The following is a 226,656-nucleotide window of genomic DNA, read 5'->3' on the forward strand; positions in this document are numbered from 1 at the left end:
AACATATGTTATGCAAGCATTAATTCCATTTATTAATAGTACTTAAATTTTTGTTCCTATTTAGTCAAATTCTTGATGGGATCTGAGCCAGACGAATCAAATATCTCAATCAATCATCATTTCATTAAGATAATGTCTCGTTGATCAAAATCTGAACTCTCGATTTGTTGTTTTCAATCCTATCATAACTATGGGACGATTTTTTGTTTTCAATCCTATCATAATTATGGGAAGATTAATTAATGTAAGTACCGTCCAACTTATTTGGATCACTATTTCATAAGTACTAAGGGCATTAGTAATGGGGCGCCCTAATATGCGTCCTATGGCGCGCCACGTCATCATTTTTTTAATATTTACAAAATCCATACGAATTTTAAAAAAAATAATACCGCGTACCATCGTCCGCGTCGATCATCTGCGACCTCCACAATGGGGCGGACGATGGCACGGACGATGACCATCGTCCGCGGCCATCGTTCGCGACAGCCGCAATGGGGCGGACGATGGTCATCGTCCGCGCTATCCTCCGCGACCGAAGTATAGGGCGCGACTATCGTCCGCGCCCTATGGCACGCACCCGCAATGGGTGCGGACGATGGATGGCGAGGACGATGCGCGCCATCGGGCGTGCCATCGTCCGCCCATTGCGGATGCTCTAAGAGCATCCACAACCGTGCTCTTACCAGCGGCACGGTTGTGGGACCGGCCCTACTTTTTCTGTCTGCTCTCTGGCAAGAGCACAACACCCACAGTTGTGCTCTTACGCAAGGACGAGCACAATTAATTTAAAATTCAATTAAACAAAAACATTTCCATAATACTAAAATTCATTAAAAACCCATAATAAATATTACAAATTACAAATAAAATAAAAAAGACATAATTAAAATCCTAAAAATTAAAAATTACATAATTAAAATACTATAAATTAAAAATTACATAATTAAAATACTATAAATTAAAAATTACATAATTAAACTCCTAAAAATTAAAAATTACATAATTATTGGCTAATATTACCCGAGGAAGACTACTCATCCGGCGACACTAACCCCAATTGTTTTTGGAGACCCAATATCATGGTCTCGTGCGTTTGAAGTTGCATGGGGGTCATAGTTGACCTATCGGTCATATTGAGTTGGTGTAAGATCATCCACAGCGAGTTGTTCGGGGGTGGAGGTGGCACATAGGGAGCAGGTTCGGGAGCGGGGGCAGATGAAGTCGCGGCGTGACGGCGGTCGGCTTCGGGAACCGCTTGGTTCGGCGTCGGGGCTACCCAAGTTAGCTCCTGCGAGTTGGCTAGCCACTTCTTCGGAGCCGACGTCGGATAGGGATACCGACCTTGACCGTTAGGAGGAGCCGCTAGAGGAGGATGTTACGCCTCCCATATACTTCGGGTGGAACCGCGTTTTCTGCCAAACGTTGAGGTACTTGAACGACTTGCCGTTCATGGATTGGTAGGTGCTCAGCGCGGCAGTGATGATGTCGACCTCGCTCCGGCCGCTCCCGGCATTCCGTGTCTCCTGGAGGAAATTGCCATTGAACTTGCCAATTTCTTCTTTGGCTCGGCCGATGTAGTTGCGCACCATACTCTCGTTGCGCTCGATCGTTCCCGGCGGCCGGTTTGCATTGTACCGGCGAGAGACGCGCCACCAAAAGTGATCGCCGGATTGGTTCGTGCCAACCGCCGCATCTTCGGTGATTTCGAAGTACGCCTTGAGCAATTTATCCATCTCCGCCGGAGTGTACGGTGTTCGGACACCGCTACGAGTAGGAGCCGGTGGAGTTTGGGAGGAGGGGGCGGTCGGCCTAGGCTCCGGTGTCCACCCGTATCGCCCTTGGGAGGCACCTTGGTCGTCGATAGGGTATGGCCGGTAGCCACCCGGAACGGCCGAATCTTGGGTTTGAGGATGAGCCGAATATTCTGTTTCCGGACTAGGAAATGGTTGTCCACCAAACCATTCGGGGTTCCAACCGTGAAAGGGAGGGTGGTCATCGCCTTGGCCGGACATTGTTATGTTGTAGGGTATGAGAGAATGAAGATGAAAATGGATATGGGAGAATGAAGATGAGAATGGATATTAGAGAATGAATATGAGAATTGTGTAGTTTGATGTGAATTTTTGGGTGTGAAAGTGGGGGTATTTATAGATGAAAGTGTGTATTTTTGGGGGGGAAAAATAAAAAAAAATTAAAAAGGTGTAAAAAATGGTAATAAACGGATATATTTTTTTTGGGAACTGAATTTTTTTTTAATTTTTATTGGTTTTTTTAATTAAAAACCGATTTTAAATAAAAAAAACATTTAAAGGCGACGGCTATGCCGTTGCCCAATCGCCCAACGCCATGTGTCCTGCTTGCTGGCGCGAGCGCAGCGGCGGCGAGACACCACCGTGCCAGCGGCGCGGACGGACGCCGGCTCTTCCGCCACCGTTGTGAATACTCTAAGTTTCATTCTCATACTCCCATGTCCCATTAAAATATATTTTTCTTTAAATTATCCTATTAAAAATAAAACATTTTTAAAATTAAAAAAAAACATTATCCCTACTCCCTCTTCATTCAAAAAACAATACCACATAAAATATATTCCCGAAAATAAATGTTTCATATTGATTAGAACAAATACGGTACAATGATAGCTCCATAATAAATACCCCACATTGACATAAATAAAATAATAGTACTAATTCCCTTAATAAATTAAAAATCTTATCATCAACGTCAATCTCCTTTGCAAGTGCAATGAAAACCATACACTAATAATTCAAAGCTGAGATTCAACATAAATCTTTGAATTCAACTCAATTGTATAGTCACTCAATTAATTAATATATTAATTGGGATTCTGAAAAAAGAATAGTTAATGAAAACCATGCACTAATAATTCAAAGCTGAGATTCAACATAAATATTTTGAAGTCAACGAGGGAAAACCATGTAATAGACGATATTCTACAAATTCATGCTTTTTTTCCACTCTTTTTTATTTTAATTCAAAGCCGCAATTAACTTAATTAATACAAACAAATACTACTTCCCCTAACCGACCAATATGTTGTAATTCTTTATATATCTTTCATTTTTAATGTTTTGAATTTGGGTAGGTCAAACTCCTTGCCAAACATATGGATTTTTACTAATGTATACGTGCATAAGTGATACTGAAACACATGTGCGTGCATTCATGTATATGTGGATAAGTGATACAGAAATACATGTGCGTGCGTGTGTTGGCCGAATAAGAAAATTGTTATTGTTCGAAAAGTAAGGTTTTTTATTACAGGTCCATCATGACATGACTTTTAAATATCAACTTCTGCAAATTCAAAGATTAAGATTTGTTCATAACTATTATGGACAGCAACAAAAACAATATCAAGCTTTGCGGCTAATTTATGATCATTTTATAACAAGATTTGTTCAGTTGATGCGCAAGGATTTTGGTTGAGCAACGAGTCATAGTTTCATCGAAGTTAGTTGAGTCATTAACTTGTTATTCTTTGCTTCTTTTTCGGCAAAACTTGTCCTTGTTACTTAACCAAATATGTCGACTAATATGTCAATATTTCCTGACAAAGTCCAGACATAAAATAAAACAAGCTATTCATGTTGTAAAACGACCAAAGAATAATTGTAATCTTGATATTGTTGTTGTTGGTTGCATTAAACAATTTATCAAAGTTTAGACTATACAAAAAATAAATTTGAGTTAATGTTGTAAATGAATAAGGAATATTTGTATATATAATTCATATCATAGTATGAAAGAGGAGTGGTGCTTTTAAAACATTTTTTCATTAAAAAATTAATACAAAAAAATTGACTTGATTTGTAAAGGCATCCATAATGGGGCGCCCTATAGTCCGCCCTATAAGGCGTCATATGCTCCGCTACATCAGCATTTCATCCTCCTACCCTTCCACTTTCAGTGGGATGCACTATAGGTCGCCCTAAGCATTTTATTTATTTGAATATTTAAAACAGTGGGATGTCCTATAGGCAGCCCTAAGCATTTTATTTATTTGAATATTTAAAACACTACAAAAATTTGAAAAAAAAAACTTCATTTCATTAAAATTCAAGCATTACACTACGAAATAAAAAAAACTACAAATTCTCAACGGCGGTTACGGTCCCAAACTTCTTCAATCATGTCGTTCATGAGCTAAGCATGGTCTTGTTGGTTGCGCATTGAGGCCTGTCTAGATTTCTCCTCATTGAAGCCCATCGGTAATCCTCGAACGTGGGGCGGGACCGCCGTGCTGGAGCTAGATTCACCTTCATCATCGCCCCAATCGGTGACTCTTCCACCTTCGTGTTCGACTATCAAATGCCCGCAACCTCCTGCTTTTGCGCGAATAAAACTCTCTTCTCACCCATTGGACAACTGATCGTCTTCAAAAAAACAAGTCACCTCTGGTATATGCCATCGGTCAAGTAGTACCCCATATGATATTGGCGTCCGTTAGCAGTGAAGTCGATGGTTGGGCCGTTGCCATTGCATTGCTCGGTGAAGAGGTTGGATGAGTTGAGGACGTTGATGTCATTGTTTGACCGCGCTACACCGAAGTAAGCATGCCAGATCCAGAGCCGATGGTCAGCGACGGCTTCGAGGATCACCGTCGGGTGGTTGCCCTTGTATCCACAGGTAAATTGGCCTCTCCACGCCGTTGGGCAATTCTTCCACTCCCAGTGCATACAATCGATGCTTCCTAGCATTCTAGGAAAGTCGTGCGCCGTCTCGTGCATCTTCATCAGGGCCTGGAAATCCTTAGCAGTCGGCTTTCGCAAATAGGTGTTGCTATAAGCCTCCACAACTCCCCTACAAAAATTCTTCAGGCACTCGCGGCCAATTGTCTCCCCGACGTGAAGGTACTCGTCGAACATGTCCATCGTGGTGCCGTAGGCCAACTGCCGAAACGCAACCGTGCACTTCTACAACGGCGTAAGTCCGGGTCTGCCGATGTCATATTCTCGATACTGAAAGTATTCATCACGGGCCTCCAACGTCTGGACAATGCTTAGAAAAGGATCTCGCCGCATTCTAAAAAGGCGGTGAAAAACCGTCGGGCCCCACCATGGTTGCTCGTCAAAATAGTCTGCGAACAGACGTTGGTGAGCTACGTCGTGCTCGCGGCGGACAAACGTCCGATGTCGAATCGGACGTGGGATCCGCACCTCCTAGGCCTGCTCCGCCGCTTCGCGCTCCACTTCGTCCAAGCATTCCGCCGCAGCCTCATGAACGCAATCGAATAAGGCCCGAGTAATGCCCTCCGAGGTACTCCAGTCGGCGTCGGGTCTCATTTTTTTCAGTGAGAAAGATTGGAAGTGAAATATTGGTGTGTCGGGGAAAGTGAGAAATGGGAGAGAATTATTGGTGTAGGAAATGGAAGAGAAATGAGGGTTTAAATAGATAAAAATTTTGAAAAAAAAAACGCGTTGCATCGTCCGCGGTATCGTCCGTGTGACTCCCAGTAGGGCGGACAATACCGAGGACGATGTATAGGGCGCGGACGATGCATCGGGCATCGTACGCATGGTTACAGTGGCGGATGATAGCCTGCCCGATGCATCGTCCGCCCCAACGTGATGCTCTAAGATAGTACTGGTGTCGTAAAACTTGAACTACCCACTTAATAATTACATCCTATGAATTTGGGGAAATTAAGATGCTTTAAGAGGATTGGCTGAGCGTGGGTCCCAATAGGATGAACTGTCAAACCATCCAAAAATATTCCGGCGTTGAAACGTTAATGTTTGCCACGTGGCCAAGGCAATGAAGTTATGAACACCCTCGTACTTTGCTAGTTTGCTGATGTTAGAACAGTAGACACCTTTTATATTAAAGGGGTCGTATTTTTTATTGAATTCTCTAGAATTTAATTTAGTTAATACTATTAAATAACAATTCAAACTTTCAACTTGTTACTCCCTCCGTCCCTAAAAGTTTGTCACACTTATTTTCTGCACTCGTTTTGTAAAAATAATAATAAATGAGTAGAGTCAAATGATTAGAGTTAAGAGAGTGTAAAGTCAGAAATATAATAATTTAGTTAAGACTTTTCACTACATTATTATCTCTCTTACTTTACCCTCCCTCCACTTTAACTCTTTATTATTATTTTTACAAAACGAGTGCAGAAAATAAGTGTTACAAACTTTTAGGGAAGGAGGGAGTATTATTTAATTTGAGTTTTAAAAATATCGAAATATTTAATAAAATATCTTTATTTTTGTTTATAGTGTTAAATAATTTAAATTAAAATTTCTTTCCAATATAAGAAACAAACATCGTCAAAACTTATAGTGTCTCCTCATTGTTATTGTTACTCACTACGTGTTTTACGGATGAATAAATCTGTTGGTCAATACTAAGAATCCGCCGCTAAATAGCTTTCAAGCGGGTTACCTTGAATTTTCGTATTAATACCGTGAAAATCCAGTATCAAACTAACTAAGATATAATTAAAATGACTAAGTATTAATTAGAATAATAAAGATTTAATTAAAATAATTAAATTCTAATTAGAATAAATATGATCTCATGTGGTTGTGTTGCGTATGGTAAGATAAAGCTCACAAGAGACCAACTCAAAAATCAATATCCAAAGCATAAATTTGCAAAGTAATCGAATATGCTGCCTAAGCCTAAAACTATAGATCGATGAAATAGTGGTCATAAAGTAGCTTGAAATAAACCAATAATATTTTGTCTTGATGTGATAACGTACTTATATATTTTAATAGAGTCGCCCAATAATTTGGAGGAATATATATATTTGATTAATAATCCACATGGCGAATAGTTTATAGTATCGTTATTCATGTCAAATATGGAAAACCTATGACTACTGACCACGTCCAAATTGTTCACAAAACACCGACCGTGCGTCATCATAAAAAATACTACTCCTTGGTTAGCATTTAGCTGATTTATTTATTTAAATAAAATCATTTGAAAATTTTGATTAGTACATGTTATGGAAAGTGGATATCGAAAGCAATGCTGGTACATGGGAGTTTAGGATGGAGTGCATCTCACCAAAGCAAGAAGCATCAAGAATTTGAAGAAACAGTTAATAACGACTACTAGCCGTTTGAGGCAGCGGTTTACATCCAATTCTTGAGTGATGGCTTGTTCACTCATTTTCTTGTTCTTGTCTTGTATAAATAGATGTTAGCAGCTGTTAGTTAGAAGTATGTAGTTACTTGATTCAGCTCAATAAAGCTCTCGATATTTCCTCCACAAGAAAACTCTATTCTCTTCAAGTGTGTTTATTCTTGATTGATCGTGTGTGTACATTTCTTCAATTGGCGCCGTCTGTGGGAACACTAGATTGATCAAGATTGTAACTGATGGCTGCAAGGCTAGAGGCAGAGAAGTTCTCCGGCAAGAATGACTACGGCTTGTGGAAGATGAAGATGAGGGCTGTTCTGGTGCAGCAAGGGCTTGCGGCTGTTCTGACTTCGGCTGAATCAGATGGGAAAGCCAAGACCCCTGCGCTAGATGAGAAGGCACAAGCCAAGTTAGATGAGATGCAGATGAAGGCTCATAGTGCAGTTATTCTTTGCTTGGGAGACAAAGTATTGAGAGAGGTTCAAGGGGAAACTACTGCATCAGGTATTCTGAAAAAGCTTGATGAAGTCTACTTGGCAAAATCTTTAGCTAATCGTTTGTACATGAAAAGAAGACTTTATTCGTATAGTTTTTCAGATGATAAATCTATAGTTGAGCAGCTAGAGAATTTCTGTAAGTCGATTGATGATCTAGAGGCTGTAGATGTAAAAATAAGTGATGAGGACAAGGCCATTTTAGTCCTCAATGCATTGCCTAACTCGTATGATCAGTTGAGGGATGCTATCCTTTATGGGAGAGACAAAGCCATCTCCTACAATGAAGTTTACTCAGCACTCATGGCCAAGGAGCTGCAGAAGGTTGGTGCGAGGAAACCTGAGTCTCAGCCTGAATCCCTCAATATCAAGAAGTGGAATAAGAAGAAGTCCTACAAGAAGCCTGAGGAATTCAAGAATCAGGTCTCGAGAAGTAAAGAGACTAGATCTTGCCACTGGTGCAAGAAGCCAGGCCATATAAAGAAGGATTGTTATGGCTGGAAGAAGAAGATGGCTTCAGAAAATAAGCCCCACACAAACCTTGTCAGCAGTGATGGTGAGGAAGCTACTGAGGTGATGAACATAGTTGATAAAGTTGAAAGAGGCTCTTGGATCATGGATTCGGGCTGCTCATTCCACATATGCCCAAATGTGGAGTGGTTCTTTGATCTGAAAGAGTGTCATGGATCAGTTCTATTAGGGAATAACAAAGCCTGCAGTATAAAGGGAATAGGCAGCATAAAGCTCAGACTGGATGATGGATCAGTGAAGATATTGACTGAGGTGAGGTACATTCCCGAGGTTAAAAGAAACCTTGTGTCTCTGGGTACTCTGGAGAAGAAGGGATTTAGTTTTCAGTCTGAAGGTGGAAAAATGAAAGTCTTTAAGCAGCAGCAACTGAAGATGGTGGGACACAGAAAAGGGAGCCTGTATTATCTTGAAGCTGCTGTTGTCTCAGGGGAATCACATGCTGTCATTCCTAATGATCTAAGAGCTTGGCATCTAAAGCTTGGTCATCCAGCAGAGGGAACCATGAAAGAGATGATCAAGAAAGGACTAATTGAAGTAGAAAATCAGAGCAAGATGGAAAGATGTGAAGATTGCTTGTTGGGAAAATCAAAGAAGTTGCCATTCCCAACTGGTAATCACAGTTCCACTGCACCTCTTGACTATGTTCACTCGGATCTCTGGGGTCCCTCACCAGTGAAGAGCCTTGGAGGTGGTAGATATTACATGTCTATCATTGATGATTACTCAAGAAAGGTGTGGGTGTTCGTATTAAAGGAGAAGTCAGAGGCATTCAACTCCTTCAGAGCTTGGTGCACAGAAATGAAGAATGAGAAGGGATCATATCCAAGAGTGCTCAGAACTGACAACGGATTGGAATATTTGTCAAAGGAATTTGATAGCTTCTGCAAGGAGAGAGGGATCAGAAGGCATAGGACTGTCCCAGCCAATCCTCAACAGAATGGAGTGGCAGAAAGGCTCAACCGCACACTTCTTGAGAGAGTAAGATGTCTTCTCTCTTCTTCTGGTGTAGGCAAACAATTTTGGGCAGAGGCTGTTAGTACTGCTGCTTATCTTATCAATAAGTGTCCCTCTTCGGCTATAAAAGGCTCAGTACCTGATGAGAAATGGTATGGGACTAAATCTGACTACTCCAGACTGAAGCCCTTTGGATGCAAGGCTTTTGCACATTTGAAGCAAGGCAAATTGGATGCAAGGGACTTGCAATGCATCATGTTAGGCTATCAGAGGGGAGTCAAGGGATATAGGCTCTGGTGCATTGAGCCTCAAAATCAAAGGATAATTGTCAGTAGGGATGTTGCATTCATTGAAGACAATATGCCACTTCTGACCCAGAAAGATGCTGACCAAGCTGTGACAGATGATTCCCATTTGAAGCTGAACGATGTAGATGCACAAACTGATAGCATGAGCTTGAAGAATGGTCAAGCAGGTGGAGCTCCTGAGCTTCAAGAGGATGAAGCTGATGAGCTACAGCATCAGCAATCCAGTACACCAGAGTATCAGATAGGCAGGGATAGGCCAAGAAGGAACATCAAACCACCAGCAAGATTTGAAGACTATGAAATGTTGTACTATGCTCTGAATATAGCTGATCAACTGGAGAATAGTGAGCCCAGTTCCTATCATGAGGCTATTAATGGACCAGAGAGGGATCAATGGGTGCAAGCCATGAAGGAAGAACTTGAGTCTCTGATAAACAACAAGACTTGGATCTTGGTTGAAAAGGATGAGTTTAGGAAGATCATTGGATGCAAGTGGGTGTTCAAAAAGAAAATAGAGTCAGTTGCCACAGAGAAGGTCAGGTTCAAGGCTAGGCTCGTTGCAAAAGGGTTCAACCAAGAAGATGGTATAGACTTTAATCAAGTCTATTCACCAGTTGTGAAGCATAACTCCATTAGAGTGCTTATGGCAGTGGCTGCTAAAAGAGGTTGGGATCTGGAGCAGTTAGATGTAAAGACAGCTTTTCTCAACGGGGATCTTGAAGAAACAATATATATGGCTCAACCACCTGGTTTTGAGGTCCCTGGGTCAGAAGGGAAGGTGTGTCTCCTCAAAAGGAGCATATATGGTCTTAAGCAAAGCAGCCGACAGTGGTATTTGAAGTTTGGGGAGAGTTTGGCCAATTTGGGGTTTACTAGATCTTTGTATGATAGTTGTGTGTTCATCAAGAAGCACAAGAGCAAGTCTCCAATCTACCTTCTCCTGTATGTAGACGACATGCTGATATCAGGAGCAGATTCAGATGAGATCAAGAAAGTAAAGGGTCAGTTGATGACAGCCTTTGAAATGAAGGACCTTGGTTGTGCTAGGAGGATACTTGGCATGGATATTCTCAGAGATAGGAGCAAGAACAAGCTGTGGTTGTTCCAGACTGAGTATATTGATAAAATCCTGAAGAAATTCAGAGTAGGAAACATGAAGAGCACAGCAACTCCAATAGGTGTGCACTTCAAGCTGTCAAGGGAGCAGAAAGTTGATAATGATGAAGAAAGGAAAGAAATGGATGCAATTCCATACTCAAACATTGTTGGGAGCCTAATGTACCTAATGATATGCACGAGGCCAGATATTGCACATGCTATAAGTGTAACAAGCCGGCACATGGCAGCTTATGGCAGGCAGCACTGGAGTGCTCTCAAGTGGACACTGAGGTATCTAGGAGGTGCTGGGAAGCTAGGCATTCTGTTTACTGATCAAGGTGGAGTTGAGGAGGAGGCTTTACAAGGCTATTGTGACTCAGATTATGCCGCGAGCATTGACACAAGAAGATCACAGACCGGATATGTATTCACATTGTTTGGTGCTGCTATATGTTGGAAGTCGAGTTTGCAGAATGTAGTGGCTTTATCCACTACTGAAGCTGAGTACATTGCACTAACTTCAGCAGTGAAAGAAGGAAAATGGTTGCTCGGCCTTGTGGGTGAGTTCAATGTGCAGCAAACAGGAGTCACAATACATTGTGACAATAATGGAGCATTGTGTTTGGCAAGACACCAAATGTTCCATGAGCGCAGCAAACACATCGATGTTAGGCTGCATTTTATACGTGATGAAGTGGAGAGTGGGAGAGTGAGGCTGGCAAAGATTGATACAGCCCACAATCCCGCAGATATGTTAACCAAGGCTTTGAGCAAGGAGAAGTTTAGGTATTGCTGTAAATTGGTGAGTTTGCATACGATGATATGATGAGTGATTGCTTCTTCATCCAAGGTGGAGATTGTTATGGAAAGTGGATATCGAAAGCAATGCTGGTACATGGGAGTTTAGGATGGAGTGCATCTCACCAAAGCAAGAAGCATCAAGAATTTGAAGAAACAGTTAATAACGGCTACTAGCCGTTTGAGGCAGCGGTTTACATCCAATTCTTGAGTGATGGCTTGTTCACTCATTTTCTTGTTCTTGTCTTGTATAAATAGATGTTAGCAGCTGTTAGTTAGAAGTATGTAGTTACTTGATTCAGCTCAATAAAGCTCTCGATATTTCCTCCACAAGAAAACTCTATTCTCTTCAAGTGTGTTTATTCTTGATTGATCGTGTGTGTACATTTCTTCAGTACAAAACAAAATGAATAATAGTAGTACTAAAAAGGCATAAAGGTTAAAAAGAATGTACGCCATCTGAGATCCCCCTATATGGTAAAAATCTAAAAAAAATGCATGAATTTATAGCAATGTAACTATTGAATCTCAGGTGACATATTGTACCTATTAAAATGATACTGTCTTGATCTGAGGTGACTTGACATAATGTATAACTAGATATAAACGATGTCGTTTTGTCAACAAAACATAAAAAATCAAATTACATACTACCTTATCCTTGAAAAATAGAAACTTTTGAAACAACTTTGGTTTTAATGCACAATTAGTAAAGTAAGAAAAAAATTGATAAATTTCAGAAAGGATGAGAGAAAAATGGATAAAGTAAGAAAATGAAAGCGAAAAAATAATGTTAGTGGATTGTGAGATCCAATTCCTTAAATAGAACGTTTCAAGAGTTTTTATTTATATGGGTCAGACTAAAATAAAAACACTAATTTTTTATGTTTGAGGAACGGTGGTGGTAGTACAAAAAAAAGCATATAATTAATCAAAACGGCATCATTTCTATGCGTTGATATGCCATTTCTACACAAATTTTGTCATGTCATTTTCTGCGTCATTTAAAAGTTGCCACTATATTTTTTTCAGAATATTGAAAATTAGCGATAAAGACTTTAATAGATGTATTTTCTAACTATTAGATCTGAAAACAGTATATGTGAATATGCGGAAAACTTTGAAAAAGGAAATTTACAAAACTGGATTATGTTCTTTGATACTATGATTTAAATCAAGAATGTATTGAGATTTGTTTCCGAAGAAATTTGAGTACGGAAAGGGACACAGTGCAAAGTCGTGATTGTGATATGCGACTCTTCCGAGTCTTCAATTTTGTCCCATATTGATTTATTTCCAAATAGGGGACCCCTCAAATACGAGTTAGCAAATTTCAATTTGCATTTTATACTAGTAGATTTTGACAACTGTCAGTCTATGACGATCGCTAATGCATACAATCTACGTATTTAAAAAATAGAAACATTTGTAACGGCACGAGTTTTAATGCACCATTGATAAAGTAAGAGAAAATAATTGGTAAAGTAAGAAATAAGAAAAGAAAAATGGGTAAAGTAAGAGAGTTGAAGAGAAAAAGTAATTAAAGTAGTGTTAGTGGATTGTATGGTCCACTTCCTAAAATAGAAAGTTTAGAAAGTTTCTATTTTTAAGATTATGACCAAAATGGAAATAGTTTCTAATTTTAAGAGAGGTAGTATAACCGAAAATATAAAGCTAGAAGGATAAAGAAAATCACGAATTTAAGTTCATTTTCAGGTTTAATTTAGAAAGTAGACAAAAAATCATATACAAATTTAATACTTGTAACAAATTTTTGACAGTTTTCACCCAAATCAAATCTTACATAGTACCATGTAAGAATATTTACGTGGCTCAAAATTGTTTTGATAAGTCGAAATGTCTACGTGACACAAAACGTGGTCATTATAGCCATGAAATATATGAAAGAAAATCAATTTATAAAATTTCAATTATCAACCTCATCAATTCATACAATGTGGCTCCTTTTCTTACATTCTTATCATTCCATCTCCATATCCTCTATTTCTCACTCCATTACACTCGTTGACGTTGAAATAAAACAAAAAACAAAAAAAAAAACAACCCGTTGAAATGATTTTGAGAAATACTAGAATGAAACCAAAATTGATTTGGGGATAGGGTTTAGAGAAACAGAAGGAAGCGACGCCGTTTCATTCTGAGAAGTTGGAATTTTTATTTTCGCTTATATAATTGTTATATTCGAAATGACGTCCTTTTAATATATTGAGCTGCCACGACAACTTTAATTTTTTCCAGATATGTTTATTTTTTTACCGTAATTGTACAACATTGGAAATTGGCTTATAAGTGAACAGCCTTATATAAAAATTATTACTATTATAAACAAAAAAAAACAAATAAGCTTAATTATTGATAAACTTCACTTTAAAATACTTCCTCTATTCATCTAGTAGAAGACTCGTTCCATTTATCACGGACTTTAATGAATCGATTAAGTATTTTACAAGTGTACTAAATTATATACTAAGTCCAATTTTGATGCAATAATGTAGAGCCAATAAGTTGGTGAATACGGATCCCACTTACCGAAATGATAAAATGACACTACCAAAAATTCACGGTTTATCACCGAAAATTAGTAGCAGGTATTTTCTATCGCTATTTGTACCATTTCTTGGCGGGAGAATGTCCACCGATAATTTTACTAGCAGAATTAGTAGCGGATTTCGGTGCCTCGATCGCATGTCATAATTACATATAACATGGAATTGAAAATCAACTTCCAATTAACGTAATTAAAACAAAAGTAAAATATCAGGCATCGAATCGATTAATTAGATACTAAAATATTTAAAAAAGTATCCCAAAGTGCGCACACATAATAAAAAGAAATAAAAAATGTAGGTCATATATGCATGTTTGATATTGATATGTAAGCGCGTTCACTTTGAAGTCCTTCCTCATTCTTCTTCCATGTCAAAACTATCCCTCTATCTTGCCTACGCGTCGTATACATACAACCCCATATATATATATATATATGCCCTCATTTCCATTCCACCAACTGATCTAACTCCCCTCTTTCTTCTCTCTCTCTCTAACTCTTGAGGAATCCATTCATTCCCCATTAATTCATGGCTTCCTCACTCCTTCACTGCATGCCTAATCCAATCCCAAACTCCCCCACTCTACTATCTGACTCCCCTCCTCCCCTCAAATCATCAAATCTATCCTTCCCCATCTCATCCCGGTCGCGAGCTTCATCGTCAGCATCGCAGCTCGCGGCCGGGTGGAGGGAAATCCAGGGGCTCAACAACTGGGAGAATCTCGTCGAGCCCCTGCACCCCCTCCTCCGCGACGAGATCGTCCGCTACGGCGAGTTCGTCGCGGCCTGCTACGAGGCCTTCGACCTCGACCCCGGCTCGCGGCGCTACCTCAACTGCAAGTACGGGAAGTCGAGCATGCTCGAGAGCGTCGGCCTGGCCGAGTCAGGGTACGAGGTCACGAAGTACATCTACGCGACCGCCCCTGACATCAGCCTACCCACTATCCAGGCTAGCCCCTGTAGCAGCGCAGCAGAGGCCAGGTGGATAGGGTATGTGGCCACCTCATCAGACACTGAGGTGGCCACTCTGGGGAGGAGGGACATAGTCATCACATTCCGGGGTACCGTCACGAACCCCGAGTGGATGGCTAATTTGATGAGCTCCCTCACCCCGGCCCGCCTCGACCCGCACGACCCGAGGCCCGAGGTCAAGGTCGAGGAAGGGTTTTTAAGCCTGTACACGTCTGACGAGAGGTCAGACAAATTCGGCCTTGGGAGCTGTCGCTGTCAGCTCCTTTCGGAGATTTCTAGGTTAATCAATAAACACCGGGACGAGGAAGTCAGCATCACGATCGCCGGGCACAGCATGGGGAGCTCGCTAGGGCTTCTGCTGGCGTACGACATCGCGGAGCTCGGGTTCAACGCGCCCGGGAAGATCCCGGTGACCGTGTTCTCCTTCGGGGGGCCGAGGGTGGGGAACACGGGCTTCAAGGAGAGGTGCGAGGAGCTCGGGGTGAGGGTTTTGAGGGTTGTGAATGTGAACGATCCGATAACGAAGATGCCTGGGGTCGTTTTCAACGAGAATTTCAAGAGATTTCGAGGTGGATTCGAGTTTCCGTGGAGTTGCTCGTGTTATGCTCATGTAGGGGTTGAGTTGTTGGTCGATTTCTTCAAGATGCATAACCCTTCGTGCGTGCACGATTTGGGGAGCTACATCGGGTTGCTTCGGGGTCAGATGAAGAACCCGGAGAGCCCGAATTTGGTGGATCGGGCCAAGGGTTTCTTCGACGGGGGCGGCGAGTGGAGGGAAGCCGCCGTTAATATGTTCAATTTGGTGCGGTCGCAATGGACGTGATATATATATATACATAGAATGATTAAAGATGAGTTAGGGCTTTTTTGGGGATTTTCTCAGGGATTAAATTTTTTGGCGGGGATGTATGATTTTTTGTATCTATAGTAGAGAGTCGATATAAATTAGAAACTGGATAGAAGTATATATATGATCATTAGTGTTGGTTGATCTTGATCTTGATCACTTGGATGGCTCGTTGGGCTAGGAGATAAACTATGTGTATCTATGTCTGTGGGCGGTGTCAAGTCAGAGATTTCATTGTAATTTTCGAATACTGCTTACAATGAGATAGAATAACTATATATAGTCAATATAGCTATAAATTCCAAATACTACTTCGTCCACAAAAGATAGATCAGTTTTACGATTTAGGTCCGTCCATCAAAATTAGACCACTTTCTAAATATGAAAAATTGTAAACATTTAAATACTAGTATTAATAATGTAAACCCCATAATTTACTAACTCTACTCAGCTCTTACTTTTTCACCCTCTCTTACTTTACTAATTTCACATTAAAACTCGTATCATACACAACAATGTCTATTTTTGGTGGACGGAGGTAGTACTACCTACAATGCGAGACCAATAACTATACATAGACAATATAGTGAGAGCTGATTCCAGTAACCATAGGATTTCGTGTTGAGCCTAAAAATACATGTGCGGAAGCCAAAAATGTTTGGTGGTTTTAGGAAATAAAAACACAAGTAATCACGAATATAATCAAGATAAATAGATGAATTTTTTACTCAGCTCCAATACGATGTGTATCTACGTCTGGAAGCAATGTCAACCTAGTAATTCACTATAATTTTCGGATACTATTTATAATGAGAGAACAAATATAAGCTTGGCTACTGATTCAATTCCTTTCAGGCTCCATACTCAAGTTGATACTATTCATATGTTTTTTTTTGATAAAATTCTATTACACATGTTTACCAGGTATTGGAACAAGAAACCGTAGTAGTACTACGTAGGTACGTAGATATGTTCGATACAGACAAGAAAATGATGTGGGTATAGATATAAGATTTTGTGTTCAGCTTCTTCAACGTCGTGTTTTCTGTGATGTTGAAAAGATTAAACCAATTTAAGCTGGACAGCATATCTCTGCGTTAATTTGATAATATAAAAGAGTTCCAATTTGCTTCGTTACGGTGGTAAAAAAACCTAGTAAGTAAAATTTAAGCATTTTCCAAAATGAATCCTAGTATTCCCTCCGTCCCTGAAAGATTGTCTTATTTTTCCATTTCCGTCTGTCCCACAAAATTTATCTCATTTCACTTTTGACCATTTTTCTCATATTCCACTAACTCATTCTTACTCACATTTGATCATAAAACTAATATATAAAAGTAGGACTCACATTCCACTAACTTTTTCAACTCACTTTTCATTACATTTTTTAAACTCGTGCCCGGTCAAAGTGAGATAAAATTTAAGGGACGGAGAGAGTAGTTCTTTTCTTTTTTATACTGATAAAAGGAAAATAAATTAAGTAATTAACCGATATCAGGCGGTTCAAATTGGTGTCAAGTCACAAAATACACATTAAATGCTTTTAGGTATGAGTTAAAGTAAAAGCTCATTTCTATTATGAAAACTAAAAAATATAAATTTTCATATGTATAGTAAATTTAATAGTATAAGAAAGTGAATAAAAACTGGAAAACTAGGGCTGACAATTTTCGACACGACACGATAATCTGACACGAATCCGCACGAAATTATTGGGTTGGGGTCAAGTCTTATTGGATCTGTGTCCTTATCGGGTTGACCCATTAAGAACCCGATAATTTCGGGTTGGGTTCGGGTCGGATACGGGTAACCCATTAAGAAATAATATTATTATTTTTATTATTATTTAAAAAAATATATATTACTTTAATGTTTTAATTTCTTATAAATTAGGTTTAAATAGTATAAAACGAATTTTAATTGTGTAAATTAGGTTAAAAATTAAGGTTTAATCGGGTAATATCAGGTTTTAATCGTGTAATATCAGGTTCGGGTTGTTATCATGTCGTGTCAACCCATATTATATCGTGTCGATAACGGGTTCGTGTCGGGTGCGGGTCGTGTTCGGATTTGAAGGTAGCAGGTCGGGTTCGTGTTCGGATTTACAGTTTCCTTAATAGGTCGGGTTCAGGTTAGGCCTTATTGGGTTGGGTCATTATCAGGTTGACCCGATAACGACCCAATCCGCACGATTTGCCAGCCCTATGGAAAACCCTACTGAATAGGTTTGGCTCTTGTCTGGTTAACGATGGCCGGTGGTGGAGGAGAGCCGGTGGTTAGGAATAAGACCAAATAAAATAATAATTGATGGGATGATTACCAAATAGTAATTGCAACAAAAAGGAGAAAATAAAAAAGAATGTTAATAATGATATAATAATAATAATAATTACTAGTACTATTTTTACTCGAAATTTATTTACACTTGTTTGAAACTTTAGCAATAAACAACTACTACTAATATTGAAGATATATGTGAATTGCATCTAATATATGATCAGGTTAAAGTTGTGGCTGCCAAAAAGGTAAAGTACACTAGTCACGTCAAATTTAATTTTGTATAATTTCGATTAGTTTGTATATATACAAAATTGTCATATTTACGATAGAGTCAACTACAAAAATGTCTATGGACTATGGATTTATCTCGCTCATAGTCTCTGGACTTTAAAAATATCGCTAGAAATCAATGGACTAAGGGTTTATCTAAAAAATGGTCATTTTTCACTATTTTCAGTAGAAAATACCCTTTTGGGGGGTTTTGGGGGGGTTGGGCAATTTGGTCTTTTTACACTTTTAATATTTTAAATCTGATATTATTTCAGCTATGTACTAAATTTGATATTATTTCAAAATTATCATTCTTCTTCCCTTTTATCATCCTTCACTTTGTTTCTTTATTTCAATATTAGATTTAATGTTACAAAATTAAATTTTAAATTTCACTTTTTAAATATCAATAAATTTTTTTAATTATAAAAATTATTAAATGACAAAAATTAATGGTCATAATCAATATTTGATAGTGTCTAATATTTAATCAATACGGTATGCCAACACCTTAGTTTTAATTAATATTTAATAGCTTTAATCATAAATAGATTATATAACACGATTTATTCTGAAATAAATATGCATCTAATGTAAGACTAATATAATTTTCGTTTATTAATTTGAAAACAATCAAAATTTACTAGAAAATTTCAACAAAAATACTCCTATATAAAATTTTTAGTAAGATTAAATTTTTAGTCAACTTCATAATATTCAATCACAAGCAATTATAAGAACCGAACGAAGGCTAAATAGAATAGCTCTTATTTTTCCATCATAATTAATATTATTTTTCTCTACTTCTTCAATTCAGTTGAATATTCTATTAAATAATAAAAATTAATAGTTTTAATCAATATTTATAGTGTCCATGAATTAATAGTTTTAATTAAAAAAATTATTTATATTTAAAAATCGAAATTTAAAATTTAATTTTATAAAATTAAATCTAATATTGAAATAAAGAAACAAAGTGAAGGATGACAAAAGGGAAGAAGAATGAAAATTTTGAAATAATATCAGATTTAGTACATAACTGAAATAATATCAGATTTAAAATGTTAAAAGTGTAAAAAGACTAAATTACCCAAACCCCCCAAAACCCGCCAAAAGGGTATTTTCGATCGAAAACAGTGAAAATGACCATTTTCGAGAAAAGCCCTTAGTCTAGGGATGTCTGACGATATTTTTAAAGTTCATGGACTATGGGTGAGATAAACCCATAGTCCATGGACTATTTTTGTAGTTCACTCTTTACGATATCAATGTTTAAAAGATTAATGAGTTCAAAAGCATTCTAAACGGTGAATGGATGGGGATTGATATATGCCTATTAAAAAGAATAACATAAAAGCTAATAAAAAACGAAATCAACTATATAAATGTCAAGCTCAATCGTCTTCTTTAACATAGGAATTGATCTTTGTTAAACTATGTAATTTTAATATTTTATATAATTTCGCTATTATATACGGTGAAGATTCTCTTCTAAAAGGAAAAAGGTAAAATCTAATTACTTAAACCATAAAATTGTACTAGGAGTATTAAATTAACAAGTAGGTGGACGTATCTTGAACATCAATATTATAAACATATAGTGGTATATGGAATACGATCTTATTCTAATAACATATTAAAAAAAAGGATTAGCACGTGGTTTCTAATTAAGCACTTTGGTAAATGAATAACGAAATATAGTGTATTAACTTAATAGTTACATTTGTTTTAAAAATATAAGTAGTATGTAATTTAATTGAGAAAACTTTATGGGAGTAATTGCCAACTGAATTCAAACGTTGCATTTTCAACTCAAATAAATTTACAGATGACGTAAATTTTGTAGATATATAGTACTCCATGTCACTAATTAATTCATCATTTATGTGACCTCTTGAATAAACTCGATTAAATAAAATAAAATCGGAAAACTTGAACAAAGCCTATATTTATTTTGCCAAGGCAAATTTACATAATAGATTATTGTTTGGGTTCGTAGCTAATTAAATCATTAAGGTTGGTCAAATTATGGTCAATACATAAAGTTTGAAACACGAATATCAATCACAAAGTTTCAATTTTTTTTTAATTGTCTCATTTATGTACAAAATATCGCCTTTTGAGGATGTTAAAAATGAAATTATTTCATTAAATTAAAAAAGGGTAAAAGGAAGAAAAACAAATGAAAAATTACTCCATATAATTTTCGACCAATTGAAGCTGATGTCTAATGTCAAAAGCTGATTATAAATAATGCTTAGGCTTTGCTTTGTCTTGGTTCATTTAATAGTTCTACTGAAATTTTTCGATCAATTGAAGATGCCTAATGTCGGAAGTTGATTAGACGTAGGAAGACTAAATGTGATCATGAACCTTATCTGTTGAAAAGAATGATATCACTTTGTCCTATCATAACCAAGACAATAAATAAAACGCACAAAGTTAACGAGTGAAGAGAAAATAAAGTAAGAAAGAGAAAATGTGGTATTTTTTACTAAAAGAGGAAATGACTCATTTTAGATGAGACATTTCAAAAAGAAAAATGACTCGCTCGTACTGAGACAGATGGCGTGGTTTTTTAAATCAGCTCCCAATGATGCACCAACGTCGAGCTAAAAAGTACAATAGAATCAAATTTTAGGCTGCCATTGGAAGATTACAACAACATTGTAACCAACATTGATTTTTTGTTAGACTTTTTTTATTATTCATTTAGTACTCGTATTGTTTGTTTTACTAGTGTTATCACTAATGATGAACCCTATTCTCACTATCCTCATATTTTTCCATTTCTATATCCTTTCATAGGATTTATTGAATAAAAGATCAACAAGTGTCACAAAATGACAATGATGAGCATTAGGAATATAACTAATTTTATGACTTACTGTCTCCCTATATATGTTCTAATTAGGCTGTCGTTATTAGGCATATATAAAAAAAATTAAAACAATCTATACTCCTATAATGAACTGATTAGTCTAAAATCATTCAAATTGGGAAAAAAATGTTAACGAAAAACGTCTGTCTCCCACATGTATAGAATTATGTAAGAGTCAAACTATTACAAATGTAAATCTAACTTATTTATTTTCTTTATTATTTGATGTTTGAATATAAGGGAGCAAAAGTTTGCTCACCGACCCCCAAAAAGGCCAAAATCTCATCATAGCAAACGACTTTTATCATAATAGTATCACACAACTATATTTATATTATTGGACTTTTTACTAAAAGCTGACAATTATATTAATTGTCAAATATTCCACTTCATTTGAGTTTTTTTATGTATGATTTTAAAATTATAAAAATTATACTATGTATTAAGAAAAAAATAGTTCAGATTATAGGGATTATCAAGAATATTGGGAGTACTATTTCTTTTATCTGTTTAGACTAATGCTTCCCTTAATTGTAAAGCTGGTAGAAACAAGTAGTAATCACAGCTGCTTAAAAAAAGTCGCAATTATAGTGTAAATTTTAAAAAGTAGCCAGTAAAAGTTTGTCCAAATGAAGTAAAATGAAATCATTATTATGATCAATATATTTTAGTGGATGCTAGCTAGTAATTAATAAACTCGAATTATATATAATTAAAGTAAAATTGTAAATGCTAGTTAATTTTGGGGTGAATTATTTACGAATATACTTGTCTTATTCTCCTTGGAATTTTATGTATGTCCACGTAGTATATGGAGTATAAATGTAGTACTATAATATAGTGATGTGAAAAAAAAACGAGTCAAATAAGTAAAAGAATAAATTGGATAGACTAAATTAGAAAGACTAATTAGTGAGTGTGTGAATATTTAGCACTGTTCATTCTATGGCTATTAAGGAGTAATCCTCTAGAAACCTCTAGAGTAAATATTATTATTATTATTAATTAGTACTCCTATATTTTCAAATGTACAAGTACAATTATTAATAATTATTATTATTGACAATTTTACAATAATCTTTTACTACTCCTCAATTTATAGTATTTTATATTTCGCGATATCAGAATCAATTAAAATGGGTCGTGTTCACATATTATCATATTAATTCCTATGATCTATATTTTCAAATGTACAATTATTGATTTGTGATCATTACTTGCGTCATTGAAGCATAGACAATTTTTTAGGAAAGTATTGATTAAAGAAGTGTGAAATTAAACCTAGATTGTTGTTAGAAATGAATGTCCTTCAATAATGTAATAGGAATTACAAGTGTGAAAAGGTTGAAAGAATCGAAAAAGTTATGATGTATTTGTCTGGTAAAAGAAGAAGAAGATAGAATACTGGGAATGTAAAACAAAGTCCATTATTAATTTTAGAGATATCAATTCAAGCACTAATAAAGACTTTTTTTAAATAGCTTGCACATTGTAAGTTCAACAATTTAATTAATTAAGAGATTATTGTTATTTAAGATGTTAATGGAATTAAAGATTAGTATAAATTGTCACGCGACAAAATTTACATTTTAATTTAAATAAAAGGTATCAAATAAAAAATCAATAAATTAAATATAATGAGAATACAAGTACTGCAGTTTACAATGTTATTACATTTGCTGGCTAAGAGGTTCAAAGATTATGGGTCAAAGATAAAATCAATATTTAAATTTTAATATTCATAAAATCATACATACATTGCAGCAAGATCTGCCCCTCCGTTGCCAACTGCGCTACGCCCCTGAGGGCAAAAAAAAAATCATACATATATATGTAGTCACAAAGCAGCCGCAAAATCTCTTTGATGTAACCTTTTTTATTCAATTACTATTGATTTTCTTCCCATAGAGCAAAGTGACCTCATTGATATGGTTGACCACATATATAATGCTTGTGTTTGAATTTTGAAATAATCTTTTGTCCTTTTTCAATCATATGTATCTTTTATCTTTTATACTAGAAAAATACTCGAATCACGTGTGATTTTTCTATGCAATAGGTACATTTTTAATTACATTCAATCGTATATATTGAGTAAATGAAAATTTTATTTACGAATGCAACGAATTATTCGCTTGTACTATACAATTTCTTATACTATCAAAATATTTCTCAATTTTTGGTGTAGTGGATAATTGAACTAATATTCCTACATATTAACGAAAAATCTAGCTTTTCTTGTGAAGACCTTCACAATTTATTGATATCGTTTTCACAATATGATGGACTTAGGTGCACAATGTTTTGGGCTTCTAATATTTGAAATCAGAAATGACTGAGCTATTTGGGCTTTAAAAAGTAGCATAAAACTTTGGGTGATTCTTCATAGCCTTATTCAAATTTTAATGAATGCACTATTTTATCCTAGTGAATAAAATATTATTGTTATAAATTTCGTTATATTATGAATGCTATTTTAAATTAAGTGCTATTGTGAGGGAAAATGGTGGGCTACGTATAAAATTACCTTGAAATTTCAAAGCTTTATTAAAAAAAAGACATTGGGCCTCAGTAATTTGTAGTAATATATTGGGCCTTAGTAACTTGTATTAATATGATTGGATTCACGATTATCAACGTATATTTGATTTGGTTCAATCGTATATCAGCTAAAATACAATTGATATTTTTATCAAATCAATCAAATTGTATTAATATCAAAACCAAATCAAACAAAATCAACTAAGTTGTATTAATATGTTTTATTGAGGTTTGATTTGTTATTTTATATGTGTGCGGTTCATGACACTGCCCTACCTCATGATGAATCAGGTGGTCGTATGCACGACAAGCGCACTGCTCTACCTCACGATGAATCAGGTGGTCGTATGCACGACAAGCGCGCACGTGAGGCGCCTAGTTCAACCACTTTAGGGAATCAACATCATTGAAGACAACAACAACAACAACAACGAGATAGAATGATTCAATCTAACCAAGGTTGTAATCAAGTATTCATTGGAGCCTTGAGGAAACAAAGGCAATAGCCGAACTCATCGCTAACCCCTCCTTATCACTCGACGTTATTGTAGATTCGCGAGTAGGAGCGCCTCGACGACTTACCATATTGTACCTCTCGATATGTTTTTACAAAAGTTAAAGCATTTTAGGGGGCTGGCCTCAACAGGTTCTTTATAGATAATCACTTATACTTCACATTGTTTAGGTTTCATCCTTAAAAAATATTATTTATTTTATTCTCTATTTTATTTTATATATTTAAGACACTAAAAATACGGTATAAAATGTCGTGTCGAAAAAGTAACACTCTTGAAATATAGTATAAAATGTCTTGTCGAAAAAGTAACACTCTTGAAATATATGTCTCGGATAAGAAGAAACCTGTAGTAAGTCTAGTACTTCCCAGATGCCCCTAATCTCTAATTGATTTCACCTTCAAATTAGGGGAGATAGTCTTTTCCTACTCATTCACACCATTCGATTTTGATTCTCCGATTTCTGAGGAGTCGCGTTTATTCTCTACATTTGAGGGTCCAGATTCGACTCTGTCCATTGTCGGTGAGATCGGCCTTCCATTATTTGGTTTCATTCGGCTGAATTTGCGAAATCTTGGAATCGAATTCTGTTTGTTCTCACAGTCAATTCATCAAACACTTGGTCCTCGACTCTAGGTTTTTCCGAGCATATGAATCAGATGCTATAGAGTCTCTGTGTCGTGTCAATAACTTCAATTTGGTGTAGATGGGGAAACCCTTAATCTACGAGATTTGGGAAAAACCAGCAACGAGCTGTATAATTGGGATATGCAGTTTAATTTGGTTCTACATTCAGAAAAAGGGGATTGGGTATTCACATGTGGGGTTGAGCTACGACACTGCATTAGAGGGCCATCATTGGCGGATCATTACATCTGCATTTTCACACATTAGCATCCTTCATCTTGTTTTTAACATGAGTGCTCTTTGGAGCCTTGGGGTGATTGAGCAGTTAGGGCATGTAGGGCTCGGTGTCGAATACTATCTTCATTATACGATGCTGTTGGTTGTACTGTCGGGGCTGCTGGTTCTCGGTATCTACCACATTTTGATCAAAAGGTTCAATCTTGATTACTTCCGGAGAGTGACTGCTGTTGGATACTCTTGTGTTGTTTTCGGGTGGATGACTATACTGTCAACGAAGCAGCCCTCTTCGAAGCTGGAGCTTTTCGGGCTCCTCTCCCTTCCTATCAGTTTTGCACCTTTTGAGTCTCTCATCTTCACGTCTATAATCGTGCCCCAAGCTAGTTTTATAGGCCATTTGTCCGGGATCATCGTTGGCTACGCCATTGCCTGGGGCGTGATACACGGAATGAACAATTACTGGGCTGTGTCGATGCTGGGATGGATGGTTCTTGTTTTCATTCTTAGTTTGAAGAAGTCTGGTACATACGATTTCAGCTTTCTCGAGATTGAATCCGTGGAAGAGTCTTCCTTGCCATCTGTGCGGTTTCTTTCTCCTGGAAACGGGAGAACCCTGCAGATGAGTGCGTCTGATGTTGGTCTGAATCTTGTGTAGCTTCTTAAACGGATTTGGCTCTGCTTGTTCGTTTAGTCTGAATGCGCAACAATGAGGATGTCACAGAATATTGGATTGAGAATAAGCTTTTCTTGAAAAGCATCACTTATTTCTTGGATCTTAGTCCTCGCTTGCAGTAGCCATCGTATTCTTGTATCATGGTTTTTTGCTTCTCTTGCTAGTATGTGATAACATTTTAAACTGACTTACTATGTATCATATCAGTTGTGACAATTGGGAATGGATGAATGAGATCGATTGACTTTCATTCTTATTCAGAGTTCCATTCTTATTGAGAAAATCACTTACAAATGAGCTTTTCATGTATCGCCATTAATACTCGTTTTTTTATGATTTGTCTCTGTTCATATTTGGCGCATTCGATCTCTTAAATCTACTATATTCACGATAAATTTTGTTAGTGTTTGGCTGCTTTTCTCTCAGCAATGAGCTTCTATTGTTTGTGATACATCATTTGACATGAATGCCTATTTTCTGTTTCGGTTTTGGTTGTTTTCAGTGAAGAATGCATCAAGTTTAGTACTTTCACTAGTTATTTCTGAGATGATGCTATAGTTTGGTTTTTATCTGTCTAAACTAAATGAACTATCTTAAGAAATGTCACACTCCATTTGCTTTGAGCTTTATTTATTGAAGGGGGTGTCAATTGAAGGTCACACTGAGACAGAGAGCAGCAGGCGAATCGATGTGTAACAGTGTAAGTGAAGTAATAATGTCCTCATCAATTTCTTTACGTATTCTTGTCGTGTGGGATGGGTGGGATGAATTGCTGTCTGCGACCCTTTTACGTTGATGTTCGTGACTATGATAGCCGGTGCCCGGATAGCAGTTAATCTATCTAAACTCTAATCAGACAACTTTGGATAGTTTGTCCAGGTTTAGGATTTGTGTAGTTTTGCTGCTGTTGTTGTGATGGTGTCTGTGTTTTGTATGCCTTAGGAAGCAAGAATAGCAAGTAGATGAAAGTATTGATATACATATTTTTATCAATCTATTCATTGTAGTCTTTCCCTCGCAAAGCACAGGATTTATAACTAAGATTTTGAAAAACAAAAGAGAGAGAAGAAGATTGGGATGCTAAGAACTATGTGTTTTCTTCATCTTTGGTAGTAGTAGTGTGTTGATGTGTTGGCACATTGGCATGAACTAGGTTGGTAAACCCTTGCCCCAATGATTTCCAAAGTCTTGTAGGTAACAGCGACTGCGAATTCCCACAACATCCCGAGTCAATCTGCAGCGCCCGAGCATCATCGAGCCCAGAGAATCGAACAGCTCCCAAGATCCGCTCTGGTAGCTCCGACTCGGTCTGGCCCTCAATAACGAAAGCTAGGTCTACTGTGAGCACAGACAAGTATCCGAACGCGAGGTGCACGATCGCACTCGCAACCATAGAAGATCCAACGTCTATGTCAACTTGCACAAGGTTCTCCCCCATCGAGTATCTACAGCTAAGCGCCCGCCCTATTATACAGATTGCCTGCTCCCCGACCGCTTTCTTCACCATCCACGGCCCTTCCACTACGTTGGCTATCAACTTCAGCCTCGAGTTTCTAAACCCATCGTCTCCCTTTAGGAAGCGGCGGATCAGAGGATCTCGATGACTGGCCTCCGTCCCCACGAAATACGCGACTATGCTATGGTTGTCTTTGGTTGGGAGCTGGAAATTGAAATCCCAGACGAAATGTGATCGGCCCTTGGCGTTTTCATCATCGAGAGCTTGCCTAACACGGCCGTTAGGGTTGTTTAAAACATCGGAGATCTTGGATGGAGATTTGATCCAATCGAGGCCGAGAGGGTGTAGGAGACAGTCGCCTCCGGGGATCTTCTCCTTCGTCGTTGGATAGTCTGCTCCTCGTACCTTGAATGCGTCTCCGGGGGGAGAAGCCCAGCCGTTCGGGGAATTGTGTGGAACACTGCCTCTGGTTCTCACTCTCTCAAGCCATTCTTGATCTTGTTTTTGCTCAAGCATTGCCATTCTGCAAAATGAACCAAAGAGATTACTAAACAGTATATTACACGTATACGTTTGGATTTATTAGTCTAGTGATAATTGCAAACAGATTAGAATTTTATGATTTTTCGACTGATTTTTAAAATTGTGTGACGGGTCTAAAATTTGACAAATTTTCATAGTTTTATTTGGTAATTTTCCCGGCTAAGATGACTGAACTTCAAAACTCAGTGAGAAATTAGCTCACAAATTAATATGTAATGCTTCATTCATGAAAGATCATGGCATAATAAAAGAACAACAAATATGATCAGTTTGATTAAAAATGTTGAGAAAATGAAAACTCGAGGGAAGAAAACAAGAGATTAACTCACAAAAATAGTGCTAAAATCCACAAAATTTTTTGACAATGTTTACATATATTTCTTTCAATATTTTCTTCAAATAAGATTTAAAAACTTAATGTTACATGTTACAGTATTGAAGAAAAACAGCTGAAGACAATCAGAAATAAAATAATTCTCAAAAATGAGAGAAAATTAACATAATGTAGAAAATGAGTGATCACCTTAGAAAGAAGAGTGCTGAGTGATCTGAATAAGATGTGATTATGTTTATGAACAGAAAAAAGAAGAAACAATATTTATGTTGGAAGATTCTTGAGATATGTGGTGAAGAAAGCTCAGTGGGAATATTTTATTCATATAATCATATTATAAATAATTAAATATGCAATCTACAATAATCCAAGTCATAAATGTTTCGTATGGATAACCGATTGTCATTCTCTTTACTCTTTGGGCATTATTAGTAAATTTTTAATTAAATTTTCACTCTTATGATTCTTATTTTGAAATTTAAAGGCAATATTAGAAATGCAATAAAATCACTACATTTTTATTCGTTGTAAAATTAATATTTCTAAACTTTTGAAGATAACGAAGAGAAAATGTGAACGTTTTTCCAAAAAGGGGTCAGTATATTTGATACCAATAATAATAATATTTTTTATTCATTACGTTATAAATTATGAGTTTGGAATTAAACTTCCCGTACTACTTTGTTTGTTTGTTTGTAATTATAGAATCTGAATTAATAACATAAAATTCAATCTAGGAAAATGATATTGCATTATTGCCTCTGGGACTTGGATTTTCCTGAAAGAAAAAAAAAAACTATAAACATAAACACAAAATTATTTTTCTACACTTACTACTATATTTGGATTAAATATCATATTGGCCCACAATTGACCTGCCTTTATTTCCGAGGTTATATTGATGCACAGCCATTATCTATCGATTTTGTGGAAGTTGTACATCAATTTGTAATTAAATATTAACATGTTATATGTAAAGACATGTGTTAGGTTCTCTAGTGGAGATTTTGATATTACAAAACAAGAAATTGATAGCAATAATATGAGTAGTTGAGGTGTCCTTTAAAAATGATGCAATATAGTTCTCCATTTTTCCATTAACTCGAATCCCAATCTATTGAGTGGAATAGAAACACCTTCTTCACTGTCTTGTTATCCATTAACTTGAACCCCAAAATATTAAAAAAACTTGATTTTATACCCAATATTTTTGTACTCACCCTCGAACCCCAATCTATCGGTTGAACAAGAAGCGTGTTACGTTATCAACTGAACTGCACTTCATTATATATTTATTTATTCTCTACTAAAAAACAAGTGGAAAAAAATAAACCGTATTATATTACCAAAAATTCCAAGTCTAAAGGAAATGCAATAAATAAGCAACAATTATCTCAAACAACATAACTTTTTATGTTTCTTATATGCAATAATATATATTTGCAAAAACAATGAAACAAAATTGGTTTGTCAAAAGACTCAAAGCTACTTAGATAAGAGCCGTCCACAACTACAAGGGACGTCGACAAACAATCTAAGAGCTGAACAAATGCAACAAATTCTAAGGCTAAACGTAGCAAAAATAAGCCTACAAAACCCAGCTATCCAGCAACGAATATATACGAATATTCCATTTCCGACACACCAAAAGCAATGCCTGCAGTCGATTAGTGTTTAGTACCGAAACTAATGGAGCAGCAGTTGACGCGGCTGAAACTGGTCCAGCTGATGCTGTCGCAACTGATGCTGCAACGGCTGAGCATGGCTGTTGTGGTGGTAGTTTTGGTTAGCTCCATAGGGTGTAGGATTATGGCCATTCGGCATTGCCTGGCCGGTCAGCACCTTTAGATGCCGGATCTCGTCCCTCATCGCCTCATTTAGAGCTGTGTTCCAAGTAAAAATGAGAGAATGTATAACAATAAGCATCTTTTTCAGCTGTAAAATGATAATGTGATCGTGACTATCATTCTTAAACTATTGTGTGTGTGTGTGTTTGCAAGTTAACTTTTCTTCCCACCTCAAGTTCGAAACCTTTTGTTTAGATATCTTGCGACCGAGTATTATGACATTAGCAAATAAGAAATGGATCGACATTTTTCTTGCATAAGTGTGAAGGGTGAATTATTACCATCTTGCAGTTGTTCTTGCCGTTCAAAGGATTGCAACTGTAGTTTGAGTTCAATATTTTCAGATGCAACACAATTGGTATTCTCCTGTAAGGAAAGGCAAGAAAAATGATGAAACAATAACTAATGTTGCATAGGAAGAATCACAATCAAATCAGTTCTTTTGTTTAATTTATGGGGTTTTATTTTATGAAATTTAGGCTAGTTAGAATAAGTAGACTAGGTTTGAGATAACCTGCATTAAGGCAAACTGCATGGACAAGGATGCTTTATCTGTTTGCGATGACTGGACTTTGCTTTGAAGCTCAGCGATATACCTCATCTTCCGTTCCTTCGACCTTGCAGCTGACTGCCTATTCGCCCAGATCCTGTAGCAATACATGGATTTGGAGAAATAAATGATTAAGCATTCCATTTTTCCCTAAAACCTTTTATTCTTCTAAGGGCAAACAGGATGCCACCATGCACCCAACCAAGGCAACAAAACAAAGTTATATGCATATACATACTCAAAAAAAAAACAACATACTGCATATATTTTTATTGATAGAAACTTGTGAGCTGTTGAGAGATGCAAGTAGCAAGAACATGAGGTGTGAATCATAATTTGCCTTGATAAAATAGCACTAATTGCAATGTGGAAACATGAGAAGTTAACAGCTATTTAAAATATTTTCATATTCAACAAAAGACCGACAAGAGCGAGCGAAATGAAGGAATTCACGTAATTAGAGTTTGTCAACAACCTTTTAGCGCACTTTGGGTCAGTAAGAGCAAGCTCAGCGAGATTGGCAGCAGAAATGGATTTAACAGACTCAGCTGAAGATGGTTTTTCTAAACCTGGCTTTAGCATCTCTGTTTCAACATAAGTATTTAAATCCATGGATCGGCTGTGCTGAAGCCTATGTTGTTGTACATATGAAGAAGCTACCTCTGCGGCAGAATAGACAGTTTTTCCTTTGGCAAAGCACAATTCTCAGATATCGAATTGGAACCATCCAAATCAAGATATTTTGGGAGCAGATCCTCCTCAGTCTCATCAAAACAAGAAATTCCATCTAATCCACCTACAATGCCTAGATCACCATCAAAGCTAACATCATTCAGGAGGGTGAGGACATCAGAATGGGTACGTCGATGGGCCAAATTCTTCGGGGGGATTGTCAGACATCCGACTTATCTCTGAACTAAACGGACTAGCATGAGATGACATCTTATGATCCTGTTTGGATGAACACTCCAGCCCTATTGGACCGAAATTTGGGGATGCTGGTTGCTCGGGCTTTGTGCTATAGCTACGATTGGGTTGGAAGGGAAGAACCGAGCTTCTTCCCGACGGAGGTAGCGAACTCCTAGTGTTCGTATTCATCAATCAATCCTACAAAAAGGTGAAAACTAATTAACACAATACCTAACTTCTCCACACCAAACCAATATAAAATCCCCAAAAATACGCAAATTCCTTGAAACGAGATTGAACTGGCATCTCATTTAACGCTAGCAATTAAGATTCTCGAGTTCAATTTTCCAATATAAAGAGAGCCCTAGAAATGAAGACTCAACACAAACAGAATCCGAAATCAAAATTCACTCATTCTGTAAAAGGAATAAGCTAATAAACACCATGTCTTACTACTTCTACACACCAAGCTAATATAAAAGCCCCAAAAAATTAAGCAAATTAAGATTCTGGAGTTCAATTTTCTCTGCACGGATCCAATATCAGAACCTCCCAATATACCGCCCTAGAAATGAATATTCAACGCAAACAGTTTCTGAATTTAAAATTCAATCATTCCAGATTCATTCACGCCTTCACGGCAATGAAACAACAAGAGATCAGTAAGAATACGAAAATCGAGATGGAAAATGAGAAATTAACAGCACGAAATTGCTTACGGAGAAAAAATTGAAGTTTATGTTTCAATCAAAGAGCTGATCAACCGTGCATAGGCGGCGATCGGAGCGATATTCGGAGCTCGAGAGAGATGATGATGTGCATGCACATGTAAATACGTACACATATATTCACACATGCACACACGCATGAGAGAGAGAGATGAGTGTGTGTGGTGTGTTTAAATGGAATGAAGGAGAGCCTTATATAGGTGTGAAGAAGGTGACGTGTGTCGTCAGCTGATTGTGGATCCGAGACCGAGACTTTTTCTGTGGATTACCAACTTTCTTAACTGCTTAATTTTTTGTTTAACATTTTTAAATTTAACTAATTAGATTATTGTAAAGTTCGAGAAATTAAATACACTGTTTATACCAAAAAAAATTTCGGCTGATACTGACTATTGGCTCGTAATTGTATATATTACCAGTTTTATTCAAACTAATACAAAATCAAACTTCATACCTACAGTATAAACTTATGTTAGTTCATTTTTTATTTTTTTGATTGGGTTAAAGCCTAAACTCATATAATGGGCTGAAAGTCCATTACATATAGTAGAGGCCCATCTAACAAACCGGCGCAGATGAAACAAGGGAGGTCGTTTAAGATAATCATATAGAGACAAAGAGTAAATCATAATTTGTAATTAAATTATAATTAATTTTATACTGATAATTTTACTACAATTAAAAATTGTTCCCAACTTACAATTTCTTTTAAAACATCACAATTTTTAAAAAAGTTTATGGTATTTCGCTTGATATAATCCGGTAGGCTCATTAAATACTTAGATGGTTGCATTTGATAATTTATACGTTCTCTCTGTCTTCGATTAGAAGTTTCGATTTATTTTTATGATAAATAATAAATTGGCTTTATATTTTCATTTTGTATGATTATGTAAAATATGAATAGAATGGATTAATGTAATAGTATGAGATTTTATTGAAATTACAAGATAAAATGGTAAAATGAGATTTTGGAGACTTTAAACTAGAATTCTATGTAATAAAATTATTAGGCTCCAATCCATAACATATCGGCCCACAAAGAGCCCGATTGGCCCAAATTCAAACTTTTCAAAATCATTTTCACTAACTTTTTTTTGAAAGTGATTTCTTCTGCAGCAGACCCACGGAAAACCCAGAGCATCAGCCTCTCAAAACCTCAATTTCTTGCGGCGATTTTGTGATTATTACTGTAATAATCACTTGACGACGTTCATACTGAACTAGTCCAGCACTCACCGGCGCTAATTTTGAGACTTGACCGCCGTTTTATTTCCAGAATTCCGACGGTGTAGGGGCGGACGGTGATTTATTTGAAAATTTTGAATTGTGATGAGGTGAGCGGTGAAATTTGAGCGAGGAAAATGGATGACGGGGAATTGAGCTTGGAGGAAATGGATTCCCTAGAAAGAAACGCCTATAAGCAATTGGCCGAGCGCAATCAGTCATGTGCTGCTGCTACAACCAGTCATAGTAGTAGGAATATGCCCTCTGTGTCTCCTCTGCAAGGAAATGTGCCTTCTTCTCGTTCCCCATCCAAGCCTCCCTTCCTCTCACATCCTCATCTCAGCAATGATAAGGTTGCTTTGTTTCCTTATATTATGCCAAATCTGATTAGTACACTTTTTATTGTTGTTGTGTGAGGTAGTCAAACTTTGTTAGCGCTTGGATTTGAGATTTTGTAGCAAATATTCAGTTAATGTGTTTGTGAAATCTCTTCTGGTCTGGTCACGTTTTAGTATTTTCTTATCAAGTACTCCCTCCGTTCCAAGATAATAGAGGAGTTTCTTTTTGTCACGGAGATTAAGAAATTGATGTTTAGTGTATTAATTGGAGAGAAATGAAGTAGGAGAGAGAATAAAGTGAGAGATGAATTGAGAATAAAGTATGGGAGAGAAAATATACTTTTTGCCAAAAATAAGAAATGACTCTATTATGTTAGAACGTCTCGAAAAGGAATACGACTCTATTAACGCTTAACATAGGGAGTAAATTTCATGTTACTTGTCTCGTTTTGCTTCTAATGCGACTTTCAAAAGTTAATGGGTGTGCACATGACTTCTTATACTAGCACTGTGTACATAGTTACTTCAATCACTCTGCATTTGCTAAAATCATGAGATCAGTGAGTCCTTCTAGTTCCTTCAATCACTCTGCATTTCTTCTACTATGTATTTTGGTTTTTGCTATTATTGTTTGCTATTTTACTTATATGTGTTTATCATTGTCAGTTGTCCATCAAAGCTGGAGGTGTTGGTTTAACATTAACTGCTGCAAGCACAGTGATATTTGCAGAATTATCTTGGACTCCTGGTGATATCATTCAAGCAGAATTATCTGCTAATCTGCTGTATTTGATACTCAACTGACAGGCTGTTTATTGTTTTGAAGGACCTAGAGAGTGAGGGACTTCCGCCGTTTGTGCTTATTAGACAGAATGATCTTTGGGGAATTTGCATTCAGTTATTATTTTCAGGCCACGATAGCCTTGAGATTAAGTGTGTGACTCATTTTCATGGCATTACTTGCTATTAGGTGAAATATTGATAACTAATCAGAATGTATCGAGTAAAGAACTGATAATTTGTATTGATATGACATACGCAGAGAAATTCCTCTCCTTCACCCATGTGAGGACCTAGCAACCAAGCACCTCCTTGTACTTCCATGCATTTACTGGCTACTTGTTCTAATATAAAGCTAATCTATATTTTACTCAACAGGGAAAATTTCTGGATATACTTGGTGCTAGTGACTGAAGGAGAGGGATCATCTTATGTATGTTACAAATGAATATGCAAAAACTTTAATTTTATTGTCTGCATCATAATTTTATTACATTTCGGAACACTTAGTAGCAGCTTCTATTGACAAACAGCCAGTCATATACCTTGCAATCGCCATTTTTATTACTAGATTACCAGCCAACCATTTGTTCCACTTCAACCTCTTGGTTTTGAAATGTAAATTGCATGTTAATTGTGTCATGTGTAGTGCTGCAATGTTATTTTAATCTATCATGTCTTAGTTTATGGAATTAAATTTATTTATATTTTAATCACAGGCACAAAAAATTGAAAGAAGAGGATATTGCTATTTGTGAGTGCAAGTATGATCCTTGTAATCCTGAAAGTGCATGTGGGGAAAGCTGTCTGAATGCGTTAACCAACACAGAGTGCACACCAGGATACTGTCGTTGTGATCAGCACTGCATGAATCAGGTGAGAGAAAGCATAGGATGCATACATATTTTACAATAAGTATAAGAAGTAAGCAGTAATTTAATTGAGCTGCTCTTTGTCGCCTACAGGGATTCTGGATATATTCTTATTCATCCTCCTTAAATTGTATCAATACTTTTACCATATTTATCTTTTTGGGATTGTGATATTTGCAAATACACTGAGAATAGAAAATTCGGTAAAGGATGATTAATGTGGATGAAAGGATTTCATTTTTCTTCTTGATTAGAGAGTGATTCATTTCCTCTTTGTAGCTCAAACAGTTCTATTTAACTACTCCCTCCGTCCCCGATTAAGAGTCACACTTTGACCAGGCACGGGTTTTAAGAAATGTAAAGAAAAGTTGGTAGAAAAAGTTAGTGGAATGTGGGACCCACTTTTTATATTGGTTTTATAATAAAATGTGAGTGAAGTGAGTTAGTGGAATGTGGAACCTACTTATCATTTATGGTAAAAATAAAGTGTGACTCTTAATTGGGGACGGACCGAAATGGAAAAGTGTGACTCTTAATCGGGGACGGAGGGAGTAATATTTAAGGATGTCCTGCTAAACCTTTATTTTAAAAAATAGATGAATAAATAGTTAGTCACATGTTTCATTAATCAACAAATTTCGTATGCTTAACCTAGGTCAACATAGGAGGTTATTAAGATAGTTCATCCCAACGAATCTGGTGAATCTCGCATGCTTAGTTTGTTCTTGTTGCTTTTTTATTTCTTGGTGTGCCTGGTAGAAGAATAAATAATTCCTTGTGGGATATTTTGAAGATCTCATTTCATTTTTACCCTGCTATTCTTCAGAAATTTCAGAAATGTGGATATGCAAAGACAAAGTTATTCAAAACTGAAGGGCGTGGTTGGGGTCTTCAAGCTGATCAGAGCATTAAGGTAATCCATCTGAACATGCCTTCTTATGGTGATTTGTAAATATCAGATATAAATTATTTTATTGATGAAGTTATCCTTTTTATCCACAATGGCATTTGGTGCTGGAGCCATGATTACTCGTACATGTAGGTTAGCAAAATAATATAGCTCTTGCTTTCTTGCCACTAGCAACTTGTGCTTCTGCCTATGATCAGGCTGGAGAATTCATTATTGAGTACTGCGGGGAGGTAATATCATCAGATGTAGCAAATCGAAGATCTCATGCTTATGAAGCTCAAGGTCGAGTATTATTTGAAATAAACATGACATCTTCTCTTCGACTGATATTGCTGATGTCTCCATCCTTGAGGTGTTGCAGGTCTTAAGGATGCATATATTATTTCACTGAATTCGAACTATTTTATCGATGCCACAAAAAAAGGAAGCATTGCGAGATTTATTAACCATTCGTGGTAAGTCCAGCAGACAACAAGATGACCTACTATAACATAAAACAATGTCTAAAAGCACTCACATTTTTCTGAATTTGTAGCGAACCAAATTGTGAAACGAGAAAGTGGACAGTGCTGGGAGAGACGAGAGTTGGAATATTTGCAAACATTGATATTGCTGTTGGAACTGAACTGGCATATGACTATAACTTCGAATGGTATGGTGGGGTCACTGTCCGGTGTCTTTGTGGTGCAGCTAACTGTTCTTTATTCCTTGGTGCCAAGTCTCAGGGTTTCCAGGTAATCAAAATTTTTAATAATGCTATATTTAAATTTAATGTTGACTTCTGTAGGGCCTTGATGAGATTAGATTTTCAGAGAGCCTTATGTTAGTTTGCCAAATCTTGAGTTATACTTGAGTCACTAGCTAAAATGATAGTATTCGGTGCTTTGCATTTGTGGATTATTTCCATACTTGAGCTACTACCTGTACTGGCCTTCATGTTGATTCGGGCCGAAAACAAGTTTAATTGCCATTTATAATGCACTTCTAACACGCTCACCCTAGCGGCCACCAAAAATATCAATTTGTTACCACCTCTACAAGGACCTTTAGTAATTGAGATTTGAGGGAAATCTTTATAGAAACAGGATTTATACCCAAAGACTTTGAAACATACTAGTTTTTACAACAATGGCCACATCCCTTATGTTTTCCTGCAACAGTTTTTTTAAACTCTTACGCTATACCATTTTCTCATAAAACATTACTTCTGAAACAGCTACTGTTGTTGCTTCTACTACAAATTGCGATGTGGTTAGATTTTTATCCATTCCATGACTATGTTATTTTCCTATGATGTCCTGCAGGATTATTACCATGTCTGGGAAGATGGAGATGAAAGGTAAATGTTCCTGGGCTCGTTGTTGGTTTTCAGAAGGATTGAGATTTGTTAAATGCTAAAAAATTCGTTTTCTTTCTTTCATTTTTTCCTTTTATTTTGTATATTTTGTGCTTGAAAAGAATCTTATTGTGTTTGCTCTTGTACGCAGATACACAGTTAAAAACGTCCCTCTCTACGACTCTGCGGAGGATGAGCCTTTTCCAAAACTTGCTTCTACAGAAGTCCCTGTCAAAGACGAATCATTAGTAAATGGTCCAGCAGGGCAAAAAAGTTTGGCATCTGACGTTAAATTGGAGCAAGATGTAACAGGTAAATCAGTGGCAACTGACAATAACAAGGAGATGGAATTTAGTTTAGAAGAAAGTGGACAAGTGTTTCCGCAAACAAATGCTATGATATCTCGTATTAGAAGCAACAGTACATGCCGGAATTATAACATTGGTCCAAGTCCTTCCTCGAAGAAAAAGACTTCTGGCAACAGTACATGCCGGAATCATACTGTAAGCCAAAAATCAAAAACTTCTGGCAAGAAATATGTCAGCTCGAAACCTGTTGCTGAACTATTTGCGTCAAAGCAAGCACAAGAAGAAATAAGGAGATATGAGGTGAATACACTTGTTATGTTGCTGACTCATTTAAATTCGTGTGCATAACTCCATATGACCCTTTAATAATTCTGGGTAGGATACTTAAAATTCATATCAGATGATAAGTATGTTCATTTTGTCTATTCCATTTGAAAGAGTTTGTTTGTGTAAAATCATATTGTTGGCTTGATATGTGCAGGAACTTAAAAACAAAGCTGTCTCGGAGCTCAACTTATTGTATGATGAGATTCGTCCGGCAATAGAAGAGCACGAGAGGGACAGCCAAGACAGTGTGTCTACGAGTGTAGCAGAGAAGTGGATACAAGCCACCTGCTCTAAGTGGAAAGCAGAGTTTGACTTTAGTTTTTCAATCATCAAGAATGTGATGTGCCCCTCGAATGCTGCTGCTCAAGAGCGACTCAACCCCTTCTTCTGTAGACGATGCTCACAACGAGATCAAGTATTTGATGAATTAAACTCTTTTACAGTGGATTTTGATTTCAAGTTGTTAGTTGGGCTGTCCGCTGTTTAGCAGGGTGGCATACACACTTCAAATTTTAAGCTTGGTTTCTCCATTAATGCATCTTCTGGATTCTTGATAACTTCATTGCTACTCAGTGTGTGTGTGTGTGTGTGTCTGTGCTGATTCTTATGATATATGTATGTATACACACACAAATTCCAAATTCCAAATTCCAAATTCCAATTCACTGTAAAAGAAGACTGTTCAGAAACAATTCCTTAGAAGAAAAATAAAAGGAAAGCCCCTCTCACCCCTAAAGTAAATAGAGATAAGAACAAAAAAAAAAAGAGGATGGTAAAGCCTTGAATATTCATCAATGGCTGCTTCACTTCCACTTGCCTTTCTCAATCTGTAATCCATTGCTAAAAATTATATACATCAAATATATGATATGTGTCATCTTCTTTAACACATTTGAGATCACCTTCTTCCTTTTGCTTCTTTTGTTGGAGAGCCCTGTGTGCTACCACCACCACCCAGTGCCGCAGCTGCAGACTCTACATGAGTGAGGAGATACTCATATATCTTTTTTCGTATCCGATCGATCGTCTCTGTGGGTATGGGAGGCGGTTGTTCTTCCTCCTTACTTGCTCCTATTTCATCCAGCCAGTCATTCACACTCTTGAGCTGACTCAGCATTCCAGCTATCTGACCGTTATCTGACAGAGACGACGTGTCCACGTCAGCATCCAAGAATCTCTCCACGAATCCCAAGAACCAATCCTGAGACTCCAGCCGCAACTTTTCAGAGAGCTCTGCAGCCTCATCGAGGCCATCTCCTTTAGCCCACTCTATCGGAGGGGAGCTTCTCGTGCTCTGGCCGACAGCCGCCCCATCGTTCGGCTTGCGCAGTGTCCCGACTGAAACGTTCTTGGAATTGGCCGTCTGCCGGGGTTTTGAAAGTGCCTTAGGAGCTGCTGCTGTGTTCTTGGCAGAGTTTTCAAGGACTATTATGGGTTGGTTGCCCGTGCTCGTCTTTGAAACTGGAGAGGGAGTTGATGATGCAGCCGGACTGAGGGTGCCTGATTTGCTGTACAATGCGAAGGAAGCCAAATTGGTGGCTAATGCAGCATTAACCCAAGAAGCAGCTTGTTTACACCCTTCTGAGGTCACCTTCAATGCCTCTTCTGACGGACTTTCTTCGTTATCTGAATCACGAGAAAGAGTTTTCGATAAAGAATCTGCAAGAAGGTGCGCTTTGCTCAACCGTGCATGGAGATGTAAGAACTGCTCAACCGCAGGCTGTGGGTTATCTTCTTTTGCAGTTAAACTCAACTCAGAATATGTGCTGCGAAAAATACAAACGATGAGTTAGCTTTTATTACACTCTCCATGATTGCGAAAATCGGTGGCTGCATATAATAATCTGTATATCTCGATGAGTCTTTAAATGTCTGTTGTAGAAAAAACAAATTGCAGGGTTTCAAGTTAAGTCTCATAGATCACACTAATAAGCTTCGTTTATATTGTGTTAATCTCAACACTGCAAAATATGAAGCGTGCTTTAGGCACCTGGCCATCGACTACTGAAACATAAAAGTCGCATATGTGGGTTTAATGAGACCTAATCCCAGAGGAACTAAATAATTTACTATTAGTCTATAATCTGCTCAACGAAACAATTGAGCAGCATAATGATGCACAATTAGTCTCTGCTTACCTTTTCATGCTTCTAAGTCCTTAAACTTTCCTAAAACTCTGACCTAGTAAATAAAATCGCATAATTACAAAATTCAAGTTTCTAAAAATATCATTCGAGCGGTCGCAAGAAATCTCCCGATTTCTCAAGAACGATCCGTTTGTCCGGGAAGGAAAAATTACAGCTATAAACTTGTACTCCGGTATAGATCCCAGCTTAAGGGGCGTGTAGTAATAGAAAGTTATTTACATTTAAAACTGACAAAGTTGCCAGATTTAGGATCAAAGTTCATAATGCCACTTCCTAAATCCAAATAACAGCCGTCGATACTTAAGACTGAAAAGGCAAGATATAAAATTTCCTAAATGCACAAGGCCATAACAAAGTCGAATTCCATACTTGACATGTAATATATGTTGTCTCAAAATCCGTAGTTTGATGGAGAAGTTGGTTTTTCTTTTATATAAGTAATACCTTAAGCATCGAAGCAGAGTCTCAGCAATTGAAGCTTCTTGCATTGCTTCTACAGCAGCCGTCTGTGCTGAATCCCTGTGCTTCAATACTTCCTGTTATTCGGGTCAGAGAGTTTTACAATCAGAAATCAAACAAGTATAAACTCACAAAGAAGTTCATCAAATTTCAAGTGAATTAGCTGATAAGAACAGTATTACATCTCATGCATTCTCTCATGTGTTAAAAAATATTGAAACGAAAAAATACGACACCTTCCCGAGATTTGCAAGAGAAGATGGCAGTGAGGCCAACGAGACATTTGTGTCTGTCAGTCGCCTATTACTAACAGAAACCTTCACCAAATTTCCTGGAAATCCATTACTAGAAACTTCTCCAGATAACTTCTTTCCCACAGAAGTTCGTGTAGATGCCTTGACAATATCAGGTGCATCCCCATTGGTGGGAGCCTTCTTGACAGACGCATTAACTTTGCTTTCATCTCTGGTAGATTTTGAAGGCTTCCTATCTTCTTCTTTAGATGGCAATCTCTCGCTCACTGATTTTCTCGGTGCCTACACAGTGAAGAATAAATTGCAGGTCAATGCATATGAATTAAAGAATCAACTTATCTATGAATAATTAGGAGAGACAATAACTATCCATTAATGGCAAAGATTGTGTCAATCAAATGAAACCTAACAATATAGTACAGTAGCAATCCATCATTTACTGTCAATAATTCTCTTTTATTCTTACTTTGACACTACAACTGATCTATGGATGTCGACACCTGCACATAATAAAGAAAAGCTGCTTTAAGGATACGAAGAAGAAAGAAAGAGAGAAAGACTCACAGAGTTACTTCTTCCGTCTGGCTTAATCTCCTGCCTGTGAACTTTCAATCTGGGACTTTCCCGATTCTTGGCATCCATATTCCCTTCCCAGCTCTTCCTCAACGCTTTCGGCCCCAATTCAAGCCCTTGAACAATATTCTTCATCAAGTTCCCACTCGAGACCTTCTTCCCAGTCGAACTCCCCCCACGAACAGGGCTAGGCTTCTCCTTTGACCCCGACACACCACTTGCCTTCTCCAGCCTCTCCAGCCCCTTGATCTTCGCCTGATTCCTAACACCAGTCGAGAACTTCTCAAAAGAAGTAGGCAGCGAGTAACAGCTAGTCGGAGACGAGGGTATCGACCTAGACCCCGAGGACTTCATCTTCCCACCAGCAGAGTAGTCCTTCTTCACATCCACAGATAAAGACAGCTTCGACAGCTGGGACTTGGATCTAGTCAATCCAGGAGCCTTCCTATCCTCCTTCAAACCACCCGAATGATTCGATTTCCCATCCCTCACCTCCCTCACCCCCACATTGCCCCCCAACTTAGACCCTGATCTACTTTTACAAGCAGGGGATGATGGATTGCCATTATTGTTCAAGAACCCTAAAGAATGAGTGGCAACTATATCCTCAGGGGTTCCCACACACGGGTGGCGGCCCGGGACCGGCCTCACGCCCCTCAGGATGGGCACGGGGGAGGCGGCCTCGAGCCTCTCGATGTGGACAAACTGCCCCAATTGAATCTTATCGCTAAGAATCAGATCATCATGCTCATCAGGCAAAGACACGTAGGTGGCGTGGGAGGAGTCGGATACCTTGAGGTAAAACCCTTGATTCGGGAAGAGCTCGCCGGCGGCCAGCGCCGGCACGATGCTCACCACCTGCAGCAGCGACGAGCGGTGCTCTCCGGCGACCTTCACGTCCGTGTTCATGTGCTGCAGCAGCTTCAGCAAAACCCCCGGGACTAAAGCTGCCATTTCTTCTCGCCACTGTTTCTTCAATCCCCAATTGCATTTATGGTGCTTCCAAATTTCACACGGATCAGCCAAAATCTGCGGTGATCCTCAAAATTAGAATACCTAATTTTATGCGTCGATTGAAAAAAAAAACAAATTGGTGAATTTCTACTGAAGAAGGTGTGATTTTGAGGAGAGCCCGGATTTGAGAAATTGATTAATTGAGAAAATGTGATGGGTACAGCTGAACAAGAGACCAAAGAAAAAGTACATGAGTTTGTGTGTGTATCTAATGCTCAGCAAAATCCAGATAGGTAAAAAAAGGTGGCTTTTTTTTACAGGAATATTGCTTCAGCAGTAGGGAAGATGAATTGCAGAGAGAGAAATAGAAAAAGGGGAAAAACAGTGTTAATTGTATGTATTGATGACAGAGTAAGGGAAGAGTGAAAGTGCAATCTATGATTGAAGAAGACACCTTTTTTTTTGTTTCAATTAGGGTATCTGACACACAACTCACTGCGTGTTGTGTGTGTATGAATATAATTTAATTTATTTACATGTAAAAATGAAATGAAATGAAATTATAGTGAAAGATATTGATAGGGACACATCTGACTTGAGCTTTGGATCAATTCTTGGGGTTATGTTTTTCATGTAAATAATTAGTGGTTTTGTGAAATGAAATTGAGTTTGGTTCGTGTGTCGTTGTCACCCATATCAAAATAGATATACTCATACATAAATACACACATATTATTATTATATTAGTATGTGTGTATATAATATTTGACTCAGTGTGTGATTGTGTTTGAATTGACCGATTCTGGTAACTGGTTGCTATATATGTGAGGCGAGGCATGATTTTAGGCAATAATTTTTCATACAGCAAAAATTGTTATAAACATGCTCACAAATAATCAAAAAGGAGTTTGAATTATTATTATTATTTTAGAAATGAATGATTGTGCCATTTATCTATATGTATTATGTGATGAACGGTTCTTATCCAACTTGTTGATAATTTTCAATAAAATACTTACCAAATTTGGATAAATAGTAGATAAAATTTTGCTAATCACTCCTATCCCGCATTTATTTTCCTAATTATTATCCCATCTAATAAATCCTACCTTGGATAAAACATGCATATAGGTATGGCATTTATCAGAGGTTTCCAATCATTTTATAATCTTATAGTATTAAAAAAATTTAAAGATAATTTTAATAAAATACTAGATTTGGATAAAGACATGATTTTCATACACACAAAAGAGTTTTATCTATAAACGGATAATAAAGCAGCAAAATAATCTTTAGTCATCTCTAGTGGACTAGTGATGACGATTTGATGTTATTAGTATTTTTTATTTGAGATGGAAATTAAAATAATATGGTTTTGATACAATTAAATCAGTTTCGATTTTAAGTTATTGAGAGTATATTTTATAAACTATTTTATCATTGTTTAAGTCATTCAATAATACATCAAAATTCGGTAATAGTTCGCGGTTTTCCTTTTAAGGAATCTCACTTTTGTTGTAGTTAATGAAATGGCAATTTGGAGTTTGAACTTTCTTTGGACCTACAATACATTTGTGATTTGACGTCGCTTCATTCATAGTAGCCAAGTAATTCAATGTAATAAAATTCATTATTCAAAATATAATTAGTATACTTTGGAAAATTATAATATGAATATTAGAGCATCCGCAGCGGTGAGTGGACAGTCGTCCATCCGTTCGTGCCAGCAGTGCGGCACCGCCTGCTCGCCGCTGGCGCGGCGCTGTTCGATGCATCGAGCACGTCCGTGCCAGCGAGCAGCTGACGTGGCGCGTTCTGATTGGCCAACGGTACGAAAATAATACCAAAAATTAAAAATATATATATATTTTCAGATTCCCCAAAATATGGCCTTTTTTAACCGTTTTTCTGGAATTTTTTTGAATTTTTTTTATTTCCAAAATCATCTATAAATACACACATTTATCATCCATTTGTCACATCAAATCATCTCTCATTCATCTCTTGTTCATATTTTTTCATACAACTTATCTACATCTTCCTCTCTCACTCAAACCCTCTCAAATGGATTTCATCAATCTCATTGAGGAAGTGGAGTGCGAAGAACAAGAATACTATGAACAATATCGTGTCACCTATGCCACCGCGAATACCTCCGCCCCTCCTCCTCGACCAACTAGATCAACTCGCCGCTACATCCATCGTGACCGGGAGGGAGCCAACGAAAGGCTCATTGCCAACTATTTTTCCGACCAACCGCGGTTTTCGGAAGATTACTTTCAGCGCCGTTTTCGCATGTCAAAACGCTTGTTTATGCGTATTGTCAACACATTATCCGCCCGTGTTGAATACTTTCAAATAAGTACAGATGCAACCGGTCGGCAAAGTCTCTGGCGTTGCAGAAGTGTACGTGTGCCATCCGACAACTTGCTACTGGGCAAACGGCTGACCTCTTCGACGAGTATTTGCATGTCGGTAAGTTAACTGGAATCCTTTGCCTTAAAATTTTTTGCGACGGCGTTCGTTCAGCTTTCGGTGAGGAATTCCATTGGGCACCCACCACCGATGATTGCCAACGGTTGCTTCGTCTTCACGAAATAGTCCATGGTTTTCCCGGTATGCTTGGCAGCATTGACTGCATGCATTGAAGGTCGAAGAATTGTCCGACTGCTTGGAGGGAGCAACACTTAAGCGGCCACAAAGGCGGCGGCCCAACACTTATCCTTGAAGCGGTCGCCGAATACCGCCTATGGATTTAGCATGCATATTTTGGTATTGCCGGATCCAACAACGACTTGAACGTGCTCTATTCTTCACCACTCTTCAATGATGTTTTGAATGGTGTAGCACCGGCGATCGACTTCACCGTTAACGAAAATGCATACCACATGAGTTACTATCTCGCCGATGGTAACTCATCTACCCAAGGTGGTCGACTTTCGTGAAGACACTCAGCAACCCGCAAGACCCGAGACGGGTTCTTTTTGCGTAGCGTCAAGAGTCCGCTCGGAAAGACGTCGAAAGAGCTTTTGGGGTCTTTCAAGCCCGATTCAACATTGTGAAGGCCCCGTCTCGGCTGCGGTACGTGAATAATATTGCCGACATCATGTACACGTTTATTATCTTGCACAACATGATTATATCTGACGAAGTACCGATGGTGGCTAGCTTTTACGACGATGATGAAGCCGGAAGCTCAACCGCGAGGTCTACCCCACACTGAGGTGTGCATACGACGGTGGGCGAGAGGATCGAAACAGGGAACACAATACGCGATACCCGAGCCCACATTGAGCTACAAGAAGACCTAATCAAACACATTTGAGCGAAATTCGGCCACGAGCAGTGGGTTTTTTTAATTTTATGAATTTAATTATGTAATTTTTAATTTTTAGGATTTTAATTATGTACTTTTTAATTTTTAGGATTTTAATTATGTAATTTTTAATTTTTTTGTAATTTGTAATAGTATTATGTATATTTTTAATGCATTTTAATTTTGTGGAAATGTTTTTATTTAAATTGAATAATAGAATGGCGAGACCCTTGAGCTTGTCCTTGCGGAAGAGCACGAATGTGAGTGTTGTGCTCTTGTTTAAGAGCAGGGAGTAACAGTGGGTCCGGGCCCACATCCGTGCTCATTGGCAAGAGCACGATGCTCTTAGGCCATGAAAATATTATGTCAGAAAACAATTTTAATAGTTATTTAAATGTAAAATAAAATGTGTAGACCTGTTTCATTGCATTTGTTGGAGAAATCGAGATCAACGTTAGGACACCTCACTTAGGAAAAATAAAATAAAAAATTGAAGCGGTACTATATTAATTAATTACTACTATAAGACTGGTTTGTCCATTTGTGGCGTGACAGTTGCATAAAATGGTGCATGTGCATGGAGATGCCATTGTCGGTTGCATATAATTTATAATGTGCATATAGATATCTTTACCATTTATTTTATTTAATAAAAAATATATATCTCGACATGACTTTATTTTTATGTTGCCAGTGTGTAATTATTTATTTATATATTTCTGTGAGAGAATTATCTACTACTTACATTCCTCAAGTAGCTAGTGGACTTTTACTATTGTCATTTACATGAATTAAATCGATAGTAATATTCTATTAATTAAATAAACTTCAATAACTATGTTAATTTTAACAAAAATACACGTTACATATTTGTATTATGAAAAACATGTGGCTTGTGGGTTTCGTGACCACATCGATCAAGAACCACTAATTTATATATCTACAATTTTCACACCAAAAAAGTATTCTTGATTTAAGTGAGCCAAAGAAAATGAGAGGACAAGGAGTAATCGAATGTTTTCACTTACAAATTTACAAAATCAAATTCTCATTCTATAGGATTGATATTCAATTAATTGGTTATCATTAATTTATTGATAATTAAACCGAATAAGATTAATTATCGGTTAATATAATTGAAAATTCTATGATGATTCAATTCTTGTTAGTGTTTAAGGAAAACTTATGAGCCAAATAAAATGAGATGGCAAGGGCCATGGAGTAATCCAATGCTTTCAATTACAAAATTTGTAATGTCAAATTCTCGTTCAATTAGGATGAGTATTTAATTTGTACTCCTCATAATTACTTACAAGCAACAATTTCGAGGTTTTTGTAACTCAATTATTGTTAATAATTTGTGGTAAAATTTTGATGATATATTGATATGGACAATTGGACATCCTGCAGGCCCCTATTAATTAATGCTTACACCAAACCAAATGAGATTAGTTTAACTTTGTCGTTGTTAAATGCAATAATAATAATAATACTAATAATCAAAATTAGAATACAACCAGTTCCAAATCTGACTACAGATGTGGCATTCGTTTTGTTAAATTAAATGACGGAAAAAAGGTAAGGTTAGTAAATAAAAATTTTGATCTAATTTTTAATCAAATGTTCAATTCCATAAATATAACCACATTTTCAACTAAATCCTTGCACAAATGATCACAACCATGGTGATTTCCCTCTCGATCCGAATGAGCAACAACTGTAATTTTTATGAATTTTAATGGAGTTATTTGTTATATATAGTGTTATTTATTTTTATTTTACAAATTAGATGATAATTAAAACGGAAAAGTAAGTTGTGATATAAGTGGAGCCTTGGATGTATAAGGATGTAAAATGTAAAAACTATGATCGGGTGCAAAATTTAGAAAAATGATGATGTGACATGAAAATTGTAGTGTTATTTATTTTTATTTTACAAATTAGATGATAATTAAAACGGAAAAGTAAGTTGTGATATAAGTGGAGCCTTGGATGTATAAGGATGTAAAACGTAAAAACTATGATCGGGTGCAAAATTTAGAAAAATGATGATGTGACATGAAAATTGTAGTGTTATTTATTTTTATTTTACAAATTAGATGATAATTAAAACGGAAAAGTAAGTTGTGATATAAGTGGAGCCTTGGATGTATAAGGATGTAAAACGTAAAAACTATGATCGGGTGCAAAATTTAGAAAAATGATGATGTGACATGAAAATTGTATGAGCTAAGGTATGAAATGGATTATGAAAGATCTTAAAATTACTAACATATATTAGTGAAATTTTTATTTCTCAATATCAAAAGTGATTTAAGACAAATAATAAAAAAAGCATTTAAACAATTTTAAACAATATCCCTAGCTAGGAAGTCGTTTGATTGGCTTTAATTAGTGGTTGGTTAGATTAGTTTATATGCGCCTTCTTGTTATATAAAGCATTCACCTAATTAATTCTAGCTTTTAATTATATCACTATGGCATTATACAAAATTAGGGCCCAATTAATTTAACGTTTTTTATAATTAGAATATTGATGCTTCCTTGTACACTAAGCTAACTCTAGAAACATGGTTATGCTTATGCTTATATCTACTACTATTATTTTTTTAGTGTATCTTAACTAGGGCCCAATTAATTTAATTTGCATCAATATGCTTCAAAAATATAAAACGTTTAGCATCAATAATGAGAAAATTGATTCAATGATTGATATGATTACAAATTTACAATGTAATAGAGGGGACATGCAATAAGTTGATTAAAAATTTGATTAAGTCAAGTTTTGGATACTCCAGCATCATGGTAGGTGTAATAGAACTGACTTAATGAAAATTAATAAGCTACATATCACCTAATTTGTTGCTTAAGCACATTGTTAATTGGACAGAGACAATTACTATACATTAAGATAGTTTTAATTAATTTATTGGGCATAGGTTAAGGACCGTTCAATATGCTACTCTAGTTGAGAATGTCAACCTCAATCTGTTAAAGAACTTCTAGCTAGCTTTAAATATTAATTAAGGAATAAATTAGTGTCATTTATCACAACTTTTTATTGGACATGTCTAAAAAAGAAATAATCAATGTAACAATAAGTTTATGAATTAATTACACATAATTTATTGCTTGAACACATTGTTAATAGGATATTGGCTCTCAATATGCATTAAGACAGTTTCAATTGATTTATTGGGGTATAGTTTAGTTAAGGACTAGTAGAGTTTATTATGAAAATAGAAAAAAAGTTGTAGTAGTATATTTCTTCGGGTGAAAGTACCCATTACAAATTTTATCATTCCAAAATAATATTTTAACTATTTTTTTCTCTTAATTTTTTAGTTTACCAATTTACGTTAAAATTAATGTCCTCTCTAAACAATAAAAGATGGTGGATTACTGGATTTTGTGGATCCAACATTACTAATTGCTATGGGCCTTTAAAAAAATATTATGGGCTGAGTCCGAGAGTTTAGGCCCATTAGGGCTTTAGATCTGAATTGGCCTACATATAAATACAAGAAGGGAGCCATTTGTTTCGGAGTTTATCGACGGTATTGCACAATTCAATTTGCGAAAATGGTGAGCTGTTTCTGAACTTTTAATCATTTTGAATCGTTAATTAGCAAATTTGTTCATAGATTATGTGTTGCTATTGCTGCTAATCAAGCTAGAGCTGTATCATGTATGTTGATTAATGGTTTAGTTTTTGATTTGTTCCTCTGTTCAAGTTCTTGCGAAAATAAATCCTGATAATTTCCGTTGTGTTTATTGTACGAATTGCATTGGTTGTATGCGTTTTACGCTTGTTTTTATGATTTCCTTGTAATCATCGATCTGATTCTGGTATGTCCTTTTTGACTGAAATTAATCAATTATACACTTGTTAGTATATTTTTTTAAAATATGCTGTGTTATGAAACAAATCAAATTTCATCAATTTCTGTATTTTAGGATTTAATTGCATTCACCATATGTATTTTCCACTCATATTTGTTTCATATTGATCTAAAATAAGATCATTTTCTGTTTCACCAGTTTCTGTTTCATCAATTTCTGTTTTTTGGGCTTTCTAATCCTGGCTACAATAGTTAAGAGTTTTCCTCGGATGCTTTGAAGTTTTATTTCTATTGCATTGTGTCTCAATGCACTTTTAGCAATTATTTCGATAAATTTGTATACCGTAAGCTACAATAGCACTGTGTTATTGCTACTGTTAGGAGTGAAGTGTTATGTTTGATGGCTGATTAGGTTTGTGCAGAGAACTTTTGTTCTAATTCTTGTTGTGTTCTATTATGTAATTTGCAGCCGAAGCAGATTCATGAGATAAAGGACTTCCTTCTGACAGCTAGAAGGCCGGATGCCACGTCTGTGAGGATCAAGAAGAGCAAAGATGTGGTTAAGTTCAAGGTCAGGTGCTCGAAGTACCTGTACACCCTCTGCGTGTTTGATCTTCAGAAGGCTGACAAACTGAAGCAGCCCCTTCCACCTGGTATGTGTTTCAACTTCGTTTAAATGGATAATTTATATTCTTTGTATCTATAGTAGAGAATTCGATTTTCTAGTGGAAGTATGCGACTAACATCGGTACAATATACATTCTATGCTTCTGTAAGAAACTTGATTCATTACCAACGCACATTGGCTGTGTACTGTCTTTTTCATTCATAGGAGCAGTTAGTGAAATAGAAATTTCATGATATATATACACGTGGAAAGTTGGAAGTGCTAAAAACTTAAACTGTTTATGTTGATCATCCTATTTTTTCACTTAATTATTCACATACTAAAAAATGAACTCTTCTTCATTTTGTTTCCAGGTTTGAGTGTTCAAGATCTGTGAGGATGTCACCCGAAAGAATTTTCGTTGTTTCTTTTTCTCTAGAAAATTGGATGAAAGATTTGTTTGAATGGAATTTTGGACCATCTTTTGTAGTAAATCAGATTTTGGAATTTTGGTGATATTTATTCTCTCTTGCCTCTTTTGTTGAAGCCTTGTCTTACTGCATTCAGTATTTCACATAAAGAGTTGATTTTTATTGAAATGTTTCTGTACTGCTGCTATGTTGCTCGGAAAAAATACGTATTATTTTTTTGGCTTAAGCGATTTGTAATACAAAAGAAGGCCAGGGGTTTGCCCCCGTTGGCTCTATATTGTATTGGTATAGTTCTACGCCGTGTATTGTATTGAATCACCTAAACTAAGCTGATTCTCCGTATAATGTGTCTACCTGTCTAAAAACCGATACCGTCTTCTATATTCTGTCTGCTGTCTTAGGTGCTCCAGATTCCAGCACATCAGGTGTGATAAAAACTGAGACTGGTTTCACAGAAGCACTGAAAGAATGTTGTGTCCGTCGATGGTGTGCTCCGACAACCGAAACGAGGACTAACGCAACCATGGTTAACGAGAGGAAGAGCAGCGAAGCCCACACCATTTTAGCATGCCTCTTGAGGGGCCCACACTCTTTTCCGAGTATCTCAGCGAAGGCATCCTCCACCGTTTGGCACTCGACCAGTGCTTCCATGCCGGGGTAGACGTCTAGAAGCTTCTGTATCGAGGAGGTGTAGGCTTCAATGGTGTTGTACTCGGCTGCAGGTACCAGGATCCCTCCGTTGCACGTCTGCCCCTCCGATTCGGGACATACCAGCATCCGCAGCACCCGGGGGATGTCGCCTATTTGGATGGATCCAGAGGGACAGCTCCACGGCTGGTATTCGTGCAGAGGTGGCGGAGAAAAAGGGTTGCAGATCTGCACGATGTTGCCAAACGATGTCGATATGTTGTTGTTCACCTGCATTTTTTCGTTGCTTTCGGTTACCATCTTGTTTGTCGAAAGGCATGTCAATGTCGATAGATTCCTTGTACCATACCTCGTTCACCAAGTCGTAGATTCCTGCGCTCACATCATCCAAGACCGATTTTGCAGAGAGCAGCTCGTCACAGGGTAGGATGGAGCTCAGGCTGTTGTTATATGGATCCTTCTGGAAGCTTTCGAGCGAGGTACACGTGTCTTCGGAGAAGCTGGAAAACAAGACATGTTAGATCAGTATTATGCGTGTTTTTCCTAGTTTAGTATAGTTGAGGAATCTAAGAACATACTTTTCTAGGAAGAAATAGATACCAAAGAACAACCAGCTTAGGACAGTCAATATCCAGCATATTGCAATTATCCTGCAAATGCCAAGTTAATGTATGAGAAAAAACAGTAATACTATTTCATAAAGAAATTGGGTTTTACCCCTAAATTCCAAGCTTCGTCAAATTATGCATTTGCAAAACCGAAATTTGACGAAAGTTTTACAGTTAAATTACCCTAAGGAAAAAGATGAGTGTAAAAAGTAATTACATTTGAACAATCTTCTGAAATTTCAGGATGCCTGATGCTGTGTAACAAAGAAAATTCAATTAGTTGATATTTATTGTGAATGAAATTAACGTAGAACTATACTGTATTAGACTATTAGTGTTACCTAGAAGAGAAATCACAGCTACCAAAGTCAGAGAAATTGTGACAGTAGTTATTATATAACTGCAAATATCAGCAAGAATTAGTCATTCCTCAGCATTGTAGACATAAGATATGGATATGGATATGGATATGGATATGGAGAGAAGAAGACATACACAATCTTGAGGCCGTTTTCGATGAGGCGCCGGTTCTTTGAGGCTTGTCTAGCAATATCATCGGCCTGGACATCAAGCCTCTGGGACGTTGAGGTGAGGAAGCGCGTCGTCTCAGGATCCGCATTGACAGATTCTAAGGTTACGCTCATCTCCCTCATGGCCCCGGTCGTGTTGTATATTGTGTCCGAGGCATCATCCGCTGTGTCGATTATGATGTCTATCACGGTCTTCGCCCTCGAATGGAACTTGGCATTCCCTCCAAGAACTAGTCCAATCCCCAGTCTGAGATATAAAAACATAAAAAAATTTTAAAGGCTGAATCATGATGGACTCGAACCCGAGAATAGCAAGAGTTTACTTACATGGCAAGAAGGGTAAAAACAATTGATAAGAGGATAGGTAGGACATAGCAATTTTTGTGACAAAGTGCTCTCTTTTTCTTGAGTGTTCTCCCTTTGAAACAACAGCTTCTTACAACAAGAAATCCTCCATATGCAACACCACATAGAAGCCATACAACTGCAATGCTGTATCCATATATGCCTGTGAATGCGGTCGACTGCACGCGAAAAAACGAAGGGTCTGTTTGGTAGCATAGAATTAAAGATGTGGATTTGAAATTAGATTGGAGTCTTCAATTCCAAATTCACTATTCTAAAATCTGAATACCATAACTACAGTAAATATTTGAAATTCGGAATAGTTGTAAAATTAGACATCTCTCGAACTCTCACACACAATGCACTTACACAAACAATAAAAAATATATTCAAGTCAATGTCAAATTCTTCGATGTACGAAACAGAAGATTTGGAATTGAATTAGATGCTTACGCTCCAATAGTTTTTGTCCGTTATATCGTAGCCTCCTCTGTATTTCTTGAAACCATCCAAAGGGTCTACTCTCACCGTATCATCCAAGTAACTACTCGAATCTGATCAAATTTAACACTATGTTTAATGATCAAATTTAACTGTAGACTTATAAACATAACATCAAAAAAAAATTGATGAATTACCTGATTGTGAGGTGCTTGACAAGAATAGGAAAGCCATGTTAATGGTGATGATGAATAGGATTTTGGCTGTGGATTTGCCGCCGCCGAAAGAGGCCATTTTCTTGAACCTTAATGAAGTTGGGATTATGAGAAATAATTAGTACCTAATCTAAAACTTGTGATTAGATCACTTCCTCCACCAATTAGTTAGCACAATCTATAACAAGCTATAAGGGATTGTGATATTTATCTAATCATCTAGAGGAGTAGCTAAGGGAAAAAAGGGAGTGGGGGAAATATATGTGGTTTTGAAGTGTGAAAGAAATGGTGGGAAAAGAATGCAATTTGGCAAAAAAGATTCAATCTTTATCTTAGTGGGAGAGAGAGGCTCATAGCTTTTCAAAAATAGGTGGGCAAGTAAAGTATATTTATTTTGGTCATGCATCCACCTACATAAAGCACAGAAACAAGAAGAAGATTCAAGGAAAAACAACTTCAAGAAAAGCTAAAAATCCCAACTTTATGCTTCTAGTTCTTGATGCTTAGACGTCGGGTTTAGGTCGATCTTAAACGTCGCCGTTTACACAGGTTCATGCACAAGAAAATACTTTGTGTGTAAAGCAAAACCCTTTTCCTTCTTTTTCTCTTTTAGATGTTGTGATGCATCAAGGTTTGGATTGCCTTGGAGTAATTAACAAAAATATGTGAAAAAATGTAAATGGTATAATTTGTAGTGTTTTTTGAGAAATGAATTGAATCAATTTTGGTTCTCTAAGTCTTGCACTATGTATATATGTGTGTGTGTGTGTGTGTGTGTGTGTGTGGAAATCAAAGCTGGGGTGATGGGATGCTACTTTCTATCTAGAGGGTTTAGTTTTTTCAAATATTGATTCAAGTCAAACGACCAATGCCATGCGAATTGGACTTTTTTTCCACAAACAAATGCTGGGTGTTAAATGATTTCAGACAAAAAATTTGAGAAAAATCAACGAAAATTATTTTACGAGAAAAATAAGAAAGTTAAATTGCATCTTTTTAGATTTTTAAAATAGGAATCATTTAAAAATTGTGTATTTACATATAAATAACTTTATAATTTAGGTAGATATTTGGCGGCTAAATTAAATTTTTCGTGCTAGGAAAAGATGTGGAGAGTTGAACCCTATTTAATTAATAGGCATGAAATTAAAAGGTGGGAAATTTTAGTTTGACTTGTCTTAATTGTGCTATGTATTAATAGGGGTGTCATATTAATTGTTACCTACTAACTTTAGGCATATCATTAATTGTTTCATTTGGGATGGGCAAAGTTTAGAGAATAGTGAGACACATTTGGAATAAGTTAATGAATATGAGATTCATTTATTAAATATAATAAAAGTTATACATGAGCTATATATGTAATGATGAATATTTTAAAATGACAAAATAAAATATTTAATGATGAATAAAGAAAGTATTTATTAATGAAAATATGAAACTAAATTACTCGTAATTAATAGATAATGCAATATGTGGAGTAGTAACCTTATTTAAACAGAATTCTATACTTCCATCTTAATTTTATTATTACAAATGGTTATGGGGCCTTATCTTTTGTTATTGTGGAAAATTCCTCAATTATAAACTTTTTTTTTTAATTTTCTTTAGGCATGAGTGAATAGAAATTTGTAGTCGCTATTTATTATGCCCTTTGTTTACAGAGGAATGAGAGAGATGTCATACCACTAAATTTCTTACAAAATTAATTGTGTTGTAGAAATAAAATAAAATAAAGGACTAAATTAAGTTTGACCCCAAAATTCACACATATTTGTAGGGCAGAAAAGAAAAAGATAGATTAACGATTTTACGTGTAGTGTTTCTAAACCTGCTAAGTAAGATAATGACGGTCCATTTTTGCTGTGTAGAAGTCTGTTTCTCACAAATTTCCACCAAAAATCTGTATATGAGTATATAATTATAAAGACACGGGTCATTTAAATCTTGAAATTTGATTAAATTTTGTATTTAAAAATTAGATATTAAACTAAAATTTATTTTTTTATTTTTAAAAAAATGATATTATTTCTTTAAAATTAAAAAAAAAGATAGAAAATTACTTATTTCAATGAAGCGCGTTGTTTTGAATATAATCAAAAAATGATATTTTGTACGTAGTTTAGACGATTAAGAAAAAAAATGAAACTTTCGTAATTTAATATTCCGAATTTAAATCATATAAAATTGATAATCGGACTAAGCTTCATAATTTAAATAACCATTAAGCCTATAATTGTGTATTTTAGACAGAACAAGCATTTGATTATTAGTCCAAGTATATTCATTATCTCCACAAAATAGCCTAGTCATAGGTTGTATTGTACTATCGTCAAAAATAGATTATGACTAATTTTTATAGGTCTAATGACATATATGATTATGAATTTATAAATACTACTACAAGCATGCTAATTAAAGTAAATTTATTTTTTTCAATATTTTGTTTCAGACAAAGACTTTTGTGTGCGTCGCACCATCCCCAACCTTTGCAACCGATTTCTTGCCCAAACATCCCGTCGATTCACCTCCCAGCCATTTAGTTTACTTTAATATAATTTAATTTAATTAAATCAATATAGACAAAAAAAGAAAGTCATTTAGTTTACTTGAATTTAATTTAATTTAATTTAATTTAATTTAATTTAATTTAATTTAATTTAATTTTATGATGAGGTAGAAGTGCAATGAATGAGATTCCACTTTCCAACCGAATTCCCAAAATTAGTCAAGTCAGAGATGGATGAAAACAGATTCGGGTCAATTTTATAGCCTCAAAAAGAAATCATTCAATTATTATGATAAAACCCCCAAATATTATTTTATCATGAATAGTAGTATAGGTCCAAAAAGAAAAGCGCTTTCTAAAAAAGATTACGAAACTGGTTACGTCAATTAAAATATTGACGTTTTCACCTACGCGAAAACGCGAGAGCTGATTCATTTTTGTCGACTATTTTTCAAAGTATTGAAAATAAATGAAAACCAACGAATTTTTGTGTCGAGTAAATTTGTATTTTGCAGAATGGTGATTACTCTTTTTTCTCCTGGTTTCAATTTTATTAATATTTGTTAGTCCTGGTTTGAGGTAGGGCTGGGTAAAAATACCGAAATATCAAAATACCGCCCTTACCGTATCGAAAAAATACCGAAAATACCGGATTTTCGGTATACCGCAATTTTCGGTAAGGTATCATACCTTACCGATTTATTTCGGTACGGTAACGGTATGAATTTTCATATACCGAGGTATACCGGGGTATACCGAAAATACGGTATATATAGTAATTTTAGGTATATACCGGAAATATGGTATATACCATAATTTTCGGTATATACCGATATCAATATATGTCTAATTATATCAAGTAAATTCATACTTTTATCAAACAAATAAATATTTACATGTAGAAATCAAATCTTGTCTCATTATGTGATTGCGTGGAGTTTAATTGTTGCAGTTTTTTTATTGAATATGTTTGAGTTTGATTAAATTTCATGTTTTCTAAGTATTTTTGAAATTTTATTTTCATTTGTGTTTGTATTTAGAATTATTTACAAAATAATGATATTTTGGTATGTCGTATTGTAGTTCGATATACCGTAAAACTCTGGTATACCGCAAAAGTACGGTATACCGAATTTAGATATGACATACTGAAAATAAGGTATGGTATCGATATTGAAATTTGTCATACCGAAAATAAGGTATACCGAAGTTCGGTATACCGAAAATTTTGGTAAGGTAAAGGTATGATTTTTTCTCATATCGAATTTTCGGTAAGATATACGGTATGATGGTTTCGGTAAGGTATACCGTACCTACCCACCCCTAGTTTGAGGTTTCAATTTTATTAATTATTTTAGATGTTTTATCAGTCCGAAATGAGGTATTACTCCTATTTTACTTTGGACTAAATTGTAAATTCAGGTCAATTCCGAAATTTTCAAAAACGGAAATATATATGAAGTTTGCAAATTTTGCAATTATCATATCCGTCTCCTTTCCGGCAAAATATGCGGATAATGTGACAAACATTTTAAACACGGGGAAATGTTATGACTATTCTAGGAATGTTAAATCTCTTTCTTATTCTTATGATTATGCATGTTTTATGTGATGAGTGATGCTTAAAACCAGTTATTATATCATCACATACTTCACTAAAAAATATGACAGGTGAGATAGCTACGAAAATTGAAAACTTTGTGATGTACATGACAACTTGTCCTTTAATTTGAAGAAATATACATAAATTATACAATGCATCACGGTTATTAATATGATTAATATTATAATTTACAGAAACTCTATTAATTTCTGGAAACTACATTTAATTTTGTAGGAGATTATCTTTGCAGCCAAAATAGGCTTTTTAGGTGGGGTCATAATCAAAGAAATTGAGCAATCGATTTTCTTTTTCATAGATTGCTTGAAGCCGTAATAAAAGACATTTAACTAGTCGTAGTCTGAATCGAATTTGAAAAGTAGTAAATTTTAAAATATCAAACTAGTGGATTATTAAATATTGAATAAAATAACGATTACTAGGCAATCACAAATTGTGTAGGAAAAATTGTTTCTACAAACCAATAATTAAACCATCTATTGTGAATTGTTTATTAACCAACAATTTTAAATACAATTATCATTCTGTGGGTGCGTGAGAGAGATTGACGTGTAGGAATAAGAAAGAAGCATTGGGCCTGAGACAGAATTGGGCTAATTAGATTAGGTCTTTAATTGGGTTGTTGATATAGAAGCCCAAAGCCCATTTATATTATAAAAGCCCATTTAAAAATAGGAAGTTAAAGGACCACTTTTCCCCATTTTAGAGGTTTTACTTGTGTTTTCAATTTATCATGTTATTATCTTTAGTTCGTGAGTTTGTTGTGTTTTTCTTTGCATTTAAAAATCTCAGGAGATTTAATAGATGAACCATCTCATTGGAACTCCAACATCATTATGCTAATTTCATTTTCATTAATATGGAATGTGTATCATCCATATTCTTTCTCCTTGCAGGAGGAATATCAACAAATTTTACATAAATTCATCATATTAATATTGATTGTTAATGAAGGCTAGTATTATATTGAGAGAAATCTAGAAGGAATGCGTTCAAGTGTTTTTTAACTAGTGTATCGTTACACTTAGGGATGTCAATCGGGCCAGCCCACCGGGTTTCGGGCCAACCCTATTCGGGTTTCGGGTCAATCGGGTGCGGGCTAGTCGGGCTGTGATTTTTCCGGGTTATAAAAGTTCAACCCTAACCCTAAAAGCTCGGGTTTCGGACTAGCCCATCGGGTTAATCAGGTTGCTACCGATAAAATTAGCATGCGATCAATCTAATAAATAATGATTAAAATTAGTTATATTTATAAAATGTAAAATATTTAATTATGATAAATTTGAGATATATGTTTAAACTCAAACATAAACATGATCAAATACTAATATTTGAGATTTATGCAAAATAAAACATAAACATTAAGAAATTTTAAAGCATGTTTAGAAATTTAAATATATTTTTTAATGAATTTGAAGTTTCTAATCCATTTATCTATTGTTATATTAATAAAACTTAATATATATAATTTATATATTTAATATATAAAATGGAAAGTTATTTTTTCAGTAATCTATATTATAAAATAATTAATGAAGTGTCAAATTAGAGTCAAACAAATAAAACAATAGAAATTTTATCGGGTTTCCGGGCCAGCCCATCGGGTTTTCGGGTCTGGCCCTAACGGGTTGAGGGTTAATCGGGTGCGGGCTAATCGGGCTGTAATTTTATCGGGCTGGAAATTTTCAATCCTAACCCTATAAATTTGGCGGGCTATTCGGGCCAACCCACGGGTTGCGGGCTAAATTGACATCTCTAGTTACACTAGTTTATTTGTGCACGGATGCACTAAATAAAGTTTATAAGCTTTCAGCATATTTCATCGTGAAGCCTATGAGTTTTCTTCATTGTCCATCGAGAGTTCCAAGCGCCTCTGTGAGAAGCCTTTGTGCTTCTTCTCTTCTCCTGTCACTGGATATGCAAACATGAATGATATATAACAACTTAACGAGAATGCAATGCAAGAACGAAACGTGGATAGGAATCCGTGTTACTAGACACGCTACAGATTCTAATGTTATAATACCGAGCATCATGCCTCATTTGCAGATTCTGCCAACTACCCATTGAAATTTACACAATGATCTTATCTTCAGATTGTTAACTATACTTGGTTAGCGAAAAGTGGAAACGGAAATTTAAAGTATAAGTCTCATTCACAATACAACAGACGCATTCCAAGTCAACTGCACATCTTGGCAAAGGTGACATACCTTTTAATGTCTTCCACAGCTTGTTTATGCCGCTGTATCTGGAGTTCCATAATATGTATCAATGTTGCTCTAGCCTGAGAAAATAACGGGACAATGTCAATAAAGCAGAAGCCAAAGCCTAAATTTGTTTTTTATTCAACAACTAAATCAATGCAGCCTAAGCTACTTTACCCGGTGCGGACGCAGAGAATTCAGAAGGTGATATAAATTCTTGAAAATTAAAGAGATGTCTTCTACTCTCCTAGCGTACTGCGATGGATGCTCTACAAGAACATCAGCAAGCTCCAAAATATTCAACTGCAGTTCCCTGTTAAGAGACCTGACCTCTTTCTTGAAATCTAATTTTTAACAAAACAAACAAGGTTAAAAAATCTAAATTCTACAATCAGTATCATTTCGAGAGAACACCTAGATTGCATGTGATTTGAAAAACGTACTAAGTATTTACAATCAATCTTAATTTCCAGGATTTTCTTTTCTAAGAAGGTCCAAGGACAGCACAGCTTTCAGACACGGGCTTGGATTGGTAGATGCCATAGACTAAGGTTCTTTCGAATACTATATTCGATTATGTATGAAACTTCCACCTATTTAAAATGGACATTCAAATCTAGGTTACAGAAATACTGATAATTCAAATCTATTTGATAGTATCCATTATCCAAAATTTGAATCTTTTTGGAGCCTAAGTTCTCAAAGCTTATGGATCATCATCTCCTTGCTACATATCTATAACTCACTCACACCCAGACACATAGGATTCTGACCATTTTATACACATCCAGAGAGATGCAAAGCATTGAAACTACACTATCATTCATTCTCATAAGCAACCTAACAAAACAACAAAGTAATTAACAATTTAAGCTTACACATTCACTCAATTAAAATTTGAAATCAACTTTAGTGTTTTCTGTAGTGTGAAAAGTACAAATTGAAGGCACATACACATACCAATATCCCCTTTAGGGTACAATTGACGAACACCCTGTTCTTCTAGACCGGGAAGGACATCATCCGTCTACAGAATCGTTAAAAGACAAAGTTAGAGAAACATTGTATCAATGGTAATTCAACTAGATCTAGGAAGATAATTGTTGGAAATTGAGGGATACCGTGTAGCTGGCGCCGTAGAGGAAGTAAGGGCCTTGAATAGGAGGCTTCTGTGCGGGGCAGGAATCGGGGTCGTCGGAGTAGTTTTTGTAGAGCCTGTAATACGGCGGCGGCGGTGGATAAGTCGCCGTCGCCATCGCCATCGATAAAACTGAGAGGTAAAGGTTTCTACAGAAATAAAGTGAAAAAAATAGGTTACTACTAAAATAAACGTTGAGCGACGTCGTTTTGGAGCACAGTAGAAAATTTATACCCAAAAATGAATTGTGCCCTAATTCACTCAATTCTCCAATTGAGGGTCTGAGCATGCTGTAATGGGAAGCTTCAAACTCCAATTTTCTCAACTGGGACTTCAACAGAAGCCTCAGATTTCGACCTTTACTCTCACGCTGAGAATCAGATGCGGAGGTCTTAGAAATGGCCCCAGAAAGCCTATGTGGAGGACGCGAGTGCTCTCCTCTGAAGCCATTCAAGCAGTTCAATCTTTGAAATTGGCGCAAAAATCGCCTTCAAAATTGGAACAAGTCCTCACCACTAAGCTCGGGAGGCTTTTGAAGGCCGATTTAGAGGATGCATTGGCCGAGTTGCAGAGACAAAATGAATTGGATTTAGCCCTCAAGGTATGCTTAATCAGCTGGATTGGTTCACTAATTTAAGTTTAAATTTTGATTAATAAATCATAGTTAGAGATTAGTAAATCTCAATTTGGGATTAGTGAACCCTAATTGGGGTGGATTCATATTGAGCTTCGTGGGATTGCTGACAGTTGCTTATGATGATGAGCTAGAATCTGAAGATTTGTAAATTTGTTTGTTTTCACATGCTCTCTTATGATTTGTGAAAAACATTAAGCATTGAATTGTCATATACTATGACATATGCCTTTCTCTTGCTTCTGTTTTCATCAGTTCTGTTATGTATATACTCTATTCGAATGAGCTTACTATGTAAAATCACTAGGATTCAGGTGTTTGATTTTGTGAGGAAAGAGACGTGGTACGTACCCAATCTATTTCTGTATAACGACATGATACGGATGGTGGGTAAGCGCAGAATGATTGAGATGGTTGAGCAGTTCGTTGTAGAATTGCAGAATGAAGGCCTGCAACCGGATGCGAGAACCTATACTGAACTGATTGGAGCATATTTCAAAGTTGAAATGGTGCTTAAAGCAATGGAAACGTATGACCAGATGAAGGATTCTGGCTATGTCCCGGATAAGTTAACACTGACTATTTTGATAAGAAACCTCGAAAAGGCTGGTGAGGATGCCCTTTCGGAAGCTATAAAGAAAGAATGTGCTGAGTATTTTGATTACCCGAACAAGTTTCTTGAAGAAGTTGAAAGGAAGCATGTGAGTATCCATTACCTTCAATCTCTCTCTCCTTTCGTAGGTGGTGTCATTTGTTTCTACATTCTCATTTGCTTCAATCAGATATTGTTTCCATCTATATGATTTTTTTACCACTATACATGATCTTGATTATTGAAGTTCAGCATGCAATAGTTGAATTTTACCACTAACATTCATGTTTAGAAGCGTCTTCACTTAGTGTAGTGAGGGTTTGTGAACTAAGCATATTAACCTTCTCCGTTTCTAGTTTAGGTTCCAAGTGATGGTCGAGCCAGATCTTCTTTTACCCCACCAACCTAGGATGGTTTCATCTAGTGATATATTATCCGGACTTATTGTTGATTGGATACTGAGATGCATTTAGATCTCCAAGCGTTTGGTAGCACTCGCTTTGTATCTAGCTATATGGTTGGAGTGTTCATATATGCTATATTAGTATGCGAATTTTTATTAGCCCTTAGCGTCAATATATGCCAGAGGATTATATGATCCATGAATTAATAAACTTTGTTCAATTTCCTGATTTATAAGTGAACCATAGTAGAACTTAAGAGGGTTCTCAGAAATTTGGATATCGTTTATTGTTGCAGAGTTTGTGTTATAAGTTTCCATACATAGTACATGTTTACGACGTTTTAAGTTTTCTATTTAGTGAACTTTTGCCATTTGAGTTATATCTAACTCTCTTTCTCATATGATTTGTCTGTCTTTTGCAGCCAAAGAGGAAGAAACTTGTCATCATCTGAAGATGTCTGTCATTGCTTATTGTGATCATACCAATTTTGATGTGTATCCCTTTGGAAAAATTCAGTTGATTTACAGTATAATGTAAATACAAATTATTCTTGCTCATTGAAAAGTAGAATTTCTTAAATTTTGGATCTTTAGTTCAGAACTTTAGTGATATGATGAATAAACTAAAAACTACACAAAATCATCATTATTGGATTCAAAAGTTAACATTTTTGCAAATATTTTTAATAACTGTATCAAAAAGCGAAATTAGAGCCAAATTACAAGATAATACAGCAATCAGCAACAATCATGGTAGAGTAAAAATCAGTTACAAAATCACAAAAGTACTATAACAGAAGATGATTCAGCCAGCTAAATGACTAGGTGAGTTGTTGAACATGGTGTGCCACATATACGCTTGAGAAAAAAGATCAATTATAATTGCCCATACCAAGAGAAGTCTCCACACAGTTGGACGCAAATGGGGAGGCACACCGCTCCATGCTAATTCACGTAGTTTTTCTGTATTATATGAGAAAATAAAGAAAAGCACTAAGAGAGTGAGGGAAGATAGCCATGAGAGTCGTTCAGATTAAACCCCAAAATAGGAGATGAGAAAAAAACTGCAATGTATACCATAAAGCTATTCACAATGTATATAAATAAAAACTAGAAATATAACTATCTCTACCTAACTGCAGAAAACGGGGAACAGTACATACCTAAGATGACAGAGGACCCAGATAATTCTTTTGTGAACTTCATTAGCCTAGCAGAATCCGTAGCTCTAGCTCCTACACTGGACTTAGGAATCTCTGTTGATGTGCTTTGACTACTCGTGCTTGAAGATTTTGTGTTATTAACTGAGGAACTAGCATTTGCGCTACTTCTGTTTTGAAGTTCATGAATGATGACGAACATCATTCAGTAAGTCAAAGGTTTGGCTTTCGGGCTTCTACGGATCTGATTGCATATTTTGGCAACAAAAATGGATACCTCAGTCCATCTTTCCAGGTGCTCACTACGATCTCTATCACTCTCCGGAGACCTCCGGTCAATGTTTGGCCAATACAGAGTTGATGGGTCCAAAGGGTCTGATCTCTGAATTATCAATATCTTTCCCGGGAAGCTGCGGCCCTTGAGCAAACTGTACATAAGAATCTGTGTTACGTTACGTTGTCACTCTTTTGATAAAGGAATCAACTCTAAGGGCCGGCCTATTTTATGCAATTGAACACAGCAAGTTAATAAAGCGAAAACAGATACCTAATCAATTACTTAGAGAGATTACGAAAATACCGGATAGCCAAGTCACACCACCACTATGATTTAGCAGACATTTTGCATTACAAAGCATCAAAAAACCAACTAAAGCTTACCAAATTCAGTCACACTGTATTATATCGTATAACCGAAAAGGCCTAAAAAAGAAGCACAAAAAGCACTGAATCCATCAGATCAGATCTTATAAACTTTGAGCTTCCAATTCAGTTGCAGCATCTACTATCAGCACATACAGACACACTGAGAACTTCACAGTTTCAAGATCTTTTTTTTACACAAAATCACACAATTAAAAGTTGTGTCATCATTAGCTACCAGATGGAATCAATTGACTAAAACTAACACTAACAAGCCACAAAATCGAACAATTTTGTGGGTTGAAGAGAAACCGCAAAATGGGAGTTACATAAACATTCAAATTAGGGGTACTGCGAGAAACGGGATGTTCTGAAAATCAAGTGTAGATCTAGAACAGTGGAAATAATGAGCACACATACCCTTGAACATTTCTAAGAGTTTGATTGAATCTTGAATCGGTAGCTAGAGGTGAAGAAGAAGTTTCTTTGCTTCTGTTCTCATCTCTACTGTTGCTGCTGTTGTTCCTCATGATTTTGGGTCTTCTAGATTTCCATTAAAATCATCATAAATTTGCCGCTGTTGGAGAAAAAAATCAATCTTGCGATTTAGCGCTGCTCCTAAGCAGTTTGATCGGCGTAGTGATGATGACTCATTAGTGTATATGCTGAGTTCGTTTTTTTTTTCAATTTAATTGTTTTCAGTTTGATTTTCCCATATAATTTATTTATTTACCCAATAGGCATCTACGTTGCGAAAAGTAGATTTCTAATAGTTTGTTGTAATTTTCCGATGTCTTATTTATTTTGTTCTTTTTTAAAGCTTAATAGTTATGCTTTGTTCACGTTTTTTAGTTGTATATTTGAGTCTAATTTTATTGTTCTTTTCTATTTTATTTTCTATCCAATTTAACATACTAATATTTCATAGGAGTACTAAGTACCTAGAAGATCGATGGAGTATTTCAATTTGAATAAGAAAGTAAATACGATAGTACATTCAAGATTAAACTACAATACATTCTAGTTCTAATTATTGGTGTTAACAAAGTGAAAGTGATTCGTATGTCATGAGTTATAGATCATATATTCATTAATAAAAAGCTATGTATGGATGATAATATTTCGATAACCGATTATAGCGGCGTGGCACGCTCAGTGTCTACCTGCCTATATATACCAACACATATTTGATGATTTACACAATGATAATAAACCTCTTGGGATAGGAACAATCAAAATGGTAAATATTTTTTTGCAATTATGATTAATTATCATTTCATTGTTGTTAGGGGCATTGATATTCGACCTAACTAGTTTTGGACCCGGGAAACGAAAACCGAGGAGTTGTAACTCATTGGCTAAAGAAGGTCGTCGCCAACTTGCCAACGTCTGAAGAAGTGTTTTTTTCTCTGTGTCTTTATCTAGTGCAAAATGTGTAAGCAATAAAATGTTGGAATGGAAACTAAGTTGTCGTAGAGTCAGAGGCTGATTAATGGAATTCTCCGAAGATAAACATTGGCCGGCGGTGGGGTTGGTCTATCCCACCCGACCCCACCTGCGTCCATCCAGGGTAAAGGCAGCTCGGTTTTAAATCGAGATTGAAATGCGAGTTCAACAACTACATATACATACAAGCATACCTGTAGTAGTAGACTCGACGTTGCTTGTAAAACCGGCATCTTTACAAGGTAGCAGTCAATATTTTTACAGCAGAGGTATATATCCAAAAGAATAAACCAATGGGAGTAGAGAATGCTGACTGAGAGTTACTCCTCATCGTCCAGCCCCGGGATGAACAGCAGACTAACATCGAAGATCACCGGGCTGTTGGCAGCGACACGTGGCCTTCCCGGAGCTGAAGTCAGCCCTTTGGGGAATGCTAGCTGATCAAAACACAATGCACCTTCTGCTATCAGCATAAACTCACACAACTTTTTCTCCAGAATTTGATGTCAAAAATTCTATTTCAAGTTGAATATCTCAAGAGTTTTACCAATTCTTATGCATGAAGGGATGCTAGAAATGAAGACAATTTGGTGAAGCAGAGAGACAGTTTATAGATTCTTACCGGTCCGGGGATGTAGAGTCGACGTTTGCCTCCAACTTTCATGCTGAGAATCCCCTCATCTAACCCCTTGATCACCTATACATGATGTTTCACTTCAAAATATCAGATAAAGAAAGTAAAAGTTTTAAATTTGATTATCAGATTTTCTCTGAGACTAAATTAGGTGAATAGCTAAACTTCTTAGAGTCTCACCTGACCAGAGCCGACCCGGAAAATGTAAACCTGACCTTTCTCCAGTGAACTAGGAACATCGAAAAAAGACAAAGAAAGTGCATTAGGACAATGCTTTACACAAGTTTTTGCATGCCATAACCAGTACCTGTCAAATATTTGGCCAGAAGGAACCATGGCAACATAATTTGCAGCTACCTGTTGAAAAGAAAATACAAGAAAAACGGAGAAATGTGAGGAATTTTACTTCTTTACCTTTGTCTCGAACTAAGTTTTTCATTTATCAAATCTTGGTGAAAAGTTGTGAGCACAAATTATACCAGTTAGGAAAATAAAGTTATATCACTGCATCGATTCCTTTATCAACAAAACTCTTATCCCGGTTTCCTAAAAACACAAAAACAAAGATATTTCAGTACATACCTGAAATCCAATAGGAGGACTAGGTCCACTACCAATTTGTATATCCTTGTATTGCAAGCCCGACTCAGTCGTTACCATAGGGACCTTCAGCATCAGATCCAGAATGCTTAGCGATATAATCTTACTTCAAAGTTTGAAAAGATTGAGGGGAAGAGACTAATGAGTTGTCTTTCTGATCGCACAAAATTATCCTGCTCGATCTGTGAGCTTGTTTTAAACACGGAATATAAAAGCAGAGATGGAAAGCTGCCATCTAAAAGGCTGATAATTTGCTTCAGATCATTTTCTTGTTGACAACGTGCCAAGGGTCGAACTCAAGAGAACTAGATATGGCAGCAGAGTAAGCTCTAACAGTGAGAGGAGAAGCATATCCCATCTCTCAAAATGCAGAATATATACAATGATTACAAAAACAATAATAATTTGATCGTATCTAAAGGAGATGGCATGGTTGATGCAAATCATCATTAGAGACTCCAAAAAAAGGAAAATGATGATAAAAGTATAGGAAGCTATGTAGTCTCACCATACATTTTCAAGCTCTTTCTCGCACGCATCGTCACATAGCTTCGGCTTATCCTCAGGGGGCAATCCAGCTGCTTCAGCCAAAGTAGCACCGCCCACGAGTCCTAAAAGCCCAACTCCGACATTCATCAGGCGTCTCCGGTTCATGACAGCACACTCATCTTGTAACCTAGGTTCTGAAGCTAAGGCACCAACTCTGATTTTGTGTGCTCTTTGGTGACTGAAGGCATTACCCTTTCCAAATATACAACCTAATCTCACACAAATACCTCAAATTTTTGTAATTAGATATAACACCAACAGCAAATCAAAGGCACAAATAGCTTAATTAAACTCCTCACCTCACCAAAAAATGTGAATTATAATCTAAAGCCTGTTTCAAATGATATCCTTAATCATATTTATCCTTGACATTTCAAATATTTTTCAAACTATGCAATAAATTCATCATCTTAGCCTGCTTCAGAAAATTGCCCATTTAAAATGATTATCAGTGATTTTTATACAGTAATCGAATCACATCCTTTGTAACTCAGCTCAATCAAGGCTTAGCAGAAGAACAAAATGAAGATAATTAAGAAATGCAGAATTAATTAGGTACCGAGTGGGAGTAGCAAAGAGAGTGATGCCATTTCCTTTTCGTTCTGCAAATGGTGGTGAATTATCAGTCGTTTGAATCTGTGGATAACAGATAACGAACATTTTGATTTTGAGAGATGATGTTGCTGCATTTACGATAATACCCTCCGCTCTGTTTAAATGCGGGAATAAATTAGGTAATCTTAAACTTAAAATATTTTTGCGGCAAAAAATTACTACTGAAAATATTATTGATAATGAATTATAGCCAATTATTAATTTATAGTAATTGAGAGTAGTTAAAGTTGTTGAGTATTGATTAAAATGTTAATGGTTTATTAAATAATGAAGAATGGGTCATTTGGTTAATCATAATTTTTTTCAAATAAGTTGCGAAGTTTGTAATATCCCATTTGACCAAATTTTATTCGGTCTAAGAGCATCTCCGACCATTACACTAAACTCAAATCCATTTTAGTGTAAATATCACACTAAATATTGATTTTGCTCCAACCATTTACACTATATATTTTATATAAATTACACACTAAACCCATGACACTTTGTCAATATCGCAAATGAAATTAAATAAGTATAATATAAGTTTTATTATTAGATTAAGTTTTTATTAGTTGTTGTAATTTTAATTATTAGTCTTCTATTTTTTATTTTATGTATTTGGCTTAGGTTTCTCTATTTTAGAATTTCCATATTACGCACCGTTAATTACTAATGTTTAACTATTTTTTGTTATATTTGATAGCATATTTGGTTTGAATAATATTAATATACATATAGTATTTAGTTAACTAATAAAATAATAGATTCCATAGATTTATATGTACCCTTTATATGTAGTGTAAGTTATCAATCTAATAAAATTTGATTCTGTATTGAAATAAAATAATGGCTCTTTATTAGTTAAATAATAGTAGATTATTTTTTTCAATTATGTTGAATAATATAATACTAATATGGGCCGGCCCACTATTTAATAACTAATCAAATATTAAAAAAAATAGATTAGGTTATTATTTCACCACTCTTTCTTCCCATGCCGCTACATTCTCTCTGTAAGTTTTTCAATCTCTGTATTTTAATTTCTCTTCCTTCTCTTCTTCTATTTTGATAAATATGAATTGATTTGGACTTAAAATGCAATAACTCAAACTATAAAAAGTATTTTTGGTATACTTTTAGTGCAAATCTGAAGATAGATATTTTTTCTTCAAAAACCTGTAATGGGATTGACTTTGTAGTATTGGAGGTATTTTTCTACTGCATTTTAGGTTTTGCAGTACTTTTGGAGATGGTCTAAATTGATAGACGGAAAGCGTAAAGGACAACATAGATTGGACTACACGTTACAACAAATACACTTAGAATTGCATTTATCTGGGACAAAATTTATGGAATAATACTGTATTTTTTAAATTTTCTGATTTTTCATTTTAGAATGTCACACTATTTTATGGACAAACCTTAATTAAAGGAACAAATTGAACTAGTCAATTTATAACACACGAAACTATTGTACTTGTTGAATATATTGGTTCTCATTTTGATTCAACCTAAACAGCCTTATAAATTCAATAATAAGCCTCCATTAACGATTTTTTTCTCGGTAAAAGCAGGGAACGTTGACTATTTACTTTTTAAATAAAAAATTAATTTTTATATATAGAATATTATGTCACTGTTTCTCATTTTTCCTTTACGAAATAAAATTTATTAGTATGGGTAGACTATAGGAAAAATCTGTATTTATACTAACCAAAATCTATCGCTTTTTTAGTGTTTATAAATGTATTTAATAAAAACTAAAATAGTGGGTCAAGTCAAATTTTCTATCTCAGCCACGAGGTCATAATTGGACTTCCCAAAATACTATACACATACACTACGAATTTGACATATTTAATTTTTATATTTTTCCACCATGACTTGTTCCAGGACACCCCTTGGTCAACACGAAAACTGAGAGATTTGTTACTCTATAAATTCGGAAAATCAAAACATAATTCTCCATCCTCAACCACAACATCAAACATATAGTTCTCCACTTAGCTCCAAATACAATCGATAATTAAGATGAATTCCCAGAAAATGAGCATTCTCTCAATCATATTCCTAGTTTTTGTGTTTACGTGTACGAGTCAAGTACGAGTAGTGGATGCAACAAGAATACTATCAGAAGATTCGTCACAAATGAATCAACTCAACCTTCCAAAAATGTACGAGAACGCAAAGGAAACGATGTCGTTTTGGTTTCAACAGCTAGCATCGGGACCTAGCCCCAGAGGACCGGGCCACTAGCTAGATTATTCATTGTTAGTGGTGGTGGTGTAATTAGATATGAAAAATTAACCTTAGTATTTCATTTAGGTATTCTTTATTTTTCTCTATTTCATTCTTTCATTCTCTTATGTATTTGAGATGTTTGGAGATATTTTTTTGTTTGAGATTTACACACCTGAAATGAAATAACTGCCTATTGCCTATTGCCTATTGATTGAAGGGAAAAAACGCTTTAGTATTATTTTATGTTGGATAAAAGACGTGACATTATATCTCTTGTTCAAATCGCATTATCATTTCGGTATGTCCACAAAATAATGTTTATATTTATTTTTCTCTATCTATTTAGAGTAATAGGGTCTCACTTTACATTATCTTATTAAAGTCACATTTAATTGTAAAACGGATTATATAAAAGCGAAATCTACACCCACTTTTCTTCACATTTCTTAAAACTTGCACTGAGTCAAAGTTGGAGTTTAAATCGTGGACGGAGTTTACTTCATGAGTGGTCTTTTATATCCAACTCTTGAATTGATCTTACGCATATTAGTTACATCTATTTTCAAACGATATGATTTACTTAATTAAATCATAATTACCTGCTCATTCATTTTAGGATATACATCTAACTCAAAACATTATGGACAGCTTTTGCTTACAAGGAAATGGCAAAATGATTACAAAAATTAGTTCGAACTTTCATTATGTTCTTATTTTTCCTCCGAACTTGTATTTTTTAATCTAGAAATACAAATTTTGGCCTTCTCAGATTTTCTTTTTCCAGAATTATTTTTTCACTTAATAGAAGCCAATGTGTTGTTCATCGGAAGTGTCAGGCTAGCGTCACAAAAAATGACGTTATTTGTTATTATAGAATGAACTAGTACTATTTAACTGCAAATACACAAACTTTTGATTTTTTTCCTTCTAATTTTCCCCCTAACCATTGAGATTTTCTAGAGCTTCCCCAATTTTTTGTTTTTTTTTTCTGGTTTTCTTGGATTTTCCTAAAAAAGTTATTCGATTTCCAAACCGTGTTTGAAAGTTGGAGATGCGTAGTTCAAATAATTATGTAAATAGAATATTTATTTTAAAATTATGGATAGGTACTAATTTAAATTTTAACCGAATAAAAATAGTAAGCCCTGATCCATAAACAAACCCTAATCACTATATATATATATATATGATCGATACGTAATCAATTACTCCATAATCTTTCCGATTAGTTCTCTTCTCTCTATAATCTTAGTCTTTGCCTTCTTCATACACAATCAAATAAAGGATAACTATGTCTGCTTTCGAGGTACTAATTAATTTTCTCTAGTTTTACCGTGTCGTTTTTGGAATTTTATTGTTTTTATGAATTTCTTTTTATGTTTCATATTTTCCTTTCAGCAGGGTTTTGTTGTTAGTAACTAGGTTTTCAAGAAACTAGGTTCATGACACTGAAACATGCATGATGATGTATCAGGACCTACTCGTCGCGTCAATGCTGTTATTCCAAGATGTGCACTTTCCAACTTAATCTCTAAGGAGACTTTGATGGAACCTTCTAATGGTTATGTTGTGGGCGACGGTTGTGTGTTTGGTGCTGAAGTTTTAGTCATCAGAAGCGAACGTGTTAACGAATGTCTGAGGTTGGTTGGAGATGCGGCTTCAGTTGAACACGAATGGACGATTTCTGACATTTCTAATCCGGATGGAGTTTTGTGTTCGGAAGAGTTCGATGTTGGAAATTACAAATGGTATCATTTGTGATGTTATAACTATTATCACTCGTGTGTTTTAACTTTTTTAGAGATTAATTTGTTACTTTTTTATTTTATTTACTACTTAGGAACATTGTTCTCTATCCAAACGAAGATTCTTCAGTGTCAAGAAACCGTTACTTGTCCATGTTTGTTGCCCCAAGGGGCATCCCTCCTCATCAAAGGGTGAAGGCTGAGGTTTTTATTAGTGTCAAAACCCGGCTCAATGATTCCGTCTTCTCTAAAAAATGTTAGTTTTTTCATCTCGTTTCAATTTGAAAGCACCTATCCTCGTGGTTTCAGTTCTGAATTGTGCTTAATACAGGATGATAAACTAAACAAGTAATTTTCAATATTCCCATGTTTTAGGGTTCATTACATCTATTGAGATCTTGCAACTCTTACCTTTTTTTATTGTAGGTACAAATTGGTTTACATCTTCATGTGAAGAATGGGGATATCCTGAGTTTGTATCGACTGCTGATGTGAGCGCTAAAAGCTTCCTTGTCGACGACTGTTTTTCTGTGGAAGTCGGAATCACGGTGCAAGCTGTTGTGCTTGAAGCACCTGAAATCTAGCTACTTTAAATGTTGGTGTTTTGCTCTTAGAAAAAAATTGGATGGTTTATTTTGAAAAGATGATCTTTGCTATTTAAACCTATTTGGTAATGGTAGCCTTGTTGGGATTAGCCATTTTAGATGAATTACAAGGTTTAAGTTTTTGTCTAAGTTGATAAGGGTGATGTTTATTAAGATGGTTTTGTATTGTGCATGAATCTTCATTCTTCCTTGTTAGTTCTTATGTATTGAAGAATATTTCTCAAAAAAAAGGCATGCACAATCTTGAGCTGATCATTTTATCAAGAGCAAATATAGGAGGGAGGCAAGGATACCGCGCCATCCTGGAGGTCACGTGTTCGACCCCTGGGAGGCGCATCTTGGGGATTAATTTCCCCTGGGGCTTATGGATTCACTGGCCTGGACCCAGGCATCGGGGGAGTGATCTGGACCCAGGTATCGGGGGAGGCTGGTGGCCTGGACCCGTACCAGGGGAAGGAAAAAGCTGGACCCGTGCTAGGGGGAAGGTAGGTGGACCCGTTGGTTCCCACCTTGGCAACGAAGCGCAGCTCGGTGGTAAGACGCTTCACCTCCGACCGTTAGGTCGGGGGTCCGAGTCATTTCGGGGGTAGATGGGGAATCATCGTCGATCCTCCTTAAAGAAAAAAAATAAAAAAAAATTTAATGCTGTTGTGCTCAAAAGAACAAAAATATCAGATTGGCGTTTCATTTATTACTTATGTATTGTGACTTGTGAGTAAATTAATCCACAATAAAAATGAGAATAGCAAATAAAAATAAAAAGAAAATAAAATAACTAGATTTGCTTTTCATTTATTAATTCATGTGGTTGTAGTTGGTGGGCCCAAATAAATTGTTTAAGTTCGTAGCCCAAGCCCAACCTAAAAAGAGCCAGAAATTCACCCCAGCCCAACCACAAATGAGACATAAATTTAGTGCTTGATGCCATCGATCAATTTTTTATTCTTCTAGGTTCTAATTGACCTGGAAAATAGGCTATAATATCAAATTAATTAAAACCAACATAATACTTAAATATTTATATTATTGGAAAAATTAGATATACTGCGCGAAACTTATTTTATTTTGAATAAACACAACGTGAGATCATCGAGTAGAACAAACATGTATGATGTATATATAGTGCAACTTAACGTCCATGCAATAAGATTAATTAAATTAGTGCTTATAAATATTTGAAATTATGAGAAACTAAAATAGTGGATCAAGACTACATATGAAAATAGGCTATATTTACGCGACTTATGAAAAGTTAAGACATGGTACGAAATTAAGACGACATATAAAAAGTGATAAAATAAAAATATAATCTGAACTCTAATAATAAAGTATTAAAAATAAGAAATTAAATAATATTAATATATTAACGGACTATTTGAACTCGATCGACCTGAACCTAAATCTAACTCAACACAAAATTATCATGGTCTTAGCGGATCAAGCCGATAAGGATACGAACACAATAAGACTTAACACTAATCCGTTAATTTTATGTGCAAGTAAACTAATAAATATATCTATTTTTATCTTGTTAAAATATGTAGTAATTTGGATATTTTACAAGGCCACTCTATTTATGACAGAAATTTAAAGAAATAGATTGAACAAGTCCATTCATACTTACATGAATTTGGGGTTCGTTTGACACACGAAACTATATATTCATATTTTTTTTCTTCGACTTGTTGAAGTACATTTATTCTCACTTTGATTCAACCTAATAACCTTATTTTTCATTTGATATTAAGCCTCCACAAACGAATACTACTATTTACTTTTTACGAAACATATAAATAACTATTTTCTTATGTAGACTCTATCTTGATAAGAGTATTACTTATGTCAAGGTTTCTCAATTTTCCTTTTCGGATTATTTATTAGTAGAATTATACTATGGGAATTGTTTTTAGTGCAACAACCAGGTAATTAGAATAATTAAATTAGTGTTTATATATACTCCTTAGAAACTAAAATAGTGGGTCAAGTAAAAAATTCTATCTCAGCCTCGAGGTCATATTTGACTTTTCAATATCCATACTATACAAATTTGACATATTTAATTTTTATATATTTCCACCACGACTTGTTCTAGTATACCCCTTGGTCAACACGAAAACTGAGAAATATGTTACTTATAAATTCAGAAAATCAATTCATAATTTCCCATCCTCAACTCACAACACAAAACATATAGTTCTCCACTTGGCTCCAAATACATTCGATATTCTTTCATAAGTTTGTGAAGATGAATTCCCAAAAAATGAGCATTCTCTCAATCATATTCTTAGTTTTTGTTATTATGTGTATGTGTAAAGTACGAGTGGTGGATGCAGCAAGAATATTATCAGAAGATTCGTCACAAATGAATCAACTCAGCCTTCCACAAATGTACGAGAACGCAAAGGAAACGATGTCGCTTTGGTTTCAACAGCTAGCATCGGGACCTAGCCCCAGAGGACCGGGCCACTAACTAGCTTATTCATATCGATTAAGAAGTTCTCTATATTCTTTATTCTTCTCTATTCCATTTTTCAATATTCTTTTATGTTTTCGAGTTGTTTGAACAAATAATTTTTTGTTTGAGATTTGCACACACCGAAAATGACATAATCTATGGCCTATTGACCGAAGAAAAAAACACTTTAGCATTGTTTAGATTAAAAAAGTGCCATTATATCTCTTGTTCAAATGCGTTGCTAGTTTACTTCATTCGTGGTCTTGTTATATCAACTCTTAACAATTTATCACATGCATATTAAATATATCTATTTTTCAAAGATATGATTTACTAAATTAAATCATAATTACATCTAGCTCAATATACACAGCTTTTGTTTACATGCAAATGTCAAAGTGATTACGAAAATTAGTTCAAATTTATTGTCGATGTAAATAATACTTATAAACATGTACTGCATATTGCTATTTTTTTTATAATGGCAAAAACTAAAATATTTTCACTACAAAATATCATTTGTTGCAAATGGTTTTTTTTTCCTTATCCTAATGGTATTAGTCTAGAAAGGGTTAATAAAACCTAAAAAGGCTGGAAATAGTAGATCTTTACAGACAATAGTCACAGACACACAATTATGAAAATCATTCATGTGTAAATACATTATTATTTGAAAAAAAAAATCCAAATCTATAAGAGCATGTGGAGTCTAATATAAATCTCATCAAGTCCAGCAAACAATAACATAAAAAATAGATGATCTACCAAAGATTTATTACTATCTTGTACTCCTATAATAACTGAATACCACCAAAATTACATTATACTGAAATTAAATTAATTGCAAAAATCACTTATTTTTGGGTCAATGGTGGAACCGTGCATTACGTATCCAAATATTGGGTATCCATGCCTGGCCAATACACCTTGTCGCCACAGTTGGGACAAAATTTGTAGAAGGTGGCTTGGAGAGTCGGAGTCATGGATTTGCACCGGTGAACACCGGACTAAGGACCACCGGGTGATAACAATTGCTACATTATAATACATTCACACGATAATATCAGGAGTAAACAGTATTTTATAGACTATGTTTTAATTAGACAAATATCCAAATAAAATGGAATGAGTCTTCTAATACCTCGGGTGGATGAGACTTAATCATAATCCCCACATTATTCATTATTTATCAATGTTATTAATTTACTATATGACTAAAAAGAAAGATAAAAAAATCTTTGTTTTTTTGTTTTATTTAAGTTTTGTGATATGAGACACTATAAAAATTGACGATTCATAGAGTATTTGGGTTTGAAAGGCGAATTAATATATTTATAGTTTAGCTCCTGACTTTGCCCATCTATTTTTTTATGTAGCATAATTACCATTCTTCTTTAGCTATGGACGATCACATTGCTACCGGCTACTTTCACCGGTATGTTTGTTTGGATTAATTTGTTGCTTTATATTATATGAAGGTTAAATTGTATCCAATGGGAGTTTCTTCATTGCCGAGAAACCGCTACGTGTCTTTGTTTCTTAGTTTCTTGAGTCAAATGACTTTCCTCTTCATCGTAGAGGGAAGGTTTTGGTTGCGTTTCGCATCAAAAGCAACCACGGTGGTGCCATCTTCTCTAATATATGTTAGTTTTTTCACTGTTTTATTATCATCATGTTAGTTTTGATCATGTATTTGCTGATAATGACTCAACTTTTTCATTGCAGGTAGCCACTGATATACAACTTCTTGTGTAAAATAGGGATTTAAAAAATTCATATCACTAGCAGATATGAGGTGCTCATCCAATGGCTTCCTTGCTAATGATTGTTGTCTTTTGGAAGTTGATATCATGGTGCAAGCGGTTGTGTATGATGCACCTAACAATCATGGTGCAAGTTGTTCCGGCATTGCACTTAACAATCACGGTGCAAGCTATTGTGTGTGATGCATCTAACATCTAGTTTTTTACCGTCGCTATTATGTACGAGAACATACACGACTATTACTGTTTTCTCCCATCACATGACCATTGATTTTGTACGAGTACATATAACATACACGACTAGTATAAAATGTTGCAGAAAATTCAAAGAATTGAGGTTTTCCTAATTTATATCGATTTCAAGCTCAATCTCCTCCACACTATATGTATAACTAATTTTAGAACAATTTCTAATTGCTTAAGTAAATTATGAGTTCTTGTGTAGTGATGCTAGGATTGTGGAACATATTCTTCGCAAATGCACTATATCCTAAAACTATGCCATCTTTATTTTTGTTGCTATTAATATCAATTAAATAAATAATGAAAAATGTTTCGAAGCTTAAAAGGTCAAAGCAAAGGAAAAGAAAAGTGAATTAAGTAGAGGTAATTGGCTAATGTCTGTCCTTTCTGCATTTTTGAACTTGCAAATAATAACAAACAATTTCCATAAAACCAAAAAGCTAGGGTCTCTAATTAGGAGAACAAATTCCAATAATATTTAATAATGAATATCATATAGTCTCGTAGCCTATAGATCTCAACAAATAGCTGTACTATCTCTTTCGAGAAGCTTCTACCTAAAATTCATATATATTTATGATTCAATTATTAGATAACAGACTACTGATTTGACAAAAGTGCAGAATAGGCCTGCTAAATGTCTGCAATAATGCAGAGTAGGCCGGCAAGTGTTGGTAATATGACTGAAATGCCCTTCAAGGCATTTGGGCATTTTGGTTTGAAAAATGGCTACAAATATACGATATGTGATTATGTTAAAGGCTAGAGACTTGTGGCAATAATTTTTTTTGTCAGGGTTGGAGTGAAACAAATGAAAATGTCAGAGACATTTTATGTAGTTCACTCTTTTATAAAATGTGTATAATGAGTGTATATTGTGTGTAGTGTGTGTATTCTGTATAGTGTGTGGATTGTGTGTAGTTTGTGTATGGTGTGTGCAGTGTGTGTATTTTGTGTGTATGTGTTTATAGTATATGTATTTTTGTAAAGTGTGTGGGTGTGTATTTTATGTATAAGTGTATGTACAAATTCTTCAAATTCAATTCCATGTCAATTACTTTATTTTACTAACATAGAATTTAGAATTGAATTAAAATTTAATTTCTTCCAATTTAATTTCCTATTCCGTGTACCAAACACATATCCTAAAGTATGAGATATATTGTGGCAGTACAGGGACTTGGAGAGGTTATTAATTAGTTGTAATACCCCAAAACCCACCTTAGACGGAAAAGCGAATTTCTGGTGCTGTAAATCGCCAAAATTAGGGTTTCTGACGAATAATTTGAAATAAATAACAAAATAAATTCTGATAATTCAGTAAATCATGGGATACTGAAATATAAGTCTTAAATAAGTGTTAGAAAGGATATGTGAGCAAAGAATTGAGTTTTAATGAGTTTTAGTACATTTTTTAGAAAAGTCGCCGATTAGGAGTTTTCGGCGAATTTGCCGAGAAATATTAGGAATTTCCATTGGAAAATAATTTATATGGAATCTAGAGATCAAAATAAGTGTTATGTGAGTAAGATTGAGCAAGAAATTAGAATTAAATCGGTGCTCATATAGGAAACGCGATATAAGGGCATAATGGTCTTTCTAAATGAATTAAACTAATCTAATGTCCTATATAAAAAGTGACGTTTTTTTAAGTATATTAGAGCATCTCCAATGGCGGACGTCCGGTCGGACATCCGCGACGGGCGACCGGGACGTCCGCCATTGTAACGAAGGCACTCGGATACGGATGTCCGCCATTGTGGCATGGGTCGGACGTCCGGGTCGGACGTCCGCTATTTATTTATTTTTTTTAAAAAAACTCCCTATATACGGCTCGTTGAACTTCATTTCATTCGCACCACTTGTGTCAAAATTACAATTACGTTACGTAATTAAATAATTGTGATTTTTTTAAATTGCGGGAAGTACTAGTGGGAAGGGCGGATTGTGCAGGGGAGTCCTAGTGACGTGGCAGTGGGATGGGAAGTCCTAGTGACGTGGCAGGAGGTGTTTTTGGGAAGTCCTAGTGGATGTCCGAGTGGGACATCCGTGCATTGGAGATGCTCTTAGGCATGAGATGAATTCATTTTTTTAAGTGTGAAACATAAAGAGAATTCTAGAGAAATTGTATAACAAGTGGGTTAATAAAAAGGTGCCAAATGGCAAAACTATTTCCATTCATTACAATAATTGATGAAGACTAAATTAAATACCAAAAACTATCTTCTTCTTCCTATTTTCTAAGAAAAACCGTCCACCAAGGGAGAGGAAAAATCGTGAGGTTCTCAAATAAGTCTCACCCCGATCTTCTGTCGAACCGTCGATTTAATCGTGTAAAGGTTATGAAATCAAGTAAGGTCTTTCTTCCTATACTATTTTTATAGTATGAAATTCAATATATTAAGGTTGGAAATCTGAAAATTTCGAGCTCCATAGGTGTTGATGCATAAATGGTTTTATGTTCGATTAATTGTCGAATACGTAGCATATAGACGTCGTATGCCACGTTTTGCTGGATAATTTCAAATTTAAATTACCATGGTATGAACTTGATGTTGAGATTGAAAATATACCTTAGGGTTTGTGGATGCTCTAGTTAGATTATTATTATGATTAAACATGAATTGAAATAGAATTTGATCAATAAGGTTTAATCCCCTGTTTTTCAGTGACCTGTTCCGAATTGTTTGGCATGAGTAGAATAGTTAAAACTTTGGTTTAGAAATTTTTAAAACATCTTTGATTAATCTAGTAGTACGCCAAATATTTTGGAGAATTTAGGAGTTCGTTTACTATATGTGTAAATTGTTTGAACAATACCACCATAAGCTGTCGAAATTCTGTTTAACCGCCCTATTTTCGTATGTTTTATTCGAATTATTCTGGGTACTTGAGCTAGAGGTAAAATGGAATAAATAATGTTTATATTAACTATAAGGTGTCTAGTTGTTTTCTGAATTTTGTAATTAATTAAAGAGTACAAATACTATTTATAAAAATTGTGTAGAACATGTTGCCAGAAACTGTTGGATTTTGTTAGTCTCTGGTAAAAGAAGAATATTTCTCAAACCATTAGGAATTTTTTAATGAATCTTGTTTCATTGTAAAATAGACTTCATGGGGTATTTAAAAATGTTATATTAAGCCTCTAAAGCCTTTTGAATGGATATAGAACATTAACGAGAAATCAGTCCAGTGCAGTTGTGTTATATTAGAAGTTAAATGATGAATGAATGAATTACTCTACATCTAGAATATTAAATGAGGATAAGGAAAGAGTTTAGCATATAGTAGTATTATTTCACTATAAATTAATGTGTGTTATAATGTTATGAGGTAGCTACACCCAAATGTTCGCAAGGGATAGGAAAAAGGATCCGTGAGAGAAGAAACATCGAATGGAAAGGTTTGGAAATAAACGTCATCCAGGTAGCATGCTCAACACTTAAATGGCCTAATTCTCATGTGCTTTTATGTGATTATTATGTGACCTATTGTCTTAGTAAATTATGATTAATTATGTGATAAAAGACTTGTGGAGTAAAATATGAGAAAATGATGAATTGTTGAATGATTTGGAAATATATGTGTTGGTGTGATAAATGATTATATGAAACCAAGATGAAAATGAATATGATTATGACTATAAAGATTTTGAGATAAAGGTGGAAATGGACGCTAAGACGAATGTGAAAAACGATATATGTTGATGAGATGTATACGAATATGTGATTGCAGTATGTGATATGTATATGTTGCTTCTGACACAAAAAATGTAAATTTGGATATGTGATGGTATTGAAAGAGCTGGAAATTTATCTGTTTATCTAATCTGATATGGTATGAAAGGAAGATATTGATGTGTTATGTTAGTAATTTTTGAGAATAAGTATTGATATGAAAATGGGTATATTTGAATGTGTTTACGCCCCGTGCTTGAGTGTGTTCTGTGGGTACAATTGGCATGCCATAGGATAGCAGCGCTGCATCATCTGTGATCTCCCGTCTTCTGGATAACCGAAGCGAGGATCGTCTGTTATCTGATCTGTCCGATCTGCACCCTATGGGTGGTCTGTTCCCGGGATTATCCGTCTGCATCCGAAATGGATGGTCTGATTATCTGTCTGCACCCTAATTGGGTGGTATGTGCGGAGTCCTCTCGAGGACAAAATCCGCGTCTATATTTGATTCTGATTCTGATCTGGTCTGCGTACCCTAGTCTGTCACTAAGCACTTAATGCGGCTATCTATGTGTTTGGATATGTGAAAATATGGTTAGTTTGTATATGTGTGCTATGTGTGTTGGTATGTGATATTGCTTTGTATATGTCACGTGGAATACTTGATGCTATGGATATGTTGATAATTGTTGATATGTTCTGCGATTGATATTGTCTATTGCTGGACTATGGGCATGTGTTGGTTTTAGGGGAGACGCTGCCTAAATTATGTTAGATGTGACAATATGTGTATGACAATATATGAGTTATAATATGAGATTATGTGAAACATCTGTTATAATTTGATATGATAATATCTTATACGTGAAAATGGATTATATTACATAGTTCTGTTGGGTTTTGTTATAAATATTGAAAACCCGAGACTTGCAGATGTACTTTATGACATATGTGAAGTTTTGTATTATTATACCCCTCTGATGATGACATAGTTTGGAAATTTGAAGTCGTGGGCGAAGATTTGACTACTGGTACGGGTATGTTGATACGTGTGATAGCGTCTGTGATTTGTTTGTGTAGATGTGGTGATGATTGAAACAAAATAATAAGAATTTAAAAAGAATTTTTAGTTGAATGATTATTGATTGTTAGGGAATTGTGGCTGAAGTGTTTAGTGTGCTACAGGTTAATTGGATCGGGGATTTCTTTGGATATTTCTTTTGTTTCCTCTCCAGCACTGCATCCTCGGTGGGTCACTGATCACTGCTTGCGGCGTTTGTGTCCATTTCTGTTAGATGTGGCATGTATAGTATTTGAATATTTGTAATAGCTTCCGTTGTGTTTGTAAATAGTGTTGGAACTCTTGCTGATAGGTTAGTGAATTAAGTTTGGTTTTTAATTGACCATAATTTATAGCACCGTAATTGTGACATTTCTTATTCGACCGTTCGTCGATCGGGTAGGAGGTGTTACATTAGTAGTCATTATTCTTAACCTAATTATATTTAGTTCCATAGGAAAAGTTGGTGTTTGGTTTGTTATCTAAAAAAATTATATCACCCTTTCAATAATGTCACTGTAGTGCAAAAAATCAAATTTTATGTCACCCCACTATATAGATTTGAATTTTAAATTCTTTAATCTGCTATTGGAGTTCATAAAAAAATGAAACAAAGAAATGCAAATTAAAGAAGAGCATTTTTAACAAAAAAATGGTCTGCAAAATACAACCCATTGGTCAATGACTGTATTAGTTAGGCACTAAAATAAAATTAATTAAAAAATAAGTCAGAAAAATAATCACCGTCTTTTTTTCATTCAAATTATTTATTTATTTATTTCATAGATGCTAATACCATAAGATTAAACAACAAAAAAGAATAGTATAAGGGAACAATTAATTTCACTGTATAAGATTAATTAGTAAGGCCACCCGCGACACGTCAAGCGGGTGGCTCGTAACCCGTCACGCCGGGACGAGACGACGGCGAGACGCGTTGCAGCATCTCGTCTCGTCCCCAGCCCGCCGAGACGGATGGCGAGTCGTCTCACCACGCGTCAGCGCGACGTGGCGCGCTCTGGCGCCATGCGTGACACCCACTTGCCGGCCCACGAGTGGGCATCATCACGCTGACGCAATAAATCGTTTTTTTAAAATTCGAATTAAAAAATAAAAAATCAAAAATCAAAAAATGGTAATATTACCGTTAATATTACTGTTTTTCTTTTTTTTTTTTTTTTTTACTCTATAAATACTCCTAATCCATCCTCATTTCACACACAAATACACATCTATTAGTCCCAAATCATCTCCATTTTCTCTCCAATTTTCATCTAACCTCTTATAAAAGAATGTCCGGCGACGGAAACTCTGGCGGTGGCGGCTCCGGCGGGTTTGACATCAACGCGTTCGGCGACTGGGGGCATGTACAATGTCCTGGGTGGTGGTTCATGTTCGTCGATGCCTGGCACCCAGGGTTCGTCGATGCCGAGGGGTACCAACCACCCCATTTTGATGTGGATGCATACGTCCGTCCCTCCGCACCGAGGTATTCGCAAGGATTATCCCAGATTCGGGAGGATTATTCGGCTGAACCCACTCCGGAAGGAGGCAGAGGCGGTGGAGGCAGCCGAGGCGGTGGAGGAGGCCGAGGCGGTGGAAGCTCCAGGGCGGAGGAGGACGAGGAGGAGGAGGATGAGGATCTAGGCCGGCATCCGTACAGCCCCAAGGAAACGCTGGTTGTGTACAATGCCTGGATCAGCGTCTCGTACGATCCCATCGTCGGGAATCAACAATCCCGGAAGTGCTTCTGGGAAAAGGTCACCGAGGCCTATCACGAGATTAAGCCGAAGGGGTCCCGCCGCCGCACATTTAAGATGCTCCGCGCTCACTTTGACCGAGTCGACAAAGAGGTCAAAAAACTATACGCCATCTACAAGAGTGAAGCGGCTCATTACCAAAGCGGAGCCACGGGAGCCAACATTATGAGGTCGGCTTTGCGAGTCTACTTCGACGACACCGGAAAACAATTCAAACATGTCGATGTTTGGGAGGTCGTCAAAGACGAGGAAAGGTGGGCCGGTGGTGTCCGGTCCAGCTCGGGCTCGACCTCGAAGCGCACTAAGCACACGGCGGGTGGTCAATACTCGTCTAGTGAGGGCGGTTCGGGCAGCGCCGCACAAGAGTTTGCCTCGCAGGAGGTTGAGGGCAAGGCAGACGATGCCGGGGGTCTTCCCGTGGGCGCTGTCGGCCGCAAGGGAGAAATGCGACGAAGGCGGCTAGAGGGAAGAGGGGCCGAGCCGAATCAAGCCAGGCGGCATCGGGGGCACCCTCGAACTCCCTAATGTCCATGTACATGACCGTCACAATGGCGGACACTTCCCGCATGACGCCTCCCCAATACCAAGCATATCTTGCCGGAATTGAGTTTATGGCAAGACAACTTGGTATTCCGCCTCCAGGTGGCTTCAGTGCACCTCCACCGCCTTCGGGGATGATTCGCCGGCGGAGTAGTTTTTTTATTTTCTATAAAATTGTATTTAAAATTATGTAATTTTTATTTTTTTAGGATTTTAATTATGTTTTTTTTTAATTATAAGTAGTATTTTTATTTTATGTTGTAATTTTATTTTATTTTATTTAATGAAGTGTGTTTTTATTAATTGAATTTGTTGGAAATAAAATAAAAAATGAAATTGAATGAATAGTAATTTAAGAGACGGTTAAGGGACGGATAAGAGATGGAGGGTTGCAGGTTCCGTCCCTTAGTTAAGAGATTGAGTAAAAAAGTACAGTGGGGTCCAAGAATAGTGATTTAAGAGACGAATAAGAGACATGGTTGCCGATGGCCTAAGACCGTCACTCTAGATGAAGCGCGTTTCAAATCTAGCATTATTCCAAAAAAATAACTTTTGAATTTAAATTTGTAGCATATTTAAGTCGTATTTAATTTATTCTACCATTTTTTTTACTGCCTTGCAAATTGATTGGGAGGGAACATGTAAAAGTGAATAGAGCCAAAAACAATACTCCCTCCGTTCCGCGATAGTTGAGTTATTTCATTTCCTGCACTCGTTTTAGAAAAATGATAATAAATAGTTAGATTATAGAAAAAGTAAACTAAGTGGGAGAATAATGAAGATAAGACTCTTATCTACCTTATGATGTCACTTAGCCTACTCTCCCTTCATTTTAACTATTTATTATTTTTTTCCAAAATGAGTGCAGAAAATAATATCAATCAACTATCGCGGAACGGAGGGAGTATAAATTAAGAGGGGATTTAAGTTGGCGGCTATACAATTCTTAATTACGATTTATTTTATTACATGTTCAATAAATTCATATGAAATATAAACAAATAAGCAAAGTAAATTAATTGGGGGATTTGTAACAGGAATAAAACACTGACATATGAAAATATTTGGAAAAATTTTGTGCAGTTGATATAATTTAAAATCATAAAAGTAATCTGACAGAAGAAAATTTCCTTGTTTATATTTAGTGTTAATGAAATAAATAAATAAAATATAGCAAAAGATATGTGACGTATGTCTGGGGTTAATGGTTTTATTTTGATATCAACGTGGATGAATCCTGTATTACAAAAATATATTGATTTTCTAACTTTATTTTATCTGAGACTTAGTACTATTAATGAATGAAAAACAATAGGCCTTGTCAATTTAATTCTGACCCAAAAATATTATCGTGTAAAGCCCAATTAGCAGCAATCGATTAGGCGATTTAAGTTTAAATATTTTTAAGTTTAATTAATTTGTTTATTAGGAGATTTAAGTTTAAAAGTAATTAAATTATAAGTGTAAATTACTTACTGACGGTGACAAAATTTTAGGGCAAATCCTCTAATAACCTTTCCTTTTAGATTTGGTATTAAAAATCATTAACAATGTTGATTTATATTTTTAAGAATAAAATAATATAATTGGATGCAAGCTTTCCTTATTTATATTTGTTTTTTATTATCTTATTTAAGAAATTCAAATTCCTTACTTTATACTTTATAATATGGAAAATGCACAAATATATTTTATATTAGGAAAATAAATCAACTCAAATTTTAACTAGTTACTTATAGAAATAAATTATTATAGTATTATAATATAAGAGCGTCTCCAATTAAAAGAATTTTTGAGAAGATATTATAAAGCATATGTTTACATTTCTTATTTTACTGATATACTCCTACTTCTCAATTTATCTATTTCCTTTTGAAGATGCGCAGGCATAGAATAAATGTATATATACACCACGTTTTTAGTAATTATTAATAGTATTTACAAAGTAGCCCATAATCCATTGCTTTAGTTCTTGGCTATAAACAAGTTTCAACATCCTCTTCCAATAACAATGGGTGATGACAATGCTTATGATTCACGTTTTAATCATCGGTTTGTGTTCCTTACAATATTTTTCTGTGTTGTTTATTTTTGTTAATTAGTTAACGTTTAAGGTGTAATTGGTGTTAAATGAGCAGAGAAACTAATGCTACGCCTGGAAACTTGCTGATGAAAATTGAATCCTTTTCCTCATTCTCAAGTTCGGAGGATATAAATGGTTAGTTAATATTTTCTATTATTAATTGTTTTGAGTTGGTTTAGTATTAATAGTCTAAGATTTTCAGCATTTGGACAGGAAAATGATAATCTATCCTAATGGATGCTTTGGTGACGACTACGACAATGACAATGTTTCAGTCTACTTATTCTATATATACAATCAAAAACGGAACAAATACTCCTCATTTCGAATCATTGTATGCTATCACTAAAACATGATGATCTCAGGAATTCCCAGACAACATCCATGCCCCCCTTAGAACAAAATGTGGAATTTCCAAAGTGATCTCTAAGAAGTCTTTGATGGATCCGAGCAACGGGTACGTTGTAGGCGACAACTGTGTGTTTGGGGCTGAAGTTTTTGTTATCAAGGGGGAACAATTTATTAGTGAGTGTCTGAAGTTGGTGGAACACACGACTCCGACAAGACAAGGCGCGAATGGACGATTCCCAACCTTTCCAAGTTAGGGGATGTTTGGAGTTCGGAAGAGTTCTCCGTTGAAAATTACAAGTGGTATCCCATCTTCTTTTTATGTTATAGCTATTAACAGATTTAATTGTAGTCTTTTCTAATGTTTGGTGACATTACTTTGCTGCTTTAGGAAAGTTAACCTTCATCCAAAGGGAGTTGTTTCATTGGCAAAAGGCAGCTGCTACATGTCCTTGTTTCTTGAGCCAAAGGGCTTCCCACCTCATCGTAGAGTGAAGGCAGAGGTCTCGATGCGCATCGTATCCATACTCAATGGTTTTCAACGCTCTAAAACATGTTACGTTTTTTCACTATTTGTTTTACAACCCCTATTTTGAGCATCCAAAACCTTCAAAGTAGTAGAATGCAACAATACATCATTATGTGCATATATATAGTGCCATGTTAAATACAGTACCAGCTAGTGTGTTGCTGATAACTACTCTACGTTTTCGTTGCAGTTAATCATTGGTTTAACAGCTTCTGGCGTGGAACAGGGATTTCCTGAATTTATAAAAATTGATGATATGTATGGATGCCGGAGGCTTCCTTCATCGCGACTGCTGTTTTGTGGATGTTGAAATCACGGTGCAAGCTGTTGCGAAAGCTTCTAGTTTATATTGGAAGGGGATTCAATGCAGCACGTAGTCATGTTAGATGCTCCATAAAACATGATTACTTATTTAGTTTTGCATCGTTAAGTTGATATGATTAATCCTAGAAAATACACAAACGTCATGATTGAAAACTTGACCCTAACCAAAAATACACATAGAGAGAGCAAAAAATTGTTAAGATTTCTGCAAAATGTTCGAGTATCAAACTTCCCAAAATTGATAAGATTTCGTAAAATATCCTATGACTCAGACGTATTCATACAATATAAATTATAAAATGAACACTTTAAAAGAAAATCAGCCAGCCATTACCGGTTTAGTTAGAGGGTTTGGTGGGTTGCTTCTTCTTGTCCTGCTTTTTATCGGAATCTGCCACCTTTCGCTTGTCCTTCCTCTCCCTCTTTTTCAAGGCAGTCATCCGGGCTTTCAAGATAGTTGCATAACTGGACTGGAATCGTTGGTGATCTTTTGGACCGACCTGTCATTCAAATCAAGTGTTTTGCTTTTCAGTAAAAGTTGTCCCTCACAACAATTATAGGCTAGTCAACCCAAAATAAAACCGACTATCATCAACATTAAAGCAAATTCGCAACTATCACCAATTTATCAGACTATCAGAGTTTATTCACATTATTAATGGAATTGGCATATCAGGCAACTATAACATCACTGATGCAATATATCAATCAGTTTCAGAACATTACGTAATCCCCCAACACCACTTTTTGATATGATCATTGTATGCATATACTTGAATTCATAGTTCTTAAATGTTCTAATAAAGACTGAGTTAAAAATAGGATGAAGATATATACGAAAGGGAAGGGAAGCTAGTTACTATACCATTGTTGAAATAGTTTTCTTTCCATCTGTAGCTCGAATGAGGCACTTAAAATCAATCTTTTCCCCGGCGGTCTTCATCTTATTCCTCTTAACCTTGGACTTGTCAGAAGCTGGAATAAAAGGAAGCAACAGACCACTCTCAATTTCCAACAGCTGCAGTAGTTAAGAATCTGTCTACCAACAGGTATAAAGAGGTAAAAACGGAGGAAAAACTTGCATTTATCGATGAAAACTCACAGTGCTTCAAAGTAACCCACACAGAGCCCTTTTCTGTAGTCCGCTCAAACATATTGGTGAGTTCATTGAGGAAGGGATCAGGCTGTAACCGTACCTGGCGAAAGAAAACGAAAGATTAGCAACATGTGATGCTATTTAGTCAACAAATCAATTTCATTTTGCACGTGATTGATCTAGGCATTAGCCAATGCAAACTAGACATGCACATTAATCCATACACACTGGTCCAGAACACTAAGAAGTATTCATATATCCAACTGTACCACGGCAACACAAACCAAAAAATACGGAGAAAGAATTCACTATCATATATACCACATTACTTGCAGCCACATGACATGATGTCATATACAGTTGTATATATCATCCAAAACACATGCGCCATTGCAAAAACAAATCATCTACACATGCTTCTTGATCCCAGTAGCCAAAATATATTCCACGGGTATCGGTGGTTAAACAAACTTGGAAAATACCACTCTGTTTCCCCTTTCAACTTTTACAGTCATCGAGAAATCTGCTTCGTACATAGTTTATGTTGCTCACTTTGAGAACAGCTCTTAGTCAAAATGAAAAAACTCAGTCAAACCCTATTAACAATTCCCCAAATCATGTTGATTATAAATCATCACAATGCTAATATATTACTAGTATATTCATGCTGTATCAAACTTGGTCATATAAATCCCAATTCTCTATTCCAGCTGCAATTGAACATTTAGTTTAAGCTCTACATATCTCAAAATTCATTGCCCTCAATCCCCCAAGAAATCACATAATTGAACCTAAGAATACAATTCATTCACTTACATTAGTTGACATGCATCCATCTATCTATCAATCCGTGAAATTCATATAATTGGCAGATCGGCAAAAGTAAATGTTCAATTTAACAAAGACGAATACAATGAAATGAAAAGATTACTAATTGAATTAGGTTCAGAATCAACATACCATGTTGTTTCCGGCAACGGATGGTGAAGAGAAACTTAGTCAAAATTTGAGGTTTTTCCCTTCGCTCTTTTGCAACAGAAATTTTACTTCAATTGACCCAATTCAGAAATATATAACGGGTCGGGCTATCCGCTTTTCCGAATCCGGATTCGTTATCATAAGGCCATCCACAACGCTGTTCCTATACCGTTCCTAAACCGTTCCTTAAACTACTATTTGTGGGCCCCACTGTACTTTTTTACTCCATTCCTTAACTAAGGAACGGAACCTGCAACCCTCCGTTCCTTAACCGTTCCTTAACCGTTCCTTAAATTACTATTCATTCAATTTCATTTTTTATTTTTATTTCCAACTCAATTCAATTAAAACAAACACACTTTAATAAAATTAAAATAACATTACAACTTAAAATTCAAAAAAATAGAAAAAGACATAATTAAAATCCTAAAAAAATAAAAATTGACATAATTTAAAATACAATTTTATAGAGACAACCAAGAATAAGTTTGTCCCACATCGAAAGTGAAACATAAAACATTCAAGGATGTCTCTATAAAATAGAGACAACCAAGAATGAGTTTGTCCCACATCGAAAGTGGAACATAAAACATTCAAGGATGTCTCTATAAAAGAGAGACAACCAAGAATTAGTTTTTCCCACATCGAAAGTGGAACATAAAACATTCATGGATGTCTCTATAAAATAGAGATAATCAAGAATGAGTTTGTCCCACATCGAAAGTGGAACATAAAATATTCAAGGATGTCTCTATAAAATGGAGACAACCAAGATGAGTTTGTCCCACATCGAAAGTGGAACAAAAAACATTCAAGGATGTCTCTATAAAAGAGAGACAACCAAGAATGAGTTTCATAAATTCGCAAGCCCATCAAATATATATGGGCTAATACGAATTTCTAGTATTCATTTATTTGTAAAAATTGTTTTTAAATATAAAAAACAATTTTTATAAATAAAAATATATTTTTTTATTAAATTCGATTTTTAAAAAAAATCGAATTATTGCGTCACCGTGACGACGCCCACTCGCGGGGCAGCGAGTGGGCGTCACGCGTCGAATGGGAGGCCGCCACGTCGCCTCGGCGCGTGGCGGAACGTGTCGTGCCGCGTCTCGCGGGAACGGCACCCGGCACGGCACCGGCACGGAATGGCGACGACACGGGCGGCTGCAACGCGTGCCGCCGCGGTTCCGTTCCTCCGGAACGAAATAAGGCACCGCAACGGCACGCGTTGCGGATGCTCTAAAGGTTTTTGGTTTTCGTTATTTATTAGGAACTTTTAATTAAGAGTAAAGGCCAAAATTGGTCCTGAACATATAGTCATTTTACGATTTTGGTCCTAAACATTATCTTTTGGATTTTTTGGTCCTGCACATATGGACATTTGATCATTTTGGTCCTGCACATATGGAAATTTGATCATTTTGGTCCTCCGTCAACATTTTCGTTAAAAACTAACGGTCAACATTATCTTTTGGATTTTTTGGTCCTGCACATATGGATATTTGATCATTTTGGTCCTGCACATATGGAATTTTGATCATTTTGGTCCTCCGTCAACATTTTCGTTAAAAACTAACGGTCAACGGCCGATTTTTGACTAAAACAATGGGTTGGGTCGGGTCGTGTTTGGGTCGGGTTTGGGTTACACGTTAAGAAAAAAAATAATTATTTTTTATTAATTAAAAAATTATAAAACTTTAATTTTTAGTTATTTTTGTTGATTAAAAATATTATAACGACTAAAACATGATGTTATTATACGATTTAAACATGATATTACACGATAAAATAAAAAATTACCAAATTAAAATAATCATTTTTAATCAAAACAATAAAATTAAAGTATACTAATATTAAATCTATATAATAAAATTAAATAATTAAAAAATTATTTTTAATAAAATCTAAGCATAATATTTTCTTCAAATTCATGAAAAAATTAATTAAAAATTACTATACTTTAATTTTATTAATTAAAAAATATTAATTAATTTTTTAAGAATATTATGCTTAGATTTTAACGAAAATATTATGCTTAGATTTTAAGAAAATATTATTTTTTTTCTTAACGTGTAACCCAAACCCGACCCGACCAAACCCATTGTTTTAGTCAAAAATCGGCCGTTGACCGTTAGTTTTTAACGAAAATATTGACGGAGGACCAAAATGATCAAATGTCCATATGTGCAGGACCAAAAAATCCAAAAGATAATGTTGACCGTTAGTTTTTAACGGAAATATTGACGGAGGACCAAAATGATCAAATGTCCATATGTGCAGGACCAAAAAATCCAAAAGATAATGTTTAGGACCAAAATCGTAAAATGGCTATATGTTCAGGACCAATTTTGGCCTTTACTCTTTAATTAATGTAGACAAACGTTTATTTGAAGGAGTATTACTATTAGACAGGCAAATTTATCAATCAGTTCAACTAAATATTGTAAATTACATTCAACTATTTTCAAATTTTCAACTATTCAATTGAAATGGAGGACAATCTTGATGAAATTTTATTTAATCTAACCATATTTGAGTCCTAATGTTTTAGGATTTGATCTTAATTTTTGATAGCTTTGGATCCTCAAAATTACAAATTGGCATATATGGTCGTTTTACAGAGTAAGCACTTCATGTGCATTGTGTGTGGAATAAGTTCAAATGCGATTCTATTTTCAAACATTTGTGATTTTTCATTTTTTTTATATATTTCGAGTGATGTTAACAGTGAACGAGTAGTCTATTTTTAAACAAGTTAATACTGTAGAAATGTACCATAAATGCATTCGGAATTAAAAAAAAAGGGAAGAGTGAGTTAGTGAATCCCTTGAGTTTCAAGCTTCTTCCACAAATTAGAAGCCCTTCTAATAATAGTATCTGCAGAAAATCCTTCTGCATAAGCACTAATGGCTGTCAGTAGGCTTGTGAATTTCTGCCCATCATCCTGTATTGAATGCCAACAAGCATATTAGAACGTTAAATGTTTCATCAAATGAGCAGAACACAGCATAATCAACTGACCTCTGGTTTGATAAAGGGCAGATCTTTGGTGGTATACGGGACCATGTAGGATGGAAGGTCGGAACGTAGCATTGCCTACATTACATGAAGCAATGAGCTTAGCTTTCGAGTATCGGAACACTGAAAGTAGTCAGTTAATGCACAAAAAAAGCTTACAAGATTCTTGCTTAGAATAGCCTGCTCGGCATTCGCAATCAGTGCCTGGAAAAACAAACAGAGTATCTGATTTCAAGAAGTAACTTAGAAGCCTTCTCATCCAAGGATGTATGAAATTATGCAATTTACTGCACTAAAAATAAATTTATCCGTGTTGGAATCCTGGAGAGGGTGAAAATTTCTTTTTTTTTTAGTGCAGTAAATTTCACAGCAGATTCGGTAATATTATATGTCAAAGTTCAAACCAGACAGATATGAAAGGAAAAGGTTTAGGGAACCGGTGGTATAGCCTACCTTTTTGATTCGCTCCTCCTCAACTTCGTCGACGTGATGCAATAAGTTCTCCAATGAACCTAACAAAATATAATCAGATCAAGCCAACTTGGGAACTACATAATCATTACATGGGAAAAAAATATCATACAAACTTCAGAAAATAGAATTATAGTTCATCGTAGGTCAGTAGTTCAATTCTAATTGATTCCACGACTTTTTAGGATGACCATAATAGCCTTCGTAAGCATACACTAAGGCTCTTAACGTGCTATTGTTTGAGTAATAGTTAAAGGTTTTACATAAGCGTACCAAACTTTGTAATAAGTCGAATAGCGTGAACATCTCCAATACCATCAACTCCTGCATTACAGATCAGAGATGAATAAATTTCCTTCAGAGTGCAGTTGCAATCTTATTAAATTTAGCCAAGTATGGCTTTAAGAAGTAACGCATAAACTGAATAACCAATATGTGGGTGGAAGGATTAACAACTAGCTTCGTCAAATTCAAACCTTATACCTTAGTCAAACTATCTATGAAGTTGTTTATTGTAGAACACAGAATTGGAAGCTGTAACCAAATATTTTGAAGTCAACTACTATTTTCGTTTAGCAACTGTGACATTGATCGTTAACTGATGTTCGATGTACAATCATCGTTATACAACTGTTTCATAATGCAGATAGTCCTTAAGCATGGCTTACCTTTCAAAAAAAATAAAATGAATTCACACAAGAATGATGCTTGAAACATAAAAGAACCTGGAATGTTATCAGATTTGTCCCCCACAAGTGAAACTACATCGACAAACTGTGATGGCTCCAGTGTCCCATACTTCTTAGCAAAGTCTTCCATCCCAAAAGAGGACATCCTAAAACGAGTAACAAATGTGGTAAGAACAAGATAGCAGCCAAAAAGTTGCATAAGTAAATATAAGCATATAACGTGAGTAAAAAAAGTACTACTATAAAGTAAATAAACATAAATAGGACTAACAATATTTCAAACTCAACTCCTAATTTATGCTTCTTCGACCACCAAGTACATACTTTAATACTCAGCCCCGCTAACGAAATATCCTTAGTTCTTTGTTCGTGTTTTAAAAAAAATCAACAAACTACTGAAATCAATCAGGGAGTTCACATGTGAGTCGAAACACGAATCTCAATTTATTCCTATAAAATGACTGGATGGGAAACTTGAATGGCAAGCTTCAATTTTGGAAAATTACCATGAAATTATAATTTAAGGCAAGAAGTAATAAGATGGAAGTTTCATTGTAGAAAATGGAACTTTTAGTAGTTGCAGCCAGTTGGCCATAGCTTCACAGAACAATGGGACAAGTTGGCCTTCAAATATTATTAACAGCTGAAACCGACAGATATTCTTAACACATGCATAGCAAATAAAAGAGGCAAATAAACATGCAGATCTCGGAAAGGTTGTCAGTGGCCAATAGGGTACTAACTCAAAGCCACGGGGAGCGATTCGCAACAGGCGCAATGAAGGAGATAGTATCTGGAAAAAATCTTTGTCTGGGGAGACAACTCGTACCTGTACCGATTATCTTAAAAAATAGTCATGTTCCAATGAAGAATGGAACAAAAGGATAGAAAAAAAACCTACTAGATATTGATCGTTGTAGTCTTGTAGAATATTAGGATGTGAATATTGTTTGGGAATAGACTCTTAACAATGAAATAGGTAGTAAAAATACCTTGAACCCATCATTTACGCTTTTAACGGCCAGTGTCCCAATTACATCATCAGCTTCAACACCTGGAACCTGCTTAAGAAATGAAAAGATAATATCACATGCTTCTGCTACCTTTGTAATCAACAAAGAAATGATATGCAAGAGTGTGTACCTCAATCACTTTGATAGACATAGCCTTGAGGGAAGCTTTCAAGTACTGAAGCCCCTGAACTACAGTATCAGGGGTTGGAGGCCGATTGCTCTTGTAAGAAGGGTATAGGGTGTGACGAAAATTCATGCCTACAAGAAATTGACCAATCAATTCTATTTTCCCAGTATATTGATATATAGGAGAGGAATTTACACACTGGCAAACCTTCCTTTTGTGTGTGTGAGTGTGTTGTGGGGGGGGAGAGCAGATAAGTTCTCGGTGCACTTTTTTTTCAAACAAGTTCATACCATTTCACATCAAAACATACAGAATTCCACACGACATAGCCAACTACAGGTGACAAGTTTAAGGGTTTTTAAAATTTACTCGATTATAGTATATGTTTCAAATAGGTGATACTGTCCTTAGCCACCCTCCTTCGTATTGCTTTTTTTTACCATCACCACTTTCATTGCAACTTTTATAATGTAACCACTTTCATCTACAGATCCGCCTCTTTTACCCCTCTCTTTCTATTGAAATGCCTTTTATGGTAAATTAATACGAAGAACATCGTAAGGGAAAAGAAGTATCATAAACAATCCATATCGTTTACCAAGCAATCCAGGTTATCAGTTCAGGATGCACATTTTTTTCTTGTGTGTGCGCGGGGTTGGGGATTGACCAAATTAAGTTAGTATGGTTGGACATATCCATTATATATCACAGACAAAGAAGCTTTCACCTGATTAAAAAACCAACATCACATCACATGATGGAAGCTTCAGAACTGCTGTCATAAAGATTTCAGTATAACAAAAGCTTCTGAGTAACTTGTTTTAAATTCCAGGTTCAGTTTAAACAGAGTTCAACATACCAAACTAAGCAAAGCATGGATAGAAGAGTAAAAGAGAAGAAAAGCAATCTCAAAACAAAGGAAATTGATACATTACTGCAGGGGTTAAACTGAAAGAAGAACAAAGCAAGAACTCAAGAAAATTCTCCTACCACAGATGTAGACTCTAAATTCTAAATGGTCCTACACGGTATCTCACATGATGATCAGGCGATTACTTTTATCCAACCTAAAGTTTCGAGCCTGCTAAGGAGCTCATAGCACAAACTGATGATTAACTAACTGAAATGAGTAAACCAAGCAAGAAAACAAATAAAATAGCCCTTGTAAATCTTGTCTCCAACACAAGATCTCTTCAAGGGTGCAAATTTTGGCATCAAGATATTTGTATGCCCGATCAAATTTTTTCTCTATCACAGTAATTAATATCTTTGGGCAAGTAAAACTTCAGACGCCTAGCTTGACAGAACTATTCTCAAAGCTCAAGGTTCAAACTTAGATATAGTTTCAAGTACTATTGTAATAGCAAATAAAATATGAAGGGATCCAGGTAACTGCTTACGCATATGGACTACTGGGTAAAAGCCATCCCTTGTTAGCTAGTCATAAATGAAGAAAAAAATAAAAAATCAAATAGCATACCTTTTCCAACAAAACTTTGTTTGGACGAAAGAGACGCATGACCATAAGGACCCCCTGTAAAGAAAAACTTTGTTTTATCAAAATAATTTACTCAAAGCCACACCCATCTTTCTTTTGTTATTAATCATTATAGGACTATAGTCAGTATAAGTAAACATATATTAACATTTTATACAGAAATTACATATGAAAGACATCATTTATGTCCAGCCTGAACCCCTATTCCCCACCTCCACCTAAGAATAAGAAAAAAATTATTTAATATGAGTTAGCCTTGAATTGTTCATAGAAGCATATCCAACCGTGTGTTTTCCTTCATTTTATCAAGAGCCACCAAGCATAAAATGACTATTTGCACCCATTTTGAGTGGACATAAAAATAAACAGTCTGCCCGAAAAAGATGAGAACAGTAATTGTTAATTTGACGAATATTCTCTATTAGCTGCGAAGCAACAACTTTGTGAAAATAAAAGTAATAACTGATTCACCCATTTAGAACTTTTCTATCAAAAACAAACCGTCTATTCTTTCCGTTCACGCCTTAACAAAATTCAGTACTATCCAGCAGATTAAATAATTTTGATGAGATAGATTAGTTCAAGCTTAAATTTGAAACAGATCAATTAGAAAGGAAAAAGATGCATGCACAATAACCAGGCAAGATGACACCCAGCTCCAATCAAAATGGGCTCTGACAAGCAGCAGAAGTTACAAGCCCAGAGCTTTCCAACTTTACCACAATTTAGGTCAGTAGGTGAAAGATATTCTTAGCTAAATATACCCAGGCCCCAATGTATCATTGTCAAGACCAATAAATTGGACCATGCAGATAGAACTGAATTCAGATGTATATTGAAGCCACGCCACCAAGTACCTTTATTAAGTCAGAGTACAAGCATAAAGTAACCTAGAGGCAGACAATATAAATAAAGATGCAAGCAAACTTGGACCATTCCTGATAAATGACAAAAACAAACAAGCACACAGCCCCTTAAGTACCAGGGCATAATCATAGAAACTCGATGAGTATTTACAAATAAAGATGATACAAACAGTGGAATTAGGAGCTAGATAAACAAATGGAATAAAGAGAATATAATATAGTTAGAAAGCAAGCTTACCATCATAGTCAAAAACCACCTGGATGTCGTTCAGAATAAAAGCAAAAACAGAAGGGAAAAAAGCTTGTGTTAGAGCAGACACATCAACAGCTATATGCCAGTGCATAAAAGGCACAACACTGACATGGGGCATTAAAGAAATCAAATGACAGGGGAGAACAAGGGCATACCACTACATGTGTAGGAATATATTCCAATACATCAATTATCTGCAAGAAGTCAAAGATCAGTGAGCAATATAAAAAACTAGCACGAGGTAGACATATATACCCCTAAGGAAATCTTACCAGGGACAATGCACTGAAAATTGTTAGGACCCAATCTCCATTGCCATCAGCATGAGATAGATGACCATGGTGCAATTTTGCTATAAGAAGAAACACAATGAAACACTGGAAATGATGAGTGCCCAAACTAGTGGTAGATGATAGAGACAGGGAGAAGAAAGCCAGCTACCAATAACCCCAGATGAGCTAGCATATGTATAGGCAGTGGAGTTGATCAAAGTTTCAAATCGAAACAGAATTCCTTTTGGGTTCCTTTTGGATATCAAGTCGATTGGTAGAATAAATTATTATAGTTTTGTCTTTATTAGTTTGTTCAATGGTAGAAAATGAACTATTAAGGAAATTAGCAAATACATCGGCATCATCATTTTACATACCAATAAGCTTGTAATAGGCTCTGTATATTATTGAAGTGCCATCAATGAGCATTACTCTTCCATTTGATGGATTTACGGCGGTGGAACCATCTTCACGTGGAGCGGTATCAACGAGTGTACTCTGCCCAAGGGTTGCGTTTTGAGCAGCTGAACGGACACCTCTCAAATGGATAGGTTGCACAAGTTTACAAAATCCAGAACTCGAACTAGGTCGCTCTTTGCACGAATCCTAATCACAATCAGACAGCTAAAATAACAGAAAACATGAAATGCTAAGAAGTCAAAAGTGATGAAACATCTACCTTTTTAAAAAGGAGTGAATAAGACCTTCTCGAATCTACAATTGACGTCAATTTGTGGCCTAATTTCTGATTCACCGAAAGACTCCTCCAGAAAACATGAAGCTGTTGGTGCGGAATTTGAAAGCAAGCCATGAAAATTGGCCTATTTATTATCTAAGCATTTCGGTGAACGGCTTTGCAACAGAGAGTAGCAAACATTTGCATATCATACTTCAATCGGAATCAGCTGATTTTCAGAAGAAGAAAAAACGCTCAATCAATTACAATAAAATTAAGAAGGAATACGGATAAGAATACTATAAATAGAACAACACACTACAAAACTTACCGTGGCTTCAGCTGCGTTCTCGTCGACTTGAGTAGTGAGAGAGGATGGAGGAGCGGCGCAGCGGCGGCGGGTGGTTATCGGCGGGGAGATTGGATGAGTCTGAAGAATGATGGAGTCGCACACATTTATTACTATTATTATTAGTATTATTTTACTGGTATTTTTGAATAGTCCATTTTATTATTTTAATTTTGATCTTTAATATGTGTAGTTGAAGAAAATGTTTAAAGGAGAAAGCTTATTCCCATTTTATTACAAAAGTAGCTGAAGGGAAGTGTATGATATAGTTTTGAAATAGTTATTTTCATTTCAATCGATTGGTTAGCAATTGTATAATTTAATTTTGAAATATTTCATTCTCGAAAATTGAAATATTCATTCAATTTATTGTGCATTTAGCGTAGTGCTAAAGAAGGGGTAATTACATGTTTCATACAAAATGTTTCATCTTTGTTTCAAGTTAGTACAAAAAATATTAAATTCACTTATTTCATAAAAAAGTTTAACTAGTGTTTTAAAATAATGCATCCGTCAAGTTCCTACTAACACCGTTAATTCCAATTACATCATACAAACAAAAAGTTTCACCAATGTTTCACATTTGTACAAAAAAATTTAAATTATAACATTCCATTAATTATTTCAAATACAATTACTTTTATAGTTTTATTACTCAAAAAAATGAAAATACATAGAAAAAAAATCACCACTCTTCACCATCAAATTAGCAAATTGCATTTTATTGTTTGAAGCTTTCTTACGTCACAATGGAGAATAAAACCAAAAGAATATTGACTCTTTTTCGTAAAAATTAAATATTTACTTATTGACTATTCGAAGCTCAAATTAGCCATTTGGTGAAGATGAAATATGGACTTATTTTATATATGTTCTATAAAGAATACAATAAAAAAGGTTGAATATTGAGAGATAAATTTTTTTAAACCACGAGTAAGGGCTGGAAGAATTGATATTGACTGTTATTTTTTTGAAGTGATTAATTGTATTAATCTCTAATTATTATTCATATTATGTTGATAAGTTGGACAGATTACAAAACTAACTAACCATGTTTAAAATATTTAACGAAATGTAATAACTTAAAACACTAATGATATGATTCATAAAAACTTAAAAACATTTTGTACTAGTTTGAAACATTTATGAAATATTTTGTATGTATAATGTAATTAGAATTAACGGTGTTAGTCGAACTTGACAGAATGCATTACTTTGAAACACTAGATAAACTTTTTGTATGAAATACGTAAACTTAATACTTTTTGTATTAAATTAAAACAAATGTGAAACATCTTGTATAAAACATGTAATTATCCCGCTAAAGAAACATACCAAGGAGTATCAATTAAATTCTAGAGCTTTGTGCCAATATAATGCCCACAAAACCAAATTTTTGGTTAAATTTGGCACGAAATGAAGCTCAGAATCATGGATCAAAGTTCCATTTTTTTAACGGTTTATAAATTCAATTATTTTTTCAGATCATTTGCTCAAGAAAAACACCGGTTTATGTTTTCAAGAAATTAATTTTTTCGATTATATTATCTCTTAATCTCTCTTACTTTATTCATTATCCACTTAACACAAAACCACTCAAACTGCTGGGGTCCCTGGCCCTAACGTGGATTCGCCACTAAATTTAAAGGTATTCGTCCATGATCTGCAATTCTTTCAAAATATACTATCAGAATATTTTTATATTTGACTGAATTCGTTTGAAGCATTCTAATGTATACAAAAGATTTCGTTTTATCAAGGTAAGTATACTATTCACAATATATATTATACTATTTATTTTCGCTTGTTTTGTTGCAGTGTCTTCGTAATAGTTTTCAGCTAGAGAGTGGTTCGGAAAATCTCCAAAATGGAACAATTCCTAAATTGTAAATGGAATATCTAGGGAATTGTTATAGAATATATATGCTTTTTTAATTACAAATTGCACAAAAACTCAATTCAAATATATATGAATTAGAAAAATGTGATAAGACTTTACTGAAATTTCTACAAAAATCTTTTAGTAAAAGTCTCTAGTTGTTTTCTTTCTTTATTTATAAATTGCACATAAACTCACAATGTGAGATGTTATAGTATAATTTAAGACATTCTTCTTCCTCAGTATCTCTCTCGACCTCTTTATTCACTTAGCAAGGAGTTCAAAAAGTAATTGAACTACTAGCCGTTAGTTAGTAGTAACTGATTCTTAAAGTGAAGCCTTCTTCACTTGTCTTCTTCTTTGATGGTGTATAAAGTAGATTAGTTAGTTAGTTGATGACAGTAGTGAGCTTCATTGATAGAGTGTAAAAAACACTTCTTGATTATTGAATAAGATTTGGTTTTCCCTCCCACATACTTCTTCTTACTCTCGGTTCTTGTTCATTGGTCATTCATAGCTATTGCTTTTTCAACAATTGGCGCCGTCCGGTGGGAAACGATTTGAACGATCAAGAAGCAGTGAGAGATGGCGGCAAGTTTGGAGGCGGAGAAATTTACCAGGAAGAACGATTACGGCTTATGGAAAATGAAGATGCGTGCGGTATTGATACAATAAGGCCGTGCACTTTGTTTCTTTATTTCAATATCAGATTTAATTTAAAAAATTAAATTTAAAATTTAAATTTTTAAGTATTAATTTTTTTTTTAATTATCAATTTATGTACTCTATTATAAAAAAAAGTTTTGTGTGACCTAGCTCCATAGTTTTATTTCTATATATAGCTATGAGATGAGAAAAAAATACATAAATTAATAATTGTAATTATTAATAATCAAACCACATTTGACATTTGGTTACTTTGATCTCACTCACTCACAGCATCCTTAAGGCCAGAGAGCCGGACCGCACCTGGGTCCCGCCCCGCGGCCTGCGCGTTGGAGGGGAGCGAGACGCGGCTCAGGCCGCGCCTGGTGACGGAGTTGCGTCCCGGAGTAGCGCCCCATCCCGGTGTTGGAGGGGGTTTGGGCCGTCTCTGGCCGCAATTTTCTTGGTAGTCGCCGGCAGAGGAGGAGATGTGGTGGAATTTGGAGAACTTGGTAGTCGCCGCCGGGCCGCAAATAGCTTTGTGAGGTGGTGGAATTTGGTGGGATTGGTAGTCGCCCGCGTAGATGGGAGGTGGTGGAATGTGGTAGCAATAAAAAATAGAAAGAGATGGGATTGGGAGCAAGTATCTTGTGAAGAGAGATGCGGTGGGGATGTTGTGATGTGAGAGCATCTCCAATGGTTATGGACAAGCCATAGGTCAGCCATAACTCCTCCTGCCACATCATCAGCACTTAAAAACTCCTCCTGCCACATCATCAGGACAAGGAGCTGGACAAGCAATAGGCTAGCCATAATAAACAAAATTATAAAAAATAAATAATTACCAATCACACAAAATACGGAATTAAATTTACGACATAGATACGGGAAAATTCAATAATAACATTTAAATTTAAAAAAGTACATTAATTAAAAAAATTACATTAATTTTAAATTTAAAAAATAAAAAATCGGTTGGCCGATCGCTCGCCGATCGGGAGCCTGCAATGGCGGCCAGCCGATCGGCGAGCGCATCGGCGTGCGCTCGCTGTTTTTCTCGCTGATTTGCCGCTCGCCGGCTGCAATGGTTCGGCGAGCGGACCGGCCAGCGCCGGGAATCGGCTAGCCGGTCCGATCGCCGCCATTGTGGATGCTCTGAGAGGAAGGAACAAAATTTTTGATTTTTTTTTTTCAAATGAATTTTTCATGTTTTAATTATTCAATACTCCCTCCGTCCCAAGCTACTCGCACATATTTCCTTTTTGGGCGTCCCAAGTTACTTGCACTCTTTCCATTTTTAGTAAAAATTTTCACATACAGCCGTCATTTTTGACTTTCCTATACACTCATTTCTTAATCTCCGTGCCGAAAAGGAAAGGGACGAGTAGCCCGGGACGGAGGGAGTATTTTTTATTTCATGCATAAAATAGGTTGTAAATTGTGAATAGTGCAATTTAATAGTTGTGGCCTAGATGGAACGTGGAGCAGACTTGGAGCCTGAATCCGAGCCATGGTTAAAGATGCTATCATGACTCATGAGTAACAATTTCCGAATAAAGCATTCAAAATCCAAGAAACAGAAAAGACTTAATTAGAACCTAAAAAGGCAAAAACTACGAAAATTGGGGGAAACCTCTAACATACAACTAAAATCAAATCTTGATCACCACAATACAAAACGAGAAATTTCGTTATTTGAGATTAATTACGCTGACCTTTCGAAATTAGGGGTTAATTTCACTGACCTTTCAGAATATAGGATCGAGGCGTGCGTATTTTTCAGAATAAGGGATTTCTGATTTTTTTCCCTTTTCTATTCTTTTTCCTATTATTTATTTCCCATCATTTATAAATGGACAAAACTACCCTTTTCATATTTTTATCTAAATCTGTCTATACATCTATAAAAGGGGAGTTTTGGAGATATTTACAATACTGCCATTTGAAATTAAAAATATAATTTAATTAAACCTGATTTTATAATTAATATTGTACATCTCACCCGTTCAATTATATATAACATAAACTTCAATTTCATGCATATTAGAGAGTCTTTTTTTTTTAAAATTAACTCGAGAAAAATAACAAATAAACTCCTATACTATAGATAGGAGGAAATTACAACTGATGTTAAGAGAACTCGAACTCGGCACCTCATGCAAAATTGTCTAAGCTCCTTGCCGCTAGGACAAAGGCTCTGGACCATATTAGAGAGTCAAGGACGCTACATATTCCCTAATGAGTAATAGGTTTATTTAGTGTTTTAATAAAACTCAATCCCTGTAAATGTTATTCATTATTTATAATCATAAAAAATGGGGATATTACAACCATTAGTAAAATACGTTTATTTTGTGACAATAATAAAAAATAGACATTTTTCATATCAAAATAAATATTATTTCGGACAAAAATAAAATAAAATGACACGGCCAGAATTTAGAATCAGTAAATTAAATAATTTTTTTTGTAAAATAGATTTCTTAAGAATAAGTAATGTTTATAGACTAATAAAATTTACTACTTTTATCAAATGTATTGTTGTATACATTTATAATATATTTACAATTTTAGACCTATATAATAATATTGTTTTTTATTTCAAATAAATACTATTTTTTAATAAAATAAATAGACCGTGCAGCACGGGTGTGATACTAGTTCTAATAAATCAACAGAATCACCTTTCATATTTTCATCTATATTATAATAAATCAAACAAATCACGCTTCTGTTGAGAGACGCCCAAACTCACATCTCTTTACTCCAAACAACCAGACCTGCCTCCACCTATCTCATCTACCTTGCCTCCACTCTTCACTCTTACCTGTGGAAGTAGCTGTGGAAGTAGCTGTGGAAGAGTAGTTTTGATGGTTGCTTTTTTATATAAATATGTTTTTTTTGGATTTTAAACAAATATTCATTAGCAAATATAAATGATTCAGGATGGTATACGATTAAATATTGTCTACTTTTTTCGCGTAGCAATAGGAGTAGTGATGATAAATTGTTTATGAACAAAATTGTTATTTAATAGACACTATAATAGTTCGCACAAAGACAATTGATTTATCAATATTTTAATATTATTATATCATTGTATATGGAAAAGATTAAAAGAGAAGCTATTCAAAAGATTGATAAATCTCATAAATGATCGGCTGATTTATTAGTGTTTAGGTAAAAATATGAGATGGGTAGTTTAGTCCATTGATCATTAATGGAAAATAAATAATAGGAAAAAAATAGAAAAAAGAAAAAAAAAATTCAGAAATCCCTTATTCTGAAAAATACGCACGCATCGATCTCATATTCTGAAAGGTCAGCGAAATTAACCCTAATTTCGATCTTATATTCCAAAAGGTCAGCGAAATTAACCCTAATTTCGAAAGGTTAGCATAATTAATCCCAAATAACGAAATATCTCAAATAAAACACAATTCAATAAAAAACAACTAAAAATGACATACAAGAAGCTCGGATTAACGCGTATGAGACGTGTAAAAGTACATTCCAATCAACGGCGTGGAAGAAACTCATCAATTTTTCGTAAGCGGGCTTGAGCCCGAGAGCTTCTCCACCAGATATTCCATTTGATCAGAGTGAGCATAATCAGCAGATTGCAGATCCTCCATCACAATTCCCCCTTGGATTTTGCACTAAAAAGATTTCAACTTCATCTTCAATCAATAACCACGATGAAACGCTGTCGTTTCGACATGAAGCGTACAATGACTGAAGAAGAAAAAACGCTCAGTCAATTAAAATAAAATTAAGAAAATGTTTAAAAGGTGAAAGCTTTTTATCATCAATAATGCTATTTGGCCACAATATGGCTGGCCATACGGTGACATTTTTGTAATAAATTGGAATTATAATATAATAAAATAATAGTTTTAGATAGTGCTTTAGTACTTTTACATAATCACCCTTTTTCTTTAATTTTGGGGAGCGAATTTACATTGCATTTCAAATTTATATTATTTGAAATCAATCTCTCTCTATTAATTACAACTCTCTTTCCCAAAAATAATTATTATCGGATCTTTAAAGTCATGCATAATTAATCTTGAACTAATGAAGTATGTACGCTTATTGCATAATGTCATTAGTTAAGATATTTAAATTGTAAATTTATAAAGTATATATTTTATTATACACATTAATATCAAGTACCATAATATATTATGGGGTATAGAATTATTATTATGAACTACTAATCGATATATTATAATATGGTGTAATATATTAATTAATATTAATAATATGTATTTGTATTACTGTTGCAAATAATATACCATATATGATGCTATTATAATTAATAATATGAAATATCATAGTTTTACATATTGTAATATTATGAATTTTTGTAAATTGATAATCTACTTATTACTATAAGTTATTACCAAAACTTGCTAGATTAGGCAAATAGTGGGAAAAATTGAAGATTCAATCAAACAACTAGACATATGGTTGATCTAAGCTTAGATTTATCAATTTAACTTAAGTTGAAAAATCAATTAAAAATAAAATTGATTGATTCAAATTGATTGGTTGGGGACTCATTAATCAGTTGGGAAAAATAAACGATTGGGTATTCTATCGATCAATAGGATTTAAAAATTATAAATATGTAAATTGATATTAGATATTAATTGATTATAATATTAACTTTGAACCAAAAATTTTATAAACAAAGGAGAATAGTTCGACAAATAGTTTAAAAAATAAATTTTAATATCAAAAATATTTAAAATGTGAATATATAAACTAAAAAGTTAATAAAAAGTATGGAAATATTTGTTTTCCATAATATATTAGTGATCTTACTTTTAATTAGAAACATCTTACCATTTTTTTATTCCATTTCCACCTCCTTAATTGAATCACCTCTAAGAATAATATAATATACCAATGTCATGTTTGTTTGACGGAAAAGTAAAGTTGACAAAAAAAAATCCTAAATGATTGAATCATAGGAATAAGATTTCTATCAACTTTCTTTTCCTGTGATTGGAAAATTATCAAACTAGAAAAAAGAACATCTTAAAAAAATTGGGAATCAGAATCTTGAAAAATTGTACTTCTATCCTTAGAAATATTATAATTACCATCTGATTCCAAGATTATAGAAATTAATTAAAAACCACTGATCAATTGAAAATATATAAATGAGATATAACCGTTAAATGAGCGATAATATAACACTATAACATTATATACTGATTAGTACATATACTACATGCATTAATTAGTACTACCTTCTTCTTCTCATTTAAGATGTACACATTTTTTTTAGTTTGGCTCACCTAAGATGTCCACTTTTTACATTTATAATAAAAATGGACCGAACAAGAGCCGTTATCATTATATATATTTATATTATATACTTAGTACACATATTAATAATTATTGTATATTCTATAAAATTATTAATTTATATTTTTAAAAGTAATTGATAACATCAAAATATGATAGGGTACTAATCATATGAAAGTTGTAATTTAATATAATTTTAAACAATTAAATGTGATATAATAATAGTAATAATTATTATTATTTATTAATGTTTTTGCTATTGTCCTAGACTTTATTATACTGTCATAACATTATCTTTTAAATCATCATTAATTTCAAATATTAACTTTGTATTTTACTTTATATCATTAGATTTATATTAATTTATCATATATTATTAGTATTGCTATTATTTAATTATTAGTGCAAAACGTGACACTACACTTTAGACATGTACATTAAAAGGAATTTAAATATTTAAGTTATAATATTATGTTATACTGCATGTACTTAATATTATTAGTTCTTTTTAAAATTAAAAATCTGAAAAAATAAGGATAGAAATATTAAGTATAAAGCATATGTAAGTAATTTTATTGAAGGCTAAGGAAAATATTGTTGGATAAATTAAGGTAAGGGGTAGCATAGTCTTGAAAATTTGGATACTTTCTAAGTGCATTAAATGACTCAGTTTTCAAATTAAAAATTTGAATCATTTAGCATTACTCTTTTATCATTACTAAAACCTAAAAGCAAAACCCTGCGAGGGTTTATCTCTCTACTCCTCCGCCGGCATTTTCCCGCCACCTCTGTCTCAGCGCATCGCCACCGTCCAAATAGTTGCAATTGTTTCCCTTTTTCCTCACCATCTGCCGAGCAGGATTAATTAGGGTTTCGTAGTTGTTGAGAGGAATAATCATGGGGAGAAAATCAGGGAAGTTCAAGAAGAAGGAAGATGATGGCCGCCCGAAGAAGAAATCAATTAGATTTGATTCTGATAACGAAGACATGATGGACGACGACATTGATGTTTGTATGGATTTTTTAGCTCAATATACGATGTTTCATGTCAAATTATGGTTTTTAATCATGCCCTTTTTGGTTCACTCACTATTATTTCAGTTCACAAGAAAAGGGATGTTGTACCACTGAACATAAACGAGGATGTGGAAGAGTCCGACGAGGATGCCGAGCAGCCTGTGCTTGATTTTGAGGTTGATCCCCTCGTGTCCCCTTTGGCTCTTGAGTAACTCATGTTTTCATCCAGGAATTTGTGTTTATTTGTTCAGTTTGATTCTTAGGTAGTTATTCATCTGTGAATGGATTAGCTTCTTGTATTTAATGATTTTGTCTCATTATCATGTTGATATATATTTTTATCTGGATGTTGTGTTGTTATGATGTAGATTAGAGAACAGTTTAGATATATATTGGGTTGTTCCTTAATACACCTATCTAACTCTTTTAATAAACTTTGGTCTTATTTTTTTTATCAGGAGGAGGATGTGGAAGACGAAGACGCAGATGATAAGCCACCAAAGGGTTTGGCTGCGAAAAGTAAGATAGCCTCTCTGTTTGTTTAAATATATTTTCTGCATATAGCCTTTTGTTGTTACTGGCGGAGTATGAGTATTTCTTTGGATGGTAAAGCTTGTTTAGTTTACACATAAATAGTTCAACAGTTCTGATCAATGTCAGGGAAAGCTTGTGATAAATCTTGCTAACTAAGTTTTGATAATATAATTATATGTAATGGGTATAAAACAGCAAACTTTCATGAAAAATATCTCGATAAATTGTTGTAGTTATTAGACTGATTGCAATTACAAAACTCCATTATTGTGATGTTACATGACCGTTGTATATATGCTTGCAGCTTGCAAGAGTATCATTTTTATTTAAAGGAGTAGATTTTCCTAGTTGGTTTTAGTTGATCACCTCTCTCCATTATGTGGCTCAATTATTTTGTGGTTAATACTTTTTTATGGTAAATGTGTTGTAATCTAAGTTGATTATGGGGTTTCTATAGTTGCAAGAACGCAAAAGTACTTGCGGGCTAAATTTGGTGATGCTGAGGATGAAACTCTTGATGATGCTGATGAAGAAGAAGCGGGAAAGGATTTTTGGGGTAAAAAAAGTGACCTGTATGGTGCTGATGTTGGCAATGAGGTGGTTTGTTTACCCAACAATGCTTCATGCTTAACACTTGACATGTTTAACATTTTGTATATAACATTTTGTATTTATCTTCTTAAGCCACAATCAAGTGACGATGAAGATGCAGCTGAAGAGGAGGATGCAGTTTTGAAGCGGCAAATGACCATAGCAAATAATCTATCAATGGAAGATTATGGTGTTGAAGATACTAGCCAAGATGAGAGTGATAGGGAGCCCACATTTCAGGTGAAAATATATGCATAACATTTATGGCCAACAAATTTTTATGTTTTAGTGTCATGGTTTATAAGGAGATTTGTTGATTACTCGTCTTTTTGTCACATTTCAGGAAATCTTGGACCATGGAAAATGCCCATCAAAACCTTCCCTCGGCAAAGGAATCAACGATGAAGAAGGAATGACATATGAAGTAGTAAAGAAAGATTTAAATGCATTGACAAAGGAAGAGCAAATGGATGTTGTATACAGGTTAGTTTAGTTTTAGTTTTTAAAAGATTAGTTAGTTCCTGTAAAATTTTCAACTTCGGCCGAGTATATCACTGACATACAATTATTCACAATTAGAACATCAACCGATTCTATATAAAGTGGATCTATATCTGATGTATTCTGATCAATTAAAACTATTTTTATGCATGTTGTCACATTTTACCTGAATTTTTTTAAAGATTTAAAATTTTCTAAAATGAAAGTTAGTGTTGTAAGTGTAATAGTCATGGTGCAGTTGCTAAAGGGACCACTTACTGCTATCTCTTTATGCTTACGGGTTAACCTAATGACTGGTTTTACAGCTCTGCACCGGAATTAATTGGCCTTTTATCAGAGCTGAAAGATTCCCTTGACCAACTTGAGAACAAAGTGAACCCACTTGTGGAAAAGGTATGATCATTCTTTAATGAGATAGCTGTATTTTCTCTACTTCATTTCGCTAATGCTTTGTGCCATATGTTAATATGTACATTATGACACTAGTGATTTTTATGGAGAAGCTCATTAATTTATGAGTTGGAGTTTTATTATGCATTTGGTTAACTATTCCATTACATATGAAGATTAAAGGACGAGAGAGTGGAAAGAAGGGAACAATGCACTATATTGAGGTCAAGCAGCTTCTATTGCAATCCTATTGCCAGGCTATAACCTTTTATCTTCTTCTCAAGTCTGAGGGGCAGCCTGTTCGTGATCACCCAGTTGTTTCTCATCTTGTAGAGATCAAGAGTTTATTGGATAAGGTTAATGTTTATCATTTTCTGGTGAACTTAATTTTTAATTTCTGGAAATTTTTAAAATTCAAATTTTGTATGCCTATGTAGAATAGTAGTATAAGCTAAGAAGCACTTAAATCTACTTTTATTGTTCCTCAATATCTTATCTGTAATCTCAGTAGGGATCACTTTGTCTTGACTGAAAGATGCTAACATGTCCTTTCTTGTTACTGACTGTTGATTTGTTAACCTTTTGGCAGATAAAAAACATAGACGATAACCTTTCTTTCGACATGGAAGAAACTTTAAAGAAGGAAGTGAACTGTGCAGCAGCTGTTAAGTTGATGGAAAAAGCTGTTCCAGTGGAATCTAATTCTAACAGCGAGATGTGTGCCATCATAGCATCGGCAGAACAAGCAAAAGTAGAGGTGGGATGCTTTTGGATTGTCTGTTAGCCTGACCCTATGCTGAGTTTTCTGAAATCTGTAGCCTCACTCTTTGTTCTTTTTGAATGTTTAACTTGTAGCCCAACAAAGAAACTGGCTTGAATACCTTAATAAAAGAGAAGGGATCACAAAACAAGCATCAAGTAAGCTGCCATGGCTTTGTTTTCTTACCAGTACCAACTGAGGTTTCCAGTTACAGGTTTTGTATTTGAGAGTAGTGGGCCTAGGTTGATGACATTGATATTATTGAATTATCACAGGATAAGCAAGTAGTCGGACTGCAGAGCATGGAAATGTTGAAAATAAGAGCTTCCCTTGAGGAGAAACTGAAACAACAAGGTGTTTATAGTTCCATGGCACCAAAGGCTGTTAAGTCTAATAAAAATCAGCAACCAGTTAACAGGTCTCTTTTTTCCCGTGAACAAGTATCTGGTTTTCCATGTAATGATTAGTGCAATGCTCTTATGCTAATTGAAATGCATGTCATTCTCTATATTTCACAGGCAACTTGAGACATTTGATGATTTTGTTGATGAGGCCATGGAGATAGATGCTGTGTCAAATCACAAAACAGCTCTTCGCTCAAATAAACGCAAGGTGTGTAAGGCATTTAAGGAATATCTCTTCTTTTATGGTAGCATTTTTGCTGCGATTCAATGGAATTTCTATTCAGTATGAATAGTTTAAATTTGTCTAAGGGTAAACAAAGGTGCCGAAAATTCTTGTAGCAATAAAAAACAAAAGGCATGGAGTGTATACTCTGTAATTCTATGGGGTGATTAATGATTCAGATAAAGCGGGTGATGGCATACAGAACTTAGATGGAATTACATTGGTAAAATGACGCTGAAAGACTTCCTCTTATCATAACTGTAAAAAGAATGAACGCAGAATGGCTGGTGATCCTTGAACTTCGATTAATGTTTGTATTGTCAATATTATAACATAAAATTCACTTGATCCATAAATTTTACTCTGATCAATTAGTAGTCAAAGTCATATACATGAGATACTTATAATATGTGCCCCGTTCATATTCTGAGAACATTTGAATTTCCTTGTTCAGAATTCCCTTGGAACTAACTGTGTGTTTGAAAGGTTATTGCTGGTGATGATGATATACCAAAACGAGATGATATTGGGGAAAGGCGAAGAAAGCACGAGCTACGAGTTCTGGCAGGAGCTGGAATTAGATCTGGTGAAGATGTTGAAGATGAGACTGGTAGCCTCTCTAGTGATGAAGCTGATGATGCGAATGGAGAAAGTGATGCTGATTCTGATTTAGAATTCTACAAACAAGTGGAAAGCAAACATGTTGCAAGGCTTGCTGAAAAATCTGCCAAGTACTCCAGGTATCATTTTCCTTGCTGATTATTGCATAACTTCTGTATATCGATGATCCTATGTGCTTGAAAAATAAATATGGAGCTTTTGTTACATTGCTCTCTATCACCCTAGTTATTGAACTTTTTCTCGTTATTTCATATGCACGATTGTACATGCCTTCGACCTCCCTCAGTATATCTATCATTTTACTTTTCATGTGTCTTATAATGCCAGAATCTGTTTTCCCAGATTATTTGATGAATTTATCGTCTGCTCCCTTGTAGCTAGAATCTAATGTGATACGAATTTATCGTCTACTGAGTACTGAACCAAATTAATGATCAACAGAGTTCCTGAAGTTCCATTGCTAGCAGACACTCTTGCTGATGATGGAAAGCGCCATATCACTAATCAAGTACTGGGAGATTTCCCTTTATACTATATATCCTCTGCTTTACATTGAACTTTTTCTTTGCTTGACTCACTCGGTTCTTATTTGTATCCTTCCAGATTGAAAAGAATAGAGGTTTAACTCGCGCACGGAAGAAACTGACTAAAAATCCTAGGAAGAAATACAAGGTATTTGAGCAAAACAGCTCCCTCCCTCTCTTTCTCTAACGCTCACTGATTGAATAGTTAAAAATACGTAGTTCTCGCAGTAAAAACACTCAGAATGGTAACATGTACTATTTTTTCTCAACAGTTGAAGCACAAAAAGGCAGAAGTGCGTAGAAAGGGGCAGGTTCGTGAGATCAGAAAGCCAACCGGCAGCTATGGAGGGGAAGCATCGGGTATTAACGCAGGGATCAGCCGCAGTGTCAGATTCAAGAACTAATTCTCTCATATTTATTCGAGTTAGCAAAGATGTTTTATTTATGTGTTGTTCAACAACACACCTTCATAGCTGGAAAAATATACAGGCATTGTACCAATTAGTGCTTGCTAGCAATTTTGAATTACTTTGAAATCATTTGTAGTTTTTCGTTGTATCAGCCCTTTTATGTACCATCCCATAATAGCTTAAGGGATGCAAATCATGTGTACCTTTGAATGCTAAACTAAACTTGATTAGTTAATTAATTACTATAAATTCAGCTAATTAAAACACCGAGCCTAATCCGGCTTCTACCGCCTAAGAGCATCAACTACGTGGTGCGCTGGCGTCCCATGACCCGTCCTGGAGAGACGGGTCCGTCGCGCGCCGCGTTGCAGCACCTGTGCTGCCTCGTCCCGTGTCCCGTGTCGCCGAGACAAGCGACAGATCGTCTCGCCACGCGCCTATGCGACGTGACGCCCACTCACCGGCCCGCGAGTGGGCGTCGTCACGTGCTGACGCAATAAATATATTTTTTAAATTTTTGAATTTTTTTTAAAAAAATAAAATAAATTTTTTTTCTAATGGTAATAATACCGCTTGTTGTTTTTTTTTTTTTTAAAATTAATTTTTTAGTCTATAAATACTCGTCTGGTGGTGACACCGCTGAGGGCATCAGCCCACATGAGGCTGAATCGCAGGAGTTTGCGGGTACGGCCGGCGATGCTGGAGGATCCAGTCGTCGGCCGCAAGGGACGAAGGCGGCGAAAGCGGCTAGAGCGAGGAAGGGCCGAGGCGAATCAAGCCAGGCGGCCTCGGGATCGGGCTCGCGGGGAGGCTCGAACACACTTATGGTGGCGTACATGACCGCCACAATGGCGGACACTTCCCGCTTCTCGCACGCCCAATTCGCGGCCTGGTGGAACGGAATTGTGCATATGGCAGCACAACTTGGCCATCCGACTCACCCTCAACCCCGACCGCCTCCGGAGGATGATTAGCCGGCGGAGTAGTCTTTTTATTTTCTTTAAATTTATATTTTAAATTATGTTGTGTGCTTTTTTATGTTGTGTGTTTTTTAATAAAGTGTATTTTTAATAAAGTGTGTTTGTTTTAATTGAATTGAGTTGGAAAAAAAATAAAAATTAAATTAAATGAATAGTAATTTAAGGGACGGTTAAGGGACGGGGGGTTGCAGGTTTCGTCCCTTAGTTAAGGGATGGAGGAATAAAGTACAGTGGGACCCTCAAATAGTAGTTTAAGGGACGGTAAAGAGACGGTGGAGGGACAGCGTAGTGGATGACCTAAGAAATCATTAGCTATGCAACAATTATAAGGCCAAGATTGTTTTTTGTTGTTAAGGCCATCCACAATAGGAATAGCCCAGCAATAGCCCAGCCATAGCCCAGCCACTGCCACATCATCAGCACTAAAAATCCTCCTGCCACATCATCAAAACAAGCAAATAGCCCAGCAATAGCCCAGCCACATACTATCCACATCATTATTAACAAATATATACAAAATGAAATAATTAAAAATCACACAATATACGGAATTAAATTTACGACACAAAAACGAGAAAATTCACTAATATTAATAAAATATAAAAAGTACATTAATTAAAAAAAATTACATAATTAAAAAAAACTAATGGCGGTCAATCCTCCGTGCCCATAACTCTTCAATTAAATCCTTTTGGAGTCGAATATGAGCCGCCGTTTGACGCATGTCGGCGTGTGCTTGTAAGAGGCCGGCTTCATCGTGAGGTACCCCACTCCGTACGTTGGGGGCGGCCACGCCGTGGCTTGGACCGGCTTCATTATCGTCGTTGACCCAATTGGTCAGTTCGCCACCTTCATCTTCGACAATCATGTTGTGCATGATAATACATGCGTACATGATATCAGCAATGCATTGGACATCCCACAAACGCGTTGGACCCTTAATTGCCGCCCATCGAGACTGGAGCACACCAAATGCGCGCTCCACGTCCTTGCGCGCCGACTCCTGCCGTGCCGCAAAGTAGGCCTTCTTCGCATCTCCTGGGCATCGGATCGTCTTCACAAAGACGGGCCACCTAGGGTATATCCCATCCGCCAAGTAGTAGCCCATATCATGTTGGTTGCCGTTGGCGACAAAACTGATGGCCGGACCGACGCCCTGACACTGCTCGTTGAAAAGTGGCGACGAGTTGAGGACGTTGAGGTCGTTGTTCGAACCAGCTATCCCAAAATACGCGTGCCAAATCCAAAGCCGGTAATCAGCTACGGCCTCCAGGATCATCGTGGGATTCTTTCCCTTGTAGCCGGACGTGTAGAACCCCTTCCAGGCTGCGGGACAGTTCTTCCAGTCCCAATGCATACAATCTATGCTGCCTAACATACCCGGGAACCCATGCTGACTCCCGTGCATCCGCAACAGATCTTGGCAGTCTTCGGGGGTAGGCTTTCGCAGATACTGATCACCGAATACTTCTATCACTCCCAGACAGAAATTCTTCAGACATTGCAAGGCAGTCGTCTCACCGATGTGGAGATACTCGTCCCACATGTCTGCCGCGCCTCCGTAGGCCAACTGCCGGATTGCCGCAGTGCACTTTTGAATAGGTGTGTGGCCGGGTCTGCCAGACGCATCGTGTCTGAAGCGGAAATACAGATATCGAGACTCCAAAGCGTTGACAATACGCATAAACAGGTTCCTGGTCATCCTAAAACGACGCCTGAAAAGGTTGGCGTTGAACCGAGGCTCCTGTGCGAAGTAGTCTTCGTATAGGCGCTGATGTGCAGCTACGTGATCCCGATCAATCACACTGCGGCGGTGGACCACTGGGGGAGGTCGAGGTATCGCCGGCTGCAAGGCCCTTTCCATCCATTGGTTTATCGCGTTGGTCGTATAGGCGTCCAACGCCTCGGCCATTCGACGTTCGTACTCCTCAGCATCCCCTCCGCTACCACCACTACTACCACCAGCATTACTCATTTTGCGTTGTTGATCTTGAACAGAAATTAAGATAGAGAGAGTACTCGTTAAAACAAGTCGTGCGAATGAAAATGACGAACAAAGCGCGTATATATAGTGTTTCGAAAAAAAAATTTATTTTTTCGCGCTAGGCGGTGCGCTGAGCGATCCGGGCGCTGCAATAGAGCCGAACGGACCGCCCAGCCGACCGCCCAGCGCCACATAACCGCCCAGCACTGCGCGGTTTCTCTCTCCACTCAGCCGCTGGGCGGCTGCAATAGACCGCCCAGCGAACCGCTCGGCTGGGCGGTCGCTGGGCGCCTAGTGTGGATGGTCTAAAGTAACAGAAAATATCTAAGAATGGATAAAAAATTACAGTGTTTATTTTCATTTGAAAAAATCTCCAACCAATTCGCGGCACTGAAAGCGTGAGCTCTCGTCACTCTCAAGCAGCGGAATTCTCGAGGGGAATTGCATCTCATCGCCCCCAATTCTCCATTTCTCCCAACACCAGTGGCTCAATGATGTGGATAACGAGATCAATTCGACGCCCACTCGCCCAATTTCAGGCCGCCGCCAATTTCTCATCCTCCGCGGCGGCGGTGGAGGCGGAGAGGTGCATAAGAGATGGGGCCAGGAACGACTGGAAGAGAGAAGAAATCAGCTCCATCTACGATTCCCCCGTTCTCGATCTGCTATTCCACGCTGTATGTCGTCTGCATTTCTCTTCCAATCACTACTAGGTTAATTTCTTCAATTGGCTTTTTTTTCCTCTTCTAATTTCATGGTAATGCTGCAGGCTCAAGTTCATAGACATGCTCACAATTTCAGAGAGGTGCAGCAGTGCACGCTTCTATCAATCAAGACCGGTGGATGCAGCGAAGATTGTTCCTATTGCCCGCAGTCGTCCAGATACAGCACCGGCGTCAAAGCGCATAAGCTTATGAATAAAGACGCAGTCTTGGAGGCTGCTGAAAAGGTTCAATTCATATTTTCTATACTCAATTAATAATGTGAACTTGGATTTTATGGAGGGGCATGATTATATAGAGAAGCAATGGAGGTTTAGTTAGGGACTGTTGAATTGGTGTTGGTATGTGTTCCCTCTGTGAAATATGATGACTAGCAAATTAGGAATTCCCTAGAATCTCGTGATTCTCTTGGAAACCGGCATTTGTAAAGCTGTGCATGAAATTTATGTGCTTTATTAGCTTGCTTCTCTCTTCGCATAATTTTGAGCGTGGTGTCTATGTAAGAATTATATTTATAGCTCAATCGGTGGTGTCAAAGACGACTCATAGTAGCTATAGTAGAGCGCGCTATTGATTTGCTGTCTTTGTTTATCCTACTTGAGCAGCTTGCTTTCATATGCATGTGCATCGAACTTGTAAAGCATCTTGTTGTTTTGTTATGAAACAGGCAAAAGAGGCTGGTAGCACTCGGTTTTGTATGGGTGCAGCATGGCGAGACACTATAGGAAGGAAAACTAATTTCAACCAAATCCTTGAGTATGTTAAAGAAATAAGGTAATGGACTAATAATCACTGATATACATGTTACAAGTGTTGTAGAAACATTCTCTAGTAACTTGATATGGTATGATAAAGACCTTGTTATTAATCTTTATCGACTTATTTATATGTGTAATTGTGTAACCATCTAACTGGTGTAATCAAGACACATGGCATATATGCTTGTGGAAAATAAGCTCATTCATGTGCATGGTTAATGGATCTTTCCTCTTTCCTTACTTGGATGCTTATACTGCAGCAAAATGTTACGTTGTCCTTTTTGTATCGAATGTCTTCTCTGTAGGTTTAGCATTACATTGTCCTTTTTGTACGAATGTTACATCTGTTTGCTCTATCACGTTCTGGGTTCTTCCTATTTCTATTTTTCTGATTGCCAAACGTTCATCCTCCATTTGCATTAATTATCTAAATTGTCAGAAATGTTTTTCCTTTATAAGGGGTATGGGGTTGGAGGTTTGCTGCACTCTGGGGATGATAGAGAAGCAGCAAGCTTTAGCACTCAAGGAGGCAGGACTTACAGCTTACAATCATAATCTCGACACCTCAAGAGAATACTACCCAAATATTATAACAACTAGAAGCTATGATGAACGGCTCCAGACCATTGAGTATGTCCGTGACGCGGGCATCAGCGTCTGTTCAGGTATTTGCATACTTTTTCGTGAAAATAAATCTTGACTATGTCGTGTAATACTGCCTAGCTTATTATAGCTAAATTTTGCTTCCAACTTTTTTGTTTCAGGTGGAATAATAGGGCTTGGTGAAGCCGAGGAGGATAGAGTTGGCTTGTTACATACATTGGCAACTCTTCCGGCACACCCTGAGAGTGTTCCCATTAATGCACTCATTGGTGTACAAGGCACACCCCTGGAAGATCAAAAGGTAATCTTATAATTAGATTTTAGCCAATCGTACAATTATAATATTTCTCAGGGGATTAAGGAAATTTATTTATGGAAAGAATAAAACTATAGAAAGGGTCTAAGGACTAACTGTATATTGCATAATCCAGCCAGTTGAAATATGGGAGATGATCAGGATGATTGCAACAGCACGCATTGTGATGCCAAAGGCGATGGTGAGGCTCTCGGCTGGGAGAGTTCGTTTCTCAATGGCCGAGCAGACACTTTGCTTTCTTGCTGGCGCAAATTCCATTTTCACAGGAGAGAAGCTCTTGACAACTCCCAACAACGACTATGATGCCGATCAGACCATGTTTAAGCTGCTCGGGCTCATTCCCAAAGCTCCTGATTTCTCACAAAAGTCAGCCAACTTTGAAACAGAACGTGTTGAGGTGGCAGCTTCGAGTTCTGGTTGAACTTGCAATTTTTTTCTTCCTGTCTTTTCATATTGTAAGCTTTTATGAACATATTGTAAGCTTTTATGAACTTGTGTAGCTCTATGAAGATAGTTCTTCCTTTCATCTCAATTCTGCCTTTGTAGACTTGTATATTCTCCTTTGTTTGGTACTGTATTTTTTTTCAATATGCTGTGTTATACCAAAATTAGTGATTGGTTTATTATACTAATAATCTATTAAAATTACAATATGATTTGTTATATCAAGCAAAAATAACATACTACTGTGCAACATAAATCAAAATATAGTATTTAATTCTCATATTTATTCGTTAAAAAATGGCATTTGCTTCAAAATTTCGTTCATATTTTACCTAATTCGTTAATTACTATTAACCACCTCCCTGTACATTTATTTTGAATTATTTTGAAGGGCACTTAAATCGTTAAACTTAGTTGAGTACAAATAGGATTGGGATATTAATTATTAATTAATACCGCATTTAAATTTTTGCTATTTATTTATATATTTTCCTTTAAGTTATGTAATTTTAATTATTTTTAATATAAATTACATTGTTTTTAGTTATGTAATTTTTAATTAAGTGGAGTATTAAGTTTAGTTATTACGTTTTTATCCCACTTTATTCAGTAAAAATCAGTCTTTTTTAGTAAAAATCTCATTGTTTGATGATTTAACCTAAATTGAATAATTTGAATTCACTTAGTAATTCATTTTAATATGACTACTTCCCTATTTCAATATGACTCTCTAGTATGCAAGTGACTTGTATTCTAAAATGTTATTTTCTATTCTTTATTCTTTTCATATTTTTATAGAATTTTCTACACTTTTCTTTTATATTTTATTTATTCTTTACACCTAGATATTTTCACTTAGTTACTTAAATCAAGTGAATGAATAAGTTGTGTATTATGTGTAAACTCTGTGTACGGACTAACTACTCTCTCCGTCCCTGAAAATTTTATCCCATTTTTTTTATTTTCGTCCGTCGTCTCATTTCATTTTTTTTCATTTTTAGTAGTAGTTCTTATATTCCACTAACTCATTCATATTCACATTTTATTATAAAACTAATATATAAAAGTAGGACCCATATTCCACTAACTTTTTCAACTCACTTTTCATTACATTTCTTAAAATCCGTATCGGGTCAAAGTGAGACAATATTTGGGACGGATAGAGTATTTGGTACTGAGTTTAATTATTAATATCTTATAACACATCGAAGATCAAACAAATATTACAATAACACATCATCGAATATCAAACAAACATTACAATAACACATCAAGTACAAGAGTTCGTGGAACTATTAAAAAGTTAAAATGAACAGAAACATGGTTTAGCGAAACTAAAAAAATCGCACAAGAAATTAATCACAACATCAAGTTGGTTGAATCATCATAGAAGGAAAAAAGTCATACACATACAATGAAAAGAATCACACCAGTAGTTAATCACAACATCAAATTGGTTATATCATCATAGAAGAAAAAAGTCATACACATACAATGAAAGAAATATATCATAACCTTTTGAAAAATTTATATAGATCTAGATCTTGATTAACATAGAGGATCATGTGTGACATGCATAATTTATTTTAATTTTTGGTATGAGTTATAATAAGGTGAAATTGCAAGACAGTTCGTTTGGTTTTAACTATCTTCAATCCAAATAAATTAAAATCAGTGAAAGAATGTAATGACCCCAAACAAATTGGACAAAAAAATCGCAACATTATTAGGTGGCTTTGATAATATTTCTACTTGGCTTGTCGCAAAAAGAAGCGAAAGAGACAATTATGTGTATTAATTCATGCACATTTCCCATTTCTTTCATGGGTTTATAGGTATATCTCTTCCTATTATCTTAATTAATTGTAGTACTATATTCTTTATAGTTGAATATATCGTTTTATAATGAGTGTGCATATTTTATACTTATATTAAGTTGGATATTGAATTCTAATTTTTTTACGAATGCATTCTAATTTATTAGTGGTAGTATTATGCCGTAGTACGAAGCAGCATCACTTAATATTCGATTCAATTTTCCTAATAAATGGAGTATTTCATACGTCAACTAGATTGTCCTGGATTCAATTTGAACCAAAATTAGTTTAATGAGATCAGAAAACTTAAATAAAATTCGTGAAAAATTGGCAATTGAAAGATTAGAAAATATGAGTGACTGAGAATATCAAGCAAAAAAAAAACTGAGAATGTCAAGTTGATTTAATAGATGTGACGGGAAAATAAATTATTGATATTAGACTCCCTTGTTTTGTGCCACAATCTCCGGTAGAGAAAAAATTGCTCCAAAATCAACACATTTTTATAGCACAACTTAATAACATTAAATCTTCATCGTATTTTTGTAAAATGTTTTTCCTTAATCAAACGCCATTGTATAACTATCTTCTCATCTCTCTGAAGAAGACAAACATATTCCTTTGTTCGTTACCATTAATTTTAGTAGTCATATTAAGAAAATGAAAACAGATTAATTCGTGTGAAGGAATCAAATAAATTAATAAAACAAGACATAATATCGACATATATCGCCCACTTGAGGTGATTTTGATTGTAACATTTGAACGGTTTTTTTGTATCTAAGTATAATATCCCTCCATCCATGTTGATTTTAGATACTGAAATTTGAATTTCAGATATATGTCTATTTGTGAATATTTGAAAATCGATACTATTTGGCATTTGCTATGACAAAGGATTTTAAAAGGCAGTGATAAAATATTGCATTAGTTGTCAATTTATCATTATGTCATGATGACTTATTAACTTTTCGAACTCCTCCGAGAAGATATAATTTGTGAGTGAAAATATATGGTTGAATATAAAAATACCGTATCTCCTAAGTTATAAATTTGACCAATTTCATAAATATTACTACTATATGTTTCCATCAAAATTATAGTACTAAATGTCACAATGACGATTGTATTTATAGGAAAAAGTCCTGCACAATTCCTCTTATGTATTTGTACTTTTTAGGTTTTTTTTTTTTCTAAAAATTGAATGACTCTCACATATAGTAGTAGATTAATGAACCCGGATCCTTATACCACAGCACAGCCTGCTGTGTAAATAAACGGTGCCGTTTTATCTGATGTCCATTTCGTTCAATTTTTAATTCATTTCTTTCCTTGAACTAGTACTAGAGCTAACCCCAACTTATTTCTGTCCATTTCTATATTTAGAAAACCCTTTCTTACAAATATTTTGGTACGCCTTCAGTTCCATGTTAATAGAGTCATTTTTCTATTTCAGAAAGTTCTAAGTTAATTAAGTCATTTCTATTTTTGGAACGTACCAAAATGAGAAAAATAGAGTAAGAGAGAGTAAGTAAATGAGAAGAAAGGTATTGACTTTTACTAAAAAGAAAAATGACTCAACTACTATGGAACATACCAAAATGGCAAAATGATTCTAGTACTAGTATTTTAATGATGATAGAGTATATTCCTGCTTGAAAATTTTAAATTAAATTATTTTAGTTTTATTTTAGTATTTAAATAAATGAAAATTTGCAAAATAAAAAATACTAATTGGCATACTATGTAAATACTAAAAGAAATGGGAAGAGTGAATGAAAAATAAGACGCGTGTGTAGTGTCTTAGCTTTTTTTATCTACTTGTTTGATAATTTTCTTTTTTATGAGTAATAGTATTATCTAATACTACTAGGTAGTAATAGTTAATTTAGAAGTTTCAATCAACTATATTATATTTTCATTAACATAGACCAAAAGATTTGTAAAATAAGAGTTTTTTAAGAAACCTATTTTGCAGAATTGGATTTGCTCTGACCGTTCAAATAAAGAAAACAATTTTAAGAAAAAAGAGAAGAATATCACACAAAACGGCACTGTTTATTTACACAGCAGGTTGTGCTGTGGTTATATGTTAAGAGATGATTTCTCTTAACAAGTTTCCAGCGTCGCAGAGGTGATCAGCAGAGGGATAAACGGTAGTCGCGGAAGCTTTGCCCGTCGATCAAACCAAGATTTAGGATTGCAAAGAAAGTAAAATACGACAAAAGGAAAATAAGATAATTTGATATTTCTTGAATGATCGAAATAAAGAACAATTTCCACTATTTATAATAGTGGATACAGAACAAGAAAATAATCCTAATAAATATGAAACGATATGATAAATCAATAACTAACTAAATAATAAGATATGGGGAATATTTTAGGAGATATGCTCGTATCAACTCCCCGCGGTTGAAATCCACCCTGTCCTCAAGGTGGAAACCACGACACAATGAAGAGCATCGCGAACACAAGCTTTGGCGAGACCTCCCCTCCTGGATCCACTGCAAAAGATTGTTGTTTTGTACGCTCATAACCCACTATCGCATACTCGATGTAAACATACCGGAGAGAAAATTGGTCTCTCATTTCCCCTCCTAGCATCTTCCCCGTAGTGCTGATTTCTTGTCTAATAGGTACCTCCAGAAATGATCCAAGAAGAAAAGCATCGTCAGTATCCAAGATCTCTGGTGCATCACATTCATATTTCCTCTCCCAATGAATATTGAAAAGCTTGACCTCTCTCATGAGTCTCATTGGTGGTAGCCTAAGTAACTGTTCCCATTGGTGTTCGGGTTCAGAAGTAAATTTTACTGGATCGTCAGCTTCATGAGTCTTCCTAGAGAAATTAGGAATATCCTCCTCATCTACTTGCTCCTTTATTGTTTCCATAAAGTCATCATCGTCTGCCATCCCTTTACCCTCTTAGCCACCAGCAACAACAATAACACCATCATCACTTGGAGAAATATCTCCCAATGAAGACATGACAACGGTTTGCACACGACACTCATTCTGGAGCTCTATTGAAGATTGACCTGATATATCACCTCTAGACCAGATATTATCTACGAGATCATTCTCTGAGCATGTGATGTTGGGCTGTCCTTGTAGATCCATTTCCGTATTAACACTCTTCTCCCCATATGATGTCAAATATGGCCTAATACCAGGCCAAGTGATTCTCCTTCCACCAGACACATCCGCCTCAACAATATGTGAGAGGCGTTGGGAATCGGCATATTGCGCTGTGCTCTGTTCTGGTGGGTCCCAACAAGAATATGGTCTCGGCGTTGTTGGCGGCGGCGGTGAGTGCAGCGGAAGGTCAGGGAAGGGGAGCTGCTGTGATGGGCAATATTCCGGCTGCCACAGATGATATCCTGAGGAGCAATTTCTCTGCTGCACGTGTGATTCTGAGTCCGTATATGGCAGCCGCGAGGGCTAGTAGTCAGGTTGCTCTCGATGGTCTCCGGCATAGGGAATTTGCAGCTGCGGGTATGACTCCATGTAGGTGTTGGGCGGTTGATCAAAGGCGGGTGTTGGCGGGTACCAACAAGAAGGTCTTGATGGATTCGATGGATACCAACAAGAGTCAGCAGTTGGGCGAGGGGGCTGCTGGTGGGTGTATGGAGACGGCAGTTGGTCGATGTTTGGAGGCGGTGGCGGATGAGGGTACCAGTGCGTATTAAGGCTAGAGCTCGGCGGTTGCTGCCAAGTGTAGGGCTGGTAAGGCTGCTGTGCGGCGGTGTACAACGGGGGCCCGTCGGGTGGATCAGGTTATGGTCGCAACGGAGGGAGCGTGGCTGCTGCCCTACGCTCATGCTCAATCAATCGAGTCTCAATTCGGGCGAACCTAGCGAGAATATTCTCCAACATTGCGACTGTTGAATTCTCCGGGGCGTGCGCCGCTATCGTGGCACGCGGCATGGTCAAGGTCTCCGTTCTCCCCTCTCTGAAATAGACTTCGGCCATGAACGAAGATGAGAGGATTAGAATGAGATGAAAGCACCAATTGTTAAGAGATGATTTCTCTTAACAAGTTTCCAGTGTCGCAGAGGCGATCGGCGGAGGGATAAACAGTAGTTGCGGGAGCTTTGCCCGTCGATCAAACCAAGATTTAGGATTGCAAAGAAAGTAAAATACGATAAAAGGAAAATAGGATAATTTGATATTTCTTGAATGATCGAAATGAAGAACAATGTCCACTATTTATAATAGTGGATACGGAACAAAAAAATAATCCTAATAAATATAAAAAAGATATGATAAATTAATAACTAACTAAATAATAAGATATGGAGAATATTTTAGGAGATATGCTCGTATCATTATACCACAACAGAGGATCCGGGTCCTAGATTAATAGTACTAGTAGAATTGTAGGAAGACTTGTCACATATAGTAAATTTAGGGAGTAATTGATCACGAGTACCTCGCACTGAGATTGGTAAAGATACTTCTTACAAGTACTATATCTTAGCAATAGTTATAGATCATTTATCCAAGGTGGGTGATGCACATAATTAAGTGAAAAATATGTTGACTACACACAACATTACTCACTTTTGCTTAATAAATCAGTTTTGAAATAGTTTTATTTATTGAAGTCAATTTTCATGAAAAGGGTTAATTTTTCTTTTTGACACAATAAAAAAGGACAAGGGCAAAAGTGTACAAAGACAATCTAAAGTGTAAATGGAAGTGAAGCAAAGTCCAAACCGCGTGGGCTCATTTTCTAGAATTGCACTCCCCAACGTTGGACTTTTGTGCACGGTCCGCGAGGGGGGCCCGCACCAGATTTCTTCCCCTGCCCTGCCCTTCTTACACGTGTCCCTGATGAGGCTGATGTTACACGTGTACGGTTCCTATCGCGTCTCAGAGGTGGGGCCCGCTAATACTCTACTCACTACTTACCCAGCTCTGTCAGATAGCGAATTGGCGCCAAGAACCAAACAAATGCTCCAATTTTTTTACTAACAAAGGAAAGGGTATGGAATAAATCGAAGATAGGACATCACATATAGTCAAATAATTCGACTTTGGGTTAATTAACACAATTCCAATATTTGTAGATTTAGATGGATTTTTGGCATTAGATAATAGTGTTAGACTCTCTCAAAATCACATGAAGTGAGGAATATCGGATAAGTTCTATAGTTAGACATTAGGAAGCTAAAATTACAAACAAAGTTAGATGGATGATTTTAGCATTAGAAAGGGTTGATTATCTCAGTACCATATTAAGTGAGAAATGTGGATACTCAAGTTAATCAATAATAAAGTAAATAACGTAATGACGCATGTATTGCATATGAGTATTCAATGTCTGTATTTAGATCATCACTACGAGCTTATTCAATCCACTAGATTGTTTCGACTTCAGATTATTGGACAGATCACGATAAATCGTAGTCGTAGGATAAACGCAATGATCTTTCGAGCTAGTTGAGAGGAGGTGAGAGTGATGAGGGGGTACGAGTGTGAATGATCGCAAGTGTTGCACATAAAAGATTATATGCATATTAAATTAATACTCCTTCCGTTCCATAGTAGTAGATGCATTTCTTTTCGGCACGAAGATTAAAAAAATGGGTTAAGTAAAGGAAAAATAAAATAGGAAATGCAAAATGTAGAAATATGAAGAGAGAATAAAGTAAGAGAGTAAAGTAAGTGGGGAGAATATGTATTGACTTTTACTATAAAAGGAAATGACTCCATTATTATGGAACGTACTAAAATTACAAAATGACTCCAGTACTATGAAACAGAGGGAGTATCAATTTCTTTTATTTTTTATTTTGTCGCAATTAAAACATTCAAGTGTTAGTAAGAGAAGCGAACCCAAACTAAAATGTTCTAATATATATATATTTTATTTTAACATATTCACAAAATTAGTCTCAATTCTGAATATAGAAATTTTCTCTTTTTTTCCTCTTCGTTCTTATACTTTTTTAATTTAGTAGTATCAAAATTTATTTCAATATTTGAAAAGGATACAAAAATTGAGTCTTTACATTAGTACTCCCTCCGTCCCGCACTACTCGCACTTATTTCCTTTTTGGGCGTCCCAAGTTACTTGCACTCTTTCCATTTTTAGTAAAAAATTTCACCTACAGCCGTTATTTTTGACTTTCCTATACACTCATTCCTTAATCTCCGAGCCGAAAAGGAAATGAGTGAGTAGCCCGGGACAGAGGGAGTATTTCATTAGTCAAAAGTGAAATTGTGAAGTGACCTCATTTCAAACCACTCTTCCTCTCTCTTTCACTGCCGTCTCTGTATATTAGCTGTCTCTACTAAATACTCTTCCATTTTCCTCTCTCTCTCTCTCCTCCCTTTTCACTTCATTGATTAACTCTTTGTATGTATATATACACACTTTCAAACTCCCTCTCCCTCCTTTCACACCCCCAATTTCGTGATCCTCTTCACAATTTTCACTCTGCTTTCGCGTCGTTTCCTTTTGCTTTCTTTGTTTATTTATGCGTGTATTTCCGCGTGTGAAAACGTACATACACGCCTCTGCACTCGTAACTGCTGCTGTACAATACATGTGTTGCCACAAATCCCTACGCCGTTAGCCAAAATTACTACTCCAGTCCATATCTACCAAAAAAGGGCTCCGCCTATGGAATTCTCGAGTTCAGGCTCTGGATTCCGCCTCGAAAGTTGAGATTTTTCGTTTTCATCTCTTCTCACACTGATTCTGATCCAGATTTTGCGTTGGTGAGCCCTTTCTAGCCTCCGTTTCCGCCATTGAATACTTTTTCCCCTGTTTTTTTTGTCAACTCGCGTTATTTAATTTACATTTATTTTTTTTTCTCCTGAGTTTGATGCGTCATGAATACTACTCTCCCCTGCGTTTATTGGTGCTTATTAGTTGTTTCATTCAATGCTAATTAATCCTAATGCAGATGTTTGACATTGTATGTGATGAATTCGTTGATTTTGAATATATATTAGATATATAGATTATTGGGATAATAGTTTTATAAGGTTAACATGCATGGCTCTGCTATTTAATCATTTTCAAATCCCTAGTTTACCACAATTAAAATTTGAAAAAAAAGTATTTTAATTTTATATGTGCAAAAATCATGGGCCCCCCAGGAGTTAATATACTCGATTGTGTTGTTTTCGGTCACACTCACAGTATATTTGGAGAATCAAAATTTCACTATGGCAAGGGAAAAAAGTCAGTAATAATGTTGAATCTGGATGTGATGGTTATTTGTTTTCTAATGTTAGATAGCAGAGCTAACAGCCTCAAGGTTTAATAGTGTTTGGATTTATGTTTTTGGTGGTTGGATAGTTGCTTTCTACTGCTTCATTTACTCAAGATAATGTGCATGCTGTTGAACAGCCAAGGGAATCTTGCTTCTGGTGTGGATTCTGTGGTTAATCTATGTTGAGTTTGTTGCATCATAAATGACTGGTTTTAAAGAAGAATTGATAACAACTGGGGGATGAAGATTGTCTCTTTACATTTTTATTTCATTTTTATGTCATGTCACATGTAATTTGGTAGGCGATGGTGAAGTAAAATACGAAATTGGATCGTGATTGGAGACGTAGAATCCTGTGTTGTATATTGTATGCTTTGTATTGGAATATGAAATTTTGTTGATATTTTATAGTAGCCTTGTCTGTTTATGGGGTTGTCATTAAATTATGTTATCTGATATCATCTTTGGTCGAGGCCTGTTGGTTGTTTTGAGGGGACATTCATATTAAACAAAGGGATGTTTAGGCCTAAATAAGGAATTTTTGACCAAAATCGATACACTATATTCTTTTTTTATAACGTATGCATATATTCTTTTATAGGAACCAAACCTACTGCGTTGTATCAGTCTCATATTCCACCTCAGATGTTTCCAAAATTTGGAAGCTAGAGTTTATTCTCTACCTATTTATAGAACTACTTAGAGCATTTCATGGTTGATGATTATTCACTCTCAAGTATCAACTTCGAATCTGTGGATCTTTCTTTTAGGTAGAGAATAAAGAAATATATGATTCTGCGAATAATTGCTTTTGGTCCTAAATGTTTCATATGTATGGTTTTGGACTCGAACTCTTACTATATGTAATGGATGTTGAATTTGATATAGTGCTCCTTTTTTTTAGCATGCAAGTACCCACGTGACTGTTTTAATTGGATTTTGCGTAGAATTAGCACTTTTTCGCATTTGCTGTCTACTAAGGGAACTTGTGTAGGAGAAGATGTTGCAACATAAAAGAGGCCCTATATCTCTTGAGCAAAGCAGCTTCATGGATATCATGCCAAAACGACTAAAGACGGATGACTCTCTTTCTTCAAAGGTTAGTTGTTGATCCAGTAATCACATTTCTGATTGCTTCAACTGGTTAAGTGCCAAACCTCTGTGTTATACTACTGGCTTAGCAAGTTCACATGTAAATAATGGCTTGATGCAGTTTATTATATCTTTTTTAGTTCACAAACGTTAGAGCATTTCACATTTTCCCATCCATGTTTACCACTTCTCTTTGGAACAGGAAAAGAAAGAGAAATTTAGCGAACGGATTTCTGCGCTTCAACAGCTTGTCTCACCATATGGGAAGGTAGGTGCAGTAAAAAGGCAAATTTTGTGTTTTTGCATGTGATTTTCAGAAATTTATAATCGTTGATCATTCAACACAACGTGACTTTCTTGGATGTATATTAGGTGAGGAAAAATGTGTAATTGATTCATTGTATACTCACTTCATCCATCAGTCTGTTTACGTTTTCCAGATAATTTTCCTTGCCTAACTCTTCACATGCTACAGACTGATACAGCTTCGGTCCTCTTAGAAGCAATGGAGTACATAAGGTTTCTTCATGAACAGGTTAAGGTATGAACTTTTGTTTCTTCACCATCATTAAGTAATACTAGTACATCACAATGATATCAGTTGCTGTGAACTGAAATTTGATAATTTCGAGAATTGACTTCATCAATGATCACCCATTTTCATGTTGCACCTGAGAATTGCCCAAAAAATGTAATTGTAATCAGATAAGTAGAATCTTGCAATCTTGCTTTCATCACATGGAAAAAAACCTCACTGATTCGGTTAAAGATGTAAACAAGTTCCCACTAGTAACAACTGTCTTGTACAAGCCATTTCAAAATCCTCAGACCCTTACAATTTTTCTCAGTCTATATATCAGTTTACTCTTATCTTTGTTATTCTGAGCTTGCCTGTTGGCTGATCTTCCGATGGAACAATGTAAGGGTCTTTCAGAAAGAATGAAACGAGGCTCTAGAAGATAGGGAATCAATAAAATTAACCCCAAATTCCATCAATTTAAAGAATGAATTTTGTTTGTTTTAATGCATCATTTTCCTGCTTTTCAGGTACTAAGTGCTCCATACTTGTATAGTACACCAACACAATTACAGGTATGCTTTTTTTTTTCCATCACTCGACGATTTTTTTGTACTCCATGTTCTTATCGGTAAACTTAATGCACATTGCTTAATCCAGCCTAAAATCAGTTTGTGTTTGTTCTGAAGGGTGAAGAAGGATCCAGCCTCAGTGCCAAAGGCTTATGCGTTGTGCCTGTCTCGTTCACTGTTGGAATTGCTAACAGCAACGGTGCAGATATCTGGGCGCCCATCAAGACAAGCCCTGCGACTTCCAAACGAGCTATATCCGAGGAAGCTTCCGTCATAACCCAGAGTTAGAAGCTTCAGTGTCGGAGTGACTGTCTGCACGAATGAGAAAGATCACATTTTAGTTATTAGAAGCTATTGATCTGGGAATGAAGTGATGATGATAGTGTATGTATGAACTAAGATGTAAATTTATGGGAAAATGGTTGGAATAAATCAACACTTTTTTTGAGTTTTCTAACTTTCCTTTCCATTTTGAGTATAAATATTAACTTGGATAATTCCTAGTATCATTAAATTATCATTATCAAGAAAAAGGTAACATCTAAGGTTAAGGTGGATAAGTTTTCTAATGAAAATATCACTAGAAAAAATTGATAATAAAATTTTTAATAATTGTTGATATTGATTAAATTAAACTGCAAATTAATGTCACACCAAAGAATAATGATTAAGATAATAATACAATAAAGACCAAATGGTTATGAATTAGTGGGTAGGGGTAAAATAAGATATGATGTTGCTGTCACAAATTGAATTAGTTTTTCCCATTCAAGTAAAGTTGGTTGAATTATAATTACTAATAAATTTAATGTCATGACTCAAACTATATTAAATTCAAAATTGATGGATGAAAACTAGGTATAACTTAAATGATTGACAATATTTTGGTTTGGTACAATCGAATTTAAAGCCTGGTTCAGTTGAAAACTCTATTTTATATTCTGTTGGTTCGAATTATATTAATTTTAATGGAATATACATATTTGGAATTGTAACCTTATTTCCTAACAATAATTTTGACACTAGGATTATTCGCTGTATGTTAACATACAGATAGACAATTATGCATGGCATGATTATTAATTTAGTTCAATAAAGAAATTAATGATGTTTACTTTTAAACTTATTTTATCTTCAACTAATTCTTTCTTTTTCTCTTGAATGAAACATTTTAGCTCTTTTTCCTAGAGTGTTATCAGGTTTTGCTGAAGGATAGGAGCAATGCAGCAGTTAAGGTGATGATAAAAAATCAATCTTTTTTCAATTGCATGATCTCTTGGGATTAGGTCTGTTTCTGTGATATGTCTGATTCCTTGAATTTGGGTGTTGGGTTTAAAAATTTGATCTTGATTTAATATTATGGATAATTTCTTGAAGTTTTAAAAATTTGATCTTGATTTAATATTATGGATAATTTCTTGAAGTTGATGGAAGTCTTGTTACATCACAAACAGTAATGCTGAGAATATGGGGAAGAAGGGAAGCTGGTTTTCAGCAATCAAAAGGGTTTTCACAAACAATTCAAAGGAAAAGGGAGCCAATGTAAGTCTCTCTATTAACCATAGCAAAGTGATGTAGGCTTTTTTTTCCCTATGGTTAATGATGTGATTTTGCTATTAGCATATGTATGTTTTAAGTTTGAAACTAACCTTTTGAATGTATTGATGGAGTTTAGAAGCTTTAGAAAGTAGATTACCTTAATCATTTCAAGAATCAACCAATGAAGATGTCTAGAAATCATATAATCTCATGCATTTCTCCTTTGTTTCAATGAATTTCACCAGAGATATATATATATGTGCCTGTTATCGGTTAATTTGCAATCCTTACCCCCTCGTTAAGGGGTTGTTCAATCTTCGGGTTAAGTCATTATCGATGTTACGATTCTCTAGTGCATATTTGGATGCTCTCTTGGGGTTTCCACGTAAAATCTTGGTGTCGTTTTGTCTATTTTATTGCATATGTTGTGCGCGCCATTTTAGCATTATCGTTTTTCTATTTAGATTTCGAAGAAATATATAGCTGACAAGAAGAGCAGCAGCAAGGAAAAGAAGAAGGGGAAGGGGATTTTGAGGCGTGGAGAAACGCAGTCGTTTATTCCCCTGTTCGGAGAGCCAAGCAGCATCGAGAAAATATTAGGCGAAGCTGATCAGCTGTTGATTAGGCCTTCTCCGAGAGCTCCTTCTCCTATTCCTGCTTCTCCAAAGGCTGCTTCACCCCCGGCTTTCACTTCCGAGGCAACTCAAGGCAGAGGGGAAATCGAGCGTGTGCAGAGGCCAGAACCGACTTTGAGAGATCAGCAGCTCTCGGCCGCCAAAATCCAGGCAGCGTATAGAGGTTACGTGGTAATGTATTCCAACTTATTAATGTTGTTGCTCGCTCCCTCACTCGTTCGTGCAGTGTGATTGACTCGTTGTGCGTTTGAACATGATAGGCAAGGGGGAGTTTTCGACCTTTTAGGGGCTTAGTGAGGCTTCAAGTAGCGGTTAAAGGACAGAATGCGAAACAGCAGACAACGAGCGCCATGAAACAAATGCAGTTCCTGGTCCGGGTTCAGACACAAATCCAGTCGCGAAGGATCCAAGCGTTCCAGCACCACACGCGTAAGAGTGAAAAGGCCGCCCAAAATGAAGATTGGGATGATAGTAGGCTATCGAAGGAGGAAGCTGAAGCAAGGGTGCAGAAACGAGTGGAGGCTGTCGTTAAGAGAGAGAGGGCAATGGCCTATGCGTACTCGAACCAGGTAAACGATTCGCCCTTTTTTGTCCTGTCTCGAATTACCTGTATAGACTACATGTCTCGATGAAGTACAGATAGAAAAATGTCCTTTTAAAGTAGACCAATTTCTGTTCGTACGAGATTATATGTAGTGCAGTTTTGTGAGTTAAGTGGTGGGAGAGTAAAATATAGAGAGTGATGTTTCCACTTTATCAGGAAACGTGTCACTTTGAGTGGAACGTCCCAAAAAGGTCGCTGGTAAAATCTAAGTATGCTTAGATTTTTTTAGATGTTTGACTTGTTTTGCTTCCCTTATTATCTGCCACAACAGCTCCAGAAATCTAATCCAAAATCAACACAAAATTCTCCGGAAGTTCGAACGGATGGATTCCCGTGGTCATGGAACTGGTTGGAACGTAAGCTACCTCGAGCTGCAATGAGGGGCATCTCGTTAACCCGGGCCGTTTTTGAGTTCAAGCCGAGCCCTCAGCCTCATGGGGATCTCATGTTCGACAATCACGAGTCTGCCACGCCCCGATCATCCAATAGTCTCGTGAGTTGCCCTCTGTTCTCCATTCCTAACTACATGGCACCAACTGTCTCGGCCAAAGCCAAATCGAGAGCGTATAGTAATCCGTGGGAGAGGTTCCCGGGGACTCCGGGAAGCAGCCACTCCAAGAGAAGGTTCTTGTTTCCTTTGACTCCGAATGCTGGTTCGTGCAAGTGGAATAAAGGGTCGTCTAGTAGGGACTCTGACTCGCGAGTGGGAACGTATATACGCGAGGATGCTCGTTCCATCGGATATCTCAGCGTGGATTCGACGGTTTCTATGCCTGCAGGTGTAGTTGGGAGAAAGCCATTAAACAGATATGTGTGATTTTTGTGTATGTTTTTGTTGTAAGATTATTGAGGTTGTTCTTGTAAGTTTTATACACCAATACATCCTTTAGATCTTTAGACTATAGGGCTGCGATTACTTCGGTTGTTAGAGATAACGAGGGATATACATCGGTCGCAAGGGATAACGAGTCATAAAGATAAAACGGCAGACAATACATCATAATAATATGAAACAATAGTCGTTTAAATCACGAAATTTAGTCAAATTATGTCACATCGTTGTACAAAACAGCGTCTTTTGGTGATGTTCAAAACGATGTTGTTTCATTAAAATAAATATTTTTCTTTGGTATTTCTTTATTTTCTCTTTTCTTTTCTTATTTTTATGAAATAATATCGTTGTGCGTGTGGATGAGATAACTGAAAAAAACTAGAATTTTCTAATATAATACTAGTATTTTGTTTTCAAACTTTATAAATAGGACTGAAATTTGACAAAATATCATTATTTAAATGACCATTATTCGTAGTAATATTGAGGTTGCTATTGGTCGGAAATTTCTTTAACTCAACTTTATAAAAATAGGCTAGAATAAAATGTCTCCAAAAATAAAATTATACAAAATTCGTCAAATATTTATATAGTTAGAACAAAAGAATATACTATCGAGAATACGATGAGTCCAATACACCATTCGGCTTAAGCAACAAATTAGATTGTAACAACTCAATCATGCATAAATTACTTCAATAAATATGACCATATTGTTTTTTTATTTGTTATTTACATATAGATTATCGTTAATTAATTTGATAGCATTTGATGAAATTCTCGTTACCGAACCTTGAGGCCAAATAATATGATCGAAAATAAAGTGGGCGATTGATTCACCACTCATTCCTAAATTTTTAATACAACCAATTTCTACAATAAACACATTATCAAACAAGGGTACCGTAGCATGTCCCATGCAAGTATTATTTGTATGCACTATTGTACGTCACTATTTTTAAAACATTACTAGTATATTTTATCGTAATATATTATGATTGAAATTACAGAATTTACAAATCAAATAAACCAAATTCAGTTTTATGCTTTTATTAATCTCTTTAAATATTAAGGAAGGTAGGGAGACTCGTCTGGTAAGATACTTCTCATCCATTTAATTAGTCGGGAGTTCGAGCATTATGTCAAATTTTAGAATACATAGTCTCGGACTCTACTAAAACAAGTATTCGCCCATGATTAAATGCAAAACGAACAAATTAAGTTACATTTAGATTTGGACCAGTTGGCAAAATACTTCTCTTTCATTCTATGGATTCAATTTTCAAGTCATCACGAAGGTAAATGTGAAATAAATTAACTACATAAACTACCGAAAAAATACACCAAGTTTGGTCAATTTCACAACTTTATACTAGCAGATCAATACAATACATCATGATAACTTTGAAAATTTGAACAATTATTTCATATACGTGTTATCATTTTTTGATGTATAGTACGTCTTTAGCTTACAAGGCAAGAAAAATTACTAAAAACCTAGGACGTTAAATTTTTGGCCACAATATATAATTGCGAAAAATGTTAAAATTGCGTTAACTATTATTCAATATTGCAAGATTGATCAGAAATTGTCAACCATGACATTTTGACAATTTTTTTTAAAAAAAGTATTGGGTATTTTCTGGTATTTAAAATAATATACTTACCTCTGAAATGAAAGTAGTATCTCTCTCTGTATATATATATATAAGTATATTATATCGATGCAGAGATTGAAGAGACTTCCAAAATCAAAGGCCATCTCATCTCTCACCTCAACCTCTCTTCACCATCTTTTCCACCACACCTCGTGTCCCCACCACCTCTCTCTCTCTCTCTCTCTACAGAATACGCTTACGAAAGCCTCCCAAGCTTCAACAATCGACAATCACAATGGCCATGACGCTGAATGCCATCGCCTTTCAATCCCCAAAACGCCCTTCCTTCGCCCCTCCGCCGCTCCCCACCGCTCACCGATCTCCCACCTTATGCATGGCCTCCTCTCTTCGCTCCGCTTCTAAGTAACCTCCTCACTTCACATTTTCTTGAAATTTTCCTTTCTAATTAACTGTTTTCCCCGATCTCACCTTTTGTTGCAATTTTTTTTCATGGATTCATATTGTGTTTGTGAGAATGGATTGATGTGTGAGCTGCTTCTGATTTTCTGAATAATTTCATTGCTATGCATATCATTGAATCGAGAATCGCTTTTTTCGATTTTTTCTGAAGATTTTAGGTTAAATTTCCCCCCTCTTTCTAGGGATGTAATAGTTCTAGTAATGCTGGAGAATGTAATTTTGTGCCCAATTTCCTCTTCCATGTGAAGAAGTATGCAGGATTTGGACTAAGTTTTAGGCTATTGTATAGGTGTCCTTTTTTATTTGATTTAGGAACAGAGCCATGTGATTTGGTGAGAAATTTTGGATTTCTATCCAGCTAGCTGATGCTGGTCCCAACCTCTTTGGATTTGTGTGGTTTAGATTGATATAGGCGTACTTACTCGTTTACATTGTAGCATATTGTGTTTATATAGTAAACATCTTTCACATGTTTATTTAGGTGAAGAAATTAAAAAAAAAAAAACTCCGATTATCGTATGCAGACATGTTTGGGTATCAGATATAGTTCAGTTTTTAGAATTTTCAAGACTTTTTAATCTTAGCCTATTTTATAGTAGTATTGTTCATAGTTGCATATTAGGAATCCCACAAAACGTAGTTAATTTACCATGATCCTTCTTGTTTGTTGTTACTGAAGTGTGCTTTCTCTTGTTTAGAAGAGAGAGATTCTGTTTTACTGTCTATTATCAGGTTTCATGGTATAATTGCTCTGTTCCTGAAACCATATGGGAGTTTACAAGGGTAGCTTCTAGTTTTGAACTTTGAATCATAGTTAAGCAATATTGAATTTGAAGACCGTGGCACGTTGGACTCGAACGTAAGACCTTTGGCCAACACACTCACACACACAGTGAATAAACCTTTGATGTTGTGGTTCAGTCATCATGAATAGAGTACTTCTGTTCTGTAGAAATACCTAAACATGCCGCTATCAGAAACAATCGTTCTTCTATGTTAATATTTCATCATTCTGTCTTCTAATAGCAATAATCTGTATATGCTTGCACTAATCTTTTGCAGAGAGGTTGAGACTGTCAAGAAGCCTTTTAGTCCACCACGCGAGGTGCATGTTCAAGTAACGCACTCTATGCCTCCAGAAAAAGTCGAGATCTTCAAATCTCTAGAAGGTTGGGCTGAGGATAATCTACTAGTCCACCTTAAGCCTGTAGAAAAATGCTGGCAGCCTCAGGATTTTCTGCCGGATCCAAGCAGTGATGGATTTCATGATCAGGTGAAGGAATTGAGGGAAAGAGCCAAAGAGATTCCAGATGATTATTTTGTTGTTTTGGTTGGTGATATGGTCACCGAGGAAGCTCTTCCTACTTATCAAACGATGATCAATACGTTAGATGGTGTGCGCGATGAAACAGGGGCTAGCCCGACTCCTTGGGCAGTTTGGACAAGGGCATGGACTGCCGAGGAAAATAGGCATGGCGACCTTCTAAATAAGTATCTCTACCTCTCTGGACGAGTCGATATGAAACAGATTGAGAAGACTATCCAATATCTGATTGGTTCGGGCATGGTGAGTCTTTGGTATATTTGCTTTTTCATTCGTTGCTTTTGCTGTTATATGAGTAACAATACGATGTGAACTCATCGATACCTTTTTTCAGGATCCTCGGACAGAGAACAATCCGTACCTTGGATTTATATACACGTCCTTCCAAGAAAGAGCTACTTTCGTTTCCCATGGCAACACTGCCAGGCTAGCAAGGGAGCACGGGGACACGAAACTAGCTCAAATCTGCGGTACTATTGCAGCAGACGAGAAGCGCCATGAAACTGCATACACCAAGATAACAGAAAAGCTATTTGAGATCGACCCTGATGCAACAGTGCTAGCTTTTGCTGACATGATGAGGAAGAAGATCGCTATGCCGGCCCATTTGATGTATGATGGCCGCGATGACAACCTTTTCGACAACTTCTCAGCTGTCGCTCAGCGCCTTGGCATATACACTGCCAAAGACTACGCCGACATCCTAGAGCACTTGGTCAAGAGATGGAAAGTGTCTCAGTTAAGAGGACTGTCCGCCGAAGCTCAGGAAGCTCAGGATTATGTCTGTGGACTGCCTCCGAGAATCAGAAAGTTGCAGGAGAGAGCACAGACGAGGGCCAAACAAGGACCACGGATCCCGTTCAGCTGGGTACATGACAGAGAGGTGCAACTCTAAGTTCATGTGCTCGATTGTTTTACAGTTCGAACTCGCTGCTTTGTCTGTCGCGATTCGGAGGTTGTAGATACCAGTTTGCTGAAATCATGATATCAGATCTTCATATAGGCGTAGCTCTCTAGTTTTACAATGTTCGTCTAAGTTTGGGAACTATTAAACTGTCAATTGTTGCAAGGGAATTTTGGACTAAGAATTCTGCTTATGCTTCAATTTGATTATATATAATAAATTTCCATGAAAAGATTTGTATAACTTGTGCCTTTGAAGTTTGAACCAATTTCGTCTCTAGTTTCCATTTGAAAGAATCTGTGGCTACACTTGTTTTAATGAGTTTGTAAGGTCCAACCTTTTGTGACATGTTCTGTCAAGATAATAGATAAGATATATGGGAAGGGATGTGCACAACAGGGAGTGCTGTTTCTCACAATTCAATAAAATAATATATATTTATTTAATGAAATTTATTAATTTGATTATGTTAATCATTTGAGTGGAACAGCAGGGTTTGCTGTGCATTTGTGCACAGCAGAGGATGCCCATCCAAGATATAGTACATGATTTTTAAAAAAAAATTTACTCGATTTCTAAAACATATATGCAAGTAGCCATTCATAATATTTTAGGGCAAATTGTTGAAAACTATGAGATTTGGTTGGTTTTGTTTGATCAAGTCTCTTGTAATTATTCCATGTTGAACAATATGTTCAACTATATGTGCAATATAATTGATGTTTTTCAACAAATCAACATTATTTTTTTAATGAATAGACATCATTTGTTAACTCATCTGTGGCGAAGTCCGCATATGACTTTTCGCTACCATATTAGATACAATTTCACCCAAAAAATTCGTCATGGAATAATTGTGAACAACTGAAAATACTGGACGAACTAGAATTTAACCAAATTTCAGAGTTTTTTTCGGCAATTTTCCCAATATTTTATGCGTGAGTAACAAATATAGTACTATGTTGTAAGTAATATTTTAAAAAGTTTGCACGCTATCAAACATCCATACCATTAGTTACAGTGAGTTGTTTTAAACGTGTACTATCACACCTTCTTAATGAAAGACAACTTAAAAGTGTTCAAATCCAATTTCAAACTATAATTGTGAATGTGTAAGCGTCTAATCTTATTAGTTAATATGATACGCTGTTTTAAAGACAAGTCACACTTCCACACCTTCTTAATGACAGACAGCTAAGTGAATGTGTATACGTCGAATCTTATGATAAAGTTGTGTTAAAGGCATGTCAAACCTTAATGAGAGGCAACTTAAAAATTTCAAAATCCAATTTCGAACCAAATTTGTGAATGTGTATACGCATTTTACACTTGCATAGTGAAACATACTGCATCTATAAAAGCAACGGAAAACTTTCAACCAGCCATGATCATAGGGGAAGGATCCATGTGTCGAGCATTTAGGGCGTGGATCGATGAGCACACCCTCATTCATTCATAATGGTATATCAAAAAACAAGTGCTAGTAGAAATTTTCAAATTGAAAAAAAATGTAGCGATTTGTTCGAGGCCGCAATCAAAACCGGTATGAGATGAAAGGCACGGAGAATCGCTTCGATGTTGCCAACCTTCAATGCAAATTTTCGTCATTTGATTTAGAATCGACGTTCTTGCTCTGCAAATTGGCTGTTTACTAAAATCCATTGAACACTCAAAACTTAAAATCAGTTTGATTTCTCAATGGACTGCTTTTTCCAAACGAATCGATTAAAATTAGAGAAAATGAATCAAATTAAAACATGTAGCGATTTGTTCGAGGCCGCAATCAAAACCCAAAAGAGATGAAAGGCACGGAGAATCGCTTTGATATTGCCAACCTTCAATGCAAGTTTTCGCCATTGATATAAAATCAGCGTCCTTGCTCTGCAAATTGGCTTTTTTCCAAAAATTTTAGGAATAACAATTTTTCAGAAACAAAAATAAAAGGACAATATCTTGAAATAAAACGACGATTTCAACAATAAAGGCTTATCGATCTATGAGGAAGCACGAAGAGATATTGAAGCGATGAAGCTACTGACATTTAGGTTGAAACGTAAGAAGGTATTTATAGGCGTGAGCGACTCCGAAACCCTAGTTTGTTATTGGCCAAATTACCCTTCGCAATTCTTTCTTTTCCTACTGTATTTTCTAATTTTATCACCAACTTAAAAATTTGCATATAAACTATTCAATTTTTTATATCGTCTTATTCTTATGTTATACTCTCATTCCATACTCATTTTAGTCCATCCACATGTATTATCTACTTTTTTTTTACAAGTGCGTCTCAGTTTCTCTAACTCATATAATTACTACATGTTATTACTCTTTCCGTCCTTTCTGAGATGGGTCAAAACTTTTAAGCACAAAAATTAAATAGTGTTGAATAGATTAAATAAAAAATAAAGTAAAATAAGAGTGAGAAAAAAAAGTAAGAGAGATAAGAATGAGTAAAATAAGTGATTATTAATAAAGTAAGAATGATTAGATATTTTGTTGAAACTTTTTAAAAAGAAATACGATTCAATTTAATTGAGTTGAGTGAAGTATAAAATGATGAGTAAAATAAATGTGGACAATATTTGGTGAGCGGAGGGAATAGTTTTTGGATACGGTTACATACCTTTGTTATAGCCGAAAACGATACCAAAACCCAAAAGAAATGGGCTATTTTATGTTAATGTTTTGGGCCTTTCACCTAAATAAACAATTTCGGTATTGACCATTTTATCCCTCCACCTCCCCAAGCAAACCATAAGAAATTTGCTGATCCACCTTTAAACCCTAAACCCCTAATTCCCAATTCCAAATTCATCGGAAAACGAACAATCATGGATCACATAGCTGCAGCAGAAGAGGCAATGGTGAACGAGAGGCTGAGACGGAAGCTCAACGAGGTCAACACCGCCGCCCAGCAGCATCTCGCCGCCGTCCAGGACCACATCAATTTCACCCTCCAGGTGTTTCCCCCTTTCCTATTTCTACAATCATATCCAATTTTAATCAATTGATTTTTGAATTTGCTTCGTGCGATGTGTCTCTGCAGCAATCGTACTTCAAGTGCGCGTACGAGTGCTTCGATAGGAGGATGAAGCAGGAGGAGATAAGCAACTGCGTGGAGCATTGCAGCGTGCCCGTGCTCAAGGCGCAAAATCTCGTCGAAAGCGAAATGGCTAAGTTTCAAGTACATGTTCCTCCCCCTTCATTTTTCTATTTTCTCTCGATGATTGAAGTTGATTAGGCTGGTTGAATTATGATGCATTTGATGTAGTATTGTGTAGTGTTTCACTGTGAAATGAACTCCTTAAGCTATGTGATTTCCTTTTGTAAACAAGACTCTGGATTTATGCCATTCACTTCTCAAGTTTTTGTTTTGAAAATGTTCTTATTTAGAGGTGCTTAGGCCATCCAGTGCTAGCTAACTTCAGTCATCCTCAATTTAGATTCATCCACCAAGACCGCAAGCCATTTGCCCTTGTTTAGCGCCTAAGATCGTTTTTTAAACCTAAATGTATGGTATTTCCAGCCTATGAAGATTTGGTTATTTTGCATTGTTGTTTCACCAATTTTCTTCTCACAAGAAGTTACACAAATAAGCCTAAAGCCTTTACCACACGTATTACTACTCGAACTTGGGAACTTTATTAGTCAAGTTTTGAAGAGAACTTCAAGAAAGTAGTAAGTATTGAAAGTTGTACACTTCTTTAATGTTAGCTGAAAGTCGTTACACAAATTATTGTATGATATCAGTAACATGAACCACAATATCAAGTTGATTTAGCTAACATAAAAGTTTGTCGATTCGTATTCTTTAAATCTATTGCTGTTTGTTTCTGACCATTGGTAAAGTTGGGTGTTCATATGCCTTGTATGAATGGTCATGCTTGGTTGGGTTGGTTAGAACTCATTCTGAAGTATCTTCAAGAAAATGATTATATATACGAAGGCTGGTTGTGATTTGTTGTTGTTGGTACATGCAGGAACGATTGAGCAGGTCTCTGGCAGTCTGCCAAGATAAATATGAGGCAGCCAAGCTCCAAACAAACAACAGCAGTGCTTCCCGTGGCGATTTGGAGTCATGCGTGGACCTCTCTGTTAAAGAAAGCATTGATCTGATCCCACACGTTGCTGGAAAACTGAAAGCGTATCTGTCGATGGATAATTAGAAGCTACATCACCATGTTCTTTTTTCTCTTTTGCCTTAATAGATGGGATGATCAATATTTGATCTGTATTATCATTCACAATGAAGCTACTACCATGAGAGGGAATACCATAAAAGTTCTTTTCTGAAGAGTTCCATTTTATGAAGTGTTGTTACACGTTTGCTTCCCATGAATACTTTCATTCCAAAAATGATGTTAAAAGCTTGTGAATTGGCAGCTTACAATGCTTTCATTTCTAAAATGCAAGTGGATTTAGGTGATCAAATGTTCAGAACTCAGCTTTTTGCTACCTTGAAAAATAACCATTTTTTAGATTTTCTCATTATATTATTCCTTTCGTAGCAAAAAAGATGTATCAGACTCTCAACAATTGTTCTTTAGTTCAACAAAGAGTTTATAAATTCAGACTTTATTTAAATATAAAGAAACTGAGGGCAACAACATTCACCTAATTATACATAAAGATATAATCTTGTAGTAATAGCTTATTCCTCGTTTCGATGCTTCTGATCTTCAAACTTGTCAATAGCCACCTGAAGTTCATCAGTACCACCAACTGCTCTCATCGTGTAGAAATACACCCCAAAGACAAACGCAGTTAGACCTCCAGCAACAACTGCATTCTTGGTCTTTGGTGCAAGCGCACGAAATACTGGAATCCCCGACATCTCAGAATGAACAGCTCTAGTTAATGCTCCCCGTAACAAGCTAAACAAACATAGGCTTAATTGTTAACTGACATACATGCTTCAACTGTCAATACGAAAATAAACATTCATGTCCAGCACAATTATAACATACTACTGTTTAGTAACTCAAATTTGTCTTGCACAACAAAAATTATTGAAGTTCTATATCTGTCAATCCTCAAAGGAAGCACAATATGGTGAAACAAACTCATCATTAAAGGGTTCCTAACTCAAAAGGTTACTCCATTTATGTTCTGCATCTGTCAATCTTCAAAGGATGCACCTTTTTTAGTCTAACACTGTTCTACCATTTTCCTTTGCAATTGTATAGATTGAACTAGTCGTAATTTTCACTAAAGGGTTCCTAATTTTCGTATTTTTCACTAAATATTAGGTTGCCCCAATTGTTAGATTGAACTACTGCATAATTTTCCTTTGCAATTGCATAGATTTCTCTCATTCTCATACCAAGGTGTGACACAATTTCCTGGATTCAATTTGATTGCAAGAACATCGGCAAAAACAGTAGTCTAAGATAAATCAAACTACTTATCATGAAATTCCGTTCAATAATCATCCAATTTAAACATTGAATTAAAGAGTAAAGGAATCAGATGATGAAGAGAGAGACCGCACCTGATCTCAAGACTCAAACCCTAATGGCGAAATCGAGTTCTGTTTAACGGATTTAATGGAAATGGGCCGTCAATGGATATACAGATCTATTTATTATTTATGTTAGTATTGTACTAATAAATTATGTAATTAGATATATTGTCATAAAATTTATAGAGTTTCGTCGCATTCTGGCAAAATCAGAAAAAAGTAAAATTTGAATTTATTCTCAGTTCTTTCATGGCAAAAAAATCTAGTCAATAATATATTGTTACTTTCTTTACGAACAGACGGACTTCGTAATTGCGACAGATTAAGAATTTTTTTTACAAATAGTAGAATCTAAACAACTTGAAAACCAAATTATTCTTTTAGCCATTCCAATCTTGCAACTACAAACGAAGAGCAAGTCTAAAACCAATTTTAATAAAATTTTGTAGGCTGTAGCATATACTACAAAATTCGATTTGTTCCAGTTCGATTCCATTTTTGTCATCCCTATTTTCGAGTCACTTTTTGTGCTTAAAAAGGTTCGCTTTTTACGACGAGCCACTTATTATGGGACGGAAAAAAAGACCCAACAGACGGAGACGATAGAGTTGCCAGAACATTCCCAGTCGAACCGTAGACAGCATAACCCTTCTAGAGATTACTAGAATTCGACCTCCTTATACAACTGCGGCATTGTTTCAATGCTACAACAAAAACTCACCCGTCCTTCACAGATGTCGTTACTACCTTTCTTGATAAAATTAAAAATAAATGGAGTGCAAAATCCACCAATAAACACACTCTTATTTGATTCTAGCTAATGGGTAAAATTTCATGCTTCAGGCTGCATCTTCTCACATTCTTCTCTTATGGACTGGAAAAGAACCGTCGATAAGTATCTCTCACCAAAGCTCGGAAACACCACCTACAACAACACATCTTTCTAACTTCAGATGAAGTCGATAGGGGAATACAACAACAGGATGATAAACAGAAGATTTCCCCAAATGTGAGATAAGTTCAATATATTTACCGCTATAAGCTTTCCTGCATTCTCAGGTCTCTTTCCAACTCGAATGGCAGCTGCAGCTGCGGCTCCAGAAGAAATCCCCACCTGGCCAGATGGTTCCGAAAGATAAGTTCAATAGCTTTTTCAGCAAATATTCATTTGATGATGACAAGCTCGTGGAACAACTACCATTACGATACTATTTAATATAAACACCAGTAAAATATTACTATATCTCACGGTTTCCAGACTTGGACTTATGTCATAAACAAGCTATAGAAACAATAGGAAGACCATGTTATGAGCTTCCCTGCCTCTGAAAGGCTTTCAGAAACTTGTTCAATGTCTTCAAAAGAGGAGGTGATTTAAACGTCATTAATCTATGCCGATACAAAGTACTTTACATGACCGGGGAAATGATCATGAAAGTGAAAACTTAGACATACTAATAGAATTTATAGTGCATTAGTGCTTTGCTTGCAATAAATTAGATACTCCAACAATTTAAGTTATAATGTTACTGATACAGCATAAAACTCGTTGCAATGCAGCAGACACCCACACAACCTTGACAACCATACGACTTCATGGAGAAAAATATCAACAATCAAACAGAAGCCTAATAGTGACAGCAACTCCTCGTATCAATACTTTTTGGGTTGTTTTTCATGAACATATCTAAATTCTAATGGCTGATCATTTCATTGCTACAACAAGTAATCGGGTAAATCATAACAGCTGAGATAACATGCAATGACTGCAGATGTTATATATAGTATAATAGCAGATGAGCAAGTAGTTCAGCATCATGCCACATATAGATATTTTTGGTCTAACAAGATAACCGTCAAGATGAACTAACCAGCAGGCCCTCTTGGAGAGCTAATTGCTTTGCAGTTTCCACAGCTTCATCGCTTGATATCTGACAAGGAATTAATCATTAAGCAGAAAAAGACAAAGCTTACTAATCAAATGTGTGTGTTTATTGAAATCTTAGAAAATACTATTTTGAACAGCTAAAGTTAAGTTAATAAACATTCACAAAATATATGCCAAAAATGTTCACGATGTTCAGTAGCCAGGTATGAGTGGTTTTGTTGCCTAATTACTAGTCTTTTTTGGATTAGTTACCAGTCCAAAATTTCTTTTAATGTGAATGTGTCAGGAAAAACAGGTAGTATGAAGCACTGTCCTATCAGACAAATTAATATGTAGTCAATAGATAACACCAGACCTCTATAACTTCATCCATCACATCTTGATCTAAATTCTTCGGAATAAAACCTGCTCCAATCCCTTGAATTTTGTGAGGCCCTGCAGTTTCAAATTGAAAATACCAAAACCGTACACTAATTTAACCAGGAAAAGTAACTTAGCAAAGACATAATAGGCTGCTCTCATACCAGGCTTTCCACCAGACAGTATGTTGCTTTCAGTAGGCTCCACACCAATAACCTGAAGCCAACAAGGAATTTAAATGATATGGACAAGGAACTAACCTGGCCATTGTCTATATTAGATTGGCATACAGGCCATTTTAGTAGAGCAATTGCGATTATATAGAGTTTATTGCAGAAAATGCATTACCTTGACATTAGGGTTGTATTTTTTGAGATAGCGGCCAACTCCAGTAATGGTTCCACCAGTGCCAATGCCAGCAACAAGTATATCCACCTTACCTTTTGTATCTTCCCAAATCTCAGGGCCAGTGGTTTCAAAGTGAATCTGTTGGGTCAATGCAATTAGAATTTTAGAATCCCCATCTATGATTCCATCCCTATTCACTTCAGTCCCAGTAAAAGTGCAGCACACAAAAGGTTATTCCTAAATTCAGATTGAGGATCACAGATCACATGGTGCAAGCATGAAGAATGAATGATGATAGTAGATGAATAACATGATATTATTGTGAACTGGTGACTAGGATTGGTAAGGCCTAAGGGTTCACAAACTAAGAAACTATTCCATTATTTCAATTAAAGAAAAGAGGGCACAGTATAAATCTAGTTTGGATTAGTAAGAACCTTAGGATTTGCAGGGTTATCAAACTGTTGAAGCATGTATGCATTTGGGGTGTTATTGACTATCTCTTCAGCCTTTTGAACAGCTCCTTTCATGCCTTTAGCTGCATCAGTTAAAACTAGCTCAGCTCCAAATGCTTTCAAGAGAACCCTTCTCTCAAGACTCATGGATGCCGGCATCGTCAAGATAAGCTTGTATCCTTTTGAAGCAGCAATAAATGCAAGGCCAATTCCCGTATTTCCACTAGTAGGTTCAACCAATACACTCTACAAATTAGACAAAATCCACCAATTAGAACGGAGTACATCCAACACAATCAAAGATCACCATGTGGGGAAGTACTGTTGTATAACAAGTGTGACACATCATAACTTACAGGAGTCAAACCAGGATTATCCTAACATTAGGTCTGTAACGAACAAGCCAGAAAATAAAACAAGGAACCCAGCTATTGGAAAATTTTGTGCACAAAACAGTTGTGATTCTCCATCTTACCTTTCCTGGAGTAATTAGCCCTTTCTGCTCAGCATCAGTAACCATACTGAGTCCTATCCTGAAAGAAAGATATTACTATAAATAAGCCAAACATGGGAGCATGTCAAAATTAACTTCTGAATAATTTTGCTGGATGCTAAATTGGAATAATTAATGATGATAAAAAGACCGCGAGACGATAAAAAGAAGCACTCACCTGTCCTTGACACTGCAACATGGCTCCATAATTTCAAGCTTTGCAGCTATATTTGCAACACATCCTTTTACAACATTGTTCAAGTAAACCATTGGTGTATTTCCAATGAGCTGTTACAAGGTAATAAACATTGAGAGAAAAAAATTAGTAAAAGATAACTCCAAAGCACAGCTATAAAAGAATGACACAGCCAAAAGAACAATGAAATATTATGTGAAATCATGTGTGCATCCCAGACACAAAATGCTTCATCGATGAACCCAATAACCCGAAGCATGTATGCACATTCATTAACTATGATCTTTGGATCATTTGAGAAGCAATAAAACAAAGGTACATCAATAAGTACACTCCAACTCTCAATATCCATCAAGTCATGTTAAATTAGATAAATTATCAGCTGACCTGATCACCAATTTAGAGAATAACTGCACATGAATGTCCCACACATACAAAAAAGTGAAAAACTAAGCTTACACACAACAAAAGCCTCTCTATAGACCCTTTCTTTTCCTTCCATGATTAAGTTCAACAATGCACATTGAATAATCACAACATTAAAATGAACAAGGATTCACGAATCTCCATAGGTCAAAGTCAATAACACCCTAACTGGTTTAACAGAAAATACGAGTTTGATATTCCATTCCAATAACACTCTCCTCTTTACAAAGGCACTCGCTGAGTACATTTCCCTAATAAAAGTACAAAGTTTCCATTTTTTCAAAAATCTAAACCTTTCAAGCTCGCGACCAATTTCATATTGCATCTAACAAAATAACCGAATCCAAATCCAAACACACAATTAACATATATCTCATCAAAATTAGAACAACAGAGTGACCTGAGTAACATCTTCAGCTATGTTGAGTCCTTCAATCTCCGTCTCCGCCTCCAGAGAAATTGCTTTACACACAATTCTATTAGCACTGACGCTAATTTTTCTACTCAAATCGCCCCCGGTGGAAATCCTGGCGCTGTTGCCGAGCTTCGGCGCGCCGATGCGACAGCGTTTGGCGGTGAATAACGCCGGCGAACGGCTGTCCGATGACTTGTTGACCGTGCACAGAGAAGTGAGCGGCTTGTTCACCAGCGACGCCATTGGATTACCCCTTCTGAAGCTCGTGTATTGTGTGTAAGTGTGTGTCTAGATACAGAGACGATGTATGAGAAGAAGCCATTTATTATCCTTTCGAGCTAACGAAATATTCCTTGGGGGTTGCATACGACGACGTTTTGTCCAATTTAATTTAGAGCATCTCTAATGGCGGCGAGCGGACAGGCTAGCCGGTCCGCTTAACGAACCATTGGAACCGGCGAGCGCCATTTCGGCAAAAAAAATCGGTGACCCGACGCCGATTTTCGGGCGCTGGCCGATCCGCTCGCCGGTCGGCAGGCCGCCATTACAGGCTCCCGATCGGCGAGCGATCGGCCAGCTCAATTTTTTTTTCGAAACACTATATATACCCGATTTGCACGTCATTTTCATTCGCACCACTTGTTTTAACGAGTTTTCTCTCCATCTTAATTTCTGTATAAGAGCAACAACGTGAAATGAGTAACGCGGGTGGTAGTAGTGGTGGTAGTGGTTGGGATGCTGAGGAGTACGAACGGCAAATGAACGAAGAGTTGGAGAGGCCTATACATCCCGCGAGATAAACTGGTTGATACAAAGGGCCTTGCATCCGGCGGTACCTCGACCTCCACCCGTTGTCCACCGACGAGCAGTGATTGATCGGGATCACGTAGCTGCACATCAGCGGCTATATGAAGAATACTTTACGGAGGAGTCGCGGTTTGGGGTGCCTCTTTTCAGGCGGCGTTTTAGGATGCGCAGGACAGTGTTTATGCGTATCGTTGATGCTTTGGAGCGTCGATATTTGTGTTTCCGGTTCAGGTACGATGCGGCTGGCAGACCCGGCCACACACCTATACAAAAGTGCACTGCGGCAATCAGGCAGTTGGCTTACGGAGGCGCGGTAGACATGTGGGACGAGTACCTCCACATCGGTGAGACGACTGCCCTGGATTGTCTGAAGTATTTCTATCAGGGCGTCATTGAAATATTCCGTGATCAGTATCTTCAAAGCCCTACCCCTGAAGAGTGCCAGGATAGATGCAGATGCACGGGGAGAAGCATGGGTTCCCCGGGATGTTGGTCAGCATAGATTGTATGCATTAGGAGTGGAAGAACTGCCCCGCTGCCTGGAAAGGGCTCTACACGACCGGCTACAAGGGAAAGAAACCCACGATGATCCTCGAGGCCGTAGCTGATTACCGGCTGTGGGTCTAGCATGCATATTTTGGGGTAGCCGGGTCGAACAACGACCTCAACGTCCTCAACTCGTCGCCCCTTTTCAACGAACAGTGTCAGGGCGTCGGTCCGGCCATCAGTTTTATCGCCAACGGGAACCAGCATGATATGGGCTACTACTTGGCGGATGGGATATACCCTAGGTGGCCAGTCTTTGTGAAGACGATCAGATGCGCATCAAATGAGAGGAAGACCTACTTTGCGGAACGGCAGGAGTCGGCGCGCAAGGACGTGGAGCGCGCATTTGGTATGCTCCAGTCTCGATGGGCGGCAATTAGGGGTCCAATGCGTTTGTGGCATGTCGACTGCATTGCTGATATAATGTACATCTGTATTATCCTGCACAACATGATTGTCGAAGATGAAGGTGTACAATTAACTAGTTGGGCCAATGACGATGCTAATGAAGTCGGCCCAAGCCACGACGTGGCCGCCCCCAACGTACTAAGGGGGTACCTTACGATGAAGTCGGCCGCCTCAAGGCACATGCCGACATGCGCCAAGTGGATGCTCATATTCGACTCCAAAAGGATTTAATTGAAGAGTTGTGGGCGCGGAGGACTGCACGTCGTTAGATTTTTTTAATTAATGTAATTTTTTATAATTAATGTACTTTTTTAATTTAAATATTATTATTGAATTTTCTCGTATCTGTGTCGTAAATTTAATTCCGTAATTTGTGTGATTGTTAATTATTTGTTTTTTATAATTTTATTTATTGTGGTTAGCCTATTGCTTGTCCAGTTACTTGTCCTGATGATGTGACAGAAGGAGTTTTTAGTGCTGATGATATGGCAGGAAGAGTTTGTGGCTAGCCTATGGCTGACCTATGACCATGGGAGATGCTCTTATAGGTTGAATTTTTAAATTCTCGTAATTAATCTGAATTTTGAGTAATTGTTTAGCTATAGGTCAGCAATAATAATAATGTAAAGTTTAGGTTAATTATTGATCATTCTAGTTGAGTATTCGACAATTTTTTGTTAAAGACGTGACAATGTTCATTATTCGTTCTTTCCGAACAAAACTCGTTTTCATGCTCATCCAACGTTCGAGTATTAGACATCTCCATCCATGCTATTACATAGATATGGCCCGGACCCACTTTTATTAATTTTTGAGTAAAGGCCAAAATTAGTCCTGAACATATGCTCGTTTTATCATTTTGGTCCTAAACTTTATCTTTTGAATTTTTTGGTCCTGGACATTTCAAATCGGATCACAATTGGTCCTCCGTCAACAATTCCGTTAATATTTAACGGTCAACGATTTTAATCACAATTTTGACCAACTTAAACAATTTTTAATTATTTAATCATCAAAATTATTTTTTAAATAAAATCATAAATTATTTATTAGAAATAATTAAATAATTTTTAAATAATTAAATTATTTATTCCAACTCAAACAATTTTTAAATAACAAAATTATTTATGATTTTATTTAAAAATAATAATTTTGATGATTAAATAATTAAAAATTATTTAAGTTGGTCAAAATTGTGTTTATCATAAAAAAATCATAAATTATTTATTACAACTTAAACAATTTTTAAATAATTAAATTTTTTATGATTTTATTTAAAAATAATAATTTTGATGATTAAATACTTAAAATTTGTTTAAGTTGGACAAAATTGTGTTTATCATAAAAAATCATAAATTATTTATTACAACTTAAACAATTTTTAAATAATCAAATAATTTATGATTTTATTTAAAAAAATATTTTTGATGATTAAATAATTAAAAATTGTTTAAGTTGGTCAAAATTGTGATTAAAATCGTTGACCATTAAATATTAACGGAATTGTTAACGGAGGACCAATTGTGATCCGATTTGAAATGTCCAGGACCAAAAAATTCAAAAGATAATGTTTAGGACCAAAATGATAAAATGAGCATATGTCCAAGACCAATTTTGGCCTTTACTCTTAATTTTTTACTCCTTGTTCTTCTCAGATAGCACAACACTCACATCCATGCTCTTCCGCAAGGACATGCTCAAGGGTCTCACCATTCCATTATTTAATTTAAATACTTCAATTACTAAAAACATTTCTACAATATAAAAATACATTAAAAATACTCGAACTACTATTACAAATTTAAAAAATATAAAAATTACAAACTTAAAATCCTAAAAATAAAAATTACAAACTTAAAATCCAAAAAAATAAACATTACATAATTAAAATCCTACAAATTAAAAATTATATAATTAAAGGCTAAAAAATACCCCCGTGGAAGACTAGTTCTCCGGCCCTATCCCCAATTTTTGTCGGAGACCTCGTATCGTTGCCCGATGCGCTTCAAGTTGCTCGAGAGACATGTGAGACGTCTCGGCCATATTAAGTTGAGCCAAGAGGGTCCACAACGAGTTGGTGGGGGTTGAGGTGGCACAAAGGGAGCGGTGCGACGACGGTTGGTCGTCGCCTGTTTCCTTCCTTGTGGACAGCGTTGGGAACTGCTCGGGCCGGCGTCGGGGCTACCCAAGTTAGCTCCGACAAGCTGTCTAGCCACCTCATCCTCGCTAGCGTCGGATAGGGATACTGACCTCGACCATTTGCTGGAGGAGGATGATACGCCCCCCTTATACTTCGGATGCACATGCACCTCCTGCCAAGCGTTGAGGTACTTGAATGGTTTGTAATGTTGGGAGTCGCCACGACGGCACTAATGATGTCGAGTTCACTCTTGCCGCTCCCCGCCAACTGCTCTTCCTGGAGGTAATACCCCTGAAACTTTTGGATTTCTTCGTTGGCTCTGAATATGGCATTGCACACCATACTCTCATTGCGCTCGATGGTTCCATCCGGTCGGTTTTCATTGTACCGGCGGAGACACGGAACCAAAACCTATCCCCGCTTTGGTTCGTGCCAACCTCCGGATCTTCGGAGATTGTCAAATAGGCTTTGAATAACTGATTCATCTCCCCCGGAGTGTACAAGATGTGGACGTGAGTGTCACCCCACGACCCTGAACACGAACACCACGAGGAGTAGAAGTAGAAGGAGTTTGAATGCCGCCGCTTCCTCCCGATCCGGGTTCGGGTGCCACCCATATCGCCCATCGGGGGCATCTTGGTCGTTCACCGGGTAAGGCCGGTAGCCACCCGGAATTTGAGAACCTTGGGTTTGAGGAGTTGCGTTTCCGGACTAGGGAATGGTGTTGAGCCGAACCATTCGTGGTTCCAACCGCATGAGTCGAATGGGTGATCGTCAGAGCCGGACATTTTTTTTGTAAGAGTGAAAGATTGAGAATTGATGAGAGAATTTAGATGAGAGGATATAGATGAAAATTGTGTAGTGTGGTGGGAATTTTTTTTGTGTGAAAATGAGGGTATTTATAGATGAAAATGTGAATTTTGGGGGAAAAATTGAAAAATAAATTAAAAGTGGTGAGAAACGGATATAATTTATTGGGAAGTGGGAAAATATATATTTTTTAAATTAAATTCGATTTTTTATTAAAAAAATGAAAATGCCAACGGCTATGCTATTGGCCTATCCCGTCGCGCCACGTCGGCCTGCTCAGCGGCACGGACCTGCTCGATGCATCGAGCAGCGCCGTGCCAGCGGCAAGAGCACAACGGCGAACAGCACAAAGCCGCGCCAGCGGCACGGGCGCCGTCCTTCAGGGAAAGCAGCAATGCAGATGCTCTTAGTATATCAAAATCTTTGCTTTAACGTGATAAGAAAATCTCATGTAGCGATCAAACAAATCATATTATAAAACTCGACTCAAAGCTATAACTATAATCGAAATTGTATAGTGGTAATACACGAAAAAATCGGCCCTGGTGATGGTCAACAATGCATACATATAATGCAAATAAATATTGTTATGAAACGATCGAAAATTAGCCACAAACTTGATGATATTGTTGTTATGGTTGGATTTAATTAAATATTTTTCCAAATTTTGAAATAACTAAACAGTTGGATGATATTGAATTGTTATATTCATGGCAATTAAACTTGGTATATTACTTTTTGACATTGTGTTCTTTATATTCATAAGTTAAAATCAAATACCTGTTAAATTTTGGCAAAAAATAACACAAGGAAACGAATCACAATCAAATTGACTAGCGCTCGATTTCCAAATAAAAGTTCAATTGACATACATCATTCAAAAAATCTAAAAAGAGAAGGGATAACAATTTAATTGATGGCCAATATTAACCACTATCGTGACCAAGAAAAAGAAGAAGAAGATATTTTGGGATATGTCCAAGAATTAGTGAAGGACTACCACAAGCTTAGATTTTTTTTCTTTACTTCGTATCAATACATTTAATACGAGGTACTACTATTTTGGGGTGCACAATTTCCCCAATATATACTACTAGTAGTACATTACTAGTATAATTTTTTGTTTATTGTTTTTACACTAAATTAAACCTTTTCAAAAATTTATTGCTGGGAAAAGATTTATTACTAGAATAAGTAATTATAGTATGTTGTTACGAAAATTTATTTGCTACTTATAGCTCAAAATACAAGCATTTAATATAGAGCAGTTATTGTAGCTCACATATTGTAATAAATAAGTAATTATAGTATGTTGTTACGAAAATTTATTTGCTACTTATAGCTCAAAATACAAGCATTTAATATAGATCAGTTATTGTAGCTCACATATTACAGTTATCACGGGATTTGATCCTTGGCTAATCATACAAATCGGAGGGTTTGTGATACGACCTCAACCAATGCCCATGATACATCCGTGATAGACGAGGAAGTAGACGAGGAGGTGGAGGTGCGTAAAAGAGGTAGACCGAAGAGTAGAGGAACCAAGATGGATCGACCAAGGAGAAACGTGTCCCGACCTTCTAAGTATCAGGATTACGTCAGCCATTAGAGATAGATTTGTTTTGATTTCTTTTTTATTTGTTTCCTTATTTTTGTCGTTCCTTTTCCTTTTAGATTTGAGTCAAGTTTTGTTGGGATCTCTATAAATACTTATAGAATCCCCATAGATTGAGTCATTGAGAATTAAAGAAATAAAAACATTTTTCTCATCTTAAGCTATCAGTTACTTTTGTTTCATTATTTTTGTTACAACGTGTGCTCTCAGTTCTAGTTAGGATCGTTATTCCTATCAGTTTGATCCTTAGCCAATCATACAAATCTGCCCTTCCGGAATCAACTGCGCTGCCCATGCGGACACTCTTGCCAGTATAGATGAATTGGAATGAAGTGGGGATACAATAATAAGTATCAACAACATAGTTATAAATCAAAATCTTAAATACTCGTGATTCTGAAATTATCATAAATAATGGACATGAGATTAACTGGCAGAGTGCAACCATCACTCCATAGGTCATATTTAGTTCATGAGCAAAGGGCAAAAGCGACGAGAAAAACAACAAAGAGAGAGTGAAAGAAGTTTTGGTTAAGAATCACGTCTATACACAATAGCAACAACACATCAAGTTGTGCATGAGAGTGTGATCAACACCATCTTGGCAATAGGTCCAAGCAAATGTGGATGAACTTCTAGCCAAGATAAATTTGAACTTACAATTTCTCGACAATGTAAAGGTGCTTAAGATGTAAGTGGCAATTTTCAAGGACACATCACCAACGTTAATGCAAAAAAAAATACTCCCTCCGTCCACCATTAGGAATCCCATTTGATTTCAACATAAGAGCATGCGCAGCGGTGGCGTCCGTCGCCACCGCCGTCCGCGCCGCTGGCACGGACGCCATCCGCCGCCGCTGCGCTCGCACCGCTGGCACGGCGCTGCTCGATGTATCGAGCACGTCCGTGCCAGCGGACGCACACGTGGCGCGCTCCCATTCGTCAATGGCTCGACCGTTGCATTTAAACATTTTTTTATTTTTATTTTTTGAAAAATCGGTTTTTTATTAAAAAAACCGATAAAAAAAAATTCACTTCCCCAAAATAATATATCCGTTTATAACCGTTTTTTACACCTTTTTATTTTTTTTTTTCATTTTTTTACCCAAAAAATACACACTTTCATCTATAAATACCCCCAATTTCACCCCAAAAATTCACATCAAACTACACAACTCTCATCATCATTCTCCAATATTCATTCTCATCTCCATTCTCTCATATCCATTTTCATCTTCATTCTCTCATACCCTACAATATCACTATGTCAGGCCAAGACGATAACCCTTCGGGCTCCCACGGTTGGAACCCCGAATGGTTCGGTTCACAACCGTTTCCTAGTCCGGAAACGGAATATTCGGCCCCTCCTCAAACCCAAGATTCGGCCGTTCCGGGTGGCTACCGTCCATACCTAATCGACGACCAAGGTGACTCCGAAGGGCGCTACGGGTGGACACCGGAGCCTAGGCCTCGCGCCCCTTCCCAAATGCCGATTCCTCCATCTCGCGCCGGTGTCCGCACACCGTACTCACCGGCGGAGATAGAAAGATTGTTCAAGGCGTACTTGGAAATCTCCGAAGATGCGGTGGTTGGAACGAACCAATCCGGCGATCACTTTTGGTGGCGCGTCTCTAGCCGGTACAATGCAAACCGGCCGCCCGAACGATCGAGCGCAACGAGAGTATGGTGCGCAACTGCATCGGCCGAGCCAACGAAGAAATGGGCAAGTTCAACGGCTATTTCATCCAGGAGTCCCGGAATGCCGGGAGCGGCCGAAGCGAGGTCGACATCATCACCGCCGCGCTGAGCACCTACCAATCCATGAACGGTAAGTTGTTCAAATATCTTAACGTTTGGCAGGAGACGCGGACGCACCCGAAGTATAAGGGAGGCATAACATCCTCCTCTAGAGGCTCCTCCAAACGATCAAGGTCGGTAGCCCTATCCGACTCCGGCTCGGAAGAAGTGGCTAGCCAACTCGCCGGAGCTAACTTGGGTAGCCCCGACGCCGGACCGAGCGGTTCCCAACGCCGCCCCCAAGGAAGGAAGAAGGCGGCGGCCAACCGTCGTCGCGGCTCGACTCCCGAAGCCGCTCCCGCTCCCTATGTGCCACCTCCACCCCCGAACAACTCGCTGTGGATGCTCTTAAGCCAACTCAATATGGCCGATAGGTCATCTATGACCCCCACGCAACTTGAAACACACGAGACCATGATAAAAGGTCTCCAAAAACAATTGGGGTTGATCCCGCCGGATGCGTAGTCTTATTAGGAGTTTAATTATGTAATTTTTAATTTTTAGGATTTTAATTATGTAATTTTTAATTCTAAGGAGTTTAATTATGTAATTTTTAATTTTTAGGATTTTAATTATGTATTTTTTAATTTTATTTGTAATTTGTAATATTTATTATGGTTTTTAAATGGATTTTAATATTATGGAAATGTTATTGTTTAATTGAATTTTATATTAACTGTGCTCGTCCTTGCGGAAGAGCACAGTTGTGGGTGTTGTGCTCTTGCCAGAGAGCAGGCATGAATAGTACCGCCCGGGCCCATAACCGTGCCGCTGGCAAGAGCACGGTTGTGAATGCTCTAAGGAAGTGGATGAGAAAAGATAGTAGAATGTGACTCATTTTTATATACTCCATTAGTTTTATAATAGAATGTGAGTAGTAAACCAGAACTCTTAATTTATTACAAACTAAAATGGTAAATCTGGTCTCTTAGTTTTACACTATACTTGTAAAATTGTGATTATTTGGTAAAATATCTCAGATGTTATATTGGCATTATTAGTCAAATAAGACAAAAAAAAAAAATCATCGACAGCTATTTTTACTAATTTATTGCTAATATCTATTTATAACCCACCTAAATAACTTGCGAGTCGATTCCATTTCCCCAAATTAAAAATAGAAAAAAAAATGAAATTACAGCAATCTCAAAATATAGGGAAAAATCCAAACAAAAGTGAAGAGGAAAACGTAAAACCATTCGATTTAGTGAGGCACTGAGATCTGGAAGAGGTTTTCTCTTCTCTGATTCATCGCCACCAAGATTCATCCACTGTTTTCACATCTTCCTCACTAAATCACACTTTTCCCCACTAAAAAGTTGTAGATCCTAAACCCATTGTTAGCTGCGAGAGTTCTAACTCGATTAGCAAGATTTTTTCAACTCTTTTCAGTTTTCCCCAACTCAAATCGACTGCCTTTTCAGAGGCACAGTTGAAGTTGCACTTCTAATTGTTGCGTTCAGGTTCGACCTTTTCTCAAATTCTACTGATTTACTAATATAACATTTTTCGACTCTGCGCGTTACGTGTTTGCTGTAATGTTTTGCGACGTTTCTTCTCAATGCCAACCTGTGGCTGCTATTTTGGTGTGTTAAACTGACAATGTAGATTTTTGATGAAATTAATGGACTGTAATTCATTTGTATTGCCGATGTTTTAACGAATTTTGATCATTGTCTAGGTTGGAATGGCTGTTGGAGTTGCGGCATTAGCTATTCTGTCCGGAAAAGCGAATTTTTGTCATTTATCAAGGGAATGAATGAGAGAATCTCCAGAAGATCTAGCATCTTGTTGAGTCGATTTGTTGTAAAGTTAGCTTAGTTAGACTTAGTAGGGACGAATTTCAGGTCGTGATATTCGGAACATGAGTGCATAGATAGGAAGGGACCAAATTAGGCACAATGATCAGCAAACACCTTCTGCTGACCTACCTGTATCTCTTAGTGTACATAACACTATCCTCGGGAGTTATTCTGTATAACAAGGTATGTACAGCCTGCTTAATGGCCATGATATCACAGCAATAGTTTTGCATATTTGCATTGTGTATAGTTGGTACCCTTAACCATGTTAAACTTGCATTTAGAGTTTAAGTGCTTTGCATTGTTCGTACGGGGTTATGTTTGGACTAAATGGCCATGATATGATACAGAAAAAAATACGATTAAAGTGAAATAAGATTTGCTTATACTTATTTTCTACAGAAATGTTGTACAGTGCGCATTAGTGTGGTTCCTGAACTCTGTGCTGTCCATTGATATAGTTTAATGTTGAAATGGTTGCTATATTAAAGAGGAAAGTGATCTTGTATCTAAGATACTCGAAAATAATCCACTTTTTGTGTGTAGCAAAAACGAAAGAAAACAAAAAAGGAAAAGGTATGTAAATCTGCTGTGTTTTGTCGCTGTCCTCAAATGTTCCCAGACTCTTGTATATACTGTGATTGATAAATAGGAGTATTAAAAATATATGAACATACTAAGCGTATATGTTTAGTTATTTTGTTACATATGCACAAGGTATAAATTTTTTAACTATTGTAACCATTATTGTTTCCATTAGTATACAAAATAGGTTGTTGTTGCTTCTTTCGATATTTATGACCTCACATTTACCCCCCTTTTACGTTTTCTTTTTTGCAGTGGGTTCTCTCGCCAAAGTATTTCAATTTCCCATTGCCGATAACTCTTACCATGATTCATATGGGCTTTTCAGGTTTTGTGGCATTCGTTCTGATCCGTGTTCTTAAGGTGCAGATTGTTTTGCTTCTTTTATATTATAGTAGTTCATTATTCTTGCTGTTCTCTTGCTACCATGAGTATCATTTGTGCCCCTATGATAGTGTTTTTTTATCATCTACTTAGAAGTTTATAGTTTGTAGTTTGAATTTTGATAATCTCTAGCCAATACTATACTTTTAGATTCAAATTGAAATAAGGCACCACAGCTTTGTAGATAACTCTTGTTAGAGAAAATTATGTTTGAGTTTAATTTGTTGAAGTTTGTGCAACTGTTTTTTCTTCTATCATTCGGTGATTTCCTACTTCAGTTGTCATTTTGTAATCTCATCTTATTTCCTCTGCCTTTTATATTCCTTCATTCAATATCATTTCCTCCCCCTTTTCAGGTTGTATCACCTGTGAAGATGACTTTTGAAATGTAAGAGATGTTCCCCTCTTTCTTACTCACCTCATATAGCATCTAGTCTGATCATGTCTTTTGGTGTTTGTAGATATGCGACATGTGTGATTCCTATCAGTGCATTCTTTGCGGCAAGTCTTTGGTATGTGATGATTTTTCCACAGATTAGAAGTTCCGTGCTCGCTTTCACGGTTTTGTATGCTACATCAGAGACTTGCTACCTTTTATGCAGTAATTGTGAATCACCTATTACTAGGAGACTTAAAAATTGACTAGTGACTACTTAAGATTATCATGAGTTTGTCTGTAACCTTTTATATACTGGAGTTATACCTTGTTAAATATTACCATCAGTGCTAACAGCCCCTGCAAAAATGAATCTGGATGTTTACAACAACACATTGTTTGTTCTGAAGTGTGTGGTTCAGCTTTTCTCTCAGTTTAGTACAAGTTGAATTTACTATGGTTAATGTCTTAATGATATACTACATGAAAATAAATGTGCAAGAGATTATAGTATCACCTTTGTTTCTTATGGTAAGATTAAATGTTAAATACACCTTTGTTTCTTATCCTTAAGTTTATAGTTGTTCCCAGTAATTCCCATCACACTTATGTTAGGTTAATGCTTACAAAGTAATATTTCACAAACAAAATCTAAACTGGGTAATCATAGTTTTGCTTTGGATAGGATTAAGTATGAAATTCCCTAACAGCTGCGGATAAGTGAGTGTTTGTGTTTGGTTATGTCAGACTATATTTTATATGCCATGTTCTTTTCTATGTTTATTTAGGTGTATACTCTTGTACAGGTTTGGAAATACAGCCTACTTATTCATCTCTGTGGCCTTCATCCAGATGCTCAAAGCCTTGAGTATGTTTACCTATTTTCATTTGGCCTCCTCTATATCAATTGTCAGGCACAGGAAGATGACTGATTATTATTTTTTTATCATTATACTTGATGGCAGTGCCAGTTGCCACTTTTCTCATGGCTGTCCTTTGTGGTACCGACAAATTAAGATGCGATTTATTTCTGAACATGCTGTTGGTCAGTTTTGGGGTTGTGATATCATCATATGGGGAAATCCATTTTAATGTAGTGGGCACGGTGTATCAAGTTACCGGAATATTTGCAGAAGCTCTTAGATTGGTCCTCACCCAAGTTCTACTTCAAAAGAAGGGCTTAACACTCAATCCTATCACAAGCTTGTATTACATTGCTCCATGCAGGTACACTTCTTCCATTTATAAAATATAATTTCTGTGTCTATTGCAGTTTTATATTCCTAAATTGAGAGAAATGCTCATAGGAAAGTGCATGCCTTACATCTAGCAAAATTAAAATCTGTGCTGATCCAGTATGACAGTGAAATAGTACCAACTTTGATGATCTGGGTTATGGCATCTCCAACTAAACATGCTATATGCTTGGTGGCTTTATTGACTTTTCAGTATTTAGCTTTATTATATGTATTGAACATGGATAATACTTGATATGTCCCTTTCCCTTGTCTTTGCAGTTTTGTGTTCCTCTTTGTACCATGGTACCTCTTGGAGATGCCCGGAATTGAAGTATCACAGATTCGGTTCAATTTTTGGATATTCTTCTCAAATGCACTCTGTGCATTGGCTTTAAATTTCTCAATCTTCCTGGTAATTGGTAGAACCAGTGCTGTTACTATTCGAGTTGCTGGTGTTCTAAAAGACTGGATTCTTATCGCCCTTTCAACCGTCATTTTCCCGGAGTCAGCCATCACAAAGCTTAATATCATCGGTTATGCTGTTGGTACAAATCTTATTCCATGCTAAATTTGTATTTCTCTGAAAGTAGTCTGCTTGAAGACCATATTTTGAAGTTATCATTGTTTCTACAGCCCTTTGTGGTGTTGTTATGTACAATTACTTGAAGGCCAATGATGTTAGGTCATCCCAATCTCCTGGAGATGGTGAACGAACAGCAAAGGTAAAAATTCCTCTTAGTTAAAAACAATTCTCACAATCTTCCAATGATTTTTCACATCACTCCTAAATGACTATTTCGTCTTGGGGAGGAAAATATTGAACTCTTGATAGACCAACAAAATTGTGTTCTGGTACAGGATCTGAGGTCTTCCAATATGTATGGTCTGGACGACAACTCCTCAAACAACGGTATGGGATTAAAGAATGCAAGGAGTGGGTCTCATTTAGAGGTTGTGATAGATGAGGATGTCCCTTTTATTCCTGCTTCGAAGGGTCTGTCGTCGAGGTCAAAACCCAGTTAGAGATAGATGCTGGGATTGAATTACGGTTGTTCCTTCTATTGTTGGTCTATTCTTGGAGCAGCTCTTTTTTTGCAGTGCATTGGTAGTTCTTTACCTAAAGAGTATTATCATGGATACTTAAAAACACTTCTTAAGAGGGTTTGGAGTATGCAATGGAATAGTAGGCTGTTTGCATTAATTCCTTTTTCGCTTTATTCTCTTTATAAGATTAATGATAATCGAAAGATATGGCAAAAAAAGAGTCTTATATAAAGGAGTAATTCACAAGATAACAACCATATAAAATAACATATCACAAGCAGCACAATACTTTTAAAAAGCCAGAATCTAACTATGCTAGCAACTAGAAATTGTATTACACTTCAGCAATTTGAAATAAATGCAGAACTGTTCAACTCACATCGAGATGATACATAAGAATCAACAGAAATAAGGCACAGTGATTCTGATCATCGGCAAATTTGATACATGTTAAAAAGAGATTCGTAATTTGGAATGGCGTAACTCAATCTCTTCTACAAAACACCTACCCGCAGAAACCAAGACAGACAGTAATCCTACAATTAAGAGTTTCACTTCTCAACCATACGGGATGGACATTGGATAAGAGAACTAAATTTCACCAAGATATATCTGCTTGTCGCTGCTGCAAGACCCGATTATCGGTTCATTGGGATGAAAGACACATTCATTCACTGACCCAGTATGGCCAGGGAGCTTGTACAGTATGCGTCTTGAAGTAGTGTCCCATACGTAGACCATGCAGTCGCTACTACCAGCAGTAACTTTGCTTCCATCAGGTGACCAGCTACACCTCAGCAGGTTCTTCTCAAAATTGTGTTGATGCCCTTCAAGAATCTTCACGCAGCGATTCTGGGGTGCATATGGCCGCATATCCCATATTCGAAGGGAGCAATCCATGCTGTTTGTTAGAAGGTAAGACCCATCTGGACTCAGCTGCATACCAGTGATCATATCATGATGTCCTTGAAGCTTCATAACAGGATCAGTTCTTCGTAAATCCCACACCTTGACATCATTGTCGATGCCACCGGTGTAAATCTTATCAGATGCATCAGAAAAACTGACTGCTGTGATCTGGTATTTGTCTGGAAAACTCTGAATGGAACCCCTTTGACGCATATCCCAAAGTTTTGCAGTTCCATCATCCGATCCACTGACGATAAGAGGAGGTCCCCTCCTAGCAGGGCAACATGAGTTCACAACAAACAAGTGCCCGACCATCTTCTTAATCTGTTTCCCAGTCTCAACATCCCATGCCCTTAAAGTTTTATCAGGGCTTGTTGATATTATCTGTGAACCATCAGTATTCCACTGAACATCCAAGACAGCATTCTTGTGCCCTCTCAAGACCATAAAGTTTTTGCAGTCACCGTGCACATTCCACAAAAAGATATCCCTGTCATGCGAACCAGATGCAATGACAGTCCCAGCAGGATTAAACTTCATTGAGTAGACTGCACTTTGATGCCCAGCCAGTAACATTATAGGCGCTTCTAAGCTTGATGTCCGCTGTTTCCCATTGGGTCCTGAACCAGGTGGGCCAAAGCTGTGTGTGAAAGTTGACAACTCTGTTGGCTTTGGACCAACCACCGAAAGAGCACTTTCGACTTGCATAGTCGTTTATGTTTCTGTTAGGCCTTTAATTGAATATGAAGAAAATAACCGTCAACTTTAGCTCTGCCTGAATATACAATTCATGATGCCATCAAATCAGACAAGATATAGAATTAAACAATACTAGGAAAAATAAGAATTGTAGGATCAAAGAGCATGATACAAATAACCAACTATATCTACTCTTCCACCCTAATCAGCAAGAATAAATTTCCCACACTCAAAAGCATTCCATAGAATTCATATGTATTCCTTCATAAACAAAATCAACACCACAGCCTCTTTACAATATTCACATCAAATCCAGCAAAAGATAAATCCATAACGCTTTGAGCACCAACTACTCCTTCCTGGACACCACCCAAGCATAAGCAAAATCATGAACATGAAAGAAAAGAGAGAGAGAGTATCGAACAAAACAGTCCACAGCTATCCAAATCAATGACTTGCCGAATCCAAAACAAGCAAAACTAAATCTCCAGTGGCAACTACAAATTCCATTACGCACAGCGCAAATCAACCATAAAAAAGTAAAAGAATATAGAGAAAACAACCAGCCACGATAAAAATGAAAAATCGATCATCTAATTAACAGACCCGAAATGGGGAAGACGCAGAGCAAAATTATGCACATAACAATCGGGGAAAAGTATGAATTATGCATCAAAGAGAAGCTCATAAACACTAAAATTATGCAATCGTAGAAACATTACCTTGGTTTAGGAGGTATAGTTCCGAAACCCTAACCTAGGGCTCTTCAACACTGGAAGTCTGGAACAGCTGAAGATTTGATTGGAAAATGGAGGGGAAAGGAAATCTTGTATTTTCGTGGGCCTTTAATAATGGTCTGGACTGGGCCCATTCCTTTTTTCTTGGGCCTCCACTTTTGTTGGAACTTTCATTTCCTATTTCAAAATTCAAATCATTAAGAAGTAAAAAAATAATAATAATGCTTTAACAAAATAATAATAATAATAATAATAATAATAATGCAAATCACCAAAAATACTACTAAAAGTTTACAAATTTTTTAAAAATACTTAACAAAATAGGTTCCTAAAAAGTCTAGCTTTAAAAAATACAACCTATTTTCTCACAAATCTATAAGAATAAACTACACAAACGAATTCTGAACTTTGACGTTTGTCCCTGTTCGAAAAAATATTATTGGAAATTTATTGAGCTTTGTACTTTGCATGATTTAGATTCTTTTACATTTTTTTCCAATTTAAGTAGTTGGACTTCCCACAAATTCTTTAAGGGATCGTGAATGTACAAACATCAAAATTTAGTTATAGACTATAGTTCACTCAATTTGAGACTTTATACAAAAGTATGTTTCACATATTTGGTTCAAGGAAGAAGACATATATTTCTTTGAAGGGGTGCCAAAATAATTTTCCCTTACCTAAAATTTTATTTGGAATAAAATTGTCACAAATTGATAAAGAACACACATACACATGTTGTAAAGGGTCAAATTTCATTGAATTAGGGCCACAAGATTTAGCCCTCTTATCAAATAGCAACCAATGAAGTCTCACCAGCTAGTTAATCAAAGGATGTATAGGCCAACACTATCCACAAACTAAATTTCTTGATGCACATCAAAAATATATACTCTTCAAAGTTCCAAATCCCTCCAAAAATAAAGCTAGGTAAATAACCATGAGCCATATAGGCATAGCCACTATTACTCCCCATGCACCAAAATCCTCAATCTCCACAAGATTCTATGCTTGCAATGCTGCTGCACTTCCTCATCAGAAAACATCTGTGCAAAGGAGGTTTGTGTCTGATTTTCTTGATCACTACATTTTTTTAAGACTCTTGATTATATTTTCTAAGTAAGAATATGTGGAATGTAGGGATGTTGCAATGGGGTTGGCTGGTGTGGTGTTGGGACTGAGTGTTGGTGGTGGAAATGCATGGGGGGCAGCGAGACGGCCTCCTCCGCCCCCGCCCGAGGAGAAGAAGGACCCAAATGTGACTGGCTTGGCAGCAAAGGTTCTTGCAAGCAAGAAGAGGAAAGAGGCCATGAAGGAAACCATTGCTAAGCTTAGAGATAAAGGAAAGGTCATTCAAGAAACATCTCCATCTCAGTAAATGTGTGTTTTCACCAGAATTGGCTTTGAATTAGTTATGAATTCAATTGAACATGAATCATAATGTTCATTCATTTCCACCTTTTGCTTTTCGATTGCGATTTTCCGACATTTCTGCTTATGAAAGTGGTAGCATGAACACATGAAATGTAAGGAGAAAAAGGGAAAGAATAGCAATAATTTGCTCAAACTGCTGAATCTGAAGCTGTTCATTAGATATATTTCCAACACACACAGAGGTGAAAATTAACTGAAGAAATCCAAGACAACAACTTTATAAGAAGACACTTAAATTGTTCTGTACATTTATATTTTTTTTCATTTCAGCTAAATTCTTACATTGATTATTTCAATCTGAATAAGGCCTGCTAAAATATTGGCCATATGTATTCACATTACTAAAAACTAAAACCTTCTAAATGAAAGCAGTTTCTGAGCATTCTTTGCTGCTGTCACTTTTCTCACCAACATTTTCCACTTAACCTCCTCTTTCTTGCTCTGTTGCATCATCTTCACCTTAAAATGCCTAACATTTTCCAAATATTTCCAATCAAATCTTTGATAAAAATCAATTTACATTCACAAAAGTGGTGTGTCATGTCACTCTTACCTGCAAAGAGGGACCTTGCAGTAGTCGGGGTCGTTGCACATGCGCGAGTGCAGCTCGAGCAGCTGCCACATGCGCTTGCAGTGCACGCACCCGCCGGGGACTTTCGTCCTGCATCCCGAGAAATGGCGGATCAGGGCCTCGAGCCCCTTGCACGCGGGGAAGCCACAGGCGACCTGGCTCCCTTTGAGAGCCTTGTCGCGAGGCCCGATTGTCCTGCACCCGTCCTTGCAGATGTGGAGCAGAGCCTCCATCGCCTCGTACAGCTGGACGTACACCTTCTTCTCTTCGACTTTTTTCAACCTCTCTTGCCTCCTCTGTGACACAGTTAGAACATAAGACGCTCTCTTCGAGGTCACTTTCCACTAGTATGTAGTAGAGGATTGGGAACTCACTGAATCTTCTTCGACAACGGACTCCACTAGCTCTTGCTCGAGGGTGGGATCAGCGCGCCTCATCACCTTCCACGCCTCGGTAGCGGAGATGCTTTTGAAGTCGCGAACTACCATACGCAGGCAGACGAAGGCAAGGCGTGGAGCGTCGCAGCTTCTTGATAGCTGCAGCACGTCTACGACGTTTTCTTTGGTCAGCCAGCCCCGTTCGAGCGTGTGTTCACAGACTTTTTTAAGCGATGGAACGACGTAAGAGTGTGATAGAACCAGTAAATGGAGGACAAACTTCTGCATCACCTCTTCTCCATAGCTGCACCATAAAAATCAGAATTTTGACATCTGAAATCATTAGAATATGAAAGAGTGAATGCTTTTTTCCTACCAAGATGAATAGAGGAAACGGATGAATGCACGAACCGCATCACACGGTACACCAGGAATCCGAATAGTTCTTACATGATTCTTGATTTTAGACTGCTGTAAAAGATTCCTAAGGACTGGAGATGCAATGCTCTACGGATCAACGAAACAAAAAACAAACTAGTCAGAAACTCAAACTTTGAATATAAAACAATGGAGTGATTGCTAAACTATGCTCACCAGAACACTTTGATGAGCAGCAATTATCGATCCATCGTCTGTCAAAATGTGCACATCGGCTCCATACCCCTCACTGAAGAGCTTCTCCCATATATCTTTCGTTTCCTTTGGAACGAAACATGATGCTGCAAGTCCCCTATTCGATCTTCTCCTAGGAAGTGGAGGAGGTTTTGGAATATCTAGACGGGGACGTGGTGAATGCCTTGCACTCTCAAGGAAGTCCAAATTAAAGGATGAATTCCCTCCCTCTATCTGTATAACGAAAGAGGGCTCAAACGAGTCAATAGAGGAGGACGGCCACGAGATCTCAACAGCCGAAGAGCCCATGAACCTCTATCGTTTACCTGCATTGTGGAACATTATAAGTAACAAGGCGTGACAAAACCAGCACGGAAGGAAACAGCTATGGAATCAGTAGCATTAGATAGCTTTGAGGCTTCTCCTTACAAGGGCATAAGTCTAAGAATTTTTCCATTTGAGATTTGTGGGAAGCTTGCAATGGAAACAACCTATTCTTGGAAAGAGATCCAACTAAGAGGACTACCATTGGCTAAGAGGATTAAGACAGCACCAAATTCATTTCAGGTGCCCCACCACATATATACTTTTCTTGAAAGAACTTCCATCAGAAGAAAAGAATTGTCCACACTGGTCTTTCTAAATGATCAATAATGGTTCGAAACCCCGACCTATCAGTGGAAAGGATCAAAGGAAAACGTCCTACCAACTAAGATGCGCTTCATCATCGACTAAAATACCCCGTGCTAATGAGAAAATAAATCAAGGTTTTTTCAATAAAGTCCATAATTTACATTTGTTCTAAAACTATTTTTGAAGGTTGGGGGATTGACCAGAAATCGACCAAACTTGTTGATTCTTTCGGAAATTTGCCCTTAACCCCACCCCCCTCGAATCCTCCCATCCGCCATCGAAGATTAACTCAAGCTCACCATTGAAATCCAGATAAACGGACCTTGCAATTAATGAATATCAATATTCTAATGGTTGAATTAAACAAAATTGTAGACATAAACCAAACATCATATAAAATCTAAGAATCAAGATTGGTCTTCTTCAAGAAACATTAAAGCACAGAACATCACCCAATTAGCCCAACATCTAAACCATTGAAAACAAAGCTTCCCTCTTCTAAAGATCAAAACTTTTTCACACATTCATAATCAAAGAGCCAAAATATGCACGCCACATTCAACCAATCCAAAAAAGAAACCAATAATTCATAAATAGAACAGTAGAAAACAGAGCACAAGCTGTGAAGCTTACCTGAAACAGAGTGACAAGTGATTTTTTTTATCAATTTGATTAATTATCAAAATACAATTGGTGAATTCAGCTTTTGTAGCTGAAATCAAGGGAAAAGAAATGGAGAAAAGGTGGCTGTGGAGATAAACACAATATTTGTGAACTGTAATAGAGAAAGAGAAGGTTTTGGCTGTTGGTGGAGTGGGTTTAGAAAGTCTTGTGACTAGTCTTTGCTTTTTCGATGAATGACGTGGATTCATTTATTGTTTTTCTCCGACCACTAATTTCAACTGACAAGATTCATGATTTGGCTGTTTTGGCATATGGGTATCCACAATGGTGGAGGCCACCAAAGGTGCCCGGCCACCATTCGTGGCTCTCTTGTGGCATTCACAATGGTAAAGGCCACGAAATGTATAAAAATAATAGGGCCACGAAATGTATAAAAATAATAGGGCCACGAAATGGGGCCCTCTCCAAAAAAAAAAATTTTGTTTGCTTTTATAATAATATTTTTTAATTTATATCTAATAAATTTTATTAGTCTTTAAATTTATGATATTTATAAATTTAATTAAAATAAAATAATTTGGATTGTAAATAAAAAAAATTCGCAAGCGGTTATCAGCAATTGCTTCAAGAATCATCGTCGGATGTCGGCCTTTGAAACCAGAAGTGAATTGCCCCTTCCAAGCCACCGGACAGTTCCTCCACTCCCAGTGCATGCAATCGATGCTCCCCAACATCCCTGGAAAATGATGTACAGTCCCGTGCATATCCATCAGACGTTGGCAATCATCAGCCGATGGCTTCCGTAGATACTCCCCTTTGAAGATATCCTTAATGCCCCTGCAAAACTGCCTCAACGTCTGTAGGGCAGTCGTTTCGCCCATCTGTAGGTATTCGTCGAACATGTCAGCGGGCCCGGCATATGCAAGCTGTCTAATTGCCATGGTACACTTCTGGTATGTCGACAAGCCGGGTCGGCCGGAGGCATCATATCGCAAGTTGAAGCACCTGAACCGCTGCGCCAAACACGTCGCTATATGGACGAAGAGACGTTGCGACATTCTGAATCACCGACGGAAAATTTCTGCCGGATAACGGGCGTTCTCGTTGAAGTAGTCCTCTATCAACCGACGGTCAGCCCCGGTATGATCACGGTCGAAAAATCGCCGATGATAGAATGGCCAAGGGACTGCCGTCGCCGCCGCCTCCGCCTCCGCCGCATCTTCTGCCTCGTCGGCTTCACGTTGCACCGCTGCAACAAGGTTTTGGAACTCCAGATCTACTGCTTGTTGGAATTGTTCATCGTCGGAATCCATAGTTCCAAGGTTATATAGAAATTGGAAGGAAAGATTGGAGCAAAATGGAAGTAAAATGGAGTTGGAAAAATGGAAATGAGAGTGTATATTTATAAAGTAATTTTCGAAACTTAAAAAAAAAAAAAAAAAAATTCCCGCGGCCCGCTGCAGTGGAGGGCCGCGGCTCCCACGGCTCAGCCGCGGCTCACCCTCAGCTCCCGGCCCTGCGCCCCGGCTCTCGGCTCTCTTGTCACGCCCGCATTTTCTAAGGATAGAAAACACGGTTGATCGCGACTAGGGGAGGGTTAAAGAAGCGGGGAAGAAAGGGGAAATCAACACAACTCAACCATAGCCCGAAACAAATGGGAATAGCTTGAATAAAATCAGAGTATCTCAACAATCAACAACTCAAAAATGAATATTATCTCAACGATACAAGAACTCAAAAGAAGGACAACTACTTAGCGGAAGCATTTGAGAGAAGGAATATGCCACGTGTGAAGACATGACACATTCTAAACACTTAATTTCTTCAACGGTCTTGCTCAACACCCACCGCGCCCGTCACGCTCAACCTGCAATTTTTAAAAGAAAAGCAGGGCTGAGTACTTGATGCACTCAGTGAACTCATGCCGAAAATATTTTATAAAAAGTATTTATCATGCCACCATTGAGTGACCTTGGGGTTTTAACTTTAGAAATCGCCCAAGACACTAAAATCATTTCCATCGTAAAACTCGGTTGATCAACCATTTTCCCATAGCTATCTCCCATATCTGATCCATTGATGACAAGGAACGTGGCCACATTCCAAGTCACTAGACCGGCCGACCCAAAAGACGGCTCACGATCTCCATAGGTGTACACTAGCCTGAATAGGGACTCACTCCCTAGACAGACCCGAATTCGATTATCCATTGATGGCAAAAGCCACATCAGATAGGTTCCATAGAATAAAACAAAACACGGCATGGCAAATATTCATATCATTTTCACATAAAAAGTATACTTAGGGCATTGCCCTTATTTAAAAAGAAAGCCCACCTCGCTTGCTTATACCGCACAATCACGACTTTACGCAACCCTTTACTCTTGGTACCCTCGTACGTGCAACAACCCTTGTCAATATCACCACACAATCAGGTTTTCCATTATTACAATTATCATGCATGTCCTATCGTTCCTTTCATCGTTTTCTTAGATTGTCCATTCCCGAACGTTCATCAACATAAGGAAAAACATGCCATAATACTTCTCAACGTGTTACACATAATCATGCCATAGGATACCTTCTTAAATCATACATGCATCATATAATTCATTAAAACTTAGCAACAAGTGATATTTTCACCTAACAACAAAACTGGCAGAATTGCGCGGTTGGTTTGTAAAAATCATTTAAAATTCATCCGGTCTCCGTTGGGGCTGAAACTTTTCCACAATATAGTAGACACATAAAATATCATTCAATTAAAATTTCACATAAAAAATAATCTTTTTAGGTCGGTCAAATCGAAAACGTAACTCCCTGGTCGAGAAAAACAATTTCTGGCAGAACTGCGCAGTCAACTTCAAAAATTCACCAAAAATACATCTTTCGTCCAAATAAGTTGAAATTCACACACCACACAGAAGACACCTTAAGGTTTACTCAGAAAAAAGAATCGTATAAAAAGGAGTTCGTTTGGTCGGTCAAACATGCGTCGGAACCTACTGTCCGAATACTACAGATTTCATGCTCCAAAATTCGAGTTATCCTAAATGAATGCAAGGAAATCAAGGCTGGGAATTGATCGGTGATTACCTTCTTAGGTGGCAGAAAACTCTCTTCTCCAACTCGGTTCTTTCTCTAAATTTTAGTTCCTGGTTTTTCTTGGTATTGAATTTATGTGTAGAAAGATCGTGGGATTGACTGGATATATATAGGCAAAACTGATAGATATTGATGGATTTGGTGGTTGGAGAGATTTTAGGGAGTATAGATATGGGGAAATCGTTTGGTGATATGGTTTAGAGAAATATATTTGACCAAGTCAACTAGAAAAAGATTTAATTAGATTTATTTGATTTTTTTTTTCTTTTTTTTTACGGGTGTTACAATCTACCCATCTTAACAAAAATTTCGTCCCGAAATTTACTTACGTCCTTCGAATACAGAATTTCTCCATCATCTTGTCTTCCAAGCAGCTTCCTCATGTCGCTTAATTAACATTGTAGTTGAAAGTCACATCGCTGCCACTTTTAATAAATTACGCGAGATTAGACTATATTAAATTAAATTGCGCACTTCGCATCATCCCTCCTTGTCTTGCACCCTCTTTTGCATTTGAACTTCATTTCGTCTTCGCTATCTTCCACTTCTTGAAATCTTCTTCGTCTTCTTTTTGTTCTTGTCGTTCATGGAAAACGTAGGAAATAGTAAAATAGTTCACACATCAAGCTTGCTCGAACATTTCACGCAATTCCAAGAAAAAGTTTCATGGTCCACCGGCATCCATTCGCACTCTCGATCTCCTTGCCTCGTTGTGCCTTGACAAATTAGCGGTTCTCCCCAAACTTTCAGATTTTCGTTCATTTTTGTCACTCGGGAAAGTGATAGATTATCTCAACTTAAAACTACGGTTCGCGTGTATTCAATCTAGCCTACAACATAAGCACTCTATGTTCGCAACACATTTCACCACCTCATAGATCAACAAATATCACATTTAAAGCCATTCATACTTCAAATAACAAGTATAATACACAACATTTTCACATCACATAGCAAAACACTTTCGAACTTCACATTTATATTCAAAACTTTTGAAACAAAATTTTCTTTACAGTTCCACACTTTCCTCAAAAATTTCCACTATCTCACATTTAAAGTAAAAGTTTTGACTCAAAACTAAAACGTAATTTCGCATCAACTTTCATCCTTCGTATAAAACACTCCATAGAACAACACATCATACTTTGCACATCATAACGTAAATATCATCGCACTTCCATAGCTCAAGTTTCCAAACGAAAAAGTTAAAACTAGTTTTCTCGAAACTCAAAAATTTTTGAACAATTCATAAACACAACATTTTCCATTGATCAAGTCTTTTCGTAAATGATAAGTCACCCCATTGCAAGACATATATCTTTTTATCACTATAGATTTTCATCTTCTCACAAAACACATATACACATATATATATTTTTTTATTACCACATCTCCTCTATCCCGATGTAAAACATACTTTGTTTTCATAACCATAGCTCATCTATCCCATTGCAAAACATACTTTGTTTTAATAACCATAGCTCTTCTATCCAATTGTAAAACATACTCTTTTTTTTTCATAACCATAGCTTCTGAAAACTTTCTCATAAATATTTTTCATAAAATAAATTACCTCTTTCTTGATTGAGCGTGGCGAAGTGGGATGTTGAGCCTTCAATACATAATTATTATCATTATTATTTTAGTCTAGCGAAACAAGTCTAGACTAAGACAGAAAAAGACTCTCGGGTCCAGAGCGGAAAGAAAAATTGCTCTGATACCACTTTGTCACGCCCGCATTTTCTAAGGATAGAAAACACGGTTGATCGCGACTAGGGGAGGGTTAAAGAAGCGGGGAAGAAAGGGGAAATCAACACAACTCAACCATAGCCCGAAACAAATGGGAATAGCTTGAATAAAATCAGAGTATCTCAACAATCAACAACTCAAAAATGAATATTATCTCAACGATACAAGAACTCAAAAGAAGGACAACTACTTAGCGGAAGCATTTGAGAGAAGGAATATGCCACGTGTGAAGACATGACACATTCTAAACACTTAATTTCTTCAACGGTCTTGCTCAACACCCACCGCGCCCGTCACGCTCAACCTGCAATTTTTAAAAAGAAAAGCAGGGCTGAGTACTTGATGCACTCAGTGAACTCATGCCGAAAATATTTTATAAAAAGTATTTATCATGCCACCATTGAGTGACCTTGGGGTTTTAACTTTAGAAATCGCCCAAGACACTAAAATCATTTCCATCGTAAAACTCGGTTGATCAACCATTTTCCCATAGCTATCTCCCATATCTGATCCATTGATGACAAGGAACGTGGCCACATTCCAAGTCACTAGACCGGCCGACCCAAAAGACGGCTCACGATCTCCATAGGTGTACACTAGCCTGAATAGGGACTCACTCCCTAGACAGACCCGAATTCGATTATCCATTGATGGCAAAAGCCACATCAGATAGGTTCCATAGAATAAAACAAAACACAGCATGACAAATATTCATATCATTTTCACATAAAAAGTATACTTAGGGCATTGCCCTTATTTAAAAAGAAAGCCCACCTCGCTTGCTTATACCGCACAATCACGACTTTACGCAACCCTTTACTCTTGGTACCCTCGTACGTGCAACAACCCTTGTCAATATCACCACACAATCAGGTTTTCCATTATTACAATTATCATGCATGTCCTATCGTTCCTTTCATCGTTTTCTTAGATTGTCCATTCCCGAACGTTCATCAACATAAGGAAAAACATGCCATAATACTTCTCAACGTGTTACACATAATCATGCCATAGGATACCTTCTTAAATCATACATGCATCATATAATTCATTAAAACTTAGCAACAAGTGATATTTTCACCTAACAACAAAACTGGCAGAATTGCGCGGTTGGTTTGTAAAAATCATTTAAAATTCATCCGGTCTCCGTTGGGGCTGAAACTTTTCCACAATATAGTAGACACATAAAATATCATTCAATTAAAATTTCACATAAAAAATAATCTTTTTAGGTCGGTCAAATCGAAAACGTAACTCCCTGGTCGAGAAAAACAATTTCTGGCAGAACTGCGCAGTCAACTTCAAAAATTCACCAAAAATACATCTTTCGTCCAAATAAGTTGAAATTCACACACCACACAGAAGACACCTTAAGGTTTACTCAGAAAAAAGAATCGTATAAAAAGGAGTTCGTTTGGTCGGTCAAACATGCGTCGGAACCTACTGTCCGAATACTACAGATTTCATGCTCCAAAATTCGAGTTATCCTAAATGAATGCAAGGAAATCAAGGCTGGGAATTGATCGGTGATTACCTTCTTAGGTGGCAGAAAACTCTCTTCTCCAACTCGGTTCTTTCTCTAAATTTTAGTTCCTGGTTTTTCTTGGTATTGAATTTATGTGTAGAAAGATCGTGGGATTGACTGGATATATATAGGCAAAACTGATAGATATTGATGGATTTGGTGGTTGGAGAGATTTTAGGGAGTATAGATATGGGGAAATCGTTTGGTGATATGGTTTAGAGAAATATATTTGACCAAGTCAACTAGAAAAAGATTTAATTAGATTTATTTGATTTTTTTTTTCTTTTTTTTTTTACGGGTGTTACATCTCTGCAATGGGGGGCCACGCACCGAGCCGCGGGCCGCGGCTCCCCCATTGTGGACACTCATGTATACCTAATATTCACCATGGGTTTAGAATTTTAGCACTGCATAATCATTCAGATAGTATGATTTTCTTGTCTCTGCTATGATTTTTATTTTTTAATTTGTAACTTTTTGTTTAATTATATTCTATAAGTTATCGATTAATAAATTCTGATTTTCCATTTTAATTTGTCCATAAAAATAATTTAATTCCTTTGAGTAGATGTTTCTATCTATTGAGATTGAGATAGACTCTAGAATTAATTTCGTTCCATATTTGATAGATTCTTCTACCTAACTAGATATAATGAATAAGATAATTTTATCTTTTTCATCTCTTTCATACTTTATTAGATTAGGATTAAAATTCGTACAACCTACACCAAGATTATTAATAGTGGATAAAAGTACTCTATCTGCTTGCGAATAAAAGAGACCCTTTGTCATTTTGGGATATTCGTCAATAAAATACATATTTACTCTTTTTCATCTAGTCCATTTATAAAAATATGATCCATATTTTACGAACTTTTCCACTTATTTTCTTTAGACTAAAGTAAAAAATTGGTCTTGTACCTTTGCTCAAAACCACTTTTTGGTAACCTATTAAGTGTGTTAGCTTATAGTGAATATATTTTGGTCCAATTTCCTAAAAAATTACTGATTAACAATTTAATCATGCTTTGACATGATTGATGAGTTACAAATAGACCAATACCAATATTATGAAAATTGTATACAAATTTCATACCAAATATGCTATGGAATATGGAAGTCACTTTAATTGTTTTGTATTTTTATCAGCTCATATAAGTATAATTTTAAATTCAGTCTAGTTCAAGCCAACTCACTTATTAAGCGGGTTGAACTCATATACATTAAAAAAAAAATCAACTAAATTCAGTCCACTTTATATTTGTGCGACTGGACTGAGCTCCAATTTAAGCTGACCTCAAATGATTGTGACAAGAATAACTACCAACGGAATAAAACATGTTGCTAATTTTGTCAGTTACACTTAACATATTGATAAATTCCTTAATGATGAGATTAAATGCATTCTTGTTTTCCTAAAAAAATTTGATTCCTTAAAAAATAAAAACTGACCCGTATTTTGAAAGAGACAACTTCTTGATTTATTTCCAACAGGCATAATGACGAGATTTAATTTATTAAAGGGAGTCAAGTTTGTAATTAGATACTATTACCATATAAATATGATGAAGAAATCAATTAAAAAGTGGAAAAGGGTAAACTACAGATATCTAGTACTAAAAAGTTGTAATTTTTTGATGCAAAGAATTGTTAAGTCTTTTGGCCCAATTTCCTTTTTTAGGAAATATCGACTTATTCGAATTTTCTAGAAAAATAAAAGAATGTGGGTGGGGCTTGGGTGGCTGCTAAATTCCAAGATTGGACGGTTGCCACCCCCCTGCATAAACACTGTCACATTTCTATCTTATGGGTTAAATCACCACCTAGTTTTGCTATATTTATTTGTATAAATAAATTAAATTAACACAATATAAATACCGTGCAAACAACAAGTACTAATATGGTGCGATAGTATAAATTCATGCAATAAATCATAAATTTCACGTGAATCTTTAACCATCGCATAAATTACCTTGTACAAATTGGGGCATCGGTTTCTAATTCACGACGTCATAAATCCTTGGAATATTTCCAATTAAAATTGTAAAATTGAATCGGACTGAAATAAGGCCGGGGTTGTATTGTCAGTGAAATGATGCAGGCTTATGTGGTTACTTTTGTGGCTGAAATATGACTACTGAAATCGGCCCACTACTAGGGAATTTTCTTGTAATACTACTTATTTTTTTAAATATTTTAATACTACTGGTGGAGTATAATTAGTTTTTAAGAACTAACTATAAATACATAATTATAAATATTTTAACACCTTCTATAAATACATGATCATTAAACAATAGATCATAACACCTTCTAGAAACTATAATCATTATTCCTTCGTCCCCCATTTCCAATTCTCTATTTTAGCCCGTCCCTTATTAATTGCCCTAATGTGTTTTTAACTATTTTTGACAGTATACCTTATATTCCATTGACTCATTTTACTTATATTTTATCACACTCCTCCGTCCGCGAATAGGAGTCCCGTTTTTCATTTTAGTCTGCCCGCTAATAAAAGTTCTGGTTCATTTTTACTCCACTAACCCATTACACTCATATTTTATTTAAAACGAATATATATATATATATATATATATATATATATATATCACTTTTATATATACATATATATATAGGGTTGTGATCAATGTCGAACCAATTTTAAAGACCGAACTAGAGACCAAATCTGGGCCATTAGATCTAGTTTTTTTGATGAGATGTGCTGCTGTGTAAATTTTTCGGTCTTCATTACAAGCCCATTTTACTTCATTGTATAGGTTTATTACTTCATTCCGTACGTAATACCTTGAAACTACAACATGTTTTTACTTTCTTACAGTAGGTTTTGAAATGATTCAACATATGTTTCATTTGAATTCATTGACCTGAGTTTTTACTTTATTTACATTAAAAAATGTAATTTATTCAAGTGCGTTTATTACTTCATACAGAAACGTTATTACTTCATTGGATAAGGTTTTTACTTCATTCCAGTAGGACTTCACATACTTCATTCCAATAATTTATTGCATCATTCCATGTGTTTATTACACCATATCAACGTTGTGGCGGTGGTGATAGATATTGTAGAGAGATAGAACGGCATGCGACGACGAAACCGCATTTACGTACTGGAATGAAGTAATAATCCTACTGGAATGAAGTAAAAACCTACTGGAATGAAGTAAGGACCTACTGGAATGAAGTTAAATCTTTGTAACATGTTTGTATGACTTATTTACCTTCGGATGAATTAAAATAGGCTCGTGATGAAGGCGAAAATAAATGATAAATCTGTGCCTCTCATCCATAAAAAACTAGATAAAAAACCCTAATTTGGTATGGTTCGGTGGTTCGATCTTTAAGAGTGGATTTGTGAATAATGGGACTATATATATATATATATATATATATATATATATATATATATAAAAGTGATATTCATATTTTACTAACTTTTTTTCACCTATTTTTTTAATATTTTTAAAATATGTGCCAAAAAATTAAAATTTCTAATTCGGCCCACTATAAAGGCCCTTACGATGGCATTTTTTAATATTTTATTACTTTATTACTATGATTAGTTTTTAAGAACTAACTAGAATACATTACTTATCATATAGTATAATCATAACACCTTCTATAAATATAAATCAAATAAGTCATACTCCTTCCGTTTCCCATTAGAGTTATATCTCACTTTTAATATAAATGCTATTATATGGTATTGAGTATCATGGCCAATTATCTACTAAATATTAAAACTCTTGCCCAAACTTATAAATATTTATAATAATGGCCAAAACTCGCGTTATATATATATGTATAGATAGATAGATATAGATGACAAGTAGATTCTACCATTCAACTAAATCACTACACTTATATTCTATTATAAAATTAGTACTATATTACATTGAAATTCATATTTTACTATTTTATTTGTTTTAATTTTTCTTCACAAAATTAAATAATTTCTAAAGCTTATTTCAAGTGAAAATAAGACTAAAAAATTATCATAAATACTCATCAAACATTAATGACCGCACAATAGCACCAGCCCCAGAAGGAGCTGCATATCTTTGTAACCAAATTACACATGCAACAATGGCAGAATTACCACACGTCCTAATCCTCCCCTACCCGGCGCAGGGCCACATCAACCCGGCCCTCGCCTTCGCCACCCGCCTCGCCTCCATGCGCCTCTCCGTCACCGTCCTCGTCACCACCGACTTCATCAACAATGCAACCGTCTCCTCCTCCTCCTCCCCCTCCGTCTCCATCGCCCCCATCTCCGACGGAAAGGAGAAAATCGCCGCCTCCGAGTCCTTCGAGGCCTACTTCCGCCGCTTCACATCCATCCTCCCAGCCAGCCTCGCCCAATTCATCGACCAAAACAAGCGCTCCGCCTCCCCCGCAAAGCTCCTCGTCTACGACTCAACCATGCCGTGGGCCCTGGACGTGGCCCGGGCCCATGGCCTGCTCTGCGCGTCGCTTTTCACGATGTCGGCGGCGGCCTCTGCGATTTTCTACCATTTGAGAAATGGGGGGGTGAGGTATCCTTATGAGGAATGTGGGGAGGTGAGGCTGCCTTCGCTTGGGGTCAAGGATTTGCCTTACCTCGTTGCGTTTATGGATGAGAAGCAGACCATTCTCAACCATCTTTGTGGCCAGTTCTTGAATCTTGAGAAGGCGGATTGGATCTTCATCAACACGTTCGATGTTAAGAGTCACCTACTCCTAACGTGAATATTCCGTCCAATTCTCCAAGTAACACAAGCCTTCCGGCGCCTTCAACGAGAAGGTCGGCGGATGATTCCTGTTCTGGCGCGAAGAACGCTCTTCGTCGGCAGAGATTTAAGATTTCGCGAGTATTACGCAAGATAATTGGGCAAATAATTCTGTATTGATAATGAAGATGGAACACGAATAGCCCTATTTATAATCTATGGACCCTAGGGTTGGTTCGACCTATCCTAATAACATCGGGAAAGAACCAACAAAGAAAACCCGACGGAAATAATAAAAAAATAAATAATTTCCATAATGACTAAATTATTACCAAAAATATCTAACTAATTAACTAAAAGACTCAAATCCCATTAAGGAATCGGTTGGGGGCTTCAAGCGATCCCGAGGGCGGAGCTGCCGGCTGTCGCCGGAGCTGGCGACGGTTCTCTCTCCGCTTCTTCATCATCCTCAGCTGGCGTTTCGTGATCGTCCTCCGCCTCTTCATCAAACCCAGTTGCTGATTGAACTGTTTGATCGGCCACCCCTGCTTCTTCTACTCCGTCCTCTGCCTCGGCGGCTTCTACTCCGTCCTCTGCCTCAGCAGCTGCCTTGCCTTCCGTGGGTGGCGGTGATGGTGTGTTCGTAACAACTCCCCCTCCCTTTGCGACGCCGTTGTCCTCAAGGGCGAGAGTTGGAAAGCGCTTGCGGATTTCTGACAATGGTTCCCACGAGGGCGAATCCGTGCCGTCCGACCAACGCACCAAAACGTGCTCCATCGCCTCGCCGCCATGCCACATTGTCTGGGACTCCAAAATGCGCACCGGGTAAGCAACGGGTCTGCTTCCATTGAATGCCGCCGGCAGGGGCACCACCGGGTCACCAGGCACGAACGCTCGTAATAAACTGACATGGAAAACGTTATGTACGCGGCTGCCCTCGGGCAGACGTAGCTTGTAAGCTACCGGACCTATTCTCTCCAAGATCTCAAAAGGACCGTAGAAACGCTTGGCCAACTTAGCAGAAACCGGCCTAGCGACCGAGTGCTGACGATACGGTTGTAACTTCAACCACACAAAGTCCCCAACCTCGAACTCGACGTGACGACGGTGTTTATTCGCCGCTGCGCTCATTTGCTGTTGGGCTTTCGCAAGGTTGCGCCGAAGTTCGACCAGGAGCGCACCCCGCTCCCTAATCAAGTCAGCCACGTTGGGAGGAGTTCTGTTGGACGGCGGTGTCGCGACCAACGTCGGAGGTTCTCGGCCGTACAAGGCACGAAACGGTGACATACCTATCCCGGCATGGTGAAAACAATTCAAAGCTAACTCCGCCCAAGGCAGAAAGTTGGACCACGCCGATGGCCGGTCTGCCGTGAAGGCGCGGAGGTACTGCTCAAGGCCCTTATTCCTAATCTCCGTTTGTCCGTCAGACTGCGGATGATAGGCCGTTGAGAAATGTAGCTTTGTGCCACTAAGGCGCAGGGTCTCCTTCCATACGGCATTCAAGAAAACCGGATCACGATCCGAGACTAATGTTTTAGGAAACCCATGATGGCGGACCACAGTATTGACGAAGAGATGCGCCACGCGTAATGCGTCGAAACGGGTGGGCAAAGCTGCAAAATGGGCGTATTTCGAAAGCCTATCTACAACCACCATGATAGTAGTATATCCGCGGGACTGCGGCAAGCCCGTGATGAAGTCCATCGAGACGTCTTCCCACACTTGGGATGGAACGGGCAACGGTTGAAGGAGTCCGACCGGTTTCTGTGTCGAGTACTTCGTTGATTGACAGACGATACACGCATCCACAAAGTCCCGTACCTCCTTCCGCATTTTGGGCCAATAAAAACCCGCTGCTAACAGCCGGAAGGTGCGGTCGTGGCCAGGATGACCGGCCAGCGGCATGCAATGATGCTCCTCCAAAAGTAGCCTCTTCATGGCCGACGATGGGCTGACAAGAACTCGACGGTTAAAATGAACCAGGCCATCTGCCCATGATAGGTGTACCGGGGCGTCTCCTGACTTGATCTTTGCGGTCAGTTCCACCAAATCGGGGAATGTCGCGGTCTCTGTGCGGAGTGCATCTAGCAGGTGCGGAAGTGGATGAGCCACTGTTGCCAACATAGTGGTCTCGGCGACGTCCGCGGGATCCACCGGAGATGTCTCGGCCGCCGGTGCCGAGCCCGACTCCTCGCGGCGTGAAAGGGCGTCAGCTGCTTTATTCGATATCCCTTTCTTGTATTCAATTCGGAACTTGTACCCCATTAACTTCCTGACGTACATTTGTTGATCCGGTGTATGAACAATCTGTTGGAATAATTCCTTTAAGCTCTTTTGATCCGAACGAATCACAAACTCCCTTCCCAACAAGTATTGGTGCCACTTTTGAACTGCTTCCACAATGGCAAACAACTCTTTATGATAGGTAGACGCTGCCCTTCGTCGGGGACCCAATTTTTTGCTAAAGAATGCGATGGGATGGGTGTCCTGAATGAGCACTGCTCCAATGCCCACATCCGAAGCATCCGTCTCAATGCAAAACTGTTTTGAGAAATCTGGCAGGCTCAGAACTGGCGCCGACGTCATCGCCGTTTTAAGGGCGTCGAAAGCGGATCTGGCCGTGTCATTCCAATTGAAGGCATCTTTCTTTAGTAAATCGGTGAGAGGAGCTGCAATCATTGCGTAGTTCGCGACGAAGCGACGATAATATCCGGTCAATCCCAAAAATCCCCGCAACTGTTTAACTGACCGCGGCGTAGGCCAAGCTGTCATAGCCTCTATTTTTGACGGATCTGCCTTTAAAAGCCCTGCTGTAATGAGATGGCCTAAGTATTCGACCGTTGTGCTACAGAAAGAGCACTTGGTCAACTTCACAAAAAATTGGTGGGCCCGTAATAAGGAAAGCACCTCGGTTAAGTGCTCGCAATGAGTTTCCAGGGACGGGCTATACACCAAAATATCATCGAAGAATACGATGACAAATTTCCGAAGTAGAGGCTGAAATATCCCGTTCATTGCTGCTTGGAACGTGGAAGGAGCGTTGGTCAGGCCGAAAGGCATGACCAAAAATTCAAAGTGACCATCGTGAGTCCGGAATGCGGTTTTAAAAATATCCTCCCCATGCATCCGAATCTGGTGATACCCTGAACGTAAGTCCAACTTGGTAAAGAACTTTGCCGCCCCTAGTTCGTCGAATAGTTCGTCCGCGGTCGGGATCGGAAAATGGTCCGGGACCGTGGCCGAGTTCAGTGCGCGATAATCTATGCAGAACCTGAACGACCCATCCTTCTTCCGAATCAACAACACCGGAGAGGAGAAAGGGCTCTGGCTTCTCTGTATTATCCCTTGCTCCAACATCTCTTGGACCTGGCGCTCGATCTCGTTCTTCTGAAAGTACGGATAACGGTAGGGTCGCACGTTAATTGGTTTGGTGTTAGGGAGCAAATGGATCTTATGATCGAACGCGCGTTTTGGTGGCATCCCTATTGGCAAGGCGAACACCTGCTGGTGAGCCTCCAATACCTCTCTGACCGGCTGTGGTAACTCCGGGGGAAAACATGGCTCGCCGGATAATAGGTCCCCCGTCTCTGGCTCTGGTTCCAAAGGCACAATTTCATAGAATTCATGTGCTGGGGAGTGTGCGGCCAACAACATTAACGCGTGTAGGGATAGCTGCTGCGGTCCCGGCCTATCCCCCTTCAACATAATCGACTTCTCTCCCTGCCGGAATTCTAAGGTCTTTCCCACAAAATCTGCCGAGATCTTGCCCAGTGATTCGAGCCAATCCATCCCCAGAATCACATCTGCTCCATGCACCTCTAGAATGTGTAAATCCACCAGAAACTGGACACCTTGCATGGTCAACTTCGTGCGACGCGACACGTGTGCACATAATAGCGAGGCCCCGTTTCCTACGTATACCCGAAAAGGGCGAATAGGCGTTAATGCGAGCTGGAGGCGCTCCGCAATCCGCGGGTGCAGGAAGTCGTGGGTGCTCCCTGTATCAATAAGTACGCCCACCTCCGTCACGCCAATATTCCCTGTCACCCGGAACGGCCTAGACCGGCTATTCCCGTTTAAAGAGTGCAGATGGGATAAGTCCTCTGTGATGACCTGATCTTCCTGCAATTGATAGTCCGTCGCCGGAGGTGCGTCGTCGTCGTCCTCTTCTCCAACATAGCACAACAACTTCACCGCGCATACATGTCCCGGAACATATTTCTCGGGGCAATGCCAACACAACCCCTTCCTAGACCTTTCTGATTTCTCCGCTAGCGATACCCTGATTGGGGCGGCCCGTGAGGTAGGCGACGGGCCCCCAGCCTGATGTGGGGCGGTGCCGTCGCTGAATTGCTGTGGTCTGCTGCGCCCGGTGTTCCTGACTCGCTCCTAACCGTAGCGCCAATGCCATTGCTTCGGCCAATGACTGCGGTTGCTGCAACTCTACCGTCTCCTGGAGTGGTTGCTTAAGTCCTTCAATAAAAATCGGTATCAATGCCTCGTCTGAAAGACCCTGGTCCCTGTCTAAATACTTCTCGAAAGTGTTGTGATAGTCTGCGACAGAACTCGTTTGCACCAACTTAGCAAGGGGTCCTGTATAGTTCTTAAAACTTTGGGGGTCGAACCGGTGGCGCACGTCTTCTAGAAATTCCGGCCACGTGACGTAAGGATTGTTCCTCTGGTAATTAAAAATCCATTCCGCGGCCGGGGGTTCGAATAACATAACCGTATAATGCAGTCTGTCTTCCTCGGGCGTAAGTTTATGGTTAAAGTAATATTCCACACGAGAAATCCAATTTGTCGCGTTTGACCCGTCGAAGTGTGGGGCTCGCATGGAGATCCCCGTGTTATCCTCTCCCCCCTGTCGACACAAGGCCTGCTCCCGATGTCGGGGGCTATCCCAGGCCGTCGGGCGTCGGCCCAGGGGAGCCCCTCGCGTGCGTGTCTGCGGCGAGTCCCAATTAGTTGGACGTCGGGGTCGCGGTCCACCCGGCACGCCCTCCTCCCGGCGGTACGAATCATAGGCTCGGTGAGATTCTCGTTTCCCGCCTCGTGGCGGTCGGCCCCCACGAGTAATGAAGCGGTGTCTAGGGTTCGAGCCCTTCGGGAGGCCATACGAATTTCGGTGGATATGGTACTCCTGATCGTCGGAATCATAATCCTCGGTAGAGAAGTAGGCCTCCTGTGCAGGCGGGCCCTCTATCACATCCATCCGGCGATCGGAGCTATCCATGCGCATCTCCAATTGATCGAAACGCGACATGATTTGCTCAAAGCCGCGTGTGATGGGGTCGACGCTCCCCCCCCAGGGGTCGCTCCCCGTCGCGATATGTATCGCGCGCCTGGTGCCGCGGTTGTCCAGCCGGGTCCCGGATCGCAACCCCAGCCTGGCGGCGAGACGATTCCGCCCCCAATTCCGTCGCGTTGGCTCCTGTGAGCGGCGGTCGGGGCGGGCTGTTGATGTTCATTAAATCCAAGAGTACGGGATGAAAGCACCACTTGTTAAGAGTCACCTACTCCTAACGTGAATATTCCGTCCAATTCTCCAAGTAACACAAGCCTTCCGGCGCCTTCAACGAGAAGGTCGGCGGATGATTCCTGTTCTGGCGCGAAGAACGCTCTTCGTCGGCAGAGATTTAAGATTTCGCGAGTATTACGCAAGATAATTGGGCAAATAATTCTGTATTGATAATGAAGATGGAACACGAATAGCCCTATTTATAATCTATGGACCCTAGGGTTGGTTCGACCTATCCTAATAACATCGGGAAAGAACCAACAAAGAAAACCCGACGGAAATAATAAAAAAATAAATAATTTCCATAATGACTAAATTATTACCAAAAATATCTAACTAATTAACTAAAAGACTCAAATCCCATTAAGGAATCGGTTGGGGGGCTTCAAGCGATCCCGAGGGCGGAGCTGCCGGCCGTCCCCCTGACCAGCCGTCGCCGGAGCTGGCGACGGTTCTCTCTCCGCTTCTTCATCATCCTCAGCTGGCGTTTCGTGATCGTCCTCCGCCTCTTCATCAAACCCAGTTGCTGATTGAACTGTTTGATCGGCCACCCCTGCTTCTTCTACTCCGTCCTCTGCCTCGGCGGCTTCTACTCCGTCCTCTGCCTCAGCAGCTGCCTTGCCTTCCGTGGGTGGCGGTGATGGTGTGTTCGTAACATTCGACATGCTCGAGAAAGAGGTGCGTACTTGTTGTAATTTGTTGTCGTCGTCTAATGATACGCAATCAAAATAATGGGTGAAAATTTGTTCAGATTCATAACAAATATGGTTAATTGCCTTAAAAACATTAAAGTTTGGTCAAATTTTGGTTTGCAACCCGGAAACATCATATTTGTATCTCACAACAAAAAAATCTGTTTATCTAATATATTGTTGACGACATCATTTACCTCATTGGCATGAGACTTTTTTGCTGCCATATTACACAAACTTGATGTGATGAGAGAACAAATCTAAATTTCATAATTTTCCCAGGTCTAATATTTAGCGTCGCGCAATAGACTGACAAAAATTTGACCGAACTTCATGTTTTTTTTTTGCCATTTGCCTTACGAATATTGTGAATGTGTTATCTTAAAGAACTTACATGTTGCATTATCACATCCAACGAATACTGAATGCATGTGAACGTTGCCAATTCATTGCAGGCAAATTTATTTTCAGTATACAATTCAATAAGAAAAAGCCAGGAAATCTTTGCATACACATATGCCAAAACAATGATCTAAACGTTCTGAACTCATCACTCTTTTTTTCTACAATAGATAAAAACTTTATTCGCCCATAATCAATCATTCTATTTTTTTTCTTTTTTAATTTATCCAAAAAATTAGTCTCATATCGTCCATTACCAATACTATTAGCACTGGACGAAGAAAACATATATTAACTGATCATAAAACGTCTTACCAACTGACCTGTTCGTAATCAGTCTTAAACCACTTTAATTCTTATTATATGTCAAAACCAGATATTAGAGTGGATGACCAGAAAATGGCCAATGAAGACCATCGGCCCAACCATCCTCCTAAACCAGAAAGACGACACCAACAAGCACACCACCATCAACATGTTCGAACCGAAACACGACGCCTGTATCACACAATGGCTCGACTCGAAAAAACCCGCCTCCGTCGTCTACGTCTCCTTCGGCAGCGTCGCCTCCCTCGGAAAGCCGCAGATGGAGGAGCTCGCGCACGGCCTCGCCGCCACCAACAGCCCCTTCCTGTGGGTGGTCAGGGAGTCCGAGGTCGACAAGCTCCCCCGGGATTTCGAGCCGGGGGAGAGGGGCCTCGTGGTGGCGTGGTGCGACCAGCCGGAGGTGCTGGCCCACCGCGCCGTGGCGTGCTTCTTGAGCCACTGCGGGTGGAACTCGACTCTGGAGGCGGTCGGGCACGGGGTGCCTGTGGTGGCCGTGCCGCAGTGGATGGACCAGAAGACGGACGCCAAGTTTATTGAGGATGTGTGGGGAGTTGGGGTTGGGATGGGATTGTGTGAGAGTGGGATTGTGGGGAGGAAGGAGATTACGGTGTGTATTGAGGGAGTTGTGGGAGGGGAGAGAGGGGTTGGGTTGAGAAGGAAGGTTTGTGAGTTGAAGAGATTGGCTAAGGAGGCTGTGGGATGTGCTGGGACTTCTACTAGTAATATTCAGCATTTTGTAGAGGAACTTTTGCTTAGGTAGTCTCGATAAATGTCTCATTTTTTTTATCAGCTTAGGTTTCAAGAAATTATAAGAAATTATTTGACCTTGGAAATGAAAGTAATAGATCAGTTAAATGGTAGGTAGACGTTTTACTAATTAATTTCACTCACATTTCATTATAAAATTAATATATATATAGGGTTGTGATCAATTGAGATTTTTTAGCCTAATTGAGAATTGAGATGCATTATAAGCCACTCATTTTTATTAAATGAGTGGTCCAGAATTTGCCACATGGAAAATATTTTTACATTAATTAATTGTGAAAGGGCATATTTGTAATTTCATCATATATTTTATTTAATAAATATTTTTTTTATTTTTTTGAAAAAATTTATTTTTTTTTCGATTTTTTATTTTTATTTTTTTTTATTTTTTTTGTCAACTACATATACAATTCATGTCAACTACACACATGTAATGTCAACTACATATACAATTCATGTCAACTACACACATATAATGTCAACTACATATACAATTCATGTCAACTACACATATATAATGTCAATTATAAGCTATTGACATTTGATATGCAGAGCTATTGACATTTGATGTGCAGACTACACATCGTAGTTGACATAATGTCTCAGTAGTTGACATCGAGCGAAAATTTAAAAAAAATTTAAAAAAAATTAAAAAAAATTAAAAAAATTAAAAAAATTAAATTTTTTTTAGTTGTTGACATTTTAATACGAGTTGTTGACATTTGATATTCTGGCTATTGAAATGAAATGACGATAATACCCCTTAGTTGACATAATCTACTTGCAGTTGACATTTCAAAATGAGTGGCTGAAAATGCATCTCAATTCTCAATTAAGCTAAAAAATCTCAACCTAACAAGACCCTATATATATATATATATAAACGAGGCTCACATTCCCTTTCCTTTTTCCACCCTTGTTTCTTTAATTTTTTATAAATCCATGCTGAACTCTTGGATCTTCTAACGGCAGACGAAGGGGAGTAATAAAATGTGAGTAATGATTTTGTAAACGGTGTGGTCTATTTACAAAATAAAAATAAAATAAGTAAATCAGATTTACTATAAATACATTGTCATACATCAATAAATCATAAGTTCATAACATCTCAATCTCCACCACCATCTACCTTTAAAATTTATGTTTTTTACCGATAAAAAAATAAGAAATAAATCATAACTCCTTCTAGAAACTACAATCATTATCAGAAATAATCATTAAATGCTAATTACCAAAAAATAGCACCAAATACCATACACCTTCTAGAAAACGCATTAATTCATCCTAAAAAAACGAATCAAACCAATTTATGCCACCCTCAGAAATAGCTGCATTTCTTTGTAATCTCCACAACCCAAACTTTTTCACATCTATATATATACACACACATATTTAGTGCAGGCAGGGCAGCAACAATGGAAACTCATGTTCTAGTCCTCCCCTTCCCGGGGCAGGGCCACATCAACCCGGCCCTCGCCTTCGCCACCCGCCTCGCCTCCATGAGCCTCTCCATCACCGTTCTCATCACCACCGACTTGATCAACAAAGCAACTGTCTGCTCCTCCTCCTCTGTCTCCATCGCCCGCATCTCAGACGAAAAGGAGTCCATCGAGGGCGAAGAGTCCTTCGAGGCCTACTTCAAGCGCTTCACGGCCGTGCTCTCGGCCAACCTGGCCGAGTTCATCGACCACAACCCAGCCAAGCTCCTCGTCTACGACTCCATGATGCCGTGGGCCATGGACGTGGCCCCCCCGGGGCTTGCTCTGCCCGCCGTTTTTCACTATGTCGGCGGCTGTGTCGGCGATTTTCTACCATTTGAGAAATGGGGGTTTGAAGTATCCTTATGAGGAATGTGAGGCGGTGAGGCTGCCTTCGTTGCCTTGTCTTGGGGTTGCCTTACCTCTCTTTGTTTATGGATGAGAATCAGACGATTTTGAAATGGCTTTGTGATCAGTTCTTGAATCTTGAGAAGGCGGATTGGATCTTCATCAACACGTTCGACATTCTCGAACGAGAGGTGCGTGTTACAAATTATTGTCTTCGTCTAATGATATGCAATGAAAATAATGGATGAAAATTTGTTCTAGATTTATAACAAATAGGGCTAATTGCTGAAAAAACCTTAAAGACCAAATTTTGGTCGCAACTATAAAAATCAACTGAAAAACTATAAAATTTGTGTCTCATGGCAAAAACCATTTGCATAGTGTAAAATATTGTTGATGACATCACTTAACTCAACGGCGTTGATGTCCACGTAAGATTTTTTGGTTGCCATTTCTTTATGTGATGACTGAGAAGAAATGTAAAGTTCATAATTTTTCCAGATTATTTTTAATGTACCAGAATTTGAATGAACTTCAAGATTTTTAGCCATTTGCCCTAATAAATATAGGGATATTGGCACCTAATATCATGGAACTTTCAAAAAGTTGGGTTTTCCCACGAACTTTGAAATTGACAAATAATATAGCTAACTTGATCCCGAGTTTGTTATTTCCTACGACAGAAAAAATTCTGGCTATTAATAGATTGAAGAACAATTTTGGAGGTGTGCTTCAAGAAAAACTATCCTCAAAGATTGAAAAACTTGAAGCTCTCAGAGTTGTTGTCGAGAAATTACGAAAAAAAATTCGTATCATGATATTATTTGCCGGAATTTTTTCTTTCGTGGGAAATAACAAACTCGGGATAAAGTTCGCGATATTAATTGCCAATTTCAAATTAAGTTCGTGGAAAAATCCAACTTTTTGAAAGTTCCATGATATTAGGTGCCAATATCCCATAAATATACTATGTACGTGTTATCTTAGAGAACTTAATTGTTGCGTTATTCATATCCGGCGTTTCTTCGAATATTGCATGTGAATCCACTATATTGGATACCCAAATGTATGCCAATTCGATATAGTAAAATTCCTAGTACACAGTTCAATTAGAAAAAGCTATGAAATCTTTGAATATACATATGATTTTGTCTAGACAAAACAATGTCCTAATGTTATGAACTCATCACTTATCATTCTACAATCAATAAATACTCTATTCGCCCACAATCAATCATTCAATTTTTTTCTATCTATTTTGGTTTATCCACACAATGTTCTAACTTGTCATAGGCTCTAATCTAATGCATGTATCATCAATTATTTCTTGGGCATAGGATCATAATCTCCTTGTCACGTAAACCAAGTGTGTCCTACTCTCCTAAACCACTTTAACGAAGTTTGCATGCTAGGATAGATAAATCTTTTATCTTGGCGTTATATAATCAAAACTGACCAAAATTGTATATTCTTATCATATTTTGTTTATTTATCTTCTCTATCAGATAGTAGATTGGATGGCCAGAAAATGGCCAATCAAGACCATCGGCCCCAACCATCCTCCTAAACCACAAAGACTACAACAACCAAACCACCATCAACCTCTTCGAACCAAAACAAGACGCCTGCATACAATGGCTCGACTCCAAAGAGACCGCCTCGGAAGCATCGCATCCCTCGGAAAACCCCAGATGGAAGAACTCGCACACGGCCTCGTGGCCAGCAACCGCCACTTCCTATGGGTCGCCAGAGCCTCCGAGGCCGACAAGCTCCCCCGGGATTTCAATCCCGGGGAGAAGGGCCTCGTGGTGGCGTGCTTCGTGAGCCACTGCGGGTGGAACTCGACTCTGGAGGCGGTCGGGCACGGGGTGCCCGTCGTGGCCTTGCCGCAGTGGGTGGACCAGACCACGGATGCTAAGTTTGTGGAGGATGTGTGGGGAATTGGGGTTGTGAAAGAGAGGAGATTGCTGAGTGTATTGAAGGAGTTGTGGGAGGAGAGAAAGGGGCTGAGATGAGAAGGAAGGCTTGTGAGTTTAGGAAATTGGCTATGGATGCTGTGGAATGTGGTGGGACTTCTATCAATAATATTCAGCATTTTGTTGAGGAACTTTTGTGTAGGTAGTCAGCTAGTTTACGTGTGGGCCGTGAGTCCTACTTTTATATCATTTTTTTGTTAATTAGGTCATTTTTCAATTTTTGAAAATTATTAATATAAACGAGTTATTTTTATTTTTGGTAAAAAAATACCCTCTCCAAAAGAATATCTTTTGAAGTCCATGTTTAAAAATAATGAATTTTCCAATTTGAGAAATATTATATAGAGTAAAGGCCAAAATTGGTCCTGAACATATGATCATTTTATGATTTTGGTCCCAGATATTATGTTTTGAATTTTTGCATCCCAAACATTTCAATTCGGATTACAATCGGTCCAAAACTGACGGTTTTATCAAATTATACTCTCTCTGTCCCAACTAAGTTGAGTCATAATGCTCTTTGGGATATCCCAACTAAGTTGAGTCATTTCCTTTTTAACAAAAAACAAAACATCCAATTCTTTATTTTATTTTATTTTATCATTTTCTTTTTCTCTTATTTTATTTTATTTTATCATTTTTGCATTAAATCTCGTGCTCCACCAAAAGTTGATAATATTTATTGGAACGAAAGGAATAGTAAAAAGTAAATATATGTAATTAATTATGAATGGAAAAAAAAGAAGAAAGTTACGGCAATCAATCAACTGTGAAATTATAAAAGTAAATATTGTATATATAGATCCAAATTTGGACCACAGATTATGTTCACGTGACATGTTCAGAACACGAGACTTTGTTTGGCCTCTGAGAACTAAAACGATTAAGGGTAACAATTTCAAGTAAAATAAGCAAATGTATGTAACTAAATAGATTGAAAAGAGATACACATGAATTACCAAATTACAAGGAACAATAAAAAAGATAAGATGGCATCCACAAGCGTCAAGACCATGGTCGTCGCCATTGGTCGCAACCTTCTTCGACCGTGCCTACGTTGTCATACACCACATTAAAGCTATTGATAATTCATATGTAAAAAACAATGTCCCGAAATTCATTTTCCATTTCTGGATGCTACGGTGGATGTAATTATACTTTATAATTAGAAAAGACAACCATTTTGATATCCAAAATCAGGACATGCCAATTGCCATACTAGTTTGTTAAGCTTAACTAAAACAATATTGTGATTTTTTGTAGTATGGGATTGAATTTTCACCTTATTCTTGGCCATAGAAACATTATCTCTTTTCTTCAAAAACCAATGTGGTAGGCCATTCAATTATTCACACCACGTACGTTTTATATACTTATATAAGACTGTGGGGCGTGGGCTCGACATTCTTACTAGATCAAAAACACGACAAATATGTGTCTTTTGATGAATTTTCCTGCTTAACCTATAACCTAACCTAATTATGAGCACCTATGTACCACTCCTCATGCGTGGTTAGGTCCCGTAAAGTCATTTATAAGATGTAAGTGCGTAAACCAAGCTAGTAATATATATTTCGCCCCTCCATTTATGCAATTGTGTGTTTCATGAACCACCGTGGTTGGAACTCGACTCTAGAGACTTGGGCCACATGTTGACTAGACGACGAATGCCAAGTTCTTGGAAGATGGTGGGGAGTTGGAGTTGGAGGGGTGAAAAGTGTTTTAGGGAACAAAACTACAATTGTTTCTGCATAAATTAGTTTTCATCTAGATCTCTTGTGACAAAGAAAGAAACGAAGTCCAAAAAGTTACCCTCAACTCAATTATTGACACAATTATGCATGTCGGTGTCCCATAAAATACATATGCCAAATCATGAATCTTATCAGTTGAAATAAGTGGTCAGAGAAAAACAATAAATGAATCCATGTAATTCATCGAAAAACCAAAGACTAGTTGTGAGTTGTGACCACTCCTTCCGCTCCGCCCAATTTAACCCGCCTTTATCTTCATTCCAAAGAATAAGACTGCAAACTTATCTCTCCAAATTCACACATAAATAAAGGATGGATACAGGTAGGAAGGCTCAAGTAGTAGTGATCCCATACCCCGCACAAGGCCACATCAACCCCATTCTTGCATTCGCCAAGTCTTTAGCCTCCAAAGGCCTTCTCGTCGCCTTCGTCACCACCACTTCCATCGCCAAATCAGCTACCTTCTCCGACTGCGCCTCCCTAACCCTACACACCGTGTCCGATGGCTCCGAGCACGTGGATGGGACCGAGACCGTTGAGGCATACTTCAACCGCCTCAGGTACACAAAAGATAAGGTTAAGGGGCTTTAAACCCCTACCTATCTTGTTTATGTTGATTGTTGTGAAAAAGTCCTTATGATGCAATGATTAGAATCACTTTGCTTCCTTCGTCTATCATTTAAAATCTCACTTTGACTCAGCTGCATACTTTTAAAAATATGAAGGAAAATTGGTGGAAAATGTTAATGAAATTTAGATCTCATTTAATGATTGATTAGTAAACTGTGTGGTCCATTACCTAAAATGAAATTAAATGAGATTTGAAATCATGGACTAAGTGAATATATTTTTAAAATAAAATTTATCGATATTTTTTCCTGCGCTCGCACACAGGTGCAAATTCTCCACAAATCTGGCGGATTATATAGACAGCCACATGAGAGGCGCGAGGGCTATTATCTACGACTCGGTAATGCCGTGGGTGCTGGATATCGCCAAGGACCGGGGTATGGTCGGGGCGTGTTTTTTCACTCATAGCTGCAGCTTCTCCGCCGTGGTCCACCATTTGGGACAAGGGTTGCTGCTGCGTTTTCCGTACGAGGATGACGTGGCGGTGGTGTCGTTGCCAGCTCTGCCTCGGCTTGAGAAGAGAGATCTGCCTTCCTTTCCTCATTTGGCGCCGAATTTAAATCTCCATTATCTTGTCAAGCATCTTACTGATCAGTTCTCTAATCTTGAGAGAGTGGATTGGATCTTCTTTAACACCTTTGACAAGTTGGAAACTGAGGTAGTATTTCTCTTTACTCCCAATACACAATTCAGTCAGTGAGAGTTAAAAATCTTTGATTGTACATACGTATTATTTTGACAAACAAAATCTTTTAATTTCTTATATTATGGAGTAGTAAGGAACCACTCATTGACCAGTCTGCATTAATTGTCCCATTGGAGATGGACACCGATTTGAAAATGTGAAGGAATTAGTGTGAAAAAACTTAGGGGAATATGAGTTTACTTTTATATACATACTTCATCAGTTCATTAGTATTAGTCTTGATAATCGACAATGTTTATAAAGTAAGAGAAAAATTGAATGGGAATAATTGTTGTATTATTAGCGAAAAATAGACAATACCTTATTATAGTACTACTATAAAAACTTATAAGGAATGGAAGGTGACTAATTTTTATGGACGAACTAAAATGAAAAACATGACTATTTGATATGAATGAAAAAAGTATTACTACTTTGTACTATTAGTTTTATAATTAAATATGAGTTAAATGAATTTTTGAATACCAAAATGTGATCTTTGCTTGATATCATAATCTAGTCCATATATCTTTCAACACGCAGATACTCGAGTGGATGAGAAGCCGATGGGCGATCGCGACGATCGGACCGACATTCCTACTACACGGCCAAGACAAGAAGCAAAGCATCAGCATGTTCGAGCCGAAGGCCGACGCCTACCGAGAATGGCTCGAGTCGAGAGGCCCCAACTCCGTCGTCTACGTCTCATTTGGAAGCATCGCCTCTCTAGAAAAAGAGCAGATGGCGGAACTCGGCCACGCTCTTCTAGCCACGGGCCACCACTTTCTATGGGTGGTCCGATCCTCCGAACTCAACAAGCTCCCTCCCGACTTTGCCAATACCACGGCCGGGAAGGGTCTAATCGTAGAATGGTGCCACCAGCCCGAGGTGCTGGCGCACCGGGCCGTGGAGTGCTTCGTGACGCACTGTGGGTGGAATTCGACTCTCGAGGGGTTGAGCCACGGGGTGCCCCTCGTGGCGATGGCGCAGTGGGTGGACCAGACCACGAACGCGAAGTTTGTGGCGGATGAGTGGGGGGCTGGGGTGCGGTGCGGCGGAGGAGATGGGATTGTTGGGAGGGAGGAGATTGCGATGTGTATTGAGAGAGTTGTTGGAGGGGATGAGATTAGGAGGAATGCTTTGAGGTGGAAGGAATTGGCGGCGGAAGCAGTGGGGAAGGGTGGGAGCTCCGACAATAATGTTGAGGATTTTGTTTCCAAAATTCTTCTTGGTTGAACAATTTCGGAGCTAGAAAAAATAATTAAATAAAATAATACTCCTTCCCTCCGTCCCAACTAAGAATACTAAGATGACACATTTTCTTTATAAAAAAAATGACACATTTCTATTTTTAATAACTTTTTCTCTACAATTAATACACTTTATCACTTTTATCTGTCTCTCCAATTAAATATCCAATTCTCTTTATCTCTCTCCATTTAATGCTTACACCCACTTTTCTCTATCCAATTAACCAACAACTCTTAAAATCCAATGCCGATTAAGAAATGAATCATGTTAACCTGGACGGGGGAGTAATAATGATGGTTCAAATATTTATGTACTAATGTTATGATAATTTGCGTATAACTATATGAATATTACTATATTGAGATAAATACTCCCTCTGAATTTGGATCATATAATTTTGTTCACATGACACGCTGAAAGTGCGACAATTCGTAGGACTACTACGAGGGAACATAAAAATAAATAAATAAATAAATAAAATAGAGCAAACGACTCGCATCCACAAGCATCGAGATCGACGTCCTCATTGCCATTGATAGCAACCTTCTCCGGCTGCGCCTACGTTGCCATACACTACATCTCACAGGCGTCGAGATCAACGTCCTCATCGAACAAGAGGTATATATGAATATCATGATTCAGATTGGAGATATAAATTAAAGCTCTTGATAATTAAATTAAAGCCAAGATTGATGTGCTTAAACTTTATAATTAAAACATCCAGTTTCAGGCCATGCCATATTTTGTTAAGCTTAATTATAGCAATATTGTGATATTTTATCGATAGTTCGCGACTTTTAGTTGATATTTTGAAGAGATTAATAGACTATAGGTATCGTATGGGATTGAATTGTCACCTTTTTTCTTGACCAGAGAATTACCATTATCTCTTTTGAGTCTTTTTTAAATTTTTAAAAAAAGCATACGTGGTCTTGGCCATTCAATTATTCAATCCATGTTTTACTATTATAACACTCTGGGCCCAACACTGCTACTTGATCAGAAACATGAAAAAAATTATTGTTTATTATCTTTTGGAAACAACAATAATAACGCCTAGAGAGAATGTATCAAGGAGTGAATTCTCTGTTTGATTTATAGTTTTATTTTTTTATTTTAAGTTATTCACAAAAATTAGTCACTATCTGCTTATAGTAATTCAATTATGTTTTTATAATAAGGATGATCTCATTTTTTACTAATAATATTTAACTATTTTTTTAGTAAGTTATGTCTCTATAATAAGTTAATAAGTACCGTTTCTCTTTTACCTTACAAATTTTACATTAAACCTCGTAACATAACCTAATCATGAACAACCACCAATCCTCATGGGTGGTCAGGTCTGTCTGAAAAGCGGTAAGTGGTGGCGTGTTTCATGAGCCATTGTGGTTGGGACTCGACTCTGGAGAAGACGAGCCACACGGTGCCCATTTTAGCAATGCATGCCGCAGTATGGGGCGTTGGAGCTGGAGTTGGAGAAAAGTATTTGAGCTTAAAAAGAAGAGTGTTTTCATTACTTTCCAAAATAGACCAAAATTACAATTGTTTCTACTAAAATAATTTCATCTTCTAGAGCACTACTTTTCTAGAAGAAAAAGGTGCTATCAACTCAATTATTGACACCATAATGCATCAAGCCAATTCAACCTACCTTTATTTCTCCATTCCAAAGAATAACATAACACTGCTATCCTATCTAACACGGTCTCCAAATTCAAATTCTCTTCTCTCTATCTCACTCTCTCACCCTCTCTTATAAATAATCTATATTTGATGTTCATCATATACACATATACTACAAAGGATGGGTATAGAAGTAGGTTCAGGTAGAAAGGCTCAAGTCATAGTGATCCCATACCCGGCACAAGGCCACATCAATCCGGCTCTAGCGTTCGCCAAGTGCTTAGCGTCCAAAGGCCTTCTTGTCGCCGTTGTCACCACCACTTCCATCGCCAAATCCGCAAACTTCTCCGACTGCGCCTCTCTAACGCTACACACCGTGTCGGATGGCTCCGAGCACGTGGAGGGGACCGAGACCGTCAAGGCATACCTCAAACGCTTCAGGTACGCAAAGGATGAGGTTAAGTTTAACCCCCTACCAATCTATTCTACTCCTATTTTCTACAAAGTCTTCAAATTTTAGGTAGATTTTTATGAAAAAGTTTTTATTCAACCCACTTTTCTTTACATTTCTTAAAATCAGTGTCATAACCAAATATGACTCCTATTGCGTGACTGTGGGAGTAGTACTTCCTTCGTCCATCCATTAAAATCTCACTTTGACTCTGTGTGAATTTTAAGAAATTTGAAAGAAAATTGGTGCAGAAATATAGTAGTGTTTCGGTCTCATTTTTTATATTATTAATTTTGTAATGACATGCAAGTGTAATGATTTAGTGAATTGTGTGGTATGCCCAAAACGTATTAAACAATGAGATTTTAACTTATAGTACAAGTTTCGAAATAACAAAATGAGACATAGCTTGAGAGAATATATTTATAAATAAAATTCAGCGATACTTTATCTTGCGTTCGCACGCAGGTGCAATTTCTCCCGGAATTTGGCAGATTTCATGGACAACCACATGAGCTGCGCGAGGGCTATTATCTACGACTCGATAATGCCGTGGGTGCTGGATATCGCCAAGGACCGGGGTTTGGCCGGGGCGTGTTTTTTCACCCAGAGCTGTGGCGTCTCCGCCGTGTTCCATCATTTGGGACAAGGGTTGCAGCTTCGGTATCCGTACGAGGATGACGTGGCGGTGTCGCTGCCGGCTCTGCCCCCACTCGAGAAGAGAGATCTGCCTTCCTTTTGCCATTTGGTGGATCCTGACCAATGCGCTGTGAAGCTTCTTAATGATCAGTTCTCTAATCTTGACAGAGCGGATTGGGTCTTCTTCAACACCTTTGACAACTTGGAAACTCGGGTATTTTTCTTCTCTTTCGCCTGTTTCAAATGGAATAAATTTCACAATAATTATGAGGATTTTTTTATCATTATTTAATGAGGCGTAGCGTAAATAGCATACAATAATATATGATCTAGATGCATATCTGGTATTGCATGTTCAGTGATTAAACGTAACATGTTTGGAAAATGCATCTGTAGCGCTATTTGATTCCATGATTTGATCGAATCTTACATATGAATGAATCAACTAGTTTAAGTATAGACATATATGTTAATTTGATACATGAACAATTCTCGGTGTATAATTTAGAATATCTTTGATTTTGTTGAACAGTTAAATAAATTACTCACTCCATCCCTTAAATTTTATCACACTTTGACAGTTTTAAGAAATGAGTTAATGGAATATGTGGTCCACTACCTGATAGAAATGTGACAAATTTTGTGGGATGGACGGAAATGGTAGAAATACTGTTTTCGTCTGAAATATAATCAAATTCCACTTTATTAATTTCGATGTGAATTTAAGAAATATGAAATGAGAGTGGATTAGAAAAGTTAGTTAATATGGATAGCACTTTGTAATATAATACGTTATATAGTATACTAAAAAAAGTAAAATGAGATTTTTAAGATGAAAGAAATTTTTGAAGACGAAGAAAATTTATATTAAGGCCATTATAGGTTGTAGAGTCAAGTGCTTATAATTTTTTGTCTTAATTAATGAATGAATGAAAGTCCAATATCATAATATCATTAAATACGCAGATACTCGAGTGGATGAGAAGACGATGGGCGATCACGACAATCGGACCGACGTTCCTACTACTCGGCGAAGCCAAGAAGCACAGCATCAGCATGTTCGAGCCGAAGGCCGACGCCTATCGAGAATGGCTCGAGTCGAGGGAAACCCACTCCGTCATCTACGTCTCCTTCGGAAGCATCGCCTCTCTTGAAAAAGAGCAAATGGCGGAACTCGGCCACGCCCTTCTAAACACCGGCCGCCACTTCCTATGGGTGGTCCGATCCTCCGAACTCGACAAGCTCCCTCCCGACTTCGCCAATACCGCGGCAGGGAAGGGCCTAGTCGTGGAATGGTGCCACCAGCCAGAGGTGTTGGCGCACAAAGCCGTGGCGTGCTTCGTGACGCACTGTGGGTGGAATTCGACTCTCGAGGGGTTGAGCCACGGGGTGCCGCTCGTGGCGATGGCGCAGTGGGTGGACCAGAACACTAACGCGAAGCTTGTGGCGGATGTGTGGGGGGCTGGGGCGCGGTGCGGCGGCGGAGATGGGATTGTTGGGAGGGAGGAGATTGCGATGTGTATTGAGAGAGTGGTTGGAGGGGATGTTCGGATTAGGAGGAATGCTTTGAGGTGGAAGGAATTGGCGGCGGAGGCGGTGGGGAAGGGTGGGAGTTCCGATGTTAGTGTTTTGGATTTTGTTTCTAAGATTGTGTTTGATGATGGCATGGATTTTAGCCCTACCTCTGTTCTGGTTTGAACAAGTTACATATTAGTAGAATGGTTATAGCATATTTGGTATGGTAGATAAATAATCTAAAATGAAATTTTATGAACAAAAGTGAGATTTTATTAAATTTGACTTTCTATTACATTTGGTAAGATTTCATTAACTATCAGAGGTTTGTATTGATATGAGGGTAATAAGTTATCATAAATTTTTTTATTGAAAAAAAATATTATTGTATCGGACATTTGGTAAGATCAATTTTGTTACAAGAGAGGCTAAGAGATTCGACTGAACAACCATCACATGACTCTATTTCGTCTAGTAGTCCATTAAACCACAAACGGTCCCAAAGTGTGAGGGGAAACAATATCTCATATTGAAGAATGAATAAGAGTGGCAAGCATATATATGATCCAATTTCATTAGTAGGAGGCCTTTTTTGGAGAGTACCCCTAGAGCAAAATCGTGAGAGCTTTGCCTAAAGCGGAGTTCGGGTTCCCAACACAAAGTGTAAGTATATATACCCTATACATCAATAATTAATGCTTCCAAAACATTCCAAATGTTTAACTTTGAACATCAAACCTCCATAAACCCAAAAAAGGAAAACAAAAAAGAAAAGCAAAGCAAAGAAATGGATGCAGAGGTGGTGATGGTCCCATACCCAGCCCAAGGCCACATCAACCCGGCTGCCGCTTTGGCCGAGTCCCTCACCCTCCACGGCCTACGCGTCACCCTCACCACCACCATTTCCCTATCCAAAACCGCTACATTCCACCACACATCCATCACAATCCACCCTCTCTCCGACGGCCACGAGCAAGTCACGCAGCCCGAGACCGTCGAAGCCTACTTCGCCCGTCTCAAGGCCAATCTGTCGCGCAGCCTGGCCGCCTTCTTGGACGAGTGCAGCCAGGTTAAAGCCGTGATCTACGACTCGGTAATGCCTTGGGTGCTTGATATCGCGCACCAACGAGGCTTGCTCGGGGCTACATTTTTCGCTCTGCCTTGCAGTGTTACCGCTGTTTATTACCATTTGAGACAAGGCTTGCTGAGGTTTCCATACGATCAAGACTCCACCGTGAACTTGCCGGCGCTGCCTCCTCTTCGACCTCACCATCTCCCTTCGTTTGCTCGTCTTGACGAACCGAGGTTTGGTGTGGATCTTATTGGTCAGCAGTTTGATAATCTTCAGAGAGCTGATTGGATCTTCTTCAACTCATTTCACACGCTTGAATCTCAGGTACTACTCACTTTTTTTTTTTGCCACACAAAGCTTATCTAGTGTGGCACTTCACAATGGCTACTTGAATCAAGTGGTTTGGTCATATTCTGGTCAATCTCAACGCGGAGTTTTAGTTTTTTCGACTATTGATATGAAACAACGTCGTTTGGTGATACTAAAACAACGTTAAGGAAAATAATTTTTTTTTACTTATTTCAAACTAATCAACAATGTTGTTATGAGTACCACCAAATGACGTTGTTTGTACAAGAATGAGACAACAAAGAAAAGAATTAAAATGTCGTGATTTAGTACTTCCCCGTACAAGAAAAGTCATGTTTTTCAATTTTCGCCCTGTCCACAAAATTATTCACAGACTACTTAATAAAAAATTTCCCGAAGTTTATTGCCTTAATACGTTACTTATTTAAAACTCTCATCTATGTGACCCACCACACATTAAAACAGTGGGGTCCGTTTTTAACTAATACTATAATTTTAATCATGTTTTCTCTCTCCCCTATGTGATTTATCAATTGCACTTTAAACTCGTCTCACATAATACTAAGACTATTTTTTATGGACGGATGAAGTATTTTATTTTCAAATATATAGATTAATTAGAATTGAATCAAATTTTCTAATTTAATGACATTTTATCCCGTGAAAATATTAGTGTATATGCTTCATGCTCTAAATTTGATGTGTCATTGGAGGTATTGGATTGGATGGCAAGGCTATGGCCAGTCAAGACTATTGGACCTACTTACTTAATACTCCAGAAAAGCAAGGGATTAGTCTCGAACCATATCATCAACCTGTTTGACCCAAAACAAGACGAAGCCTGCCGAAAATGGCTCGATGCCAAGGGGAGCGGCTCAGTCGTGTACGTCTCGTTCGGAAGCTTAGCGTGTCTCCGAAAGGAGCAAATGGAGGAGCTCGCCCACGGCCTAGCAATGAGCAACTGCCCATTTTTGTGGGTGGTGAGAGCTTCTGAGATGGATAAGATAAAGAATCTTGATTTAGAGAAAGGCCTTATTGTTGAGTGGTGTCATCAGCCACAGGTGTTGGCCCATCGCGCCGTGGCGTGCTTCCTGAGCCACTGTGGATGGAACTCGACTCTCGAGGCACTGAGCCACGGCGTGCCTCTTGTGGCCATGGCGCAGCAATATGATCAGCCGATAAACGCTATGTTTGTCGAGGACGTATGGGGGTTCGGGATCGGAGTTAAAGCTGGCGAGGATGGAATCGTCGGGAGAGAGGAGATCGCAATGCGGATTAAACAAGTTGTTGAAGGAGATGAAGGGATTGAGCTCAAGAAAAATGCTTCTAAGTGGAAGAGTTTGGCTCATGAGGCTGTGGAACAAGGTGGGACTTCTGCTACTAATATTGATGAATTTGTTTCCGCACTAAGAAAAATAGAATAATTGAGATTTTTGTAAGATGATACTCACTCTTTCCCAATTTACTTGAGTCATATTCCACATTATCTTAAATGCAACATTGTTTATGTGGTTGTTGGATCAATACCGAAGATGATTGGTGAGACTTTTTTCGGGTATTGATTAAATAAACATAAATATAAAATAATGTTTTGAAAGGAAAAGAAATGGCAACAAAAATTATGCATATATATAAAACTCAACAATGTGTGTAAATACAAAATGGGTCTTGAGCTTATCTTGTGTGGATTCTCTGTAAATACAACATTCCTTCTAAGCTTAGGCACTGAAAATTAATGGATTCTCCCATTCCTTATTTCCTGCAAATTATGCATATATATAAAAACCAACGTATGTTTTCTTGTTTTCGTATTCGGTTTGGTAATTCGTAACGAAAGCAAAAAGAGCGCGGAAGCATACCAGGGGAGTTTGAAAGTGTCTTTCCACCATCCTTGTTTGGAGCATGTCGTGACAATCTTGTCCAATCGGATTATGATCTGAGGGAACGTTGGCCTCACACTGGGACTCGAATGCCAGCATTCCTCGATCAACCTGGGGCACACCACCAGCATTAGGCGTGAGCAGAAAAAACGCGTTTCTTGTATGATTAGGCGAGTATGACTCACTCTTTTAATTCTGGAGGAAAAGATTTGGATTTTGACTTGAATGATGGTCTCTTTCCTTCTAAGCAAATAAGCCTAGCAGCGTCGTCTGCAGACTTTGAAGAGAATGGCGGAGACCCCTCCATCATCTGGTGAAAGAAGCGTGGCAAAGCATTTTGAAACTTGATCATTTCGTACGAACTGAAAGTGCTTAAACGTGTATAGTTGAGTATACCTCGAATAGCATAACACCAAAAGAGTACACATCCACACTTTTGTCGAATGTTTCGTTCTTGTACACCTCCGGTGCTATGTACACATCTACAAATAGCACGGGCAGAAAAGATTAAGATCGTAAACTACTTTATATATGAAAATGTTTAATCCAGAACTTATGTAATGTGTGAATACTCACTTGAACGATCTGTTGCCTCGGGCTGCAAAAGTTTTACTTTATCAGATGCCGGTAGTGATAACTTAGTAACACCGAACCCTGCAACCTTCAGCTGCCCTCCAAAATCCAGCAAAATATTTCTGGTACCTTACAAAAGTTGCAAATATTAAAAAAGAGTGATTTGGAAATGAAACACTCCATCTAAGTTGAAAGTATTCAGACACTCTGACCAGCTTAAGCCTTCCGTTGCCTTACTTTGGCTTTAAATCGCAGTGTATGATCGGTTCTGGTTTGCACTCGTGAAGACAATTCATGCCCCTGCACAATAAACGTTATGAAAACCAGAACACAGCAAATAAACTCAGAAGTTCGACCAGATAGATAGAAGAACAGCATAAGGATATACTCGTTGAGTGCATCTTCGTGAATCAGCGTATGTACCTTGCAATTTCAAGAGAAAATCTTAATGCCTTAGACGTGGATAAACGCCCTTTCTTTTGAAGGTAACTAGCAAGGTCACCCTGAACAGTTAGAGCAAAAATAAGCAAAGTGGATAGTGGGGAAGCTATAAACAACCTTTCATTCATCGATTCCATACGAGGCTAATAAAACTAACAATCCATATAATACAATACAATGCAGCAGTCAAAACACCAGTAGACGGTTAAGATGGCTAAATAGATGTATGAGACCATATATGTACGTAATCTAGGACGAGTCGGGACTGAAAGCTTTAGCCCCAACTTCGCAGAGAGAGAGAGAGAGAGAGAGAGATGATTACTTTCGAATGATGTTCCAAAACAATCATCATAGGTATGTTTTGGGTAACAGCACCAATAAACTGAACCACGTTGGGATGCCGAACCTTTTCTAACAAGGTTAATTCATGCCTGAACACATTTCTGCAGAGTAGGCATAACAAATAGTCCAGTTCAGGAATTTATACACAAATTAGAAAATTAAATTACTAGGTACTTGTATGAAAAAATATGAAATTTCCATTAATACTATAAAAATAAAATAAATAAGTTAGAAGTAAAGCTGGAAACAGAGGAGCACATACATCGAGTCACGGTCTGCATGGCCATCCTTGTCGAGTATTTTTACTGAAACTTTAGTGCCATTCCACTTGGCAACTTGATAAGATCCCTGTCACAGACATAAGAGATGCAGTGATTAAAAATCAACAACCTAGAAAAGGCAGAATCACTCGTTATGCATACAATATAATTCACAGGGCATGATAGTAGCACAGAAGGCCATACCTTAGATATGCCATCACCTCTTCGTATTTGAATGTCCAATGGATTGAGCTCATACTCTGGAACTTCACGAGGATTTGCAACCGTCATGGGTGTCTTTTTGGTTTTCTAGGAAAACGAGAATAAATTTTATTAGTGGTGGTGAAAGGGAAACAAGCAGCTTCCCCACAAGATGATATTCATACTTACTGGAACGTTAGCTCCACGAGATTTCAAAATATTAAAAACTTCCACATTTCCATAATATTTTGCGTCAGCTGCAGCCTGTCATGATCAATAAATCAATCTAAATTATCATTGAATTTCAGGGGCCACAAAATAAAGCCAAAACAAGGAAGCATTCGCTACAAATGTCAGTTAAACAGGCTTAATATTTTGCTAGTTTTATAACGTTCTGGAAAGTACTTCTACGAGATAAGGGCCATTGGCACTAAAACATATCCATCAATTAAACACTTACAAAGCTTCCTAATCCTAATCCTAATCCTAATCTAGTCAAAATAAGTAAGAAAATCCACACCTACAAAACTTCCTGTTCTTTTCTTGGTGTGTCGAAAACCCATTGCTCGCCCCATCTTGAATAAGCACGTAAACGGATGTAAATAAAACACCAAATGCAGATTGCAGAACGCAACAAAAAAAAGAACAGAACGACACACAACAAATAAACCAAAAAACAGAGCTACAAATAAACCCAAAAAAAACAGAGCAACAAATAACAATTGAAAAGAGATAGAAATCAAGTGTTACCGTGCTGCCCCATCGATCCCGAGCATCAATATTGGCCTTCCTGCTCAGGAGAAGCTTGGCGACGCCGACGTGGCCCTCGCAGGCGGCGATGTGCAGAGCGGTCCGCCCATCCAAATCAATGCTATTCACATCAATCCCTTCATCGAGCAGCTCCTGCAAACCCTCCACGTCGCCCCTGCAAGCCATGAACAGCAGCTGCATTGTGCTGTCGAGGTTGCTCGGCACCGTCAGCTCCTCCTCCCCGGCGTCGCCGTCCGCCGCCACCGGATTCCGCCGTATCGGGTCCATCGACGACTGCCGCCCGAAGCTGAACCGGAAATTGTTCCGCCGCGGGTCCAGCGAGTTCTGCCGCTGGAAACTGAACCCCCGGTTCATCTTCAACGACCCCGTCGAGAACTGGCGCGAGATCCCGCGCTTCAATTGCGACGCAATATCCATCACTCAATTCAATTCAATTCACGAAACTGTTTCTGATCACGCCAAAAACCATAACCCCCCACCCAATTAATATTAGGGCCCAGGGAAAAAAATTGAAAAAAAATCCCCTTTCGATTACGTTAAATAAGATTGAATTTTTTGGCGGTTTCGCCTCAAATTGAATTCCGAAATGGAAAATTTCTCTCCTCAATCCAACACTGTTCCTTATTTTAATTCGACCTAATTTCTCTCCCAAATGGAAAATTGCGGAACTGGGGCAGGGAAATGGGGTAATCCAATATGCATCCGTTGATGAATTTCAACGATTGTGGTGTGTGAAGAGGTGTGGATTTTTTTGGATGTTTGTCAAGTTGTTGAGGACTATTTTGGAGAGACGATCGTTGGAGAGAGCTGGAGAAGAAGAGAGCCCTCAAACGGAAATGGAAAGAAATGAAGGAATGAAAAAGGAATGGATCTGAGTGAGAGAGGCCAAACAGATGGGAGGGGAAGAAGACACCATAATTTTGCATGTATTTTATTCCACTCGATACGCGAAACAGACGTTATTATTACTTTTTCTTTTCAATAATAAATATAATTGGAAAAGAATAAAAATCAATCAATTCTACTATTAAATCGATTGGAAAACAATAAAAATCAATCAATTCTATTGATCGACTGTGCAACTTTGAAAGTCAGTTGGAAAATTCATAAATCTTGAATTCGTTATCAATTACTGACTGCAAAATAATATACTTGGTGTTTTTCGGATAAACAATGTCATTTTATTCACGAGCATACGCCATTATTTAGCACAATAGTTATGATGTCTACGTATAATTTATTGGATTTCATGTCATACGATTTTACCTAATTTTTTTTGTTATGTAAATAAATTTAAAGTTTATGATTTTCCTGTTGATTTAAGTATGGAATAAAATCAGAATTCATCAAAATTTCAGTTTTGCTCTTCACAAAACGAGTTATTGGTATGTAAATATAAACACTTTCTCACGTCTCGTGAATTACACAAAACACGGTGTTGAATCAAGATTAATGTCTCGTCATTAATTCATTGCCATTACGATGTAAATTTAGTGTAAATTTCCCAAAAGAATACAGTATTATATCTACTATCATATGGAATGTAAAACCGTGTGTGTTGGTTACACATGATGTATTTGATGTTTTCAATAATAAAATGTGTATTAGGTCAAGACTTGCAAATTCTTTTTTACTCATTGAATATACATCAAGTTAAAAATATATGCACAATCTACATGAAATGAATTCGTAATTTTTTTTTTATTTTTTGGTTTCGGAATTCGTAATTATTTAGTGATACGTGATTTTGTATTTGTGATGACATCTTGTTCAATACGATCATTTTTTTACTGTTATCATAATTCAATCATATATTATCCTATATTTCCATTTGATATATAATGTCTTTGACGAAAGAAAGAGGAAGAACTGAAATATTTTCCTATACTGACTCATTCCATTATTATTTTTACATAAAACAATCATATACACTAAGATTCATAATTCACTAACTTTTATTTTTTACTTTTGTTCATAAATCAAATAATTTTTTAAAACGTGAGCCAATCAATTATGAGATATTTAATAATAGATGGGAAAATATTTTTTTTAATATTATAAAGTTTTCTATCATAATAGTACTCCCTCCGTCCCACTCAAGATGACCACATTATTGAGTGACACATGATTTTATGCAGTGTTGTTAGGTGGAATAATGTAGAGAGGAAAAAGGTAGTTGAATATTTTAATGAGGATAGATGGGAGAGAGGTTATTTTCAAAATTGGAGTCTGACCATCTTGATAGGGATAAAAAAAAAGAAATGTGGTCATCTTGAATAAGACGGAGAGAATATATTCTTATCGATTTGTCGAGCTATTCAAATCAAATTAATCAATCAATGAATTTTGGCATATACAGTTAAATTGATGTCCATACTCGTTAATAAAAGCAGATAAAGAGATGGTTGAACATTAAGACACTTGGCATTAAATTCCGTGTAGGGTATAGTTTGAAGTGGACAAAAGTGGTTGGGTTTAACAACTATTTATGATTTTGTGCCAACTAGGCTAAGAGCCTTAGATTAAAACATGGTGGAAGTTTGACTTGTTCAATATTATATTTATTCTTGGAAAGAAATAATTTAAGCCACGAAACTAAATAAACCAATCATCAAATATATATTTAAATGTAAAATTTAAATATTGTACAAACTCCAAACTATTATCTGAAACGTTAAAAAATGTTAATAGATGACGAAACAATAGCAATAAAAATGTGAATATGATATCAACATTATATTGACATAATGCAAATTATAATAAATATTTTTTTTAAATATGAATCTCATATCTAAATAATAGTAGTACTCTATTTACATCTTAAAATGAGAAATAATCAGACTTCTAAAAATATTTCTCATTTTATAATAAAATACTATATAAACTCCTAATAAATCAGAAATTTGAATAATTTTTAAAAATGTATGCGTGAGATAATATTTTTAAATGGCTAGCTATTTTTTCAATATTACCTATAATTTGTATTAGTACAAAAAAAATCATAAAAGGGGCTTAAATAAAATAGGGCTTTAAATCGATGGATAGTATTTTTGTAAATTGTGTATATAATTCCATGTAGGCAGCGTAGGTTTGTAGATATGGTGAGACTTTTAGATTAATAATGTAATTACTAATTAATGAAGTAAGGATTGTGTCATAGTGTCACTTTCTACTTTGTGCAAATTGCACTAAGAAATTTTTATTGTATGATCTTCTTTACAAGTTAGTTTAAATAATTTGTCGGTCGATCGGTGGATTTTCAATTGTGGCTGCATTTACAAGAGATGCTATTCAATTAAATACTACTACTACTATCTTTGAAAAGATCAACTAGCCCTCGTTAACTTTATTTTAATTCCTTATTAACTTTTTATTGATTTATCACAATCACAAATCTTTGAATATTTCAATAAGAGTTGAAGTTTTAGTAATTCAAGATTAAGTATAACGTATAATTTTATAATTTGAATTTTGAGATGTTTTTGAATATCTCGAAAAGGAATACAAACTCGACTAAGTTGGACAACCACAAAAATAAATACGACTAAACTAAATTGGGAATTTGGAACGGAGGAAGAGTAGTATTTGTTCGTTCGGCAATGAGTCTATGCGTATAGGCAAATTGTGGGTGTATTTTTATATGTGTAAAAATTGTTTTGTATGAGTTCGGGTATTCAGAGATCATCGAACCTAGCTATATAGTCCTTTAAAAATGATACTACAAGCTTTTGTCCATTTATTAAGACTACAGGCCATTTGTGGTCTTAAACATATGACGATTTTGGTCAAAAATATTATCTTTTGAATTATTGCATCCTGAATAAATGAAAACGGTCCGGATTTGGTCCATTTTGGATGTAACCGTCAACTTTTTAACGGTCCATGACAATAAAGTGAGTTTTGACTTGATTAACAACTTTTAATTTGAATATGAAGGAGGAGACTCCTCAATTTTCTTTTAATACTGTAACCTAACATTTGTTATTGTTTTGTTATAAAAAAGACTAAAGGCCATTTGTGGTCCTAAATATTCTAATTAAAAGTTTTTAATCCAGTAAAAATTCAATTAATTAATTGTCGTTTACTGTTAAAAATTTGACTGCTCCAAAATGGACTAAATCCGGACCATTTTCATTTGTTCAGGATGCAATAATTCAAAAGATAATGTTTTGGACCAAAATCGTAAAATCTTCATATGTATAGGACCACAAATGACCTTTAGTCATTTATTAATAGTATGAAAAGTTATAGAGCAAAAAAAAAAACTGAATTTGTAAATATTTTATGCGAGAATTTGACAAACTAATTCACATTTCCAAACACCAAATTATATTATCAATCCTATGCAAAAATCGAAACTTTATGTAAAATAAAGATTTTGAACAAATTAAAGAAAGTTCAGATTATTTTTGAAACAAAAAACTTCTTAAGTAAGATAAATAAACGATACTCGCCTCATTAATTAAATTGAACAAGACAAATTCTACACCAATTATGGAGCTAGTGTTAGTTGACTTAGTTCACTTAAACCACTTGCAACTTAAAACTAATTAAATATAGATACTTATAATTAAATTAGTTCACTTAAACAACTAGTGTTGAACTAAATGTATTTAAATCGAGCACAAATATTAAAATACAGACCGATCTTATAATGTTTGAAAAGCACAAATCAAACAGATTCGAATAAAATTTAGCTCGTTAAATAAAAGAAAAGTCGTCGTTAAATCTAAATTCAAAATTCACGAGATCTATATAAGAGTAAATAAGTCACAACCGCCGATATAGCCATGTGGAATTAAGCAATTTCGTCCACATAATTCGCATATAGTATTAATTTCCACTTGGTATTAATATAATATTTCAAATTCAATTTTTTGGACTTTTACGCAAATCACACACCTCTTGTAGCCTACGAATTATTATAACTAGGAGATGACTTTTGATTAATTCTTAACAAATACAAAATTATTTAAATCATGTGATATATATATTTTGTAAAGCAAACGGAAATTAGTCTTTTTAAAATAATTCACTGCACATGCCACATAAACTAGCTTGTCTCCATATTTGCAACAACACTTGCCTATGGATGTTTCAAGTTTGTATTATTTTAAATTTTAAATTGGGGTTATGGGCTATATGGTTATTTAGTAAATTCACAATTATTTTTAATTAATTAATGACAGCTATAGGTAGCTGTCAATTTCGAACAAATTGACATGAATGATTGCGAACAAATTTAAATCAATTTCATATTTTTTCAACTAATTTTTAAAATTTTGTATCAAAATATAACCATGCTTCATAATAGTTTATATCTGAGGTCAAAGACTTTAATTTCATACTACTAAAGTCCACCATAATGCGATTTTTAGAATTTTTATTTATTCAATTAAATTAGCAATAACTCATTAATATGAAAAAGTCTGTTAAAATTTGAGGCATAGAAAGCCAATTGTACTATTGAGAGAGTTGGGCCTGGAAAGCCCAATTATGGCTCCTGTTTCAATTTGGACTAGTTTGAAAAATTCCTATGTTCTAAAAAATAAATCAATAAATTATAATGTTCCACTTTAATTTTAATTTTGACAATTGTGACAACTAGTAAAAATAAAATTAGAGATATAATTGTGGACATATAAAATCAAGATTGTGATATATTATTAAGATTAGACTTTGACAATATATAGTAGTCCAAACATTAATGACAATAAATGTGTATCACAATCTTAAAAAGACAAGGACTTGTATGCGAACGAGAGCCTTAGCTACTCGGACGCAACACACACAAGCTGCTTGCCAAGGTTGCGGCCAGAGAAGAGTCCTATCAGGGCAGCCGGCGCGCTCTCAAGCCCTTGGGCGATGTCTTCGACGTATGTTATCTTTCCTTCCCTAACTAGGGGAATCACAAAATCGAGAAACTTCGGAAAGAGATGCACGTAGCTAGAAGCAAGAAACCCCTGCATTCGAATTTGCTTTGCCACAACTTTGAACAAGTTTCGGACACCTTGTGGCTCTTTAAGGTTGTACTGTGAGATCATTCCACACGCTATGATTCGACCATTGAGATTCATGTTCAAAAGCACAACGTCGAGCATCTCCCCTCCCACGTTATCGAAGTACACGTCGATCCCTTCTGGGAAATACCTACACCAAACATAGAGCGAGTTAAGAGCTCTTAAATGGCCTCAATCCTGCATTAGGCATGCATGCTAGTTTTATAGCCCGATAAGCTTGACTCAAAGCCCATATTTCCGCCTAGAAAATTAACACACTTTTTTGACGCACACTTATAAAATGAAAGTATAAAATATATACTCCTATTAGGTTGAGTAACTAACCTCTTTAAGGCTGCATTTAGATCAGTTTCCTCTTTATAATTAAATGCATCATCGAACCCGAATTTGTTCTTCAAAAGATCCACCTAACATATATACCGAAAATAATTGGATTTGATCAAACAAATCATAATCATGCAAGTAATTAAGTAGAGGTGGAACAAACCTTATGTTTTGATCCAGCACTTCCAACAACATAGCAGCCTAAGAGCTTAGCAAACTGACCAACAAGCTGACCAACAGCTCCAGAAGCAGCAGAAATGAACACACTTTCTCCCTTTTTTGGACATGATATCTCATAAATACCAATATAAGCAGATATTCCAGCCCACCCTGAAGAGATTATTGCACATCAATACTTATATATGAGGATATAATTTTGCTGAATTTACTATATAAAATTGGAATATTGGAGAATTAATTAAACTGACCAAGAATTCCAGTGTAGTAGGAGAGAGGAACATCTGTGTGCTCAATCTTCAAAAGAATGTCGGTGGATTTCACAAGACAATATTCTTCCCATCCAAACATACCACAAATCAACTCACCTTTCTTGTAGTTGGGATTTGAAGAATCCACTACTTTGGCCACTCCATTTCCTAGTATTGGCTGTGTAGCATATTAATTAATACAAGGTCAATCACGTGTATGTCGAACCGAACTGAAATTGTTGATTAACCGATCAAAAATATAACCTAAATAGAGACTATGAATGAATATTTGGATTTTTCAATTTGATTTTTTACTAAATTGAACGAACCAAAAAAATCGATTTTTGTAAAAATTAAAACCAAATCGAACTATTCAAAAAAATTACAAAAGTTGATTTGAACCAAAAAACTAAATTTACACAAATAGAGTTTGTTTTTGGTTTAATATAAGTATTAGTAAAATTAAATTCAGCTTTTCCGGTTTATGTATATGAACCGAAAAACTAAAATTTTCCAAAAATTAAATCGAACAGAATCGAAATCCAAATAAATGATCCAAATTTTATATTTTACTCCCTCTGTTCCACAAAGATTGTCTTACTTTGACCAAACACGGGTTTTAAGAAATATAATGAAAACAGAGTTGAAAAAGTTAGTAGAATGTGCGTCCTACTTTTATATATTAATTTTATAATAAAATGTGAGTAGGAATGATTTAGTGGAATATGAGTCCACTACCAAAAATAGTAAAAAGTGAAATCAGACAAATTTTGTAGGACAGACGGAAATAGAATAACAGGACAATCTTTGTGGGACGGAGGGAGTAATTTATTTCGGATCAAATATTCGATTTTTTTGAATATTTTGCTCACCCCGTAGTTACTACTACTTGCTCTTACTTAGTCGGTTTTATTGTAACGATAACTGAACTTTTCTTTAAATACAGCTCAGAACCAACCCGAAATAAAAAAAAAATCCATTATCAATTTTCTAATCGATTAATCGATAACCAAATAACAAAATTCAATTATTACTTTTATAATTGTAAAGAATACCAAAATTTTATGCAAGATATTTAAGAATCATAAATTAACATGGGAGAGAAGCCATTAGCCATACCAAGCCAGGCGTAAAAATGGGAATATAGTTGTCGTCGATTTTGCTCATGCGGCTGCGCATGTAAGGATCGCAGGATAAGTAGAGAGTCTTCACCAAAACGGCGTCGTTGCAGCCGTTGGGCACCTTGAGTTTGATAGTGGAGGCTTTCACTGTCATTGCTGATTCTGTCGGAAATCCATCTATGTAACCATTGAATATTATTTGTGTGTTGCTCACTTCCTCTTCCTCACCCATTTTTTTATTCACTGTGTGTTTAATTTGTGTGCGTGCTTGATTTGTAGAAAGAAAGTCATCATCAGTTAACGAGGATACAGCTTATAAATTTGATTCAGATGATAAGATTTTTGTGGTGGTGATCAATCAGCATGTCAGATATATATGCATTGCATTGCTTCACCGGGGTTAATATCTAATTACCGTTACTTTATTATTATTTTTTATTTTACTTTCTTTTATATGGAGTATTTCTTACTTCATTAGCTCCCCATTTTATTTTATCTTCATTTAATTCATTAAGTACAATTTCTTAATATCTGCGTATAAAAGAAACGCCTCATCTTTAAAGCCTTTACCCTTAATATCTCCCAACCTCTCCGAGATGTGAATCTTCATACGTTCACATAATTAGCTCAAGACTTGTTCTTATTATAAGAGTATTATAAAAACAACACAAATAACATTTATTTCAACCCAACAGAATATTGAAACAAACATGATTGAAAACTCGTATAGTCAACTGTCAAGACAAATTGATAGTAGACAATGAGCATATATATCTCTCCGTCTCCCAATGAAGCTTCTATCAATATTTTTTTCAAAGTCGACCGCGTCACAGAACATGACATTATTCGAGGATACGAACAACGATGCTAAGCTAGTCCGAAGCAACACGGATGAGCTGCCTCCCGACGTTGCGGCCCGAGAAGAGGCCGATCAACGCAGCGGGCGCCCTCTCAAGCCCTTCCGCGACGTCCTCCACGTACGAAATCTGGCCTTCCTCCAAAAGCGGCGCGACTAAATCGAACAGCTTCGGATAGAGATGGCGGTAGTGATAAACAAGAAACCCCTGCATCCTGATCTGCTTGGCCATGATGTATAGCAAGTTTCTCATGCCCTCGCCCTGTTTGAGGTTGTACTGCGATATCATCCCGCACGTCGCGATCCGACCGTTGAATTTCATGTTAGGAAGCACGGCATCGAGCATCTCCCCTCCGACGTTGTCGAAGTATATGTCTATCCCTTGAGGGAAACATCTCTTCAGAGCTGCATTTAGATCAGTTTCTTCTTTATAGTTGAATGCATCGTTGAAACCGAATTTGGTTTTGAGAAGATCCACCTGATGTAGGTGAAAAAAAGATGATTAGTGGTGAAATTTAAATTTTATATTTAATCTAAAATTAATAATGTTACTAATAATTTTTAATTAAAATAAAAATAAATGAATTGACATTTAAAAAAACAAATGCTTACCCGACGACCAAACGAGAATGTTGCTAAAATTGGTGATCACATAAAGTATGTATTCCATTGTTTTGTGCGTTAGTGTAATGGTCTTGTTAGCGTTTGAACACTAAGGGAGTTTGCTAGCTGGGATAGCTTTTGTACTTGGTTGTTAGCGTTTGAGTCTTTATTTTTTATAAAAAAAAGTATGTATTCCATCTCATTTCTCTATTGCAAGGGGATTAGTTATTTTTTAACTCACAGAATGAAGACCAAATACTAAATAGCCTTTAATTTGAATATTTCACGGCTAAGATTTGAACACAAATTTTGATAAAATAAAGAATAAAGATAACTAGATAAAAGTAATTTTGTCATTTAAAAAAAATTGAGTTAGGTATGAGCGTGATTCATAACTTAATTTGTCCATGAATCACTAAAAAATAGTTATGAAACCACCTTTTAAAATATCGCATAATATTAAGTTTTGCATAATTTTATCGAGTTAAATTATTTTTTTCATTACACTCATATACATATATAGACATCCAACCTTGTCTTTGGTGCCTGCACTTCCGACGACGTAGCAGCCAGAGAGCTTCGCGAACTGGCCAACGATCTGCCCAACAGCTCCCGATGCAGCCGAAACAAACACCGCGTCGCCTTGTTGTGGTTTCGATATCTCATAAAGACCAGTGTAAGCAGCCATCCCAGGCATACCTTCATTTATGCACATATCAATCTTTTCAAAATTGTCTTAATTCAATTAATAACTAATGCAAATCATTACAATAATTGTTACCAAGAATCCCAATGTAGTAGGAAAGAGGCACAGTGGTGTTGTGGATTTTTCGAATGAAGTGTGTTTCAGTTGATTTGATAAGAGTGTATTCCTCCCATCCAGTTACGGCCGTCACCAAGTCTCCTTTCTTGAAATCGGGATGAGAAGAATCCACCACTGTCGCCACTCCATCTCCGCTCATCGGCTGTGTTTACACACACCGTAACAACATTAAATACTAGAACTCATCACAAAAGACGAGTCTGTCAGAAAAAAGAGCCCATTTTATCTATAAATCACGCATATGTTAGTTCCGTAATTTCATTTTATTTTCGTATAAGTTGCTAGAATTTCTAAACCGCGCATATATAGTGTTAGTTTTGATATTACTAATAAATTTAAGTTCCAACGAATTGAGGTTTGAATAGTTTCTATATCAGTTGGGTCATTCTTGTAACACGTTTGCATCAGTTACCTCGGAAGGGGTGAAGATGGGAACATAGTTGTCGTCAATTTTGCTCATGCGGCTGCGCATGTAGGGATCGCAGGACAAGTAGAGATTCTTCACCAAAACGGCGTCGTTGCAGTCATCGGGCACTTTGAGTTTGATAATGGAGGTTTTGAGGATCATGTCTGATTCTTTTGGGAAGCCATGAATGTAATCTTTGAATATTATCTGTTTGTTGCTCACTTCCTTAGCCATTTTCTCCTCCTCCTCTTCTTCTTACCTGCAGCCAACGTGCGTGCATGATGTCTTATACTACTAGTTTTCCTTTTCTCAAATTGATAAAATATTTTATTTCATCAAAGTAAGGTGGTGTGGCGAACCTCTTTACATAATAATGTGGAAACATTGCTTTAATTTAATTTGGTACCTAAATATGGTCCATCATTCTATTTTTATGGTGCGGTAGCATCACTGCATCATGTATACAGACCTTACAACTTTTATCGTGGATTTGTGTCTAATTTGTTAGGGAAAGTAGGTGGTGGGAATATGACGTAGTTCCATCACTTGACACTGACAAGCCAAATAAACATCAATTGTGTCGGGATGTACGATGTATTTTGATCATCTAACATTGGGGTGGCTCGCAGTTCTTAGGCCACGCGCAACGCGTCTCGTGAGTGGCTCGTATCTCGTCCCGCCGAGACGAGACGACGGCGAGACGCGTTGCAGCGCCCCGTCTCGTCCCGGTCTCGCCGAGACACCTGTCCCACCGAGACCCCTCGCGGGCTGTCTCGCCACGCGCTTGCGCGACGTGGCGCGCTCCGGCGCCATGCGTGACGCCCACTCGCCGGCCCGCGAGTGGGCTTCGTCACGCTGACGCAATAAATTATTTTTTTAAAATTCGAATTTAATTAAAAAAATAAAAAATAAAAAATCGAAAACGGTAATATTACCGTTTTTCGACCGTTTTCCTTTTTTTTATTTTTTTATTTATTTACTCTATAAATACTTCTATTTCATCCTCATTTTACAAACAAATACACATCAAATCCTCCAAATCATCTCCATTTCCTCTCCAATTTTCATCTAACCTCTCATCACAAAATGGCCGGCGACGGAAACTCTGGCGGTGGCGGCTCCGGCGGGTTTAACATCAATGCGTTTGGCGACTAGGGGGGCATGTACAACGTGTTGGGTGGTTTTGGTTCCGGTTCGTCTACGCCGGGCACCAAGGGCTTGTCGACGCCGGGGGTACCAACCACCCTATTTTGATGTGGATGCATACCCTCGTCCCTCCGCACCGAGGTATTCGCAGGGATTATCCCAAATTCGGGAGGATTATCCGGATGAACCCCATCCGGAAGGAGGACGAGGCGGTGGAAGCTTCAGGGCATTCGACGCCGTGGAGGAAGAGGCAGAGGCGGCCGAGGAGGATGAGGATGTAGGCCGACATCCGTACAGCTGCAAGGACACGATGGCGGTGTACAACATCTGGATCAGCGTCTCGTACGATCCCATCGTCGGGAATCAACAATCCCGGAAGTGCTTCTAGGAAAAGGTCACCGAGGCCTACAACGAGATCAAGCCAAGAGGGTCCCGCCGCCGCACATTGAAGATGCTCCGCCCTCACTTTGACCGAGTCGACAGGGAGGTCAAAAAATTCTACGGCATCTACAAGAACGAAGCGGCTCATTACCAAAGCGGAGCCATGGGAGCCGACATTCTGAGATCAGCTTTGCGAGTCTACTTCGACGACATCGGTAAAGAATTCAGACATGTCGATGTCTGGGAGGCCGTCAAAGACGAGGAAAGGTGGGTCGGCGGTGTGCGGTCCAGCTCGGGCTCGACCTCGAAGCGCACGAAGCACACGGCGGGTGACCAATACTCGTCTAGTATGGGCGGTTCGGGCAGCACCACACAAGAGGCTGCCTCGCAGGAGGTTCAGGGCACGGCAGACGATGCCGGGGGTCCTCCCGTGTGCGCCGTCGGCCGCAAGGGACCAAGGCCGCGGAGGCGGCTTGAGGGAGGAGGGGCCGAGGCGAATCAAGTCAGGCGGGCTCGGGATCGAACACCCTATTGTCCATGTACTTGACCGCCACGATGGTGGACCCTTCCTGCATGACGCCTCCACGATACCAAGCTCATCTTGCCAGAATTGAGTATATGGCAAGACAAATTGGTATTCCGCCTCCAGGTAGCTTGAGTGCACCGCCACCGTCTTCGGGAGATGATTCGTCGGCGGAGTAGTTTTTTTAATTTCTATAAAATTGTATTTTAAATTATGTTTTTTTTTTATTTTGCCACGAATTTAATTATGTACTTTTTTTTAGGATTTTAAGTTGTATTTTTATTTTATTTAATGAAGTGTGTTTTTTATTAATTGAATTTGTTGGGAAAAAAATAGAAAATGAAATTGAATGAATAGTAAGTTAAGAGATGGTTAAGAGACGAATAAGAGATGAAGTGAAAAGTATAGTGGGGCCCATGAATAGTTAAGGGATGAGACGGTTAAGAGACGGATAAGAGAGAGGGTTTCTAGACCATTTACAAATAGTGACTTTCATTGTTTAATTTGTTGTAGTATTTCATTTTTTATCATTGTTAATATATTTTGAATTTAAGAACCTATGATTTTTATAGTATAATAATTTTTATATCATTTCAGTCATTCTTTTGGCGCGTTTGCATCAGAATATTTGTAGTTTAAAAAAATACAATCGTATATTAATCTATTAATATTAAAATCACAAAAACGATGTATATTCCAAAACAATAATTAAATTGGTAGACCTACAAAGTTAATCCCCATAAATTAAGGGATCTAATTTAAATCGGAAGATCTTCATCCAATACTGCATATTAAAACTTGTGGGCGATTTTTTCTGATATTGTTTAAAATTTAAAAAAACTAAACCTAATTTATATAGCAGCATAACATAAATTTGGGTAGTTATAATAAATATGAGAGTCCATTTATGAAATGGGCGGGCCTTTAAGCTACAGTTAAATTAGCGGCCCACAATAAATCCTTTCAATGCACACCATTCAGTTTTATAAGATACATATTAATACTAGGACGGGTAATTTTCGAGACGAAGTGAAAACATGATATGAGCAGTGGCGTATCCAGGATATTTGATTTGGGGGTGCGGAATACATGACCAATAATTATGTAACTCATTAAATTAAGATAAAGAAAGAGAAATGGAACATAAAAAAATAAATGAACCAAACTTGAGAGTGGTAGGACTCAATCTTTGGCCTACCATGTGAAAATGTTGTTGCTCTGCCCCTTGATCTCTTGTAATTTTAGTTAATTATACCTCAATACTAGTGTTAAATACGAAGTTTTGAGGGTACAGTTGTACCCCCAAATTACCCCTGGATACGCCATGAGCACCCACGAAACTAGTGGATTAGTCTCAAACCTTATCATGTATGAATCAACTTCCTTATCAAGTCGATCTGATAAGAACACAATAATTTCTGGTCGGGTTCGGGTTGGGTTCAAATCACTCATCAATAATAATTATTACCATTATAATTATTCATATTCCTTATTTTTTTTATTTCCTTATTAGATCAGAATAATATTTTCTAATGCAGCCTTTAATTCTTGTCTTCATAGTCTTGACCACTACCACTACATAGTCGGGTCATATCTCATCCGCAATATGCATCTCGTGTCGTATTATCATATGGTTGTCATGTGATATCGAGTTTGTTTCGTTTCCGAATCATGTCAACACAAACGGAGTCGTGTTGCTAACAGATTCAAATGCCGAGTCCTATTTCGTTCTCCCTCTAAGAGAAAAACTATTTTGAAAGTTTTCCTTCTACTCTTGCGTGTGGTCTTGCATTAATATCTAATCAATTCCTATCAACTGCGATAGTTTCTTAACAATATGCATGCATATTTGTAGTGTCATGTTATGATTAGGTTAAACTGTAAAAATACCATAGAATTAGTATGTTAAAACTGACTGATCAACATAGTACATACAATTCATAGAATTATAACTGAGTAACTTTATTTCAAATCACCAAAACCTAATCGCTTCTTTTTCCTTATTTTCGAAATTACCGAACTCTAATAGTCATTTTATTATTAGATTATGTAAGTTCGTTCTTAAACTTAATTAATTTCTTATTTTAAAAAAACTTTTTATATTCTATACTTATATGTTACGTTTTCAATATGATATACTATTGGCCGTTCAGATCTTCCGACGCGATTGGCTGGGAACAGATATGCATAAATATTACATAAGCTAGGTTTGCGTAGAGACACATGAATTTGTAGCACAATTATTCCCACGAATCATGCATGAAAATTTCATGGATCGATGTTTTGTGAATTATGGTGAAACAATTAAACACATTTTTCTCAATCTTACTGTAAAAAAAAATGAAGTTTGGTCAAATTCTGGTTTGTCCCGCAACTTTAAAAATATCCAAAAAGCATGAAGTTTGGATTTGTTTGTAATTAATCCACACTGAAAAAAAATCTAGCTACACCAATTGAGTTGTTTTGTTTATAAATCGACTACTTCATATAACTAACATTATACAGATATAGAGAGACGTCCACATATGATTTTTTTTGTTGTCACATTTGTTATAGTTTCGCCAAATTCTTTTGACATGGGCTAGTTCTAAACAAATTCGAACTACATGATTTTTTTTGGCTAATCCAGAACGTAGAATACCATAATTTGATAAAATTTCATGATTTTTATGGCATTGGCCCGATTTTTTAAGATGGTATATCTATCTATTAACAAATGCACGTTGCCCTGTTTTAGGGATTCCATGTTTCTCGCACTAGTTATTTTTTCCCCACTATTTGATTGGATGCATGTGAATGTGATATATGTCGATATTCACAAATTCACTGCTTTTATACACAGCTACGTATATGTTCGGCAATTAAAGAATTTTTTCTCTTTCACATAAATTCAATTATTAGGTATACATTAGAAATAGAACAAGAAAAAATTAACATATACTCAAACTATTGTTAGGATAAAGTTGACTTGTTAATTTACTAATTTCCTGCGTAACTCCAGTAACAGAATGTCTACAACATATCTTAGCCTAAAAAAATATTATTCTATCCAACTAAAAACAGTTTTTGTTAGTTAATTAGATTTGATCGAATGATTTAGGTATAGCCACTTTTTCTTATCATTACTCAAAGTTGACCTATAAATACCACCTCCTAATCCCATTCCAAAATCACAACACCACACACACACACACACACACACACACTAAGAAAATGGCCACATCAAGAATGTTCCAAATTTTGATTTTGTCAATTTTGTTCTTCTCTTCAATGATTCTTGCAGCCAGTCCCACCTACAATATCCAGTCCTACGGTGCAAAATCCGGCGGAAAATCCGACTGCAGCAAGGCCTTTCTGAGTGCTTGGGGGGCGGCCTGCGCCACCACCGCCCCGGCCACCATATATGTGCCGCCGGGGAGGTACCTCATGCGAAACGTATATTTTAATGGCAATTTGTGTAAAAACAATGCCATCACTATACGTATCGATGGGACCCTCGTAGCTCCCTCTGATTACAATGTGATTGGGAGTAGTGGGAGCTGGTTGAAATTCGAAAGGGTCACCGGAGTTTCCATCTACGGTGGAACCCTAGATGCCCAAGGCGCCAACTTGTGGGCTTGCAAAAACTCCGGCAAGGGTTGCCCTAAAGGCTCTACGGTAAGTTTTCATATGTCTGTTATATGTCGTATATTCCCTCTGTCCATAATCAATAGTTCTGTTTTTTTATATAGTTATTTTTATGTCGTCCACTGCCAAGACTATTGGCACAAGACTATTGGCACAGTGTACAAAAGAGTGTAATTTTATGTGTAAAACCTTTTTTTTTTCTAATAGTTATTTTTGTTGATTGCAGTCTTTGGCCTTCTACAATTCGAACAACATACGGATCAACGGATTAGTGTCGTTAAACAGCCAAATGTTTCACATTCTTGTTGACGGGTGTCGGAATGCGAATCTGGTGAATGTGAGGGTGTCGGCTCCGGGGAACAGCCCGAACACCGACGGGATTCATGTGCAGCAGTCATCCGGTATTACTATCATGAACTCCCATGTTTCCACCGGAGACGACTGCGTCTCCATTGGCCCCGGCTCCTCCAACTTGTGGATTGAGAACCTCGCCTGCGGCCCCGGCCACGGAATTAGGTATAACTACTCAACCCAACTAAGAAACAGTATTCTGTCAACAAAACAAAAAATACAAAACTGTCATGTTTTAAAATGTACTAATTGTATTTTTATTTATTGTTTTGGCAGCATTGGAAGTCTAGGTTGGGATACTAATGAAGCAGGAGTGCAAAATGTGACAGTAAAAACTGCCACATTTAGTGGAACTGAAAATGGTGTGAGAGTGAAGACATGGGCGAGGCCTAGCAATGGATTTGTGAGAGATGTTTTATTCCAACATCTTGTTATGGTTAATGTCCAAAATCCAGTCATCATTGACCAAAACTATTGCCCTAACCATCAAAATTGTCCCCATCAGGTACAATTAATTATTTTATGTATTCATATTCATATTCTATGAAATTGGAATTTGAAATTTAATTTTTTTAGTTTTGGGTATTTGTAGGGTTCTGGTGTGAAAATTAGCAACGTGAAATACGAAGATATACATGGAACGTCTGCGACACAAGTTGCAGTGAAATTCGACTGCAGCAAAACACGGCCGTGCAGTGGGATTAGGCTGGATGAAGTGAACCTCACCTTCAGAGACAAACCGGCCACGGCATCGTGCTCCAACGCCGATGGCACAGCCGACGGAATTGTGAAGCCGAGCAGCTGCTTATAAGTGGCGCATACAAAATGGCAAAATCAGTTATAATATATGATTAGTACAAGGTTTAGGTTATACGGAATAATTTAATTATCTTTAAGATATGAATTAAAGTTTCGTTGTATGATATAGTTTCACAAATTCTTATGAGGCCATTATTACTATAAATCTCAAAGTGTGTGGTGTGGATTAATTATTTCTCCTACAGATTGAATATCAGAAGTTCGTCAATTAATGAATATAATTATATTGTTATAGAGTGTATTCTTTAATTAAAATTTATCATATAAATAGAGGAATAAGGAAATATTGCTTTTTCTTTTCTTTTTTTTTCATATTTTAGTGCTTCCATGCATATTTATTTAACTCATACTCCATTGTCTAGCGTATGATTTAAAGCATGAGAAAATGAGAAAAATATTATCATTCAAATACCTATATCTATATATTATTATTCAAATACAAATTGGTTGCCTATAAGAATGTTTAATCCTATACTTAAGTACAACTATCTATCTACATTATAAAACATGTGAAAATAATGAAGAATACCGGAAATTATAAGCTAGGAAAAATAATTTACCTTTATTTACATAAAGAGCATAATGTAGAAAAAATCATGAATTTTGGTTAAATTATGGTCCAGTAGCTATAAATTCAGCAAAAAAAACCCTACGCATTTTGGTTGAATTCTAGTCCACCCCACACCTTCAAAAATCAACTGGAAAAGTTGATAGCCTATGTGTAATGTATTGTTGAAATTTTACAACCAAACGACATCGTTTTCATTGTGAATAGATGACATTTGTTTAACTCGCCGATGGAGATGTCCACTAATGATTTGCCGACTGTCATATCAGTACAATTTCACCGTTGGGTAATACAAATAAGTCCAGATTTCATGATTTTTCTGATTTGGTTTTTAAATTGCTGGACAAACAACTTCATGCTTTTTCGAGCAATTAGCCTTAGTAATTGAAATCATACAATATACTGTAGCACTCATCTACTCATTCTATAGCACTCATTCATATTTTATTATACTTATATTGATCTTGTAGTTGTACTCATATCATATTACTATATATATAAGACATGAATAGAAACTCCCACAACCCAAGTGATTGGGTAATAACAGAAATGTCTAAATGAATGTAATATTGCATAAACAAATGTCATATAAATGTCATAATTTATGGATCGATGTTTTATGATCACCTGAAATAATTAGATTAGATTTTGATGATGGTATATAACGTTATCTTATTTCACGGATCCCTGCTTTATCGGATTAACAATTCTTTTCCTTTTAATTTCATACTAGTTTTTATTCGATGCATGTGCCCTACGTTGACGTTTAATAAATTTATAAAGTGATACATCTAATTTCACACACGTAGTTCGGCAATTAAAGAATATTATATATGTTCTTCACACTTAAAAAAATTGTTAGTAAGGAGATGAATTGTAAGTAATTGTGAATGAGCGAAACATGGTCAATTTTCACGGATTCTCCCTAATTTAGTGTGAATCACGATTTACATAGGTTTAGGCGTGAATTGTGGGTAAATAGTGATAATTATTCTCTCTTGTCCTTTTATATTAGTGAGTAGTGATTATCTTTTACCATTAATAATATTCTGGGCTAATTCTGTTATTTCCCATGAAGTTTGAAATTATTCTTAAAAAACAAAATTTTAGAGACATTATTTTGTGGACGAAATATTTTTAACATGCCAGACATATATATGAGGTGACAAGGAGTTGTGAGTTTGACACATCCCATCTTCATTTGATTTTTTTTCGGTAGACAAAGACAGATTGCATGGTTCAATCCTATATACGTGCTCATATAGTCTCGGTGACGTTTTTATTTTATTATATTTATTATATTTAGGAAATTCCGGTGACTTTTCTCAACCAGTTGGACAGAAAGTCATTTTTTCATAAATATGTATTTGAAAATACTAACAAATAGCCGCTTATAAAAAGAATTAGTTATTTTCTGTATTAAAGTAGTACTTCTTTTTTCGAGTAATTGTCATTTAGATAAGAGTTATTGGTCGAAAATACCATCAACTTATTGAATTTAATTTTACGCGTGGTGCAAATTTCCAATAAAGCTATGAACTTAGTCTTAAAAATTAATTTGAATTAAGCATTCATGCCCAGTTAATTCATTTCTTTCAGTGAATAACGCTTTATTCACAAGTTTGATGTTGAAGTCCTACGAATATGTTGTTTTTTTTAACTTGCAGAAATAAATTGGCTGAAAAAAAAACCTCTATTGTTTTGTTCTTTTGCTCATGTACTCTACTTGCTTGATAAAACGCATCAGTGAAAATTCTCTAAACTAAATGGGTTATTAATATTATTTGATAAAATCTTGACAATATAAAAAAAGTTTGTTCGATAATTTCTATTTTATTTCTATCAAAATTAATTAAAAGAAGGATTCATAGTTGGTCCAATCTACCAGCCCAACTGGGTTCTTCTTATATAAAAACCCAACAATTTAGGCCCGGCCCAAATAAAAGGCAACGATCACCAATACTCTCATAAAATACAAAGGACACTATATAGTGGAATAAAGAAAAAAAAAACAAACAACACTATTTTATATGGTTGTTAGCCGACATTTGGCAATAAAAGAATTTTATGGCTCTCAGTTGACGTACTTAAATCAAATCACACACATTTGTTTTAAGGTTTTGTGATATTTCAAAACGTACCATCGGAATTTATTGCTTTAAGCAGTCTAAAATTTATGAAGGCGGTTGACCTCGTCAGGTGTGAAGCCAGAAGCATAATAGTAGTATGTAAGGATGGCCGGAAAGTAGAGATTCTGAACTAAAACGGCATCACTACAGTCGTCCGACACTTTTTTTGGATAGATAAATGAATAGAAATTTGAAAGAGCATTTGATAATGTAGGCTTTGATTCACTGTCATGTCAGATTCATTTGGAAATTTTCGTATGTAATTGTTGAATATTATACGTGTATGTTGCTCACTTCTGCCGCCATTTCTGTACGTCGTAGTTCTGGTGTCTTCGATCTTTTCTAGTATTATCCAAGGCCAAAAGTTGAAATTAGGAATGCGTTTAATTTTAAACTTGTTAAGTAGTACTCGTATAAGATAAATAAACAATAATTTTATAGCCTGAACCCCATACATTTGGGCTCGGCCATTAACCATGGTTAATATTTGAGACTAAATATTTTAAGTTCAGGTTCGAATATTTATTAATTGCACCATAAGTTTTGGGTATATGAGTTTGGATTTTTCTCTCTGCATTAATTAACTAATTATAGTTCAATCACAATTAATTATGATAATGTTTTACAACGTGGTTGACTTTCATTAAATTATGTCAAATTGTATTTAATCGGGCATAAATACAGATACTACTTTGTCTCGACCCGCATACCCACAGGTCGGGTCGGGTAAATCACATATTTGGTAGGGCTGGCAAATCGAGCGGATTGGGTCGTTATCTGGTCAACCTGATAATGACCCAACCCAATAAGGCCTAACCTGAACCCGACCTGTTAAGGAAATTGTAAATCCGAACACGAACCCGACCTGCTACCTTCAAATCCGAACACGACCCGCACCCGACACGAATCCGTTATCGACATGATATAATATGGGTTGACACGACACGATAACAACCCGACACGAACCCGTTATCGACACGATATAATATGGGTTGACACGACACGATAACAACCCGAACCTGATATTACAGATTAAAACCTGATATTACACGATTAAAACCTAATATTACACGATTAAACCTTAATTTTTAACCTAATTTACACAATTAAAATTCGTTTTATACTATTTAAACTTAATTTATAAGAAATTTAAAAATTAAAGTAATATATATATTTTAAATAATAATAATAATAATAATATTATTTCTTAATGGGTTACCCGTATCCGACCCGCATCCGACCTGAACCTAACCCGAAATTATCGGGTTCTTAATGGGTCAACCCGATAAGGACACGGATCCAATAAGACTTGACCCCAACCCAATAATTTCGTGCGGATTCGTGTCAGATTATCGTGTCGTGTCGAAAATTGCCAGCTCTAATATTTGGGGCATCGGATTATCGATTATTCAAGTTTTTTATACTCACAAGTAACATAAATTATGGAAACTGTACTTATATATACACTTGTATTTTAAACAATGGAACTATGTCTTACTAGCTTTTTAATTTAAACGAAGATATAAAAAGGTATATATTGTTTGTTTATTATATGTTTAATGCAATATCTTATACGA

General features: G+C 36.8%; 31 protein-coding genes, 2 long non-coding RNA genes, 2 other non-coding genes and 3 pseudogenes across 55 annotated transcripts; 21 read left to right on the forward strand and 17 right to left on the reverse strand.

The window, feature by feature from the left end:
• The first annotated feature begins 24,505 nt into the window (after positions 1 to 24,505).
• On the forward strand, positions 24,506 to 25,973 carry LOC121803265 (RHOMBOID-like protein 13). Its single transcript, XM_042202950.1, has one exon. It carries the CDS (start codon positions 24,887 to 24,889, stop codon positions 25,697 to 25,699), a length of 813 nt encoding a protein of 270 aa, XP_042058884.1. The 5' UTR covers positions 24,506 to 24,886; the 3' UTR covers positions 25,700 to 25,973.
• Positions 25,974 to 26,068: 95 nt separating this feature from the next.
• LOC121803264 (protein ENHANCED DISEASE RESISTANCE 2-like) lies at positions 26,069 to 28,264 on the reverse strand. Its single transcript, XM_042202949.1, has 2 exons — positions 28,240 to 28,264; positions 26,069 to 27,696 (listed from the first exon to the last, which is right to left on the reverse strand). Exon 2 carries the CDS (start codon positions 27,693 to 27,695, stop codon positions 26,805 to 26,807), a length of 891 nt encoding a protein of 296 aa, XP_042058883.1. The 5' UTR covers position 27,696; positions 28,240 to 28,264; the 3' UTR covers positions 26,069 to 26,804.
• A 1,264-nt stretch (positions 28,265 to 29,528) lies between these two features.
• On the reverse strand, positions 29,529 to 32,234 carry LOC121803219 (annotated as a pseudogene).
• A 969-nt stretch (positions 32,235 to 33,203) lies between these two features.
• On the forward strand, positions 33,204 to 38,739 carry LOC121803636 (annotated as a pseudogene).
• A 77-nt stretch (positions 38,740 to 38,816) lies between these two features.
• On the reverse strand, positions 38,817 to 43,069 carry LOC121803635. The gene is made up of 4 exons (XM_042203262.1): positions 41,607 to 43,069; positions 41,025 to 41,324; positions 40,774 to 40,865; positions 38,817 to 39,948 (listed from the first exon to the last, which is right to left on the reverse strand). Exons 1-4 carry the CDS (start codon positions 42,567 to 42,569, stop codon positions 39,081 to 39,083), a joined length of 2,223 nt encoding a protein of 740 aa, XP_042059196.1. The 5' UTR covers positions 42,570 to 43,069; the 3' UTR covers positions 38,817 to 39,080.
• Positions 43,070 to 47,567: 4,498 nt separating this feature from the next.
• LOC121802662 (60S ribosomal protein L38-like) lies at positions 47,568 to 50,731 on the forward strand. Its single transcript, XM_042202337.1, has 4 exons — positions 47,568 to 47,604; positions 49,515 to 49,573; positions 50,197 to 50,380; positions 50,709 to 50,731. Exons 1-4 carry the CDS (start codon positions 47,568 to 47,570, stop codon positions 50,729 to 50,731), a joined length of 303 nt encoding a protein of 100 aa, XP_042058271.1.
• A 223-nt stretch (positions 50,732 to 50,954) lies between these two features.
• LOC121803360 lies at positions 50,955 to 54,270 on the reverse strand. Its single transcript, XM_042203039.1, has 9 exons — positions 53,535 to 54,270; positions 53,350 to 53,450; positions 52,879 to 53,075; positions 52,517 to 52,798; positions 52,363 to 52,421; positions 52,239 to 52,275; positions 51,992 to 52,063; positions 51,763 to 51,913; positions 50,955 to 51,683 (listed from the first exon to the last, which is right to left on the reverse strand). The coding sequence occupies exons 1-9, from the start codon at positions 53,629 to 53,631 to the stop codon at positions 51,144 to 51,146; spliced, it is 1,536 nt and encodes a 511-aa protein (XP_042058973.1). The 5' UTR covers positions 53,632 to 54,270; the 3' UTR covers positions 50,955 to 51,143.
• Positions 54,271 to 59,311: 5,041 nt separating this feature from the next.
• Positions 59,312 to 61,384, reverse strand: LOC121803260 (mediator of RNA polymerase II transcription subunit 7a-like). The gene is made up of 6 exons (XM_042202944.1): positions 61,262 to 61,384; positions 61,011 to 61,176; positions 60,850 to 60,916; positions 60,067 to 60,233; positions 59,896 to 59,969; positions 59,312 to 59,593 (listed from the first exon to the last, which is right to left on the reverse strand). The coding sequence occupies exons 2-6, from the start codon at positions 61,149 to 61,151 to the stop codon at positions 59,527 to 59,529; spliced, it is 516 nt and encodes a 171-aa protein (XP_042058878.1). The 5' UTR covers positions 61,152 to 61,176; positions 61,262 to 61,384; the 3' UTR covers positions 59,312 to 59,526.
• Positions 61,294 to 63,236, forward strand: LOC121803259 (pentatricopeptide repeat-containing protein At1g62350-like). The gene is made up of 3 exons (XM_042202942.1): positions 61,294 to 61,628; positions 61,976 to 62,362; positions 63,079 to 63,236. The coding sequence occupies exons 1-3, from the start codon at positions 61,323 to 61,325 to the stop codon at positions 63,106 to 63,108; spliced, it is 723 nt and encodes a 240-aa protein (XP_042058876.1). The 5' UTR covers positions 61,294 to 61,322; the 3' UTR covers positions 63,109 to 63,236.
• A 583-nt stretch (positions 63,237 to 63,819) lies between these two features.
• On the reverse strand, positions 63,820 to 68,328 carry LOC121805872 (peptidyl-prolyl cis-trans isomerase FKBP16-3, chloroplastic-like). 4 transcript variants are annotated; one of them, XM_042205899.1, is made up of 10 exons: positions 68,247 to 68,306; positions 67,652 to 67,914; positions 67,121 to 67,204; positions 66,846 to 66,895; positions 66,719 to 66,767; positions 66,527 to 66,601; positions 66,320 to 66,341; positions 66,099 to 66,273; positions 64,879 to 65,035; positions 63,820 to 64,244 (listed from the first exon to the last, which is right to left on the reverse strand). In XM_042205899.1, the coding sequence occupies exons 1-8, from the start codon at positions 68,275 to 68,277 to the stop codon at positions 66,140 to 66,142; spliced, it is 708 nt and encodes a 235-aa protein (XP_042061833.1). In that variant the 5' UTR covers positions 68,278 to 68,306; the 3' UTR covers positions 63,820 to 64,244; positions 64,879 to 65,035; positions 66,099 to 66,139. The 4 variants fall into 4 exon arrangements, with proteins under 4 accessions (XP_042061833.1, XP_042061834.1, XP_042061832.1 ...); XM_042205900.1 differs by having other exon boundaries at positions 64,879 to 66,273; positions 67,652 to 67,896; positions 68,247 to 68,328; XM_042205898.1 differs by having other exon boundaries at positions 64,879 to 66,273.
• Positions 68,329 to 71,762: 3,434 nt separating this feature from the next.
• Positions 71,763 to 73,028, forward strand: LOC121803480 (BTB/POZ and MATH domain-containing protein 6-like). Its single transcript, XM_042203138.1, has 4 exons — positions 71,763 to 71,831; positions 72,000 to 72,273; positions 72,366 to 72,526; positions 72,697 to 73,028. The coding sequence occupies exons 2-4, from the start codon at positions 72,071 to 72,073 to the stop codon at positions 72,852 to 72,854; spliced, it is 522 nt and encodes a 173-aa protein (XP_042059072.1). The 5' UTR covers positions 71,763 to 71,831; positions 72,000 to 72,070; the 3' UTR covers positions 72,855 to 73,028.
• A 6,516-nt stretch (positions 73,029 to 79,544) lies between these two features.
• On the forward strand, positions 79,545 to 82,455 carry LOC121803426. Of its 2 annotated transcripts, none has more exons than XR_006051003.1 (2): positions 79,545 to 79,688; positions 80,673 to 82,455. It is a non-coding gene; the product is annotated as an uncharacterized LOC121803426 (long non-coding RNA). The 2 variants fall into 2 exon arrangements; XR_006051004.1 differs by having other exon boundaries at positions 80,677 to 82,455.
• A 4,887-nt stretch (positions 82,456 to 87,342) lies between these two features.
• Positions 87,343 to 89,808, reverse strand: LOC121802976 (signal recognition particle 14 kDa protein-like). 5 transcript variants are annotated; one of them, XM_042202674.1, is made up of 5 exons: positions 89,717 to 89,808; positions 88,763 to 88,856; positions 88,526 to 88,635; positions 87,995 to 88,160; positions 87,343 to 87,660 (listed from the first exon to the last, which is right to left on the reverse strand). In XM_042202674.1, the coding sequence occupies exons 1-4, from the start codon at positions 89,717 to 89,719 to the stop codon at positions 87,999 to 88,001; spliced, it is 369 nt and encodes a 122-aa protein (XP_042058608.1). In that variant the 5' UTR covers positions 89,720 to 89,808; the 3' UTR covers positions 87,343 to 87,660; positions 87,995 to 87,998. The 5 variants fall into 5 exon arrangements, with proteins under 5 accessions (XP_042058608.1, XP_042058609.1, XP_042058606.1 ...); XM_042202675.1 differs by having other exon boundaries at positions 87,343 to 87,672; XM_042202672.1 differs by having other exon boundaries at positions 87,343 to 87,675.
• Positions 89,809 to 92,412: 2,604 nt separating this feature from the next.
• Positions 92,413 to 99,105, reverse strand: LOC121805401 (5'-3' exonuclease-like). 7 transcript variants are annotated; one of them, XM_042205239.1, is made up of 16 exons: positions 98,955 to 99,105; positions 98,627 to 98,852; positions 98,325 to 98,553; positions 97,948 to 98,027; positions 97,831 to 97,869; positions 97,661 to 97,679; positions 96,539 to 96,592; positions 95,062 to 95,189; positions 94,911 to 94,979; positions 94,662 to 94,747; positions 93,955 to 94,064; positions 93,503 to 93,553; positions 93,212 to 93,270; positions 92,918 to 92,962; positions 92,762 to 92,836; positions 92,413 to 92,684 (listed from the first exon to the last, which is right to left on the reverse strand). In XM_042205239.1, exons 2-16 carry the CDS (start codon positions 98,756 to 98,758, stop codon positions 92,556 to 92,558), a joined length of 1,305 nt encoding a protein of 434 aa, XP_042061173.1. In that variant the 5' UTR covers positions 98,759 to 98,852; positions 98,955 to 99,105; the 3' UTR covers positions 92,413 to 92,555. The 7 variants fall into 7 exon arrangements, with proteins under 7 accessions (XP_042061173.1, XP_042061171.1, XP_042061172.1 ...); XM_042205237.1 differs by having other exon boundaries at positions 92,918 to 92,983; XM_042205238.1 differs by having other exon boundaries at positions 94,911 to 94,982.
• An 8,420-nt stretch (positions 99,106 to 107,525) lies between these two features.
• On the forward strand, positions 107,526 to 113,048 carry LOC121805118 (something about silencing protein 10-like). Its single transcript, XM_042204908.1, has 16 exons — positions 107,526 to 107,827; positions 107,917 to 108,008; positions 108,291 to 108,351; positions 108,824 to 108,963; positions 109,051 to 109,197; positions 109,301 to 109,440; positions 109,764 to 109,851; positions 110,025 to 110,204; positions 110,438 to 110,605; positions 110,704 to 110,766; positions 110,884 to 111,026; positions 111,127 to 111,220; positions 111,722 to 111,975; positions 112,298 to 112,364; positions 112,460 to 112,528; positions 112,653 to 113,048. Exons 1-16 carry the CDS (start codon positions 107,713 to 107,715, stop codon positions 112,782 to 112,784), a joined length of 1,953 nt encoding a protein of 650 aa, XP_042060842.1. The 5' UTR covers positions 107,526 to 107,712; the 3' UTR covers positions 112,785 to 113,048.
• Positions 113,049 to 116,110: 3,062 nt separating this feature from the next.
• LOC121801944 (biotin synthase, mitochondrial-like) lies at positions 116,111 to 118,685 on the forward strand. The gene is made up of 6 exons (XM_042201429.1): positions 116,111 to 116,431; positions 116,524 to 116,703; positions 117,144 to 117,250; positions 117,694 to 117,899; positions 117,999 to 118,138; positions 118,269 to 118,685. Exons 1-6 carry the CDS (start codon positions 116,246 to 116,248, stop codon positions 118,572 to 118,574), a joined length of 1,125 nt encoding a protein of 374 aa, XP_042057363.1. The 5' UTR covers positions 116,111 to 116,245; the 3' UTR covers positions 118,575 to 118,685.
• Positions 118,686 to 126,663: 7,978 nt separating this feature from the next.
• LOC121805235 (transcription factor bHLH153-like) lies at positions 126,664 to 130,284 on the forward strand. 3 transcript variants are annotated; one of them, XM_042205036.1, is made up of 6 exons: positions 126,664 to 127,146; positions 128,647 to 128,745; positions 128,941 to 129,006; positions 129,214 to 129,279; positions 129,786 to 129,830; positions 129,945 to 130,284. In XM_042205036.1, exons 2-6 carry the CDS (start codon positions 128,647 to 128,649, stop codon positions 130,113 to 130,115), a joined length of 447 nt encoding a protein of 148 aa, XP_042060970.1. In that variant the 5' UTR covers positions 126,664 to 127,146; the 3' UTR covers positions 130,116 to 130,284. The 3 variants fall into 3 exon arrangements, with proteins under 3 accessions (XP_042060970.1, XP_042060969.1, XP_042060968.1); XM_042205035.1 differs by having other exon boundaries at positions 126,666 to 127,146; positions 128,594 to 128,745; XM_042205034.1 differs by having other exon boundaries at positions 126,668 to 127,146; positions 128,641 to 128,745.
• A 688-nt stretch (positions 130,285 to 130,972) lies between these two features.
• LOC121803176 (protein IQ-DOMAIN 14-like) lies at positions 130,973 to 133,586 on the forward strand. 3 transcript variants are annotated; one of them, XM_042202875.1, is made up of 5 exons: positions 130,973 to 131,062; positions 131,282 to 131,369; positions 131,831 to 132,172; positions 132,262 to 132,570; positions 132,877 to 133,586. In XM_042202875.1, exons 1-5 carry the CDS (start codon positions 131,049 to 131,051, stop codon positions 133,420 to 133,422), a joined length of 1,299 nt encoding a protein of 432 aa, XP_042058809.1. In that variant the 5' UTR covers positions 130,973 to 131,048; the 3' UTR covers positions 133,423 to 133,586. The 3 variants fall into 3 exon arrangements, with proteins under 3 accessions (XP_042058809.1, XP_042058810.1, XP_042058811.1); XM_042202876.1 differs by having other exon boundaries at positions 131,012 to 131,062; positions 131,252 to 131,369; XM_042202877.1 differs by lacking the exon at positions 130,973 to 131,062 and adding an exon at positions 131,070 to 131,113.
• A 1,571-nt stretch (positions 133,587 to 135,157) lies between these two features.
• Positions 135,158 to 137,986, forward strand: LOC121805599 (stearoyl-[acyl-carrier-protein] 9-desaturase, chloroplastic-like). Of its 2 annotated transcripts, XM_042205516.1 has the most exons (4): positions 135,158 to 135,458; positions 136,217 to 136,222; positions 136,578 to 137,082; positions 137,174 to 137,986. In XM_042205516.1, exons 1-4 carry the CDS (start codon positions 135,331 to 135,333, stop codon positions 137,732 to 137,734), a joined length of 1,200 nt encoding a protein of 399 aa, XP_042061450.1. In that variant the 5' UTR covers positions 135,158 to 135,330; the 3' UTR covers positions 137,735 to 137,986. The 2 variants fall into 2 exon arrangements, with proteins under 2 accessions (XP_042061450.1, XP_042061451.1); XM_042205517.1 differs by lacking the exon at positions 136,217 to 136,222.
• Positions 137,987 to 139,250: 1,264 nt separating this feature from the next.
• LOC121806037 lies at positions 139,251 to 139,377 on the reverse strand. The gene has a single exon (XR_006051577.1). It is a non-coding gene; the product is annotated as a small nucleolar RNA snoR86 (small nucleolar RNA).
• A 122-nt stretch (positions 139,378 to 139,499) lies between these two features.
• Positions 139,500 to 139,625, reverse strand: LOC121806038. The gene has a single exon (XR_006051578.1). It is a non-coding gene; the product is annotated as a small nucleolar RNA snoR86 (small nucleolar RNA).
• Positions 139,626 to 140,488: 863 nt separating this feature from the next.
• On the forward strand, positions 140,489 to 142,037 carry LOC121805435 (protein FAM136A-like). The gene is made up of 3 exons (XM_042205284.1): positions 140,489 to 140,703; positions 140,790 to 140,927; positions 141,724 to 142,037. Exons 1-3 carry the CDS (start codon positions 140,575 to 140,577, stop codon positions 141,907 to 141,909), a joined length of 453 nt encoding a protein of 150 aa, XP_042061218.1. The 5' UTR covers positions 140,489 to 140,574; the 3' UTR covers positions 141,910 to 142,037.
• Positions 142,038 to 142,302: 265 nt separating this feature from the next.
• Positions 142,303 to 143,427, reverse strand: LOC121805436. Its single transcript, XR_006051477.1, has 2 exons — positions 143,235 to 143,427; positions 142,303 to 142,617 (listed from the first exon to the last, which is right to left on the reverse strand). It is a non-coding gene; the product is annotated as an uncharacterized LOC121805436 (long non-coding RNA).
• Positions 143,428 to 143,812: 385 nt separating this feature from the next.
• LOC121805422 (cysteine synthase, chloroplastic/chromoplastic-like) lies at positions 143,813 to 148,094 on the reverse strand. Its single transcript, XM_042205264.1, has 10 exons — positions 147,771 to 148,094; positions 146,927 to 147,036; positions 146,731 to 146,788; positions 146,238 to 146,501; positions 145,801 to 145,938; positions 145,617 to 145,668; positions 145,448 to 145,527; positions 145,076 to 145,135; positions 144,238 to 144,318; positions 143,813 to 144,129 (listed from the first exon to the last, which is right to left on the reverse strand). Exons 1-10 carry the CDS (start codon positions 148,026 to 148,028, stop codon positions 144,037 to 144,039), a joined length of 1,194 nt encoding a protein of 397 aa, XP_042061198.1. The 5' UTR covers positions 148,029 to 148,094; the 3' UTR covers positions 143,813 to 144,036.
• An 8,929-nt stretch (positions 148,095 to 157,023) lies between these two features.
• On the forward strand, positions 157,024 to 161,497 carry LOC121802693 (probable sugar phosphate/phosphate translocator At1g48230). Its single transcript, XM_042202371.1, has 10 exons — positions 157,024 to 157,374; positions 157,593 to 157,896; positions 158,554 to 158,661; positions 159,039 to 159,070; positions 159,144 to 159,194; positions 159,865 to 159,926; positions 160,024 to 160,285; positions 160,576 to 160,841; positions 160,930 to 161,018; positions 161,155 to 161,497. The coding sequence occupies exons 2-10, from the start codon at positions 157,813 to 157,815 to the stop codon at positions 161,317 to 161,319; spliced, it is 1,119 nt and encodes a 372-aa protein (XP_042058305.1). The 5' UTR covers positions 157,024 to 157,374; positions 157,593 to 157,812; the 3' UTR covers positions 161,320 to 161,497.
• A 71-nt stretch (positions 161,498 to 161,568) lies between these two features.
• Positions 161,569 to 163,776, reverse strand: LOC121804853 (U5 small nuclear ribonucleoprotein 40 kDa protein-like). 2 transcript variants are annotated; one of them, XM_042204550.1, is made up of 2 exons: positions 163,671 to 163,776; positions 161,569 to 163,024 (listed from the first exon to the last, which is right to left on the reverse strand). In XM_042204550.1, the coding sequence occupies exon 2, from the start codon at positions 162,955 to 162,957 to the stop codon at positions 161,932 to 161,934; it is 1,026 nt and encodes a 341-aa protein (XP_042060484.1). In that variant the 5' UTR covers positions 162,958 to 163,024; positions 163,671 to 163,776; the 3' UTR covers positions 161,569 to 161,931. The 2 variants fall into 2 exon arrangements, with proteins under 2 accessions (XP_042060484.1, XP_042060485.1); XM_042204551.1 differs by having other exon boundaries at positions 161,569 to 162,980; positions 163,671 to 163,755.
• A 775-nt stretch (positions 163,777 to 164,551) lies between these two features.
• LOC121804854 lies at positions 164,552 to 165,155 on the forward strand. Its single transcript, XM_042204552.1, has 2 exons — positions 164,552 to 164,744; positions 164,826 to 165,155. Exons 1-2 carry the CDS (start codon positions 164,626 to 164,628, stop codon positions 165,061 to 165,063), a joined length of 357 nt encoding a protein of 118 aa, XP_042060486.1. The 5' UTR covers positions 164,552 to 164,625; the 3' UTR covers positions 165,064 to 165,155.
• A 153-nt stretch (positions 165,156 to 165,308) lies between these two features.
• On the reverse strand, positions 165,309 to 168,147 carry LOC121804852 (BTB/POZ and TAZ domain-containing protein 3-like). The gene is made up of 6 exons (XM_042204548.1): positions 167,946 to 168,147; positions 166,662 to 167,005; positions 166,444 to 166,574; positions 166,065 to 166,371; positions 165,673 to 165,986; positions 165,309 to 165,588 (listed from the first exon to the last, which is right to left on the reverse strand). Exons 2-6 carry the CDS (start codon positions 166,986 to 166,988, stop codon positions 165,468 to 165,470), a joined length of 1,200 nt encoding a protein of 399 aa, XP_042060482.1. The 5' UTR covers positions 166,989 to 167,005; positions 167,946 to 168,147; the 3' UTR covers positions 165,309 to 165,467.
• A 10,275-nt stretch (positions 168,148 to 178,422) lies between these two features.
• On the forward strand, positions 178,423 to 179,064 carry LOC121802670 (UDP glycosyltransferase 9-like). Its single transcript, XM_042202346.1, has one exon. It carries the CDS (start codon positions 178,423 to 178,425, stop codon positions 179,062 to 179,064), a length of 642 nt encoding a protein of 213 aa, XP_042058280.1.
• A 7,179-nt stretch (positions 179,065 to 186,243) lies between these two features.
• LOC121802678 (UDP glycosyltransferase 9-like) lies at positions 186,244 to 186,744 on the forward strand. The gene has a single exon (XM_042202355.1). It carries the CDS (start codon positions 186,244 to 186,246, stop codon positions 186,742 to 186,744), a length of 501 nt encoding a protein of 166 aa, XP_042058289.1.
• Positions 186,745 to 188,167: 1,423 nt separating this feature from the next.
• Positions 188,168 to 190,745, forward strand: LOC121802680 (annotated as a pseudogene).
• Positions 190,746 to 192,463: 1,718 nt separating this feature from the next.
• LOC121805389 (UDP glycosyltransferase 9-like) lies at positions 192,464 to 194,922 on the forward strand. The gene is made up of 3 exons (XM_042205215.1): positions 192,464 to 192,868; positions 193,203 to 193,596; positions 194,167 to 194,922. Exons 1-3 carry the CDS (start codon positions 192,621 to 192,623, stop codon positions 194,857 to 194,859), a joined length of 1,335 nt encoding a protein of 444 aa, XP_042061149.1. The 5' UTR covers positions 192,464 to 192,620; the 3' UTR covers positions 194,860 to 194,922.
• Positions 194,923 to 196,549: 1,627 nt separating this feature from the next.
• Positions 196,550 to 199,385, forward strand: LOC121802464 (UDP glycosyltransferase 9-like). Its single transcript, XM_042202138.1, has 3 exons — positions 196,550 to 196,941; positions 197,420 to 197,804; positions 198,557 to 199,385. The coding sequence occupies exons 1-3, from the start codon at positions 196,682 to 196,684 to the stop codon at positions 199,286 to 199,288; spliced, it is 1,377 nt and encodes a 458-aa protein (XP_042058072.1). The 5' UTR covers positions 196,550 to 196,681; the 3' UTR covers positions 199,289 to 199,385.
• Positions 199,386 to 199,555: 170 nt separating this feature from the next.
• Positions 199,556 to 201,972, forward strand: LOC121805810 (UDP glycosyltransferase 9-like). The gene is made up of 2 exons (XM_042205819.1): positions 199,556 to 200,501; positions 201,200 to 201,972. The coding sequence occupies exons 1-2, from the start codon at positions 199,821 to 199,823 to the stop codon at positions 201,908 to 201,910; spliced, it is 1,392 nt and encodes a 463-aa protein (XP_042061753.1). The 5' UTR covers positions 199,556 to 199,820; the 3' UTR covers positions 201,911 to 201,972.
• Positions 201,973 to 202,093: 121 nt separating this feature from the next.
• On the reverse strand, positions 202,094 to 205,885 carry LOC121805809 (integrin-linked protein kinase 1-like). The gene is made up of 12 exons (XM_042205818.1): positions 204,934 to 205,885; positions 204,373 to 204,447; positions 204,187 to 204,291; positions 203,985 to 204,070; positions 203,703 to 203,823; positions 203,363 to 203,442; positions 203,177 to 203,239; positions 202,943 to 203,061; positions 202,763 to 202,848; positions 202,552 to 202,676; positions 202,346 to 202,477; positions 202,094 to 202,245 (listed from the first exon to the last, which is right to left on the reverse strand). The coding sequence occupies exons 1-12, from the start codon at positions 205,369 to 205,371 to the stop codon at positions 202,239 to 202,241; spliced, it is 1,437 nt and encodes a 478-aa protein (XP_042061752.1). The 5' UTR covers positions 205,372 to 205,885; the 3' UTR covers positions 202,094 to 202,238.
• Positions 205,886 to 210,596: 4,711 nt separating this feature from the next.
• On the reverse strand, positions 210,597 to 213,140 carry LOC121805530 (2-alkenal reductase (NADP(+)-dependent)-like). The gene is made up of 5 exons (XM_042205421.1): positions 212,846 to 213,140; positions 211,727 to 211,904; positions 211,462 to 211,628; positions 211,299 to 211,381; positions 210,597 to 211,104 (listed from the first exon to the last, which is right to left on the reverse strand). The coding sequence occupies exons 1-5, from the start codon at positions 213,077 to 213,079 to the stop codon at positions 210,726 to 210,728; spliced, it is 1,041 nt and encodes a 346-aa protein (XP_042061355.1). The 5' UTR covers positions 213,080 to 213,140; the 3' UTR covers positions 210,597 to 210,725.
• A 361-nt stretch (positions 213,141 to 213,501) lies between these two features.
• LOC121802140 (2-alkenal reductase (NADP(+)-dependent)-like) lies at positions 213,502 to 215,830 on the reverse strand. The gene is made up of 4 exons (XM_042201719.1): positions 215,542 to 215,830; positions 215,088 to 215,271; positions 214,839 to 215,005; positions 213,502 to 214,181 (listed from the first exon to the last, which is right to left on the reverse strand). The coding sequence occupies exons 1-4, from the start codon at positions 215,767 to 215,769 to the stop codon at positions 213,720 to 213,722; spliced, it is 1,041 nt and encodes a 346-aa protein (XP_042057653.1). The 5' UTR covers positions 215,770 to 215,830; the 3' UTR covers positions 213,502 to 213,719.
• A 4,946-nt stretch (positions 215,831 to 220,776) lies between these two features.
• LOC121803140 (polygalacturonase-like) lies at positions 220,777 to 222,548 on the forward strand. The gene is made up of 4 exons (XM_042202841.1): positions 220,777 to 221,242; positions 221,439 to 221,728; positions 221,840 to 222,068; positions 222,156 to 222,548. The coding sequence occupies exons 1-4, from the start codon at positions 220,799 to 220,801 to the stop codon at positions 222,372 to 222,374; spliced, it is 1,182 nt and encodes a 393-aa protein (XP_042058775.1). The 5' UTR covers positions 220,777 to 220,798; the 3' UTR covers positions 222,375 to 222,548.
• Positions 222,549 to 226,656: the final 4,108 nt, after the last annotated feature.

The sequence above is a fragment of the Salvia splendens genome, chromosome 5, assembly GCF_004379255.2.
Source record: "Salvia splendens isolate huo1 chromosome 5, SspV2, whole genome shotgun sequence".
Classification (NCBI taxonomy): Eukaryota; Viridiplantae; Streptophyta; class Magnoliopsida; order Lamiales; family Lamiaceae; genus Salvia; species Salvia splendens.

Coding starts and splice junctions, on each gene's coding strand:
- LOC121802976 (XM_042202674.1), bottom strand. Junction 88,636..88,762: donor GTGGGTTACTTTGAAGCACT/GTGAGTTTTCAT, acceptor CTTTTATTCCAG/CTTCTGACAAGTCCAAGGTT. Junction 88,161..88,525: donor AGAAAACTATTTCAACAATG/GTATAGTAACTA, acceptor TTTGAATGACAG/GTCGGTCCAAAAGATCACCA.
- LOC121805118 (XM_042204908.1), top strand. CDS start 107,713: ATGGGGAGAAAATCAGGGAAGTTCAAGAAGAAGGAAGATGATGGCCGC. Junction 110,205..110,437: donor TCAAGAGTTTATTGGATAAG/GTTAATGTTTAT, acceptor ACCTTTTGGCAG/ATAAAAAACATAGACGATAA. Junction 112,365..112,459: donor AGCGCCATATCACTAATCAA/GTACTGGGAGAT, acceptor GTATCCTTCCAG/ATTGAAAAGAATAGAGGTTT.
- LOC121803140 (XM_042202841.1), top strand. CDS start 220,799: ATGGCCACATCAAGAATGTTCCAAATTTTGATTTTGTCAATTTTGTTC. Junction 221,243..221,438: donor GTTGCCCTAAAGGCTCTACG/GTAAGTTTTCAT, acceptor TGTTGATTGCAG/TCTTTGGCCTTCTACAATTC. Junction 222,069..222,155: donor ATCAAAATTGTCCCCATCAG/GTACAATTAATT, acceptor GGGTATTTGTAG/GGTTCTGGTGTGAAAATTAG.
- LOC121801944 (XM_042201429.1), top strand. CDS start 116,246: ATGATGTGGATAACGAGATCAATTCGACGCCCACTCGCCCAATTTCAG. Junction 116,432..116,523: donor TCGATCTGCTATTCCACGCT/GTATGTCGTCTG, acceptor GTAATGCTGCAG/GCTCAAGTTCATAGACATGC. Junction 116,704..117,143: donor TCTTGGAGGCTGCTGAAAAG/GTTCAATTCATA, acceptor GTTATGAAACAG/GCAAAAGAGGCTGGTAGCAC.
- LOC121802140 (XM_042201719.1), bottom strand. CDS start 215,769: ATGGCTAAGGAAGTGAGCAACAAACAGATAATATTCAAAGATTACATT. Junction 215,272..215,541: donor CCATCTTCACCCCTTCCGAG/GTAACTGATGCA, acceptor GTGTAAACACAG/CCGATGAGCGGAGATGGAGT. Junction 214,182..214,838: donor GTGCAGGCACCAAAGACAAG/GTTGGATGTCTA, acceptor CACCTACATCAG/GTGGATCTTCTCAAAACCAA.
- LOC121805422 (XM_042205264.1), bottom strand. CDS start 148,028: ATGGCGTCGCTGGTGAACAAGCCGCTCACTTCTCTGTGCACGGTCAAC. Junction 146,502..146,730: donor GGCTAATTACTCCAGGAAAG/GTAAGATGGAGA, acceptor TCTAATTTGTAG/AGTGTATTGGTTGAACCTAC. Junction 144,130..144,237: donor ATGCAGGAAAGCTTATAGCG/GTAAATATATTG, acceptor GTGTTGTTGTAG/GTGGTGTTTCCGAGCTTTGG.
- LOC121802693 (XM_042202371.1), top strand. CDS start 157,813: ATGATCAGCAAACACCTTCTGCTGACCTACCTGTATCTCTTAGTGTAC. Junction 157,897..158,553: donor GAGTTATTCTGTATAACAAG/GTATGTACAGCC, acceptor TCTTTTTTGCAG/TGGGTTCTCTCGCCAAAGTA. Junction 160,286..160,575: donor TATTACATTGCTCCATGCAG/GTACACTTCTTC, acceptor TTGTCTTTGCAG/TTTTGTGTTCCTCTTTGTAC.
- LOC121805810 (XM_042205819.1), top strand. CDS start 199,821: ATGTTTAACTTTGAACATCAAACCTCCATAAACCCAAAAAAGGAAAAC. Junction 200,502..201,199: donor TTCACACGCTTGAATCTCAG/GTACTACTCACT, acceptor GTGTCATTGGAG/GTATTGGATTGGATGGCAAG.
- LOC121804852 (XM_042204548.1), bottom strand. CDS start 166,988: ATGGGCTCTTCGGCTGTTGAGATCTCGTGGCCGTCCTCCTCTATTGAC. Junction 165,987..166,064: donor CCGTTGTCGAAGAAGATTCA/GTGAGTTCCCAA, acceptor ACTGTGTCACAG/AGGAGGCAAGAGAGGTTGAA. Junction 165,589..165,672: donor TGCAAGGTCCCTCTTTGCAG/GTAAGAGTGACA, acceptor GGAAAATGTTAG/GCATTTTAAGGTGAAGATGA.
- LOC121805435 (XM_042205284.1), top strand. CDS start 140,575: ATGGATCACATAGCTGCAGCAGAAGAGGCAATGGTGAACGAGAGGCTG. Junction 140,704..140,789: donor ACATCAATTTCACCCTCCAG/GTGTTTCCCCCT, acceptor GTGTCTCTGCAG/CAATCGTACTTCAAGTGCGC. Junction 140,928..141,723: donor GCGAAATGGCTAAGTTTCAA/GTACATGTTCCT, acceptor TGGTACATGCAG/GAACGATTGAGCAGGTCTCT.
- LOC121805809 (XM_042205818.1), bottom strand. CDS start 205,371: ATGGATATTGCGTCGCAATTGAAGCGCGGGATCTCGCGCCAGTTCTCG. Junction 204,448..204,933: donor GGGATCGATGGGGCAGCACG/GTAACACTTGAT, acceptor TGATCATGACAG/GCTGCAGCTGACGCAAAATA. Junction 204,292..204,372: donor CTCGTGGAGCTAACGTTCCA/GTAAGTATGAAT, acceptor TCGTTTTCCTAG/AAAACCAAAAAGACACCCAT.
- LOC121804853 (XM_042204550.1), bottom strand. CDS start 162,957: ATGCAAGTCGAAAGTGCTCTTTCGGTGGTTGGTCCAAAGCCAACAGAG.
- LOC121805530 (XM_042205421.1), bottom strand. CDS start 213,079: ATGGGTGAGGAAGAGGAAGTGAGCAACACACAAATAATATTCAATGGT. Junction 211,905..212,845: donor CCATTTTTACGCCTGGCTTG/GTATGGCTAATG, acceptor TATGCTACACAG/CCAATACTAGGAAATGGAGT. Junction 211,629..211,726: donor CTACTACACTGGAATTCTTG/GTCAGTTTAATT, acceptor TAATCTCTTCAG/GGTGGGCTGGAATATCTGCT.
- LOC121803259 (XM_042202942.1), top strand. CDS start 61,323: ATGGGAAGCTTCAAACTCCAATTTTCTCAACTGGGACTTCAACAGAAG. Junction 61,629..61,975: donor AATTGGATTTAGCCCTCAAG/GTATGCTTAATC, acceptor ACTAGGATTCAG/GTGTTTGATTTTGTGAGGAA. Junction 62,363..63,078: donor AAGAAGTTGAAAGGAAGCAT/GTGAGTATCCAT, acceptor TGTCTTTTGCAG/CCAAAGAGGAAGAAACTTGT.
- LOC121803264 (XM_042202949.1), bottom strand. CDS start 27,695: ATGGCAATGCTTGAGCAAAAACAAGATCAAGAATGGCTTGAGAGAGTG.
- LOC121802670 (XM_042202346.1), top strand. CDS start 178,423: ATGGCAGAATTACCACACGTCCTAATCCTCCCCTACCCGGCGCAGGGC.
- LOC121805872 (XM_042205899.1), bottom strand. CDS start 68,277: ATGGCATCACTCTCTTTGCTACTCCCACTCG. Junction 67,205..67,651: donor GCGAGAAAGAGCTTGAAAAT/GTATGGTGAGAC, acceptor CTGATGCTGAAG/GTCCCTATGGTAACGACTGA. Junction 66,342..66,526: donor GACTCTACATCCCCGGACCG/GTAAGAATCTAT, acceptor TGTTTTGATCAG/CTAGCATTCCCCAAAGGGCT.
- LOC121805235 (XM_042205036.1), top strand. CDS start 128,647: ATGTTGCAACATAAAAGAGGCCCTATATCTCTTGAGCAAAGCAGCTTC. Junction 128,746..128,940: donor ATGACTCTCTTTCTTCAAAG/GTTAGTTGTTGA, acceptor TCTTTGGAACAG/GAAAAGAAAGAGAAATTTAG. Junction 129,831..129,944: donor GTACACCAACACAATTACAG/GTATGCTTTTTT, acceptor TTTGTTCTGAAG/GGTGAAGAAGGATCCAGCCT.
- LOC121803635 (XM_042203262.1), bottom strand. CDS start 42,569: ATGGCAGCTTTAGTCCCGGGGGTTTTGCTGAAGCTGCTGCAGCACATG. Junction 41,325..41,606: donor CAGACGGAAGAAGTAACTCT/GTGAGTCTTTCT, acceptor TTCACTGTGTAG/GCACCGAGAAAATCAGTGAG. Junction 40,866..41,024: donor CTCTTGCAAATCTCGGGAAG/GTGTCGTATTTT, acceptor CCCGAATAACAG/GAAGTATTGAAGCACAGGGA.
- LOC121803265 (XM_042202950.1), top strand. CDS start 24,887: ATGGGGAAACCCTTAATCTACGAGATTTGGGAAAAACCAGCAACGAGC.
- LOC121805599 (XM_042205516.1), top strand. CDS start 135,331: ATGGCCATGACGCTGAATGCCATCGCCTTTCAATCCCCAAAACGCCCT. Junction 137,083..137,173: donor ATCTGATTGGTTCGGGCATG/GTGAGTCTTTGG, acceptor ACCTTTTTTCAG/GATCCTCGGACAGAGAACAA.
- LOC121804854 (XM_042204552.1), top strand. CDS start 164,626: ATGAGCCATATAGGCATAGCCACTATTACTCCCCATGCACCAAAATCC. Junction 164,745..164,825: donor AAAACATCTGTGCAAAGGAG/GTTTGTGTCTGA, acceptor TGTGGAATGTAG/GGATGTTGCAATGGGGTTGG.
- LOC121805389 (XM_042205215.1), top strand. CDS start 192,621: ATGGATACAGGTAGGAAGGCTCAAGTAGTAGTGATCCCATACCCCGCA. Junction 192,869..193,202: donor GCATACTTCAACCGCCTCAG/GTACACAAAAGA, acceptor GCTCGCACACAG/GTGCAAATTCTCCACAAATC. Junction 193,597..194,166: donor TTGACAAGTTGGAAACTGAG/GTAGTATTTCTC, acceptor TTCAACACGCAG/ATACTCGAGTGGATGAGAAG.
- LOC121803480 (XM_042203138.1), top strand. CDS start 72,071: ATGGAACCTTCTAATGGTTATGTTGTGGGCGACGGTTGTGTGTTTGGT. Junction 72,274..72,365: donor GATGTTGGAAATTACAAATG/GTATCATTTGTG, acceptor TTTACTACTTAG/GAACATTGTTCTCTATCCAA. Junction 72,527..72,696: donor TTCCGTCTTCTCTAAAAAAT/GTTAGTTTTTTC, acceptor TTTTTATTGTAG/GTACAAATTGGTTTACATCT.
- LOC121802464 (XM_042202138.1), top strand. CDS start 196,682: ATGGGTATAGAAGTAGGTTCAGGTAGAAAGGCTCAAGTCATAGTGATC. Junction 196,942..197,419: donor GCATACCTCAAACGCTTCAG/GTACGCAAAGGA, acceptor GTTCGCACGCAG/GTGCAATTTCTCCCGGAATT. Junction 197,805..198,556: donor TTGACAACTTGGAAACTCGG/GTATTTTTCTTC, acceptor TTAAATACGCAG/ATACTCGAGTGGATGAGAAG.
- LOC121805401 (XM_042205236.1), bottom strand. CDS start 98,758: ATGGCTTGCTTTCAAATTCCGCACCAACAGCTTCATGTTTTCTGGAGG. Junction 92,984..93,211: donor AGGAGGAGCGAATCAAAAAG/GTAGGCTATACC, acceptor TCTTGAAATCAG/ATACTCTGTTTGTTTTTCCA. Junction 92,837..92,917: donor CTATTCTAAGCAAGAATCTT/GTAAGCTTTTTT, acceptor CATGTAATGTAG/GCAATGCTACGTTCCGACCT.
- LOC121802662 (XM_042202337.1), top strand. CDS start 47,568: ATGGTGATTTCCCTCTCGATCCGAATGAGCAACAACT. Junction 47,605..49,514: donor GATCCGAATGAGCAACAACT/GTAATTTTTATG, acceptor ATCGTTAATTAG/CAAATTTGTTCATAGATTAT. Junction 50,381..50,708: donor GAAGCAGCCCCTTCCACCTG/GTATGTGTTTCA, acceptor TTTTGTTTCCAG/GTTTGAGTGTTCAAGATCTG.
- LOC121802678 (XM_042202355.1), top strand. CDS start 186,244: ATGGAGGAGCTCGCGCACGGCCTCGCCGCCACCAACAGCCCCTTCCTG.
- LOC121803176 (XM_042202875.1), top strand. Junction 131,370..131,830: donor CAAAGGAAAAGGGAGCCAAT/GTAAGTCTCTCT, acceptor TTTTCTATTTAG/ATTTCGAAGAAATATATAGC. Junction 132,173..132,261: donor CAGCGTATAGAGGTTACGTG/GTAATGTATTCC, acceptor TGAACATGATAG/GCAAGGGGGAGTTTTCGACC.
- LOC121803260 (XM_042202944.1), bottom strand. CDS start 61,151: ATGGCGATGGCGACGGCGACTTATCCACCGCCGCCGCCGTATTACAGG. Junction 60,917..61,010: donor TCTACGGCGCCAGCTACACG/GTATCCCTCAAT, acceptor ACGATTCTGTAG/ACGGATGATGTCCTTCCCGG. Junction 59,594..59,895: donor GCTGTGGAAGACATTAAAAG/GTATGTCACCTT, acceptor TTGCATATCCAG/TGACAGGAGAAGAGAAGAAG.
- LOC121803360 (XM_042203039.1), bottom strand. CDS start 53,631: ATGGCCTCTTTCGGCGGCGGCAAATCCACAGCCAAAATCCTATTCATC. Junction 52,276..52,362: donor AGCTGTGATTTCTCTTCTAG/GTAACACTAATA, acceptor TTTGTTACACAG/CATCAGGCATCCTGAAATTT. Junction 51,684..51,762: donor TCTACGACTTGGTGAACGAG/GTATGGTACAAG, acceptor GAAAAAATGCAG/GTGAACAACAACATATCGAC.